This window comes from Lagenorhynchus albirostris, chromosome 4 (assembly GCF_949774975.1).
Source record: "Lagenorhynchus albirostris chromosome 4, mLagAlb1.1, whole genome shotgun sequence".
Lineage (NCBI taxonomy): Eukaryota > Metazoa > Chordata > Mammalia > Artiodactyla > Delphinidae > Lagenorhynchus > Lagenorhynchus albirostris.
The window spans coordinates 95,834,526-96,122,883 of record NC_083098.1 but is presented as its reverse complement, the minus strand read 5'-3'; the positions used below and the strand labels follow the sequence as shown (position 1 = coordinate 96,122,883).

The window sequence follows — 288,358 nt, the reverse complement described above, 5'->3', positions numbered from 1 at the left end:
CGCTAGGCACCTCCAAATCCAGCTCTTTCATTATAGGCAATGCCTGACCTCCAGGTGGCTACTTAGAACTCTCCCCACAATGTTGATTCCCAGGAGCCAACCCTACCATCAAGGTAAGTGGACAACTGTCATTTACACACCCACTCACATTTTTATTTTTACGTTTCCCCACAGCACGAATCCCAGCTTCCCAGGGAAGAAGCCACAGCACAACAATGCCCAGTTCCCTTGGTGCTAGGGCATGGACACGTGACAAAGATTCTGCTGATCAGAGGCACCACATGAGGCTTTCATGCTGGAGTTAGTCATGGGAGGGAGCAGGCAGGTGGGCATGACGTGGGTGACGACAGGGGCAGCTCGGTCCTGGAGTCAGCGGAAGCCCAGCAGCAGCTCTCTTCCTGGGGTGAGGTTCTGAGACTTCTTCCCAGGAGGCCAGACTTAAAGCTTGTCCCAAATAGCCTGCCAGTTGCTAATGTTCCCTCCTAAATCCCTCCCTACTTACACTGACTGGAGGGGGTTCTGTCGTCTGTAACTAAGAACTCCCACAAGATAAGAGCCTCTAAAGGTCATTGGTCGGGCTTCCCTGGTGGCCCAGTGGTTAAGAATCCACCTGCCAATTCAGGGGACATGAGTTCGAGCCCTGGTCCTGGAAGATCCCACATGCCGCGGAGCAACTAAGCCTGTGCGCCACACTACTGAGCCTGTGCTCTAGAGCCCGCGAGCCACAACTACTGAGCCCATGTGCCACAAGTACTGAAGCCCATGAGCCTAGAGCCCGTGCTCCACAACAAGAGAAGCCACCACAATGAGAGGCCCAAACACCACAATGAAGAGTAGCCCCCGCTCAACGCAACTAGAGAAAGCCTGTGTGCAGCAGCAAAGACCCAACACAGCCATTAATTAATTAATTAATTAAAGGTCATTGGTCCAGCGCTCTGTGGAGATGACCCCAGACCAGCTTCCTTCCAACTTCCTTCCAGGGGCCACATCCCAAGGATTCACGATCACTAATGGTGCAGCTTGCTCAGGTACCACCGCCCGTCCTCCACTTTGCTGCCAGAGAGAAGGCCCACCCTGCGGCCCTCAGACTCTTCTTGTGGGAGTCAGACACCAGTCCCTGTCCCCTTAAGCTCCAGGAGACTCTTACTATCTCTGCAAGCAGCTTTCCAAAACCTCCTCCCTTGGCTTAAGGTGAAGGGAAGGCACTCCTCTCCTCACATAGGGTTGGGCACTGAAATGCCCAGAATCCCACGATGCGCCCCATGGGATTCTTTTTCTCCACTGGTCTCCTCACGTCTTTCTTCTCTTCTTCTATAACCCAGGCAAGGCTCTTGGGCTCCAGCTGACAGAACGAGCTTTGTCATTTCTTAGCATGCTGCGCAGAGGGGTCTAACCCCTTGCTACAGAGGAGGCGGTACTGGGCCACTCTTACACTGTTCTCCGCTTTTGAGGCTTCTGAAAAACCCTAAGATAGAGAGAGTCCCTTTTGAACACCCTGTTAAAAAGAAGCAGGCACCATGAATTGAAGTTTTCAAAATAAAACCATCCCCAAATTAACGTTTAGTTCCAAGAGTCCAAACTTTCATCGGGTTCTCATTCAATAATATTAACCAAGCCAACACTTCCTGTTTGTGCTATCAGCACTGAAAACACACAGCCACTCATGTTGACAGCCTCTCACAGACTGACTCACGTGGAAGCATCAACAGGCCGCGCTGAGCTGACAGGTTGTCAGACCGATAAATAGACAAGGATGATGTCAGGAAACTGTTGCAATTGCTGCCTGTGGCTCGTGCTCATTATATGGAATGTCAGGTATGCTGTGAAAGGTTAGGAAGAGAAAACCTTTCCTGTTCTTAATCTGCGTGTAAGTCAAGTCTCTCAGGGAGCACTGGCCTGGGGAGACTAGGTTTACACACTATTTCTGTCATTTTTTTTCCAGCCTGCTATTGCAGGACCCTTAGCCTTCTCCATCTTCAAGGTCCTCCCAACCGTTTCCGGGGTCCCTTGGAGGCATCAGGTGTGTACTCATTGGACCATCCTCTCAGCTACCCTGGGCATACACCAACTTTTTCCTCTACAGCCCTTGATTCCTAGAAAGAACTAGAGCAGAAGATTCTCATGCCCATAAAGTGCATTGAACAAACTGCAAAGGTATGATCAATCCACACAGGGTTCCATAAAGCCACTGTATGCCTGACTTTCTGCTATTGCCAATGCCACCCTTTCCCCATGGCCACTGCCACTGAAGTCACAGGCTGCCAAACCTGCCCAAAACAACCCAAAATGGCACCAGGGCACTTCACCTTCTCCATCACTAGGGAGACACTTCTGTCCCTCCTGGGGTGGCACTCTGCAGTGTAGGTCCCAGTGCTGATGTGACCTGGGCTTCCAAGTCTCATACAGGTTCTAGATAAACTGCTCCTGAATAGACTTGCCGTGTCCTGTGGCTGAACCAGAGGGAAATCTGAGAGGCAGGCTGCTAGATTCTGACTCCTAGACACCTGCTGTGGACCACTTGTGGGGCCTGTGTTCTCTTCTCTGACGATGAGTTCTGTCCCAGGACATGCCAGGAGAATGCACTACAAAGATACATTTGGATAAACCCAGGCCTGGGTACACCCTATGCTGAAAATACTTTTGTTTCTCACTAAGAACGGTCTCCCAAGTATTGAACACCACAACCATTTTTCAGAGGAAAAGTCATGTATTCTCAGAGGAAAAATCAAATAGTCAAAATTAGCTAGTGAATTTGCAACACCCACTTAATGTCACTTGAGGCAGAAAAGTTGATTTCTTGAAGGGGAAGACTGTTAACGTTGCTCTACAGAACAAAGGGGGCTTCCAAAGTGGAGAGAGCCAGCAGTGAAATTCAGCCCTTGGCACTCCTGCCCCATCCTCTCAAACGTCCTCAGTGATCACAAAACAGAGGATGCAGATCCCCAGAGCCCCACCATCCTGCTCTGGTTTTTCTGGCCCCAGATATCTTACTTTACCTCCCCTTGGGTCCCCCCAAATTCTGACCATCTTCCCAATATGATCTGAACTCTCACTATACCTAAAAAGACCAGGCCTTGCTACATTCTATATTGTGTAATATACATATACATAATATGAAATATTACAACCTGTGTTGGCCAAGTTGGAAAAGACAACTTAATTCAACATTGCACACACACACTGACCACTTGCCAGATGACAAGTATTAAATAATGGAGATGAATCAGACTGACTTCAGAGTTTACCATCTATTCCAAAAGGGCATAGATTTTGGGGAAAAAAGCTGGGCTCCTCTAATTAATTAATATTGTAACCCTTAGACAAAAGAATTAACTTTCCTGTATACACTTATTCATCCTTAAAAATGGAGATAAGAAGAGTATCTAATGCTTGGTATTGCTATGAAGAAGTAACAAGTCAATATACATTTAACACCCAGAAAAGCACCCAGCATTATTAGCATTTATAACAATATTAGGGAAAATAGGCATAGACATAACTGCCTACGATATAATAGAATAAATTATTTAGTAGTGTAGTAAAAGTACAAACAACAACTATACACAATTCTATATTGTTATTTGAGGCAAAGCTGTGTCCACAGCTAAGATTTAAATGTACATTCATATGTAAATATATATGTACAGATATACTTACTGATACCCTACAATGTGCCAGACACTGTGCTGGACTGGGAAGACAGAGTGATAAGCAGGGCTCATAAGGACTCAGCCGCCCTTAAAACACTGACTGTTGGGCTTCCCTGGTGGCGCAGTGGTTGAGAGTCCGCCTGCCGATGCAGGGGACACGTGTTCGTGCCCCGGTCCGGGAAGATCCCACGTGCCGCGGAGCGGCTGAGCCCGTGAGCCGTAGCCGCTGAGCCTGCGCGTCCGGAGCCTGTGCTCCGCAACGGGAGAGGCCACAACAGTGAGAGGCCCGCGTACAAAAAACAAAAAAACAAACAAACAAACCAAACAAACACTGACTGTTCAGTGGTGAGAAAGTTCTGGAGAATTAGAGACACGGGTCTATGAGATGTTTATTTGTGTGAAGAACTGAGGAAATGCTTATGAAAAAAGTTTATCCTTCAACATCAATCATGGCGGGGCATAGGTTACTGGTCAATCCATGGTTTGGTTACTCCCCAGCCAGCTGTGGCCAAGTGGGTGGGATCAATGGTGCAAAACAAGGCTGCCACCTTCTCCCTAGGGCTGTAGCCAAGGCTCTCCTCTAGAAGAGTGGATGGAGTGGGCCCACGTGTACCTTGTTTAACATCAGCAGGCAGGTGTGGAAGATCGGTCAGGGGTGTAGAGCAATGTGGCCAAGGTACAGGGAACAGAGTGGTCATTCACGCCAGTCCAAATACAGGAGAAAAGATGGGGTCCTTCAGTTCAATTGGTCTACTTTTGTAACAGTGAGTTTCTGACCTCTTTATGCTTAGGTTGACTCATATATTTTTATCTTAAGGAAGGGTCAAAATAAGCTCATAACCTTATTCATCTTCCACAATTTCCTTTTGAACTCCCAACTCCCAAGACAAAGGTACTCCTTTATCTGACTTTTGTCCACAGCACTCCCCATCACCCACTCTTGAAAACTTGACACTCCCTTTGACACCACTTTTTTTCTTGCCCCTTTCATTAAGTCAATTGCCAATGACTTTGGGAGGCAGTCCAGAGAAGTCCAAACAGCAAGACTTTTGGAGTCTTCCAGACTTGAGTACAGATCCCAGCTCTATCAGGCACCCACATGAGCTCTTTAACAAGTTACTGCATTGATCTGAGTCTCCGTTTCATGATCTGTAAAATCAGACTAATAACACCTACCTTATACCATGGTTACATTAAATAAAATATTGTAAGGAAAGCTCCTCACATGGGCTGCAAATAGTGAATTCTCAGTAACCGTAAGTTCATATTTGCTACCTCGGACAGGTATTTCACATCTATTGTCTCATCTTGTTTTCTCTGACACACTCTAGCATGACAATAACTTTCTTGTTTTCCATTGTGTCCCTCCCCAACCCATTATATATATATACCCAGTCAGAAGACTCTTCCTAAAAACAACTCCAATCCCTTCATTGCCCAGATTGGAAATCTTTAATGACTCCTCCAATGTCAACCCAATAAAGTTTAGACTCTCTAGCTTGGCATTTAAATTTTTCAGATTTAGCTCCCTTTGCTCCCTCCCAAGAAAGCCTCTGACCTACTCAGACTGGATGAGTCACCAATTCCCCCCTAATTTTCCATGCCTGTCCTTTCTTAACACTGTTCTCCCTGCCTAGAATGCACTGTCCTTTTTATTCCTTTCTATCAAAATTCTAACCATCCTTCAGTGCTCCATTTTACTTTGCCTCACCCATGAAGCCTTTCTGAATCACCAGATTTTTTTTGGTTTTTTGGGGTTTTCTTTCGGTACGTGGGCCTCTCACTGCTGTGGCCTCTCCCGTTGCGGAGCACAGGCTCCGGACGCGCAGGCTCAGTGGCCATGACTCACGGGCCCAGCCGCTCCGCGGCAATGTGGGATCTTCCCAGACCGGGGCACGAACCCGTGTCCCCTGCATCGGCAGGCGGACTCTCAACCACTGCACCACCAGGGAAGCCCTGAATCACCAGTTTTTAATCAATTTTCTGTCTGAACTTCCACAGAACATTTAAGCACCTTGCATAATATAGGTCATCTTCTATTTTACAGTGGTACTATCAGTGTACCAGCCTCAACTGTTTGCGGTACAAAGCAGAGATTAAATAAATATATTCAAGTATTAGACATGGTATGAACCCTTAAAATGCCTGAAAGTTACACAGACCCCTTTCTTCATAACTTTTATATAAAACACCATGTTTTGGATACTAAGACACAACTACCCTGGCTACAAATGATTGAATAGGGCTTTGTGCCTAAGCCAAAGGAATCTGTTTTATAGGCAGGTCCTCCTTCTAGGAAAGTTTGAATTTGAGCCACGTAGAAAGAAAATAGTTGGAAGAACCAGGCTTTGAGAGAACCCAAGAAGCCACGAATGATTCCAATAAGCAGGCATCATGGAGCAGAAGCCGAGAGTGAACAAGAAGCATGAAGTTGAGCAGAAAGTAAAGGAAGCGAGAAGTCAGCAGGAGGAGTAGATGCAGACTCAGCCCAGCAGAAGTAACAGAAGGAAAACTGAGTCACAGGAGAGATGAACCACTAGGTTGCCGCTGGGACCTGGAATGATTTGATGTCCTAAGCAACCTTCCAGACCTCCACTGGGTGGGCTCTTCAGCTGATGCTGACTGTCTGTGCTTTCTTACTAGCTCAACACCCATAGAGCAAACCCCCATCACCTTGGGCAACTGAGTAAATATTTGTTCTTAAGAGTTTAGAAGAACCTCCCATAGTACACCAGACATGCAGTAGTTCTCGGTGCCTCTGTTTCCTTTTCGGAGACAGATTTAGTTCTCTCTGTCTTGCCACGTAACACATTAGTGAGACGCATAAATGCTTCTGGCTTTTCAGACTGTTTGGACAGTAAATGTCTTAAGTTTCTTAGATCTGATTGCTTTCATCCTGGCCTTGGCATCTTATTGCTTGATACCATCTTGTTTGAAAATTCTGGCTCAGCCCTTTCTCTCCTAATGGCCATATGTGAGCTTCTTAACCCAATAGGTTACTCAAGACCATTATCTTAACTTTATAGATGAGGTAGCTGGGGCATAGATGATTGAAGTCTGGCAAGGGTACTGTGGTTTAGAAGCAAGAATATAATTTATAATTCCTGAGATGCCTTAGCTATTATTCTCCCCTAGTCCCTATGTGATTAGACTGAAATGAATGAACATGAATTTTAAAAAAAAAAATGAAAAGAGAAGAAAAAAAAATCTAACATCTTCAAAAGTGGATAGTGACTGAAGCAGCAATTTAACCAAATGATTGACTTCCTCCTGGGAGCCTTTCAAAACCTCCAGAAAAATGATAGATTTCAACACTTACCTGCAGCATCAAGCTCTGTGGGCACAAGCAAAGATTTAATCTGATAATGCATGGATCTGAAGCCAGTTGGCTGCCCTGCTTTTTTCACCTCTGAATTTTACTTCATCAACAAATTTTCTCTTGCCAAATGCTTCTCTGTGTACTGTCAATAACGTAAGAGCCAAATTGGCAGAGACTGATTTGTGCCCAAATAACTGAAAGCCCAGAATGGAACCAACTGTCAGGAAAGAGAATCCTCAAAACAAGCATAAGAGGTCAATCCTATCATCCTGATTTTAGAGAAGAGTAAACTGAGTCTCAAAGACACTAAATAAGTTGTCACAACCACCCAAAAAATAGAAGATCAGAGCTTCAAATCCACATTATCTAACTCCTTATACCAAGGGTCCCCAAACCCCAGGCCTCGGACCAGTGCCGGTCCTCGGCCTGTTAGGAGAAGCGGGCCACACAGCGGGAGGTGAGTGGCAGGCAAGAGCGAAGCTTTATCTGCCTCTCCCCATGGCTCGCATGACCACTTGAACCATCCCCACCCTGCCCCCGTCCGTGGAACAACTGCCTTCCACGAAACCGGTCCCTGGTGCCAAAAAGGTTGGGGGCCGCTGCCTTGTACCCCCCTTTGTCTACCACTGCAAGATTCGGCCTTCTACGTCCTGCTATTTGGAGAAATGTGGGTGTTGCCTACATTTCAGTTTTCAACCAGACATTTAAACTCTGAATAGATAGCCTTGGCTAAAATTAATTAAAATAAAATAAAAGAATTACTCAGAGTTCACATAGGCATTGTGATGTGCTGAGCTTGGTCTAGTAATTTTTTAAATAATCAATTAGCCTCCAAATCAGACAACAGAGCTGCACGTTACCCTTCAAATAAATGTAACATCACATACCCAGAAGCAATCAAAACTGCAGACTGAGATACTTAAGTTGCCTGGAATGAGCAGCAATTGTTTTTTTTTGTTATCTCCCAGGCTCCCTTTTTTCTCTTCTAGGTAATAAAACCAGTCTTTCTTGACAGAAATCCATTCTGTTGTTGACCTTAAGCCTTCTCATCTGGCTAATCAAATCACTCCCTTCCTCTAGACACAATGACTTCAGGCATAAACTTTGACTCAAACAAAGCCAGTCAGAACTGTCTCTGAAATTTGTTATGTGGATATATTTATGGACTATTAGCCAGAAGGATGCAAGCTCCAGCCTTCCAGCAGCCATATTTTCAGAGCACAAATGGCCCATTTAAACAGATTATTATAGATAAGCAGGGCCAAGAGATGGAGAGAAAGAGAGAGCCAATAAATTACCCTCATTAAGTCAAATTTTGGCTACAAGCAATCAAAATGATCCTTCCAGATACAATACCAGATCCAGGATTTTTGTAAGAGCTGGCAAGTTGCTCAACTGTTTCTGACAGGGAAGAGAGTGACAATAAAAATGTGGGTTTTGCAGGTTCATATAGGGTGACGTCTAGAGTAACTTCATTCATTTCATGCAGAGCTTTTTTTTTTTTTTTTTTTGAGAAGGATTTAGTAATCAAATGAGAGAAACATAAGAAGACAGTAAAATATCCTGAAGTAGCCATCATTAATATTTTGGTACACATTTGAATTAATAGGATATATATAGCAGGGGCCATCAAACTTTTGCTGTAAAGGTCCAGACAGCGAATATTTTAAGCCTTGTGAGCCATATGGTCCCTATTGCACCCTGCCATTGTAGCCAGAGACAACACCAAAATGAATGGGGATGGCTTTGTCCCAATAAAACTTTATTTATAAAAACAGGTGATGGGCCAGATTTGACCTGCAAGCCATAGTTTCCTGACCCCTGAGATATAGGATCAGCTGCTCTAGCAAAGTTCCAAAATGATAGTAATAAAAATAAACTAGAAATTCATTCTTCTCTCAGGAACAGTTTGGACATAAACAGTTCAGGGGCACAATGGCAACTGCAATGTGTCAGAGACCCAGACTCTTTCCGTCTTGTTGCTCTGCCACTGCTAGGATGTTGCCCTCATATACATTGTCTGAGATGACCTACTATCATGTCCATGATCCAGCCAGTAGGGAAGGGAGAAGGGAAGAAAGGAAAAGGGAAAAGGAAAAGCACATTCTTCCCCTTTAAGGGTGCCAGGCAGAAATTGCATATATAACTCCCACCATATCCCATTGGCCAGAACTTAGTCATATGACCACATCTAACTGCAAAGGAGGTGGGAAATGTAGGCTATATTCTGGGCTGCATGTAGGTAGCTAAACACTAGGGTTTGTTTGTTGGTTTGTTTGTTTTTCCTATAGAAAAGAAAAAGAACAGATATTAGGAGAAAAATAGCTACCTCTGCCACAGTTTTCCTCCTTTCTCTTTAATGCACATATGCATGTTAGGACAGTCTTCTCACCCCCCTGCCCCCATCCCACAGCCTGGGAAGAAACCCAGGAAAAAGGAGTGACTGGAACAGATGGTTTCATTGTCAAATTGGTAAAATGGGTTTGTGATATAACTCAGAGTCGGAAGGTGGATAAATGCCCTTTAAGGATAGTAAATTAAAGTTATATTACCAGGAGTGACATGACTATCTTGTCTAAACTTGAGGTTTTTCAGCAAGAGACTAGTTTTAGTGGTGAAAGATATATATGTTTTTGATTTTGATGCTTGGAACAAAGTCAAGTGTCATTAGGATGGGAAACACTCCCAACCCTTCTTCTTTAGACTCTAAGTTCAAGTTTTTCCACCAGCACCAGAAATGATAACCTAGACTATGCCTTTGACTTGCAAGCAGGTTTTAGAAGCTGGACAACTACAAGTCACAAAAGAGGATATGGGACTTGGTGAATAATACTGAGAGAAGCACAGAATGTCCCAGAAAATGGGGTTGGGTAAGCAAGCCAGGACTTAGTTTGAGAGGGAAGACTTAAGTAGAGAGAGAATAAAGAAAGATAGAAAAGGGAGCATTAGGACAAGACAGAGCATCTGTAGGGTGACACAATCTGGAGCCCCATGTGAGGAATCCTGAGATCTGGGCAGTCAGCACCCCTCACCCACTTTGGTGGGAAGGGGATGGAGCCAGCCTGGGGATGCAGTGGTTGATTTTTCTACACCCACGGCTCAGGAAAGTTTTAATATATCCCTGCAATCTCTGAATAAAATGCTATTTAAACTTTCCCTGGAAGACAGGTTTTCATGCGATTGTTTTGAAGACGGCAGCCAAAGTTGTAAATGGAACAGAGAGAAAAATAATCTCTCCTCCTTCGTTATCAGCAAACACCCTCTTGGTGGATTAAAGGGTGATTGAAGATTCCACCCATGACAGCAACACAACTAGAGGAGCAAAATAACAGAACTCCATGTGCCCCCGCCCAGTGCAAGGATAGAGACATACCTGTTTGCTATGGTATGTCTCAAACAGTACGTGTGTATATGGATAGATCACTGCCTGTAAGCTCCAATCCCGCTTCTAGGTTTTAAAGCCTGTAAAGAATCAGTGTTTTGTGTATCCATCTTTACATTCCAGAAGAAGCAAGCACCAGCCTTTCCATATGTGTTGGCTCTTTGAACGAAAGAGATCATCTAATGTGCAATTTCTTTAAAAACGTCTATTAAACACCTATGGAGAGCCAGTCACGGGACATCTGAGATACAAAGATGGAAATTCAAAGTCCCTGTCATAAACACTTTTAGCCTACGGAGGAGATGGACGCTGAAATGGACATCTGTTGTTTTTTGGCTTCCAGCCCCCAACCCCAACTTCCTCTTAGCATATCACTTGCTCTTTTGGGAAATCCCCGGTACTGTGTGTTTGGGATGGGCCGTACTCTCACACCACGAAAGCCAAAGTTGCTAGATGCTCTTTTCCTTCTCCCCTTTCCATTCTTCGTGCAGCCATGGGGTGGGCACATGAATTGGCCCAGCCAATCAGATGCTCTCCCAGGACGTGGCATCTCGATAGTGTTGTAAGAACCTTGGTTATGGCAGGAGATCATAGTCAACATGATGACTTGTCCACTTCTCTATGATTGGAAGCAGGATCATAAGGTAGAAACACGCCCTTCTAGACTTACCCCTTTGACAGGGTCTGTGGGCAGGGCTGGAGGAAATCCTGTTGGTGGGCATCCCAATGGCATGACCATATACCAGCAGACAATTGTAATGTGCTATAGTGGATGGAGCATGTAAATATATAAGATAAAGTATTTAAGTATCTAGTGGGTGGAAGACATATATAAGTATAGTTCATATACCGCCCAAACACCTAGGTCTGCCTAGTGGAGCCCAGAAAGGTTCCCCACAGTTGAATTAGGACTTGAAGGATGAGCTAGGAGCAGGGTTTTGCCCAGCAGGTAGGTAGAGGAAGACATTCCAAGCAGAGAGAACCATAGGTACACAGGCACAGAAGTGTGAGAGAAATTTGAGTGGCCCCGAGGGGTTGCCTTTCATCAACCCCTGTACTCACTGCCTTTTAACCAGGTGCCTGGGAGGCATTTTTGGCAGTTGCTCCCAGGGAAACATGCCACTCATTGAATCATCTGGGGCACTCCCTGTTCCCACCTTTCTTGAGCTGGTGCCAGTGAGTTCCTAGGCCAAGTCATGCCCCACCCTGATCCTGTTTGACTTGTGTGCTCTGCCAGGACCCCCGCAAGGGGTGGCCTGGCCTGGGGCCCCTGCTGCCCTTTAGACAAGGGCAGCAACCAGGTCGATGCAAATACTGGTCCACGCGAATCTGCATACCGTGAGGCTCCCACTGATGGCAGCTGGGCCTTGGGAAGGGGGCCAACAGGTGGGTTTAGGTGTCAGTTTGGCTCTGGAAGGCATCTGCTGCTCTTATTTCAGCACTAAGAATGGAAGGATTCCCAGGAGAGGTGTAAAGGTTCCCCCTATGGTTTTCAGAAGCGCTAAGGTTTGCTGATTTCTAAAGCATCACACAAGTACAACAGTGAGAAAGACGTTTACAACAATGAAAAAGGTATCACCATCAGCAAGTTGGCAAGATAATAATAATACCTAACATTTATTGAGCACTTAAGTGCCAAACAACAGTTTATAGGAATTACTCCATAGAGTCCCCATAAGAACCCGATAAGCTATATGCCACCAATGTTCCTATTTCTCATGAGGAAATAGAGGCACAGAAGGGATTAAGTAACTCTGCCTGAAATTACCCATCTTGTAAGTGGAGTAGAGCCCAAGTACACCCTCCATCTCAAGCACACTATTAGCCAGTGTTTGAGGGATTTAACTGGCATCTTATGGAGTGATGTCTGAAAATGCTCTACAATTTATTAACACAAAGTTCTTTCATGTGCACTGTCTCAATTCATCTTCATATTAGTCCAATGAGGGAGTCATCCCATTTTACAGATGAAGAAAGGGAGGCTCAGAGAAAATAAAGTGAATGCAAAACCAATGAGTGGCTGCATTAGGACCTCAGATAAGTGTCTTCCTTCCCAGTTTACCCTGTTGTGAGTCACCTCAAAGGGGCCTAGGAATATTTGTATCCAAATATACATAATGAATGTATGTACCCTAAATGTACTCAGAATAACTACACATTGGTTTTGTGCTTGTATTTTACATAGTGGGCATTTCCTAAAGGACAAGCATTAGGTAACATGGGAGTAAAGATTACATGCAAAGAGATCTGAGTTGGGGGTCAGGACTCCTGGGTTCTGGTCTGCTCCATCATGAATGCTGGTGACCTCGATTAACTTACCTTCTAGGGCCTCATTTTTCTCTTCTGAAAAACCAGCTGGTTGGGTTTTATGAACTCATGTTTCCTTCCAACTATTTCAGATATGCTGATGGCATTGTAAGACTGAGTTACCTAGGAATACTCACATCAGCATAGTCTCGAAATGGAGCTGATGAGGAAACCAGCATCTGTGTAGTGGCAACCTACCCATTCACTCCCAGGGGTTCCCTACCTGGCCACAAGATGGTCCAATTGACATGGAGTGTTTCTACTTTGGGGCACCACATGAAATTTTTTTTTTCTTTAACAGCGGAGGCAGAAGAACTCTTTTAAAAGAAGCAAAGCAAATCTACAGGTTTAAAAGAATCAAAGTAAATCTACACTTCCGCCTTCTTGAACAGGTAAGTTAGCCCCACGTATCTCACCTCATTAGATGAGAACAGGTGCTGTGTGCTTGCTGCCTATCCTTCTTCCTAGGGAGTGGTTAAATCTTCTAGCTATGAGTAATTGGAGGCAAAGTCTCCCTGTTGGTCTGTTTTCGTGTCATCCTCCTATTTGGACGACATACTTGTCCCCCTAGATTTGTCATCTTCTGTTGGTAGGGTCGTCTCTAGATATTCTAGAAGGGTGCTGGCTGAAGCTCTTCCTCAAGTTTTCCCTCTGCCTTGATTCAATCCTGATTGTTCAAGCTTAAGGGCCTGCTGCTGTTCTTTTTCTTTTTTTCACCATTTTTATCTCTGTACTTTCACATTCATGTCTCTCATTACATTTCCTGTAGTAGACTAGTATTTCTTAAACATGTATGATGAGCTACTCAATGTATCAGAAGAAAAAAATTCTTGTGGCTTTCCCCACCACCACCACTCTGCTAAAATTGACTTAAATTGTGTTTCTTTTTATATCACCTGAACATGTGCAAATCTAAAAATGGGTTTTTAAAAATCCTTAGGTTTATAGCCTTCATATGATATATAAGACCAAAACAACCTTACAAATGAAGTACAAATAACACTGCAAAATCTTAACTAACCGTATTAATTTACTGTGGCAGACAATGCTGTCTTACACTGCTGAAATGAAATGTCTGCACAGGATGTGACTGTGGTATGGGCTGTCAGAGTTTGGCATGCCTGCGCCATTATGGGCCACTCAATCCTGCCATCTTTTTCTGCCATCCAAACTACTGGCAAGTCTTCATTTGTTCAACACACCAACTGGCCTTTGCTTATCATAAATGCATCATTTCCAGATTTTTAAATAAAGCTGTATATATATGTATAACATATCTTCTCACATAGTTACCTTGCTGTGTGTGTGATGAGAGTATCTGAAATCTACTGTCAGCAAATTTCCGGCATTCAATACAGTATTTTTAGCGACAGTCATCACGCTGTACCTTAGACCTCTAGGCCTATGCATCCTACTTAACTCTAACCTTGTATCTTTAACTGACATGTCCTTATTTCCCACACACCCCCCACCCTTGGTAACCACCATTCTTCTCTCTGCTTCTATACATCCGACTTTTGTAAATTCCACATATAAGCGAGATCATGCCATTTTTTCTTCCTGTGTATGGCCTACTTGGCTTAGCTAATGTCTTCCAGGTTCATCCATGTTGTTGCAAATGGCAGGATCTCCTTTTTCAAGGCTGAATAATGTTCCACTGTGTATATATACACCATAATTTCTTTATTCATTCATCCATCACTGGATACTTAGGTTGTTTCCATATCTCGGCTATTGTGAATAATGATGCAATGAGTACAGTAGCACAGACATCTCTTTGAGGAGCACTGATTTCACTTCCTTTCAGTATATACTCAGAACAGGAATTGCTGGATCATATTACAGTTCCACCAGCCCTCATGGTGATCATTTTGAAACGTACAGAAATATTGAATCACTATGCTGTGTAACATGAACTAACATAGTGTTGTAGGTCAATTATACTTCAAAAACAAACAAACGGGGCTTCCCTGGTGGCGCAGTGGTTAAGAATCCGCCTGCCAATGCAGGGGACACAGGTTCGAGCCCTGGTCCGGGAAGATCCCACATGCCGCAGAGCAACTAAGCCTGTGCGCCACAACTACTGAGCCCACACGACTAAAGCCCGTGCTCCGCAAAAAGAGAAGCCACCGCAATGAGAAGCCCGCACACCACGACACCCGCGCACGGCAACAGAGTAGCCCCTGCTCACAGCAACTAGAGAAAGCCCACGCACAGCAACGAAGACCCGACACAGCCAAAAATAATAAATAAATAAAAATAAAACAAACAAACTCCTAGATAGATCAGATTTGTGGTTACTATAGGCAGGGGGTTCAGGGAGGGTACAAAGGCAGTCAAAAGATACAAACTTCCAGGCAGAAATAAATAAGTACTAGGAAGATAATGTACAACATGATAAATTAATGAACACCACTGTATGTTATATATGAAAGAGAGTAAATCCTCTCATGGGTGAGCTCTCATCACAAGGAAAAAAATTTTTTCTGTTTCTTTAATTTTGCATCTATATGAGATGATGGACATTCACTAAACTTACTGTGGTAATCATTTCATGATGTATGTAAGTCAGACCATCGTGTTGTACAACTTAAACTTACACAGTGCTATATGTCAATTATATATCAATAAAACTGGAAGAAAATTAAATAAGTAAATAAAATTAGATTGATTAAAAACTGACTTTTTTTAAATGATAGAAAAGAAAAAACATCAAAGCGTATCACATGGTGTCAGAATAAGTATCGTATACAGGAAATTGTTTCAAACACACACACACACACACACACACACACACACACACACACACACACACAGGGGTGACCAATCCAAAGAGATACTGCATCACCTCTGGAGCAGGGCCCTGCCGGCCCACTGTTGTTGCCTAATCATGGCTCCTGACAATATCAGGTCCTGATTCCTGGAATCTGTAAATGTTACTTTATAAGGAAAAGGGGTTTTTGCAGAAGTGATTGAGTTAAGGACCTTGAGATGGATAGATTATCCTGGATTATCTGTGTGGGCCACAATTGCACAATCCTAAGTGTTCTTAAAAAAGAAAGGCAGAGGGAGATTTGACACAGATAGAAGCACAGCCCTGCTAGCACCTTGGTTTTGATCCAGTGAAACTGATTTCAGACTTCTGGCATCAAGAACTGCAGGAGAATACATATCTGCTATTTTAACCCAGTTTGTGGTTATTTGTTACAGCAGTAACAGGAAGCTACTACACGTGCCCTCTCCCCTCACCTCTGCTGGTTCCTCCACCCTGGGGTGGTTCGGGGCGATCCCAGAGGAGGCACCAAGACTATCAGGGAGGTGGGGATGGTGACACATAGGAGACCCAGAGCTGTTTACTAACTAGCTTACAGTATTTTCATATTTTCACAAGTGGTGCAGCTGCCCTGGTCTGGATGGGCTGCTTGTCAGCCCTACTTATGTGTGCGTGAATATCAGTGTATGGGAAACTGGGTCACCAGTAAAATGGATTCCTTCTGTGGGTGGATGTCAAAAAAAAAAAAGATTGAGGGCCACTAATCCAGACGACCCAGAATATGCTTAGACTGAGTAACTTTTTTTTTCAGGTAGCCATCAATATGAAAATACAAAATTTATTTATTTATTTATTTATTTAAAATCACTGAGATTTTTAAAAATATTTATTTATTTATTTGGTTGCACTGGGTCTTAGTTGCGGCAGGAGAGCTCCTTAGTTGCGGCTCACCGGCTCCTGAGCTAAGGCACGTGGGCTCCCTAGTTGCAGCCCACGGGCTCCTTAGTTGTGGCATGCAAACTCTTAGCTGTAGCAGCGTGTGGGATCTAGTTCCCTGACCAGGGATCGAACCCAGGGCCCCCGCATTGAGAGCGTGGAGTCCTATCCACTGCGCCACCAGGGGAGTCCCCAAAATACAAAATTTAAATATCCTCATAGTGAATCTATGGACTCCCAAGACTCATCTGCAGGCTCTGAAAGACCCTCAGACCCCAGTTTGAGAAACTCAGTAAAATCAACTTCCCTGTAGCATCAGGCAAGTATTTATCTTTCTACATCTCTTGAACCTTAAGCCTAATTTGTGTGGGCTCATCCACCCACCTGCTCTCCCTTCTTAATCTGCTCCTGGCAACTGCACCTCAATGTGGCACGTTTACATGGACCAGCTGCCCACTAGGGCAGGTCTCAGGCCTCAGTGGACCTGCCCTTGGCTGTGCAGGCTGGGAACCACTCTGACCTTCTGACCTCACCTGTCCTCCACCTGGCTCAGCCTCAGGACCTCAGTCTTTTGCTTCCTGTGAGCCCTGGGCTCTTTGCTGTCTGTAGTCTCAGAGCACTGACTTATCTTAGCCCCACGGTCTTAGAAGCAAAGATTTTGAATAAAATGCTGCTTTAAAAGCAAAACAAAATAAAAACACTACCTCTAAGGTATAACAAACTTCTTTTTCTGGGGCTTGTTTTCTGCTTCTCCTTGACTCTCAAACCACTATCCCTCATGCCTGGCTCTGACACAAGATTGGGGTCCTTACTAATCTTGGTAAGAGGTGGGGTCCTTACCTAACAAGCAAAAACTCTGCTTGTACCCCAAACACCCCTATCTCAACTGAAGAACCTGTTTCTGCACTCCTGAGTCCTCTCTGTCCTGCCCCATAGTAGGGGATTTTACTATCAGTAGCAGCAGTAGTAGTAGTAGAATTGGTAGTTCTGCTTTCCTTTGTAGCAGAAAAGGTTTTTGTTTTTGTTTTTTTTTGAAGATGTTGGGGGTAGGAGTTTACTAATTTATTTATTTATTTTTGCTGTGTTGGGTCTTCGTTTCTGTGCGAGGGCTTTCTCTAGTTGTGGCAAGCGGGGGCCACTCTTCATCACAGTGCGCGGGCCTCTCACTATCGCGGCCTCTCTTGCTGCGGACCACAGGCTCCAGACACGCAGGCTCAGTAGTTGTGGCTCACGGGCCTAGTTGCTCCGCGGCATGTGGGATCCTCCCAGACCAGGGCTCGAACCCATGTCCCCTGCATTAGCAGGCAGATTCTCAACCACTGCGCCACCAGGGAAGCCCCGCAGAAAAGTTTTGAGCAACCGGTACATGGAGTTCCCATCTCTGTGGCACCCGACTCTCCCGCTCCCACCTCTTTCCCACCCCAGGTCACCTCAGACTCCAGTTCTATCTTAGGGACGCCAGAGGTCCTGCCCTGAGGTGAAACCTCCCTCTGCATGACCCAGATGTCCTTCTCTCTTGCCAAACCATTTCCTTATTCACGCACCAACCAACCCTATGAGTCTTGAATGTTACTAGAACTTGTATTGACCTTGACATACTATTTTCACGTACATTTGGCCATCCGACCCTCACCACAAACTTGAATATTGGTTGTGTTTGCATCACTTCATTTTACAAATGAAAAAACTGGGACTTCAAGTTCAAGAGACCCATCACTCTATGCTATTCATCCAGTAAATGGCAGAGCTGGCCCATCTTTTGGCTCTTGCTCCTGTCTACTGCCCACTGCACCTCTTTGCCTTATCCTCTGTGTATAGTAAAGCTAAAATTAGGGAAAGGGAAGAGAGGAATTCTTCACCATCTCCCTCCAACAGGGGCTGCCAGCCTGGAATTACACAGAATCTTCCCTACCTTGAAGTTGAATGAGTTTAAACATTGATCTTACCCTTATAAGTAGCAGCACAGATGAAAACCTACCTGCTATAGTTTGAGATGCCTGGGGAAGGCCCTCCCCTCACCCTGAAACCTGACAAGGTGGCTGAAATCGGAACTCCACTATTAGAGTCCACTCTTTTTGAATCTCAAAGTCATGGGGTAGCAGAACTTTGGGGTCAGACACATTAGGATTCCAAACCCATTTCCACTCCTTAGTTGTGTGGTCTTGGGCAAGTCTATCCTTTCTGCAGTTCTCATCTGCATAGTGGACAGGACCCACTACATAATTTGTGAAGCCCAATGCAAATGAAAATTCAGGGCCTCCTCAGATGGCGACAGCAAGAGCATTAAACCAAAGGTGGGGCCCTTCTAAGCATGGGAGTTTCCATCCATGAAGCCAGCCCTGAGAGTGGAGGATTGTTTTTTGGGAAGAGCGTTAGGAGAATTTAGTTCTTAATGAAATGTTCCATTCCCTTCCGATCAGTCTATGGTTGTCCAGCTATGGATGGAGCCCATCTGGCGGGCTCTCTGCAAATGCAGTTTCCCAGCGCTTTCCTAGCCTATTCTGATCCCGGGGTAGGGCCCAGACATGTGTGTTTTAACAAGAATCTCCAGAGATTCTAATGAAAATGTCAATCTCTCTCTGAAGAACTTAGACAGTTAGTGCTTTAACTAGCAGTTAACTCCCTGAAAATGTTGGTTTTATAAACCCCAGTATATAGCTGACCCAGTGACCCTGGTGCCCTATGTGTGCCCTGGAGGAAAGAGCCACTGGTCTGTGAACTGAAAGAGCCAGCCACCAGGAGATTTAACATTTGGGATCCCTGGTGTGCTATGGCGTGAAGCATCATCAGCTGAACAAAACTCCCTGTGAGGAACAGCAACCCAAACAGTGGCTGGCCTTGAGACAGCCTTTGCCTGCCTCATTCCTCGCTGCCTTTCCACCTGAGATCCTCAAGCACTCCTCCGGCGTCCTGAATTCTGCCCCCAGGAGCCACGTGGGTGCTGCAGAAGTACCTGCTCTCCCCTCAGTACCCTCATTGTGCCCCACAGGTAGACCCCAGTTTACATCTAGGCCCCTCTCAATTCCCAAAGGAAAATGGGGCTTCTTCCCTAACATGGGATATGAAAGCACCTTGGAGTTTAGACATCCTGATAGCCTCCTTGAGGTGAGCAATTTGTATCCCTCACTTCATTTAAGCCTTACCACAACCCTCTGAGGGAGGTCTGTAACCCCATTTTACAGATGAGGAAGCTGAGGACAATTTGTGACCTTCCTTCATAGGAAGTGGTGGACATGGGATTTAAACACAACCACCCTGCAAGACAGATAACACATATATTAGCAATTCTTATTTTAGAGCTAAGGAAACCAAGGCCCAAATGGGTTAGGCAGTTCTCCAAACATAAATGCTACAAGCAGAAGAGCTGAGAATTGAACCCAGATGACCTGACCTCAGGCCCCAGGCTCTTCCCAGCTCACTCTCTCTGTGCTTTTCCAAATTTTCTTCCTTCCATCCTTGTCTTAGTCTGTTTGGACTGTTAGAATACCATAGACTGAGTGGCTTATAAACAACAGAAAGTTACTTCTCATAGTTCTGGAGGCTGGGAAGTCCAAGATCAAGGTGCCAACAGATATAGTGTCTAGTGAAGGCCTGCTTTCTGGTTCATAGAGCCTTTCCCTGTGTCCTCACACGGCAGAAAGGGCAAGGGCAATCTCTAGGGTCTCTTTTAAAAGGGCACTAATCCTATTTGTGAGGGCTGCACCCTCATGCCCTAGTCACTTCTCAAAGGCCTCACCTCCAAACCATCACACTGGTGATTAGGTTTCAAAGTATGAATTTTGGGAGGGGGACACATTGAGTTTATAGCAGTCCTCTTCGTCAGAAACCTAAGAGGCCCTGCTGCTTACTTAAGAAGGAGACACTGAATTCAGCTGGAAGGAGGGAGCCTCAGCCTAGTGAGGGTCATGGCATCCTGACCTTGGCAGCCCACACACAAAGGTTGCATCAGCCTCTGTTGGAGAAGCACCTCTGGCAAGAAATGGGACCTAAGGAGGTTGATCCCAGGTGTGGTGGGTGTCTGGCTTCCAGGGCCATACCTGTCAGCTCTATTTGGGGAGCAAGGTCAGATGTGGATCCAGCTTCACAATCTAGGAAGCTGAAAGGATCCCTTCTTTCCCAAGATGCCATAACCAGCCTCCTGTTCCTCCAACCACACTCACTGCCACACAGGCTGTCCCACAAGTCCTTCCTTGTTGACTCCCATACCCCCAGCCTCCACACCTGCTGCCATGGGTAGGAAATTGGAGGGCAGTCCCCCTCGAGTGACCCAGAAGCAAAGAGCTGCAGGGGAAGTAATGGACCCAGATGGTGGCAGACATTGCAGGAAAACAGCCTGCTGTTGGAGCCCCAGGGCATGCTTCCACCCTAGATTGCCACTGGCAGCATTCTGCGGTACTCAGGCCTGTCAAAAATTTAGATGATGTAGATGGGAAAAAAAAAATCCGTCATAATGGGCACTTAGAAACATCATAATCATCGTCCTCATCGTCATTATTGGTAACTTTATTTTTACCACATTTTTTTTGTGCCAGGCATTACTCTTTGCATAGTAATCTATTCACTGAGCATTTAGCATGTCTAATATCTTTACTTGTCTTGTCCCAGCGACCCTAAGGGGCTCACTCATTTTATAGATGAGAAAGTTCAAGCTTGGAAATCTAAAGTCATTTGCTCAGGGTCACACAGTAAGTGGTGGACCTCAAACTCAAATCCAAGTACTCCTGGCCCTGAAGCTGGTATTCATGACCTCTCTATTATGTAAATATCTTCCAGAGTCACTTCTAGAACTAGACAAAACAGATGAAACATGGCTTAAGCATACTGAAACTCTTAGAAGTAGTATAGCTTCCAAAAGAGGTAGCAGCGATTCAGTATAGGGGTCACCAAAAGAGGGATGTAGAGGTAATAAGGGAAACAACAAGGTGGATGCAACTGTCAAAAGGGTGGCCCTAGAATCAGTAACCTTGGCAACTACCCCTCACACCTCGAAGGCCAAATCCATCCAATTATTCCCCAATCTACACAAAGGTAGAATTAGACAAAAACTGAAAATGTGTCTTCAATGGGGATTTGGGAGGCCATGGGTGGCTACTTAATGAACATGGATGACAGTTCTTTCCCCAAACTGTAGCTTGTCAAACCTTCAAGCAGGTCCATCAAGGGACTAACTATGGGAGGGAAGCCCTATATAATTGGCTGGTTGAAAACATGGTGACCCTGGGAATGAAAAACATAAGTGGTTGGGTAGTTGAGACCTGCCCCGTATGCACAACAGATAACCCCAACACCAGACCCCCCAGAGGTCCCCAGATAAGGCCCATTCAGACCAGGGGACATATCCTGGAGAAAATTTGGCAGACTGATTTCACCATCTTGACAAGAGTACCAAGTAATTTTAGGTATCTCTTGGTGCTAGTAGACACATTTTCTGGGTAGATAGAAGCATTCTCCACTAGAACTAGAAGGGCAGCTGAAGTGGTTAAGGCACTACTAAAAGAAATAATCCCCAGGTTTGGGCTCCCAGGATCCTTACAGAATGATAACGGTCCAGCATTTGCATCTCAAGTGACAGAGGGAATAACGAGTGCCCTGGGCATAAAACAGACCTTGCACTCAGCCTGGAGACCCCAAGGGGGGAAAGTAGAGAGATCCAATCAGACCTTGAAACAGCCTTAGCTAAACTATATCAGTCAACTCCAGTTGCCCTGCTCCGCCTGCAGTTAGCCCCAAGGGATAAGTTCAAGTTAAGTGCATTTGAACGCTTGTATGGTAGACCCATTCCCCAAGCCCCAGAGGAGGGACACTTTAACCTCCTTGAAATGGAACAACTCAAGTGTGTCCCCCAGGTAGGAGAAACCATGGAAGCTCTCAGGAAATATGGTAACCACATGCTGCCCCCACCCAGCGACTGGCTCTCCACCCACTGCCAGCCAAGAAACTGGTACGCCTAAAAACCTGGAGAACCGGCAACTCACAAGATCAGCTCCCTCCTAAGCGGAACACACTCTGCCTGGTGATCCTAACCACTCAGTCTGCCCTGAAGTTGCAGGGCATCACTCCGTGGGCACATCACACTCCAGTGAAAGACCCCCAGCCCAAACCTCTGGAGAGAAAACCTCGGGCAACAGACCCCCCTGACTACTCTTGTGAACCTCTCCCTAGATTAGCAGGGAGGGCTCTGTGCTCTGTCCAATACATTGTGCTGTTTTTATGTCACTGCAAGTGGCCCCACTGCAGAAGTGCAGACAGGCTACTGGAAAAAGCAACTTGACTAACAGGAGGCCTTCAGCCTCATTGGGCCGAACAAATGCGGAGCGGGGTAAAACAGGCCTCCCCAGTATCACTTGGTTTCTCCTTTCCTGGGCCCTTTCACAACCATTGTTCTCTTGCTGATATGTGGGCCACATATCTTAAATTGTCTGACGTCCTTTGTCTCCAAAAGGTTAGAATCTATAAAACGTCAAATGCTGGTCACTTAGAGCTACAAACAGTTAGGGCTGAGGCCTGGGGACAGCAAACAGACCTCAAGGCAGCAGTGAAGAAGTTCTGCTACGCTCCCTGGGGTTATGACAGTGATACCCAAACTCAGCAGGCCATCAGCATCCCTCAAAAATGAGAAGCAAACACCAGTCAGAATGGCCATCATCAAAAAATCTACAAACAATAAATGCTGGAGAGGGTGTGGAGAAAAGGGAACCCTCTTGCACTGTTGGTGGGAATGTAAATTGATACAGCCACTATGGAGAACAGTATGGAGGTTCCTTACAAAACTAAAAATAGAACTACTATACGACCCAGCAATCCCACTACTGGGCCTATACCCTGAGAAAATCATAATTCAAAAAGAGTCATGTACCACAATGTTCACTGCAGCACTATTTACAATAGCCAGGACATGGAAGCAACCTAAGTGTCCATCGACAGATGAATGCATAAAGAAGATGTGGCATATATATACAATGGAATATTACTCAGCCATGAAAAGAAACGAAATTGAGTTATTTGTAGTGAGGTGGATGGACCTAGAGTCTGTCATACAGAGTGAAATAAGTCAGAAAGAGAAAAACAAATACTGTATGCTAACACATATATATGGAATCTAAAAAAAAAAAAAAGGTCATGAAGAACCTAGGGTCAGGACAGGAATAAAGACGCAGACCTACTAGAGAATGGACTTGAGAACACGGGGAGGGGGAAGGGTAAGCTGGGACAAAGTAAGAGAGTGGCATGGACATATATACACTACCAAATGTAAAATAGCTAGTGGGAAGCAGCCGCATAGCACAGGGAGATCAGCTTGGTGCTTTGTGACCACCTAGAGGGGTGGGATAGGGAGGGTGGGAGGGAGAGAGGCGGAAGAGGGAGGGGATATATGTATATGTATAGCTGATTCATTTTGTTATACAGCAGCAACTAACACACCATTGTAAAGCAATTATACCCCAATAAAGATGTTAGAAAAAAAAATGAGAAGCAAGAAGAAAGACAGAGGAGGGATTTGTCACCAGCAAAACCCCCTGGGGTCCCCAGGGAAAAATAAGACGGAATCCAGGTATAAGGTCTAACCTCTTCCTTTGTGCTTAGTCTAGTTTCGCTTGCCTGTAGGGGGCCGTGTGCAGAGGCGTCCCATTGGGTTAGATTTCCCAGTGCCAAATTGCCGCGCTGACACACTGCAGCTCAGCCGGCCATGTGCAGAAGCGCTGCACAGGCACCTCAACCCAAGATGGCAGCAGCAGTAGGCTGCATGCAGAGAGGCTGTGCCCGCACTTAACTCTGGCCCCTCCCCCCCAGCCCAGACCCCTATAAAGCAGCCCCGTCCACCGCCTGTCAGGGAAAACGTGTGCTATAGGGTGTGAGCTCGCACCTTTCCGTTCTCTGATCCAAGAATGAAGCTTTCCTTTGCTTCTGAACCAAACTCCGCTTCATTCTGTTGGTGCAAGCAATACCGGGCAGGAGGACCCTTATTGGGGCCCAACTCAAAAGGGTAGTAACAGGAACTAAAGAAGACACGATATCTTCCTTCAGAGAGTGTGAGGTCTGACACTTCATAGCTATTGGCTAGCATGAAGCAAGAGCCTGGAACAGCCAGGGGACCACCAGGTGAAATCTAAGGATAGACTCCATGCTGTGGGATGCAGAAGGAGAGAAATGGAGCCCTGGTTCCCTCCATTGCTGGAGCAAACCTTACCTGATATCATCCCAACCACCAGACTTTTTATTCTTCTAACTAAATGAATGTCTTCCACTAGTTAAGCCAGTTGGAGTTGGATTTTCTGTTAATTACAACAGAGTACTCTGCTATATTAGTCCTCTTGCTGTTCTCGTTCCTTGTCCATTGCTGGAGGCCTCTTTCTCACAGGGGAAAAAAGAGGAGAGAAGAAAAGAAGAAAGGATTTGAAAGCCAAGTCTGGGAATTTGACTTCTTGGTAGTTGCTCTGGAAAGAGGTCCAACAGGGGACACTCAGAGCTGTTGGCCAGAATATGTTCCAAAATTATTTGGAAATGTCAGTGTCCATCCTCTCCCTTCTCCCACAGATAATCAAGAGTTGGCTAAGAGTGATAATCCCCACCAAGTACAGCCAAGGAAATATCACCGCTCTGGAATCCTGAGTCTTTCCAGAGGTACAAACCATCATGTTCAGAGGGAGTTCCAGGGCTGGGGGCAGAGGCCACCTCGTGTTAGTGACCCATCTGGGACACCTCAAGCCATTTCATAGACGCTGGGAGGGCTGCCTGTAAGCAGTCCTGCTGGCTCCTCCTCTGCACTTCTATCCTGACCCGGAGGACAAGATGAGATGAGGCCTGAGGGCCAATCTCACGACCAGTGAGTCAGTCCAAGAACTCAAGGTCACAACACAGCCCCTCCTGGGAGCAGGATTTGAGACAAGGCATGAGGCTTAGTGGTTCCTTGACGTGCCAGGCAAGAAGCTGGAGACGCTAGGACCACCTGAGATTGCTCTGCACCCAAGATGGGGGAGAGAGGTGGGCCTGGGGGACAACAGAGTAACAGTCCACAAGCCAGGACAGCCAACGGGCTGGGCCAGCTCAGGGGCAAATCAGGCGACTGCCAGCACCTAAAGTTCCAAGAGAAGGGAACACATCACAGCAGCAGGGTTTTAGGGAGACGGTCCCCCCCCAAGGGGTAAGTCCATGAGGGGTAGAGTCCCAACCCCCAGTCTCTAGCTCCAACACATACTAGCTGTGTTCCCTCAAAGAATCTCTTAAGAGGTTCAGGTTCCTCACCTGGAAAACAGGAATAACAATAATTCCTCCCTTATAAGATTGTTGTGATGAATAAATGCATGTTAAATGCTTAGGACAATGCCTGGCACACAGTTGAACTCAACACAAGGCAGCTCCTTGGCTACTGGGGCGACCGGGAGCTAAGATCCAATGGGGAAGCGGCAGGAGACCAACGCTCACCCGTCTCTAATCGCTCAACACTTCGCATCTACAGTGGGCCAGGCTCCCAGGTGCAGATGCAGAGGCGGACGAGAGCCAGAGCTCACCCTCCAGCTCCGAGAGCCTCAGGGAAGCCGAGTCCCCACAAGGGCTGGACCAAGGCCTTCCCTCCAGCCCTAAGTGAGGCCCCTCTGAAATGGGGATGGGCAGGCCTCACTGGGGAGCTCTCAGTGGGCTGCCTCTGGGGTCTAGGAAGGGTAGAGCCTGGAGAAACAGGCAGGAACAGACAGAGGTAAATGGGGCCTGGAGAGCAGGGTCACTGCACAGAGTTGGCCAAGTGGGTGCCTGTCCATGGCCCCCTGTTTCCTGTTCTCCTTGGTGTCGTGGGTTGATCAGCAAGTCCGAGGGAAAACCAAAGGGATGCGAGTCTTTGTCTCTACTTGTGTGGTTCAGAATTTCCTTAACCAATGCCCTTGAATTTTCACCCATGTTTCTGTATTTCATTGTTAAAAGTTAAAGAAAATAATTCTTTTTTAAAAAGACTCTATTCCACAAGAATATCCCTGTGTCCCGTGAATGCACTTGGAGCCTCCGCTCCCTCAGTGGAGGTCAGGAGAGGTGGTAGGGCAGAATGCAGAGGGCACGCCCAGAGCAAGGTGGTTGCATTTGGAACCCAGCACCTCTACACCCCCAATATGAGAGCTGTGTGATCCTGGACATGTTCGCTAACCTCTCTGTGCCTTGGTTTCCATCTTTTTAAAAAATGGTGACAATGGTAACTTAAACTTGCTAGTATGTATAAAAGCACTCAAAACACTACTTGGTGCTTGGTAAAAGCTTGGTAGAGTATTTGCTAATATCGCTCCCGTGGCCCTAATCCATATTTCCCCCAAGCCCTGCAGCTCTCCCCAAGCCTCTGAGCTCCCAGCTGAGACCCAGGGGCCTTTTTATTTTTTTTGTAAATATTTTACTTATTTATTTATTTGGTTGCACTGGGTCTTAGTTGCGGCACCTAAGTTGTGGCATGCAAACTCCCAGCTGCGGCACGCATGTGGGATCTAGTTCCCTGACCAGGGATAGAACCCGGGCCCCCTGCATTGGGAATGTTGGAGACTTAACCACTGTGCCACCAGGGAAATCTCCAAGGGCCTTTTTAATTGCCCAGTTACAGCCCAGAGTGTGGCACCAACCACACATTTACAGGTTTAATGTAGCCACTGGGATTCCCTTGGTTACAAGTAGCAGTAAACCTGCCCCAAAATCAGATTTGGAGCACCAAATCTCACCAAAAATGAGATGTTATGAGTGCATATAACTGAAGAGTGCCTGGCTCGGTTCAGATGATCAAAGAGTGAGGTCAGGCTCTAGTGTCGCTCTGTCAACTTTCTCTGCTTGATGTGTTAACTCCATTCTCAGACTGATCTCTACTCATTCTCACAAAATGGCTGCCAATAGCTGCAGGAGCTGCCTCCTCCCTGGCTCAAAATTAGTGAGAAAAGAATGAACTACTTCCCTACAGGCTCAAACAAAAGCCCTCAATCCAATCTCCTTGCTGTGTAATAGTCACCAGTGTTGGGATTAGCAAGGTCTGGGTCAAGGGCCACCCCCCAGAGGCAGAAATAGAGCCATGGAGAGAAATGGATGTCCAAACAGAAGTTGTCCACGACTCCTCTCCACCAAAAAAAAAAAAAAAAAAAAGGTTTGCAATATTTGAGGAAGGCAGAAGAGGATGATCCTATAGGAAGGAAATTTTCTGCTTTCTTTTTCCTTAACATCTCTAAGCAGTTCATCGCCTTTTTCCATTCCAGAAATGAGAGTCAGGGCAAGTTGTAGCTTGACAGCGAAGAAACCATGCTTGGGAATATGACTGGACCAAATTCTGGCTTTGTGGCTGACCGCCTCCATGACCCAGGACAACTGACTGTTCCGCCTTGGGCCTCAGTCTGCTTGTCTATAAAACAAGAGCAATAATCCTACCTACGTCACAGGGGTGTTGTTAAGAATTAAATAAAAGAATAATGCCTGTCTGGCCCACAGTAAATAATGAATTTGTACTTGTAGTTGTTATTAGTGCGTGGGTGTTCCTACCCAGCTCTGCTCTGTCTCACTCAGCGCTGGGCTCTGGGCCGACAGCCTTCAAGAGAGAGAAGGGGGCAGGGAGGGCCCTCCTTGAGTGACCGGCTCCCCTCCGAGGGCAAGAAGTATAGGACCCAGGAAGGCCAGGCTGGAGCACAGGCCCGAGGGTGGGAACCGGCCAGCACCAAGGAATTCCTAGGAAGTACTCGCTACCCCTGAGTTCAGAAGGAAAACACAGCATCTCTTTTTGCCTTCCTAGCCCTCTCTGCTGAGGGAAGCAGTGAAAACCTCGATCCAAACAAGACCCAAAGCTATGCCAGCATTTGCATACAGAGTGTTTATATAGATTAGGACCTCTCTGTTGACTCTCAGCTTAAACCTCCCAGGCTTTGTAGTTCAGGAAAGTTTAATGTTCTGTTTCATGAAGTTCCTTGTCATCCTAAGTGGCTCTGTCAGCTCTTAGAAGGGAAACTTCCCTCTTCAGGGTACATTTCCCCTGCCCTGAGCGGGAGAGCCCCGTTGCTAAGGGCATCTGTTCTGTTTGCTTATGAGAAGTACAGATGTGAATAGTCTCCAAGCTGCATCTTTTGTTCTGCTCATCTGGCAGCCGGGGCAGCCGGCTGATGTAACAGCTGCAGAACACTGGGGGTCCCCGAAGGGGGAAAGAGAGAAAAGAAAAAAGGCAAACGTAGCCCAGGAGAATATGCCAGCGCTCAGAGGCTTCCAAGAATTGGATCTATTCTTAGGAATCTCACTCCGCATCACTCCAACCTTCATGGAGGCAGATGGGAGGCAATTTAGTTCAACCCATTTCTGTTGAGCCCTCACGGGGCAGCTGTGAGGGGAAGATGGTGGCTCAAAAGGATCATGTAGAGGCAGTTTCTGCCCACCGTGGGAGGGCACTCCTGGCTGGGGAAGAGCTGGCTTTACTGCGAAAGGGGCTAAATTACAAAGTGTTAATTAGTGTCACATCCCTACCAGAGGAGAGGACCAGTGGATTTATGAGCAGGTGCTCAAATATTATCTGAGCTAAGCTAATTGTCAAAACGACAGATACTTCTTGAGTAGCCAGTGGGTTTCCCACACTGTGAAAGCACAAGATGAAGCCTAGACGGTCGAGAAATATTTGTCTAGTTGATGACTACCTCAAACTTACACCCAAATTAACTTCACATAGCACAATAAGTCCATGAAATAGGTAGGAGAAAGCACAGGTGAATACTAATCCAAATCCAGTCACAGCTGATCACCTCCCCTTGCTGCCTCATTGGTCCAAGCCACCATGGTCTCTCACCTGGGTTATGGCATTTGCTTCCTAACTGGTCCCCCTTCTTCCACCTTTGCTAGCCCACCCCTTTCTGAGTTTATTCTCAACACAGAAGCCAAGGTAATCCTGTGAACACTAAATTGTATCATGTCGCTCTTGTGCTCAAAAGCCTCCAGTTTTGGACTTCCCTGGTGGCGCAGTGGTTAAGAAGCCGCCGGCCAATGCAGGGGACATGAGTTCAAGCCCTGGCCCAGGAAGATCCCACATGCCATGGAGCAGCTAAGCCCGTGCACCACAACTACTGAGCCCATGCACCACAACTACTGAGCCCGTGCACCACAACTACTGAAGCCCGCGCACCTAGATCCCGTGCTCTGCAGCAAGAGAAGCCACCGCAATGAGAAGCCCGCGCACCGCAATGAAGAGTAGCCCCCGCTCACCGCAACTAGAGAAAGCCCGCACACAGCAACAAAGACCCAACGCGGCCAAAAATAAATAAATAAATAAATTAATTAATTAAATCATTGGAAACAGGAGGCATGGTTCCCAGAGGTTACCTAGGGAATGGTTTAAAAAAAAAAAAAAGCCTCCAGTTTTTTCCCATCTCACAAAGGGCTAAAGCCAAAGTTCTTCCAATGAATGGCTTTCAGGGCCCTAGGTGGTGTGTGCCCCCATGTGAGTGGAGGCATGTGAAAGTGGCTGCCAGAGCCTCCATATCTGACATCACGTGCAGCAGAGATGAGTTTTTCCTTGCAGAGCCTCTAGAATTTGCAGAATCGTGAAGGGTAAACAATCATAACTTTTGTGAGCCGCTAAGTTTAAAATGCTTTGTTACGCAGCAATAGTCATTAAGATTTCATATTCTTTTTAAAGTTCACTGTTAAAAAGATTCAAAAACCACTATTATAGAAAAGTATTTAATGAAAAGATAAACGCTTCGTTACGCATTAAATTTCAAAAGGTTACAAAATAGTATGTGTAAAACTAAAGAACATTTTTAGTATACAAAGTATCTATAAAGTTCTCACGTAGCTTGAATTTTTAATAAATTCACTTCTATAATCGGTATAAACAACCTGCAAAATGCAACTCAAGATTTTAACAAAACTGCCAGTGATTTGTTTGCTCTAATTTCTTTATAGAGGGAAAGTGAGCAAGAGGGAAAGAAAACAAATTTTCGTTTATTTCTAAACCACTTACTATCTAAACTAGACATTGTCCTCAAAATCCCAGGAACGGAAAGGCAAAAAGAAATAGAATAAGTTAATTCTTAGGATGAGCTACCAAGAACCCAGCTCCTGATGACTTGGGAAATTTGGACAAGTTTGGGGTGTTTTATTTTTATTTTTTTAATTAATTTATTTATTTTAATTTTGGCTGCGCTGGGTCTTCGTTGCTGAGCGCAGGCTTTCTCTAGTTGCGGTGAGCGGGGGCTACTCTTTGTTGCGGTGCACGGGCTTCTCGTTACGGTGGCTTCTCCTGTTGTGGAGCACGGGCTCTAGGCACACGGGCTTCAGTAGTTGTGGCTCGCAGGTTCTAGAGCGCAGGCTCAGTAATTGTGGCTCACGGGCTTAGTTGCTCCATGGCATGTGGGATCTTCCCGGACCAGGGCTCGAACCTGTGTCTCCTGCATTGGCAGGCAGGTTCTTACCCACTGTACCACCAAGGAAGCCCTCCCCGGGTGTTTTTAAATATGTTTTGTTTCATGTAGTTGTTGGCGGCAGTGGCAGTGGTGGTGCCTTTGACCCAGCGCCAAGCTAGATGCAGTTCCATTGTATTGCTGGAGAGACTAGCCTGGCTACGGGGCAGGTGAAATTGATACCCTGTGTTCCTTCTCTGTGATTCCTTAACTCTTCCCTAGTGTCTCTAGTCCAGTGTGTGTCACTGCTCCTTGCAAATAGAATAAGCCTAAGTCAATACAACCACACTGAGTTCTCAGGCGGCTAAAATTTCATTCTTTTTATGAAGCCTCCCTCACCCTGACATTGATTTTTTTTTTTTGAAACAAAGTGCAGTCGTTTACATTTTTCAGAGTTTTATTTCATCTTCTTGTTTTCAACAGTGCTTCCAGCCTGTCAAGTCCAATTGAACCTTAGTTGGATCAACACTTATACAAGCTGCTCCTCTCTGGGACTTCCCTGGTGGCGCAGTGGTTAAGAATCCGCCTGCCAATGCAGGGACACGGGTTTGAGCCCTGGCTCAGGAAGATCCCACATGCCGCAGAGCAACTAAGCCCGTGTGCCACAACTACTGAGCCTGTGCTCCAGAGCCCGAGAGCCACAGCTACTGAAGCCGCGCGCCTAGAACCCATGCTCCACAAGAGAAGCCACTGCAATGAGAAGCCCGCGCACCACAACGAAGAGTAGCCCCCCCTCGCCGCAACTAGAGAAAGCCCGTGTGCAGCAACAAAGACCCAACGCTGCCAAAAATAAATACATAAATTTATAAAACAAAAACAAACAAGCTGCTCCTCTCTGCCTCAGGTCCTTTGGAAATTTTACAAATGTGTCTTTGGTGTCTTCATTGAGAAAAATGAACTTTTAAACTCTGTTGGAGTGGGTGGAGTCTTCCTGCAGAATTTCATAGTCATTTAGTGTTTAAAAATCTCACAAACACCACCAGAAGATTAAAATAGTGTCAGACACCATGTTTATCTCTAAACTGTGTTGTTTTTGAGGTCGTGCTGCTGTGCACAGAAATGTGTCCAGCAAGGTCCTGCATATGATCCGGATGAAAAGCGCGGCAGCCTCGCGAGTTGACTACTGCTCTGATTTACCGTTTACACAGGAAGTTTTTTCTCCCCGTGCAATGTAAGTCAAACTTAGTGTTTGTCACCAATAAATGGTAATACTAAAAAAAAAAAAAAAAAAACTAGTGTCAGACAAAAAGGTGGGAAGTATCCGAGCAGGAATTAGGTGACTTAAAGATGAAGCGTCCACAGCCACACCCAAAGTAAACATGAAACTCCCCTGAGAATCCCTTCATTTCAGTGACTGTTCCACAAATGTACTAACCCTTTTTGAGGTCCAATGCAAATATCTGTTCTGTGTTTATTATTCTAATATGTCAACGTCCTCTTCCTATTTGCCGATGTAAGTTCTTTTGAGGCAGGGACAATTGTTGTTATTTGGTTAAACAGAACACAGGATTAGGGGCTTCTCAAATGCTGGATGGGGAAAAAATGGGATGAGTCACAGTAACATGCAGGATGTTTCTATAAAAATGCCTTTTAAACATTTAATAAACATAACAAATCAATGGAGAAGGAAAGGATTATTCAATAAACAATGGCAGGATATTCATTAGACATCTTGAAGAGGAGGAAAAACTCTATTTCAGCCTTAAATTCATGCCCTGAATCAAAATAAATTCTAGAAAGATTAAAGAGACATATGATGCAAAAGCAGATCACTAAACAGACATGTAAGATTGAGGGTCCAGAAATAAATGCTTCTATTTATTGTTACATTTATGGTCAACTGATTTTCAACAAAGGTACCAACACAATTCACTGGTGAAAGGATAGCCTTTGTAACAATTAGTGCTGGGACAACTGGATAATCAGAGGCAAAAAGACCCTTACCGCCATGTTATACACAAACTTTAACTCAAATTGGATTGTAGACTTACATATAAGAGCTAAAACAATAACACATTTAGAAGATAACATAGGAGAAAAATCTTCAAGACCTTGTGTTAGGCAAAGATTTCATCAATATGACACCGCAAGTACGACCCATAAAAGAACACATTGATAAACTGAACTTCATCAAACTTAACTTTTGTGCTTCACAAGACACCAGTAAGAAAATGAAAAGACAAGCAGCAGTCTGGGAGAAAATCTCTGCAAACAGGACTCCTGTTCTCACAGAGTTTATCTCCTTTCGAGGGCACACAGAAACAAATTAACAAATAACAAAACATCAAATCATGATTAGTGCTCTGCAGAAGACAAAACGCCTGTGATATGTTGGATATTGGCCATGTTAGATTGTCTACTTAGGAAATAGTTCTCTGCTGGGAAGTCATTTATACTGAGCAATCTGAGCTCTGAGTAACAACCAAAAAGTCAATCATGAGAAGAGCCAAAGGGAGTACCACCAGGCAGAAGCAGCAGCCTGTGCAAAGGCCCTATGGTGGATACAAGATGGGCATGTTTGAGTCAATGAATGATGGTAGGCGAGGCTCTGTCAATGTGGGCAAGGAGGAGAGTGATACCAGATGGGGTGGGAGTCTTAGGAGGATGCCTGGTCCCAGAGGGCTTTGTGAACTAAGGTGAGAAGTGTGTGTGTGGGCGGGGGTGTGTCCTCAAATGTGATTGAATCAGATCAGAGTATGATCTCTACTCAACAGAGAATGGATTCCAAAAGTGTGTATCACACAGAGTTCTTAGTTCCAAATAACAAAGCTGACTCTGGCTGGTTTAGCAAAAAGAAACTTATTTTAATTTTTTTTTTAAGGATTTTATTTTAAAAGAATATTGGGCAACTCATAGATTTTTTTTGGAGGACCTGAAAAACAAGACTCAGGATCGAGCAACCAGGGACAATTCCTAAAGCCACAAGGGAGAAGCCCCCACTGCTGACGCCCCATTGGTGATACTTCTGTGTGTGGAATTTCACTTTGGCATCCTTGCTGCCCCCAAAGCTCTCGCCTTTACTGTTTCAAAAACAAAAACCAAAAAAAAGTTCTGCACAGACTTTCCTTTCTCAAGCTGCTCACTGCTGAATCAAAGTCCCTTAAGCATGCTGATTGTTAGAGCCTGGTCACCAGATTACATCCTGGTGGGAAGCTAGGAATTTGAGATTTCTAGGTTTTAAATTCAGGGATTAAAACTTGCAAGGTGGGGATTTTCCCAAATATAAGAAGGATGCTTTTAAAATTACTAGGAGGGGGCTTCCCTAGTGGCACAGTGGTTAAGAATCCACCTGCCAATGCAGAGGACACAGGTTCGAACCCTGGCCCAGGAAGATCCCACATGCCACGGAGCAGCTAAGCCTGTGCTCCACAACTACTGAGCCTGAGCGCTAGAGCCAACGAGCCACAGCTACTGAGCCCGTGTGCCACAACTACTTAAGCCCACGAGCCGAGAACCCGTGCTCTGCAACAAGAGAAGGCACAGCAATGAGAAGCCTGCACACTGCAATGAAGAGTAGCCCCCGCTCGCCGCAACTAGAGAAAGCCCGCATGCAGCAACGAAGACCCAATACAGCCAAAGATATAAATAAATAAATTTATTTTAAAAAAACTTACTAGGAAGTCAGAAAACAATAAAATCCATTAAATGGAATGAGAATAAAAATATGAATCCAAATGAGGGGGCTGGTACAGTATTTCCAGTGAGGGATAATGGGAGATGTGATAGGCTGATACCATATTATAGGACAGTGGTTCTCAAAGTAGGGCCCATGACCCACCACATCAGCACCTTCTGAAAACTCTGTTAGAAATGCAAATTTCAGGCCCCACCCCAAACTTACTAAATCCGAAACTCCAAGGGTGAGTGAGGCTCAGCAATTTGGTTTTAACAAACCTCCCAGATGATGATGATGCCTGCTAAAGTTTGAGAACCAAATACTCCCATTGCATTGGAGTGAGAGCTTCAATGTATGAACTGGGGAGGGGGACATGATTCAGTCCACAGTAGACATGTAATATTAAGAAGATACTTTTCTTTGCTCATGTGAGTGTGGGGTACGTGAATCTGTGACATTGCTACATTAGTACTTTCAAACACTTCTCCTCAACCCCCATGCCTTCCACCCCTCCCCTCATCAGAGTCTCATCAGACAGACAAACAGCATCCTCACCTGTCCCCAGACCTCCGATGTTGCCACCCTGCCTCCAATGCGTTTTCCACGCACCAGACTGATTTCATGAAAAGGCAATTCCCCCCATGCCACTCCTTTGCCCCAAACCCCATAGCTCGGAACTGTTTCCAAAATGTTCCTGGTTCTAAGAATCATCAGGGTGCTTGTTAAATCAAGCCCCTCCTTACAGTTCTGGAGTGAGTCTGGGACATCCAAAATTTTATCGTGTCAATCAAGTGATGCGTATCACACAGTTTGAGAAACCCTGCCCCTCATGATAAATTTCAAGATCCTTAGCAAAGCACAAATATGGCTTGGTAAACTGGCCCTGTCTTTTCTCTCCAGCTTCCTGCCACTCCCTCTCCCCCTGCGCCCCATTCCCCACCGCCCCCCCAGCACTCCAACTCCAGCCGTGGGGAATTATTTATGGCTCCAGAGTACCCCATTCCCTCTTGTGCCCCCCTGACTTGGCATATGCCTCTCTGTATGAAAGGATGCCCTCTCTTTTCCTGGGCCACCTGACCAACTCCGCATCTTTCACCTCCCAGCTCAAACCTCCTTCTTCCCTGAAGGCCTCCCACCTCCTCACCCCTTGTCGACACTCTTTACGCTTCTGCTGCACACTGTGTGTTTCCACTGCAATAACCATTTTAGTTTTATATTTGCTTATTTGCATGTTCGCCTCCCCACCAGATCCCCTTATTTATGGCAGTGAGGCTTGGAAAATGTGGAGGTTTCTATCTAAGACATGGTTGGCTTTCTGAACATCTTCCCCTGACCGCGATCTTGGGACAAACCATCTTCCAGAAGATGGGATGGAGCCTTAACCCCTGGTCTGCTTCCATAGGGAAGTCGAGGAGGCCTGCTTCCAGAGGCCAGACTGCTCTGAGGGAGAGTGGTGAGAAGGCCCTTCCCCAATCTCACCAGCCAAAGAAAGTCACTTCTCTTTCTAGGGGGGAGGAAAGAAGAGCGAAGAGAGGCAGATGGGCTTCCCCCTCATACTTCTCTCCTGGGAGTGGAGGGAAAGTGGAAGCATGGGGAGTGGGGGACACACTCCCCTCACTGACCCCCATGAGGAAGTGCTTCAAGAAGGGCTGATATTTGTAGAGTCGGGTTTAAGAAGGAAGTGAGAAGCAGTTTTTCCAAAGTCAGAAGGGAAACGGAAAAGCTCATATCGCGTGAATCTGTGGAAGGCTGAGAAGGATCCTGTATGAGACTCAGAATCCAAAGTTCAAATACTCCCCAACTTCGGCAAGGTTGTGAGAAGGTGGGGAAGTGTTTAATCTCTCTAGACCCCCCTTCAGCCATCCATCAAACATCTGTCATGACCCTGGCAGGGTGAGAAGATGGCAGAAGGGCTGGGTGGACTCAGTATTACCTATTGTCTTGGGTAACAGTAATAACCAGTGTCCCACTCAAGAAATGGGTGACTGGGGAATCCACACCTCTGCCATCTGGTGGCTGGTCCTCCCTCACTGACTCCCTTCCCCACTTTCCTGCCACGTCTACCCACCTCACCAACTTCCTCCAGCATCAACGCTGCCCCAGGACCCCAAGAGACTGAACTTATGTTTCCTGGCCCCTCAAATGCTATTGCAGTTAACACTTAAGAATTCTCCCACACTAACCGTACACTCTACGCCCTTCAACCATGCTTCTGATGCTATCACCGCCTCTGATCCTTAATTCTAGGAATTCGCATGTCTCAGAAATGAGTCCCCCCCTTTTTTAAATTTTTATTGGAGTAGAGTTGATTTACAATGTTGTGTTAGTTTCAGGTGTACAGCAGAGTGAATCAGTTATACATACACATAGAGCCACTCTTTTTTAGATTCTTTTCCCATATAGGTCATTACAGAGTATTGAGTACAGTTCCCTATGCTATACAGTAGGTCCTTATCAGTTACCTATTTTATATATAGTAGTGTATATATGAGCCCCCTTTTTATCAGATGCAGCTCTGAATTCAGCAGAGAAAAGTCTCCCACAGCACAAGCAAGCCTGCAACCCCAGAGCTCTTCCTAAAAGTCAGATGTTGATGACAAATTCTCTAGCCATATTTTCTACAACTGCACTTACTGTCATGTGTTACTCAACCTGGACAAGGTCTGCCCAATCATCAGATGCCTCCTACAGCTGAGGACCACAGGTTCTGGAGGGACTCACATGGCCAAGATCCCACTGCAAGAGAGAGGCTAAGGAGGCGGCATCCTAGGAAGTTTCTTCCCGCCTGCTGAGACTAGGGTAGGTAAAGCATGCCTCTGGCCCCCAGCTGGTGCAGATGTGTCAAACCCCTTGAAGTCTGGCTCGGTCTCAGACTCTGCATATTTGCTTATAAACACTTGTAGAGCACCTTCTACGTACCAGGTACAGTATGAAACACTTTACAGACGTTACCTTATTTACTCTTCATAACAGCCTGAGGTGTGCAAGCTGAGGGAATCTACTTAACCTCTCTGTGTCTCAATTTCTCCATTTGAAAAGGGGGATTCCAAAAATAGGGTTTGGTGTGACAGCCTCCTGAGTTAACACTCTTCAAGCACTTAGAACAGTACCTGGCACAGAGCAAGTGCTACTTGATTAAGTATTTGTGGTGTAAATAATGGGACAAGGACAGTGATAGATGCAGGAACACGGAGGAGGAAGACGGACCCCTACCCCAGTCTTAGCAGGTGAGAGAAAATTTCCTAGGAAGCCACCTACTTGGCAAAGAGCTAAGCCACCTTCATGCTAGGGGACTAGAGGGGACATTTGGTCTAGTCCCCTCCAACGGTCAAATACAAAATGCAGCTTCGGATGAGAGTAAATACTCCTTCCAAGACATAAAGATGATTTTGCTAGTCCTTATTTACAGGCGTACTAACATTGGACAACTCATGTTCCATCTGACCAACCCTGAGAACAATGCCAAAGGTTTCCTGTAATGAAAGGGACTAAAAATACTTTTTGATGATGGAGAGAGTGGAAGTTGAGCAACACCAACTGGGTGAAATACGGAAATGATACCAAATGGCCCAAGCAGCCAAGCAAGCAGCCCACCTGGCCTTTGATCTCTCAGTCTTGCCCCAAGACGTGGTATATCTTGCTTTGTTCCAGGAAGCCATGCTGTGTCTCTGTGTTTGCAAGCTCCACCTAATTTTCTAGAGAAAAAGTTAGTCAACCGGGACTAATGCTGAATTAGAGAATCAGATGATTGTCAGCAACTGAACACCTAAATAATATAACTTTCTCTTCTTTGCAACCCTTTGAAAGAGCTTTAAGAACTGGGAGTTTGTTCGGTGCTTTTGAAACTCAACAACCATCTTCATGTTTATTACCAAATTATTGTTATAATCAGATATATTTCATACACGGCCGTATTTTTTGTTAAATTTAACTTTTTTGTTAAATTTAATGATTTTGTTAAATCATGGTGGAATGGTTTTTATAGTCTGTAAAACTCGTCATATATATTATTTCCTTTTCTTCTCATCCCCTCTCATCTCAATGAGAGGTACTCAGTATCCCCACCACAACCACCCCTTTTTACAGATGAAGAAACTGAGGCACAAAGAAGTGAGGAGCTTGTCTGAGATCACACTGCCAGCAGATGACAGCCTTCTGATGGTACACCAGCCCTTCCTTCCACTCCTCCCTGCCGATCCCCTGGAATTCCATTTTACTCTCTGTTTGGGGCGTCTTCATTGTTATAAATCTTCTCTGTTTATTATGGCCGATCTCCAAAACAGGCCTCAGCCCGGCCAAGAGGAACCTTCTCTTTCTCTTTGCAAGTAAATTTTTCCTTTTGTCTGGAAAAGGTGGCTCGGCGGCCAATTCAGTGAGCAATTCAGTGATTTAGGAACAAATATGTGGTACAGCTGAGTCTCTCCAGATGTTGAGCTAAATAAGGCACAACTGGACTTTTTGGGTCTGACACCTCTTTAAGCCAAACAGGGGGGAAAGGGAGCCCCAAGTGCACTTGGGAGAGTAGTGATAATATTCTTATTCAAGATTGCTTACTATGTGCAGACACTCTACAGAGAGCTGGGACTCAGGATGACTAGCTGGTAAATTACATGATTATATGATAAACAATTACAATTTTCTTCCTTTCAGTTTCCCCTCTTGCAGGAGGATTTTCCACCCTTGCACTGCTGAACTCAGGAGTGGCTGTATGACTTGTATCAGCCAACAAAAAAGTACACAGAGGCGACACACGTCTCCTAACTCGTGTTGGGCTTCTCCCTTCCACGTGCCACATAGACAGGCGATGTTCCAGATGGGGGCTGCCCTGGGTCCCAGAGACGGGTGGAGAAGCCAAGCTTCAGCCCATCCATAACAGCCACGTAGTGTGACCAAGCCCTGTTTCTCTGCTGTGTGGTAAACCACTGATGGCTCCAGACTGTTGTTACAGCAGCAGGATCTAGTCTCTCCCAACTGGTAAATTTGCATGAGATCCCACAGCTAGTAAATGATTGAGCCCAAATGGTTCTCCAGCATTGAATGAATGCTTACTAAGTTATGCTAAGTGCTTGCCATATATTATCTTAATTAATCCTTGCAATGACCCCATAACCTCTCTATATAGTTCTTATCCCAATATTTCAATCAAGGACATTTTGGCTCACACAGCTTGTAAGGACTATATCTGGGACTTGAACCCAGACTGCTCTGAATTCATGTTCCAGTTTCATAATTACTAATTCATGCTTTATCTTTGTTCACTTCTTCACGACACAGAGCTTGAGAAATTGAAAAGAGTAGAATGAATGTGCTGACCACCGTCAGACCGTCAGATTGGTACTCATGCACTTATTAAGTCAAGAGAGTAATGTGAACTGCCCGAACTTATGAACAATTACCGAAGGAACACCTTGTGAGTGAACAAAGGAGGTGGAAGTATTCAGCGCTTCCTTGACACTCCTCCATTCCTGCTAACTCCTTCCTCAGTTCAGAAATCCTGCTCAGATACTGACCCAGAGTTCATACCTTCTCTCTTGTCAGTGCACAAAAAATTGAAGAGCTACCTTCCACTCTGACAATAGACCAACCGTGCATGGGGAACAGAAACAACAAAGACTTTGGAAGGAAACAGATCAGAGTTCAAGTTCTGATTTTGCTGCTTACCGGATTTGGGACCTTAGGCAAGTTGTTTGGGTAAGTCTGCACCTGTAAAATGGAATAAATGCGATAATTATGCCTACCTCACTGGACTATTGGGAGGAGAAAACGGGGTCATTTGACAAATACCTTGGGCGGGACCTGGCATATCACAGGTACTTGATGGATGTTAGTTCCCTTAGGAATTTACCCAAAAAGCATTGTGTGGACCCTCTGTTTTCCTGTCTGCCCTTTGCCCTTTACCCCTAACCACACCCACAACACACCCCTTCCAGCTGAAGCCAAAGGAGCTTCTGGTTCCCAGATGGGTATGTTTCCTGATTTGATTTGGACCTGAATACACGTCTTTGCCCTGAGAATGTGGTTTGGAAATGGAGCCTGGATGTCTTGAAAAGCAGGCTGAGCTTAAAGAACATTGAGTTAAACCACAGACAGGTTTGGAAACTAATTATTTTGTGGAATATCATTTACAGGGGAAAATGCAAACCATGTTCCAAATACCTCCCAGCAAACATATGGATCTGAATCCGTTGGAAATGAGAGATAAATACACATGCGTGTATGTATTTGTACCAATCATTTCCTCAAATGTATTTATTCCAATCATTAAACAAAAATTATACATTTTGACCATTTTCAACTAACTCCTACAGTTACCAAACAGTGACCAATAAAATACTATTTCCATTTTTTGCTCAGCCCTTCAGCCCTCAAGGTGAAATGCGGAGCAAGGGACCCAAAAGTCAACCTGAGGCCCATGTGCCCTCTGAGTCATTGAGCTCCTCACCTTTTTTTAAAGAGGGTCAGAGTAAGGAACGCTTTTTAAGCATATAACTCCTTCCATAGTGAAGGTTGAAGGTCAGGGCTGGAAAGCCCAGAGGTTTCTTCAATGAAGGTGCGGAGAAAAGAAGTTCCATTTGACCTTTGGCACACTGACATTTTCTCTCCATTCACAAAATTGACCAAATTGAAAAGACAGCATGGTGGGTGTTTCTTCACCATGTCATCCATGTAATTCAGAGTCTCTCCTGGACACAGACAAATATTACTGAGAGGCCAAGAAGGACAGAGACAGGGTCCAAGGACTCAGATAGACCTGAGTTCAAATCCCGTTTCTGGTATGAACAACTTCTGTAATGGAAGCAGGAGGTAAGCCTGTGGGCTGCAGTTCCTCAGCCGTAAAATGGGAATAAGAATTCCTACTTCACAGACCATTGCGAGACTTAAAAATGTTGTACAAAAGCATCTGTGCACAATAAGTATTCAAGGAATGACTACTGTTGTCTTTAATAGAATCTAAGGTCAAGTTGGCAATCTGGTGTTAGGAATATCAGGTGAAAAAGAATTGCTTTTCAAAAACGCATGAGAATGAGTTGCAAACATCAGACTAAGGATTTATCCGGTCTCTTTTACTATTCTCACATTTCAGATTTACTCAGAAAATTATGGAGTTGGGATTTCTGATCAAAACGAAATCTTCCTATAGATTAAATTTATTACTTTAAGAAGCCTGTTATACTTTTTAAGTAAAAAAAGATTTTTACTTAATTATTATATTAATTTTTAAATTAATTATATTTTAATTAATTAATTTTAAATTAATTATTAATTTGATTAATTTTTAATTAATTAAAATTAATTCTTTTTAAGTAAAAAATGAAAAGATTTTTAAATTAAATATATTTTAAATTAATTATTTTAAAATTAATTATTTAAATTATTTTTTAAATTAATTATAATTTTAAATTAATTATTTTTTAAATTAATTAATGCTTTAGGGAATATGTAGAGGTCAATATAAAGTGGAGTGGAGTGCAAAAAGTGGCCATAAATGTCTGTAATCCCTGTATGCATTCTTCACTGTAATACGATTTTGCTCCTCCTCCCATCATGAGATAAGAATTTATTTCTTGACTCCTTTGCCTCTAGGCTTAGCTGTGTGATTCACTTTGACCAATAGGTCAATAGCAAATGTGATGTAGACAGAGGCACACTGGGGTCTGCCCTCTCTTGCTTCCCTGAGAACACCAGGTGAAGCAGCTCAGAGTAGCATACTAGACGATGAGAAGTCACATGGAATAACAGTAGGCTTTCCCTGCTGGTAACAAACACTAACTTCCAGACATGTGAGTGAAACCAGTTTGGACCATCCAGCCTCAGGTAAGCTACCAGATACCTGCAGCCATGAGACTGACTGCAAGTGAAACCAACAGATGAACCACCCAGCTAAGCCCAGTCCAAATTGCTGACCCATGGAATCAAGGGCAAGTAAAATAGTTGTTGTTTTAAACAGTTTTGAGACAGTTTGTTATGCACAAAAGATAACGCATGCACAAAGTCTTTCACAGGCAGTTCTGTGGGTGGCTGCAAGGTTCACAGTAAATCCTCAATCTCTAGGCACTATCCCCTAAATCACATTGCCTTGGTCATAGTTTCTTGATCAAGAGTAAATCCTGGGCTTCCGGGAAGATGGCGGAAGAGTAAGAGGCGGAGATCGCCTTCCTCCCCACAGATACACCAGAAATACATCTACACGTGGAACAACTACTACAGAACACCTACTGAACACTGGCAGAAGACCTCAGACCTCCAAAAAGGCAAGAAATCCCCCGCGTACCTGGGTAGGGCAAAAGAAAAAGGAATAAACAGAGACAAAATGATAGGGACGGGACCTGCAGCAGTGGGAGGGAGCTGTGAAGGAGGAAAAGTTTCCACACACTAGAAGCCCCTTCGCGGGCGGAGACTGCGGGTGGCGGAGGGGGAAAGCTTCAAAGCCGTGGAGGAGAGCACAGCAACAGGGGTGCACAGGGCAAAACGGAAAGATTCCCGCACAGAGGACCAGGGCCGACCGGCACTTACCAGACCTAGAGGCTTGTCTGCTCACCCGCCGGGGCGGGCGGGGCTGGGAGCTGAGGCTCGGGCTTCGGTCGGAGCGCCGGGAGAGGACTGGGGTTGGCGGCGTGAACACAGCCTGGAGGGGGTTAGTGCACCACGGCTAGCCGGGAGGCAGTCCGGGGAAAAGTCTGGACCTGCCGAAGAGGCAAGAGACTTTTTCTTACCTCTTTGTTTCCTGGTGCGCGAGGAGAGAGGATTAAGAGCGCTGCTTAAAGGAGCTCCAGAGGCGGGCGTGAGCCGCGGCTAAAAGCGCGGACCCCAGAGAAGGGCATGAGACGCCAAGGCTGCTGCTGCCGCCACTAAGAAGCCTGTGTGCGTTCGAGCACAGGTCACTCTCCACACCCCCCTTCCGGGGAGCTTGTGCAGCCCACCACTGCCAGGGTCCCGGGATCCAGGGATAACTCCCCTAGAAGCACGCACGGCGCGCCTCAGGCTGGTGCAACGTCACGCCGGCCTCTGCCGCCGCAGGCCCGCCCCGCACTCCGTGCGCCTCCCTCCCCCTGGCCTAGTGAGCCAGAGCCCCCGAATCAGTGGCTCCTTTAACCCGTCCTGTCTGAGCGAAGAACAGACGCCCTCCAGCGACCTACACGCAGAGGTGGCGCCAAATCCAAAGCTGAGCTCCGGGAGCTGTGAGACCAAAGAAGAGAAAGGGAAATCTCTCCCAGCAGCCTCAGAAGCAGCGGATTAAAGCTCCACAATCAACTTGATGTACCCTGCATCTGTGGAATACATGAATAGACAACGAATCATCCCAAATTAAGGAGAGCAAGATTACTTTGATTACTTTGATTACTTTGTACTTTGAGAGCAAGATATATGATTTTTTCCCCTTTTCCTCTTTTTGTGAGTGTGTATGTGTATGCTTCTGTGTGAGATTTTGTCTGTATAGCTTTGCTTCCACCATTTGTCCAAGGGTTCTATCCGTCTGGTTTTTTTTCTTTGTTTGTTTTTTAAATTTTTTTCTCTTAATTATTTTTTTATTTTAATAACTTTATTATTTTATCTTATTTTATTTTACTTTACCTTCTTTCTTTCTTTTTTTCCTTCCTTCCCTCCTTCCATCCTTCCTTCCTCCCTCCCTCCTTTCTTTCTTTCTTTCTTTCTTTCTACTTCTACTAATTCTTTCCTTCCACTTTTTCTCCCTTTTATTCTGAGCCGTGTGGATGAAAGGCTCTTGGTGCTGCAGCCAGGAGTCAGTGCTGTGCCTCTGAGGTGGGAGAGACAACTTCAGGAAACTGGTCCACAAGAGACCTCCCAGCTCCACATGATATCAAACAGCGAAAATCTCCCAGAGATCTCCATCTCAACACCAGCACCCAGCTTCACTCAACGACCAGCAAGCTACAGTGCTGAACATCCCATGCCAAACAACTAGCAAGACAGGAACACAACCCCACCCATTAGCAGAGAGGCTGCCTAAAATCATAATAAGTCCACAGACACCCCAAAACACACCACCAGATGTGGACCTGTCCACCAGAAAGACAAGATCCAGCCTCATACACCAGAACACAGGCACTAGTCCCCTCCACCAGGAACCTACACAACCCACTGAACCAACCTTAGCCACTGGGGACAGACACCAAAAACAATGGGAACTACGAACCTGCAGCCTGCAAAAAGGAGACCCCAAACACAGTAAGATAAGAAAAATGAGAAGACAGAAAAACACACCGCAGATGAAGGAGCAAGATAAAAACCCACCAGACCTAACAAATGAAGACGAAATAGGCAGTATACCTGAAAAAGAATTCAGAATAATGCTAGTAAAGATGATCCAAAATCTTGGAAACAGAATAGACAAAATGCAAGAAACATTTAACAAGGACCTAGAAGAACTAAAGATGAAACAAACAATGATGAACAACACAATAAATGAAATTAAAAATACTCTAGAAGGGATCAATAGCAGAATAACTGAGGCAAAAGAACGGATAAGTCACCTGGAAGGTAAAATAGTGGAAATAAATACTGCACAGCAGAATAAAGAAAAAAGAATGAAAAGAACTGAGAACAGTCTCAGAGACCTCTGGGACAACATTAAATGCACCAACATTCGAATTATAGGGGTTCCAGAAGAAGAAGAGAAAAAGAAAGGACTGAGAAAATATTTCAAGAGATTATAGTTGAAAACTTACCTAATATGGGAAAGGAAATAGTTAATCAAGTCCACGAAGCACAGAGAGTCCCATACAGGATAAATCCAAGGAGAAATACGCCAAGACACATATTAATCAAACTGTCAAAAATTAAATACAAAGAAAACATATTAAAAGCAGCAAGGGAAAAACAACAAATAACACACAAGGGAATTCCCATAAGGTTAACAGCTGATGTTTCAGCAGAAACTCTGCAAGCCAGAAGGGACTGGCAGGACATATTTAAAGTGATGAAGGAGAAAAACCTGCAACCAAGATTACTCTACCCAGCAAGGATCTCATTCAGATTTGATGGAGAAATTAAAACCTTTACAGACAAGCAAAAGCTAAGAGAGTTCAGCACCACCAAACCAGCTTTACAATAACTGCTAAAGGAACTTCTCTAGGCAAGAAACACAAGGGAAGGAAAAGACCTACAGTAACGAACCCAAAACAATTAAGAAAATGGGAATAGGAACATACATATCGATAATTACCTTAAATGTAAATGGACTAAATGCTCCCACCGAAAGACACAGATTGGCTAAATGGATTCAAAAACAAGACCCATATATTTGCTGTCTACAAGACACCCACTTCAGACCTAGAGACACATACAGACTGAAAGTAAGGGGATGGAAAAAGATATTTCGTTAAAATGGAATCCAAAAGAAAGCTGGAGTAGCAATTCTCATATCAGACAAAATAGACTTTAAAATAAAGACTATTACAAGAGATAAAGAAGGACACTACATAATGATCAAGGAATCGATCCAAGAAGAAGATATAACAATTGTAAATATTTATGCACCCAACATAGGAGCACCTCAATACATAAGGCAAATACTAACAGCCATAAAAGGGGAAATCAACAGTAACACATTCATAGTAGGGGACTTTAACACCCCACTTTCACCAATGGACAGATCATCCAAAATGAAACTAAATAAGGAAACACAAGCTTTAAATGATACATTAAACAAGATGGACTTAATTGATATTTATAGGACATTCCATCCAAAAACAACAGAATACACATTTTTCTCAAGTGCTTATGGAACACTCTCCAAGATAGATCATATCTTGGGTCACAAACAAGCCTTGGTAAATTTCAAAAAATTGAAACTGTATCAAGTATCTTTTCCGACCACAAAACTATGAGACTAGATATCAATTACAGGAAAAAATCTGTTAAAAATACAAACACATGGAGGCTAAACAATACACTACTTAATAACGAAGAGATCACTGAAGAAATCAAAGAGGAGATAAAAAAAATACCTAGAAACAAATGACAATGGAGACACGCTCACCCAAAATCTATGGGATGCAGCAAAAGCAGTTCTAAGAGGGAAGTTTATAGCAATACAATCCTACCTTAAGAAAAAGCATATGAGCATCTCAATAGATGCAGAGAAAGCTTTTGACAAAATTCAACACCCATTTATGATAAAAACCCTGCAGAAAGTAGGCATAGAGGGAACTTTCCTCAACATAATAAAGGCCATATATGACAAACCCACAGCCAACATTGTCCTCAATGTTTCAAAAGCTGAAAGCATTTCCACTAAGATCAGGAACAAGACAAGGTTATCCACTCTCACCACTCTTATTCACAATAGTTTTGGAAGTTTTAGCCACAGCAATTAGAGAAGAAAAGGAAATAAAAGGAATCCAAATCAGAAAAAAAAGAAGTAAAGCTGTCACTGTTTGCAGATAACATGATACTATATATAGGGAATCCTAAAGATGCTACCAGAAAACTACTAGAGCTAATCAATGAATTTGGTAAAGTAGCAGGATACAAAATTAATGCACAGAAATCTCTGGCATTCCTATACACTAATGATGAAAAATCTGAAAGTGAAATCAAGAAAATACTCCCATTTACCATTGCAACAAAAAGAATAAAATATCTAGGAATAAACCTACCTAAGGAGACAAAAGACCTGTATGCAGAAAATTATAAGACACTGATGAAAGAAATTAAAGATGATACAAATAGATGGAGAGATATACCATGTTCTTGGATTGGAAGAATCAACATTGTGAAAATGACTCTACTACCCAAAGCAATGTACAGATCCAATGCAATCCCTATCAAACTACCACTGGCATTTTTCACAGAACTAGAACAAAAACTTTCACAATTTGTATGGAAACACAAAAGACCCCGAATAGCCAAAGCAATCTTGAGAATGAAAAACGGAGCTGGAGGAATCAGGCTCCCTGACTTCAGACTATACTACAAAGCTACAGTAATCAAGACCGTATGGTACCTGCACAAAAAACAGAAAGATAGATCAATGGAACAGGAAAGAAAGCCCAGAGATAAACCCACGCACATATGGTCACCTTATCTTTAATAAAGGAGGCAGGAATGTACAGTGGAGAAAGGACAGCCTCTTCAATAAGTGGTGATGGGAAAACTGGACAGGTACATATAAAAGTATGAGATTAGATCACTCCCTAACACCATACACAAAAATAAGCTCAAAATGGATTAAAGACCTAAATGTAAGGCCAGAAACTATCAAACTCTTAGAGGATAACATAGGCAGAACACTCTATGACATAAATCACAGCAAGATCCTTTTTGACCCACCTCCAAGAGAAATGGAAATAAAAATAAATGGGACCTAGTGAAACTTCAAAGCTTTTGCACAGCAAAGGAAACCATAAACAAGACAAAAAGACAAGCCTCAGAATGGGAGAAAATATTTGCAAATGAAGCAACTGACAAAGGATTAATCTCCAAAATTTATAAGCAGCTCATGCAGCTCAATAACAAAAAAACAAACATCCCAATCCAAAAATGGGCAGAAGACCTATACAGACATTTCTCCAAAGAAGATATACAGACTGCCAACAAACACATGAAAGAATGCTTAACATCATTAATCCTTAGAGAAATGCAAATCAAAACTACAATGAGATATCATCTCACACCAGTCAGAATGGCCATCATCAAAAAATCTAGAAACAATAAATGCTGGAGAGGGTGTGGAGAAAAGGGAACCCTCTTGCACTGTTGGTGGGAATGTAAATTGGTACAGCCACTGTGGAGAACAGTATGGAGGTTCCTTACAAAACTACAAATAGAACTACCATATGACCCAGCAATCCCACTACTGGGCATATACCCGGAGAAAACCATAATTCAAAAAGAGTCATGTACCAAAATGTTCATTGCAGCTCTATTTACAATAGCCAGGACGTGGAAGCAACCTAAGTGTCCATCATCGGATGAATGGATAAAGAAGATGTGGCACATATATACAATGGAATATTACTCAGCCATAAAAAGAAACGAAATTGAGTTATTTGTAATGAGGTGGATAGACCTAGAGTCTGTCCTACAGAGTGAAGTAAGTCAGAAGAGAAAGACAAATACCGTATGCTAACACATATATATGGAATTTAAGGGAAAAAAATATCATGAAGAACCTAGGGGTAAGACAGGACTAAAGACACAGACCTACTAGAGAATGGACTTGAGGATATGGAGAGGGGGAAGGGTAAGCTGTGACAAAGCGAGAGAGAGGTATGGACATATATACACTACCAAACGTAAGGTAGATAGCTAGTGGGAAGCAGCCGCATAGCACAGGGAGATCAGCTCGGTGCTTTGTGACCGCCTGGAGGGGTGGGATAGGGAGGGGGGGAGGGAGGGAGACGCAAGAGGGAAGAGATATGGGGACATATGTATATGTATAACTGATTCACTTTGTTATAAAGCAGAAACCAACACACCATTGTAAAGCAATTATACTCCAATAAAGATGTAAACAAACAAACAAACAGTAGCATTGCAGGAGGCCAAACCATGAAGCTCAGAAAAGTCTACATTAGAATCATATTTGCAGTGTGATAGAAGGCCATAGCAACCACGAAAATAACTAAATACCCCCTTTTTTTGGATAACCAATACAATAGCCCCACTTTTAGACTACTGTTTTGTAGATAAAATTTATTTAAAAATCCAATCACTAAACTGCCATGATTTCTTCACAGCATCTAATAGGTAACTATCTCTCCTTTATTTAATCCCTCCTTAAAACCCTCTACCACAATCTTAAATCTTAGAAGAGGCCTCCCCACTCCAGCTTTCTTGGGGTATCCTCTGGGGTGTACTTTCTTTGCTATATCAAACTCAATAAACCTAATTCTATTAAAAAAAAAAAAAGTAAATCCTGTTTGTGATTGGACATATCACACTCCCTCTCACATCACAGCAGTGCTTTAGATGGCTAGCCCCCCAGCTGTCACTGCTGAGGGTCTGGAGTTGCCTTGGTTCTGCTCTTTTCAAGGCCTGGTTGTTCTAGTTCCTTAGATTTGATGAGCTTCCCTTGTATCCTTCAGATAAATTCCATTTCTCCTCAACATAGCTAGCTTTGGTTTCTGTTGCCTGTACACCCTCCCCCAAATTCTTTTTTTTTTTTTAAATAAATTTATTTATTTTTGGCTGCATTGGGTCTTCGTTGCTGGGCACAGGCTTTCTCTAGTTGCAGTGAGCGGGAGCTACTATTCGTTGCGGTGCGTGAGCTTCTCATTGTGGTGGCTTCTCTTGTTGCAGAGCATGGGCTCTCGGCTCGTGGGCTTCAGTAGTTGTGGCACACGAGCTCAGTAGCTGTGGCTCACAGGCTCTAGAGCACAGGCACAGTAGTTGTGGTGAATGGGCTTAGTTGCTCCACGGCAAGGTGAGATCTTCCCGGACCAGGGCTCAAATCCGTGTCCCCTGCATTGGCAGGTGGCTTCTTAACCACTGCGCCACCAGGGAAGTCCCTCCCCCAAATTTTTAAAAAAATTTTTATTGAAATATAGTTGATTTACAATGTCATATTCGTTTCAGGTATACAGCATAGTGATTCAATATTTTTACAGATTATAATCCATTAAAAGTTATTACAAGATAATGGGCATAATTCCCTGTGCTATACAGTATATCCTTGTTGCTTGTCTATTTTATACATAGTAGTTTGTATCTCTTAATCCCACAACCCCAAAATTCTTAAAATAAAAGTTCCCTTTGAAGAGTTTGACCCTCCATATTCCTGAGGAAAAGGTAGTCGGTGAGGATGCTTGAATGTTCCTTGTACACAGAACACCGTGCTGGCCTCTGCAGAGGAGGAAAGAGTGAGGGGAAGGCACCAAGCTCACCCTCATGGAGTTTCCAATGTAAGAGTCCTCCTGGCTCAATTTGCTGCCTCCATTTTCCCTTGATTTGTAGACTGGTAACTAAAGAGAATTCTGCCAAGTCAATACACTTTGAATTATTCCTAATTAACTTGAATTCTAAGACCATGTGTCATCCTTGGCTTTACCGGGAAAACCCACAAGCAGATCTGATTCTTCACTACTTGCCTAAGGTCATTCATATCCTTGAAAGATAAGGACCTAAAAGTCACTTCTCTTTCTGAGTATCCTACAGCCCAAAAGGGATCTAATGCTTTTCCTTCCTTGTGACTTTTAAGACTTACTTATTCATTCTCTCTCTCTCTCTCTCTCTCTCTCTCTCTCTCTCTCTCTCTCTCTCTTTAACCCCTTTTAGAATTCAGGTAATATAAGAAAAAACATTCATCTTACTGATTGTGTCTTTCACTTTCAGTTTTACTTTTACTTGGGAGGGGAGGGTTTACAGGAGACCTGAGAGTGAACTTCTTTTTTAGAAGGATTATGAGACCCTGAAAGAAATTTCATGGTAAAGCAGAGGGGAATAGGAAGAGGGATAGAGACACTTGCATGCCAGCTGCTTTTAAATTCAGGATTCAAACAACCCTGTGAAGTAGACATAGGTATTCTCATTTTACAAATGAGGACACAGAGGCCTGGAGAGGTGAAGGAGGATGCCCAAGGTCACAGAGCCTTAATTCCAGTCCAGGCTTGTTGTCATTCACTCTCCTGCTTTTTCTACTACATGCCTGCTTTTCCAAGCAGAAACCAATGGAAGTTGAGTTGAGGAGTTGGGGGTGGGTGGTGTCATGCCCTTTATTTACAGTCATTAGAAATGATAACTCCACGGTCTTCCATGGCTACCAAGATGAGCCTATTTCAATACTTCTCCCAAAGCAAATTTACTTTAAAGTTGTCTCTGTGATATCAATAAATGTTCCACAAAAAAAGAGGCATTCCCTCAGTAAATAAGATTCAAACTAATTTCTTTACTACCACACATCTCTGAATCTTTAGTATATTTCAAATGAATCTCCAAGGGGAAGATATAGTGTGATATTAGCTGTGGTCCACCTTAGGCTGCCATAACAAAGAGACTCTAAAATACAAGGGCCAAAGTAGAAGTTAATTTCTCTTTGATTTATCAATACAGAGAGTGGCCCAAGTCTCTTCCAGTCTCAACACATGGCTTCCAAGATGGCACCAGTGGTTACCATTTCTCAGGCAGGGGAAATCGAAAGAGAGAGTTTAGGGCAAGAGGTTTTCCCTTTAAGGAGATAACATGGAATTACACCATCGTTTGCGCTTACATCCCACTGGCCTGAACTCAGCCAGATGGACACAGATATAAAGGAAGCTAAGAGATGCAGTCTCTGGTTAGGTACTCAAGCATCAGGCCAAAAGTCAGAGCGTTCTATCACCAAAATGCAAAAAGAGAATAAACACCAAAGGAAAATTAACAGTTTCTCATTGTCCCCAAATTTATTTACTCACAAAACTCTTCTTTTATGCAATGTTCCTCGGGACTGGTACTTCATTAAATACTTTGTCTGTCAGGATAGGATAGTTAATGGTGCAGGAAAAACCAACCTCAAACCTCAGGAGTTTCAAAGAACATCAGTTTAGTTCTCATTCGACCAAGTGTCCATAGTGGGTTTAGGGATAAGAAGAGAGGGTCTGTTCTTCTCTGTGAGAAGGTTGCTGGAGGAGCTTCATCTAGAACAGTCCTGATTGCCAGGGCAGAAGGGCAAAGAGCGTGGATGAATCATACACCACCACATCTAAACCTGAGGAAATCGACGTAGTGCCTGATGGTTTCACGTAGCGTTCCTCACATGCTTCTCTCTCAAGCCAGGCCTTTACTCTAGAATTGAGCAGGCTTAGACAGATCCACCTGGTTCCCCCGCAGTGTTCCTGAGTCTATTGAGGAGAAAGGGGTCCCCTTGTGTCTCCGTTGCCCCGATCTTCCACCATGCTCTGCCAGTTGGAGCACCAAATACAAGCTCTGGATGATTGTGGTAACTGGCAAAAATGTCTCCACATCCTACTCTTCCTATATCTACACTCACACTCTCAAGAGGCAGAGACTCTTTCTCCAGCCCTTGAATCTGGTCTGGGCTTGTGACTTGCTTTGACCAATGGGATGAGGCAGAAGTGACACCATGCCAGTTCTGGGCCTCAGGAGCACCTGTACACTTCCGCTCCCTTTCCCTCGGAAGGCTGCCTTCACTGTGGGATCAGTATATGATCATTGTGTGATCAAGTCCCTGGAGGAGTCATCTGCTGGAGGATGACAGGTCACATGGAGTAGAAACGAGCCATCCCAGCTGAGGTCACTCCAGATAGGCCCATTCCAGCCACCCCAGCAGCTGTCTGCAGATACATGGCTGAGCCCAGCTAAGCCAAGTGCAGATTGATGACCCACAGCTAGATAAATGGTTATTGTTTTACATCACTAAGTTTGGGGTAGCGTGGGGCATATGAAAGCTAACTGACATAGTGATTTAAGCAGAAAAGGAATTGATCAAAAGGTTGTATCCCCTGAAAAAACAGGGCACTGTGAGGCTTAAAGGCTGTGCCCAGAATGACACAGTAGAACTGGGCTGACACAGAACCACTGTACCTGCTGCTGTGGACACCAGCACTGAGACCATACCGTGACCCAGGCCGGGGACCCTGGTAGCGGCCACTGGGACCACTGTCCTCAGGAAAGTGGATGGAGCTCTTTTTTTGTTTGTTTCTCACTGCTGTGGCCTCTTCCGTTGCGGAGCACAGGCTCCGGACGCGCAGGCTCAGCGGCCATGGCTCACGGGCCCAGCCGCTCCGCGGCACGTGGGATCCTCCCGGACCGGGGCATGAACCCGCGTCCCCCGCATCGTCAGGTGGACTCTCAACCACTGCTCCACCAGGGAAGCCCTGGATGGAGCTCTTATTGCTGCCACCCGTCCCCAGAATTAGCTCACATACAGGCAGGATATTCTATAAAATATATAACACACAAAGGAAAGGGCAGTGAACCAACAAAGCAAGAAACCTGGAGCTAGAGTCCAGGAAGCCCCCAGTGCTGCTAGACATTAACCCTTTAGTAGCTGAAAGGGAGAGGTTTAGCACAGAAATCCTGGGGCAGGAGCCAGGGCCCTTGGGCAACATCTCTTTACCAACCATTACAAAGCATTCAAAGTTTTAACAACTAGTAATGCCATCCCAGTATACGACATTCCCCTGTTAACTCAGTCTCTGGCAAGGAGACTAGAATTGCATGCTTGTATTAGATTAATCAAGATCCACCCCCATCTTGGAGAACTGGGGTTATGGTCACCTTTTCTGGGCCACTCAGTAGGTGAACAAAAGAATAAAATCAGGACTCTGCCAACAAGGAAGGAGGTGAGAAGGGAAAATGAATTGGCAAAAACGATTATTAGTGTCTGTGACACACCACAATCCACTCCTCATTGATAAGGTGGAGTGACAGATGCAGGACAGGGCAGCTCAAGGCCCAAGAGTTGGATCATTCGTGTACCCTGGAACATAGCAAGGGTCACAGAGGCCCAGGGTAACCACTGTCCCAGTCTACCTGTATCAGGGGTTTCCCAAGATGTGGGACTTTCCGTGCTAAAGCCGACAAAGCCTGGGACAGGTTGGTCACCCTATGGCAAGGGCCAATGGTCCAAGACCTGCATGAAGTTACTTAAGCAGAGTTAGAAAGGACCAGAGAGGTCGAGTGCCTTGACCGAGATCACACTGCTAATTCATTCATTCTTTTTCTTCATTTAGTCACACATTCAATGTCAATTATGTTTTACAATTCTGTGATTGTTTTTCTTACAATTCTATGGTTAAGGCTCTGTCTAGGATTGGGGAATCCAATTCACCCAACGATTTCAATTCAACAGAAAGAACTGAGGTCAGGAATACCAAGGCAGCTCCGAAACATGAAAGAACATCAAATTAACCTAAGGCAGCTGCAGCATCACTTCTGTCCTTTTTCCCTTCGGTAATTTGTTTTGCAGGTTGCATTTATATATAAAAATCAGGCTTCAGATTTCAGGATAAGCCCAGGAAAAACAAGAACTAGGAAAGATGATTTCTTGTTTCCCTTTACAACGATCCTCTATAATCAAAGCACTTCCGAACCCTCCACCCCATAAAAAAAAAAAAAAAAAAAAAATGCTTGTGTCTGCATTTTTCCCCTCCGACAGAATGTTGACTTTCTTCTCTTTGTTTTGACACTTTCACTTCCTTTGCTGCAAGGTGAAGCGGGCACCAGATTCAGGGTGCACAAGGCTCTCTCTGCAGTGTTTGATTTCACTCAAGCCTCCAAGAAGAACCCGTATTAAGAGTTTCTCTTTAACATGATTGGTCTGCTCCATCCAGCGTTGTTGAGGTGAGTGAATCCTCTAATGAATTCTTGATGTCACATTGGCCATAAAAATATGTAATATGGTTTAGTTCGTGATTTATGAATCAGTAAATTGCTTTTTGCCACTGCCACTTCAAGACGTGATAAACTAACCATTTCTTCTGCCAGTTCAGTCTCCACCCAGGAGTGTTCTGGTCACATTGCCTCCTCTCTGATGCGGCCTTAAATTACTCAGCAGAGACTGAGGCAGGCTTCAAAGGATGAGGTTTCTATGCTTTTCCTGCCTTCAAGCCAACAGCACTGCTTCGTAGGCCCTGTCCCATCTCCTCGTGATTTTCTAACTCCATACTTTCTTTCACTTACCTAGCAGAGAAACACAAGTTTTTTGGAATCAAAGACATCTCTATTCCCTCTTGGTAGTTTAAATTTTCGATGTTTCCTTTTTAATAAGGTCCTTCAGAAATGCATCTGTCGGTAGGTCATACTAATCAAGTTCCTGGTTTATTTGAAAGCTGCAGCTTTCTCTCAGGACAAGGTTGGGTTCTGCTGACGATACAGAAGGGCCTGCAATGTACTTGCTATCCTCAAAATTGTAATCTAATTAAGAGACAAGAGTAGCATTCATTCATACATACATTCAGGACACAACAATTGAGTGCCTACCGTATACTGGGTATTTGGGAAAACATTCAAGGGGTTTCCAAGCTCTGAGCTCTCCCCCCAGGGCAGGGGTTGGGGATGGAGTTATGACAAAAGGGTCACAAATCCACAGATACCACAAGCATCGCCTGCACATTTTCATTCTCTTCTTATCCATGCCTTTATTTGACAAATATCTACTGAGTGCTCATATACATGCCTGGTGGAATAATGACTCAGATATGTCTGTGTATTTTCTAAAAGCATTTGGATGCAGTTGTAATGGATTAAGTATAAACCCATTTAAAGGGTTTTCTGAATTTGTAATATCCTTTTGTCATTGAGTATTTTCTCAGTCAATGGTTGCCAGAAGTTCATTATTATCGTGGAACTGCACAGAAAGAGTTAACATTTAAAAAATGTTTCCTTATACCAGAAAAGGTGGGGACTTCTGAAAGAGAAGGCTATCACAGGGTACATAGTAATACCAGGTGCGGGGTTTGTAGGAGATCAGCCAAGAGTCTACAGGCAAAAAACCAGGGAGATGTGGGGAGAAACAGAGGAGACATCAATCCTCTGTTTAAGCAACCCTGAACCATGTCAGTGTGTGGCCTGAAAAGGACAGTACTCTAAATAATGCATATAGTCCTTTTAAAATGATTTAATTATTTTATATAATTAGTATATATTATACATAACTAATAAATAAACCCAGAACATCCAAATCTTTGCCTCACTGAACAATCCTGATTATTTAGCTCCATTTCTACAGTTTAAGTTTTTCAAAAGCAAAATATACTATAATTCTCTATGCCCATGGTTCTTTATACTTTTCCAAGTGCTTTCCCTACATATTGTTTGATGGGACATCATCAAGTCTGTGAAATGTGGACAGGACAGAAATCATTCTTCTCATTCCTTTGTTTTTCCTTCCAGTTTTATTGAGATATAACTGACATGCAGCACTGTGTGAGTTTACACTGTACAGCATGATGATTTGACTCACATACGTCGTGAAATGATTATCACAATAAGTTTAGTGAACATCCATCTTCTCATTCAGATGCCACGTTAAAGAAATAGAAAAAAAAAATGTTTCTACTTGTGATCAGATCTCTGAGGGTCTACTCTCTTAACAACTTTCATACCTAACGTACAGCAGTGTTGACCGTATTTATCATGTTGTACGTTACATCCTTAGGACTCATTTATCTTCTCACTGGAAGTTTGCAGCTTTTGACTGCCTTCATCCAGTTCCCCCTCCCCACCCCACTTCCCACCTTTAGTAACCACAAACCTAATCTCTTTTTCTATGAGTTTGCTTGCTTGTTTGTTTTTGAAGTTTAACTGACCTACAGCACTATGTTAGTTCCTATTCGTACAACATAGTGATTCGATACTTCTATACATTTCAAAATGATCACCATAATTAGTCTAGTTACCATCTGTCACCATACAAGGATGCAACATAATTATTGACCATATTCCCTGCACTGTACACATTATCCCCATTTCACAGATGAAGTTAGAGTGTTTAAGAATAGGCAAAGAGTTATGTAGATACAAAATGGGCAAGGGTTAGCTAGGTAAAATGTCAGGAAAATAGATTACGAATAAACTTAAAATGATCTTGGGACAGGGGCCTCCCTGGTGGCTGCAAGGTTGAGAATCCTCCTGCCAATGCAGGGGACACAGATTCGAGCCCTGGTCCGGGAAGATCCCACATGCCGCAGAGCAACTAAGACCGTGCGCCGCTACTACTGAGCCTGCACTCTAGAGCCCTCTAGCCACAACTACTAAGCTCGTGTGCCACAACTACTGAAGCCCGCATGCCTAGAGCCCGAGCTCTGCAACAAGAGAAGGCACAGCAATGAGAAGCCTGCACACTGCAATGAAGAGTAGCGCCCCCCGCCGCAACTAGAGAAAGCCCTTGTGCAGCAACGAAAACCCAATGCAGCCAAAAATAAATAAATAAATAAATAAATTTATAAAAGACAAAAAAATGATCTTGGGACATGTAATCCAGAATATGGGAAGGAGGGGGCAAACTAAAATCTCATTCTTCTACTGGTCATCATCCGAGTTCTAACTAAGAATGCCACACTCACTTTAAATGCCAATCTCTTAAAATTAAAGTAGAGACACTTTAAGAGGATGCAGGAAAAAAAAGGAACAAAAAATATTTTTGAAAAAATGGGAAAAAAGTCTAGAAAAGAAAGCCCAAGAAGCAGAGTGATGTACGACAGGAAAAATCAAGGGCAACCGAGTGAGATTCCAGCTGGCTGAATGGGATTCAGTCAGTGTGTCATTTCTGTTAACTGTACTTTCAGGGAACCATAATTCATGTGGCCTTAAAAAAAATCCTGAAGATTAAACTATATTGGGTCTCATTTTAGGCAATGCGTATTTAAGTGAAAGGCAGCACTGTCAAAAGAATGGGTTTAGGTTTGAATTTTGCTTTCAGCGCACGTTAGCCAGCAGGCGGTTACTTAATACTTAATCTCTGTGAACTTCAATTTTTGTCATCTCTCAATGAGTGTGATAATACTTCAATTGCATAGCTGTTTCAAGGATTCGAGATATTGTATGCAAAGCACCTAGTAGTGTACCCAGGACACAGCAGAAACTCAAGCAGGGGGAGCTGGTGTGTCGGCTGGTGGTGCTGCCTTAAATTAATGAGTTCTCATGGCCTGAGTACTAGACTCTGAGTAAAGACCTGGGTTTGGGTCCTGACTCTTTCACTTAGTAATTGTAAGATGAAATATTGTTCAAGGAATTTAGGTTTATTCATCCTGAATCTCTTCACTTACAAATATTTAAATTCTTTTTTTTCTTTTTAATATTTATTTGGCTGTGCCGAGTTTTAGTTGCAGCACGCAGGATCTAGTTTCCTGACCAGGGATCGAACCCAGGCCCTCTGCATTGGGAGCACACAGCCTTAACCACTGGACCACTGGGGAAATCCAGTGATTTCATCCAGTGATGAGTATAATTTCTCTTCTTATTTTTAGTTTGAGGTTCAAATGAAATGATACATGTGAAATAGTTTTTAAATATAAATGTCATATAAAAATAGAATTTCATTGCTATCAAGTCTTCGAAAACTCATCATCTAGGTTAAAACAGACATGTCACTGTATGTATAACAAAGGTATCACCATAAAATAGGAATACAGGTAGAATTCTACCTATGTTTTTAGAAGTCCGGATAACAACGACAACCAAAAAAAAAAAAAAAAGAAAATGCTCAAATCACAAGAAATTTTTATTAGCATAAAGGGAAATTTCTCAGTTTTAAGGATAAGGAAACATTTGAACAGGCGTACATGGGTCACCATGGACTGTCCATCCCTAGGGTGGCATCACAAAGGATGAACAGCCATCTGTCCTGGGTAATTTATCAGAGAATCAGAGTCCTAAAGCTCCAGAGAGACCAGAGATAATTCAGCCCACCCTCCTTATTTGACTGAAGAGGAAACTGAGACCCAGCGAAGTGAAGTTACTCAACCAACAGGACATCACTGAGGGGGCCCGAGGGGATGAGCCTGCCACCTGCCTCTGCCCTTAGCTTCTGCTCAGTGTTTTCCAGGACTACACTGTGGCTTCTGTTCAGATGCCTACCCCCCTGGCTTTAAAATCTCCTCATCTGGTAAATGGGAAGGACCGGGAAGCAAATTTCAAGCTGTCTCCTAAACTAGAGGAGAAAATCGCCCTAGGATGTCCCTGTGTAGGGCAATGAGGGGCTGAAAATTAACATCTTGAAGTTCCTCCCATCCGTATGCATTCATGACATCATCCAGGAAACATTTAAACAACATAGATGGAACGAAATATCTTGCCAGGTGGTAGCTTGTGATATATACAGACAGCCCCTGACTCACAAAGAAAGACTACAGAGATCCCATACATACAAACAGCTGCGGCCACCCGCCTGGTCCCCCCCACCTTGCAGCTGCCACGGGCTGTGTGAAAAAATTAAAAAAGAAAGAAAGGGAATAGAAAAAAACTTGGACCACTTGCAGATTCGGCACATTCAGAGGCAGAGGAAGGGAAGAAGCTGTGGAAACAGGAACCACGTAAGGGAATGGACTCTCAGGATAAATTTTCAGCCATGGGTGATCTAGCAGCAGTCCCTGCTCCCTTTGCCCTGAAAATATCTCCTGCCGGGAATGACTGTCCTCTCCCATCCATGCTGTCAGAAATTTTATCAATGTAGCATTTTGCCTCAAAGCCTTTTTGGAAGAAGGAAGGCAGGTAATAAATAATAATTAATTTACCATTAAATTCTCTTTCAAAAATCACTTGCCTTTATAACAGTTAATAATAAAAGTATCTACCTCATGGGATTGCTGCAAAGATAAAGTCAATCAAGTCCTTAGCACTGTGGCATAACACTAAGTGTTTTTAAAGTATTAGCTCTCAGGAATTCCCTGGCGGTCCAGTGATTAGGACTCCACACTTTCACTGCGGAGGGCACTGGTTCAATCCCTGGTTAGGGAACTAAGATTCCCACAAGCCGCCTGGTACGGCCAAAAAAACCAAAAGAACAACCACAAAAAAAAAAACCACGGACTTCCCTGGTGGCACAACTTTTAAGAATCCACCTGCCAATGCAGGGGACATGGGTTCAAGCCCTGGTCCGGGAAGATCCCACGTGCCGAGGAGCAACTAATCCCGTGCGCCACAACTACTGAGCCTGTGCTCTAGAGCCCGTGCTCCGCAACAAGAGAAGCCACAGCAGTGAGAAGCCTGCACACGGCAACGAAGAGTAGCCCCCACTCGCCGCGCCTAGAGAAGGCCCGCGCTCAGCAACGAAGACCCAACGCGCCAAAAATAAATAAATAAACAAATTCTTAAAAAATGTTTAAAAACAAAAAACAGGGTATTAGCTCTCTTTATAACTACAGTTATTCCCATTTTGCAGATGAGACAACTGAGGCTTAGAGAAGTTAAATTACTTTCCCTAGGCCACATAACTTAGAAGTAGAATCAGTATTCAAACCTAGATCTGTCTCCAAATCCTACAATTTTAACGACTGTGCTATAAACTGTCACGTGCTTAGCACTGGGGGTGGGGGTGAGGTGGTGGTGGAGGGATATTAGAGGCTATCATTCACAGATTAGCAAGAATTGAGTTAATTCTTGCTAATCTGTGAATTTCCTCCTGGACATCAACTGTGCTCTCCTGCATTCAGGAAACAGGAATTTTGATCGGCAAGGGGGTCAAGTAGGTTATTTGGGGAAAGAACAGAGAAGACTTGGGCAAGGGACCACAGCTTGACATCGAGTAGGAAGCCTGGAGACAGTGATGACCATAGATGGGAGATATAGAAAAAAAGAGCAGTTTGTGGGGAGTCAAAGATGAACTATGACCCATGTGAAATTTCATCTAGGTCTGACCCAGGAAAGAGAGGGAAAGATTTCTATCTCCGCGTGCACCTCTCGCTCCACCCACGGCTACGCATAACTTATTAGTACTCTTGGTAGACTAGGAGAAAGGTTAAATAAACTCATGTGGGCTGGTTGGAAACACAAGGCTTCCACTCCCATTTGTAATGCATTTCTTTAGGGAAATGTGTGCTGAGTTCCAAACAAATGACTCGTAATTTAATACAATACGTGTACACTTTGGGTCTTCGCGGGCTGGGCGCTGTGCTGGGTGCTGGGAATACCAAAGGAAATATAAGGCAAGGCCCTTGGCTTTGAGTAGGCTGGAGCCCTGTGGGGGAGAGACGTGTAAGCAACCAAGGGACAACGTGCTGAGTGTAATAGGAGAGGTGTGTACAAAGCGCCTTGGAGCACAGAGCAAGGCGACAGCGAAATTGCTTTAAAATCAACTTCTAGAATCCAACCCCCCTGCAAGTTGGGAACTGCATGCAATGCATTAGAAGTTATGGGAAGGACGCTCTTACCATTTCATTCTGAACGCACTCTTTCTTCAACAGAACTGTTGCCTGCTGTTCTCCTGGCAAGTGGTGGTATCAATACCTGTTGTTTTATTCGTTTTGTTTTTCCTAAGAGGTTAGAAAGGGAGGGAGGGGGGTTGCATGGACTCTGACCTCAGCCTGCTCTGTTTTAAATCTGACTTTCACTTACCAGTGATCTGACCTTGACTTTACCTCTCTCAGTCTTAGTTTCCTTATCTGTGAAATGGGGCCAATAAAAACACCCTCTTTATAGAGTTCCTGGGAGGACTAATGAGCTAATACGTGCAAAGTGCATGTTCCAGAATGGAGTAAACGTCTCACTAAATCTGCCTATTGTTAACTGGGTGATAGATAGGAATTTCTGGCTTCAAATAACTTCATGAAGTTATTCAAGAACTGTGTTTCTGAAAGAGTTTTAAATGATACACAGATGAGCATTTTAAATTTTTAATAGCATATGTTTATCTTCATATGTTAAGGGGGAAATATATATAGCACATCAAATCCTACACTTAAAGATATTGTTTCTTAGGATGAATTAAAAATTTTAGAAAGTATATTAAGTTAAAGAAAACGATTTAGTAAGTAATAGTCAATTGTTACATCACCTCTTCCAAAATAAAAATAACAAGCTGACTGTGATCCTTAAGTAGAGACTAGAGATAGAGGTCTCCCTTCAAATTTTTCTTTTCCTTTTCCTTTTTTTTTTCCTTTTGCACTGGGCATGGCTTGAATTAATTCTATTTTTCTTAACTTTAAATAATATATGTTAAAGTGTTGTCTAAATTTTTTAAAGGAGGGATGGGGAAAATGTGGCAGAGGTTAGGACCTCTCTTCGTGTGTTTTTTTCACCATAATGAAATTGAAAACTTTCTTCTGGGACTCTGGGTAAAGGCAGCCTTTTCTAGTGCCCAAACTAAAGAGAAAGCACATCTGAATAGTAGAAAGAATGCCTTCTGCATGCCCACACTTTCTTGGCCCCGATTTCAATCCTGGTGGAAAAATTCCCTGAAGCCGACGACAGCTGAGCTCCTCACCCGGAATTCGGATGATCAGAAAAGGAAAATGACACCCTGAGGTTGTGGGGGCACTGGAGCAGCCTGCGATGCACACAAAGGCCAGAGTGTGACCTGCCACCTGTCCATCTCCACCCCATGAGCCGGGGGGAGCTGAAGTCAGAGGGGATTCGAGTTTGGGGGTGGAGCCACAGAAAGGAGCAGAAGGACGGGCCACCGTCAGCTCTACCCCGGGTTTCCCCCGAGTCACAGTAAGGCCCCTGGGGCACCCAGTCCCCTTTACCCCTTCTTTGTAAAAATCACCTCCAGGAAAGTCCCTCTGTCTAACACAACAGCTGGCCTTTGAAGCCTATGAATGGTCATGCCTAGCTGGGGTTTCCCTGGGGTCAGCATCCCCATCTGGGCGCCTCATGGCCCCAAGGTGTCACCTCCTCTGACAGGCTTGCAGAGAGCAAGCAGAGTGTGTTAAAGGCACACAGGACCAAGGGACACTATTTGCTAGAGGTTTAGCTCATGCCAGCCTTCATGTCTTCTGCCTTCTCTTACTCTTCCCGTGGAGATGTCTCCCCTCTAACTGAGCATCCTCACCGTTCTTCCACCAACCTGGTCACAGAGTCTTTATTTCCCCTGCCATGAAGATGGGAAGCAACGAATCATGCAGCCCTCCCTGGGAGAGGAAGGTACAGAGGAAAGAGTACTCATTGAGCCATGGTCAGGGGCTTTCAGATAAATCCCTCTATTTTGGCCACAAGAATAGGGTTGTCAGGTACAATGCAGGACACCCAGTTAATTGGAAGGTCAGATAATAAACAAATAATTTTTTAGCAGTTAGTATGTCCTGTGCAATATTTAGGACATACTAATAATACTAAGAAAATATTTGTTGTTTGTCTGACCTTCCAATTTAACTGGGTGTCTATATTTTCATTTGCTAAATTTAGCAACTCTACTCAAAAACAACCCCATGAGGCTGGCATTATTATTCTTATTTTAAACGTGGGGAAAATAAACTTTCGAGAGACTAAGCAACTTGCCCAAAGCCACAGTGCTTGCAAGGTGACAAGAGTAGAGATGAGATTTCAACCCAGACCCATCAATTTCAGGACCCTTGCCGGTTCCATACCACGGATCCAGGCCTTAACCGAAAGGGATAGATGGGATGCTAATGGAGGAAACTGTGGCTTCTCTAAGGAGTCGGGGGGATTCTTGGATTCTGGCTCAAAATGTAGACAATTACTCAATAAACAGTGGGTGGATATAATGAACTGAATTATTGCCATGCTTGGTAGCTAAAAGACTTGGCTCCTTTCCTAAAAATCCTCCTAAGACTTGTTCCTGAGTCCCAGCTCAAGTCCTTCAACATTACCCTTCAGCGCCTGGAGGGAGCACTTCACCCCATGTGCACAGGCAGTGGTAGATGAGGTCATGGGACACAGCTCCAAGAGAAGCTTTGAGTCGCGTTACATCCATTTCACACATGGAGGAAACCCACAGGCCTGAAGGAATTGCCTGGCCCAAGGAATAAACCAGTCCCCTCTTGGCCGGACAACCTTGAAAGCTCAGCGTGTGCAGTCCAGTAGCCTTGCTTGAACCAAGCTGCCTCACCCGAACTTGAAAATATCTGTCTGCATGTCCCTCAGGGTTGTTTTAAGGAAGCAGAGGCTGTGGGGATAAGAAGAGGGAAGGGGGGTCCCGCTAGAACTCTTTCTCACCCAAAGATGAGGTTGATCAGCCGATTCCAAGTTCCTTCAGCCTCATTTCTTTCTTAAATTAGTAAAGCTCTATGAATCTGCAGACAGGAATCCAGACAGAATGCATGTAGCTCATAGGTGCCCACAAACCTCCGGGTCACCAGGGAAATTGCTGTGGCTCTGCGCACAGGGGCACGTCTCACCCTCCTCAACTTAAACCCCAGCCTTTTCTTCCAGATCCTCACTGGAGGAGCCTTAGGAGGACAGAGGGTAGTAAGGGCCAAAAAAAAAAAAGTGGTATTGAAAGAAAACTTGGACCCAAATCTGCAGCCACCAGGGAAGTTGACTACCTTATAATCATTTTATTTTCTGACAATCAAAGCAATAAATGCTCATCATGGAAACATTTGAAGATGCTGAAAAGGATAAATAAACAATAAAAACTACCCATAATTCCATCATGCAGAGCTATAACCTGTCCTAAATTTATGGTGTATTTCCTAAGGATCTCTGTCCATACAATAAATGTAATTGGTCTCATACTTCATATATGACTTTATTTCCACTTTTTTTAACCTGACAAATCATAGACACTTCTCTCAACATTGTTAAAGACTCTCCAAAGAATCTTTGTAACTTTTGATGAATCCTTAATGGGCGCATTGAAAATGGCCATAGGTAATTTAATTATTCTCGTCTTGCTAAACATTTAGAGCGTTTCTAGTGTTGTCCCTAATAGAAATAGCATAGCAGTCAACAACTTCACATACTTTTTTTTTTAAATTTTTATTGGAGTATAGTTAATTTACAATGTTGTGTTAGTTTCTGGTGTACAGCAAAGCGATTCAGTTATATAGATGTATGTATACATATTCTTTTTCAGATTCTTTTCCATTATAGGTTATTACACGATATTGAGTATAGTTCCCTGTTCTGGACAGTAGGTCCCTGTTGGTTTCACATACATTTTTATCAGACTCTTTGCACCTGTTCCCTCTCGTCTAGAATCTACTGTAAAATGGCATCCGATCTGACCCAAAGATACGTGTCTTATCATGTTCTCTGCTTTACCACGCTCTACAAAGAGCACAATGTCTTCCAGAGGCCCCACCAGCTGAACTCGTTGGAGAACCACTGTGGTCAATTACAGAATAAGAATGACCTGGTCCCTTGTCAAATGAAAGGGGTTCCTACACAGCAGGGAGGCTCAGCTCTCCCCAACCCCGCCTCCCTTAAACTCAGACCATGGTTTACAAGAGAGAGACAGAAAGGGAGCAAGAGACAGACAGAGGAAGAGACAGAGAGAGAGGGAAAGAATCCCAAGGACAATTTTCAGACAAACTACCACACGATGTAATTCCACCAGGAACATGACGATAAAAGTCCTCAGAACTGTGCCACTTGGTGTTTTTACAGAACCGTTGCTTGCTGATTCAGTTAATGATAATGTTGGGTTCCAAATTTCCTCTAAAAGGGAGTCTTAAGTGTTCTCAACTTGGACAGGGCTGGCTTAAAAATAAACAAATAAGTTATATAAGTCCAAATGTTGGAGGATCAGGTTTTGGAAGTCAAGACTCTGGTGTAGGATTAAAGGGGCCCGCCTCACATCTTGCGGTTGGGCCTCACGTGCAGCCTGCAGGGTGGAGCAGCAAGGAAGCATTCCAGCTGTCCCCGAAATCCAGCTTCTAATTTGAGCACCAACACCCACAGGAACTCATGCACAATGTACCCTATGGCTCCTAAGAGACATTCACGGTGCTTAAAAGACAGTGAAGAGAAACAAAAAAGCAAGCACAACCACTGGTAGATGATGACAAACTTCGTTTCCTTTACTCCCTTCCAATGTTAGATGTTTTGAAAGGCTTCTTTGTGCGATTCAGGAGCTGTCATCTTCCGCTTGAGAGTTGGCTGCTTCTGGGTGGGAAGTGAAGTGGTTACTATGGTTTGCCTTTTGAAAGCTTTTAAGGCTCCTCCTGGAAGAAAGATGTCAGATTCCCCCAAAGTTACCAATGTGGATGGAGCCCCGCTTTGAGTCCAGCTGTGGGAGCCACTGCAAGGGACAGAAGAAGCCCAGTGCTCTGATGGGGTCCAGATCCTCCTTGCACTCCTTGAGTGAGTGATGTGAATATGTGAGATGTCACAACTGAGTTCATTCATTCACATATTTATGTCACATAATTACTAAGAGATAAGTAAGTGGGAGGCACTGAGAGTCCAAGGGTTAAAAGATAGAGAAGAATAGGCCCTACCCTCAACTTTCCTATTCTAGTTGAGGAGAATAAATGTGTTCACACATAGCCAGAAAATACTACAGAAATGCTACATACCATTGCCAGTAATGATGGAGACCAGGGATCCACCGTGGACCAGGAATACAATGTAAAAGCATTGCTCAGTTCTAGCCAGTAACTGGCCTCCTGGAACCCAGTCCCAGTGCGGCTGGAACTTCAGATTTTCCAGAGGAGGAGAATGTGACTTTTCTGGAAAATACCCTGATTTTTTTTAAGTTGGCTAAATTTTTTAAACTATGCAAACTAAACTAAACGTACCTATAAGCTAGATCAGGACAGGTCAGGTGAACCTCTGATGCAGACTGCATTTGCTAATATGGACATAAACCTACCTTTATGGAAAAAAGCACTTTATACAAGTAATATATTTAATATGATCACATTTTTTGTTTTAAAACCATGCATTCACACATAGATTAAAGATGGAAGGTGATATATTAAATGTTAAGAGTAGATATTCTGGATGGCAAGATTATAAGTGATTTTTCCCTTTGTTTTTCTGTTTTTAGTGAAATTTTTGCAATGAGCGTGCATGACTTCAATAATCAGAATTTTCAACAAAATTTTAAAAGTTTTTAAAAGGGCCAAGCGCTTTTAGATTAGTACAGATAAAATATTATGGAAAGGGCCACTGGTGGCGCAGTGGTTGAGAGTCCGCCTGCTGATGCAGGGGATGCGGGTTCGTGCCCCGGTCTGGGAAGATCCCACATACCGCGAAAAGGCTGGGCCTGTGAGCCATGGCCGCTGGGCCTGCGCATCCGGAGCCTGTGCTCCGCAACGGGAGAGGCCACAACAGTGAGAGGCCCACGTATCGCAAAAAAAAAAAAAATAAATAATATATATATATATATATATATATATAAAATGAAAGCTTTAAAAACTAAGAAAAAGAATTAAATAAGAATTAATGAAAATATTAAGAATAATAAAACCTGTGTAATAAGGCAATAAATTATGTACATTGGACATTTACAATGCTGCAGGAGGAGGGATACTCACAATGGGCTTTACAGGCATTATCTTATTCTTCACAACTTCTATGTAATGGTACTATTGGTGTTCCCATGCACAGGGGAAAGGATGAGGCTTAGAGAGGTTAAATAACTTGCCCAAGGTCACAAAGCATCAGTAGCAGAGGGAGAATTCAAAACCCAGGTCATCTGCCTCCAGAGGCTGTGTTCACCTAACCTGAAGTAAGAGATCCCTAGAAGCAAAGTGAATGAGGAAGGCCAGGAAGATAGTGGTATTTGGTCTGGGCCTTGAAGACCCAGAAATAGTTCAACCCCTAGGTATAGAAAGGAAACAAAATCACCAAAAAAGGAGAGATGATACCAGGGTGTAAAAGCTTTTAGTCCTAATCAAGTGAGTTTAGTAGGCTAGAGACAGTCAGGACAGTCCTACGTATTATACTAAACGCTGGGCTAAGGAATTAGACCTTATTTATAGTCAGTGGGATTCACTGACATTTCTAGTACAGGAATAAGACAGGTGTCATGCTAGGGCTGCCATTAACAAAATTGCACAGACTGGGTGGTTTATGCAACAGAAATTAAATTTCTCACAGTTCTGGAGGCTGAAGTCCAAGATCAAGGTGTCAGCAGGTTTGGTTTCTCCTGAGGCCTCTCGGCTTGGTTTGCAGGTGGCCACCTTCTCACTGTGTCCTCATATGATCTTTCCTCTGGTGTCTCACCTTCCTCTTCTTACAAGGACATCAGTCAGATTGGATTAGAGCCCACCCTAACAGCCTCGTTTAAACTTATTTCCTCTGTAAAGGCCCTGTCTCCAAACAAAGTTACATTCTGAGGCACCAGAGGTTGGAACTTCAACTCATGAATTTGGCGGGGCGGGGTGGGGGGGGGTGGTGCGGGGCGGTACCCAACTCAGCCCATAACAAATGGTGTTGCAGAAAAAAGCACTGGACTTGGAGAGTCAGAAGCCCTGAGGCTGAATGCTGCCAACACCACTTATTAGGTGTGGGACCTTAGACAACACATTAAAGCACTTTGCCCCTCCTTCGTAAAAAAAAAAGTAGCTGATGTAGCTTATCTACACTACAGGGTTTTGGTAAGGTTCAAATGAAATAGTTAATGTATTTTTCATGTTTTTCACTGCCCATTTTAAACATTTAGGGCCCCTACTGCAACAAAAATGCATTTACATTTTAATCTGTAATTCTGAATTAATGAACATTTGTTGAATATCTATAATGTGGAACATGCTGGAATGGATGTGTTTCCCAGATCTCACTTAATTCTCAAAACTCCACTGGTCTGGAAACAGACCACCTCCTAATACAATCACCCTGAGGGTTAGGATGTAACATATGAATCGGAGCGGGGTGGGGCACAGGGGGGCTACATATTCAGACCATAACAATGATGTCATCTATTTTCCCCCCATTTTCTTCAGAACAAAAACAGCCCAACATAAGCAGTAACCATCTCTGCTCTGGAACCCTAAAAACTTATCAGTGGAAAATGTGTTATTAATTGTTGCTGATTCCTCTCCAGATTTTCCTGCAGCTCTAACTCCATGTGGCCAATGCAATATCAGCATAAGGACATATCCAAAGAAGCACAGTCAAAATAGCCATAGGAAATTTTTTAAGTATATGTTTAACCTCTGATTTGCATCTCTCAAAACGAAATTAAAGAGGATCCAATTCCTAACCCCCACGGCAACTCTAATAATTCCTAAATTCTCCCAAACCCAATGCTGCTCCTTCCATGCTTTTCTTTGTACCCTTAGACCACAAAGATGATCTTCTCTTCTGACACTTCTCCTCAGTCTCCCAATTTTTTTATTATTTAATTCCTTTTCACAGGACAGTGGACAGGGAAGAATGAGGGCACAGGGTCATATTAATAATCGTCTATCCCATCACACACAGATGTCTCTACAGCACTGCATATAGAGCCTGACCCTGGCATAGCTCTTTTTAAAGCAAAGCTAATTTTTCACTTCACTGCTATCTCTTGATGTTCCCAACAACTCAGACAACTAGAAGGCAATTTAATCTTTGCAGGGAAAAAATAGGTTTTGGGAAATTTTTCTAACAGATTTAAGGCTGGTAGGTGGCGGTAGGCACTGGCTGATCCTGGCATCTTTCTTACCAGGACTCATGGCCCATGATGCTTTATCCCCATAACAAGCTGGAGTGGGGATTGGCTTCCAGCTCTGCAGTGCCCTATATAATATTAAGGATATTAAAATGTCCCAGAGTTGCCCCAAAGTAATTTTCGCTTGCTGGGTATCTATTGGTAATAGATACCAATCTATCTTCAAATGCAGGACTTTTTTTTAAAGATAGTTATATTGTATGGGGGAGAGGAGGGATTGGTTTTTTTTAAGCGGTTTTCTTTTTGCAAAGTGGCAAACTTCCTAAGGTGTTTTTCATCCTCAAAATTCTGGCAATCTTTTTTGACCCCTCTGCCTATGTCAAGTGGCAAACCCAACAGAAGTCATTTGGAAGGCAGGGGCAGATGGCCGAAAAGTGATTTCTCCCCTCAACTGCTCTGCCAGCGTAATTCATTTTCCTCACTGATGTAAAGGAAACTGTAAGAGGGCTTTGCCCACTCCAAACCTCTGAAACTGGAGTTATGAGGTCGTATGGAGGAGGCCAGGAAAAATAGTTTTGGGGGATGGTTTGATACTTTCTGAGGCCTTTTACTAGTGACCTGCAATACTAATTACCCAGCCTTTCTGTCTGAATAAGACATTTATATGATGATTCACAGTGTGGAAGCCAGCGTCAGTGAACAGGCCATTGAAATTCAACTCTGTTGCATCTCAAAACTGGATCCTTTGGCTCCTCACAGGCAAATCGAGCGTACCTGTAATCCAGACAAGTGTTGGGTATAGAAAAAAGAGCATGAAGTACCAGGCATGTTGGGGAGAAAGGAGTCTGATGGTACTCCACCCTGGGTACAGAGAACAGAATCATTTCTTTCTGCTCCCTTAAAAAAAAATCAATGTATAAGAAGTCCTGGGTTCCCTGGTGGCGCAGTGGCTGAGAGTCCGCCTGCCGATGCAGGGGACACGGGTTCGTGCCCCAGTCCGGGAAGATCCCGCGTGCCGCGAAGCGGCTGGGCCCGTGAGCCATGGCCGCTGAGCCTGCGCGTCCGGAGCCTGTGCTCCACAACGGGAGAGGCCACAACAGTGAGAGGCCCGTGTACCGCAAAAAAAAAAAAAAATCTATGTATAAGAAGTCCTGGGTTCCCTGGTGGCGCAGCGGTTGAGAGTCCACCTGCCCACGCAGGGGACACGGGTTCGTGCCCCGGTCTGGGAAGGTCCCACATGCCGCGGAGCGGCTGGGCCCGTGAGCCATGGCCGCTGAGCCTGCGCGTCCGGAGCCTGTGCTCCGCAACGGGAGAGGCCACAGCAGTGAGAGGCCCGCAAAAAAAGTCCTGGCTCCACCATTCACTGGCTGTGTGACCTTTAGCAAGTTATTTAACCTTTCTGTGCCTCAGTTTCCTCATCAATAATATGGGGATAATCACAATACCTACATAATAGGGTTTTTACAAGGCTGAAATGAGTTAAGCAATTAGAATAGTGCCTGGTACCTAGTGAGTACTATATGTGTTTCATAAATACACTTGGAGAAAATTGTATTTAACCAAATCAAGTGAAGTAATCTGAAGGGCGATGCTGGCTGACTGTGCCCTGCAGATCTGACCCTCTCTTTCCTGCTGAATGAGGCTGAGTGGGACACACTGAGGTCAGGGCTGAACAGCCCTTCAACAGCAAACCAAGAAGTGGGCCACTGGGACACACGGGTCCAAGCGTGGCCATTTGCTTTCACAGACCTACTAATGTCCATTCAGAAACTGTCAGCAGACTTCAAATTTTTTCACTGTAATACTCCCAAAAAATGAAATTTGAAAACTACACCTCTGCACACATTCTTAACTTACCTAATTTTTTTTTTCTTTTTTTTTTTTTGGTACACGGGCCTCTCACTGTTGTGGCCTCTCCCGTTGCGGGGCACAGGCTCCAGACGTGCAGGCTCAGCGGCCATGGCTCACAGTCCCAGCCTCTCTGCAGCATGTGGGATCTTTCCAGACAGGGACACGAACCCGTGTCCCCTGCTTCAGCAGGTGGACTCTCAACCACTGCGCCACCAGGGAAGCCCCCTAATTTTAATTTATCATTTCAGTTTAAGATTAAATGATTGCCCAAAATCCCTATAGTATATTATAAAATGGGTGTCTGAAAAGAAAATAGTTGTATCACTATGTTAAACGAATCCCTTGGAGTTATCACCCCAGCAATACCCTAGCAATTTGCTGTGCTATCACCCGTTTAAAAAGGCACAAACAAGCTTTTCTTTCACACTCAGAAATTCTACATTGTTCTTTTACCTCCTTGAACTGCTATTTCTATTTCTCTTCCTTCTCAGAATTTTATCTTAATGTATTTTTTATAAGTTATGCATCTACAACACATATATGAATATTTTTTCCTCTAGCCACCAAGCTCTAAAAAAATTTTTTTTAATCCTTCCAGATTTAAGCGTTACGAGTTATTAGTAGTATACAATTGATCAAAACATCAATAGATTTTAACTTTTGGTATATAATTATAATATTAAAAGTAATTTTGAATGCATCGCAGTGAGATGGGTGGAGATATTTTCCCCCACTAGCTCATATATTCAGGAATGATGATTACTTACAATTAGAGAGAGACAGAGTTTAGAATCATTTCTATTCCTGTTTTTCTGTTTCATAGATGTGACCACTGAGAACTTTTATTCACATAAAAAAGGAGATGGGAAGGGAAGGAAGTCTTCCCAAAGCACTGACATTCAACTCTTTGAACTCCCTCTGAATTGCACGCCCAAAACACAGTATAATAATTCTTAAGCATCTATCACTTTGATTAGGTCCTCCTTCAATTTCGTTGAAAGTAAATAATTGGAAACCATCTGACTTGAGAAAGGATTCATTATTCAGTCATTAAGGTCTCATTCTGTGTTGTATACCAAAAAGTGCAAGACTTTGAAATTATTATTATTTTACCTGTTATCCTTTCCCTCAGAGGTACTTTGTTCAATTTGTCTCAGTAAGAGTTGAGAAAAGCAAAATATTTCTTTCCATACATCTTTTAGAATAGAACCACTTTAATGCTTTTATCTTGAGATAAAATTTGGTCAAAATCTTGGAGCTTCAGATTTGGCTCATTCAACTGACGAAAAATGTTCCGTCATCAAGCCTGTGTCAAACCAATCAGCCAGATTCGATGTATTTCTTGTCTTTAAAAGTGTGACTTTATTTTTCAACTAAACTGTCTTAATTTTCATTTTAGAGAATATTATAAAAACTACTGAGAAATAAATTATGGAATGCATCATATAAAATAGATTCCTAAAAAGCAGCCCAGTTTACATGGATGTAGATTAGATATGCTTAATTTTACAACAAGTGTAAAACAGGATAATAATGCTGTTTCTCATTACTTTATTTGCAATAAAATGACATGCTATTTTGCTAAAATTATGTTATTTATGGAGTCAGAAATATGATAGAGGGTATAATACCCTTTCCTGAAGCAGTGTGAATGTGTACACCTGACTCTGATGTGTGGTTTGGGGAAGACTTAAATAATAATTATGTTTAAAAATCAGAAGTAATTTAATTAGCCCTCATGCTCAAACTTTTCTGTTTAATGAAGTTATTTAATAGGAAAACTATACGTATCTGTATACTACTAAAACTAATCAGGTCAGCCTGTATCACAATCCTAAGTATTCATATGAGGTAGGAAATTCATATACGATTTTATAAAATCAGTTCTATCTACCTCATGGAATAGCACACACAATATCTGAAAAACACAACCTAAAATTTCTATCTGCAGGTTTTATGCAATATATCATAGAAATCTTAGTAGTTCCAGAAAATATTCCAGTTACATCTATTAAGAGTTAGCATCATTAACTGGCCTGGACTGCTCAACTGTTGTCAGGCACCTTCTTTTCCAGCTAATGACAAGTCCTAAGGATGAGAAATCAGACGTTCCTTAAACACACGAATTCTCCCAACACACACACACACACACACACACACACACACACACACACATACACAGATGTTGACAATAATAATTAAATTCAACCACAGTAAAAAAAAAAAAGGATTATAGAATACCCATCCATCAGATAGTAATGGCCACTATTTTAATGAGCACTAACTATGTGCCAGTCACTATTCAACGTTATGGACGTATACTAGCACTTAATTGGTCCTTACAACAACTTTGTGACTTGGGTCTGATTAACACTCCCATTACCAGATGAGGAAATGGACACTCAGAGCCCACAGGACTGGCAGTTGGGGGAGGCAGTGTGCAGACTCAGGATGCCTGTTCCTAGAGCTCAGGTTATCCATCACACACACTGCCTCTCTGGCACATGAGTCCATTTCTCATTACTTCCATTCCATAACTAACCACAGTGGTAGGCAGAATAACAGCTCCCCAAAGATGTCCATGCCCTAGGCTCCAGAAGCCATGAATAGATGGCAGAAGGGACTCTGCAGATGTGATTAAGCTAAGGATCCTGAGATGACAAGAATACCCCAGATTATCCCGGTGGGCAAAACATCATCACAAGGGGCCTTATAAGTGAACAGGAGAGGCGGAAGAGAGTCAGAGCAGATGTGACGGTGGAATCAGAGGTCAGAGGGATGTGACTGCTGGCTTTGAAAATGGAGGAAAGGGCCACGCGCCAAGGAATGCAGGCACCCCCTAGAAACTGGAAAAAGCAAGAAAGCATTCTCCCCTAGAGCGCTCAGAGAGGAGCACAGCCCTGCCAACATTTTGATTTTACCTACATGAGACCCAGCAGACTTCTGAACTCTTGAAAGGTAAAATTAAAACTTTGTGTTGTTCTAAGCCTCTAAATTTGTGGTAAGTTACTACAGTAGCAATAGGAGACTGATACAATCACCAATGCACTATTAAAAGGCACTCATAAGAGGAGGGTGTGAACATTCAAAAACCATATTATACAAGCTGATAGCAGCAGCATGTCTGCTGCCCAGATAAAACCAGGAAATACATTTGAGCAGCTAAGAAGCAACAAACAAATTCTTGCTTCCGTATTGAAAATGAAGGTGCCCCTTATCTCAGTTTTTGAATAGGTGAAGATTATCCACGGAGACACTTTCTCATTTTTACTTTTACAAAATTGACTCTGGTAGTTCTTTGAAATTTTCCCCCTTTTCTTTGTTTCAGTGTCAATTTTTCGCTTGAAGTTTTTTTTTAAACTTTCCCTTCCTGAGCATTTTCCCACTGGGTTTGAGCCCTAACTCTGCTATTTAAATCGCTCCAGAACACTGGCATTATTATAATTGCTAGTACAATCAATCGTGTAACTATTACCCTGTGTTCAAAGTAAGCACCTTTTCAGCTCTTACATAATTGTTATTTCTGCCGTCAGATGGTCCTCCTGGAGCTCGGCTCCACACAGCAGCCAGAGGGAGCTTTTTACTCCAGAAATCTGACAGTGTCATTCCTGTCCTCAAATTCTTTCCCTGATCCCCATAACGCTCAGGATGGAGAGCAGACTGCTAAGTCTGATACCCAGAGCCCCTTGTGATACATCCACCCCTCCCCGCCCCATTGCCCCACGACCTCACCTGGCATCTCTCTCCTACACTCTCCTGTGCTCCAGCCCTACCAATCTGTTCAGCGCTCTGAAACCCAGCAGGTTCTCTCAAGCCTCTGTACCCTGCACCTTCTGCTTCCTTTACCTAGGTCAATAGTCGCTCCCTTTTCCATCGGACTAATTCTGTCCTCTCCTTCTCCAGCTCAATGATACCTCCAACTGTCCCCGCATCACCTGCAAAGACGCAGGTAGCAGCACTTGATAGACACACAGGTGTGGGACCAGAACATCTTTCCTGCTTATTTTTGAGCTGTGGTTTCCTATGTCATCTATCTCGAATTTCCTGGCTGCGTACTAACCTCCTAACCTGCTTTCTGGTTTTCTGAGCTTGGCCTTCCCCGCTGGACAGCTGACACTATGATACTCACTCCCATGAACCAGCTACCATTTGCAGCCCCAGGTAAGAGGTGCTCCCAGAGGTTTCAGCCTCAGCTTATAACCATCCCCCACTATACACACACACGCACGCACACACACACACACACACACTCACACACACACGTTTACTCCAGATGACGAAACACTAAGGGAGACTGATATAATGACAATAGGTGATACTACTGAGCACATCCAGCATACCTGGCATTATGCTAAGCACCTTGTTTCTTTAATTAAAAAAAGAAAAATCACCTGTAAAGCAGGTACTATTTTTGTCCCCATTGACAGATGAAGAAACTAATTCCATTAACATGAAACGACTTATCCAAAGCCAGACAGCCTTTTGGTGATGGAGCTGCTAGGGCACATGACTTCAAAGAGCTCAGTCGATCAGTCGACCCCAGGACATTTTTTCTGATCCTTCTGGACTCCCAGCCACCACCACCACACTTCAGAATACTTCTCTGAGTAACCAAAGTTATCTTTGCACTTAGTCCACTGGATTCTAACTGTGTGGACCTATGTGTCTCCCTAAGAGACGGGAGCTCCTCAGAGTCCAGCGCATGTCTTTCAAACTTGAGAACACAAAGGAAGCACAACAAAAGGCCTAGCGTTGCACTTCCTCCAAACCACATTTATGCATGCACCTACCAGGGAGCAAGGTACACTAAATTGCAGTCTCCTACTGACCCGCTCAATCCCGGTTCCTGTACAATTATCAGCTCTCTTTCTTTTTTTTTTTTTTTAACATCTTTATCGGAGTATAATTGCTTTACAATGGTGTGTTAGTCTCTGCTTTATAACAAAGTGAATCAGCTATACATATACATATATCCCCATATCCCCTCCCTCCCTCCCACCCTATCCCACCCCTCTAGGTGGTCACAAAACACCAAGCTGCTCTCCCTGTGCTATGCGGCTGCTTCCCACTAGCTATCTATTTTACATTTGGCAGTGTATATATGTCCATGCCACTCTCTCACTTCGTCCCAGCTTACCCTTCCCCCTCCCCGTGTCCTCAAGTCCATTCTCTACATCTGCGTCTTTATTCCTGTCCTGCCCCTAGGTTCTTCAGCACCATTTTTTATTTTTAGATTCCATATATATGTGTTAGCATAGGGTATTTGTTTTTCTCTTTCTGACTTCACTCTGTATGACAGGCTCTAGGTCCATTCACCTCACTACAAATAACTCAATTTCGTTTCTTTTCATGGCTGAGTAATATTCCATTGTGTATATACACCACATCTTCTTTATCCATTCATCTGTCAATGGACACTTAGGTTACTCCTGCCCCAGCCTGGTCTGGGTGTGCTCCACCAGCCAGCACAGTTAAGGAAGAATCACCCCATGCCTGGAAATGCAACTCATTAGGTGAGTTGAATGCAATCAGAGGGCTGAGGAGCCAGCTCAAGATGTCATTTGGCTCAAGAGATGATTGTCAGTGGTCCTAGCAACACACTCCACCGCCAATAGCTGTTTCATTTGATCTCCGCGTTGATGCTCAAGCCACAGATTTCCTGGGCCTGCAGCCTCCGAGGAAATGGAAGCCAAATGGCAGATGATTCATATTTCCTCTGACGGAGCAAGAGAGAAACTACCTGGTGCAGAAATTGCTACCAACCTTTCAAAGCCCTGGCCTGAGCTGCTCCCTCCACTTCCTCGGCTGATGGGTCCAGAGGCTGCCTGGCTTTAACTGGCTTCTCTCCAAAGAGAGAGAGAGAGAGAAAGACGAGAGGAGAAGAGAGAGGAGTTAACATTTATTAAGTGCCCATCATGAGCCAGGTCTGGCCCCATCAACCACCTTACATATACAGTCTCATGTAATTGCACTCATACTGTGAGGCAGACATTAGATGCTCCCTGCTATACTGTACATTTACTTATTCATTGTCTGTTTCCCTCACTAAATAATAAGCTCCAGGAAGGCAAAGACTTTATTTGGTTCATGGCTATATGTCCAGTTTCAAGAACTAAGACATAAAAACATATAATAATTATAGGTAACACTTATACCAGATACTGTTCTAAGTGCTTTCACACAACTGAAGCAAATAGTAATAATAATAGTAATAGTACCACTTATCTTGTGCCAGACACTTCTATTTTCCTACAATAACTCAATTATTTCTCATAACAACCCTGTGATGGAAAAACTACTCTCTCCACTTTCCAGATAATGAAACTGACACAGAGGGGGAAAAAAAATTGTCTTGCCTGTTTCCCTACAGCTAAAGAGCTATGGAACTGGAAATACATAAATAAATAAATAAATAAAATTTTAAAATTAAAAACAAAAAGAGCTACGGAACCAGGATTCAAATCTAGGCCACCAGCCTTTGATTTCAACCATGATGCTATTCTGCCTCTCTCCTGATGGATATTCAATAAATATCTGTTGAATGAATGATCATACCCATTTTACAGATGCATAAACTCAGCCTCTTACTAAAGTTCCACAGCTTGTAGGACCAGTTAGGTTTCAAACCAAGAACTGTCTGATCACAAACTACTACAACCATAGCCTGTAAAATTCTTTTTTAAAAAAATTATGGTAAAATATACATAACATAAAATTGCATTGTATTGTAAGCATTTTTAAGTTATGGTTCTGTGGCATTAAGTATATTCACATTGTAGTGTGACCATCATCACCGTCCATCTCCAGAACTTTTGCATCTTCCCCAACTGAAACTCTGTACCCATTAAACACGAACTCCCCTTTCCTATAAAATTCTTCACAAGGGAAGAATGCGGCCAGGCTTAGATACTGGACTGGGAAATCAGCTGTGTGGAATGATTAGAGAGGAACAGAAAAGAATTCCTATCCTTGAAATTTGCTTTCCTGGTAGCAATTATAAATTTGAACATTCTACCACTAAGGAGTCATTCATTCTTGCAGTTTTTAAAGATTTTGAGGCCTTTGAGAGCACAAAGAGGGGGTTAGGCCATTGAGCTACTGTCAACAGAAGTATGTGAAGGGATCCAGGGAAGGCTCAAAGGGAAGATTGGAAGACTGGCACCAAGAAACTATCTTCCCCGCTAGCTTCTCTGGGCCTGGGAGCTGCCTTCTTTCATTCACTCATCAAGTATGGAGGAGTGCCCGCCAGGTTCCAAGCACTGCTGAAGCCCCGGGGATACGCCGGTGAGCATTACCATGGGGGCCACTGAAGAGTAAGCAGTGTCACCCTCCATGCTCTGGAAGAAGAGGTGCTCGAACTCTGGGAACACATAGGAGGGGTTCAAGGCTTTCTAGGAGAAGCAACATCCAAGCAGAGACCTCAAGTCTGAGTAAGGCTTAGCTGGATGAAGGAGGCTGGGGAAAAGTGGAGAGAGGGCAGGGAGAGTATTCCAGGGAAAAGGGAACAGGATGTGTAAGACCAGAATGCCAGATACCTACGTGAGGAAGTGCCCAGTGATGAAGGAGGTGGGGTGAGGTAAGACGTGGGAAGAGCATAGAGAGAAAGAAGGCTCAGGTGGTGGGCAGGGCCTTGTAATTCCAATGAAGGAATATGGACTTTGTCCTGACAGCAACTTGGAGCTGCAGAAGGATTTTAAGCTGGAAGGTGGCATAATCAGGTTTGCATATGAGAAAATGTGGAAGATGGAAAGGAAGGAGGGACAGAACTGAGAACAGGGAGACCCAGGTAGGAGGTGATTGTGTAAATCAGGCCAGAGATGAGTGTTCTCTGAACCAGGAGAGTGACCATGGCAGAGATCCAGATGATGGACAGGTTCAAGAGTAACTGTGGGGGCTTCCCTGGTGGCGCAGTGGTTGAGAGTCCGCCTGCCGATGCAGGGGACACGGGTTCATGCCCCGGTCCGGGAAGATCCCACATGACGCGGAGTGGCTGGCCCTGTGAACCATGGCCGCTGAGCCTGCGCGTCCGGAGCCTGTGCTCCGCAATGGGAGAGGCCACAACAGTGAGAGGCCCGCGTACCGCAAAAAAAAAAAAGAGTAACTGTGGGAGCAGAATTATCAGGACTCAGCGATTGCAGGGAGATGGTGGGGGTGGGGAGAGAGGTGTCACAAATGATGCCTGGGTTTCTAGGGTGGATAACTGAATGGGTGGTGGTTACATGCAGCCATTCACTGAGATAAAGGGGCTGGTTTGTGGGGGAAGTTAATCAGTTCCATTTTGGACAAGTTCAACTGAGAGTCTTGTGAAACACTCAAGGGAAGATGTCAAGGAGTACCGGGGAAAGGAACCAAGAGGTCCGGCTGGTGTGATTCGCCCCTCCTGTGTACGCCAGGGTCAGACAGGGTGAGGAAGGATGCTAAAAGAACAGGTCAGCTGCTAACTAACAGGTACCCACTAACACACACACACACACACGCGCGCACACACTCGTGCACACACTCCCTATATATATACATGTATATATAATGTACACACAGTCAGAATGGAACACCAGACAGTGTTGCTGTGAGACAATTCATCTAGGTCAATCTGAAGGTCTAGAGTGAATCTTCAGTGGATTAGGAGGCAGGATGCAGAAAATCCCAGGAATGAGCTCTACAGTTCCAATCTGCTGCTGTTTATACATTTCTTTTTTTTTTTTATTGCGGTACGCGGGCCTCTCCCTGCTGTGGCCTCTCCCGCTGTGGAGCACAGGCTCCGGATGCGCAGGCTCAGCGGCCATGGCTCACGGGCCCAGCCGCTCCACGGCACGTGGGATCTTCCCGGACCGGGGCACGAACCCGTGTCCCCTGCATCGGCAGGCGGACTCTCAACCACTGCGCCACCAGGGAAGCCCCATACATTTCTTGATCACACATACTTTATTTCTGCATCAGCAACTCTGGCACAGATTCGAAAACCCAGCAAGTGGTTTCTCTTTGGGGTGATGAAAATGTTCTGGAATCAGATAGTGGTGATGATCACACAACCTTGGGAACATACTAAAAACCACTGAAATGTGCACTTTTAGAGGTGTATTTTATGGTATATGAATGATATCTCAATAAAAAGAATTCTTCATATTAAAAAAACACACACACACAAAAATCCTGGCCAGTATCATTCAGTCACAGCGACTGTGCTCTTTTCTTTTGTGGCTCTGGTTGGAGCAGTGCCCTGTGATTTACTCTTTCAGTGACTGAGGGTGGTGCCAGCCACCCTCCAGTAGCCTTTCCACCTCAAGTCCTGATGGTTCTCATTTCCCCTCCTCCGCCTCAAGGACAGAGCCTGGAGACCTGGCAGTAGGTGCATTTGTTATTGAGGAATTTAAAACATTGTAAGGAAAGTAGGGTGTTGAATGAAGTTAGTAAAGCCCTTAGAAATATATTTTTACATTCAAAGCTATGAAACAAGATTTCAAATGAAGAAGATATTATTGACATTTTACTCAACTTATCTCCGTAGCTATTTTTAGGTGCTGTACTTAATGCTTTACAGACCTACTTGAATCATCATAGCAACTCCTTGAAATAGGTAGTATGGGGACTTCCCTGGCGGTCCAGTGGTTAGGACTCCGCGCTTCCACTGCAGGGGACACAGGTTCAATCCCTGGTTGGGGAACTAAGATCCTGCATACTGCGCGGCATGGCCAAAAAAGTAAAATAAAATAATTTTTTTTTTTTTTTTTTTTTTGCGGTACGCGGGCCTCTCACTGCTGTGGCCTCTCCCGTTGCGGAGCACAGGCTCCGGACGTGCAGGCTCAGCGGCCATGGCTCAGCGGCCCAGCCGCTCCGCGACATGTGGGATCTTCCCAGACCGGGGCACGAACCCATTTCCACTGCATCGGCAGGCAGACTCTCAACCTCTGCGCCACCAGGGAAGCCCTAAAATAAATTTTTTTTTATAAAGTTAAATTAAAAGAAAAAGGTAGTATATCATACCATGAGGAAACTGAGGCATAGACAAATGACTAGCTTCACCAAGCTCCACAGCTAACGGCAGAGCCCAGAGTTGAACCCAGGCAAAGGATTCCAGTGCCCATTGTACTGTTTCCTCTCATATGATAGGCACCCAGAAATCACTTCATTCTGCTCATCTTCGGGTCTCAGCTTAGACCTTGTTTCATCTCAGAAGTCTCCTTAACCCCTTGATTAAGTGCCCCTCCTCTATGGCTCTCTAGTGCCTGTATTTCTCCACTTGCATTATTGATCACCCTAGGCCATAATTGCCTATTTCAGCTGTACCAATTGTAAGTGGTGTGAGGGCAGGAATCACATCCACCTTGTTCTCTGATCTATCCTCAGGGCATATGGATGGTTTTCCAAAGTGAAAATGAATGAGTGAATGAATTCCATTTACCATCTTTTACTCTTAAGAGACTTTTCAGGATCTCCCTACTCTGTAATTTCCAAAAACTTTGGAAATTCATTTTTATCTGTTATGGATAATGAACATAATATAAAGCTCCTCTCCCCCAGTGGGTTCTCTTTCCAAATGTTCGATGCTTTTTATATTTTGTGACTCAGACTTGTTGACTATTTTTTGCCTCTGGGGTCTGTCCTCCTGGTTTTAATTGTGATCCCAAACTTGTGATGTAATTGGGATGTTGGAGGTGGAAAAAGGATGGTGTAACTTTTCCTTAGCTGGGTGACACAGCTGAGTAGGTATTTCTTAATTCCCTCTCTGGTACTCAAGGTTCAAGAGCTTGAGCTCTGTTATGAGAGCTTTGTGCCAAAAAACATGTCAGGGACCTCCCATTACAGGTGCCTCCATCCCCCTCCCCAAGAGGGCATCAGTGTGACTCCAAGGACCACACGGGCTTTGCCCTCGTTTTCCATGTATTACACCCACAGCTTCATTGCAAAAACCTCCACCCTTCCCTGCCTTTACCTCTGCCTCGCATTTCCACCCCCAACAGGCATGACTCACAATTCATGGTCTCTGGGAACAAAACCGACGTTGAAGTAAACCTCAAAGCAACAGGTGTAGATGGTTCTGTGACACCCTGGAGTACAAAAAAATGCCACATTTCTTTAATGTTCTCAATCAAATTAAACCTTTATCATGCCCTGCATGCAAAAGGATCAAGACTTGCCAAATCCCAGAAATTTTCCATGATTTATCCTTGCCCCCTACACCACACAAGAAACTCGGGGCTTACTCAGAACAGAAATAGAGGGAAGGTCCCTGGTCCTCCATCCATCTTTTCAATGATACCCAGGAGCTGCTAGTACAACATGTCATGGTAATTTTTTCAGTCTTCATTTTACAGCACTTGACATGGTTTATTTCTGCCTCTTCCCAAACAACTTTCTCTTTCCCCTTCTCTGGCAGTGACTTTGTTGGTTCCTCCTCCTCTCCTCTAACTCTAAAATTGGGGTACCATCTTTAGAATCCTTCTGTCTCTTCACTCCTTGCCTAAGTGAGTTCCTCTAGCCCCGTAGTTCTAAATATCATCATTCTGCACTGATGATTTCCAAAGTGACATTCAACTCCAACTGGTCCCATCAACTCTAGACTGCTGTAGCTGACTGCCCACTTGACATCTCCACTTAGTTGCCAATGGCCAAATTTAACATGGCCAAAACCTGATCACCCCCTCCCCGCCAGTTCAGCTCCATCCTCATTCTTCCCTACCTCCGTAAAGACAACTTCATCGTACTGTTTGCTCAGGCTAAAAACCTTGCAGTCGTTCTTGACTCCCTCACGTCTAGATAGATAGATAGATAGATAGACGACAGATAGATAGACTGGTTCCATTCCATCAGCAAATGTGATTGTCATATAGTTTCTCACCTCCTCCACTTTTACCATCCTAGTCTAAGTCACCAGCATACTTTTGCCTGGATTATTGCCATAAAGTGTCTACCTGCTTCACACCCATCCTTATCCCCTAAATCTGTTCTTCACAGAGCAGCCAAAGTAATCTTTTAAAACAGCGGTCCCCAACCTTTTTGGCGCCAGGGACCGGTTTCTTGGAAGACAATTTTTCCACAGACTGGGGGCGGGGGGTGGATGGTTTCGGGATGATTCAAACTCATTACGTTTATTGTGCACTTTACTTCTATTATTATTACATTGTAATATATAATGAAATAATTATACAACTCACCATAATGCAGAATCAGTGGGAGCCCTGAGCTTGTCTTCACTTGCCACTCACTGATAGGGTTTTGATATGAGTCTACAAGCAATTGATTTATTATGGTCTCAGTGCAGTCAAACCTCTCTGCTAGTGATAATCTGTATTTGCTGCCGCTCCCCAGTGCTAGCATCACTGCCTCAGCTCCACCTCAGATCATCAGGCATTAGATTCTCATAAGGAGCGCGCAACCTAGATCCCTCCCATGTGCAGTTCACAGTAGGATTCGCGCTCCTATAAGAATCTAATGCCACCACTGATCTGACAGGAGGCGGGGTTTGGCGGGTAATGCAAGCCATGGGGAGCAATGGAGAGCGGCAGATGAAGCTTTGCTCTCCCACCCGCCACTCACCTCCTGCTCTGCTGCCCGGTTCCTAACAGGCCATATACCGGTACCAGTCCATGGCCCAGGGGTTGGGGACCCCTGCTTTAAAGTTAAAAGTCAGATTATATCACTTCTATCCTCAAAACTTTCCAATAGTTTCTCATCACTATCAGAGGAAAATCCAAAGACTTTACAATGATCTGCAAGTTCTTACATGATGTGGTTCTCTCTGCTGGGAATACCTTTTCCCAAATACTCACCCAGCTCATTCCCTCACCTCCTTTATATCTGTATTCAAATGCAACCTTCTAAATGGAGCCTTCCCTGACCAGCCTGCATATGCCTCCCCTACCCCTGTCTCTCTTTGTCCCCTTACCAGCTTTATTCTTCTTCATAGCCCTTAACATGATTTGTCCTGGATGTGTTTAGCTCTGAATTGTCTTCCTCCATCCTCTAAAATGTAAGCTCATTGAGAGAAGGGACTTTTGTCTGTTTTCGTCACCCCTCTGTGCTCCACTCTTGCACAGGATCTGGCTCAGACTAAAGGCTCAGTGTGCTGAGTTGAGTAAATGATTGGCCACTGCTGCGGCCACCTGTGGAACCCTCGTGAAGGGGATGGCTGCCAGCAGCTTCTCCCTCTCTGATCTTTGCCAAGGTTCCCACACTCATTGCCCTTCGTGCTCAGCCCTCAGAGCTTTCCAGACAGCCATCTTCAGGTAACCTTGTGCCTTAGGGGTTCAGCATTGGCACGGGGCATAGTTCTCTGCCCCCCCACACACACCTCCTCCCTGTCTTGCGGACTATAACTTCACCACCACCTTTCAAATACACACACAAACTGCTTACTTTCCTCCTGGAGAAAAGGAGAACCCTGAGAGGCAGTACATATCACATAATACTTCATAGACTTTGGAGACCAACTTCTTTTATCCAAATCCTGGTCACTTAACAGTTGTGTGCCTTGGGGCAAGTTTCTAACCTCTCTGTGATTTACTTTGCTTATCTGCAAAATCGAGATAATAATGAGTCTCTCCCTTGTAAGTTTGTTGTACGGATTAAATTAGTTAGCTCACGTTAAGTGCTTGCAGTCATGATACGTGTTCACTACTATTTTTGTAAAATGTTGGTCCCTTTCATAAGAGAGGTGAGCTATGGAGGAAGAGATGGGTTTTTTCTTCCTTAGGGATTTTTTTGGCAGAAGAAGGGGGTAGAGGGAGGGAGGGGCAGAGAGCCCCTGTTATGCAGGTGGAGTAAAATTTCACATCAAAGGAATTCATGATTGGAGAGAGGTGGGCTGTACAAATCTTAGAGCTTCCGTCAGTTGCAGATGAGATAACGGTAGGATTGCTGTGGGGAATAAATTCATTCCTTCATCAAATATTCACTAATGCTTGCCATATGCCAGGACAGTAAACACGAAATAATACAAAGTTCACATGACCAAGCACAATTTCAAGCTAGAAGTCCATGCTTAATGAATGTTATCTATTACTCTTGATGTAAAGTCGTTTTAGCCTGGGAAGGGTAGGGGGGGACTAAAATCAATAGTATTCACTGAATTATTTCCTAAATACACGCCCATTCTAACCTGTCAAGATTTCTGCACACAATCCTACTTCTTCCAGCGACCTGCCCTACCAGAAGTCGGCTCGGTCCAGGCCTGAGGACGCTGGAGAAGGTGGCCCGGGCAGGCAAAGGGCTGCCTGATCCCTGTGGCCGAGGTGACTTTGAGAGCGCGCAACCATCACTGGGGCTCCGCCGCACAACTCCCTGGGGACTCCTGCTTCCCGTCGCCGCCGGCGCACCGCCCTGGCGGCCGCTGTGGCCTCCTGGAGGGCGCACAAAGCATCCGGGGCTCCATCGAGATATGCAGGGCGCGGGACCAGAGAGGCAAGGAGCCCTGCGGGGAGCGCTCCCGGGCTGCGGCGAACGGTTTCCGCCCCGGTTTGTTTGCGGACCGGCGAGTCCGGCGAGGCCACACGAGGGGGGCTCGGAGAGGGGCTGCGGGAGACCTGCGCCCAGATCAGGCCCGCGGCTGTGTGTCCGAGGGGTCCTGTGGGAAGACGCTTCACCCGACGGGGAAGACGCTTTGATGTATTTTTCCTCTAAGGCACAGCCCAGAGTTCTCTCTCCATCACAGGCATCGCTGACCGCGCGCCTGAGGAGTAGGTTGGAGTGAGGGAGGTGACATGCACCAGGGATGACCACTGAGGTTGACCTGTCGGTGATTGCTTCACGGCCCCTCTTCTCTTCCCCGCTGTAGCTGAATAGGTCAATTCAGGTCAACCAGAGGATTTCTTGCGCGATACAGTCAGGAGCCAGAGGTTCTTCTGGTCCTGAGGCTGCCTCTCCTGCTGCGGGACCTCAGCCATGTTGTCGAACCTCACTGGGCCTCCATCCATCTCCTGAAAATGACAGAACTGGGCAGGTGATCTCTAAGGATCCTTTCTAATCCTAAGAGTCAGTGATTTTTTTTTTTTTTTAATTTGGAAGAAATAGAAGACACAGTTCTTGCACTCAGGGAATACTGAATCTAGCTGAGCAAATTGTTCTCATGACAGTGAAAGAAGTGATGATCTTTGAAGACAGGACATAAGGAAGGGTTCCCTGAGTGCTCTGTTCAGTAAGGCTGTGAGAGTTCTGGAAATGATTCACAGGCTGGCCGGGTCCTTGGGGCACGTAGGTGCAGCTCCGCCATCGCCATCGCCAGTCACCCAATGTATTTATGAGTGAGGGCAACTGGTGGAGACCCTCATAGATGTGGCTTTGCAAAGAGGTAGCACAGTGGGGCAAAATGACCTGTGTGTCAGTCCAAGTTGGAAGCGCCATGGCTCCTCAAGGAGACAGCCCCAGAGGAAATCCCAGCACTGTTGCTAGCCGTGAGATGCCCAGCCTCAACCTTCTCATCTGGAAAATAGTGCTACTCTCATAAAATGGTTGTTACCACTCAATAAAATAAAGTGTGCAAAGTGCTTAGCACAATGCGTGGTAGACAGTAAGCGCTCAATAAACGTTCACAGTAGCCTTGTTTTATGATTGTTTTATGATTGTTAGTCTAGTCAACTCCCTGAGTTGGGCTGAAAATAATCCCACCCCCCCCCGCACTCATTTCAGCCGAGACACGGGTCAGAAAACTGTGAGAATCTGGCAAGTGCAGAGTTGGCCACCTTTCCAAGGGACATGCCAAGGTCCCGGCCTTGGTGCCAGGGGCCACGTGGCTGAAAGGAGATGTCTCTGGTAGCAGAGTTACATGGGGGGTGGGGCTTAGGAGGACCAAGGGTGCCCATTGGCCACTAGGAGCACAGGGCGGGCTCAGCCAGCAGGTCCTCAAGAGGGGGCACGCAGCTGCTCTTGGCTCAGTCTTTCCCAGGCAGTGGCAGGCTTGCACTCATCTTTCACCAGGAGCAGGGACACGGTGGCAGCTCCAGCCTTGTGCCATTTTTCATTGCCAGCTTTTAGTGTAAAGGACACTGCCCCACGCTCTTCACAGCGCAGGAGAACCAGGGCAGACCACGCAGGGCAAAAGAGGCTGGCAGACTCAGGAGTGATATGCAGGATTCCTTTTTAACTTTTCTTATTGCTCCCCCTTTCACAGTCAGGCATCGCTCTACTTATTATACTTAAAGTGAAAATCCAGACCAAAGTTACAGAGAATAAGGATAAATAACCCAAACCAATCTGCTGAGTTGAGTAAAATCAATATATGTGTAATTTCTTCATAAATATGTGCATAAGTAAACATATGGCATAAAGTCTTATGCCCCAAATAAATTGATAATACAATAGTCTAAAATAAAACACTAAAACCTTTACTACTTCCCTGCTTAAACATCCCGGCCACCACCACTCTCCCCCCCAACCCAAAATGGAAAGATTTAAGACATTCTAAAGTAGACAGCTCCATCGTGTCTGCAATACGATTATTTTCTTTCAAAGCAATGGTTTTCACTTACCAACACTGATTTATTTTTGTTTAGTTTGGGGTTTTTCCCTTCTCAGTGTGATGAGTCTAAGTGAAAAATTTAGCAGTGAGAGAGAATGCGGCCATCCTCCGGGAATTCAAAGCTGCCCTAGGTTATCCTCTTTCTCCAAAAGTTGAGATTTCTTCCTCTGTCCCTCCCAGAAGCTCACCGTGGTGGCTGCTTTCTGAGAGTTTATGTGTGACTTCCTTCACTACTGAGGCCAGGCTCTAGGTTAACTTCTGGAAGTATCTTTGGAAACTAATGCTCAGGCGAACTCCAAGAAAAAGAGGCACATGGTGAGGAACTGACATAATTTTTTAACACCACAACCAGCATATTTCTGGAGGCAGCTGCGGCCAAAAGGGGTTGCCAAGACCAATATTGATCTAGTCCTTCATCCAATCAACAAATGCCATTGTTTATAAGATATAATTTTTCTTGGTTAAAGTTCAAAGTTAAACTCCAAGGATTTTCAAATCTATAAAAATGAGAGGCTTTCATACCCTCAAAAAAAAAAAAAAAAATTCCTGGCCAGTTTTCCTCCTTCATGGGTTTTCACAGTCACTAAAAGAAAGATAGCCAAGAAAACATTTTTGGGTCTTTTTTTCTCTGAACTCTGGTAGCTTTTTAAAGGACGGTAGTGCTAAATATCTACATAAAATCCCTTAAACCTTTGTGCCTCTTCTGAAAATCATGGCATGTCAGCTGCACAGGTGACTAAGGTTTGCTATTCTCCTCCAGGGCTACCCACCTGCAGAATTCCATAAATCAATTCAGCTTTTTCCAGTTTAGATTCAAGCAGCCCTCTCTCTTCCCACCCATCTTTTTTAATGTGGAAATGACAGAGTCTTTTCTAAGCCCCTTGGAGAAGGCAAAGGGTTCTGTGGCTCACGTCTGATTCTGAAATGGAAAACCTTAGCGAGTAAATGGTAAGCAGATGGTGCTTTAGAAACCAGTTCCTCATGGTTATCCTAGATCCAGACGAGTGTCCATTTCTGGGAGCTGGTGTCAGCGACAAGCAGGTCAGCTTTAGGATGTGGAACTAGGGTGGGGTAATAGATAGATCTGGGAGATCTCAACATCTAAGATGTTGGGCATCTTCTTCACCCGAAAAAAGAGTTTTAACAGAGGCTGTACCTTCCCCTCCATGCCTGCCTTCCCCCAAAGGATGCAGCAGAGAGGCTTGTACACACATGCAGCTGAAAATTAGCTGACTGATGGACCGAGTGATCCTTTGTGGATGTCTACAGGATACTGATTCCTTTCTAAGGAGACGCCTCTCAGTTCACTTTTCTGGTTTGGAGAAATGTGAGCTGAGAACAGTGAACATCCATTCCTGCCACAAACGTGTATTGAGTGCCTATCACGTACCAGACGCTTGTCCATACTGTTGGGGTCCAGCCAGGAATAAAACAGACAAGCAAGCCCTGCCCTCAGGGAGCTGATGCTCTAATGGGAGGGGAGCATGTAGGTTATGAGCAATGAACTAATCGTTTAGGGCAGACACTTTGAGTACATTTACATGATACTTTGACAAAACACAGGAAGAGGAAACTATTGAAAGCCAGCAAGCCATGACTCTGTGCTCTGGGACACAGCGATGGGATTCTGGAAACCATGACAGCACACCAAACACACCAAGCCATCACGAGGCCGAGAACCCAGGGGCTAAGTTTGAGCACAGATATCTCCCACCAGCCCCAACAGTTCATATTTGTCCAGAACGTTCCAGTCTGCCAAGAGCTTTCACATATACTACTTACTATAGTCTTCACAATACCCCTGCAGGGTGGACAGAAATGATCACTCCCGTCCTATAGATGAGGAAACCCCAGTTTCAAGACCAAGAGTGACTTGCACAAGGCACGAAACCCACATAGCAGGGCTGGGCTTCAAGCTCAGAAGAATAATATCGATAATAATAAATATAATGCTTACTACATGCTCAGCACTGTTCTAAGTTCTTTATATGAGTTAACCCATTTGAATTCTTAAAACACCTCAATGAGATAAATGTGTGTATTTTCCCATCTTACAGATGAGATCATTGAGGCACAGAGAGGTTGAATCATTTGCCTAAGGTCACACAGCTAAAAAGTGACAGAGGGTGGATTCAAACTCTGGTCATTCAAACTTAAGCAGCCTCCTCAAATGGTAGCTGCAACTCTGGGCCCAAGGGCAGTATACTCTCTCAAGTGCAGAAAAGAAGGTCGGCCCATTGACCAACTGACCCAGGAAAACATGAATAGCCACACGCCAGAGATGGCACCATCTATTACAAAGCACAATAGTCTCTGTGTTAATAATATATTTCAAGAATGATTGTTATATTAAGTAAGAGGGAGAGAAACTCAAAGGATTTTTTTTAATTGTCTGAAGATCCCTTTGCTGCAAGCCAAACATCCCATTAGGATGAAGCTGGTTTATCTGTTACTGCTTTGAATTAACAGAGGACCATGATTTGCATGGTTTTTTTTGCTTATTTTAACCACCCTGTGATCTTCCTCTTCTCTGAATTCTTGCAGCACCCAATTTTTACAAGACAATATTACATGTAATTATACTTTGTACTCTTACATAATTATTCCATGTATGCCCATCCTGTCTCCCCAAACAATTTATAAGATACTCAGAGACTGAGATCTATACTGGATGCTTTCATTGTCCCTTCAGGATTAACCTAGGTACTCAATGTTTGCTGACTGCTTGAATGACTATCTTTAAGATGAATTCTAAGTTGCCTCTTCAGAAGTGTTTGTGCTTGTTCCAAATGGTTGGCTAGAGGTATTTGTTTTTCTTTGTTTTCTTGCAGTTAAAATGGCAACTATTCAAGTATAGAGACAGTGTGCTGGTAAATGTTTAGCAGCCAGCTCTCCAAGAAAAAAAAGGCCTTGGTCTCTAACATTTCCCGTGATATAAATACTCTCACCGTGGCCTATTTCACGTTACCAGCATGATGTCAACTAGCTTGCAAAATTCCTGAATATTTAACAAGGGATTCTATTAAGCTGGTACAAGTGGCTCTCCCCGAAAATATGATCTTTGCTGGATATGGTGACATTGGTTTTCCATCTCAACAAAGGCTTTTCGTTCGAATATATGCTAATTTGAAATACCAGTCTTAGCAATGTAGCAATCACTCACCTAGTCATTCCAGAGTCAGGTTGTGGAAAACGTTCTGTATTGATGGACCTAAAAAATGAAAATCTTATCTTAAGCCAACCAAACAACCAAGCTCCATTCTGTCTCCTGCCTTCTTCCCTCCCTCTGTTCCTTCTTCCATCACTTCACCTCCCTAACTTCTCATGCCATTTTCATTTTGAGTGGTAGGTTTTGCTGTTGATTTAATGATGACGTTGGTGGGATAGGAAAACACTTTTGAGGCCAGTGATCTTGCCAACCTAAACCCATGTGATAACCGCTGTAGAACTTAAAACAACTGTTGGATTGGTTTTCCTTCTAGCCAATTTTCCAGAAACTCTTTCTTCTAATTCAGCTTTTTATTTGGGGTTCCTAATGTGTTCTTAATGAGATATGTACTGGCCACAGTCATTTCAGAGGCAAAGAGATAACCCTCAAGACAGTTGGGAGAGTTTTACAACGTTTTACAGTTGGGAATGTTGTCTTCTCTGAATTTATAAAGGTTCTAACTGCCAGTTTTCTCCCCTCCTCCACTAGCCCACCCCCTCCTCTTTATTAAACGTCTTGTTATGAGAATTTCTATTTGGCATGTGAGCGGAGGGAGGGAGAGTTAGGCGTATCCACGTGGAGAAAGTGGTTCCGCGACAGCTTGCCTGATAGGCCTGTCCCGGTGCAGAGAGCAGCGGAATGTGACTACGTTGCTTCACAATCATTCTCGTTGCATCAAAAAACATTGTTAATATCTTTTTTTAAAACAGATGCTATATGACATCAACAGGTTTTTAAAGGAAAGTAAGAAAAATCCCTTTTATTTCAATTATCAGTAAGACTTCTGTTAAACTTATTGTGTCAACCCCATTTTTATTGGTGACACTGGTTCTCAAACCCTGAAGCAAGCTTGCATTCTCTTTCTTTTTTCTACATATGCCTGGTTCTTTTGTCAGTGTGCCAAAGGAAAGCCTAGTCATGGGTGCTTTCAACCCAAGAAACTGCATGAAACCTTTATCCACACGGTTTTGGATCATATGCTTTTTTTTCTCTCCAAGTTGACCATAAACTCCCTGTAAACAGTGGCAAAGTATTTCACTTTCAACCTAGAGCACCTGTGCATTGCAGAGCACAGGTGTGTGCAATCCCATAATTTTCAGAGCTAAAAGGGTCTTTGGTGAGATCCTCTAACCTGAGCATTGTGACTTCAGTCCACAGAAGCAGTCTTACTTAAGGTGTCCATGAACTCTCCGAAGTTATATAAAAAGTATTGTACGCAGAAGCTGTCTGCAGATATACAGATATATGCATGTGCCTGTTGGCATTTTACTGGGGAGAAATGTTCATCAGATTCTCAAAAAGGTTAATGTCCTTAAACCTCCAAGGAATTAGGACGTATGACGGAGAGAGAAAGTGAGTCCCAGAAAGAGTAGATATTTATACAATGCATAATTATTTCACCTATACATTCATGAGGAAATTTTTTGTGAGATATATTTCACATACCGTAGATTCACCCCTTTAAAGTGTACAGTGCAGTGGTTTTTAGTATAAACAGAGTTGTGTGACTGTTCCCACTATATACTAAGGATTACTTATTGAGAACCTTTGTGCTAAGCACTGTTCTTAGTACAATGGATACAGCAGTGGGAACAAGATGAAGGACATCTCTGCCCTCAAGAAACTTCTATTGGAGCAGACAATAAATAAGTAATCAAACAAGTGAACAATTCTGTTATGGGTTGAGTTGTGTCCCCCACCCACCCCCCCAAAATAATTCATATGTTGAAGTCCTAACCCTCAGCATTTCAGAATGGGACTTTATTTGAAAATAGGGTTCCTGCAGATGTAATTAGTTAAAATGAGGTCATACTGGAATAGGGTGGGCCCCCTATCCCCTTTATAAAAAACGGGAAATTTGGAAACAGATACATCCACAGACAGAACACCATGTGAAGCTGAATGCAGAGATCAGGGTGATGGCAGCAGAAGCCAAGGAACACCAACGATTGCCAGCAGACTACCAGAAGCTGGGGGAGGGGCAAGGAACAGATTCTCTTCCACTGTCCTCGGAAGGAACCAACCCTGCCAACATCTTGATCTCATCTAGGCACCCGGTATGTGGTACTCTGTTACATCAGCCCTAGCAAACGAATTCCATCGTTTAGCTTGTAGCCTGCCTGTGGAGGCAATTATAAGGGAGCCATGGGATGGTTGCAGAAGGGGGCTACTTTTTACTTTGTACAGTGGGTCGTACTGGAAGCCCTCATTGAGAAGAAGCCTGGCGTGGGAAAATGAGGAGCTACTTTTATGAAAATCGTAAAAGAGCGTTCCCAACAGAGGATAGAGAAAATGCAAATGCCCTGAGGTAGGAAAGAGATTAGACTGTTGGAAGAACAGAAGGTTGACGGGTGAGGCTGTGGCATGGTGGTCCGAGGTGAGAGCTATACCAGATGAGAATGGAAAGGTAGGCGGGGGCTAGACCCACAGTGGCTCAGGAGGCCATGGTAGTAAGTTTGGAGTTTTTCTAAATGCAATGAAAAGCAATTGAAAGATTTCAATCAGGGGATTGTGGAGATCAGATTTATCAGTCACCTTTGGAAAGGTGACTCTGGCTACTGGGTAGAGACTACATGGTAAGAAGGCAAGCGAGCCTGCTGTGAATCCGTGGGGAGGCCGTTGTGGAAGTCCAGGAGTGAGAGGATGGTGCCTTGAACTAGAGGGGAGGTTTGGAGGAGGTGAGAGGCAGAGTACCAGGAGATGTGTTCTGAACACGGAGTTAACAGCTCTGGCTGGTGGAGGTGAGGGCAAGAGGGAAAATAAGGTGTCGCTCAAGTCTGGGGCGTGCACAGCTAAGTGGAGGGTGGTACCATTTACCAAGACAAGAGGCCTGAAAAGGTACAGATTTCAGGGGAAAAATCAAGAGTCTACTCAACTCATGTGAAGTTTGAAGAGACTCATAGCTACTCAGATATACTTGCTAATTAATTGAAATATGTTTCAAATAAACAACTACCTATTAAAAGTGAATGAAACTCATTTTGCCAAGAGAACATTTCTGAGATTTTGCAGAACCTCCTGAGGTAACAGGAGGCCCATTGGAGTGCTGCGTAAATAAGACTGCAAACCACACGCTCCAGGGCCCCGCACCTAAGAACAGAGTGACCCCTTGTACGGGAGGTGTATCCAGAAATTGCTACCTGTTAGCACCTCTCAGCACATCTCCCCACCCCGACTCTCCCCAGACCCTCTCATCTCCCTGCCAGTCTCCTGGACTTAGTTCATTCAAGAAATTGATTGGGGCCCTCAGTGCTGGGCAGTGTGTTGAGTGTGAGTGGTACAGCCGGGTATGTGTTTCCTCGGACTGTCACAACAAATTACCACCAATTGGGTGGCTTAAAACAACAGAAATTCATTCTCTGATACTGGAGGCCAGGAGTTTGAAACCAACCAGCAAGGCTGCATCCCCTCCTAAGGCCCCAGGGGAGAATCCTTCCTTGCTGCTTCCAGCTTCTGGGGGCTCCAAGTGCTTCTTGCCTTGTGGCTGCATCACTCAGTCCCTGCCTCCATCTACACATGGCCTTCACTTCGTGGGTCTCCAATCTCCCTCTGCCTTTCTTTGATAAGATCACTTATGATTGGATTTAAGTCCTACTCACATGATCCAAGACAATCTCATCTCCAGACCCGTAATTACATCTGCAAGGACACTTTTTCCAAACAAGGTTACAGTCACAGGCACTAGATGGACATATCTTGGGAGGGGGGTGTGGTGGGGAGGGCATATCATTCAACCAACTATAAGCAATGAATGAGAGACTTGCTCCAGCCTCCCACAGGATATTAACTGAGACCTGAATGTGAACATGAGCTAGCTGAGTGAAGGAGAGAGAGAAAGCATCCAGGCAGGGGACCTGGCAGGTTTGAAGACCTTGAAGAGAGAGCGTGGAGCATCTTGAGGACATGAACCAAGTTAGAAATGGTGCAGGATGAGGTCAGAGAAGTTAGGCAGGGCCAGATCATTAAGGGCCTGCTAAGCTCTGGGAAAATGTTTGGACTTGGAGGCAAAGGGGAACGGCTGAGATTTTAAGCAAGGGAGGGTCACAGCCAGGTGTGCATTTGAGGAAAATAAGTCTTGTGGCTCGTGGAGAATGGATGTGGGCTAGGAGAGAGGCAGAAGAATTTTAGGGTAGAAAGGGTAGGTCAGAGCCACTAGATTTTACTGGACCCTGTCTCTCCCCACCAGAGCTTTGATTAGTCACATTGAGGAAGGCAATATGTAAAGACCGTGCCTTACTGTGGCCTGGCAAAACTGTTTAAAAAGGGAATCAACCTTTATAAATTAATTTTAAAGGCTTGAGGAAGACATTCTTAGGAGGACAAATGAAAGCTTATACTGGTGCTGAACTCACCATTTTCACCCTGAAAATATCCCTTCTTTTTCCATTCAGCTGTGCACTCTTGTGTCCTCGAAGAGCAATACTGGTGTCATTGGGAGTTTTATAGCCTCTGCCTAGAACATGTGGATGTGTGGTTTGCTACAAGTATTTTCATGCTGGTATTTTTATGGCCCGAGATATTTTAGCCAGCATCCCAGTGTCAAGAGGACCCAAGCAGACCCCAGAAGCCCAATTATTGTCTCCAGGAATCTGAGTGCCCTGTAACTCGAAAGGCTGTGAGAAGCAACAGCCCTGGGATTCAGGGCTGTGCACCCTCCCTCCACTCAGAACCGTGCAGTGGGCCTCCTGACTTGAAAGGAGATCATCCTTCCGCTCTTGGCAGCGTCGCCTGCAATCAATGTAAAACCAGAAGTAGATGGAAAATTTGCCCAGTTGGAAAAAAACCAACAAAAATGCGAACCGGTATCTGGTATTTTCACCCAATTCCTTCCACTCCGACACAAAACTTCTAAATTTCCCCCTAAGACCCAGCCTACTCTGTAGCTGGGGCTGTTTTCAAGGTCGACTTGGGTTTGCACGGTCCTTGTCTCGTGATTGGCCCTGTCTGTCTCTACAGTCCTCCATGGGGACAAAGCCCAAGTCTTTGGATTTTTGTGGCTCCTACAGGTCTCACAAGTGCTGGGCACGTAGACGTGCTCAGGAGATCCTCACGGAGGGGTAGACCTGTGCTCTTGGAAAGGGGGAAGGATAAAACCGAAGAGAACAGGGCATTTCCACCTTATGAAAGCACAGTAAGATCATCTTGGTGGAAGCAGTGTTGATTTACCACCAGGTCTGCACAGGCAATGAGAAGACTCAGGTCCACTCAGGGTCTTTCTAGTTGTATGACCTTGAGCAAGCCCAGAGCCCTGTGTGGGACTCAGTTTCACCTTGGCTCCAGTGAGGAGTTGGGTTAGGAGACCCCAGGCAATGGTAATCCCGCCCAACGGCCTCCCCCCAGCTGTGGCCTGTGGCCACGGGCATCCACGGCCTCTCTGCTGCTGAGAGGGAAGGGAGTGCAGACAGCTTTTCAGTGATGTAACCGAGGCAACCAAGCAGATGGCTCTAATGACAGACGTGAAAGTCCATCCCAGAACTGTGGCTGCCTGAGAAAATTCCCCTTGAAGCACCCAGACGGACCTGAGGGCAGAAATGTTTGGTTCTGCTCCCACCCAGTCCTCTCTCCCCACAGAAGGATGCTCCTTTCGAAAAGCACTGAAGTGTAAGCACTCCTACCAGCGCGAGCTCATGGGTTCAAACAGGGCCACCACTCTGGGACCCAACAGCTCACTGGTTCACAGATGGCCCTCTGACCACGCTGCTGCTGTCTGTGCCAGAAATGCGAACCCCTGAGAGCGGGCCCTCGCCTTCGGTTTCTGCCGCGGGCCCTCCCCTTCTCCACCAGGGTCTCCAGCCCCATCTCTGCACACAACAGGCACTCAATACCACTTGTTGATTAACCCTAAAAATAAGCCCTGTCAGGATGCTAAGAGCCTGAAAGAGTATGACTGGTGTGGGGCGATGTGGGGAGGGCAGGAAGCTGCATGGAGCTGCGTGGAGTCAGAGCTCTAACGAGAAACAGGCCTTAGCACCGAGGAGAACTGGATTAGCCTGCCTCTCCCCTCCAGCCTCTCTCCAGAGCCAGCCACCAGAGAGCTTCAGACCCGGCACTGAAGCCAAGGCCGGGCCGAGGCCCCTTTCGGGGCCAACCCTCAAGCCCTAGATGCCAAGGATTTTTTAAAAATGGAAATGATACCATTAATGAAGTAAAATTAAAAGAAAACCAAGTCAAGGACAAATAAGAATAGGATTATCTAATGAAGAAATTCAGGTTTGGGGGTCAGGCTGAGAGAGGGCTGGTTTTTAAGAAGACCCTCCGGGACTTCCCTGGAGGTCCAGTGGTTAAGACTTCGTCTTCCAGTGCAGGGGGTGTGGGTTCGATCCCTGGTCGGGGAGCTAAGATCCCACACGCCTCGTGGCCAAAAAACCAAAATGTAAAACAAATTCAGTAAAGACTTCAAATATGGTCCACATCAAAAAAAAAAAAAAAAAGAAGACCCTCCAGATACCCTGATATGTCACCAGATGAGAGTCTGCCCATTCAGCCTGCAAGATTATTGAGGAAAGCAAGATTACCCGGAGCAGATGATGTATGTGTTTTCTTGACCGCAGGCAGGGTGATTGTGACCAGAATCAGAGCAGAGCACTTGGAAAATATGGATCAGGACAAAAACACTTTGTGAGTCAAGGAATCTATGTTGGTACTGCCTGTGGTTGCTGGGGAGAGAGATGGGCAAGCCCGTGGGTGCTGGGGTAGACCCACCAGAGTCCATGTGCTGCTTCTGTAGCTGACTGGTGGCTCCTGGCCTTCATTTTTAACTTTCCGAGACTTTGGCTATAAAAGGGCTGTGGTGAGCCTCCAAAACCCCCAGGAATAAAAAGTGAGCATGTACTTTCGCAGAGCAGGTGCTACTCCACACGTTTACACATCTGAATCCCTTTAACGCTCTGGAAAAACCCTATAAGGGAGGTAGGTGCTGTTATCGTCCATATTCCACAGACAAGGATGCAGAAGGCTAAGTAACTTGGTGAAGGGCACACTGGCTGGTATCTGGCAGAGCCAGGGTTTAAATCCAGGCACTCTGCTTCAGAGTTTGTGCCCTCAGCCACTACTTTACACTCTTCACGTGCTCCATAAATGATACATGCAGGCCTAGAAAATATGCAGATGAGTTGCAATAATATCTAATTGAATAACCAGAGGGTAGGCGTTTATATTCCACCTGCAAAGGTGTGCATTTTAAACTTGGAAAGATTCCACCTCATTGCCCCTCAAAAGGCTGTACCAATAGTCACTCTCAGTAACAGTGTTTGAGACCTAGGTTTCAAAGGCACTGAAATACATCTTCATATTGCTATAGGAACTTTTTTAAAAAATCAACCAATGTTTAGTAAGCTCTTACAATATTTAGTGAGTGTCCAGCCACCGTTGCAGACACTTAGGATAGATCAGTGAGCAAAAGAGACAAAAATTTCTGCCCTGACAGAGCTTATATGCTGGTGGGTTTCCATTATTTTGTTGTGACACAGACCTTGAACTCTGGTCCCAGTATTTTCTACCTCTCACCGGGTCCCACACGTAAAGAATTCAGAACCAAAGGGTTCAGATTGAACAACCATTCCCTGAGCTCCGAAGGACCAGTCATCTGTTATGTCCTAGAGCCCCTGAGTGCCTCAGAGAGGAGGATTGCTGGTATAAACAGCCCCATCTTAGAGATGACAAACTAGAGGATCAAAAGGAGTTAAGGTGCTTATTCCAGATGCCCCACCTCCCACCCATGCTAAGCGCCAGAGCCAGGAGCTGAAGTCTCCTGGCTCCAGGTCCAGGGTTGATTTCACTGCACTACAGTAGTTACATTACTCTGAGGAAATTCATCTGGGGCCCAAACACATATTTTGGCCCTCAATCCTATAGCATCTACTGATTGTATCATTCATTTGGAACTTAGAATATTTTTGCATGGATCCTTACTTTTTAATTTGTATATATACACATTAACCCGTAAGAAGGACCAATATTACTAATGTATTGCTTTTCTTTTTGTTCAAGGTTGATGTTAAATATATTTGTTTATTTGTTTTTTATCAAAGTATAGTTGATTTACAATATTATATTAGTTACAGGTGTACAACATAGTGATTCAACATTTTTATAGATTATACTCCATTTAAAGTTATTGCAAAATAATGGATATAATTCCTTGTGCTGTACTTTATACCCTTGTTGCTTATTTATTTTAGACATAGTAGCTTGTATCTCTTAATCCCCTGCCCCTATCTTGCCCCTGCCTGCTTCCCTCTCCCCACTGGTAACCATCAGTTTGTTCTATACATCTGTTTTGTTATATACTTTCATTTGTTTTGTGTTTTATAATCCACATATAAGTGATAACAGAGAGTATTTGTCTTTCTCTGTCTGACTTATTTCACTAAGCATAATACCGTCTAGGGCCATTCATGTTATTGCAAATGGCAGGACTTCATTCTTTTTAATGGCTGAGTAATATTCCATTGTGTGTGTGTGTGTGTGTGTGTGTGTGTGTGTGTGTATATATATATATATATACACTACATCTTCTTTAAACATTCACCTGTTGATGGATACTTAGGTTTATACATTCATCTGTTGATAGATACTTAGGTTGCTTCCATATCTTGGCTATTGTAAATAATGCTGCTATGAACATTGGGGTCTATGTATCTTTTTGAATTAGTCTTTTCATTTGCTTTGGATATATACTCATGAGTGGAACTGCTGGATCATATGGTAGTTCTATTTTTTAGTTTTTTGAGGAACCTCCATACTGTTTTCCACAGTGGCTGCACCAATTTACATTCCCACCATTAATTTTCAAAATCTTTCCCCTTCCTTTTAGATAGATTCTAAGGAGCAAGGATTCTAGTTTTCTGGGTCAGTTTCTAGGCTATCATTTATCAAGGGGAATCTTGTTAATGGACCAACAGAGAAAATAAAGAGGCCAGAAATGTTTAGCTGATCTTCAGAATAAAGACAAGAGGGAGTATGAGAGGAAAGGGATAGCAAAGCCCTTGGATTAGATGTCTAGAGAGAATTTTGAGATTTGAAAAGTGAGAATAGAGGAGAGAGAAACAGTGCCAAGAAGAGTACCTGGCACCTAGTAGGTTCTCAATAAATGTTTCCTGATTGAATAGATGAACAAACAAGTGAATGAGTGAATGAATGAGGAGCTGCCATGTCTATGGAGGCAACTGAAAGTGGCAGAGACAAGGAGGTGAGTTTTCTAAAGGCTTTACTGTTCATGAAACATACTATTCCAGCAACTAAGCCCTTGTGCCACAACTACTGAGCCTGCGCTCTAGAGCCCGTGAGCCACAACTATTGAGCCCGCGTGCCACAAGTACTGAAGCCTGTGCACCTAGAGCTCGTGCTCCGCAACAAGAGAAGCCACCTCAGTGAGAAGCCTGTGCACCACAACAAAGAGTGGCCCCCGCTCGCCGCAGCTAGAGAAAGCCTGCATGCAGCAACGAAGACCCAATGCAGCCAAAAATTAATTAATTAATTAGAAAAAAAAATCAGTTGGCAAACTCGGTACCTAGGATCCAATCAAGGTCTTTAACCACGCAATCACAAGGCAGTTTAGTAAAGTAATTCAATTACCGTTTCTGAACAAAATCTAAATGGCATAATGAATACCAGTGGCACATGTAATCAAGGACTCTATATGAAATCAGAATGTGAGATAAAAACTCTATTTTCAAGTGGTAGAAGGAACTTCAACTGAGAAAATAAAGGAAGTACTACTACTAAAATGAATACAACCAGCAATAAAAACAAAAATTCTTCTTATATGGAAAAAAAATACAATCCTTGGAAGTTTCCTCAAGCAACTGAGTAAGAATTATAATACTTTCATTAATCGTTGATGGTGAATATGCTTCTTTGAAGGGCACTCCATGAGATGGGGACCACAGCACTTGCTTGCTCTTATATGAGTTACACGTTGAGAGACAACCATGTGATATGTTCCATGAAAGGCTGAGCACACAAAGATGAATAAGACACATTCTCTGACACTGAGGAGGTCACAGACAAGTAAACAGATAGCAATGTACATCCCACTTTGCCATGGACTATAACAGAGATATGAGTAGATGTATGGATGCTTGGAGAATGGAATTACTAACTTTGCCTAGGAATCTGGGGAAAATCTTCACAAAGGAGGTTATGGCTGCGAGTGGTCTTGAAATATAAGTAGTAGGAGCTTTCCAGGTAATAAAGGAGAGGAAAGGCAAGATAAAGGAAAGGCAAGATAAAGGAAAGATAAGGAGCAGAGACAGAGTCCTAATATGGCAAGACAGAGGCAGAGAAGAGTGAAGACTCAGGGAGGCTGAAGTGAGGGCAAAAGAGGAGCCAGAACTAAAGGATGGTAAAGGGCCTTGGACCAGGTGGTAAAGGGCTTTGTGCTCCCAGCTTTGCCCCTCAGAAGCAAAGCCATCAGAAGAGACAGGAGCAGAATTTTTCTTAGGGATATAGCAAGAGTGGCATCAGAGGACAGATTGGGGCCAGGAGAGACTCAGTGCTGAGAAACTCTCTTTAATCCCCCACTTTAGCCCAGTACTGGGGGCAATTGCCCAAGTTGAAATCCATGCTCTACAACTTACTAATTCTCTGACCTTTGGGCAGTTACTTGATTTCTCTGTGCTTTAGTTTCCTAAATGGGAATAATATTACTCACCTCATAGAGTTGTTATAAGAATTTAATGAGTCTAGGAGAATCTCTGCCGTTCTCAATAGATATTAGCCATTAATATTTTTTGTATTAATATTGGTTAATTATCTTGACTTGCTCTCCATTATTTTCTGACTCGGAGAGTATGTCTCAGACACCAAGTACCACCATCCTGTCCCTTCCCCCTGATGTTTCATCCACAGCAGTGAGGATACAACATTCTTGACAACAGAATCCAAGTGACATATGTTTCTCCGGAAGCCCAGTGCTAGCATGTAGCAGTTGCTTAATACATGCTTGCTAAATTTATGCCAAGCAGGGCAGTCCAATTTCCCAGAGGCAGTCCAGGAGGGCTGGAGTTAGAAGTCTAGCTACATCTCCAATGGAACTCCAACAGTCAAATGAGTTCCTGCCCCACCTGATTTACCTCTGCTTACCCAGCCCCAAAGAGAGCCCTAGAAACTAGAGCCAAGACCAAGAATCCAATAAAGCAAGAAGTAAAAAAACAGGGACACATAGAGTTAAGTCTAAACAATTGATGACAATGGAGTAGTGAGGCTTCGTACGTTAAGGAAAGATTTGTCCAATATAAGAGGTATAATATAAAAAAAATTTAATACTTGTCTGGAACCAAAATTTCAACAAAACCTGTGTTGAAGGTAGCTGATATGAAGGAAAACAGAAGTAAGATTTTGCATTGCTTTGTGGTAGGAAATCCCAGTAGATACTGATTCTTTATTTTGGCAGAAAAATATAGGTTTACATGTTTGTTAAAAAAAGAAAAATTAAAGGCAATGAAAAGACATGGAGAAAACTTAATTGCATACAGCTAAGTGAAAGAGGCCAGTATGAAAAGGCTATAACTTCCTGGTACATGACATGGAAAAGCCAAAACTATAGTGACAGTAAAAAGATCAGCGTTTGCCAGGGATTTAGAGGGGAGCACAGGGGATTTTTATAACGATGAAACTATTCTGTATGATGGTGGAATATGGATACTTGTCCTTATACCTTGGTCAAAACCTATAGAACATACAGCAGCAAGGGGGAAGCCAAATGCAAACTATGGACTTTAGTTAATAATAATGCATTGATGTAGGTTTATCGATTATAACAAATGTACAACACCAACGCAAAATGTTAATAACAGGAGAAACTGGGGATTGGGGAGAGGATATATGGGAACTCTGTAGTTTCTGATCAACTTTTCTGTAAACCTAAAACAGCTGTAAAAAATGAGCCTATTCATTTTTTTTTTAATCAAGGGCAAACAGTAGCAAAATAGAAGTAGGATATATGCAACTGCCACGCCACGAAAGGAGGGGAAAAAAATAAAAATTGCGGTCAATCCAATGAAAATAGGGGATGGGGGAACAATTAAAGGAGCTGACCACCAAAATTCTACAATTCTGAAATGGGGAAACTGAGGCTCTGATTAACTTCGTCTACCCGAGTGGGGTTAGACAGGACCCAATCTGACACTTCTAGGACCCCATGGGCATAGAATTCCTGAAATTGCCTTGAAAAGACTGCCAACATGCTCTGTCTGTGGTTAATTCCATTTTTCTGGAATGTCAGAGGCACAGAGTGGCCTGGTTAATTTCATATTCTGTTTAAGTGAAGGTTGCCGTGGATACCATACATAGCCATCCAATTTTCTCAGAATTAGAATGTGTGCAATAAAACTGGTTTAAGGAGAAAACTAGGCCAAACAAAATTTAAATTTATTCAATGATGAGTCCTTAGTGATAAGGAAGGCACTCCAGAATCCAGCAGGGCTTCACGGTGTCATTCCAAATGTCACTTCTGTTTTCAGAACTGCAGAGACATAGGGGCTGGGAGAGGTGGGTGAATCCTCACTGACCATGAGGAAGAGCCCTGGAGGTAGCTCTTTTACATAACTCCCAGATAGTCCCCTGTGTCTCTGTCTCAGGAAAGCAGAGTAGAGAATGTTTATGCAGCAACATTAGAAGAATAAAATAATCTCTCATTTGAGTCAGCTGATGGCTGGAGCCTGCACGACTGGCAGCCATGTAATTAGATTTGAATCCTTTCCTGTAACCTTTGCCATTGTAAAGACCTGGGTAATTTCTCAACTGAGCTCAGGACCTCAGTCCTACAAGCAGGGTGGTCAGCTGACTCTGGAGTGAGCAGGACCTGCTGTTTAGACCTCAGTTCTGCCTATATATGGCGACTTGGCTAGTTACCCAACAACTATGTAAAATGCAGATGGATGTTAACGATGGCCACCTCGTAGGGTAGCTGTGAAAAGTCAATAAGAAAATCCAAATAATGAGCTTGGCACAGTAAGCAATAATAAATATTAGCAATGATCATCATTAATATTCATCTAGTGCATGGAAAGGGCCCACGATGAGACTCTATATTGGGATCTAAGTGAATTAATACCATCCCTCCCACCCCCCGAGTGGAGTGGAGTTTTGCACCATCTTGTATTCATTTATTCTTTTTCACTTGGAGTTGCTGCCGTTTCAGAACATCCGAGGCAGCAGGCCCAGGGTGCATGACCATATGTCCACCTCATTCCAAGAACGCTCTCCCAGAATCTGCCGCTTGTGATGTGGAAATCCAGAAACACACAGCAGCCTTCGCTTTAGTCACGGATCGTCTGGGTGCTGTTGATAGATGTCAGATGTCAGCACATTTGCTCCACGTCTTTCTGCCGGCCTATCCCTTTTCCTGCTGCTTTTACGTTCTCATTCCCAAAGCTTCTCAACATCTCTGCTTTCTGCGTTTCCTGAACTGCTACTTGTCTCCAGGCCTCCCCAGCAGGTCTCACCCCTGTGTCGACCCCACCGTGACGAGCAGGCCACTGGGACCACTCAGGGCTTCCCCAATTCTGCAGCCAGCATCACCTCTCTTCCTCCCCTTAGCCCTCGGCCTCTCATCTGGAAGGAGGGACCTGGACATTGTCTCGCAGGTACCCTTGTGAAAGCGAATCTGCCACAGAGGTTTAGCCATGGGTTTATTTGTTCGAGCTTATTTGCTATTTGCTTTTCAGAGGCAATCTGGTTGTAATTTCAGCAGCAGACTCTTGGTTTGGCTACTTTATCCATCCCTCCTCATTTTGCCATTTTCCCCAGTTGCTGCTTTGCAGACCGTCTCTGTTTGGGTTATTCCTTCTAAAACATACACGCAATTACACGCATGCGCACACTCGAGCTCACAGCCACATGTAGGCATACTGTCCAGGGGAAGAATTCTAGCGAGGCGCCTGTCGAGATTTCATTGCCACAGGATTTGTCGTTAATAGTGATGTTTTGTTCTGATAGCCATGATTTATATCGCTTTCATTTCCCCTTCCAATTCGTATTTTTTCCACGTTTTGCATTTGCAAGGTTCTTTAATTCGAGCCTCTGTTTTCTGACTTGCACCTGCAAGTCTCTGCAATCCCCCTCTTTTGAAAAGCAGGGGAAGAAAAACAACACCCAAGAACACATGTGACTAATCAACAAAATTCTAGGTAAAACTCAAATTTTTCAATGAAATTGGACAAAATGGAAGGAACTGTCCCATCGGGAAGACTCTCGGAGCTGGCTAGGAGTGGAGGTAGTGAGTAATAGGTCTTTCCCTCTTGCTGGGTCTCTATGAATAGTTCGACCAGCTGTATGTGGAACAGCCGCTTCCCTTTCATTCATATAGTACTTGGCCCTGCAGGGCTGGGTACAGAAACTCTCTGTTACCTTGATATTTTCAATACCACATCTGAATGGTGCCTTGTTTTGGCCCTGACTTTTTTTTCCCACCTCCATTAAGTCAGCTCCACAGGCAGAATCAGCACTTAATAAAACAGCTATTGGCAGATGGTTCAAGTCACGGGAGGCTTTAGGGCTCTTCTTGGCTTTGTTTTTCTAAAAAGTACCCATGACTATAGCCAAGCAAATCAGCATATACCCATGGGCTTCCTTGGGAGAAATTAAAACAAGTTAGGCTGCGGGGTGGAGAATCAGGCAGGGAGCCTAAAAGAAATTTAATAAACTCTGTGCCTTTCTTCTCCTTTTTCGGGGGGTATGTTTTCCAGAATAGGGTGGAAAGTTCTATGGGTGTGGTGAAACAAATCACCTCTTCAGCTGAGTTGGGCTGCAGTTAAAAAACCAAAGGTTGTGACTTCCCTGGTGGACCCATGGTTAAGACGCCGCGCTTCCAATGCAGGGGGCCTGGGTTTGATCCCTGGCTGGGGAACTAAGATCCCACATGCCATGTGGTGCATTTAAAAATTTAAAAAACAAAACCAAAGATAGCTGAGGGAAATGAGAGGAACCCCTCCGGAGTGGATCAGTGTGCTTGGACCTCTAGGGCTGAACCCTGGCACAATTAAGGAATGAGTGACGAGTTCCAGAGCTGGCCTCCATTTCTGTGTCTTCTTCCTTCTGTTGGGCACTCAAGAGCACCCACTGGCCCGGACTGCTCTAAACTTGGCTCCTTGAAGAAATTGCACCCCATCCCCAGTGTCTCTTCCTATCTGGGAGTATTTGCCATCTTAACTTTCCCATCTCACTCCACTGCATCAAAAAGTTCCCCTCACTGGGAGCAGGATAAAGTAATCGTGATGGGCACAAGCTTAGGTGTAGCTAGATCTGGGTTCAGATCCCACCTCTGCCACTTACTAGCTGTATGTCCTTGTTCAGAGGCGCCTCACCGCTCTAAGCTTCCATTTCCTTCAACTATAAAATGTGGATTAATAATAGTGCCAATAATGTATGGACATTATTATAAGATAATAATAGTAGTATAAGACCAGTAGGATAATAGTAGGAAAAGAACAGTAGGATAAAATGAGATAACACATATAAACGACTGAGTCAAGATTAGAACGCAGGGCAGTCTGAGTGAAGAGACCACGTGCTTGATGACTGTGCTATACCACTACTTGTAAAATGGATTTTAAAAAGTCAGCGTGTGGCTTCCCTGGTGGCGCAGTGGTTGAGAGTCCGCCTGCTTATGCAGGGGACACAGGTTAGTGCCTCGGTCTGGGAAGATCCCACGTGCCGCGGAGCGGCTGGGCCCGTGAGCCATGGCCGCTGAGCCTGCGAGTCCGGAGCCTGTGCTCCGCAACGGGAGAGGCCACAACAGTGAGAGGCCCGCGTGCCGCAAAAAAAAAAAAAAAGAAGTCAGTGTGGTTCACGTTCGTTGCAGCGCTATTCACAGTAGCCAAAAGGTGGAAACAACCAGGTTGACTGGCTTTTTGCCTCATTCTTACATTACTAGGTACCATAATTTAGGCAAACTTACGTTTTTATTATAACTCATACAAATGTACCAGTAATAATATTTAACACTTATGCAGTATATAGCAAGTAAGTGGCAGTCAGCATTTGAATCTGAAAGATTCATTCAGATAAGTCCTTGTTCTAACCTCTAGACCTACTACCCACAAATAATTGGTCTGTTATAAAGGTTCTTTTGTTTCTCTAGATGCTCTTTGTTTCTGATGCAACGGATGTTTTATTTTCATGTCCTTGCAAATAAGTTCAGTTCATTTCTCTTCTATTTTTTTTCCTCAGTCATTAGCTTTCCACTTTTGTCCTAACATCAGAATGGCCCACAAAATATATTCATAATAAAATAAAAATGACAAGCATAGCTTTTGCATTCTGCCACCTTGTAATGAAGCCTGATAAAATATCTCCACTGATATATTTTGACACCTTGAGGAAAGCCTCCACTTGACTGTCATTTTTATCACCTCACTGAGATCATGGCAAGAATAAATCCCTCCCCCAGGCTCTCCGACAACATCCAACAAAGAAACATGTAAGTGGGCTTTATACACATCAGCACAAGTGATGGATTCTGAACATAAAAATGTGTAGGTGGCAAGACTGGCCATTTCAGTGATGTGACCTGTTTACAAATTAATTGATTGAAGGAATGAGATCGATATTTTAACTCCATTTTATACCCTCCAAAAACCACAAAACCATAGGAATAAGCCTCACTGAACTGACAGGTTGATTATTTTAAATAAAATGAAACAATTTAGTCAAGCAATTAGCTTGAACTGCTATATTCATTTAACGGAGCCTTTTTTTTTTTTTTGCTGAGATGAGCAGTCAGTTCAGCCCAATTGTAAATCTATGACGTGGTCCAAAACGAAAAGTTGTACATTATCCACTTATTTTTAAAGTGTCTGCTTTTATCAGTTCCGATTTTCTTCTCACCTGAATGAGTTTGGGAGTCTCAGGAAAGCAATCACTTTGAATCTGCTTAGGTAAGAAATATTGTATCTTCTCCCTATGACAACAATAATAGCCACTTATTGAGCACTATGTGCTTTACATCCATCATTAGAGAGAGATTTCAGAGGGGCAGTTGAGTACGTGGTCTCGGCAGCCAGTTTCACCATTGCGTGGCTGCAAGCAAATGGCTTGGGTCTTTCTGCACTTGGTTTTTGCGTCCGTAAATCATGATATCTATGTCATAGGATTGTTATTAGGATTAAATACATTCATACACGTAAAGTGTTTGAAAGCATGCCTGGAAACTTGTATAAGTTGGCTATTGCTTTCATGTTCCTAAGCACCATCTAAGTTTTGTATTCTTATCCCTATATTACAGTTAAAGAAAGTGAAGTTCAGAATGGTAAGTAATTTGCCCAAGGTCTCACATACAGAGCGAGCAGCTGTCTTTCCCTCTCCAGATGTGCAAGTAGTATCATATGCACTGTAGAAAGAACTAAGGCAGTTCCTTTTTTTCTACATCTGACATCCTGAAATGATTAAGATTCGGGACAGTTGGTGCTTGATTGGATGTTTATTACCCCAGATGGTGAGTAAAGCATTACTGAATACATCTGAGGACTGACTGAAAGAAAATGTGCTAGAAATGGAAATACTGGGAAAGTTCATTGCAGCACTATTTACAATGGCCAGGTCACGGAAGCAACCTAAATGCCCACCAACAGACGAACAGATAAAGAAGATGTGATAGATACATACAATGGAATATTACTCAGCCATAAAAAGGAACAAAATTGGGTCATTTGTAGAGACGTGGATGGATCTAGAGAGTACCATACAGAGTGAAGTAAATCAGAAAGAGAAAAACAAATATTGTATATTAATGCATATGTGGATAGAAAAATGGTACAGATGAACTGGTTTGCAGGGCAGAAATAGAGACACAGATGTAGAGAACAAACATATGGACACCAAGGGGGGAAAGTAGCAGGGAGCTGGGGCGGTGTGATGAATTGGGAGATTGGGATTGACATGTATACACTAATATGTATAAAATGGATAACTAATAAGAACCTGCTGTATATAAAAAAAAATAAAATTCAAAAAAAAGAAATACTGGGGAGAAAACCCTGAATGATTACATCCATATTATCCTAATATTCTTCCTTGGAGGCATTTACATGACCACGGGTGTCAAAGTAGCAAGCTCGTCTTGACACATTTGACTTTCTTATTACCTACCACCATCTGATCTGTCTCTTACAATGAGTTCGTCTTCCCCATTTGGGTTTTTAACCAATTTATCCGTTAGAGAATTATACCCCCTGACTCCCCAGTCCCTTCAGCTTCGTTAAGATGTTTCCTTGTCTCCATTTCCTACGTGTAATGTTAGCTCATTACTCAGCTGCTGACTCTGTCTTCTGACTTTGATTTTCTGTTAAATTTTCCCCAACACCATTATTGTTGGCGTCATTGGGATCTTCAACATTGTTATAATTCTTTGCATTTTCAATTTGTCTTTTCAAAACAAAATCAAGAGCGAATAAAGTAAGCACAGGTTATGTACCTTTGCGGAAAGCACTGAATCAAAAACGTCAGGGTCTCATTGATATGAAAACTGAGAATCTTGTTCAAAAAGAAATTGGAAAGAGTTTCTGCGAAGTGGCTCTTTTTGCAAAAATCAAAGAGGAACACGTAAGTTACCAGCCATGTATGGTTCTGTCCTTATGAATTCAAGGTACCTTAATATTTAGGTGGCATAGAATATTATTAAGAATAACAGGATGTCTCTAGCTTAGGCAGGAAATCATTTTCAAAAAATGTCAGAGCTCATTTTACAAAAAGATTATAATTACAAAATAGTAATGGTGGATTCCAGTTTGGGGTTTGGAGGTGAATAAAGACAGCTTAGAGATTACAGAGGCTTCCTGTTTTGAATTTAGGAGAAGCCAAGACTTTCACAAATCTTTTTAGATGTAATGTTTATGGAAGGCAAAGGATACCAACCCAGAATGTTGGACAGTGCAGTTAAATGTTGGTTTGGACATTGTAAGTAATTTAGACTATTGGACAGAGTACTGAACTACTGTAGTTTTCCCTTCATTTCTTGCCTAAAAAGGGCAATAGTGAGAAAATGACTTTAACCAAAATATTCAACAAGCATTTATTAAAAGCCTGCGGTACAAATAACATTCTGCAGAAGGCACTTATATTAGACCCAAGGAAGCAGATGAAACACACGCTCCTGAGGATTTACTAGGGGACAGAAGAATAATAAAATTGCAAGCATGAAGGAACCCAAGAGTAATTCCCTAGTAACATATAAATTAGTGGTATGCTCTTCCCCTAGATAGCCACATGGCTTACTTCCTTACCTCCTTCAAGTCTTGCCCAAATGTCACCTTTTCCGCAAGAACTTCCCTAACCAATCTCTATACAAATTGCACTACCCACCTCACAAGCCCTGTTTCTCTTCCTTTTCCCTTTTATTTTTCTCAGTCACCTTTTAGCTTATTACATAATTTATCATCTATCCTACAATGTCCCGACCTCTAAGTGTCACCTTCATAACAGTATGAGGGGCTGCATTTTGTTCATTGCCAAATCCCTAGCAGGTAATAGAATACCTGGCACAGAGTAAGTGTTCCAAAAACTTGCCTAATAAAGTGTTTAATAGTGTACACCAGACTACATATTGGTGCTAAAATTTTTCAAAATAAGTGACCTTTGGCAGTGTTAATGAGGAGAGGTTTCTTGGAAGAAGTAATATGTGCCCCTCAACCCCAAACAAATGGATTTAATTAAACATAGTAATTACAACACAGGTTTTTGGGTTCTAGACCAAAATCTGTGACCTAAACCAAGGCACTTAATTTTGGTTTTTGTGGATAAATATCTTCTACCTGGGGCCAAGGACTTCGAAACAAAACAAAGCAAACAAAAAAACTTTGAAGACAGAATCACTGCACATTCTTTTCCTAGCCTCTCCTGGCGGAAACTGAAGCAGCAGATATTCAAGGGATGCTTTGCACAACAATCGTCTTTATTGATTTGACTTGCCTAGGGCAGGCCTTAAGTCAATTTGTGAAGAAAAGTTCCCTCCCGCTTACAGTGGCTTCTCTGGCCTCTTCTGATGCCCTCTAGGTGTTCCAAAAGCCTTGTGGGGCACCCATCCAAGCTTGCCTGCTCCCAAAGTAAACCATACTCAAGAATTACGTCTTCCTGTCCTCTGCTCTCCAAGCGAAAAGTCTGCCCCCTCAGTCTCCTGCCAGTTAGGACTGGATCCTGATGAGCTAATTCCCTCTAGGGTGGGAAAGACAGATTGTTGGCTGGGCTAACTTTTTTTTCCTCACCACCGAAGTGAGGCCTGATGCTAAAGGAGGAATTGGAAGGGAAGGAAACTTAAAATATCCAGTGCCTAGACTCTGCCTGAGCTTTCAGTATATTAAATTATTTCATCCGCAACCAGGTAAATGATATTACTCTCTGAGGACCTAAAGTTCATGAGAGGTAAAGAATGGACAGAATACAAAATTTTCTGTGTTATCACATCACTGCACTGAATAAACGAGCCTAGTAATAGAATTTTGGATTCTGTAGCAGACTTCTGGGGCAATATTTTGAGGTGTGAGGGGAAGAGTCCTTTGCTCCATCCCACCTTAGCTACATAAACTCTGGCTGTGACCTTGAGGAAGTCCTGTGACCTTGAGTAAGTAACTTAACCTCTCTTATCCTTTCCATTCCCTCAACTGAAAAATGGGGGACAGTAAAAGTACCTGTTATTAGTTATTTTCTGCTTATGACAAACCACTCCAAAATGTAGTTGCCTAAAACAACAATAGTCATCCCTATGGGTGAGAAATTTGGGAGTGGCTCAGGGTTTCTCATGAGGTGGCAGTCAGATGTCAACTGGGGGTTGCAGTTATCTGAAACTCTGACTGAGGATGGAAAATTCATTTCCAAAAAGGCTTACTCACATTGCTGGCGAGTTGGTTCTTCTCCATATGGGCCTCTCCACAGTGTGGCTTGAGTGTCTTCACAAAATGGCAGCTGGATTCACCCAGAGCAAGCAATCCAAGAGACCAAGATGGAAGTTGCAGTGACGTTATACCTCTATGACTTGGAAGTCACATACCACAGCCTCTGCCATGTTCTATTGGTCACCCAAGGCAGCCCCTAATTCAGTGTGGGAAGGGACCATATAGGGCCATCTTGGAGGCTTCTACGCCAGTATCCACCCCATAGGTTATGAGGAGGATTAATATCAGTTCAATGAATGAATAAAACAAGTGGCACCTGGGTGCCAGGCTTCTGAGGACCAGGGGTAGCTGGTTAGCCCTGGCAGGCTCAGCAGGCTGGGAAGCACCTGAAGTACCTTGTCATTACCACCTAAACAGCAACAGCAACAACTAATGAATCTCTAGCTACATCCTTATTTTGCAGGTGTTATCACTTCAGTAGTGTAGTGCAGTGTTTTCCAAACTTGTATTCAGGGAAGCATTACTGCAAAAGAACGTTAATAGGTAGATCTCAAAAAAAGCTTCATTTGAAAAGGCTGCCTATGAAATCCTTTTTTGGAGACTTAGAGTGTGCATTTTTTGCAATGTTCAAAACCCTAGGAAGTTCTACGGTTAAACAATTTAAACATTAAAAGGAAAACAAAAAACAAAAACCTTGTTAGTTAGATTTGACCCGGCATTTTGCAAACTCATTAGAGCAAAACACGCATTTTCTTTTTTTCCCCACTGCAGGTGTAAGCTTCCTATTTGGAAGCACTGCCTACTTCCTAGAGGCATGATCATGGATGAGCCACTAAAATTTTTTGGCCTTCAGTTGCCCCATCAGTATAATGTGGATAATACACACTTCATAGGGCTATTGAGAAAATTAAATAATAAAGGTACCTCGCCTGATATTTGGGTCCCAGTAAGGGCTTGACGCTTTGGGTTCCAAACCGAGCTCCACCATGAAGGCCCTATTTGACCCTGACCAAGTTCTTTTACTTCTCTATCAGCTCTCCGGTGTATAAAACAAGGTGAATAATTGCACCTAACTCATAGTTTTACAGGGGGAGAAAATAAAAGGGAGCATGTGACCTGCTGAATGCTTGCTTGGCACACTGTGAGAGCTCGCTAGCCATCTAAGTATCATCATGACTGTGTGGCCGGAGGTCACAGAGCTGGCAAGGGACAAAAATCAGTTAATGAACCCTAGCCCACCTGCCTCAGATTGCATGTGCTTTGCCCTCTGTTGGCGCATACAATCAACAGAAATGAGACACAGTCATTTTCAGGGTGGCTCTGAGAGAGGATTGTGTGGGCAGTTAGAAACAAGTGGGTGGCGATGATTCCAGAGAGCTTCCAGAAGCGGTGGGGCTGCAGGAAGATATTTAAAGGAGGCAGGTGGCTGGGCAGATGGGGATGGCAGGGTTTACACACTCAGGACAGCCGGGACAACAGCTCAGAGGAGTGAGTGGCAGCGGCTGCCAGACGCCAGCTTTGTCGGAACAAAGCAGCAGGTGAGGGCCACAGAGAGTCCACACTCCAGGCACCCAAGGAGGGCCGAGGCCAAATAAAACCCTTGGCAGGGAGACGGCAGCCCCATTTGCCTTTTTCAATCAATCAGCCAACAATTGAGGGACCATCCCTGAATCAAAGCCCCGTCTCCCTCCCTGCCCCCACGCAGGCCCCCAAGCATCGGCCGCACAGATCATAGTTGAACTTCTGAGAGCTCCTCCACCCTCCCGAAGCCACTATCAGCTGTACAGAAATTTATTTTTATTATTGAGCTCCTATTTCTGCTTTTGCCATCACGGCAGATCAGTTTGGGTTTTGTCTCCCAGCCAAGGGCTTTTCATATTTTCCAGATACTCAAAAGTCTGTATGTGCTGCCTGGAGCAGGTTTAAGGAACAATCTGAGATTTCTTTCTGAATAAGCAGTTATTTGTACTTTGTTTTGCTTTTCTTGGTTACTGAAGAGAAACAGTGACATAAAGAAAGCATTGGTAACACTTCCCTTTGAGCAGCACAAATGTCAATGGTAGTGACTTTCAAATAAATAGTTACATTGTCAGGCGCACAAGAGTCTCATTGAGGAAATCTGTGCAGTGACTGCTAACAGGGTTAACACTTTAGGCACAATGTAATCAAGGAAAAAACTGTAAACTTTGCACAGAGTGACCTCAGAAGGTACTGAAAGGAAATGCCAACCCAACAACCCAGGGTACGTTTCTAGACCAGGCACAGTGCATTGGAGAGATAGAGATAGAGATAGAGATAGAGAGAGAGAGAGAGAGAGAGGGAGGGAGGGAGGGAGAAGAGCCTGATAGAATGAAAGTTTGTTTAGGGGGAAATGGGGAATGTTCCTTCATTACTTCAGTTATTACGGTAAATCCAGCTACACTCTGTTTCATTCGCCATTTTAATCCTTTTAATCATGGTTCCACTCAAAGCCAAGAGCTTTTTTTAACGGGATGTAAAATGCATTTTACCACTTTGCAATATTTTTCTTGTAAAGGATGTTATTATACAGAAAATAGAATCCTTTTATCAGAAATTTAAGTAACTAAATACTTAGGACCCCAGCATCCCCTTCCCAGAGCCTTTGGCAGATGACAATGTGGGCAAAATTTGTCTGTCCTGCCTCCCTGTTTAGGGTTGCCAAATATAGCAAATAAAAATACAGGATGCCGAGTTAAATATGAATTTCAGATAAACTACGAACAATTGTTTAGTATAAGTATGTTCCGAACATTGCTCAGGACCCACTATAAAATTATTTGTTGTTTGTCTGACATTCAGATTTAACTGGGGATCCTGTATTTCATTTGACCACACCATTCCCTTTGACTGTAGATGTATGCGTTTACTTCTGGACTCTCAATTCTGTTCTCTTGATCTCTGTATCTATCTTCACACCCATTCTACACAGTCCAGGGATTACTAGAGCTTTGTAATAAGTTTTGAAATGGGCAAGTCTGAGTCTTCCAAATTTGTTGTTCTTGTTAAAGATTGTTTTGGCTATCTGGGCCCTTTCTATTTATTCATGAATTTTAGGACCGGCTTGTCAATTTCTACAGAAAAGTCAGTTGTCATATTCATAGAGATTGCCTCGAATCTGTGGATCAACTCGAGGGGTACTGCCATCTTAATCGTATTAAATGTTCCAATTCATGAACATAGGCTTTTTATTAATTTAGATCTTCATTTATTTCATGATTTGTAGTTTCCAGTGTACAAGTCTTATAGTTATTTGTTAAACTTATTCCTAAGTACTTTATTATTTTCAATGCTATTATAAATAGAATTTTCTTAATTTCATTTTCAGATTTTCATTTCTAGTATATATAAATAAAATTGATTTTGGTATACTGATTGCTATAATAATTAAGAGTGTTTAAGTTTGAAAACCCACTGTTCTAGTGAGATATAATTTGCATTCTGATTGTGTGCTACCAGGACAGTAACTTTTCTGGGAATTTCATTAGCTTGGCTCTTTGGAAAAATGCTGCTGGCATTGGCTAAGGGACCATAAACATGCAACCTGTCAGACTGTGGGCTCAGGTACATGGAAGTAGAAGAGGCAAGAACCCTACAGGCAGATATTCTGTGCTTCAGTATTGTAACTGCCAGGTTCTCTCACTGGACTTCAAACTCTCTGAGAGCAGTAACAGGGACTTCTGCACAATTTTCTCTCTAAAGCCCAGCCTGGTCCCTGCTTTAAGTGTTTTGCCTGACTCACTGACTAAGTGGAGGGGGAAAAAATGGAACTAGTCAGGGGACAGAGCTTAATGGGATCTTATCTTGCTGAGAGGCCTCACAGTCTATTGTCAGATGTGGCTCATTTATAATCACCCTGTTCATAAAAAGAAAGGTCTGTAGAGCTGTAAAAGTATTATCTATAGGACATACTGTAATATTTTTACTGCAGTCACTTTATAGTATCTTTTTAAAATATGTGGTATAGCAAACTGTCCTTTATTGCTCTTGTTCAAGATTCTCTTGACAATTTTTGAATTTTTATTTTTTAATATCCTTTTCATTACTGGGTCCTTAGTGGACCCAGTATTCAATCAATAACATTTTTATATTAACTTGGAAAGGATTTTATTTTCATGATTTTTTTTCTAATCCAAGATTTTGGTATGTCTCTCCATTTATTTAAGACATGCTTTATTTCCTTCAATTAAATTTTAATACTTTATATAGGTTCTAGACTTCCCTTGTTAAATTTATTTATGACACTATTTTTAAAGAATTTATTTTGTAATTTCTGTATATAATTCATTATTACTAATATACAGAAAAGTTATTTGTTTTAATAATATTTATCCTAGCAGCCACTATTGAAAGCAGTATGGAGGTTCCTTAAAAAACTAAACTAGAGCTACTGTATGACCCAGCAATCCCACTCCTGGGTATGTATATGGAAAAAAACAACAGCTCTAATTCGAAAAGATACATGTACTCTAATGTTCATAGCAGCACTATTTACAATAGCCAAGACATGGAAACCACCCAAGTGCCCATTAACAGATGATTGGCTTAAGAAGATGTGATATATATATATATATCCAATGGAATATTACTTGGTCTTAGAATAAAAAGAAATATTGCCATTTGCAGCAACATGGATGTACCTAGAGAATATTATGCTTAGTGAAGTAAGTCAGACAGAGAAAGATAAAAACTACATGATAGCACTTAAACGTGGAATCTAAAAAATAATATAAATGAATCTATATACAAAACAGAAACAGACTCACAGACATAGAAAACAAACTTATAGTTACCAAAGTGGGGGGGACAAATTTGGAGTATGAGCTTAACAGATATAAGCTACTATACATAAAACAGATAAGCAGCAAGGATTTACTGTATAGCACAGTGAGTTATATTCAATATCTTGTAATAACCTATAATAGAATATAATCTGAAAAAAAATAACTAAATCACTATGTGGTACACCTGAAACTAACACAATATTGTAAATCAACTATATTGTAATTTTTAAAAATTTATCTTATATGCAGTCATTATACCAATTATCTTATTGGTTTTAATATTTTTAAATGGGTCATTTGGGATTTCTAAGCATAAAAATATATTACATGCAAACAGAAATACCTTTGCCTTTTCTTTTTCAATATCTAAAATTCTCATTTGCTTTTCCTGTCTTATTACATAGTAGATCCTCCCAAATAATACTAAGTAATAGTGATGACATTTGTTAACCTATTACTGAAGCCAAGAGTATTTGCTTTTGAAACCTTCGCAGCCAATATGAGCTTTAATACCAAACAGGAAAGTAAACTATATCATTTTTGGGATATAGCAACAACTATATATATAATGTAGATATGAATATAATATAATAATATATTAAAATATATAAGGATATATAATAGTGAATAATTCCCTGAATGCAGAGTAAGCTTGAGTCTCCATGGGATACAAATAGAGACTTGGAGGAATTTTTCATCCCTTAAATTCTTAAAAGAATTGAGCGGAGAGAGGAGCCAGGAAGAATCTGATATATCCAAGATGGCAGGGTAAGAGTTCAAAGATTAGGAACAGCTGGGGAGAACAAGAGACCAGAGATCAGAAAGCAGGATTTTCTTGGGCAAAAGCCAAAAACACCAGCTGGGAGGTGACCACTAAGTCAAAACAGTTTAATACAGAAGCCAAAGAGGGAATATGAAGCTCTGATTGGAAAGAATCTTGAAGATTAATAGAAAGTCTTGACAAGCAGCTTCTAGAACAGAGTTTTTCAAGCTTTCTAAATGTAACTTGTCATCTTCCTATTGGTGTAGTAGAGTTCTTTGCCTAGCACAATGCCTTGAATACAGTTGGTCGTCAAAAAAATTTTGTTGTTGTTGCATTAGTAGACAAGGAGAGAGAAAAACAATTGCACTTCAAAAGCCAAAGAAAAAGCGTCAATACCTAATACCAAGAGAGATGACATTTTTTTGAGGATGACTTTTGAAAGGTCTTCATTTTTTTTTTTTTTTTTTTTGCCGTACGCGGGCCTCTCACAGTTGTGGCCTCTCCCATTGCGGAGCACAGGCTCCAGACGCGCAGGCTCAGCGGCCATGGCTTACGGGCCCAGCTGCTCCGCGGCATGTGGGATCTTCCCGGACCGGGGCACGAACCTGTGTCCCCTGCATCGGCAGGCGGACTCTCAAACACTGCACCACCGGGGAAGCCCTGAAAGGTCTTTTTTTAAGTAAGCATTTTATTAAACTATAGTATGCATAAAGAAAAGTGTACAAATTATATAGCTCAATAAATTATTACATCCAACTAACCACCAATTAAAACAAGAAATAGAGCATCACCAGTTCCTCAGAAGTTCCCTTAAGCTCCCTCCTAGCCACTACCCACTCCAAGGGTAATCACAAAAAGCATAGATTTATTTTAGCTGTTTTTAAACTTTGTATAAATAAAATCATACAGTATGTACTTGTGTGTGTGTGTATGTGTGTGTGAACATAAGTACTATGTACTTTTTTGTATCTGGCTTCTTTTGTTCAACATTGTATTTTTGAGATTCCTCCATGTTACTGTGATATGTAGCAATAATTTCTTTATTCTCACTGCTGTATAATAATTTATTATATGAATATATCACAGCTTATTTATCCAATTTGTTGTTGATAGGCATTTAGGATGTTTCCAGATTGGAAGTATTAAGAATAGTGCTGGGCTTCCCTGGTGGCGCAGTGGTTGAGAGTCCGCCTGCCGATGCAGGGGACGCGTATTCGTGTCCCGGTCTGGGCACAAACCCGTGTCTCCTGCATCGGCAGGCGGACTCTCAACCACTGCGCCACCAGGGAAGCCCAGGAATGAAGGTTTTTAAGTAGTTTGAATAGAGAAAAGTGGTGGAAGAACAGGATCATCACAATAGTGAGAAGCCAAATAAAAAGAATCTAATGAGGGAATTCCCTGGTGGTCCAGTGGTTAGGACTCGGCACTTTCACTGCCGGGGCCAGGGTTCCATCTCTGGTCGGGGAACTACGATCTCTCTCACAATGAGGGGGAAAAGGCTGCAAGGATGTAGATCACAAAATTTCTACAGATTTAAACAGTATTGTTTTAATATAATTTTAAAATTTGCCTTGGGTTCTATCATGGCATATGTAAAAACTACAAGTGCAAGGAGCTTATAACTAGTTTTCTGTTCATACATTTTAAAGTCATATTCTTTGAAAACTAATTTAAATCAATAATAAATTTATATTCTCTATCAAAGAGTTGCATACATTGCTCAAGTCTGAAAAACACTAACCTAGCAGTTAACTTGATGCAGAATGTGTAGTCCAGGGCCGTCATGATGGGAAAATAGCACAAACAACCAAACAGGCCTTTGGCTGGAGAACATCAGCTTTTGAACCTGAATGTGGATTTAAGAATCAGTGTTTCTGTAATCCAAAGTCAGACTGAATGATTCATAAAATTGGGCATATCAGAAAGACTAGGCTGGTTTTGCTTCCTCTACCACATTTGAACTTGACTTGTCCCTTCTCTAAACTAGAGACTGATAATAATATGAAACTTGAATGTTTGCTATAAGGATTATATTTAACACATTTAAAGCATCTGAGGAATATTACTGGTGTTCAATGACAGCTACTGATATTACAGGGACATTTGACCTGTAGGTTTTGGGCATGTTCCATGAGCTTTATGTCATGCTTAAGTTCTTTCCACACTTGGGAAAATATTCTAAACTGAGTAACCCAATATTATACATATAGCCAAAGCAATATTTGCCAATGCTATTATAGGATACAAAACTACAAACAAAACAAAGTAAAAACTCTTAAAGTCTAATTAATTGAATTTTTATCAACTTCTCCTGGTTAGTTGAATTTTTTAAAGCAGGTATTTTAACCCTCAACACTGAAAATATTTCCGAAGTCTGCCAATCCACTTTTTTTTTTTAAGTCTTTTATTGAATTTGTTACAATATTGCTTCTGTTTTATGTTTTGGTTTTCTGGCTACGAGGCATGTGGGATCTTAGCTCTGCGACCAGGGATCGAACCCGCACCTCCTGCGTTGGAAGGCGAAGTCTTAACCACTGGACAGCCAGGGAAGTCCCTGCCAATCCACTTTTATACAGTAAAATTTTGTGGATTTGCCTCAGCATTGCTGGTCAGGCTAAAATCATTGACATGTGAATGTCTATGTGGGTATAAATGTATAAGGCATACATGAAATTGAGCTAAATCTACATTGACTTCAAATCATAAACTGGAAGTTTATTTCTCTATTTATGAAAATCTTGACACCTGTTTGCTTTCTTGTGATGGATTATTTTTATTCTATAATTGGAATATAATGGGGGGAAGATTTTTGTCCCTCTGATTTTAGATATAGTAATCATATTTGAAATAGTTACGTGGTCTGAAACAATATTGGTGCAAAATGATGGTAATCTTGTTGAAAGGTTTTGGAATTTTGCTTTACTTATAAATTCCATTTTGCCCCTTATCAGTAAAAAGAACATTGAGTAACAAGGTTGGGGGATACGCCTAATTGTGTCTCCTCTGAGCATCAGAATCTGTCCACTTCTCTCCACTTCTACTGCAACCATCTTGGTGCACATCATACTGCACCCAGACAAGAGCAATAGCATCCTGGCTGGTTTCCTTGCTTCCACTCCAGCCCCTTCCAATCCACTCTCCATACAATATATCAGATGGGCCTTTCTTAACTACAGATCAAATCCTGTCACTACCTGCCTAAGACTCTCCCGATCTGTCCCAGGCTTCCTTCTTTCACCTCTTCTCATACCACTATTCTCCTTGCTCACTGTGCTGCAGCTTCATGGGCTTTCTTTCTTCAAATCCTCCAAATGCATTCCCACTTTAGGGGCCTAACACTCCCTGACTTCGGCACTACCTCATTTGAACCTCAGCTGTCCCTTCTCTACACTAGAGACTGAGAAGAATCCAGAACTTGCATGTTTGCTATAAAGATTATATTTAACATATTTAAAGTATTGGGGGGGTGGTGAGAGAGAGAGAGAGGAAGAAGAAGGAGGAGGAGAAGGAAGAGGAAGGAGGAGGAAGTGGGGGGAGAGGGAGAAGAGAGAAGAAAGGGAAGTTCTCTGCCTAGGCCTTTGCCTAGAATGCTCTGTTCCACAATCTTTGCACAGTTCCTTCCTTCTCTAACTCCTCAGAGAAGTCTTCGCTCCACATGCATGCCATCACCCTGTGTCCAACGTCCTCTTTTATTTTCTTTAAAGCACTCAACACTGATTTCATCTTTACCATTTATTGGGTAACTAGCTTATGCTATAGCATTTCTTCCCATAGAATGTAAGCTGCAGGAGTGCCTTGTCACTCAATGCCTAATATGACGTCTATACATAGAAGTCTTTCAATAACGTTGCTTGAATAAATGAATGAATGAATGAATGAATACCCAGCTTCAGAAATTACCAAGTTCTAGTCCTGGCTTCTGAATAACGGAGTAACCTCTGGCAAGTACTGAACCTCTTTGAACATCAGTTTCCCCTATGAATAATTAGTAAGCTGGACTAGATGATCATTAAGGGTACTTCTTGTTTTATATTTCCATGGTTCATATTCAAATATTATTTCCCCCTTCCCTTCCTTTCCTTCTCTTTCTCTTTCCTCTTTCCTCTCTCCCTCCTTCCACCCCTCCCTTCCTCTGTCAGCAGCACTCCTTGGATTCATGGATGGTTGTAAAGCAGTTGGAGATATTTTATGCATAAGCACAGACATCTCAAGGATGTATGGTCTCTAGACAGTGAATTGTCATCACAATTGTTGTAGTGTTCATTTTCTCTTGCCTAGCCAAGCCCATCAAAACCACACCTCCACTGCCAAGCCACAGCCCCACCCTGCCTTTGGAAATAAAAATGGAATTGAAGGATCCCCAGCTTCTGAAAAAAACAAAAACAAAATGCTGCACAAATTTTAACTAGTATGGTGTTTCTGGAGAAATCAGGGTGCAACTGACAGGATTGATTACAACTTTATAAATTTTTTAATGTAATAAACTTCATGAAGATAATAGGAGACCGATATCAAATTTTAGATATTGCCAGAGACAATTCCTAAATTACTTTTTCTAGACCATACCTAATTACAGTGACTATCTTTGTACATGCTTAACTTTTAGCCACTTAATTACAATAAGCTAGAAATATACATTAAAAAACAATATAGTGATGATTAGATAGCAATGATATACACTAGAACTTAACACCATTCCTTCTTTCAGATCCTGTGAAAAATGATCTCAGGAAATGAAAAAGCGAATTTCTTCCATGTCTAGAACCAAAGTCAGTATCAGCTGCAAAGACAGATGTTCATATGCTTGTAAATGCATACCTACAAACCAAGTTTTTAAAATTTAAAACCACAAGAAGGCTTAGAATCACAGCATTTATGAACCAGAAGAACACTGCGACCTTCATTTAACACATGAGGAGATTGAAACTCAGAGAGTTCAAATGACTAGGCCAAGGTCATAGACCCCATTAGGGCTGGAGCTGGAACAAAACCTCTGATCTCCTGGTTCCACGCTTTTCTCATCACACCAAGCTGTAGTGACTTGCAGAGTTCAATCGTATGTGCCAACCCCTCACAGAACATGGTGGATTGGAATATAAAATTATCAGTCCATTAACTGCGAAACCAGTTGAGGAATTATAGTATTCATTGATATACTGTTGTTATAGTACTTGCTAATATTCGTTTGAGTTTATGTGTCAGGTTCTCTACTATGTGCTACTTGTATTATCCTTTTCTTTTTTTCTAAGTGGTTTTTTTTTTTTTTTTTTTTTTGGCTGCGTTGGTTCTTCGTTGCTGCACGCACGCTTTCTCTCTAGTTGCGGTGAGCGGGGGCTACTCTTCGTTGTGATGAGCAGGCTTCTCATTGCGGTGGATTCTCTTGCTGTGGAGCACAGGCTCTAGGTGCACAGGCTCAGTAGCTGCTATGCACGGGCTTAGCTGCTCTGTGGCATGTGGGATCTTCCCGGGCCAGGGCTCAAACCTGTGTCCTCTGCATTAGCAGGCGGATTCTTAACCAGTGCGCCACCAGGAAAGTCCCTGTATTATCTGATTTAATCCCCAACTAGCCCTATGGGTGGGGATTCGGGGGGGAATAGTCACTTTTCTAAGCCTTTTACATCTAATAAATCATTTAATCCTCTAAATTATCTTATAAAGTAGTAGTATTACTCCTATTTTATAGGTGAAGAAACTGAGTCTTAAAGTGGTTGAGTCATGCTCAAGTTCAAACATACCCTTAAACCAATACATATGCAACCTCTCTATGCTATACCACCTACTCATTAGTTTCTACTTTCCCATCACCAAACATTAGAAGAAATAACAAGTATTGGGTTGGCCAAAAAGGTCATTTGGGTTTTTCCATAAGATGTTACAGAAAAACCTGAACGAACTTTTTGGCCAACCCAACAGCTTAACTTGAGCTGCTTCTCCCTGCATTCACCTAGCTTCTCAATATTAGCTGGTGGTAGAGACATTTAAAGATATAGGAGCTTAAAAATAGAGAAGACCATTTGCAACCTGAATAAGTTGGACAATCCAGGATTTTATTATAGTATCAGCAATGCTTAAACTTCAACAGGTATAGCTATGGCCCATGAAAGTATGTTTTCTGCACATGGTGACCTGGTATAAAAACATAATTTGTAAATTACTAAGTGAGCTCCTTGTAAGAAGGAGCAGAGACATGCTCTTGTTATGTCAGTTAGTGGGGAAATTTGTGGTAAGAACACATAGAAAGGTGAGAAAGCACAGGAAACAGTCTCAGTGGCTGCAGTCAGGCCTCAGGAAACATCATTCAGTTTTCTTCAGGTTGCAGTAGTAGCTCTAGTCATTCAACAGCAGTTCTAGTTGTCCACCATATTCATGACTTACTTCACTTCTCTGCTGGTCTCCTGTCTCTCAACCTACTCAGTACTGACTGACTTTTCTGTATTCACCTCTCCTACCTCTCTCTCCTGTCTCTCTCTGCCCTGATCTCTCCTCTTTCTTTCTTTATTTTAAATTATTACTTCTTTATTTATCACCCATTTTTTTTCCTGTAGGGCTCACAATCAAACTCCATGAGAAAGAGAGAATCTGAGCAGGTGCATGCCTAGATCTACTAGTGCATCTAGGAGATGGTACTCCTACTGGGTAGAGTGCTCACATCAAGCCATCTCAAAGTCTATAGATGGCTGCCTTCCCACTCACCAACCCTCCTCCCCAAAGAAACATCTTTGTGTCCATTAGCTGCAGCCAAAGTAGCAGGATCATATAGAACAAAGCATGACCCATAGGTTTAGAAGGGAACTTTGAGCATGGCAAACAATTTGTATGGCTTGTCTGATACAAATACAAATCCTCTTTCATGTACTGATGGTGCTAATCAGTTTGAAAGCTTTTGCTGAAAAAAAATTATTAAACTTAAGGGTAGAAACCAAAAAATAAAGTGTCATTGCTAACAATTCTCTCATTGTAGACTTCAGCTATAGCTCCATTATTAGCTGTGGCATACTCAGAATTGGACACCATAAACTCTCTTAATGCTCTTGATCCTCAACTCTCTTACCTGCTGAATCTATAGTGAACAATTTTAGTTGACTCAGGATACAAAAAAGCAGCTGTTACCTGTTTTCTTCTTTTGTAACCCAGAGGCTCTGATAAATCTGACATTTTTGAATGGCCAAATAATGGAGGTTTCTGAAGTTGTTTTGTTGATGTTGATGACCTACAAGGGGATGGAAATAATAGTACCTTGCAGTTGCAGACCATTTTGTATTTTTGAAGTGCTCCTCATTGAAATGCTACTCTCTTACTCCTTTGTACTTCCCTGGGGCCTTGACTTTGCCAAATGATAAAATGAAAATCATTCACAGTCCCATTCAAGGATCCTCTCCTTTTCCATGAGCCCATCCTTGTTTCCTAAATCCACCCGATCCCTCATTTCTCTGACCTCACCAGTACTCGTTGGCTATGCTGTTCAGGCATGACATATGTCGCTATAATTACTTTTAGAAAACCATAAATTTTTACTTTTTTACAGTAAATTCCTTGAAGGCAGAGAAAATGAGCCACCTAAAACAGTATCTTGCATATGCAAGGTATGAAAAACAGCAGAAACTAACACAACATTGTAAATGACTATACTCCAATAAAAATTAATTTTAAAAAAGGTATCAAACAATAAATGAGGGGAATACATGGGAAAGGCATGATTATGCCCACTTTATAGATGAGGAAGAAAAAACACACCATTTGGGAACTGAGGAAAATATTGCACTGACTCATGGTGGCCCTAAACCAAGGTGCAGAAGCAAAGAAAGAGACAATTTAAAAGTAGAAGTAGAGGAGACTGGCAAAGACTAAAATGAGGAAGAAGAGAAAGAATGAGAAGAGACGCATCACTAGAGGGCTGAGATGAATGGACAAGAAGCAAAGAGGAGTTTTTTTTTTTTTAAGTGAAGTGGGAGATAAAGGCAGAAAAGCATTTTTATAATCTCCTTAGGAAAATGCTTTATGTCAACCAGAAGAGCTAATTTGGGCTTTGGGAAGTAGGAAAAAAATGAGGAAGGCTCTATCCCTTGGTCAAAGGTAAGAGAACTGAGAAAAGTACATAGAGGATAAAGGGGAAGAAGAGAAGGAAGTGGTTGGTCCTTTTTTTGGTTATTAAAATTATTCCACACAAAATCAGTTTTTGACAACTTTGCAAAATCAAAGGGAAAAAAGAAAACTGCAATGAAAGGAACTTAAGTTTAGATTATACTTTACTTGTTACAATGGAATATTTTACTATACTTTTAAAGTGACTTCCACCTTCTGCTTTAATCTGACGATGATGTAGACCCAAACAGCACCCTGAGATATTGAATGATTTATCAGGACCACAAATGTGACCAAGTATGTGATGCTTTGAGTCAGAAATTCTGTGCAGTTTGGATAACTGTAGGTGAAACTTCTAAAACATATGTTTAAATTCTTTGTCATCAAATAAGAACTTTTCAACCATTTTAAACCAGAACTTTCAAATGACTGTCTAATGTAGCATGTCTTATGACCATCCTAAGTTTGACACCAGAATCCTGCCCATTATGCAAAGTATCAGAGAAAACTTAGTTTAATTTTGTTTAAATTAGAAACTAAAGATAGATGTGTAATATCTTCTCTGTTGGCTTTTAGGATAGCTTTCTCATCAGTTTTCCTCTTTCCACTCTGACCGCTGCTCTTGAGTTTTCATTGAAGCCTTCTCTTCTATTATAGATTCCTCCCTTATGTTGGCATTCCTTGAGAGTCCATCTTTGACTCTCTGCTTTTCTAACATTACACCATCTCCTTGGAATGTCTGCTCTATTTCCATTGTTTCAATTATTATTCAGAAACAGATGACACCCCAACATACTCTAACTGCTACCTAATCCCCCTCTACAAAGCTTCAGAACCATAATTCAAATAGTCTGGACGCCTCTAGTGTGGTCCTCAGGCACTGCAAACTTCACATGTCCAAAAATGATCTTATTTTCCCCCTCAAACATGTTCTTCCTGTGTGCTCTTATGCCAGCACAGTCATCTGTCAAGTTTCCCAAAGCAAAATAATGGATGTTATCTTTAATTTCTCCTTCAGCTACACATCCAGTTATCTGGTCCCCTGGAGTCTACCTGTTGACTATTTCTTGAACGGTCATCTCCATCGATCTCAGTTAACTCCTACTCATCCTCAGAACTCTACAATGAAATCTTCCTGACTTTCCTTTGCTGGATTGTCAGGTCTTCCAATTTTACTCTTTCATTTTACTCTGTGCCTCTCTCTTACAATAGATATTAGTTTATGGTAGACTAAGCTGATATACCAAATAGACCCAAATAAGTAATTGCTCAATCATCAGGAACTATTTTCCTACTCACATAACACTCCTGGCCTAGTATTCAGGTTGTCAGTGTAACTTTCCTCCACACATTTAGTGGGCTGGCTCCTCTCTGTTTATTTCTCTACCACACTCCTTCACTTCTGCTTAGATGTCATTGTCTAGACTTCAGTCACATGACCATACCCCACTGCAAGAGAGGCTGGGAAATGTAGTTAGCTGTCTACCTGGGCAAAGAAGCAAACAACAGATCTGGGGGGAAAGCAGTCTCTGCCACAATATCACCTATCACAGTTGCCATTTTATATTTATTTGTACAATTACATCATTAATGTCCAATTCTTCCACCAGATTTTTAACCTATGTTAGGGCAGATGCATTTTTGTTCACAACCCAGTCTCAATAAGCCTCTAAAATTATGTGTTGAATTAATCAGTAAATTCTTGTTAATCTATATCTAGCACAGGGGTCCCCAACCCCCAGCTGCTGACCGGTACCGGTCTGCAGCCTGTTAGGAACCGGGCCGCACAGCAGGAGGTGAGCTGTGGGCAAGGGAAGCTTCATCTGCCATTCCCCATCGCTCCCATACCCCCCATCCCTCCCCATCGCTCCTCATCCCTCCCCATCGCTCCCCATCCCTCCCCATCGCCCCCCATCCCTTCCCATAGCTCCCCGTCCCTCCCCATTGCCCCCCATCCCTCCCCATCCCTCCCCATCGCTCCCATCCCTCCCCATTGCTCCCTATCGCTCCCATACCCCCCATCCCTCCCCATCGCCCCCCATCACTCCCATCCCTCCCCATCGCTCCCCATCCCTCCCCATCGCTCCCATCCCTCCCCATTGCTCCCCATCGCTCCCATAACCCCCATCCCTCCCCATCGCTCCCCATCGCCCCCCATCGCTCCCCATCCCTCCCCATCGCTCCCATCCCTCCCCATCGCTCCCATACCCCCCATCCCTCCCCATCGCTCCCCATCACTCGCATGACAGCCTGAACCATCCCCTCTGCCACGCTGTCCATGGAAAAATTGTCTTCCATGAATCTGGTCCCGGGTGCCAGAAAGGTTGGGACCACTGCTCTAGCATAATAGCCTGGAGCACTACAGCAGCCTCTTAACTGACCTCCCTGTCTTCCTTCCTAGCCCCTCCATAGCAGAGCCCCTCCATAGGTATCTTCCTAAACTATACACTTGATCCTGCCATTTCCTCTACTTTAAAACTCTTCAATCGTCCTTCATTGCCCTCAGGACTCTTTATTTTGCCATGTAAATTCCCTTCCTGTTCATCTTCCCAGCCTTCCTTCTCACCATTGCTCTCTTTCTACATTCCTTCCCATCACAGATGCACACACCCTCACTCACACTCTCACACACATACTCACTCCCTTTCCAATCTAGCCACACTCAAACATTGACACTTCCCCCCAAAGCACCGTGCCCCTCCCCGGGCTAACTGCTCATTGCCCTCAAGTCTCAGTTTAGTCTGTCACTTTGTTGAGGATATCCCTTAGCTCTCAAGATGGTGTTGGTGCCCTTACCCTGTGCTCCCATGGCCCTCTACTACTGTAGGGGTTATTTTATGATTTGCCTGAAGTTATCAAGTGCTTCTCCCCCAGCAGACTGCCCTGCCACATCTTATTCCCTGTGGTGCTCCCAGCACTTAACACATTGCTTAGCACATAGTCTACATCCTGGAAATAGAGGATGGATGGACGGATAGATAGATGGATGACATTTAGGAGGAGCCATTGAGCCACTGAGTTCAGCTTTAAACAAGATCAGGTAGGGACTTCCCTGGTGGTCCGGTGGTTAAGACTCTGCCCTTCCACTGCAGGGGGCGCAGGTTTGATCCCTGGCCGGGGAAACTAAGATCATGCATGGCCAAAAAAAACAAAAACAAAAAACCTTCAGTGGTGGAAACTCCACAATTCCTAGGGAAAATTGTATTAAAGGTAGAAACATTAATAATCAAAAATGTTTTGCAAATTTCGTTCCATAATCTGAACTTCTTAATCATCGTCTTATTGCAAAAGTTCCAAAGAGGTGTTTTTCTTCTCTTTCATACATTAACTTTTGAAACCCAAATGGTCTTAAACTTGCACTTTCTGATGACGCAAATGGTTAATAAGTTGTCTTTTCTCTTGATTTCAAGATAGAGTAGGACATGGGGTTACACAGAAGCCTAACATTTACTCTATCTGTCTTTCCTGGGACTCATGGAGCATGATGGATCTCTAAATGGGTAAATATAAGAGGACCTGAGGGACTTGCCTGGTTGCACAGTGGTTAAGAATCCACCTGACAATGCAGGGGACATGGGTTCTATCCCTGGTCTGGAAGATACCACATGCTGCGGAGCAGCTAAGCCCGTGTGCCACAACTACTGAGCCTGTGCTCTAGAGCCTGAGAGCCACAACTACTGAGCCCATGTGCCACAATTACTGAAGCTGCGTGCCTAGAGCCCGTGCTCCACAAGAGAAGCCACCGCAATGAGAAGCCCGCGCACTGCAATGAAGAGTAGCCCCCACTCACAACTAGAGAAAGCCCGCGCGCAGCAACAAAGACCCAACGCAGCCAAAAATAAATAAATAAAATAAATTTATATTTAAAAAATTAGACAAGTTATCTGTAGCTAAGTAATTAAAAAAAAAAAAAAAGGACCCGATTTTCCCCAAGTATATTTGCTTGTGTGTGCTCCAGAGTCTTGGAGACTGGAGGGGTGGGGCTTGGAGATAGGACAAAGCTTGTCCTGGGTCCAGCCTCCCAGTGTATACGCAACTCAGCAGCCAGAATAACGAACTCCCAATTTAGGAATTTGCCATGGACGCTGCCCAAAGATCATTCCTGGGTTCCTCTGAGTGTATTGGACTTTAAAAAAAAAAAAAAGAAACAACTCGTATTCGTATGTAAATATCAGCAGTCTATCATCACCTGAGCAAGAACAATAGATTTCATTTATTTTAAATAAATAGATTTATTTATGGGTAAGTTGGGTCTTTGTTGCTGTGCACGGGCTTCCTCTAGTTGCAGAGAGCGGGGGCTACTCTTCATTGCAGTGCGCGGGCTCTAGGCACGCCGGCTTCAGTAGTTGTGGCTCGCGGGCTCTAGAGTGCAGACTCAGTCGTTGTGGTGCACGGGCTTAGTTGCCCCACGGCATGTGGGATCTTCCCAGAGGAGGGCTACGAACCAGTGTTCCCTGCATTGGCAGGTGGACTCCCAAACACTGCGCCACCAGGGAAGCCCAAGGACAATAGATTTCAAAATGCTGGTTATTGCTAGAGGCGAAGGAATGAATTTAATGAGGCATTCACAGGACAGGAAACTTTACAATCTCATTTTAAGAGCAACAGCTACTTGTAGGAGGTGGAAAAAAAGATCTTCCTACTTAATTTATCTGCCCAATTACATCTGACATTCCTGTGAAAATAAAAAATGCATGAAAAAAAATAAGAGTAAACTTCTAAACCAGTGCTTCTATTCCAAGAATTTTACAGATCTAAATTTCCTAAAACTTAGTTGAGTAAGTCTGAAAGCTGTTTTGATTTTTATACAGAGGGAAGAAGGAAAAGTACAGCACATGCTCTGACTTAGTGTCAACTTCCCTCTGTTTTATTTTCAGCCCAGTCAGAAAACCATGCTCTTTGCTTGCCTCACTCCTTTGTTTTTCCAAAAAAGTATTCTCTTTTGTGTAAGGTTCTGGTCCAAAATAATCAGCATTGGAAGTTGCGCTGTTTTTGCTTCATGTCTGTGGCCTGAGTCATTCTCTCCAAAACCAGGATGCCCTCAGGGAAGATACAGAGGAAATGATGTAATTCTCTCTAGTCTCTTTCACGCTTTGGGCTTTTTCTTTGGGCCTGAGCCTTAATGAATCTGTTTTCTAATTAGCTAGCAAGAAGTACAGTGAAAAAAAAAAATGTGCCTCTTCTGTCTCTCCCTTCTCCTCACTAGAGGCACACACACTATTTGCTCCTTCAGGGAGCTCAGGTGATTTTTACAGAATTAGTGCATAAATCTTCTCAGTGTCATTGTCAAGCAGCTGAAAGCAAAGGTATTTTGTTCTGCCTACTTTACTAGCTGGAAACCAAAAAACAGAAAGTGTCATAGCCAAGGTCAAGCATTGCCCGAAGGAGAGGGAGGGACAGTGGAGCGGGTTGGTGGGAGGGGCAGGGGTAAATATAATCTCCCAATTCCTCTGCTCCATCCCCCAAGCAAAGCCCTTTCTATGCAAATGAAGAAAGCAACAACCTAAATTTAGAAAACCTGTTTAGAACAGACTTCATATATTAACTCGACAAACGTGTGCTCAATTCCTGGTCACTTCGGATACCATATCATTTTCTAATTATAACTTTGAATTAATTTTGCTCTTTTTCTCTGATACTTGGCTTCTTGGGTTATTCGCCTGCTAAAAATTAGCAATTGGCAAATGCATGTACTTTAATTTGATGGGGGGAGGAACTGGGAAGCTTGGACCCGTACCCCGACTTCAGCTACTGGAAAACCATAGCACTTGGGGCGGTTCAAAGCATTTTCTCAACTACCCTTCCCTCTGAGCCCCAGGACTTGCTGTTATTTTAACACGTGGCTCTCTCCCTGTGGAAATGATCTGTTCAATCTGTCTGTCTCCTCAACCAGACTTCAGCTTGTTAATTCATTCTGATAACCCCAGCACCTTAAACTTTAGAGGAAACTCATGAAATAGCTTCTGGAACTAAACTAAGGAAAAGGAGAACTAGGTGAGGGGTGAGGAGAATTCAAGGGAGGGAAGTGAAGGGGGAGAGAAGGGAGGGGAATGCCTGAGGGAAAGAAGAGCAGAGAGTTCAAGCTGGAATCCCAAATTACTTTGAAGCAGCAAATATCTATTTTTAAGAAGGATCTAGTGGCCCAGTGGTTGAGAGTCCGCCTGCCGATGCAGGGGACGCGGGTTCGAGCCCCGGTCCGGGAAGATCCCACATGCCGCAGAGCGACCAGGCCCGTGAGCCACAACTACTGAGCCTGAACGTCTGGAGCCTGTGCTTCGCAACAAGAGAGGCCGTGACAGTGAGAGGGCCGTGCACCGCGATGAAGAGTGGCCCCCGCTTGCCACAACTAGAGAAAGCCGTCGCACAGAAACGAAGACCCAACACAGTAAAAATAAATAAATAAATAAACCAGCTCCTTGTATGGTCCAGCCCTGCCTCAAAAAAAAAAAAGGATCTAGGCCCTCAGAAGGAAGCAACACACTTACTAAAGAGTTAAGGGAAAGATTGCGTGGAAACAGACTCTGGCTCATAAAGTCAACGGGTGTTCCTCAACCAGTGAAATTGCTGGTCTGATAGTTTAAAAGACCTATTCCTGGCTCCACCCTGGACTAGAACATAGAATTCTTGGGGGTGGGACCTCGGAGAATTTTTAACAAGTACCCAGGGTACTAGAGTTTGAAAAGCATTGATGTGGTCTTTCCGGAAAGCATTTCATTCCCCTCCATCCCACCGAGGTCCAATTAGTGTGGAGTGTTTTTCATTGAAGACCCAGCCTTCTATGGGAAAGCCAGCTTTGTCAATGTGGAGGGACCAGGAGACTCCAAAATATAAACTATGATGTCCTTTGTCCTTTCATTCATTCTGCCCAGTCTCTCTCTCTCTCTCTCTCACACACACACGCACACACACACACACACACAGACATGCGTGCATGCAATGTGCACACACGCTTCCAATAGATTCCAGATCTCTTCAGGGCCAGTGCCTGGGGTCACTTACCTCATCCCTTTAAAGGCCTTCTGTCCAGGACAGCCCTAACTAAAAGTCTGAACATTAGGTAGGGGAAAAAAGAGCTGTTTAGGGCAAAACCTCTTTGGACAAAGTTCCTTGTATTGCAGACCTTTGGCTTCTGCGTCTAGATAAAACCAAAAGATATTTGCAAGGAAAGAGAAAATGAAAAAAAGGCCAATTCTGTTTTCTGAAACTCACTACAGATTTGGTGACAGATGAACTTGCATTTTGCCTTCATTTTTTCCAAAGTGATTCATTCTTCTCGGTTGCTGAACACCTGCTTAAAAACATGGCTTTCTTCTCTCTGTCCTTAGGGAGTGCCAACCAGGTCTGAAACCATGAGGTAGGTCTAATACCAGGGGAGGGATAGTGGGGTGGAGGAAAGTCCGACTTGATCTACATAGTGTATTCATTGTTTAAAATCATACATTGTGCAGAAAGCATTGGTGACATCTGTGGTGTGAAAGAGGAAACTTGGAGCAAGCTCTCAGAGCCAGAGTTTCCATGCCCAAGGTGAATGTTGACATTACCGAGGCTGGAATCCCTGTTAATGCCTTAGGTTTTCCTTCCACGAGGACGGCATTAAGTTTGGGGTTTTCTTTCCTCCCAAGTGTTTCAGAGCAACCCACAATAAAAAAGGAAGGTTCGCCCAGCAGAATTTACTTGCAATGACCACTGACCTGTGTTTCCCAAGTTTACTCATTTGTCCAACTTCCCTTCTTCTCCGTCGCCTCTGTCTCTTTATTTTCAGCTCCTTGTCAGTTAATTCACATTTCCTGATTTGGCAAACAGTGCTCCCCCCACCTCCTTTTTCTTGGGTAAAACTTCCTGAGTTGACCTTAAAGAGAACTGTTAACCTCACCCGAGAGCTTTAGCAGGAAAATGGCATTTAGGTTTAATTACCTAAAGCCTCGCAGTAGTTACCACTTTATAAAATTCAAGTGACTTTTTTCCAAGCTCCCTGTTTTCCAAAGCTGGCTGGCTGGCGACCTCCAGGAGGGTGGGATGCCACACCCGTCCCCTGGCCTTGGCAGGCAGCAAGGGTGAAAGCTTTTCCAGAGCTCGCCGGCTGAAAGGCTGGCAGCAGAGAGGGCTGTAGACCTCCAGGGCCGTTCTGGAATCCAAGGCAAGGAAGGCACACATGACAAGACCAGGGAAGAACCACTCCATTGACTCTTTTTACTCAAAGATGCACCTCCTCCTTCAGAAAAGCCTGAAAGACCTGGGTCAGGGAGCTGGTCATGCAATTGCCTCTATCCCCTGGTCAGCTTCCAGGGAGAAGTGGGGAAGTGGGCTGTCGTTGTCATCCACGGTGACCACAGCCTTCCCCGGGGCCCTTTGCAGCCACTCTTGCATGTCTGAGTCTCAGAGCTCAGGACTCCAGATGTTCTTAAAAGTTGAATAGTCAAGACTCAGTCATCTCCATCGGCACCTTCCTAGGGATATTTGCCTCTCCTGGTGGTATCTGTGTCATCTCTGGTTTGGGGGAAAAGAGTTTAATTTTGATCCACTCCCCTGCGGCTACGAGTCTTTGCTCAGATGTGGGCTTTCCAGACCACAGGTGTAGCCCCCTACCCCGAGGGAGCCTTTGCTGCCCTCGTCTCTGCTTTATTTTCCTACATCACACTTGTCACCTCCTAACATGCTTTGTCCATGCATTCCATTTTACTTCTTTTTTAAAAAAATTATTATTTATTTATAAATTTATTTATTTTATTTATTTATTTTTGGCTGCGTTGGGTCTTCGTTGCTGGGTGCGGGCTTTCTCTAGTTGCGGTGAGCAGGGGCTACTCTCCGTTGCGGCGCGCGGGCTTCTCATTGCGGTGGCTTCTCTTGCTGCGGAGCCCGGGCTCTAGGCGCGCAGGCTTCAGTAGTTGTGGCTCGCGGGCTCTCGAGTGTAGGCTCAGTAATTGTGGCACACAGGCTTAGTTGCTCCGCGGCATGTGGGATCTTCCCGGACCAGGGCTCGAACCCGTATCCCCTGCATTGGCAGGTGATTCTTAACCACTGCGCCACCAGGGAAGCCCCATTTTACTTCTTTATTTTTTTCTTTTCTTCTGCCACCTGCTCCACCCCCCACCCCACCCCACCCACTCCACTCTCAGCCTCTGGGATGGAAACTCTGGGGCGCAGGAACTTGGGCTCCTTTGTTCACTGCTCCACCCCCAGAACCTAGAATAGCGCCCGGTACATAGTAGGTGCTTAATAAGTATTTGTTGAAGAGTGAATGAATTTGAGGAATTTCTGAAACCAGATAGAAGATACGGGAAGGTATACTTTTGGATCAGGGAGAATCTAAAATACCAAGGCAGGAGGGCCAGCATGAGAAGGCATGGAGGAAGATAGCATTTAAGTGAAGGAGTGTTGCCTGCTTCGTCCTTGATGTTTACAATAACTACTAGTGGTGAGGTGTCATTGTTGATAAGACACAAATGAAGAACTGGCGGCACAGAAAGTTTCCATGCTTACCCAAGGTGACAGCAAGAGAAAATGGCAGGGGTGTCTGACTCTATAGGGTGCCTTTTCCCATGTGCTGCCATTGGTTCCCTGACTCCAGTTCAGGACAAACGCTGGTAATTTGGCATCCTAAGCAGATTCAGTTAAAATGCACTACGATAAGATTTCAAATCCCACCTCGGTAACTTTAGGCAAGGCTCTGAATCTCTGTGTGTCCCTGTTTCCCTATAAAAAAAAAAAATAAAGGTGGGACCTGGCATTTTATAATTCTGTTTACACCTCCCCAAAGCCCGGTGGGATAGGAAAAAGAAATTAAAAGCCAGGAAGACTACGTGACTCACTGTGTGGTTAAGTAACATGTCAAGTCAGTGGTCTGAAGACAAACCACCGGGGCAGGAGGTGTCTTGACAAGTCACAATTGTCGCCTCTTCTCCAAACCACATAGTTTTAATGGCTCAAGAGAGATTAAGAATGACATGCTAACTCTGAAGCTGTAGTGAATTTAAAGTCCTACTTGCAAAGCTCTTTCCATAAGGTGACTAAAGCAAAGCTTTGGAAATTGTAGCACGCTAGATGAGCTCTTGGGGCTGAGGGATCTTGCTTGGGCGAGGAAGCCTGGCTGTGAGCTTGGATGCTACATGTTCTGGTGAATCCACAGAAGTCAATTAACATGCAATCTATGGAAAAGCCAAAGTGACCTCGGGCTCCAGGCTTGTACTTGCTTTGTTGTTAACACATTGGAACGCTTGACTCTGTTGATTACTTTTCCATTTTCCTGGGTTTGCTGGTTAAATGCTGTGTGTGAAACCCTTTGAATCATTTAAATGGGAGAGAAAAACACAAACAAGTCTTTACTTCACCAAGATACCAGACCTAGAGTAGTGGCTTTAATGGTTTGATGTTTAACTGAGTACCTACTGTGTTAAAGAAAAAACTTTAAACAGGCAAACTTCAAGTGTTAGGTTTAGTGTCCCTATATCTTTGGAGAAGACTGTTTAGCAGTCTTGTGTCCCTTGAGGCAAGGGCAGGGTCAAATGATATCTTCCTTCTTCAGCCTGTGAAGTCAGTTTTGAAATTATTTTGTTTTCTTTTGGCTAGATGGTATTCCATATCTTGGCTGGAACAGAATCATTGGGCCACATGATTTTCTCTAAGTAAAAAAGACAAACTTGTGAAAATTGGGCTCTGATCCCCCTCTGTAACACTAGCACTCATGAAAAATCCAATGTTTATGGAATTCCTTAGTTAATGATTTAGGAATCTCCACTCTACCCCCTGCACCACCAGATAGGAGCCTCTCTCCACTCTTGGGTCTGGAACTAGGTTGCAAGCCCAAGGGCCATGGAGGATTGGATTCTCCAGTGCATGGCCCTTGTGGGTTACCTTTGTAAGTCTTGTAGATGAGTGCCAGTCTGGCCGAGCTTTAAGTGTCCAAGAAAGCAGGGGCAGAACTACAGAAAATCTGATCTGTGAGAGACATGATGTGATGGGCACATAGCCTTACAGGGGTGGAGGGCACCAGTTCATCTCTTTTGCAGGATTTAAAACTATGTAGGGGGGCTTCCCTGGTGGCGCAGTGGTTGAGAGTCCGCCTGCCGATGCAGGCGACACGGGTTCGTGCCCCGATCTGGGAAGATCCCACATGCCGCGGAGCGGCTGGGCCCGTGAGCCATGGCCGCTGAGCCTGCGCGTCTGGAGCCTGTGCTCCGCAACGGGAGAGGCCACAACAGTGAGAGGCCCGTGTACCACCAAAAAAAAAAAAAAAAAAAAAACTATGTAGGGTGGTAGTGATGGAGGAAAAGATGGCAAATGTTAGCAGAAGGGAGAGACTTGGCTTGTACGTGCGGGTTCACATTTTTCCCTCAGAGAAATGTTCTCTTGACCCTCTCTAGCCACAAAGGCCCAGAGGAAGCATTTGGCTGGCAGGATTAGGGTTTTTAAATGTATTACTTTTCCCCATAGGCTTCTGTCATGCTATTAAAAATTGGACTCAGGGTCCATGTCATCTTTACAAGTTATTTGTACGTGATATCTTCATGTTCTTTTTCCTAGTTGCTGCTTATTTCCTATATATGTGCTTATTTCCTATACATATTTCCTATACATATATATATCTTGTTTTCCAAGCTAGCTTCTTTGCTGAATATTTCTTGAGCACCTACTATGTACTAAGCAGTGTTTATAGCATTGTGATCGAGAATGCCAAGATTTTGACATTCTGATTAGGACCTCTTCAATGATTTTGCCCCTTTATCCTCTCTTTGCTGCCTTTGCTTTCTAGTTACTTTATCCTATGTGCTTCATATTCATCTCCAATTTTTGTCTAAAGATAAGGCACTAAAATATAATTTTCAAAAAGATGAAACCATGACTCCCATACAATACAAAATGAATACGTGCTAAAGACTTTAACTCATTAATTCATTCATGAGGGAACCAGAAAGATGTTAAAACCGGTTCAAAGGACAATCTGAAGAACAAATACATGTAGGTGATCTGGAATGCCAAGAGGAATTTACAGATAGATGCAAAATCTCCTGGCACACAGTAGGTACTCAATAAATGTTAACTCTTTGTGGTGAACGTCTGTCCTACCTGGTAGTTCTTAATAAACTTCACTAAATTAAACCTGATTGAATAGAAGGGCAGGTGGGGTAGAGGAGGATGGTGGTCTGAGCCTAGCCATGAACAGAGGGGCCACTTACAGAAGACAAGTCTTGCATAGCAGGCTGTTCTGCAAAAGATATTTGAAATGTTTATACCAATTCCTGGAGTTGCTTAGACTTGCTTTTAATTTAGGATGATTCTAAGACCAGCTGTGATGAATTTCAGTAAAACCTCCCAAGAAGATAGCAGGTTTTTGCATGCCACAATTGAACTTCTCATTTTCAAGTAGAGAGAGATGAAAGGCTTCTGAGGAATGGAGTTGTAATTGTCTTTCAAGGATAGAATGATAAAGAGATTGTTGCTCCTCGGGATGGAAGGGTAGAAGAGAAAAATCAGCACAGTTGGGTAGCCAGGAGAGCACCATTCTTGCCCTGGTTTAACCTTCGATTGTGGCAAACCAGACCAGTCTGTCCAGACCCATACATCCTCTGCGCCTCAAACTGAGTGGACCATACTTTTTAAACTGTTCTGTGAAGAAAATGCTTTAGTAGCTTTGCAAACATTTGATTCAAATTTGTTTTCACTGTTTAAAAATTGGTTATTAAAAGCAAATGGTATGATTAATGCCAGACAAGGCATTTTCCCGAGGCCCAGCTCACTGCTTCAGCCACCCTCTAGTCAGGAGAGTGCGGTCAGAGTCGCCCCGCAGTCCGGGTAGAGTCCCCCTGGAAGGTTCTGCTCTGGGCCAGCTGTCATACACGGGTGGCGCAGGGAGGGGAGGGGGATGAAAAACCCATGCGAGGAGTTCCTGGTCTTATGGTCTTAATATTTCCAATGCTCGGCAAACAGCTCTTTCCCATTAATGATGTGAATTAGATGACTGATAATTCACCCATCTTCCTAATGTGAATCTTCCTACAAGAGGGCAACAGAATAAACTAATTTAAAAAGTGAACTGGAAAACCTTTACAAAAAACAAAAGCAAATGGTTTTAAATAATGAAAAAGTTCTGGAAATGGATAGTAGTAATGGTTGCACAACTTGTGAATATTCTTAAAGCCACTGAATTATACACTTAATGATTAAAGTGGTAAATTTTATGTGATATATATTTTATCACAATTAAATTTTAAAACAAATGTACACTCAGATTAGTTATATACTAAATTTTCATAAAATATGGACTTCCCATATGCTCTCCAGTTTTTAGGTAGACTTTGAATAAAGCCTTTCCTTCCATCTTTATTTGAAGAATATCCTGAGGTCAAAGGTAACTGTTTATTAAAACTGTTGCCGTTTGTAACTACATCTATATCCAAATTAGAATTTTTTTGATATTTATTGAGTAGCTAAGACTAAACACAGAAACACATTGGATGATGAGGCTGTAACGATTTTCCATTAGGTCCTATTTCTAACTGTTTGTGTTAAACAAAAACAGCTTCTTGGAATGACATTATAGTGAGGAGTTTTAATTTTAGCATATAAAAAAGCAATTTATGCTAAAAATGCCATTTTAATCTATTGTATTTTAAAATACTGTTGAGAGTTCCATTGCTTAAAAAAAATTTTTTGGAACCACTCTACTGCATCATCTTTAAAATTGTCTCTGACTTGTTTATTGTTACAATTGTAAAACATTTAGTATTTGAAAAAGACATACTCTATGAGTTGCTTTTAGCAGGCAATGAAAACATAAGTTAAGATGTATATTTACCTTCAGAACAGGCAAATCCCAAAGATGGAAATATCCAGTAAGTCTATTCCCATCTTCAACTGGCTACATGTAAATAATAGACACTAGACTTCTAATTTCTTAATGTCTGAACAGAAGAGTTACGCTAATTTAACAGTTCTTAGTCTTGGTCTTATAAAGTTATTTCTTAAAATCCTTTTGTTTTAATTTAATCCTCCTTTTCTGAGTTACAGAGCTCTTTCAAAGAAAGTGCTTCATCCTTTCCAAATTATTTAGATTGGGGAGGACCATCCCCACCGCAATTTTCATGCAAACGTCACGTATATACGTGTTTATCTAGGGAGAAGGTCAAAGTTTTATCAAATTCTCAAGGGATTTATGAGACGTAAATAATTGCCTACATCCTTAATCCTCCTTTTCTTTTTGCTAATGTAAATCTTGCCTATGAATCATGTAAAAAAGAATTCTGCTATGGACAGTAGGTCCATATCCTCATGGTCACCAAGATAAATAACTCCTTGAAAAACAACATGTCCATGTCCCATGCGTTTCTTTCTTTTGGGAAAAACTGCCAACACCATGTTAAAATCCCATGCTACTATGAGATTGCGCTTGAATTTTAATTTCCAGTTTCGAATTAAGTATGAAAACATGAACTGAAATCACCTGACAAAAATAAATAAATAAATGGGTGCAAGAGAGTTGAGTGATAGATTTCATATGCAAATAAGCATCTAAGAAATTTAAATGAGAACATATCAAATGAGCTTGATCTATTTCTTAATAGTTTGATATAATAAAAGGAAATATTTAGTTGAGACCACGGAAATGCCACCCCTTTGGGGTTTTTTTTGTTTTGTTTTGGGTTATTTTGCGGTACGCGGGCCTCTCACTGTTGTGGCCTCTCCCGTCATGGAGCACAGGCTCCGGACGCCCAGGCTCAGCAGCCATGGCTCAAGGGCCCAGCCGCTCCGCGGCATGTGGGATCTTCCCGGACTGGGGCACGAACCCGTGTCGCCTGCATCGGCAGGCGGACTCTCAACCACAGCACCACCAGGGAAGCCCCCACCCCTTTGTTTTTTAAACGTAGACTCTGAGTTTTAAAATAAACATCTCTTATAGGATTTTCTAAAGCAAAAGGGGTCATAAGCTATTTTCTCTTCTTTCCTACTGAATGCATGTAAATAAGCTTTTAAATACAGTGGGGTTTTTTTTTTTGGTGCAACGCCACTGCCCAGCAGGGTCCTGGGACACTGTATAAGACGCAGGAGGCACTTTTTTATTTTTCTGTAGAGGCAGTCTCTGTCCTCCAGGAGCTTACAGTCTAGCCAGGGAGACACAACTAATGCACACTTATACAATCATTACAGTTAGAGATTACCACAGTATTGACCACAATGGCATGAGACCTGGGGGATGGAAGATCAGTGAGGGGCTGGGGGCTCGGAGAAGAAGTTTTGGTAAAGATTGGATTCGTTTCCTTGTTCAATAGGTCCAAATTGAGTGACACATTTCTTTGGGTGAGAGTGGGGGGAAAGAGGGATTGAGGGAGCAAAGGCAGCAAGGCTGGAATGCACATGCCGTAGGCAAGGGGCAGTGAGGGGGCCCCGCTCAAATACAGTGATTTTTGTGGTTTGCTAAGATGTCCAGAAGATTCAAGTTAGAGGCAAATGATATTGAGCAGGTCACCTAACCCCAAGTCTTCATTTTCTCATAATATCCAAATTAATCAATATATCCAAATTACAAGATTAAATACGGTAATAATTATTAAAAGCACCTCTCAAACTGGGAAGTTCTTTTTTTTACAGCCACTATGTAAAACAGTATGGAGGTTCCTCAGAAAACCAAGAATACAGTTGTCATATGATCCAGCAATCCCACTCCTGGACATATATCTGCACAAAACTATGATTCAAAAAGATACATGCACCCCTATGTGCATAGCAGCACTATTCACAATAGCCAAGATGTGGAAACAACATAAATGTCCATGAACAGATGAATGGATAAAGAAGATGTGGTACACACACACACACACACACACACACAAAAACACACCATGGAATACTATGCAGCAATAAAAAAGAATGAAATAATGCCATTTGCAGCAGCATGGATGGACCTAGAGATTATCATACTAAATGAAGTAACTCAGAAAGAGAAAACAAATACCATATGATATCACTGATTTGTGGAATCTAAAATATAACACAAATGAAACTATCTACAATACAGAAACAGACAGAACAGACTTGTGGTTGGCAAGGGGGAGGGGAGTGGGGGAGGGATGGATTAGGAGTTTGGCATTAGCAGATGCAAACTCATATATAGAATGGATAAACAACAAGTTCCTACTGTATAGCACAGAAAACTATATTCAATATCCTGTGATAAACCATAATGTAAAAGAATATAAAAAAGAACTTATGCATACGTATAACTTACTTATTTTGCTGTACAGCAGAAACTAATGCAACATTGTAAGTCAACTATACTTCAATTTTTTAAAAAAGTTAAAGAAGAGTTTATTCTAAGAAACCTTAAGATTTTTTTTCATCCTAGCATATTATTTTCAAAGACTGACTTTATTTTTCTTTTTTAAAAACATCTTTATGGGAGTATAATTGCTTTACAATGGTGTGTTAGTTTCTGCTTTATAACAAAGTGAATCAGCTATACATATACATATATCCCCATATCTCCTCCCTCTTTTTTTTTTTTTTTTTTTTTTTTTTTTTTGCGGTACGCAGGCCTCTCACCGTTGCGGCCTCTCACGTTGCGGAGCACAGGCTCCAGACGTGCAGGCTCAGCGGCCATGGCTCACGAGCCCAGCCACTCCGCGGCACGTGGGATCTTCCCGGACCGGGGCACGAACCGGTCAGCAGCCGGACTCTCAACCACTGCGCCACCAGGGAAGCCCCTCTCCTCCCTCTTGCATCTCCCTCCCACCCTCCCTATTCAACCCCTCTAGGTGGTCACAAAGCACTGAGCTGATCTCCCTGTGCTCTGCAGCTTCTTCCCACTAGCTGTCTATTTTACATTTGGTAGTGTATATAAGTCCATGCCACTCTCTCACTTTGTCCCAGCTTACCCTTCCCCTTCCCCCTGTCCTCAAGTCCATTCTCTACGTCTGTGTCTTTATTCCTGTCCTACCCCTAGGTTCTTCATAACCTTTTTTTTTTTTTTTTTAGATTCCATACATATGTGTTAGCATACGGTATTTGTTTTTCTCTTTCTGACTTACTTCACTCTGTGTGACACACTCTAGGTCCATCTACCTCACTACAAATAACTCAATTTCATTTTTTTTATGGCTGAGTAACATTCCATTATATATATATGCCACATCTTCTTTATCTATTCATCTGTCGATGGACACTTAGGTTGCTTCCATGTCCTGGCTATTGTAAATAGAGCTGCAATGAACATTGTGGTACATGACTCTTTGTGAATTATGGTATGCCAGTAGTGGGATTACTGGGTCGTATGGTAGTTCTATTTTAAGTTTTTTAAGGAACCTCCATACTGTTCTCCATAGTGGCTGTATCAATTTACATTCACACCAACAGTGCAAGCTGGTTCCCTTTTCTTCACACCCTCTCTAGCATTTATTGTTTGTAGCTTTTTTTTTTTTTTTGCAGTACGCGGGCTTCTCACTGTCGTGGCCTCTCCCGTTGCGGAGCACAGGCTCCGGACGCACAGGCCCAGTGGCCATGGCTCACGGGCCCAGCCGCTCTGCAGCATGTGAGATCCTCCCGGACCGGGGCACGAACCGTGTCCCCTGCATCGGCAGGCGAACTCTCAACCACTGCGCCACCAGGGAAGCCCTGTAGCTTTTTTATGATGGCTATTCTGACTGGTGTGAGATGATACCTCATTGTAGTTTTGATTTGCATTTCTCTAATGATTAGTGATGTAGAGCATCCTTTCATGTGTTTGTTGGCAATCTGTATATCTTCTTTGCAGAAATGTCTATTTAGGTCTTCTGCCCATTTTTGGTTTGGGTTGTTTGTTTTTTTGATATTGAGCTGCATGAGCTGCTTATAAATTTTGGAGATTAATCCTTTGTCAGTTGCTTCATTTGCAAATATTTTCTCCCATTCTGAGGGTTGTCTTTTCATCTTGTTTATAGTTTCCTTTGCTGTGCAAAAGGTTTTAAGTTTCATTAGGTCCCATTTGTTTATTTTTGTGTTTAGTTCCATTTCTCTAGGAGGTAGTTCAAAAAGGATCTTGCTGTGATTTATGTCATAGAGAGTTCTGCCTATGTTTTCCTCTAAGAGTTTGATAGTGTCTGGCCTTACATTTAGGTCTTTAATCCATTTTGAGTTTATTTTTGTGTATGGTGTTAGGGAGTGTTCTAATTTCATTCTTTTACATGTAGCTGTCCAGTTTTCCCAGCACCACTTATTGAAGAGGCTGTCTTTTCTCCATTGTATATTCTTGACTCTTTTATCAAAAATAAGGTGACCACATGTGTGTGGGTTTACCTCTGGGCTTTCTATCCTGTTCCATTGATCTATATTTCTGTTTTCATGCCAGTACCATACTGTCTTGATTACTGTAGCTTTGTAGTATAGTCTGAAGTCCAGGAGCCTGATTCCTCCAGCTCTTTTCTTTCTCAAGATTGCTTTGGCTCTTTGGAGTCTTTTGTGTTTCCATACAAATTGTGAAATTTTTTGTTCTAGTTCTGTGAAAAATGCCATTGGTAGTTTGATAGGGATTGCATTAAATCTGTAGATTGCTTTGGGTAGTATAGTCATTTTCACGATGTTGATCAAAGACTGACTTTAGACATCACTGTGGGAATGTGATTGTAGAATATGTACCATGGGCTCCTGGCTAAATATATTTTTCTGTCTCACATGTGATCTCTCTGTCCTCCAATATCCCATAATTCACTGTTCTGATTGTGCTTAGAACATCCCATTCTACCAAATTGTGAGGACCTTAGGGGCTGGAATTTGGGCTCAATCTTCTTTGATTCTGTACAGTATTTTACAAACAGCAAGTGTTCACACAGACATTTATTTGGTTTGCAATTTCCTTATCTGGGGGGGCACCCTTTCTTTTGTAAAATTATGGTGTAAACTAAAAACTACTAGTTGGCATGTTTTGGGGTGAAAAAATGCAAAGGAAAAGTAGCATGGTATATCAGGGGAAAAGTGAGCATCAATTTTGAACCATCCCATTGTTCTTAGATCTCTGCTCAAAAATGAAGGAGCTTTTTAGATCATTAAGAACAGAAAAGAGGGACTTCCCTGTTGGTGCAGTGGTTAAGAATCTGCCTGCCAATCCCGGGGACATGGGTTTGAAACCTGGTCTGGGAAGCTCCCACATGCCGCGCAGCAACTAAGTCCATGTGCCACGACTACTGAGCCTGCACTGTAGAGCCCGTGTGCCACAACTACTGAAGCCCGTACGCCTAGAGCCCATGCTCAGCAAAAAGAGAGGCCACTGCAATGAGAAGTGCACACCACAACGAACAGTAGCCCCATCTCTCCGCAACTAGGGAAAGCCCGCATGCAGCAGCAAAGAACCAATGCAGCCAAAAGTAAATAAAATAAAATAAACTTTAAAAATGCTGTGAATTCAGAACACAGGGATAAAAAAAATTTATATATACAAAAAAAAGAACAGAAAAGAAAAGGACTTCCCTAGTGGCACAGTGGTTAAGAATCTGCCTGCCAATGCAGGGAACACAGGTTTGATCCCTGGGAAGGGATCTGGTCTGGGAAGATCCCACATGCCGTGGAGCAACTAAGCCTGTGCACCACAACTACTGAGCCTGCGCTCTAGAGCCTGCGAGCCACAACTACTGAGCCCACATGCTGCAACTACTGAAGCCTGCGCTCCTCGAAGCCTGTGCTCTGCAACAAGAGAAGCCACCTCAATGTGAAGCCTGCGCACCACAACGAAGGGTAGCCCCCGCTCGCTGCAACTAGAGAAAGCCTGCACGCAGCAATGAAGACCCAATGTAGCCATAAATAAATAAATAGATTTAAATTAAAAAAAGAAAAGATGACATAAAATAGAAGAAGAAAAGAGAAGGGTCTAGCCCCAATTTTTCCATTCATTTAAACGTCCTTGAACATCTCATTTTACCTCTCTGCTTCAATTTTCCCTCTGCAAAATGAGAGAACTGCACCACATGGCTCTGAGGTGATTTCCAATACAATGATCTAAGATGCTGGGGCACTAAGAATTTCCTTGAATAAAAACATCTCGGGGCTTCCCTGGTGGCGCAGTGGTTGAGAGTCCGCCTGCCGATGCAGGGGACACGGGTTCGTACCCCGGTCTGGGACGATCCCACATGCCGCGGAGCGGCTGGGCCCGTGAGCCATGGCTGCTCCGGCCTGCGCGTCCGGAGCCTGTGCTCCGCAACGGGAGAGGCCACAATAGTGAGAGGTCCGCGTACTGCAAAAAAACAAACAAGCAAAAAAAAACATCTGGGAAGAGCAAGGTCTCCTATTGGTCCTCATCAGTGTTCTCCAAGAGGATGGGTACATAACTGTGGACATTTTATTAGTTATCTGTTGTTGTATAACAAACTACCCACAAATTTAGGGACTTTAAGCAAGAATACGTATTTATTCTCTTACTGACTTTCTGAGGGCCAGGAACCCAGGAGTGGCTTAGCTGTGTGGTCCTGACTTAGAATCCCTCAGGAGTTTGTAGCTAAGCCGTTTGGGGGTACAGTTTTCTGAAAACTTGACTGGGGCCAGAGGGTGTGTTTCCATGATGGAACACTCAGTTGGCTCTTGGCAAATTTGCTCATCACACGGATCTCCCTGTCGGGGTGCTTGAGTGTTGGCTTCACTCGTAATGAGTGATCTAAGCATGAGAGCAAGGAGAAGGCATTATGCTTTTAATGACCTGGTCTCACAAGTCACACGGTCACGTCTGCCGCATTCTATCGGCTACAAACAAGTTACTAAATATAGCCCATGCTCTGTATTTAGGAGAGAGAAATGAGGCTCGACCTCTTAAAAGGAAGAGTAGCAACAAATTTGTGAATTTGTTTATGAATTCGTGAACTTCTTTTAAAACCCACACTAACGTCATGTGCTGGTTAAAGTAGAGTGGGTCACACAAGACAGTATGGAAATTTCAACCACGAACGTTTCTACAGTGACTCACCGTTTGTAAAGCATCTCCCCATGTTTTCTCATTTGTTTGCCACAATGACCTAGTGAATTGACAACATTAATATCCCCATTTAAAAATGAGGAAATGGAGGCTAGGTGACTTTTGTAAGGTTATTCAGCAAGTGAGTTACATAGTCGGGAATTAAAACCAGGTTTTCTGACACAAAACACAAAGATCTCTTCACTCCCTTTCAAATGGGAAAATTGGCAAAAAGGCCTTTGCACAGACAAGTCATTGGCAAGTTTGACTATTCCTTACTGCCTACTAATTTTGTTTACCCATCTTATTAATTTTGATATCTATTGTCAACTTACATACTTCTAAAATTACTTGAGGTGGTTTACAAATAAAATATTTAGGAGGAGTAAATACCTCTAGGCACCAGAGTTGGTCAGACTACAACACTTGGCAATAAATTTGGTTCATATATTTCTGAGAGCGAAGGTGAAAGGAGAAACATGATAGGCTACAGGGGTTTCACTTTCTGACAGGCGCAAGCATACAAGTTATCATTGCCTGAAACTAAATTCAAGAAGGAATTTATTACATGGATCTGGGTAGAGACAATGCCACTTGACACTGTGGTCAATGTCTCCAGCTGTGCTTGTGCGGAAGATATTCTCATTTCAACCCTGTATATATTCACAGAGAACATACCTCACCTTTAATTTGGTGAATATATTTGAGCAAGAGGCTAATGAAAATGTGGCCCAGGCTCATTGCCCTCTAATTACTTTATTAAACTAAGAAATGTAATGTGGAGAATATACATAAATAGATGGTTAATCTGTCTGCTGGACTGTCTTAAGTATCCGGAATTCTAAGTGAGAGTGCTTGAATGACTTGCCTAATCTTATTTCTTTGTCTTGACATCCTCTACCAGGCACCTATAGTACAAATGTTCTATATCGTCAATTAACTTAAGGGCTTCAGCTACCTGCTATAAGGGAGCAAGGAATGCTAACATAATGTTACAGAAAAATGTAAAATAAGTAAGTTGGACCACATGAACTCCAAAGTCACTTCTGGGGCCAAATTGCTATGATTCTGTGACTTTAAGGGTGAGATACCATTACGCATTCCTGTCCCCATAGAGAGCCAGCCCACTTTGGCCTGGGTGTGAGAAGCAGTGCTGCCAAAAGCCTTGGCCAATTTTTTTCCCCCAAAAGGAATTTCAAGTATATCCAAGCTCCTGTGTTAGTGACTGATTGAAACCAAAGCTTTATACCGCATGACATAGGATCCTGGAATAGATAACTTCAGCCTGAAAAAAAAGTTAAGGCAGGTGCAAGCAGCTGTCCAGTCCTGCTATAAAAGAACTCAAGTTTAGCTTCAGTAATGCGCCTTCTTCCAAGTACTCTGGTTCTGTCAGGAACTCTCCAGTGAGCTGAAATATACACCCTAAATATTAACCCCAAAGTAAATGACTTAGTATACTTTTATTTAGATATTATAATACTTATAAATGTTTCTATTATTAATGGGAATCCTCCTTCCAGAATAGAATTGTGAATGAAATACATAAAAATTAATAGCCTTTATTTCTGTTCTAAACCAGTTGGTCTTCCTTCAAGGAAGTAGATAGATAATAAAATAAATAATCCTTCATTAAAAAAATAAAAAGCATTCTCCCTGAACACTGTTTATGTGCCCTGAGCAAATAGATATTCACTTATAAGGTTTTGCTTTCTCTTTATTAACTATATTTCTATAATACTTGTTTGAGAAGTGTTGTAAAGAGAAAAAAATTAATGTACATGGGAAGAGTAGAGAGAAATGAGTGTTACTCTTTGTGCAATGATCCAGAGTCCAGAAAAGGAGGCGATCAGAGCAGAGAAGCTACCTGTCAGAATGACTAGTATATTTAGATGCTCGTCTGGTCCATTGGTTAACATGTGCATTAGCCTTAACAATGCATCAGATGCATTGCCTTTTCAATTCAATAGGCCGTTGTTCAGCATAATCTTTTTTTTCTTGTTAATCAAATAGAATTGTAAGTATTAATATTCATGGCATGTAGAAAACTTCAAAAGTTGGAAAACTACTGGAAGATATTATTACAAAGTTGTCATTTAGAGTAAAAGAATAGGCTTAACAACTGTACAAACTTCAGAGCGAGGGGGAAAATTAAGATGTTAAAATGCGGTGGGAGCTGGGACTTCCCTGGCGGTCCAGCGGTTAAGACTCTGCGCTTCCACTGCAGAAGGTGAGGGTTCAATCCCTGGTCAAGGAACTAAGATCCTGCATGCTGCACGGTGTGGCCAAAACATAAAAAAAAAAAAAAATTGTGGTGGGGGAAATCTTTTGGGGAATTGTATGAACTGAATAAATATTTACCAGGAAGAAAAGCTAGTGAAAGTCCTTCTAAGTAGAGAAAAAGAATGGCAGGGCACGTCTGTATTCCTGCATTGAGGAAGGAAAGACATTTGAAAATAGCTGGAGCACAAGACTCAGGGAAGGGAGTGAGAGTGAGGGGAAAGGCTGGAGAGGGGGCAGAAGCCACACCCTATAGAGCCTCAGAGGCCAGTTAGGGGTCTGTTGCTCAGCCTAGACCCCTCCTCAGGCCCAAGTCAGCTCTCAGCAGCCTCCTTTCTTCCTTGACTGCAGGTCCCCAGGGCTCTGCTAGCTTTCCTCCCTTTGATGGCCATCACCACCCACCCTTTCTCCTGACTCTGGAAGGTAGTGCCCTCAGTTCCCAGCTTCTTTGTTTCCTGTAAGACAGCACACAGCTTTGTTGTTCAAGGATTTTCAACGCTAATGATGATGACAAAATACTTGAAGAATAACAAAAATGGTAGACTTGTATATGGAAGGTTTTAAATTTGAAAGTAACATGATCCATGATTTACATTTTTAAGAGATCACTTCAGATATCCTGCACAGTCTGGATTGTAGGGGATAGAGTAGAAGTAGAGAGAAGGTGGGAAGGTAGTGCAGGTACCTAGAGAGAGGTGATGGTACCCTGGGCTAGGATGTAATGGGGAGACGGTAAAAATTATTAGACGTGGAGCATAGTTTGAGGATAGAACCAACAGGACTTGCCAATGGATTGGATAGGGTTGATGATGAAAAGAGAGGAATCAAAGATGAATCATTGAGTACCTAGTTGAGTGTTGCCCTGTTTGGACCAAGTAGCTTTGGGCTTGGGGATGAAGTGCTGTAAATAATTGAAAATATTTAAAATATTTTTAAATATTAGGAAAATGACAAGATGGAATGCAGGACTAGAACATTGAGGAGATGGGAGTGAGAGGAAAATGCTGATAGCAGTAGGAGAGGTAAAAGAAGTGTAGTGATTCCAAAGGCCCACTTTACCCTACTACACCCAACTCTCAGAATCATTCCTGTGAAAAAGGCAAGTTTGCTGGAGGTCCCTTCCATCCTTGTGGGCCATGCTGCACCAAAGAATCAATCACAGGGCTGATTTGGGGCTCAAAGGAATGGCAATGGTGCTGAATCTTCACCACCTTGGTCCCTGCTCGCCCAGTAATTATTAATTCAAGGATCTCTGAAGGGAAAGGAGCCTCCTAAGGAATTCCCTGCCTCCACAATCTGAGCCCTTCTGCCAGGTTCACATTCAGATTGTGATGCTGTCGAGTTACCCCGGGGTAAAATTAGAGGAACTGTGTAATTGTATAACCATAGTAAATCACTTCACTCCTGATGATCTTGTGGAGACAGCAGTAGGTGGTGGCTTGAAGGGAGATCTCAGTTCCCTGTCCAGGAACTGGACCTGGGTAGCCTGGATGAGAACCAGAAATCCTAGCCGCCAGACCAGCAAGGGCTAGAGACTCAAAACAAAGTTCCCCTGGCTCTTGCCCTGTTTGAAAGCAAGAATATTTCAAGGAGGCAAAAACAGGTACAAAGTTTATTATTAGAGACACAGCACAACATGTAGGAGAGCACACAGAGAAACAGTTTGTTTAGTTAAGGCAGAAGCAAGGCAGAGATACACACCCAGAGAGAAAGGGTGTGGGCATCCTCCCTAATGAGGGGGAGCGCGGTAAAGAAGCAGTTAAAGTTCCGGATCTTTGTTTACCTTTGGCCAATTAGCTCACTTTTTTCCACACCTGACCTGTCCTAGGTCCCTCCCCGACATGCGTGCTCATCTTTTAGCCAAGATGGATTCCAGCGCAGAGGCCAATGGGAAGGTTGACAACACCCATTATGGGGTGGCACCCTCTCCTTTTTGACCCCTAAAGAGCCCTTCTGAGCATGTGTAGTCGGGGAGGTCTCCTTGACCTGAAGAATGAGGAATATGTGGTCTCTTTATCTTTTATCTGGACAGGACTCAGCTACTCTCTGCCCCTGCCATTACTGTTACCTTAAAGTGTCCACCGGAGGCAAAGTCCAGCTTTTTACCCTGTTCCAGTTGTTATTTCTATCTGGAAGTGTAAACAGGAGGTTGGCTGTAAATGTCTAACCTGGAGCCCATTTATTTCTTGCCTCAAGGACTATAAACATGGGCTTCCCTGGTGGCGCAGTGGCTGAGAGTCCGCCTGCCGATGCAGGGGATGCGGGTTCGTGCCCCGGTCCGGGAGGATCCCACATGCCGGGAGGATCCCACATGCCGCGGAGCGGCTGGGCCCGTGAGCCATGGCCGCTGAGCCTGCGCGTCCGGAGCCTGTGCCCCGCAACGGGAGAGGCCACAACAGTGAGAGGCCCGTGTACCGCAAAAAAAAAAAAAAAAAAGAAAGAAATATAAACAGGAGGCTGGTTGTAAATGTCTAGCCTGGAGTTCATCTATCTCCTGCCTCACTGTGATGCTTATTTAATATCAGTAATTGTGAAAACAGATTCTTCCCATTTAGAGCTGCTATGATAGCTCCTGAATTAATGAGCCCAAACGAGTCCGAGTCCATCAGGGTGCAGTGGAGTGAAAGTGTTCCCTCTGCCTCCACTGAAGAGCCTTCCTTTGAATCTGTCTTAAGCGGAATTTAGAGGAACTCATTTGACTCCCTGAAATGGCAGTTTCTGTCATCACCACTAGTAGTATCACTTCCTGATGTCACCGCTTCTGTAGAATAGAAAAGTTGCAAACATTTAGCACAGTGATCTCCCACTATTATTACAGGGACACAAGACTATTAGTCACATCCCCACTTACCCCACTTCTAACAATGCCTACGTAGCTGGGAGTAGAACTGGACCTAAAATTCTGCTGTTGAATGTAGGTGCTAAGTTTAAAGTGGTGGATGGTGTCCCTGTGTTAGGGCAATATCCATCAGGCTCAATATCAGTCTATCAGCTTAGGGAAGAAGGGCAATACTTACGGCATTTATTTACTCATTTATTCTTCACTCTATTTCATAAATGTTCTAAGGAAGCTGCTAAATGAGAACGGTTAATTTTTTTCTTTTTTTTAATAAGTTTATTTATTTATTTTTGGCTGCGTTGGGTCTTTGTTGCTGCACTCGGGCTATCTCTAGTTACAGCGAGCGGGGGCTACTCTTCATTGTGGTATGTGGGCTTCTCATTGTGGTGGCTTCTCTTGTTGCAGAGCACGGGCTCTAGGCGCGTGGGCTTCAGTAGTTGTAGCACACAGGCTCAATAGTTGTGGCTTGCGGGCTTAGTTGCTCTGCGGCACGTGGGATCTTCTCGGACCAGGGCTCGAACTCGTGTCCCCTGCATTGGCAGGCAGATTCTTAACCACTGCACCACTGCACCACCAGAGAAGCCCTGAATGGTTAATATCTTATTCTTTACCTTGATGAATGACAAAAGATTTTACTTTAGCCTGTGACTTAATGTTTCTATCCTATTTTCTCTTAAGTAGAATATTTTCCTTTGTACCTAATATAAGCTTTATACTTGCAGTTGGCTACCTACCTCACCCTCTGTGAAGATTAAGGTCAACAATGAAAGCGCTTAATACAGAGGCCATAATTCATTCTGCATTCTGTTAACGAGCAACATCCATCTAAAATAGCAACAGAGCTTTCAAGGTCCTGCTGTTATTCAGGCAGGGACTCAAAGTGATCACTTCATTGGATCACTTTCTTGGCATAGGTCGGAGCTCAAATGTAAGATGTGTTCTGTGGGCAACTGTCTGCTTATTTTCTTTTCTAGACAAGTGGTTAACCCATGTTGCATATCCTGTGTTTATAGAATTCCAGAAAGGTTATGTCATAGAAATCACTGGCATGTGTGTGTGTGTGTGTGTGTGTGTGTGTGTGTGTATGTGTGCGTGTGTGTGTGTGAAAGAGAGAAAGAGGGAGAGAGAGAGATTGATTTATAGAGAGAATGTAAGCTTAAACATCTTGAGGAGAAATCCGTCAGTGTATAGTGACTGAGAATGTTTAAAGAGGATGCTGGCCTTAACTTACAAGTGTTCCTTATTGTGGGCACTGTTTTCTGTTTTCTAAGCAGAGGAGTAAAAGGATATATTCAAGAGGCAACAGGCAAAAGAACCAGAGCACAAAACAACTAAAGTTAGACACACCGGTTTATGAAGTCTACCATTTGTAAAGTTAAAAAACTTCCTGAAGTCGTAATCAGATGCAAAAAGCCTTAATTTACATTAAAAAAACAATTCATTTTGTCAAAAAATCTATGAGGGTTCTTTAATGAGCATCAGCTTCTAAAATAAACAAAGAATATGAGGGGAAGAAACAGAATTTATTAGAAGGAAAAAGTCCCAGAGGAGCTTTTATATTTTTAACATTGCCTTAAATTGAAAAAATAAAAAATGCTATTATACTGTTTATCCTGATGAATTTAACTACTTTTCTAGGGGAGGGGTGCTACTTTAAATTCAAGGTTTTGTTTCTGATTTTAAAATCACAATTAGCACAATCACTAAAGAAAATGTTTCTCCTGATGTACATAAAACAGCTTAATGTTTTAATTTACCTAAACCACCAACTGAATGGTATAGGCCACTTTGAAAACATTCCCTAATCCTTGGAAATACCGTGGTTTCTTATATTCTTTCAAACACTAATCCTTGGAAAAAACATACCTTCTCTCATTTTCTATTCAATGTTTGCTATTGTTGTAATCTAAGTAAGGCCTCTTTGAAAAAATACAAAAATTAAGTTTAACCCACAATTGAGTCTTGCATCCTGTGGTCTCGGAATTTTTAAATTTCATTCAAAACACATATTATAAACAAAGTCTCCCAAATGACCATCTAGAGAGGAATGTGGCAAAAATCCAGAAACTATTGTAATATTTAGAACTAGGATAAGCACAAATAATCAGTGTATTTTTTCAAGAGGGGATTATGGGTTGCAGTTTTACAAACCCTACAGGGGATTTACACGAGATGGACAAAGTTGTGTGCCTCTAAAAGGAACCAAACATTTTAGAGTGAATGAAGAGGAAGAAGAGGCATTAAAAGGATCTTCTTAATAACTAATATTTGTTCAATATAACCATAATTTGAGGAAACAGTCTGGCTTATAAATTCCTATAAAACTCAAGTTCAAAGCAGTATGCTTGGCAGGCCTGTTCTTATTAGTTAGGTGATTATTAATAGTGGAGACTGTTTCAGGGTGGGAGGGCATTGCAGGGAGAACACTGGACAACACCAAAAATGATGTCACCAATCAGGAAAATCCACATTTTAGAGGCAGGAAGACCAGTGAAGTTATTGAAATACAAAGTGAAAACAGAAAGCACTTTTAAGAAGCAAATCTGTCAAGTGTATTTAAGTAGAATTAAGTCTAACCATTTTAGAGGCATTTAAAATCTAGACTTCTAAGGGAAAAGGTAAGACAGAGAAAGCTGTATTATTATCTCAAAATCTGCAACCTGTCCTTTAGAAACATCACATTTCCCTCCAGCTCCAAAAAATGAAAGAAAAGAACTCCAACATAGGAATGAGGCTATGAAATAAATACTTTATACCTCAAAAGAGAAACTATTTAGGGACAGGGCAGGGGAGGGAGAGTCCACTAAGAAGCTGGAAACCAGTCACATTTCAAAATGATTCTTATCTTCTTAGCAAAGTTTAATAGAACATCTTAAGTGCGTCTAATTTTGCACCTCAGTTAACTGTTAAGGGTCTACTAATTTATCAACTCTTCTATAACTGTTTAGAAGAATCCTTACCTAGAGGATTCACCCTAAATTTCATGCTGTTTTCAGCATCAATATTAACACATAGTGTAGATCTGCAGATACTGATGGTACCTAATTTTTTTTTGCTCATAGATAATTGAATGTGAGGAGATTTTACCACCTCCATAATATTTCAGTTTCAGTTTTAATAACACCATTCTGAGAAATTTTGGTGAACTAATATAGCATTTTAGGCTGTTTTGCTTTTAATCATCACGAAAAGGCATCATTTCACTGGATGGAACAAAGGAAAAAGGTTTTCTTCATATAAACCTTGCTAATTTTATAATACACACACAGGACTTGTATTATCCTGGCAAACAACAAGCTGCTTCTCAGAAAAGATAGTTAAGACTGCTTTTAAAATAGTGTAGTAATCACTCTCCTTACAAATGGATAATTATTTCTGAATATTAGCTCTGATAATATGTGACTTAACAGAAAAAATGAAATGGGAAGTAACATATTGTGATTTTTTTTTTTAACGATGCTGAAACACTTATGCCAAATCTCAGCATACCCCAACTCCCTTCACAGTAATTTTTTTTAATGAAAACCTTTTAAATGAAGTAGCAAGGTTTTGGAGGGAATGGCAAATTATAGGTTACCTGGTATAAGTGAAAGGGTTCTTGACGTGGAGGCAGAAAGACGGCATCAAATCTGGTCTGTCCACTTCTGACCTGGGTGTCTTTGGTCAAATCACTTGAACTTTGGGAGCTTCACTTCCTGCACCTATAAAATAAACATAAAAACATCTAACTCCCAGCACTGGGTGGGAGGGTGGATAGGGGTATGGGGAGGTGGATTATAAACGTGAATAGCTGGTAAGAGGCTTCGTCCATTTATAATCGGCGCTAAGAATTTGAATGCTAATCACTTTCCTTTTCCTATGTAAACTTTACCAAAGAAAGATAGAAATATCCAAGTCTATACTTTTAAAAGACCTCGGTATCTACATCCTGCTAGAGTCTGAAGAGTGAACTTAAAATTGTAAAGGTTGTTGCTCTCCACTTGTATTTTTTGAAAATCTTTTTAAAAGAATAACACAATTAAAGTACTTCTGAGCAGTTTAAGCACAATGAAAGGAATTTACCATTAAGAGGGCAGTTGATCTAAATAAAATGAGCTTCCTTCCCCTCTTAGCATTTTTCACTCCTGTTTAATTTTTTGTCTAGCTTTCATCATTATTTTAAAATGGTCTTACTTATTTGTTTACCCCTTTATTATCTGTCTCTATCTTTGAGCACAAGTCCCCTGAGGGCAGTGATCCTGTCTTACTGGCTCAGACCTGTCTCCCCTGCGCTTACAAGAGTTCCCGGCTCAGAGTGGGTGTTCAGTAAATATTTCTTTTTCAATCAACAGATGACAGAGGGATAGATTCAATAAGGTGAAAGTAGGATAGGATAAATTGAGCCATCGTATTTGATGGAGTAGAGGCTATAATGAGGCAATTGAGTTAGTTACTTGATTGCAAATTTAGAAGGTTATACTGAGACACCCTCAGTTAATCTGGCCTGTATTTCCATTCAGGGGCCTTCAAGTTGAACTTCTTAAGAAAGTTACAGATGAGTATCCCAAAACACTCAAACAGGGAGGGGACTCTGCTGATCTGACGCCTACGTTGTTATGACAGGCATTTTGCATGTATGTTGTACGTATATTATTCACTACAAACATATGAGGTGATTATTAATATTTACCTCCTTTTGTAAAGGATCCTAGAAGTTAAGGAACATACCCAGTTGGTATGAACTAAAATTCCTCCTCTGTGTATTGCATGGCCTCCATTAAGTTCCCTTAGTAACTGCTAAGTCCAAATTTAAAATACGGACATCATTATATTGTTTAGATCCTTTTTTTTTCAGATTCTATTTTGTGCTGAGGCTTGATAAGGTGACTCCTGTAAAAGAAAGTTGATTATGGAATATTCCTGGAAGGATTCTCAAGAAACTGGTGATAGGATTTTCTTTGGAGAGGGCAACTGGGTCCCTGGGAGACCCCAGCCAAAGGGAGTCTTACATTTCTCTGCATTTAGTGTTGCCAGCTAAGATACAGGACGCCCACTTAAATTTGAATTTCAGATAAATAACAAATAATTTTTAGATAAGTATGTCCCAAATACTACATGGAACAAACTTATGCTAAAATTTTGTTGCTGTTGTTTATCTGATATTCAGCTGTAATTGGGTGTCCTGTACTTTTATTTGCTAGATCTGGCAACCCTATGTGCATTCCTTTCTGTGAATTTAAAATTTTATTTCATGTGTACATAAGACCCATTCTAAAAATAAATAATAAAATAATTTTATTTAATGCAGTTTTTGCTGTTTGTCACATATTTAAAGGCAATTTTAGCTAAGGACTGGAAGTGGACATCGTTATCGATTGAAATTAAATATGAGACTTAAGGATAATTTTTAAAAATAAGTATAAAAGACTAAGTTTGCAAAGATGATTTTGATGGCATGCATTTTGCCAGAATAGTGCAGCTAAGGGGGAAAAAAGTCAGAAAACACACTTCCTGATGAAATTGTAAACATTGGAGACGTAAAGGAAACACCTTCTCAATCATGAATCCTGGGATAAGACTAAGTCAGGAGAGGAAGAAATAGTTATCTGAATTCCAATTACCTTCAGCTCCACAAAGGTGGAATCTTAAATTGATTGAGCTTTAGAGCGGGAAGGAAACTTTGGGGTTTCCTTTTCAATTTCTTCATCACTTCTTCCACATTTGAAAATAAGGAATTTCCATTTCCATCTCCTCTACATCCCACCCCCACCCTCCAACTCCCCATCACCAGCTCTCAGGAATAGCCTAGAGGTGGTGTCCCAATTCTTAGGTCTTCAAGGTAATATTAGCATACCTATTATGTATTACCCTACAAGTCCCTGGACTTTGGGTTCTTAATTCATCAAAGGTACGGAGGGAGAGGTGACCCAGTAGGTCCAGCATAGGGCAAAAGACAGGAAATGTTCATATTCTGCTATATCTGTAACTGTGAGCTAAGGAAATTTAGTTAATTTCTCTGGGCCATAGCTTCCTTAGCTATTAAAAGGGGGAGGAGTCCTATTCAGGGGTGTAAGAGCATCAAATGAGATCCTGGACATGAAGTCCCTTGGATTAAGTTGGTACTCAACAATTGCAGCTATTGGGGCTTCCCTGGTGGCGCAGTGGTTGAGAGTCTGCCTGCCGATGCAGGGGACACGGGTTCATGCCCTGGTCAGGAAGATTCCACATGCCGCGGAGCGGCTGTGCCCGTGAGCCATGGCTGCTGAGCCTGCGCGTCCGGAGCCTGTGCTCCGCAACGGGAGAAGCCACAACAGTGAGAGGCCCGCGTACCGCAAAAAAAACAAAAACAAAAATTGCAGCTATTAATCTTATCTTAAAACAAGGTCAGTTCACTTCCGAAATGTTAAGAAATATCATCCTTGCCAGAAATATAATCTCAAACTTACTATGATGCTAGAGGGTAAATCAGTTGACATAGTGATGACGATTCTCTAATTTTCTATGGAGCTTATTATTTATTTGTCCACACATGAACATTTATATCAGCATATGGCTAAGGTAAAGGTTAAGATCATATTGACTTTTAAAGCAACTAAATGGATAAAGTTAAATTTTAATTTTTTTCTGCTTTTTTTGTTAACAGCTTTATTGGGATATACTTCACATACCATATAATTCACCCTTTAAAGTGTTCATCCAATGGTTTTTAGTATATTCACGAAGTTGTGCAACAATCGCCACAATCAAGTTTGGAACATTTTCATTATCCCAAAAGAAGTCCTACATGCTTTAGTGGTCACTCACAACATACCCCTCCCAATACTCCCTAGCCCTAGGCAACCATGAATTTACTTCCTATCTTTATAATTTTGTCTATTCTAGATATGTCATATACACAGAGGGCCTTTTGTGACTTGTTTCTTTCATATAGCATGTTTTCAAGGTTTATTCATGTTATAGTATATATCAGTACTTCATTTCTTTTTGTGGCCTAATAATATTCCATTTTATAGATACACTACATTTAATTTATCCATTCATCAGTTGATGGGCATTTGGTTTGTTTCTACTTTTCAGCTGTTACAAATAATGCTTCCATGACCATTCATGTACACGTTTTTGTTTGGACATATGTTTTCAGTTCTCTTTGGTATATACCTAGGAGAATTGTTGGGTCATATGGTAACTCTATTTTAACCTTTTGAGGAACTGTCAGACTGTCTTTCAAAATGGCTTCATCATGTTACATCCCACCAACAGTGTACAAGTGTTTTAATTTTTCTACATCCTTGACAACGTGTCGTTATCTGTCTTCTTGATTGTTGCCATCATAGTGGGTATGAAATGGTACCTCATTGTGGTTTTGATTTGCATTTTCCTGATGCTTAATGATGTTGAATATTTTTCCAAGTGTTTATTGGCCATTTGCATGTCTTATTTGGAGAAATGTCTATTTAGCGCCTTTACTCATTTGTAAATTGGATTATTTCCCTTTCTTTATTTAGTTTTTTAAAAATTGAAGTATAGTTGATTTACAATGTGCCATCTCTGCTGTGCAGCAAAGTGACTCAGTTTTATACATATATAAAATCTTTTTTTTAATATTCTTTTCCATTATGGTTTCTTCTACTATTCAGTTTTAAGAATTCTTTATATATTTTAGATATTAGATCCTTATCAGATATATGATTTGCAAATATTTTCTCCCATTCTGTGGGGTGTCTTTTTCACTTTCTTCAGAGTGTGCTTTGAAGCACAAAAGTTTAATTTTAATGAAGCCCAATTTATTTATTTTTTCTTTTGTTGCTTGGGCTTTTGGTGTCATATCTAAGAAACCATTGCTAATCCAAGTTCATGAAGATCTATGCTTTCCTCTAAGCGTTTTATGGTTTTAGTTTTTACGTTTAGGTCTATGATCCATTTTAAGGTAATTTTAATATATGTTGTGAAGTTTGGGGCCCAAGTTTATTATTTTCCATGTGGCTATCCAGTTGTCCCAGCACCATTTATGAAGACTACTTTTTCCCCATTGATTTGTTTTTGCACTCTTGATGGAAATCAATTGACCATAAATGTGACAGTTATGTCTGGACTCTCAATTCTACACCATTGAACTATATGTCTACCTCATGCATGCACCACACAGTCTTGATTACTGAAGGCTTGTAGTGAGTTTTGAAAAGGGGAAGTGTAGCTGCTCCAGCTTTTTTTTTTTTTCCCCAAGATTGTTTTGGCTATTCTGGGTTCCTTAAAACTTCATATGAATTTTAGGAACAACTTGTCCATTTCTGCCAAGTGGACAGTTGAAATTTTGATAGTGATTGTGTTGATTCTGTAGGTCAATTTGAGGAGCGTTGCCATCTTATTAGTATTTTTCAATCCATGAACATGAATGTCTTTCCATTTATTTATTTAGATCTTTAAAAATTTCTTAAAAAAAATTTATTTCAACAACGTTTCATAGTTTTCAGAGTGTAAGAACTGCATTCCTTTTGTTAAATTTATTCCGAAGTATTTTATTCTTTTTGATGAATTGTCTCAATTTTATTCTTGGATTGTCCCTTGCAAATATATAGAAATACAATTGAGTTTTGAATATTGACCTTGTATCCTGCAAACTTGCTGAACTTGTGTATTAGTTCTAATACATTTTTAGTGGAGTGCTCAGAATTTTGTATATATAAAGTCCTATCATCTGAAAATAGAGACACTTTTTCTTCTTCTTTTCTAATCTGAATGCCTTTATTTCATTTTCTTGCCAAATTACTTGGGTAGCACCTCCAGTGCAATGTTGAATAGAAATGGTCCAAATGGAAACCTTTGTCTACTTCCTGATGTTAGTGGGAACGCATCAGTCTTTTATTTTTTAAAATGACACTGATTCTTGATTTTTCACAGATGCTTTTATCAGGTTGAGGAAGTTCCCTTCCTAGTTTGTTCAGCGTTTGCTGGAATTTTGTTGAGAATTTTTGTGTTTATATTTATTGGTTTGTAGGTTTCTTTTCTTGTAATGTCTTTGGTGAATTATTTTTTAAAATAATAAACATGGGAAAAAATCCACAAGGGTATTAGGTCTTCTCCCTGCTTTGGCTACCCATCCTTAGCCACTGTTACTAGTTCATACGATTGATTTATGTATATAAAATATTACCTGCTATTTAAAAATAAATCTTTTGCATTCTTAAGCATTTATATTTTTGTAAGTAATTTTTAAAATTATAATCTGATACTTTGAGTATCTGACACAAGATATTCTCTATCAGGTTGTAATAATAAAATAACTTAATGTAGCAAAAAAGTCCAAACAAACCTCACAAGCATAAATTCCACTTCCAGAACTATAACTTGTACAGATCATGCTCTCTGAGCCTCAGCTACAACAGGAATAAAATTACCTATCTGCAGCTTTGTCCTGAGGACTGACTGAGATGATATTTGTGAGAAGGCTTGGGATGGTGTAGACTCACTCATATTTATTGTCATTTCACAAATTGCATATCACAGTATCCCTTTAAATAGAAAGGGGTTCGGTTGCATGTTAGATTGGCATACAACTTTAAAAAAATCCTCTGTTTCATAAAACTGAGTACTTCTGTATGTAATCTGTTTTTCAGAAGTTATCTTTCTGTTCTTAAGTCCTTTTGTTTGGCTTAGATTCTGTGATTTGTTGCCTATTTTGGAAACTTGGAAAGTACCATGCAAATACAGATATAGCTTTGCTGGTTAAAAATAAAATACTTAGTGTTTGCTGGTGAAGGAAACTATGATGCTATGTAGGTAAAACTGCATGATGAAAATCAGATTCACATTTCATAAGAACCTTTCGGGAGAGCTTTAGACTTGAAAAGTAGGAGACAGTTGTTTCTCCCAAACAATAGTTTATAACTCTCACTGAAGTCAGAAGTAATTCTGAGGGTAGAATTTAAGCCAAGTGTTTTGAAAGCTGGGAGAAAGAAAAAAAAAAAAAAAAGAAGCATGCATAAATTTCCAAATCTTCCCAAAGAACTTAAGTGGGAGGAGATTTGCAGTTAAGATCTTGAGAAATGTTTTTTCCACTAGTGGGATATTAGTAACACCTTAATACAATTTATTTTACCTTCCACAGAATGCTAATCATGATAAAATTTTGTTAAATAACCATTTAAGAGAAAAAAAGTTCATGTAAAACAATACCAGTTATAATATGTAACACGGAGTCTTCAAAGCTTCCTCTAAATAGAGTTTCTCTAATGCATTTTACAAATTAAGTACATCATTATGAGACTGAGATGAAACTTTTGTTTTTCCTATTACATTAAACTAAATCTGTACTCAATATTTATTGATAGCTTACTTAGAAATTATATATTTTTTCCTGCAGTAATTTCACAAGATTTCATTTTTAAACTCCCCTTGTTGACATGACAATTAAAATTTTTTTAATTAATTAAAATAAAAAATATTGACATACTGACATCATGGCTGTTTTAAAAGTGACAATGTACAATTTTGATTATGATGTTCAAGGGGATTCTCCATTGTCTTTGATAGCTGTCCTTGACAGAGTTTGGTTTTTCACAAGATAGAAATTGTTTGATATCTTTCACTATTTGTCAGTGGTTGAATAGACTGGTTCCAAAGTTGATCTTCTTAGTTCTTAGTCTATTTTGGACAAGGATGCTAGCCACAAAGGTCATAACTGCAAGTTGATGCTTATCATTACACTATCTCTGACACAAAACAACACAGATGCAAAGGGTAAAACCTTTCTGGTAGGCTTTCTTTGAAAAACTGATAAAGGTCATTTGCGCCCCAGGTTAATAGTAACATGGGCCAGAGGAGAAAATTTAGGGATCTTTGTCTGTTCTATTGATTTGCTATAAAACCATACTCAAATTTTTACAAATAAATGTGCCAACCAAAAATAAATACAATAAACTTATTTAAAGATAATTCTTGCCATTTAATTATCTATGTCGTTATCTGATTTGATCTGTGTAACAAATCTCTAAGGCAGGGAGTCCTAGTCCATCGAATAGAAAAGAAAACAGCTTTGGCATGGGTGGTACAATTTCCTACAGCAGCAGCATTTACTGAGTACTTACTATGTACCCAGTTATTTCATGTAATATCTCAAATAATTTTCAAAATGACCGTAAGCCATAGGTTTTACATTCCCCATTTGCACATGAGGAAATAGTAGCTTGCCCAAAGTTAGCCAGCTGGCTAGTGGTGGATGTAGGACTCAATGGGAGAGCTGGTCCAATGCTTTTTTCTTTATACCCCAGCTGTTTTGTTAATTATGAGTGTTCAACATTGACCCAACACAGAACCAAAAACCACAATATATGATACATGACAAAGGGGAACGTTTAGAAAATCAAAACTCAAATGTATTCTTTTATAAACAGATAACTGGAATTTTACAACTCATACGCTGTTTTCATTGATTGCATAGATAGTGTTAACTGGCTTTATCTTGTTTATGGCATAGAAAGAACAACATGTATCAATCACACATGGAAACATTTTCTTTCAATTACATGAGCAACAACTTTTGATAGATTATTCACCTTGTACACATTCTCACCAAAGGTACATTTGATTCCATTCGCATTCTACATCATTAGAGTAAATGGCGCATTCTTTTTCTTGTTTCACCTTTTTTAAAAAATATATTTTATTGTTACGTTGCGTATGTTTTAAAATTTTTATTTTATTTTACTTATTTGGTTGTGCTGGGTCTTAGTTGCGGCAGGCGGGCTCCTTAGCTGCGGCTCCAGGGCTCCTTAGTTGCAGCTCACCAGCTGCTTGTTGCTGCATGTGGGCTCCTTAGTTGTGACATGCGAACTCGTAGTTGTGGCATGTATGTGGGATCTAGTTCCCTGACCACTGATCAAACCCGGGCCCCCTGCATTGGGAGCTCAGAGTCAGCCACCGCGCCACCAGGGAAGTCCCCTGTTTCACCTTCTTGAACTGCTGTACATGTTAAGCTTTGTTTTACTTGGACCTAAAAAAAAAAAAAGAAAGAAAAAAAAAAGAAAATAAATCAAATTCCCAGGGCCAAAGAATCCTGTTTAAAATCAAACGCAATTGGAAAGCAAAGGGTGAATATTTATTTTTGTTTCTCAAGTTCTCCTAAAGCCCACTCTGTGACTTACTTTCAATTTTCTCTTTCTTTCTTTCAATCCTAGAATTAGAGCTTGTTTTCCTTATAGAATCACATAGTCTTTATGGAATCCTTCTTGACACTTTTTCAATCTTCTATACATTTTATTAATTTTAATTAACACACAGTAGAAAATGATAGGGATACTTTTATTAAAAAAGGAAGGTATTAGGATGAATGAAAACCATGAGTTAAGAGACTTCTGTGGAGTAAAAGGCTCCTAATTTCTAACGTGAGCTATCAGTAAGGTTTTCTTAGGCACACAACCACCTCACAATCTGATCACATCAAGCCCTGCTCTTGTCGGTCATCTACAGCAGGTTTCCTAACCTTTTTGGCCACGTGAATCTCTTAGAAATTAAATAATAATAATGATATTGCCATTTCTGAATGGGTATGATAAAGAAATGAATCAACATCAATCTGGATAAAATCATCACTATGTTTGGCTATTTTAACATTGATTGTTGAAGCATTAAAGACATTTTGACATGCTTTGCAAGAATTTTCACGGGATGAAGGCAACTTATGGATTTATTAAATAAAAATAATAATGATAAAAATGAACAGTACTATAGCAATTATGTTACAGGTATCATTCTATGTGCTTTAGACAGAATAAACACGTTGAATCCTCATGACAACCCTATGAATTAGCTGCTATTTTCTCCATTGTATACGTGAGGAAACAGGCACTGACAGGTTAAATAACTGGTCTAAGGTCTTACAGCTGGAACCATGCAATGTGATGCTGGAACCCGTGTTCTCCATCATGGGGCTGCCTAGTATTCAATAAAATTTTCAATATTTTAGTGTGTCTCATTAATATGAGTTGGTGTAACTTAACTTTAGAATGAAAGCAATGTTGAAACATGCCGCTGTGTTTAAACCACCACAGCGAAATGTGATCCCATCACAAATGTGCTGATCTCACTGCCACTATCTGCTCCACATGTCTATTGGATATACACGTAGGGGCCTCCAAACTTATTCCTCTTAGTAGCTAAATATTTCCTTTATTGTTTTAACAAAGAAACTACACACCATTGGCCCCTTTAATGTGAAACTCCTGAAGAAAGAGTACACCAAACTCCTACAACAAAGATTCAAAGCTTGGTTCATGGACAATTTGCATCAGAATCCCTGACCAGCCTGCTAGAAAAGCCTATTCCTGGGATTCAGCCCAGATTTACTCATTTTAAGTCTTAGGGATTGGGCCCACCAACTTTTGAGGACCACCCTTCTACCAGGTCCTTCTTGTGACCCTGCCTATGCTGCCTACCCCCGCTTCTACATGCACCACCCGGAGTTCCCCTGAATACAAGATGCTGTTTCACATGTCAGAGCCTGAACATGCTGTTTCCTGTGCTTCTTATGCTTCCTCCTCTTATTGTCTTCTGAACTCCCACTCCACTAAGATTTAGTTCAAAAGTCATCTCTGCAAGGTTTCCCTGGGCCCATCAGGCAAGAGTTAGGTGCTTTTTCCACTGTACCCCAATGCCATTAAACTCATGCCTCTACCCTAGAATTATCCTGCAGCTGGTCTGTGTACTCTGCTGGCCGGGGGCAGGGGGGGCGGTCCCCTGAAGTCTCTGCACTACCTATCCTGTGTAAACTACCAAAGATCATGCCTGACATAGAGTAATAGGGACTCTGAACTTGCTGCTTGAATGGACTGAGTTCAGCGTTACCAAATGATTGGGGTGAAGTCCTGACAGTTCTGCAGTTCTTAATTCTATTGAGATGGTACATCAAGTACATGACTTCTATTAGAAAATAATTTTTTAGCAGGTGGGAAAAAGGGAACACTTTGGTCATTGTTTTCTTCTTGCACATTTATTCCTTTTCTTTTTTCCCCCCTTTTAATTAAAATGTTTTAAATTTTGAACAGGCAGTACATGTGCTTGGTACAAAATTCAAAGGATCCAAGATAAGCCACCTCTTCACCTACATCCTCCAACAATTGAGTCCCTTACAGTGAACCAGTCACTGTTACAGTTTCTCCTGTGTACTTCCAGAACCCTTTTAGATACATATAGGCAAATAAGTATACATTTATCTATCACTATTTTGCACCTTTTTTTAAAAAAAAATATTTATTTATTTGGTTGCACCGGGTCTCAGTTGCAGCAGGCAGGGTCCTTAGTTGCAGCACGTGGGCTCCTTAGTTGTGGCTTGTGAACTCTTAGTTGTGGCATGCGAACTCTTAGTTGCAGCATGCATATGGGGTCTAGTTCCCTGACCAGGGATCGAACCCAGGCCCCCTGCATTGGGAGTGTGGAGTCTTATCCACTGCACCACCAGGGAAGTCCCTTGCACCTTGTTTTTTTAAACTTTGTGATCCTTCCACATAAGCACATAAAAAGCAGCCTCTGCTTATTAACAGATGCATACTATTCAATTCTATGAATATATCAGGGTGGTTTTCTTTTTTTAATTTAATTAAATTAATTAATTTATTTTTGGCTGCATTGGGTCTTCATTGCTGTGCAAGGGCTTTTCTGTAGTTGTGGTGAGCGGGGGCAACTCTTCGTTGTGGTGCACGTGCTTCTCACTGTGGTGGGTTCTCTTGTTGCAGAGCACAGGCTGTAGGTGCGTGGGCTTCAGCAGTTGTAACATGTGGGCTCAGTAGTTGTGGCTCACGGGCTCTAGAGCGCAGGCTCAGTAGTTGTGGTGCACAGGCTTAGTTGCTCCGCGGCATGTGCGATCTTCCTGGACCAGGGCTCAAACCCGTGTCCCCTGCATTGGCAGGAGGATTTTTAACCACTGTGCCACCAGGGAAGCCTGGTGGTTTTCTTTTAATAAGACATCTCTTCATCGACATTTAGGTTGTTATCAGTATTCTCTACTATCAATAATGCTACAATATATGTACAGGTTGTTTCACACACTATGAGTTTATTTGTAGGATAGATGTCTAGAAACGGAATTGTAGGATTAACAGGTAGTGGTAAGTTTTATCACAATGGTTTTCATAAAGATTATACACGTTTTCACTCCATTAGCAACACATGAGAATACCTGTTTCTTTATATTCTGCCAATAGTGTTTTGTTTCCTGAGGTTCTAGGATGGAGAGTAAAGGAAACCCTTCAAGTTAAGTATAGGTTCATCTTCTGGTCTAACTCAGGAGTAAGAATATTTTTTGCAAAAAGTCAACACAGGTGTTTGCTTTGTAGGCTCATTTCTCCTCTCCAGGCAAGCTGGCATTGGGATATTCATTACTGGTCTAACCTCGGTATTATTCTGAACCCTAGAAGGCTTAGTGAGTCTTCAGAATCATTTCTACTCTGTTCTAGAAGTGGAAGACATCCCATTCATTCTACAAATACTTACTGAGCGTATATCCTGCACCAGGCATTGTTCTGGTGGCTGAGGCGTGAACAATGAACAAAATAGAAGTCCCTGCCCTCATTAAGATTGCATTATAATGGGGGGAGGCAGAGAGTAAACACAATACACAGATATGATACATGGTATGTTCGTTTACGATAAGTGCCATGGGAAAAATGAAGGAGGGAACAGGGGGTATGAGGAGTTACTTTCGTGAAGGGTGGTCAGGGAAGGCCTTGCTGAGAAGGTGACATTTAAGCAAAGACCTGAAAGCAGTGAAGGAAGGATCTTTAAGGCATCTGGGGGAAAGAGCAAAGGTAGGAGTTGAGGGGGTGCCTGGTATGTCCTAGGAACAGCAAGGAAGGCTGCTGCTTAGGGCTCAGTGAGCAAGGGGAAGAGGTGAGATCAAGGAGTTCAGGAGGTCTGGGCGGCAGGCCTCATAGGAAAATAGGAAAACCACTGGAGGGTTCTAGAGGGTGACTCTGAATGCTCTACTGAGAACAGACTGAGGGAAGGCAATAATGGATGAAGGCAGAATGAGTTAGGAGACTTCCTGAAAACCAGGTGAGAAATGAGATGGGTTAGGCTGGGCTGGTTGCCATGGAGGTGTGGATGTGTTTGGACTGTGGGTCAATTTTGATGGTGGACCCAGCAAGATTTTGTTAGATTGGATGTTGGATGTGAGACAGAAAGGAGGTGAGAATGATTCCAAGGTTCTTGGCTTAAATAAGTGGAAGAATGGAATTATTTACTGGGATGGGGAAAGAACGCAGGTAGAGCAGGTATTAGGGTGAAGGTGAGTTGTGATTTGACTTGTGGTTACCATGGCTCTCTGTGGCTGGGGCTCTCAGATGGTCATGGTTCCAGATGCAATTAATGGCCTAGACAAGGCCATGACTGAAATACCTTCTTGGCATGAAGGCTCAAAGGAATGTGTGCCCATGGGCATCATTCTCCTCCTGGTGCTAGCCTATTCCAAATCAGCCTTGCAGTGAGATACTGCATTAAATGTTCTTGCATCTTCTTTTTGTGAAATACTTAATCAAAGGGATATGCAAATGCACGCGCACACACACACAACTAACCTTGGAAACAACTAAAAAACTTGATTTCTTGTCCACTACATAACTAGCAGAACATGAACCCTTATTAAAGGACTCACTGTTCTCCGAAAATAAAAAACTCAATTCAACTCTACATTTGTGGGTCTACGATGTCATCAAGACACCAGTTCCTAGACAATGCCAGGCTAGGCTGGTTACAGAAACCACACCAAGGCAATCTGAAATGTGCCTGGTTGAAGAATGCAAACCGGAATTTACTGGACAGATAAATAAACCAAGAAGGAATGCACTTAAAACAGCTGTCACTAAAGCATCTGGTGAAACAATACCTAAAATTTGGAATGAATATTTCAACGAACACATAAAAAGGTGAAGGAAAGCAAAACCAGTATTTTAAGTTAAATTAGGGGAAAGGAAAAAAAAACAAAAAAACCCCGCAGAAACTGATATATACGGATTACTTCAAAAGGCTAAAAAGAGATTAAGGGGGAGAAATTAAAAAAATGTGTCCGAGTGGGAGGCGGAATCTATGCAAGTCTACAACGCAAGAGCGCACAGAGCACAATTTTTTCCCTACCCAACTCTTGAGACCAGCGGGTACCTCAGAAAGAAAACAACCATTCGCTAGAAGAGAGTAGCTAAGGGAATCCAAACTTGTCTTAAAGCAAGTAAAGTGGTGGCCAGACTGGGTGACTCAGAGGCATGACTCAAACCCGACACTGGGGGCCGTCAGCTCCCGGAGGCCGGGGGCGCGGCGTCAAAAACATTTTAGGAAAGTACCAGGCGCGTGGAGGGCGACAGGAAACCTCCCCGGGGACCGGCCTGGGGCTCCTCCTGCCCTAGAGTCTGACCTCTTACCATCCACACCAGGAGGAGTTTCTAATCTCCAGGCTTCCCCTTCTTCTTTCAGAAGCGGCCTCTCCACCACCCCCATTTTCCTTCCACAAAGCGTCACGCAGCGTGTGTGTGCGAGACGTCGGGCCCCTCCCAGCAGCCCTCCGCCCCCCGCCCCGCGCTCCCAGCCACGCGCACCCCTCCAGCCCGCCCCCGCGCCTCCTCCAAGAGCCGCTCCCTTTCCACCCCGCCCGCGCCCGCCGCCCGGGCACGCGCGGCACGAACAGCGCCGGGAGCTGCTGTAGACAAACACCTGTCCCTCCTGGGCTCCGCGAGATTTGGAGCAAAAGCATAGGCAACAGTGGGAGGGTTCTCGCGAGGTTTAAGAAATTTCCCACGGCCCGTGTTGTGTCTGAATCGAGTAGTGGAAGGCGGTGGGAAGGAGGTGTAGCGTGAGACTGGGCTGCCCGCATTGGGCACATGCGCAGTGCCGCTCGCTCGTGCCGCGCCAATCCTGCAGCGCCTTCAGCAGGTTTCGGGCTCTGGATTCCAGTTCTCCGGGTTTTGGGACTCCCTGCGGGAGGCAGTGCTGGATCTGGGAATCTCTAGGAATTGAAAGGGCAAGGGTGGGGGGAAGAAAGGGGTGCTGCAGGTAGGGAGGAAGAGGTAGGGCTCGGGTCCTGCACCTTTCTAGTAAGTGCCCAGACGGGCCAAGTTTGCTCGGGGGCTTCCAGGTTTAGATTGTCTGAGATGCACTTCGGGCAACGAGCATCGTCCTCGACTGTGCCAGGCCCACGGGAGGACCTTGTCAGTCTGTCCCCGTATACATCTGGGTTCACACAAGTCTGGGGGCTGCGATGAGGTCCTAGGGAGATTTACACGACAGGCAGCTCTCTGCCCAAGCAAAACCTTTGGCTTGAGTGCAGGGTGGGGGAGTGGTGGCTTTCAATTACAACGCAGTTTTCACTTATGGAGAAAGCTTCGCGGTGCTCTGGCGTGTGTATGCGAAGTGGACACAGTAGGGGTGTCTTTGCCAGAGGCCTTGGCCTGACCTAATTTCACACCCAAGGAGAAGAAAGCTAAGGCTCTAATAGAGCTCAACTGCAAAAGTTGTTCATTTACAGAGTTCTGGAGGGTCGGACCACGATGTAATATTGTCTGTCTCTCTGTTAGCAAGGGGGTCGAATGAACTAAGATAGTTCTTGGTATGTCACTCGTCCGAACTCCAGGCATCTTTGTAGCTCCAGCACCTAACGCTGACATTACCGTAATGGAGGCGTCCAATGAACGTTTGAATGAATGAAAAGGGCTGGGAACTAGAGTGAGCGGGAAGCCACTTGGAAAACACCCATTTGAGGAGGTGTTTCATCTAGGCCTGTGAAACGCGGCAGATTTTCCCAGGACCCCTCCGCTCTTCCCCTCGGCTCCGCCTCCTGACCCCTCCATTCTCCGTCCCCGTTGTAATCCCCTCCGGTTTTCCTCAGTCTCCACGTACGTCCCTCAGGGCGCGTCCCAAAACCCGGATAACCGGAGCGCTCCCCATGTACCAGATGGAGGGCTCGCCCGCGGAGGAGCCGCCTGCGCATGCTCCATCTCTTGGGTAGGTTTCCAGGGAAGGCAGTGAGCTGTATCCCTTACTCCGCTGGCGGCGCGAGGCGTCTGGCTCTTCGCGGCTGCTGCGAGGGAAAAGGGAGCGCGGGGGCTGGGTGGAATCGAGGAGTGAGGAAAAAGGGAAGGGGCGGGGGAGAGGGACCAGGGAAGGCGTCAGGGGGAATCTCGCGAGGGTTGGAGTTTTGGCGAGAGTTTGTGGAAGATGGCGCCTGTTGTGACAGGGTAAGTCTGGGGGAATCGGAGCGCTGGGAACCGGGAAAGTTGCGGGCGTCTCGCAGCCCGCGGCTGGTGGCGGGTTCGAGGGCCGCGGCACGCTTGGCGTCCGGGGGCCGCGGGGGCGGTGTAGCGTGCGCCGAGCGCGGCGGCGGCGTGTGGCCGTGCGCTGCCCGCTCTGCGCTGCTGTGGCTCGGGCTCCGGCGCGTGAGGGCGGGTGGCGACGGCGGCGAGGCCGGTGGGTGCGGGCGTGAGTGCGGCCCGGAGCGCGGGGCCCGCGGGCTCCGTGCCCGCAGCGCGCCTTCCGCGCTGCCGCTCGCTGGCCCTGCCTCCCGGCCCCGCGCAGCTTTGTTCCTTGAGGCCGTCGTCGCCTTCTCGCCGGGCGGGTGCCCCCGGCCCCGGGCGCTTTGTCTCTCCCCGCTGCCCCCCGCGACTCTCTACCCCCGGCCCTTTGTTTCGCCGCCTTGGGCGCTTTGTCCGACCCGTCGCGCCCCGCATCCCTTCTTCATCTCCTCCCCTCAGCTGTCCTTCCTCCCGTGCCCCTTTGTTGTGCCTCTCTCTATTCGGTAGCTCAGTGACCTGCCACAGCCCAGGTACCACATTTCTGTTTTTCTTCTAATTTTTCTCCCATTATTTCAATCTTGCGTTTCCCTCTCACCTTTCTGCTTGGCCCTTGATCACCCCCGGAGGCTTTGTCTCCCCCGTTCAGTGGTTTATTCGTTTGGTACCCCCTTCACCTCCCATCATCGGTTGGTTTATCCACTATCCACGGTGTTTGTCGGCTGAACTGTCCCAGCCCCGGGGACTCCATCTGGTGCTCCTAAGTACAGACAGACCCTAGGGTTTGTTGTTGTTTTTGTGCGTCTGAAAGATGCGTGGGGATACTTGGTTTCCTCCTCAGCGCTCCTCCTCTCCGCACCCTTTTCTCTCGGGATTGCGTGCACACCTCCCCACCACCCCTTTCTCTCGGGATTACAGTGTCTCCAGTTTTCTTCGCGGTCTCTTTGGGCCCCTGGTTGTTTTGCTTGGCAACGGTAGCCCTGGAAAAAGGTCTCTTGGTTATTCGCCCCCCCCCCACCCCAGTACCCGCCCTCCCGCCCCTTGGTTTCTGATGGCCTAGGCCAAGCTGTCGTAGCTTTGCATCTGGGTTACCTGAGGGTGTTGTAGAGACGAAAGGTGTTTTTTTTCTGTTGGCGTGCGAGAATAGTTTAAATTGTTACGTTGGATATTCATTTGGTACGTGCATAGCAGTTGAGTATTTGGTGTTAAAAAACTTGTGAATGTTGGTTTGGGGTGGAGAATTTCAGCATTTTCAAGAGTTCAGTTATTTTACCAGTAACTGCTGCTTTGCAAGGAAAAAGGGAGGGCATCCTGCTTGGAAATTTGATATAAATATTTTACTTTTTCTTAATTTTTAGATAGTTTACAGTTATGTGCTTTTGCTCTGTAGATTTATGACAGCTCTTCTGCCCCATCTTCGAAGTTGAAACGAGGAAAAAGCACTTAAGAGTGCAGTTTGGGTTTGATGACTACTGCTTCTGGAATCTTTGTGGAATGCATTAATCAAATGCAATTAAAAGACATTTAAGTAATAGTCTTTAAGTAAGGTAAAGGCACTTCTAGTGTTAAAGGAGCTTTAATTTGTTCAGAGTGCTTATTGTTATGGAAATGTTAAAAGCTTCGAGTTTGGTGTGGGAGTTGGGGGACGGTGGTATGGTGCGTTTAAATGGCCTGGATATTCTGGTGCTGGAATAAGAGGTATTAGATTTACCAGTATTACTAGGCTGAGTAGACTGTTCAGGAGGTACACCCCCGCCCCAACTAGCTGATCACTACCTTTAGAAGATACGTTATCCATAAAATCACTTGGAGTGTCATTTCATTTGTAAACCACATGAAGTGCTACTAGTAGAGGATATACAAATGTGAGGAATGTTGGTGGAGAAGAAAGCATTTTTTTATAAGGCTGTGATTAGAATTAGTATGAATTAGTTTGAATTTTACTTAATGGAAAATCATCTTTCATGATTGATATGTGAGGCTTCTGTGAAAATTTGCAGTCTGGGTTCCATGAGTGGATTCCACCTATAATCATTTGTCTTCCTTACTTGTTCCTAGGGCATAATCATTCTTTTTGAAGGTGAAATCTTGAGCACACACTGTTGTTTCTGACTGTAAGCAAATACCTTGTAATAATGGAAGGTATTTTGCTCTGATGTGTGCAGATAAGAATGATCACACAAACCTCATAAAAGCAACTTTTAAAAATCAAGTTGTGTTTTTTTGTTTATAAATCGTGTAAGACCTTTACTTCATGACCAAATAAAACTACCTTTATTAAATCATATTAAATAGCAGCATATTTAGAAACATACAGCATTAGTTGTAATTGGGAAACTTTCATTTTGAGTATTGACTATTAAAGCTTTAAATGTATTGTCCATGCATATTGCAGATGGATCTGCAGAGGGTATACTTTCAGGAAAAAATATAAGAGGCTTACTTGGGGTATTTTGACTCCTGTTCTAATATATGCTTCTTAAATAGGTTTGTTTAAAACTTACCTATTCTATACCCACAGATTTCTATCAGTGTCTTAAGTGGCTAAGATAAAAAACGTTTTGGGGGTGGGAGGGAAGCTACTCTTGCCAGATGTAATTCATTAAATAATCTTTGGCTCTCTGGATGGATAAAGTATTAGGGAAAAAAATGGTGTGTTTGAAAGTTCTTACAAATCTTTAGTATTCGGTCATTTAAAAAAATATATTTAAAAAACCCAGGACTTGGCTTTAAAACATTATTCACATTTTGTTTCCTCCTAATACTAAATTTCATGTTATTTCAACTAGGGGCAGTATTTTCTCATGGATTGGCTAAAAGTTGTTATTTTTGGCATCTGGCTTTGTGATTATTTCCAAGTTACTCTACTTCCCCTGGGCCAATTTCCTAACTATGTAGTAAAATGGGAATTGTAGTAACTTGCCACATCTGCACAGGATTGCTGTGCCTTAGGATTTGCACAGAGCATCCTTGGATGAAAGGTGTGGTTAAAAAATCTAGGAATTGTTACTGAATTAAGCCAATGTGAAGTAGGTCATATTTTATAGGAAATCAAGTAGGAGGTTATGAACTAAGTTCTTGGCAAATCACAGTGGTGATAGTGGGATGAAAAATCTCCAAATATGTATTATAGTTAGGGTAATAAAATTGATACTGTTTTTAAGAGGGAGAGGGATAAGTAAAACACATTACAGGGTGGGGTGTGTGTGTGTGTGTGTGTGTGTGTGTGTGTGTTTGTGTTGTGTAAGAGAGTGAAGATCTGTCAAACTCAAATATAATAACACATTTTAAAATTGTGGGATGCCTTTCCTCTGTTGATTTGTTTTCTGCATGTGGTACTCTTTTGTTTTAAATGGTAGCACAAAATGTTTTCACTAGACTCTAGGCCAAGTCTGTTAATAGTAGTGATTAATTTTCAATATACCTTATATTTTTTAATGCTTTGTCATTTACTCTCAATATTTTCTAACAACCAGTACCATAATTTCAGACTTGACCTTTGGCCTAGAAAAGTGTTTCGCATTTGGGAGATACTCTGTAGATATTTATTGAAAAAACAAAACCAGTTGTTTCTCTATTCCTGGTAGATTATGTCATGTCCCAATAGTTCCCCAAGCCAGGTTTTCTCTCTCACACTAACTCTTTATGTTTAATCACTAAGAACTGATAATTTTCCGTCCTGAAAAACTCTTGAATCTGTCTCCTTCATCCTCACTGCCACAATTCATGCTCTCATCGTTTCTCACCTGGATTGCTACAGACATTGGCAGCTTCCTCTTTCTGCTTCTAGACTCACCCCCTTTGTCCAACTTCCACATAGTCGTTCTAAAGAGCAAATCCGATCACTTCACTCCTTATTTTAAAAACCTTTCAATGGCTCCCCCTAGCAGCCTTCATTAAGAGAGGCAGTGGAGTGGAGAGTTTATGAGCTCACTTTTAGGATTTAATCTGAACTGGGTTCCAGTTCTGTCTCTGCCACTTAAAACCTCTATAAGATTGACAAACGATCTAACCTCTCCTTGCCTCCTCCATCAGTTGCAAGGTAATTATTCTTAGCTCAGTGGTTCTCTGTGAGGATTAAATGCAAGAGAGCATTTGAGGATGCCTGGCATATAGCAAGTGCTCAAAAAATGTTAGCTAGCACGGCATATAGGGTCCTGTATAACTATTTCATTTACCTTTTCTCCAGCTGAACTGTTTTGCCTTTCTCTCCCTTCATATTCAGTTCTCCAGCCATATTCAAGAACTTGGAGTTCCTTGTATGGGCTCCACAGTTTAATGTATCCCTGTGCTTGAAAAGTGCTGGTGTTAGGTAGGTTATTATTCAAGATTTTGGTCTGAGGATATTCTACCCTGATCCACCAGGCTGGGTTCAGTACCCCTTCTGTGTGTTCTTAAAGGACTGGGTATAATTCACTTGGAAGTGTCATACTGAATTGTAATTGTCTGTCATACCCAAAGGCTGTTGGTCACTTGATGACAGATAACGTTAAAAAAAAATTATATATTCTTAGAAGAGTGTCTAGAACATGATGGGGACTCAGTAAAAAGTTTTTTGAACAAAGGACTCAGAGAACTTTGAAACCATGATGCAACATGGTTCGTGTAAGCAGAATTTGATGTGTACAGGGAATATATTGATTCTATAGGGTATTTAATTGCTGAAGTACCCAAAGGAATTGATATTTTCAGTCAAAGCCTTATAGCCTTATAGCCCCTGACAACATTGTAGTAAATTATACTACATATATAGTAGTCTTATAGCTACTGACAACATTGTAGTAAAATTCTTATAGCCCCTGACAACATTGTAGTAAAATTCTTAGGCAAAAGTTCCTTTGGATTTTTAGAAAGTAGTGTATTTGTACAAACTGACAAGCTTAAATATTTTGTTTTTTTGTATGGTTGACTATTCAGTGTTTTTCAAAAGGTTTCATTATTTTTAAGTGTTTTAAGTACTTCTTAGATGCATAGGGACATGCATTAAACCTTAAGGCACTGTAGGCTGCTTTTTTGGGGGGATCCACACGATTGAACCAAATAAGTTTATAATCTTCAGGAAGGCTCAGGTTTTGTGGACAGATTACTTATAGATAATTTCTTTAAGCTTCAGTTTCTACCTCTATAAAATAAGTAATGATAATTTTGTTGTGTTTATCTGCTGGATACATTGTGACTATCAAGTAAGGTAAAATGTGTGTCAAAACAATGGATGTGTAAGTGATTTGTAAATAGTAAAGCACTGTATACAAATACTTTAATTTTAATAATCAGTTTCTTTTGGTAACCTTTCACAGGCAGGATTCAAGATGAACTTTCTTATATTGCAACCTGTGGTTTGTGGCTCATGTCTTAGGAAGGCAGCAGTGTATTTAGTGCAGAGGACTGCAGCCCTTTGAATATATGCCTTGGCATTTTGAGCAGACATATTTGATACCTTACTGCTTGACCACACATGTTGTCATTGAGTCGCCCCCAACTTTTTGGGGTCTGCTTCTTCCTGCTCTCTTCTCTGCTTGGACAGCTATAATGATGTAGGAATGTTGAATGCCCAGCTGCTACCATCTCTCAGGACACCTTGCCCATAGTTCTGGATGCCCGTTAGGCCTGGTACAACATCAAGATGTCACTTATGTCTCATCAGGCCTGATTCTGCTTCAGGGAGTGAAATGATATCCTAATGGTGTGAAAAGGGTAATGCATTTCCTGAACACAACTTACTACTGGGGAAAAAGCAAGCATTGGAGGCACTCTGGCTTGGTTTGTATAATTGGTAGTAATTACTTATCTGTATAAATATTTGTGTAGGTTTGTTGTGTTGAGACAATGAAGAGTGATAAGCATGACAGCTTTTCAGTCACATTGGTAAGTTCATGGCAGTTTTGGGAATATTTAAATTTACAAAAACGAAAAGAAAGAAACCACTGCATCTTGGGTATCCTAAGTTGCCTTGCAATGAAAATGCCTTGCAATGAAAAAGCCTTGCAATGAAAATGCTGTGCTGATTGGATGTAAGATGGAATACACTAGAAAATCAAGTTGACCCTTTTTAATTCCCCTCCCATGCTTTCTTTTCTATATTCAGTATTTTAATTAATTAATGAATTGTGGCTGTGCCAGGTCTTAGTTGCGGCAGGCTGGATCTGTAGTTGCGGCGTGCGGACTCTTATTTGTGGCATGCATGCGGGATCTAGTTCCCTGACCAGGGATTGAACCCTGGCCCCCTGCATTGGGAGCGTGGAATCCTATCCACTGGACCACCAGGGAAGTCCCGTCTATATTCCATATTTTTAATTTGGCCTTAGAACTAACATTTTTTGTGCACTTGTTAATTAGATGATAGAGTTGTAAATGAATAAGAATAGTTTCTCATAAACAGTTTATATAACTAGGAAAAATGTTCATCACTTTATGAAACCCTGTTATTTTTTACTAGTGTTGTAAAGATTGTGTTATATAACTGCAGTATCAGTTGCCTTATAAAATAGAGAATCAGTGTTATATATTTTTTCTTTAAACAACTTCTTTTGGAACAGTGGTATTCCGTTTTTGGAAAACTGCAGATCCACTAAGATCTTGCTTTTTTATCCAGAATACTTTTTTTTTTGGCCGTGCCACACGGCTTCAAGGATCTTAGTTCCTCGGCCAGGGATCAAACCCGGGCCCCAGCAGTGAAAGCGCCGAGTCCTAGCAACTGGACTGCCAGGGAATTCCTTTTTTTTTTTTTTTTAATTGGAACTTATTTTTTAGAGCAGTTTTAGTTTCACAGCAAAATTGAGGGGACGGTACAGATATTTCCTGTGTACTCCTTGCCCCCCCCACAAATAGCCTCCTGTATTACCAACATCCCCCAACAGAGTGGTACATTTGTTATAACTGATGAACTTACACTGACACATTATTATCTCCCCAAGTCCATAGTTTACGTTAGGGTTCACTCTTGGTGTGCATTCTGTGGGTTTGGACAAATGTATAACGTATCTACAAATGTATGTGCCGTTGTAGTATCAAACAGTAGCTTCATTGCCCTAGAAAATCCTCTGTGCTCTGCCTGTCCATTGCTCTCTCCTGCCTTATCCCATCCTGCAACCACTGAATTTTTTATTGTCACCATTGTTTCCAGCATACTTTTTCAAATCATTTAACTTTCGGTTTGAGTATGAGGAACTTTTTCATGGAAAAAATTATGTAGTTCTGTACAGAGCTCCTGATCCATACACCAAGTGGAAGAGGTAGAAATATTGAGATCCCCAGACATGAAGGAATGGTTAAGGGAAATGAAGAGTATAACCATGCTTTAGTGGTTCTTTATAATTGTTTTAATAATGTATTTATTAAAGTTATTGAGCACTTAATAGGTATAAGACCGCTGTATAAAACCTTTTAAAGATGGCTAAAAAATGGTCCAGTGAAGCTCATGATTTAGTGGAAAGTACACAGATAATAAGGGAGATTATATGTGTTTAACAGATGTATAATGTTGATGGGAACATGGGTGCAAATGATTATCTTTTAATTCGAGAGGAGAGGTCATAGGGAGTGGTAGAAAATAAAGCTAGAAAAGTGGTTGGGGCCTCTTAGAGGACCTTGAGTGCTAAGCCAAGGATTTGAATATCAAACAGGCATGGGGGGGGCACTGACCGAGTTTTGAAGAGGTGAGGCTGGGTGTAGATACAGTTGACACTTAAATAACACAGGTGTGGGGGGGGTGGGTTGGGGCGAATAGCTTGTAGTAGGACCTTCAGGTACCTGAGGTTCCTCTGTACCCATGGTTCTCCATCCTCAGATTCAATGAGCCTGAGTCACGTGGTACTTAGTATTCATTACTGAAAAAAATCTTCATGTAAGTGGACCAGTGCTGCTCGAGGGTCAATTGTAGTGTAAAATAGATTGGAGTTGATGGAGAACATAAGAGAAATATATATGAGCAAAGTCTGATTTTGGAAAGCCTAGGAATGGAAGGAACAAAGCAACACTTTTGGGGGCAGGGTGGTAATAGGGAGCTTTGGAATCGATGCAGTAGATAAAATCTGTGGCTGTGAGCATGTCACTTAATCTAAGTCTTGCCCTTGTCTAAAAAGTGGGAGAAAATAATACTTCATGGTATCAATATGAGGATTAAATGAGATACAGGATATAAAATGCCTAACTCAGTTCTGGGAGTAGTAGGTGCTCAAAAAATAGGTTCTCCTCTTCCCCCTTTCTGGAATAGAATTTAAAGGATATTAGATGGGGGTGGGGAGAAGCATGGAAGAGAAGGTGGGACCGGGTGGGGGGACACTGAACGATTGAAACCTGGGTGATGAAGTATTTACAGGTGGGAAAGTCTGAGTGAGGTGAACAGGTGTAAGAGAACCTACCTAACAGTGTTTGTTTCTTTTAAATAAATACTGAATATTTTTGCATGCTTCTGATACAACATTTAACGTTTTTCTGCAGTTGTGTAAATATACTTGTATTATCTTTTTTTTTTCTTCTGTCTATATCCATTTATCTAATCTATCAGCGAGCTTTGTAAAGACTGGGCCAATATTTTACTTTTGTTGCATGATTGTGGAGCAACTGCTATTGGCCAGTTTGTACTTGCTGGATGAACATGGCTTGAATGGATTTAATAAAATACAGTACTTGCCACTAGGTGGCACTTAGTCTAAGTGATAAAGCTGAAATTCAGCATAGATTGGCTTTTGTATGTAGAGCCCACTGATAAACTGACCCCCTGGATTATTGTTTAGCTTTCTGCCAGTTCTGGACTATACTTTTTGAAGTGGGATATGAAACATACAGCAAATAGAAACCTCAGAGTATTGAAAAACAGAAAAGTGTAATGGCATTAGAATATGTCCTGTAAAAAGGAGCTGAAGTGAAGCTTAGTTAAAATTCACATCACAGTGACTAAATTACCCATCTCTGAGTGTATTTAAAGTGAAGCCTGGTGCCTAGATTTTAGGCCTTGTTTTTTCTTAAGACTTTGTGGATTGCTTTAAAGGAGAAGATTGGGAATTTGTTTGTTCCTGGATTTAATGAAAGATGATGATGAAGTGTGGTCTGTAGGGATACTGGACACGGTTCTGTATTCTCTTATTTATATTCTGGTGTACTGTGCTCTCCCTGTTGTGGAGTAACAAACATACCATAGAAAGAAACTACATCCTGTGTGACAAATGTTACAGGTTGTTAAATCCGTTAGATTCAGGAAACTTCAGACCTGGAAAAGACCTTGTTAATCATATGTTCTAAAGTAACCACTCATTTAAACGTAGGCAGAGACAGAGTAAATAATTTACAATTAGTTAATGGCTGAGACACATTCAGTGCCTGAGCTGAGACTTGTTCTGTTTTTTTTTTTTTTTTTTTTTTTGCCGTACGCGGCCCTCTCACTGTTGTGGCCTCTCCCGTTGCGGAGCACAGCCTCCGGACGCGCAGGCTCAGCGGCCATGGCTCACGGGCCCAGCTGCTCCGCTTCATGTGGGATCTTCCCGGACCAGGGCATGAACCCGTGTCCCCTGCATCGGCAGGCGGACTCTCATCCACTGCGCCACCAGGGAAGCCCCTGGTTTGTTTTTTAAGGGGAGAGATTTATGCTGGGCTTTCACTCTTTTGTATTTATACCGCTAAGCTGCCTTTTAATGTTACATGCACTTTGTTGTTTAAAATACTTTCTTCCCCCTATTTTTGTGGGCTTAGATCAAGAATACAAATTTCTCAGCCCCAAACCCGGGAGTACTGCTGCCAGTGTTGCTTAATAAGAGGTCAGCTCTGAGCCTGCCTGTTCTTTCTTCCTTTGCTGTTTTCCTGTTCTTGATGCTGCTTGCCTTCTTTATCTTGTACTGTACTTGTGACTGACCAGGGTGGCCACACACTTGTTCTCACTGCACACCTCCTCACCCAGTCTGCTTTAGTTGCCCCTGTGCAAGAACTGCCTGGGTTCACTTACCCCTGGTTCACTCCAGTCTCTGCTTCTTGCCTCCTTAGCTTCTTAGTTTTGCCACCTGCACTAAATTGCAGCTGGCTATTTCCAAGAAAATGGACAGGAGGGGAGATTGAGAAAAAAGAAGACTTATATAGGGAAGGAGGCCACAACTTGAAATCATATACTGAAAGATGGGCTTGTTTATGAACCTTATGATTTTCATAGAGTGATTTTTTAGTGTATTTATGTCAAAACAATATGATACTCTTGACTATGGAATTCATTAAATCTGTTGTGTCTGTCATCTGTGCTTATCCAAATGTCAAGGAAGTGAATTGAATCCATTTCAGCATTCCAAAGATAGCAGTGGTAGTTTTGGTTTGGTACTCTACTTACAGCTTACAGTAATGAGTGTCATTATTTGATTAAATGGATTGTACTGAATTAGTGGGGGTTGTTGCTTCACTGTTGTAATGTTAAAAAAACAAACCTGGAGAGCCATAGCTTTCAAAGATGATTTCATAATTATTGGTAACAAGTATTTTTCATTCTGGCCTTCCCCTATGCTATCGTGTCATAGGTACATTTTAATACAGAATTTAGTGGCATGTTATTCATTTAATCCTAGTTTCTTAGCTGTAAGTCCTGGAAGTTGTCAGTTGGTACATTAAATATCGTTTAAATTACATTACAATTTAAGTTCACATGGTAGCTTAGGTGTGCAGTTGATTTATTTTTTCATTGTATTTTACCTTGTTTCTAAAATTATTTCAGGGAAGTGACTGTCGAGTGGAAGTTTTCCTTAAGGGCTAGTTAGTGTCATCTGTAAACACTCATCTTGATTATTTTTCTTGTTGGAAAAATGTTTGTTATAAGAAACTTAAAAGTTATTTAAATATGTCATGTAAAGTGAGCCACTGTAGTCTTCCACCAGGAAATTAACTACTGTTATCAATTTGGGAGCATATTCTTCAACTTTTTTTGTTTTAAATGGAAATGCTAACACTCTATTTTATTGATATATTAAAAGATGTCAGTAGTTTAGCAAACAGAATATTTAAGGGGATTAGGGAACTGACATTTTGTTGAATATCTACTGAGTCCTCAACTACATTGTGAAGGGAGATAGTATCTCCATTTTATAGATGTCCGAGGGTCAGGGATTTAGTGATTTAACCCAAGTTCACACAGCTTCCCTTCTGCCTTTGTCATTGCACTACCATGTACTCAGAGAGCTTATGTTTATCTCTCCACCTAAATGTTAATCATTTGAAAGCTTCCACGCTCTCTACTAGGTGGCAAGACAGTCCCAGACACAGGTAAGCCTAACACAAGGCTTTAAGGAAAAGGAGATTATTATATTCTTCTCTATTACATTACTTAAAAAATAAATATATATTCTTGACTAGTGTTTGAACTCAGAAGGTTCTCTGAAGTAGCATCTTTTATCTTTAAGTAAAATTTTGTATCATTTAAAAAATAATCTTGTCAGGTACTCCTGGGTTGATGTTAAATCAGTTAATCCTCTTTCTCCTATTTGTGTTTTTAGTTTTTATCTATGTCTTATTCCTTTTCTTCCTAAAGACCAATTTTCAGGTCATTTAATTATTTTGTATACACATTGTTTGGCTTTGGACAAGTTACCTAATTGTGTTGTAACTTAAGTTTCTCCATTTGTAAAGTGGGGAGCATATGTCAGAATTCTTGTGAGGATCAAATGTATGTATGCAAGGGGCTGCCAGACTAGGCTGTTCTGTAACAATTGCTTACTGTTGATTTCCTTTCTTATTTCTCATTCAAGCCAGGGCCAGATCTTTTCTTTACCACTTATCTTTTTTGTTAAATGTTAAAATCTGGTTTTTCATCCCAGGCCATCAATAAGTAACCCTTCAACTGGATCCCAAAACCTTGTTTAATTTTTCTGCCTCCTTTGTTTTTATTGACCATGGTGTCTTTATTCATGACTAATAAGACACTATCTTTATCTCTTGGACATTCCATCTTTTCTACCTATTCCTCCTCTAGTCTTAAATATTGTGGTCTGCAATCTTTGTCTTTCTCTTTTTGTCTTATCTATTCTTTGACTTGATATGTGTATCATCACCTCAGATGTTTAGATACATATTTCTAAAACTACTACTGGTTGTTTTGTAGGCCCACCAAACTTGTTTTATCCAAAGCAACATGTTTTTTTCACCGAATAGACCTGTTATACCATCTTATAAAATAGGCTTGATATCTGTTATTAATGCCATTGTTTATCCAGCAGGTAAAAATGAACTTCCGTATTTTCCTCATTTCCTCCTGCTCTTGTATTTTCTTATTTTGTTGATGACCAAATCATTCCCTTTCTGCTTCCAGATTACTTGTCTCATATTCTGGGCTCTCCTCTCCTTGTTCACTGCCATTGCTTTATTCTCCAGGTCAGCTTCATCTCCTGGTTGGACCACTGTCATAGCCTTGTCAGTTCCTTCTTCAGTCTATGGCAGTTGGTGGTTTGCTAGTGTACAGTTGTTAGTATTTAGAGGTTTGGGGTTACTTGGCAACCTAATTTTGTTGTAAATGGTGTCCATAGATTTTGATTTTGTTGTCTAGGTGCTCTTTTATGTGGAGAGATTGAAAACCTGCCGCTGCCACCACCATCCTAAAATCCTGTCTTGAGTTTTTTAAAAAGTAATTTAGACAAATACATGTTACTTGTAAACTGAAATTAGTATAGAGTGAATAAGACAGTTCCTCTTCACACTTAAATCCCAACCCCCAGAGATAATGCACTGCTTACAGTGGGGTGAGTATACTTCCAAACTTTAGGGCAAACTCTCTACTTGTGCCCTAGATCCCTTCCCTTCTCAGCTACTCTAGGACATTGGTTAGCCCTCTAGCCTTTCCTCTGGTCTCAATTTTTACCTTTCTAGTGAAGCATTCTTTTCTTTTTTTTAATAAATTTATTGATTTTTTTATTTTTAGCTGCGTTGGGTCTTCACTGCTGTGCACAGACTTTCTCTAGTTGCGGCGAGCGGGGGCTACTCTTCGTTGTGGTGCGCGGGCTTCTCATTGCGGTGGCTTCTCTTGTTGCAGAGCATGGGCTCTAGGTGCACGGGCTTCAGTAGTTGTGGCTCGCGGGCTCTAGAGCGCAGGCTCAGTAGTTGTGGCGCACGGGCTTAGTTGCTCGGAGGCATGTGGGATCTTCCTGGACCAGCGCTCGAACCCGTGTCCCCTGCATTGGCAGGCGGATTCTTAACCACTGCTGCCACCAGGGAAGCCCTAGTGAAACATTCTTGACAATACAAACATGCTGTTATTTCTTCTCTGGATTCAGCCCTCGCCTCTAGTTCCTATTTCTCTATTCCTCTTTGCAACAAACTTCGTATGAAGAGTTCTTTCTATCTCCAGTTACTCTTACTCCATTTCCCCTAAACCTTTGCCAACCAGGCTTTTTGTCTGGACCACTTCAGCAAACTGCTTTTCTCATGGTTACCAGTTCCCTTCACACAGTTGAATGTAGTAGTTTTTTTTTTTTTTTCAAATGTTATTTGACTTGACTTGATCAGTGGCATTTGATGTCTTGTTCAAACATTTTTTTGCCTTCTAGAATACCACACTTCTAGTTTCCCACCTCACTGGCACCTTTTTCTTGGTCTCCTTTCTAGTGCTTTCTGATTTTACTACATTTATCCTACTTTTTATCCCACATTATGTGCTCCTTCCCTGTTTTATTTTTCTCACTGGCATGTGTCAGCTTCTAACAATATATGTTATTTGCCTTTTATTTATTTCTCTTCCCTGCTAGAATATAGTGCTTGGCATGTAGTGGCTACTCAGTATGTATTTGTTGAATGAATGAACGGAGTGTTCTAACAGCATCACTTTTTGAATGGTCTGTTGTTTTCTCCTTGATTTGAAGTCCTACTTTTAGGACTTTTAGTCCTACTTTTAGTCCTACTTTTACTACTATGTGTTATACTTATAAAATTGTATAAGCCCCCTGGTATAAATACTGATTCATCTAATGTGTTCAATACCTGAATATGGTGTTCAGTAGTCTTGAGGTCTGTTGTTGCATTTAGCCCTTGCCATCCTCTAGTGAGGAAGATAGTGTTCCTCTGTTTTACAGAAACTTAAGCAAGCTTACCTGTTGGTTGGTGGGAGAGTTGAAATTCAAACCCATGTCTCTGGATTCCAGTTCCATTGCCATGAACGTCTTCTAGTGATTGTGCAGTCTAATATGTGATAATGCTTCCCCACATGTAGTTACTGCTTAGTCATCCATCAACACATGATTGGCTGTGCCCACTAACCAGAGGAGCCCCTTCCCTCAGTCCAGGCGGAGAATAGATCTGAGGCAGGAGGGTAAAGTTGAATAGGGAATTGGTTTATGCAGGATTTTTGTTTTTAATAGACTTTTTTTAATAGATATTTTTTTAGAACAGTTTTATGTGGGATTTTTGCCTCTGAATTTTAGAATATGATTTTGGAAGGAAGGTTGTGGAAAGAACACAGGCTGGTGGTCATGAAATAGATTCTCTTCACCGCTAACTAATTTGGTAATATCCCTGCTTTGCTTATTTTCTGTGTAAATGATATCTTTGATCTAGGCTTTAAGTTAGAAATGATACTATATGTGCAGAGAGCTTAGAGAGTAATTCTCACACCATGTAAATGAAAGGTATCACTATTAAAAATGACTCAAGTCTCATGTTTTTGGTACTCGAGATACATTCATTCTTTTTATTATACTGAAGTACTTTTAATTTTGTTTTATGTAAATCTTTTATTTTAAGGTTTCTGCTGTCAAATTTTGTTGTTTTTCTAACTAAGACAGCGGCTGTGGATGTGGCTTAAAAACTGATGAACTTCTACAATGATGAGCCTTTATGGAGCAATGAAAGGCTGCTTACAAATTGTAGCCACAGTTGCAATGAATTCTGTGTTTGTTCCCTAAGGGTGAATGTGTTTTGAGGGGAGTGAGTTAGGATAGTACAAATTGAGAGAGTGTTTCTATTCTGGGAATCTTTGGAGCAGTCATTTCTGCTACTGCTCTTTATTTCTTATGACTTTGAAGGAATTTGGAATGTTTTGCTTGACTTTTTGATGATCTTTAAGTGTATTACTTGGATATGTGTAAAGGTAAATTGTCATTTTAGTTGTTTTATGGACATGGTTTCTGTCATCAAATATTTTTGCCCTCAGCAATTACTGTGTGTAATAGCACTTATGGATGATGCTTTACCTGTGTCTGCTGTTTAAATGTTGGATTGTTTGGAACTAAATATTTTCCATTTGGTATGATTAGCTCATACATATAGTTTTAGGCACAGTGCGTATACCTGTTTTCATTTCAAAAGTATATGGTTTTAATACGTTGTTGAGCAGATCCAAATAGTTAACTATAAATTATTAAAAGTAGTTTTACTCTGAGATACTAAAGCTCACACCTGGAGCTGAGTTACAAGAAATAAGGTGAGCCTTGGTATTTTCTATCAAAATATCTAGAAGATAAATTTCTCCAATGAAAAGAATTCTAGGAAATATTTATTTCAAAAAAAGAAAAAAAAAGGGGAAGAGTGGTAGAGCGATAGTTGAAACAAATGAGGCTCCCTGACCAAAGAAAGCAAAAACCAAAAAAACCCATAACTGTATATGTGAGATTATAGTGAGTATTTAGGAAGTTATTAGAGTATATATTTGCAAACCTATAAACTATTTATGTATTTATTTATTTTTATAAATTCGTTTATTTTTGGATGCATTGGGTCTTTCTTGCTGCTTGCAGGCTTTCTCTAGTTGCAGCGAGCAGGGGCTCCTCTTCATTATGGTGCACGCGCTTCTCATTGCAGTGGCTTCTCTTGTTGCAGAGCAGGGACGCCGGCTCGAGGCATGCGGGCTCAGTAGTTGTGGCACGCGGGCTCAGTAGTTGTAGCACGTGGGCTCTAGCGCGCAGGCTCAGTAGTTGTGGCATACAGGCTTAGTTGCTTCGTGGCATGTGGGATCCTTCTGGACCAGGGTTCGAACCCATGTCCTCTGCATTGGCAGGCGGGTTCTTAACCACTGTGCCACCATGGAAGCCCAAATTGCTTAGTATTGAAGATATTCAAAAAGTACAGGTTGAATATGCTGTTAAAATGAACTTTTTTGTTGTTAAATTGCCTCATTTTTCCTCGTAGTTAAGGGAGTTTAAACCTTGACAGTAACTTCTTTTATTGTGTGGGACAGGATTTTATGCACATTAAAAATAACAGTTTTTGTGAATTGTAGTTACTATCCACAATTACTTTTAGATATAAAAGCATTCCCAGCGCCTGAGGTGCACGTGGCTCCGGTGAGAGCAGAGCATGTCTTTTCGAGGCAGAGGTTGCGGCTGCAGAGGAGGATTTGGACGAGGGGCGGCCGCGGAGGTTTTAACAAAGGCCAGGACCAAGGACCTCCAGAGCAAGTAGTTTTATTAGGAGAGTTCATGCATCTCTGTGAAGATGACATAGTTTGTAAATGTTCCATAGATGAGAATAAGGTGCCTTATTTCAGTGCTCGAGTTTATTTAGAAAACAAAGAACAAATTGGAAAAGTGGATGAAATATTTGGACAGCTTAGAGATTTTGTTTTTCAGTTAAATTGTCAGAGAACATGAAGGCATCTTCCTTTAAAAAACTACAGAAGTTTTATATAGATCCATGTAAGCCGCTGCCGTTGCAGAGGTCTCTACCTCAGCCTCAGGTGAGAAGGGATCTCCAGGAGGCGGTGGCCGGGGAGGTCGGAGGAGGAAGAGGACATGAAGTGTAACAGTTGACAGAAACTTCGCCAGTTGACTTCTGCATTAACCTCATGATCTACTTCTGTGGATCAGAAACTTGTTTCTTGATCAAATCTTAAAGAACTGGTCATTTTATGACAGTGGAGCTAAAACGTCAATGTCAACAAAAAACAAGTGAGGCAGAACAGGCAATTTTCCTCCAAAAGAGTATGAACAAGTATTCTAATATTCTGTACAAAGCTTGAAACTTGTGGGTGTTTAATAAAGGGGCAGCTTTCATTTGAAGCGTATTCGAATTTTTAAAATAAAGTGTTTTATTCCTTTAAGTTTAAAAAAAAAAAGCATTCCCAGTGAGTTACTTCTGATTCATAATCAGATTTTAGCAGAGCAGATGTGGGCTACCAAAGGAAAAATTAGCGAAAAATATTAGGGGGTTAGAGAGCACTTTGTGTAACATTTAACTTTAGTTTCTTGGCTAGTTTATATGAATAATTAAAGTTTCGAGGCAGTTAAATTTTCTTTTCTTCTCTTGGGATCTTACAGTTGTCACTAGTAGCTATAATCACTAGGGAAATGGAAGTATTATTTCCATAAACAGATGGCTTTTCCAGCACTGGTCCCTAACAGTGCTACTGAGGTTCCTGTTTATGTTGGATGATTTCCTAATCACACCAACTTGGTATACTTTTGAAAGATGACACCTGACAATAGAATATGATGTAGTTATTAAAATGACTTAGTGAACTTGAGAATTTACAAAAGTTGAGAGTATATATAATTCCCACGTTCCTGGGGGAAGATAGTCTGTTCCTGTGAGAGGAATCACCTAGTAATGGATACTGATGCCTCAGCTATCCTCTCAGGGATTCCTTAGCTACCTCTTCCACTTTTTGACTTTCATTAGCTCTGACATCAGTGCTTTTTTCATTTCTGCTTGGTCAGATGACTAGCCCATCCAGTGGTTTGAGGCATTGGTAGGTTTTTGTTAGGATTAAGGATAGGTTTCTGTTGTGTACAAGGAAGATTTTCAGAGAATACAGTGATACAATTACTTAAAATGACAAAATCACGTATTTTTTCTGCTCTAATGTGAGCTTTTATTTGCTATTAATAGGATTATCTTCTCCCTTTTAATGTGTCTGTTTTCCTTTTCCTGTTGGACATTTTGTTTTGTTTTGTTTTGTTTTTGGCTCTGCCACGCTGCGTGGCTTGCGGGATCTTAGTTCCCTGACCAGCGATTGAACCTGTGCAGTGAAAGTGCAGGGTCCTAACCACTGGACCACCAGGGAATTCCCCTGTTGGACATTTTAAAACAAAGACATATTGGGGATTCACATGTATACTTACGCTCCTAAAATTTCAAAAACACGAGTCAACTATTAGGATTCTAAAAACTTTGCATTTGTAAGCTATATTTACTCTGTAGCAAGAATTATCTGTATTTTTGAGGTCATTTTTAAATATATGAAAGGAATCTAGTGACAAAATTTGTGAAGACAGGTTGCCTTTTGAAAAGACAGGGTAGTGCTTTATTTCTTTAGTATAACTGGTTGGGGTAAGTTGTAAGAGTGAATAGAGTCTTGGCATATATATATCTCGATTTTGGAGCTATTAAAAATTTGTCAAGGGACTTACCTGGTGGTCCAGTGGGTAAGACTCTGAGTTCCCAGTGAAGGGTGCCCGGGTTCGATCCCTGGTCGGAGAACTAGATCCTGCATGCGTGCCACAGCTAAGAAGTCTGCATGCTGCCACTAAGACCTGGCACAGCCAAAATAAATAAACACTAAATAAATAAATATTTAAAAAAATTGTAAAGAAGGAAAAAAAACTTCTGGTGCTTTACACATTTTGTTGGGGTGGGGGATGGTGGTGCCATTTGTTAAAATTAGATGGCACTGTGACAAATGGCATAGTAGAAGAGTAGAGTTAGTGTTGGTGGGGAGTTCTTGGTTTTGAACATGTTTTGTTTGAGGCCATTGTGAGAAAGTTAGATGAAGATATCCAGTGGCCAGTTACATATATAAATTGTGTGCGGTTCCTGGAGCTCAGGAGAGAGAGGTCAAGGTTGTACACACATACTTGAAGACTGTTAGATGTTAATTAAAACCTTGGGAGTGGGCAAAATCTCAGGGAGAGGTGGAGTTAAGCAGAGACAAACCACTGGTGAGCATCAATACTTCAGGAGTGGGTAGAGGTGTAAAAACTAGTAAAGGAAAACTAGTAATAGAAGAGGTGGGACAAAAACCTAGACAGTGTAGTATCACAAAAATGAAGAGAGTCCTTCTAGGAGGAGGGAAACTTGTCAGTTGTGTCACATGCTACAAAGAGGGCAAATGGGATAAACACAAATGCTCACTAGTTTAGCACTTTAGGACTTCAAGTTGGTAAGACTTTAGGACTTCAAATTGGTAAGAACTGGTGGGAGCTAAAATGTGGTTTGACATAGGTTGAGGAAGTGGAGACAGGTCTTTCAAGAGCAGTGGTTCAGAACTTGGTGGGAATGGAACCTAGGTGTTGTGATGGAGGAATAGGCTTGACATGTTTAGATGCTTATTGGAAGGAACACAAAGAGGGAAGGGGATGAAATTTATATGGGAACTCCTGTTGGTGCCTTTTCTGTAACATTGTGCAGTTTCTCATGTATTAATGGAAAGTCAACATTAAAGGGGGTTTTGTTGGGGACAGGGGCACACATTCAGTAATGTGACAATGAAGACATTCATGAACTTGATTTTCTTAACTTTTCAGAGTCTTTCCACATTGACTATCTCATTTAAAAAAAAATTTTTTTTTTTGGTCACACTATGTGGCATGTAGAACTTCCCTGACCAGGAATTGAACCCGTACCCCCTGCAGTGGAAGCGTGGAGTCTTAACCACTGGACCATCAGGGAAGTCCTGACTATCTCATTTTAATGCGGGAAAATATTCTGTATTTTTCTCCTCAAGGGTTGATGTTTATTCGTTGATTCTTTCATATATTTTTGCTTGGTGTCCCTAGTGACTGAGGTGGTGGATTTAATTAATTCATACGAAGCCAAAGAAGATTGCCTGTCTTTGGGATCTTGATCCATATACTACAAGAGCTATGTGGCCTGTGCAGCACTTTGTTTTGCTTTGTACTGTACTATAGTCTCTAGACTTTTGGTTGTTTACCTATATCAGTAGAAAGTTAACGTGTACCCCAGTATATGTGATTGTGTATTAAAAAATTATAATGAAGTGTTGTACTTTACTAATATACACATTGAAGTATCTATAGAAATTTCAAATGTTAAAAAATTTTGTGATAAAAATGAGGTAAACAAAATTTTGAAGATACTTTTAATAGAATGGTAGAACCCCTTTTTATCTTCACAAGTATTTTTTGAGAGTAGTGTATTTAAGTTTACTTTGTTATTTTTTAATTGTGGTATATATAATATGCATCATTTTTTAAAAATCTTGGTTAATACTTTGAGAGTCATTCAAAGGGCTAGTTTTAAGTTAGTTCTATACAAATCAGGTGATTTTCATAGTTGAAAAGCCATTGTTTAAAATGCCATGCTTACCTTAAGTGTTTTTAATTTTACAGAAGTAACTGCTAGATCACATACTACAGGAAGCTGCATGTCTTCACAGGAAAAGTAATCAATTTGGGGACCTTTTTGTGTAAGAAAAATGAGTAACTCGTCAAGTTTCAAAACCTTTTAAGTGCTTTGCCACAAGATGAAGAGCAAACCTCTATGTGGTACAAAAGGTTTTCAAGGTTACTCCCTGTTTCATGAAGATATAGTGTAACTAACCATATCCGTGACATCTGGTAGTACTTTGTGTCATTCTGTTGTCATTTTCTTTGCTTCCTAATTGAAAGATTAAATGAATGAGTTTCTTGTGTGATGGGATCTCAGTAAGCTTTTTATAGAAATCTTGTTTTATTTTGCTTAAAGCAGCCACTCTCATAGCAGATAATACTCTTACTGATTTTCCATAAAAAGCTTTAATTAAAATAGGTCAAAGAAGCTCCCTCCTGAAGACATTGTGTCTTTTTGTTCAGTTTTCTATCCCTTGTACCTATAAGAGTTCCTGTCATGTAAAAGGCACTCAGTAAATATTTAACTGTAGAATGATTTTGCAGTTGAGAATATGTTTTCCTATAGATATTTTCTTAGAAAACTTTGCATTTCATTAAGAAGCCAGCAAAGACTAAATAAACTGAGGCATATCAGAAAAAACATAACTACCTACTGTATGACAAATATCCCGCACTATGTAGTTTTTTCTAATACCAATTCCCCCCCCATAATCTTCAACAGTGTTTTCTGTGCATATTTATATAGTAATTTACTGACAGAAAAATACATTTTGGTTTATGTTCATGTTATTCCCCAAGTCATACTTCAGCCTTTTCTACCATGACAGGAAGAATAAGTCTTTCCCGTGATATGTGGCTTCCTTTTTTTTTTTGACCGCTGCACGCGGGATTTTAGTTCCCCAACCAGGGATCGAACCTGTGCCCTCTGAAGTGGAAGTGTGAAGTCTTGATCACTGGATTGCCAGGGAAGTCCCTGTGGCTTTTTATCTTACACTGTTTTATAAGAAGTCACAAAAGAAGCATGTAAACTCAATGACATTTTCCAAAGTACTGAATTGAAAATCATGACTTTAAACCTTGCCAGAGAGAAAAAACTCACAACCTATAGAGACCTGTTATGTTTTAAGTACTTAAAATTTTAAGTATTTTACTAATTGTGATTGCTTTGCACTGTCATTTGCTAATATTTTGGGGCAAAATTTATATATACAGTGAAGTTATTGTTGATAATAGATGTAAATCTATATTTTAAAAAGTTATCTTGGTTATTATTAGCTTCTTTTTGACTGTCTTGTTATATCTGATTAATCATTATTTTTACTTGGTAAAGAGGGAATACTAGGAGGAAGAGGTACCCTTCTGCCATTTATTTATTTAGTGTGCTTAAATTATTAGTACTATCTCCAATACCTCTTTTGTTGCAGAAATTATCTTAAGTCCCTCACCTGTTTTTTTGAGGGCTCAGGTCATTAAACTAGGAAATTTGTGATGTGCTGAAACAGATCAGTCAGTGAGGACACCATTATCAACCTTTCACATTGTGGAACACCTTTTATTCCCTCAGGTTGGGATCATCTGACATAGACTGAGCCCTAGTGATGTATTCAAAGGATTTTGAGTGCCAACTATGTCCCAGGCACTAGGATATACCAGTGGACAAAACAGACCAAAATATATATATAAAAATATGTATAATCTGCCAGTGTATAGAGGTTGCATTTTAGTGAGAGAGACAAAAACCAAATAAGTTATTTATTGAGATTAGGGCTTCAGAAGAGAAAGAGTGTTGGAAATAGGATAGGGAGTATCAGAAAGAGGTTGCAACAAGATAAAGTGGGTCTCTGAGGTGGTGACACTTGAGCAAAGGACCTTAAGGATAAGTTGAGAATGTGAGGCATGTTTTATGTGGGGACAGAACATTCCAGCAAGCAGGAACAGCAAATGTAAAGACCCTGAGGCAAAGCGTGCCTAGATTAGATATGGTATGTGAAGTAAAGACAAGAATCAAAGCTAACCTCATGTTCTGGTTTGAGCAATGGTAATTACAGGGTTGCTATCATTTGATATGGGAAACAGGTTTTGGGTGTGAGATTGGGAGATGAGGATGTATGTACTGGAATAATTTGCTGGCATGGCTTCTGGATTTTGCATGGTGATGGATCAAAAACTGTCCCTCAGGCAAGAAATGTGATTTTGAATAACTTTCACTCTAAATTGATGACACTTAGGGAAGATAAACTAATTTATTTGCTCAAGCCAAAGGTAATTAATAAAGGAAGGGAACTTTCCTGGAGTAAATGAGTGTTTACACACTAATTTTGGAATTCTTAAATGATTACTTGAAATTTTCTTGCTTTATTCTATTAAAATGCAAAACGTCTCTCCCAACCCTGTTTTTTTAGAATTAATTGATTTAATTTATTTTTGGCTGCATTGGGTCTTCGTTGCTGCATGTGGGCTTTTCTCTAGTTGCGGCGAGCAGGGGCTACTCTTCATTGTGGTGTATGGGCTTATTGCTGTGGCTTCTTTCTCTTGTTGTGGAGCATGGGCTCCAGGCGCGTGGGCTTCAGTAGTTGTGGCACGTGGGCTCAGTAGTTGTGGCTCACGGGCTGTAGAGTGCAGGCTCAGTAGTTGTGGCGCATGGGCTTAGTTTCTCTGTGGCATGTGGGATCTTCCCAGACCAGGGCTCGAACCCCTGTCTCCTGCATTGGCAGGCAGGTTCTTAACCACTGCGCCACTAGGGAAGCCCACAACCCTGTTGATTTAAACAATACATGTGGTAATATTGTATAGATTGGTATGTAATCTCTGACATATGAGGATCATAATTCTGAGACTGTTTAGATAGAAACAGGGAAATAGGGAGGTATAATATTAAGACTAATGGGAAGAAGAAACAAATTTTTTACCACTGTGATGTTGTGATTTATAAATCTGGTCATCAGATGACCAGAATATATTTCTCATACGTATTTGGTGTTGTCCACGGTTCCTGGCTCACAGCTCCTAAAACCCATGGAATTTCCTGAGTGATATAGGTGTCTTTTGTTATGTTAATGTGGTAACATGTGGCCCTTTCCCCATACCGAGCCCTTTGCATCTCTTCCAGTTGGCTATTCCTGAGTTATATCCTTTTATAAGAAACCGGTAATGTAGTAAGTGTGAGCCACTCTAGCAAATTAATCGAACCCAAGGAGGGGGTCATGGGAACCTCTGATCTATATAGCTGGCTGGTCAGAAACACACGTAATAAGTTGGGCTTGAGACTGGCTTCTGAAACCCGAGTTGGAGGTCATTGGAACCTCGGAGATCTATCTCCCGGTAGATAGTGTCAGAATTGAGTTGAATTGTAGGACACCTTTCTGCTGTCCAGGGAACTGCTTGTTGGTATGAGAAGTCCCCTTTCCATGTTGGAATTAGTACCAGAACCTGAACCTACATTTAACCACATACTTCAGTCTCAAGGCATCACTTGAATGATTTTTTTTTCTGAGAATGCTTTATGTTATAAACAATTAATTCTGGGCAACTGTGTATCAAAATATCTGCATTATATGGCCTGTTTTCTATACAAACTATGTTTATCTTTCTATATGAGCTTTCTGTTTTGATGCTGTATTTATAAATTTGGAAATACATGCATGCTGGGTAGGCTCCATTGCCTTAGTTTATATAATAGATTATTCAGTAGAATCACTCCCCATAGGATCATCTTCTCTAGTTGATATGTTAAGAAATGAAGTACATTAAGGGCTGCTTTGGGGTGTGTGTGTGTGTGTGTGTGTGTGTGTGTGTGTGTGTGTGTGTGTGTGTGTGTGTGTGTGTGTGTGTGTGTGTGCTTCATGTCTACTTTAGGATCACAATTGGTTGACGTTGATCTTTGTTTAAAGATCAACAACAGGGACTTCCCTGGTGGTGCAGTGGTTAAGACTCTGTGCTCCCAATGTAGGGGGCCCGGGTTCGATCCCTGTTCAGGGAACTAGATCCCACCTGCATGCCGCAACTCAGAGTTTGAGTGCTGCAACTAAGAGTTTGAATGCCACAACTAAGGAGCCCTCGAGCTGCAACTAAGGAGCCCACCTGCTGCAACTAAGACCCAGCACAACCAAATAAATAAGTAAATAAATATTAAAAAAAAGATCAACAGCAAATCATCAAAATATCATTAATCACTACTACTGCACTTTTGTCCTAATGGTAGCAGTTTTAACACACTTTTATTATTTTCTCTGTAGCACTGACATTTACGTCACACTTTTACTTTTTTTTTTTTGCGGTACGCGGGCCTCTCACTGCTGTGGCCTCTCCCATTGTGGAGCACAGGCTCTGGATGCGCAGGCTCAGCGGCCATGGCTCACGGGCCTAGCCGCTCCATGGCATGTGGGATCTTCCTGGACCGGGGCATGAACCCGTGTCCCCTGCATCAGCAGGCGGACTCTCAACCATTGTGCCACCAGGGAAGCCACGTCACACTTTTAAAAGCCAGAACCAAAGCCAAACAAAAAGCTAACCGTGGCATTTTGATAAATCCATGTACTAAAGATTCATAGGGATTGTTTTGTCGAATGCACACAGGGGTTTCTGCCATAATGCCATATACAGTTGGTCCTTTGTAGATTCTGCATCTGAGAAGTCAACCAACTGTGGTTTGAAAATATTTGGGGAGAAAAAAAATCCAGAAAGTTCCAAAAAGCAAAATTTGAATTTGCAACTTGCTGGCAACTATTTACATAGCATTTATGGAACATTTACATTGTATTAAGTATTATAAGTAATCTAGAGATGAATTAAAGTATATAGGGGGGGACTTTCCTGGTGGTCCAGTGGTAAAGAATCTGCCTTCCAATGCAGGGGATGCGGGTTCGATCCCTGGTCAGGGAACTAAGATCCCACATGCCGCGGGTCAACTAAACCCACGTGCCACAACTACTGAGCCCATGTGCCTCAACTAGAGAGCCTGCATGCCACGAACTACAGAGCTCACGCGCGCCACAACTAAAGAGAGAAAACCTGCACGCCACAACTAGAGAGAAGCCTGTGCGCTGCAATGAAAGATCCCAGATGCCACAACTAAGACCCAACGCAGCTGAAACAGAAAAAAAAAAGAATAACAATAATAAAACTATATATATGGGAGGATGTGCATAGGTTATATGCAAATACTATGTGATTTTATATAAGGGACTTGGGCATCTGCAGATTTTGGTATCCAAGGGGGTCCTGGAACTAATCACCTGCAAATACTGAGGGGTGAATATGTAGCTTGACAAAACTTGAGATTTGCAAAATTGTGCAGTGAAAGTAATAAGACTCGTGGGGAAAAAAAGGTTTGGGACAGACTATTGAAATTCCATGAAACTGATCTTGGATACTAACTAAAAACAATAGCAATCCTAAAAAAACAAAGGACTAGCATTTGTACCTTGTGTTACCATCAATCTTTGAAATCTTGAACCTTGGATTCAGCCTCTTCTAGTTGTAGGTCCTGGAAGGACATTGCTTCTGAGAGACTATTTTCATTAAAATTAAAAATCTAATACTATGTGTAGCTTTCTTCATTAATCCATTTTTTAAAAAAATATTTATTTGTTTATTTGGTTGTTCTGGGTCTTAGTTGCGGCTCGCCGGCTTCTTAGTTGCGGTATGCGGGCTCCTTAGTTGTGGCATGCGAATTCTTAGTTGCGGCCTGCATCTTGGATCTAGTTCTCTGACCAGGGATCGAATCCGGGTCCCCTGCATTGGGCTCATGGAGTCTTAACCACTGCACCACCAGGGAAGTCCCAATCCATTGTGTTAATACAGGGTGAATTTTTTGCAGCTTCTTCATCTGCACAGGCAGCTTTGTCAAATAGCTTAACCCAGTTAGCTGAAAGAGTAGCAATTCCTGAAGCCGCTAAACCAGCTACTACTCGTAAGAAAGAAAAGTACTTTTGTAGATTTTCAGGGCTTTTTCCTTAAAATATTCATCTGTTACTAAGCTTTCATCTTTATTTGTGGAAAAGCTTTCCCCTTTGCCTCAAAACATTAACATGCTAGGAAAAATAGTGTATGAAGCAACATAACTTCCTTTTACACTAGCATCATTCACCTATTTCTAGTTGCCTAAGAAGTAATTCACAGCAAAGAACATACATTATAGCAGAACAGACTTTACACTTGTTTTGATTTGATTTGTTAAATGCATAGGGTGAGTGGCAGGTGAGTTCAGCTGACGCTTGAACAACTTGGCAGTTAGGGACATCAGACCCCTGTGCAGTGGAAAATCCTCATGTAGCTTTACAGTCGGCCCTCTGTACCCACAGTTCCGCTTCCTTGGATTCACCCAACCATGGATTGCATGGTATTATAGTGTGTATTTATTGGAGAAAAAAAAAATCCGTGTGTAAGTGGACCTGCATAGTTTAAATTCATCGTGTGTAAGTGGACCTGCCTAGTTCAAATCCACGTTGTTCAAGGATCAACTGTATTAATTTTGGAATCGGGAAGACCAGGCTTTGAATTCTGGCTCTGTCACTTAAATGTCACTTTCTGCAAGTTACTTGACTTCTTTAAGCCTCAATTTGTGTATCTGTAAAATGGAATTAATTATACCTGTCCATAGAGTTTGGTAGTAAATAAAGGAGATAATTCCTGACAATTTTTTTTACACACTGAATTTACTAATAGTAAGTGTTAGCTCTTAATTTGCAGTTGTCATTTATAATTCATAGTACTCTTCAGAGCATAGCATAGCATAACATATACCACTGTCAAAAAGTTTAACATTTTTCAAATAATTTTTAGATGCTTATCAATTTTATTTAATATAAAATATGAGAAGGCAGGATTTTGTTTTTACTGTCAAATGTAGGTCACAAGGAAAACAGACACAAAATGTGGTAAATGAGATTTGTATTTTCATTTTTTGGCAAAATTTTATATAGGAAACTGGTAAAATAATCAGAAAGTGAAGAGGCTGTAATTGTATTTAGGCTCGTGTGATGTAAGGGGATACAAACAGGTTTTTTCCTTTAGGTTTCAAAGGAGATGAACTTTTTTCTGTTTGAACGCTGTTAAAAGTTCTATACTGCTTTTGCCTATGACATGTAGTGGTTTTTAAGGTTTATATTCTCTCTTCCAACTCAAAGCTTTCATTTAACCAAATAAGTTGAACAGGAACTCCATTTAAAACTTCTCATTGATCCTTCTTATTTGATTTGATACTTCCTATTGACATTTTTATTCTGAGTACTATGCACTGAACTATTTTCAACAAATTCTATTGAGGAGTCATTTCTTGAAAACCTGTTACAGGCAAGATCTTTGAACACCTTAAGTTTTATAAAAGATGAGTTAAGACAGTTTGGTCTTTGGCTGTTTGTACCTTAGTGCAGAATCCAGCTATGCTCAGAACTTTTACTGTAATATAAAGATGAACATAATGACTCCTGTAATAGAGACATTTCACAAATACAGAAGAAGAAGGAGTGATTAATTTGGACTGGGGATTTCAGCAAAGCCTTCATGAAGAATTTCTTATTCCTCTTCTTATTTTTAAACTTAAAAAAATTTTTTTTTTGACTGCGCTGTGTGGCTTGTGGGATCTTAGTTCCCTGACCAGGGATTGAACCCGGGCCCTCAGCAGTGAAAACACCGAGTCCTAACCACTGGACCACCAGGGAATTCCCCTTAAACTTTTAAATTATGCTAGAGGAAGGTGAGTTCTGGAAATCGGGAGACGAGATTTTGTTCAGGAATACCTGGGTATATGGAATCTTAAAAAAAAAAAAGTGGTTCTGAAGAACCTAGGGGCAGGACAGGAATAAAGACGCAGATATAGAGAATGGACTTGAGGACACAGGGAGGGGGAAGGGTAAGCTGGAACAAAGTGAGAGAGTGGCATGGACATATATACTACCAAATGTAAAATCGATAGCTAGTGGGAAGCAGCCGCATAGCACAGGGAGATCAGCTTGGTGCTTTGTGACCACCTAGAGGGGTGGGATAGGGAGAGTGGGAGAGAGACTCAAGAGTCAGGAGATATGGGGATATATGTATATGTATATGTATAGCTGATTTACTTTGTTATACAGGAGAAACTAACACGCCATTGTAAAGCAATTATACTCCAATAAATATGTTAAAAAAAAAAAAAAGAATACCTGGGTACTCTCTGTCCTCTGTCCCTCCCAGTCAGGGTGTGGTTCTCATAGGAGACAGATGGATTAATTAAAAAACCATGAGTGCTCAGTTTGTAAACATTCCTTCAAATGGATGAAAACAAAGTCAGTCGAAGAGTAAGCCTGAGTAGTGGCGGAGTGAGAATGTGGCTGTTTTCTCCCTGGACCTGAGGCGTGTGTCACTGGCAGCTGTGAATGTCATTAGGGAGCCTGAGCCAAGATAAATCTGTGCCAAGATAGGCTGCTTGTGCTTCTGTTCTGTGTAGCCAGTGCCATTCAGTTAAGTTCTGTATCATTGGATAAATGGAGTAGGAGCCAGATCAGGCCAAATAGATCAGGAGTGAGAGAGATTGTCTGTATAAGCTCTTCCTTTTATATATATGTATATGTGTATATATATATGTGTGTGTATATATATATACATATATATTATATATACACACATATATATACATGTGTATATATATATGTATATATATATAAAAAACATTTCTTCCTTGAAATGTTATACAATTAATACAGGAATATATTCTTGTATCATTATTATGATAGTTTAGAAGCCTCCAGTTCTACTTCTTTGCCCAGAGGTAACCAGTTTTAAAATTTTGAGATACATTCTTCCAGACAATTTTCCATATACTTTGGGCTTTCTAGAGGGCAGATGGGCTCATATTATTGTATTTGTATGTTATATATTATGTTTACTTTAAAAAGTTAATCATTCTTGAGTTCTTAGCATGCATTTAGAATTATTTTTCTTGGGAATTCCCCGGTGATCCAGTGGTTAGAACTTGGTGCTTTCCCTGCCATGGGCCTGGGTTCCATCCCTGGTCGGGGAACTAAGATGCTGCAAGTTGCGTGGCGCGGTACCCCCCGCCCCGCACCCCCCCCCCAAATTTTCTTTAAAAAAATCTGTGTAGGGCTTCCCTGGTGGTGCAGTGGTTAAGAGTCCACCTGCCGATGCAGGGGACGCGGGTTCGTGCCCGGTCCAGGAGGATCCCACATGCCGCTGAGCAACTGGACCCGTGAGCCATGGCCACTGAGCCTGCGCGTCCGGAGCCTGTGCTCCGCGACGGGAGAGGCCACAGCAGTGAGAGGCCTGCGTACCGCAAAAAACAAAAAAAACTGTGTAGTATTCCATATCCATAATATAGATGTAACAGAATTTATTAGCCAGTTTGCATTTGGCATACAACTACCTGTGTTTCTCTTTTAGGAACAACGCTGTGTCGTAGCCACATAGCTGTGAGTATTTTTGTAAGACATACACTTAGAAGTGGAATTGCTGGTGGCAGGGATATGTACATTTGTAGTTTTGATAGATACTGCCAGCTCCAGAACCTTATATTAACTCACACCCATATGTATAGCAGTGTGTGAGTTGATGACTGGATTTCAATAGGAATTGAGAAGAAGGGACTTCTGTACAGATGGAGAAGTGTGAGAAAAAGCATGGAGGCAGGACAGCCTAGTAAATACGGTGAGACAAAAGGGAGTAAAGAATCTGATGTGTACGAGTATAGGAAGCAAGAGGGGCTTGTGGACAAGTCGAGAAAGGTAGGTTGGATCAAGTAGCAAAGTATTTTTACTGTGTAGCTCAGAACTTTAAACTTGAATGGACAATGGGAGCCTTTGGAAAGGTTTTAACACATGAGCTTTATTTCAAAAGCAGTAACTGTGAAGGCTAGGTTTTTGAGATGGGAAATTGGCTATGAGACTGTTATAGTAATCAAATGCTGTAATGAAGACCGTGACATTAGAAATTAAAGAATCAGATTCAAGCAGTGGTACAGAGTTAAAACCAGTTTGTAAGCTTAGGATGACAACAGAGAAACTGAATGTTGTGGCTATCTGAGTGGGTAGGCGGCACCATTTACAAAAACAAAACTAGAATGAGAAATAGGTTTGGGGTAAAATAAGGGAAACTTTATTAAAATATAAGGAAGAAGATAATTCACTATCTGCTGTTGATGTATTTCCATGATGTGTGTTCAGTTTTTTTATTGTAGCAAAATATATGTAATGTAAGATTTATTATTTTAACCATTTTTAACTGTACTGTTCAGTGGTATTAGGTGCATTCATGTTGTTGTACAACTATCACCACCATCCATCTCCAGAACTTTTTCCATCTTCCTAACCTGAAACTCTGAACTCATTAAGCAATAACTCTGTTCCCCCTTACCCTGAGCCCTTGGTAACCACCATTCTCCTTTCTATCTCTATGAATTTGACTGTTCTAGTTACCTAGTCATACAGCATTGTCCTTTTGTGACTGGCTTATTTCACTTAGCATAATGTCTTCAAGGTTCATCCATGTTGTAGCATGTCAGAATTCCTCCCTTTTTAAGGTAGAATAGTATTCCATTGTATGCACGTACCACATTTAAAAAATCTGTCCATCTCCTGGTGGACATTTGGGTTGCATTTGTTTGAGTTTTTTGTTTGTTTGTTTTTGTGTTTTTGTTTCTTTGGTGGGGGGAATCTTGGGTTTTTTGTTATTGAAGATTGCATATAATAAAATTGAGTTTGATAAAACTGTGCAAACCACTACAGTCTTGTAGAGACCCACTGTTCGAAAATAGTGTTTGCTGCCACAAGGATGATTACAGAAGATCATATAAATACTTTGTACAACTCAAATATATTATGGCTTTTGGAAAAATGACCTAAAATGCTTATCCTGCTAGTGGTAGACACCACAATGGAGGTATAGTATAAAGTTAACCGGACTTAGAAGACTTGCGGTTTTTAATATAATCATTGGATTATTGTGAGGATTAAGTAAAATGTACAAAATTATGTACACTTTGAAGTGCCCAAAACAGCGATGGTGTTGTACATGTTCTAGTCTGACTGAAGAACTGCTTGAAGACCTTCAACTATTAGATAGGTGAAATAAAACAGCCCCTGCATCTGATGAAAAAAGTTGTGATAAGGTTATCCTAAAATAGGGATGAATTGTCAAGTGTTACCTGTTAATTTTGAAAGTGTCTCTAAAATCTTGATACTTTGTGGCAGTAATTTTCTAATTGAAGTTAAAATAAGAACAGTGAGGTGAGAATAAGTATATCAGAGAGGTTCCTTTATCTTTTTATTCATTACTCCCTAGAAAACACATATTCACTTTCCAAGTTCTCTACAGTTCATTTCTATTTAGCAGAGTTGTAATTCTAAGCCCACAGCCTGAAATTGTGACTTCTGTTAATACATTTCAACACAGTTCCATCTCAGGAACATGTGTTGGAACTCTTTAATACATCATTTTCCTTCATGTTCCTTTCCTATCATTTGGCATTGGAAAATGAAAAGCCTGAAGAGAACACAAAATCTAGATGAAGCATGGTGATGGAAAATTAAAGCAACAGATCAAAAGAAGTCCTTAGAGACTTTTAAACTAGTTCTTTCTAGTATGGCTAAAGTTATAGGACAGTTCTTTAACTTTATTAATTTCTTTCAGCCTCATTGTAATAGGTAAGCTAATAGAAGGTAGTTGGTAATTTAAATGAGATGCTTAGCATGTGGAAAGCACTTCATATGTGCTGTCTGTTAAATTTATTGTTTCTAGTCTATGGGATTGAGACTGAGAAGCATTTTGGTGACTAGAGAGCATCAGATAATAGGTTCCTGTTCTTATCTGAGATTGCCTTTATTATTTTACCTGTACAGTGTTTGAATATGGACTGTCTCCCGTAAATTAGTCTCTGTAATTAGAGATTTTAAAAAATATTTTTACCACATTATCATTTATTTAACACTGACAGATATAGATGGCAGAGGATGCATAATTAAAATGCTAAGATTATTAGAACACTTGTTTAGTAAATAATACATTTACCTCATTTTTTAAAAATTCCAACTACAAGCAAGAACTAAATAGACTAACTTGACTTGTCATACCTCCCTACTCTTTGCAGAAAGTTCTGATAAACTGTAATAAATTCTGTTAGAATATCTGAGCATATCCAATTTATTATATCCAAACTGAGCTACTGAAACCCCCTCTTTTTTTCCTAATGTATTTTTTCTTCCAGTTTTATTGAGATATAATTGACATACAGCATTGTATGTTTATGGTGTATAGCATAATGATAGCTTACATACATCACAATAAGTTTGGTGAACAACCACAATCTCATATAGATACAAAATTAAAAAATGAACCCTCCCCACCCCAGATCTTCTCCTTAAGTTTTCCCCATCTCATTAAGTAACTTTATCCTTTGGGTTGCTTAGACTAGAAACCTTGGAGTCACCATTGCTCTCTTCCTCTTTTTTCTTCAACTCCACGATCCAGAGTGTCATCAGATGTTGTTAGTTTTGTCTTTAAAATATGCCCGGGCTTCCCTGGTGGCACAGTGGTTGAGAGTCCACCTGCTGATGCAGGGGACACGGGTTCGTACCCCGGTCCAGGAAGATCCCACATGCCGCGGAGTAGCTGGGCCCGTGAGCCATGGCCGCTGAGCCTGCGCAGCCTGTGCTCCGCAACGGGAGAGGCCACAACAGTGAGAGGCCCACGTACTGCAAAAAAAAAAAAAAAAAAAAAAAAAATGCCCATAGTTTCATCACCTGTGACACTTCCCACTGCTTCCACCCTGTGTGAGACTTTTTCATCTTTAACCTACATAGTCACCATAGCCTCTTAACTGGTCTCTACTGCTTTTTCCCTTTATACCTTTTCTCTTTCCCTGCTCAGCAGCCAATTCATGCTGATCTTCCTCTGCTTAGATCTTGATCTTCCTTGACTCAAAATTTGGAGTAAAAAGCTCAAGACTTTCATGATCTGTGGTGTCCCTTGAACATGTACATGCACACCGCCACCCGTACTCACACAAACTCACATAACCTCTCGTCTCCTGATACGCCTCTCCTGTAGTCTCTGTTCCTCGCTGAAACACTCCTGCTTTAGGGCTCTTGGACCTACTTTTTGTTACCTTTGCATGAAATCTTCCTCCTTTCATCACCTCCTTCAGATCTTTGCTCGAATATTACCTCACTGAGGGCTTATTTAAAATTGCACCTCACCTCCTGTCTTTCTTATCCTTTCCTTCTGTTTCTCTCCGTAGCATTTGCCACTATCTGACATTCTAGTTACACCGTAAACTGTGCTGCCAAGCGTTTTGGTCTTATCTGTACAGTGAGGTATCCTTAGTACTTAAAAAAGGGCTGACACATTGTAGATGTTCAAATATTTGTTGAACTAATGAATTTGTCAAGAGAAAGAATGCTTGAAGGCATGAATTAAGAGCTACAGATTGGATCATCATCCACATAATTGAAATAAACATAAGTGTGAAAAATTTAAAACTTAAACATAAGTATTTATTGAACATTAAATTAAAAAATTTTTAGGAAAATGTTTTATTTTGGCTTTAGAATTGTGACATTAGCAGTAACTGATTATCAGATTGTGCCTTCAGAGTCAGTAAATGTTTATGCCTGCTCTGGTGGGCAGTGTTCTAGGTACTTTCACATTTAAGCAGTATTTAAGCATTAATATTGTAGTTTATTATTCTCTTATTATCTACAGAGAAGTTGTGACTGGTCAGAAGTTACATATCCAGTGTGTTTCTAACCTATGACGCCTGACTCCCAAGCCCAGAACTCGATCAGCACATTCTTTATACTCATGACCACACTATTTTTCAAGCCACCAAAATTTACGTTTTATTTTAAACAAAAAGAGACCTAAGCAGTGAAACCAAAGGAGAAAGAAAATGGTATGGAGAAACTGAATTCACTCATAACCATTTTTATAAATATTTACATAAAAAAGAAAGTAGAGGTAAATTTGATTCAGACTCTTTAGCATTTCTTCCTTAGTTTCCTCTCAAATCCTAGAAAGGAAAGAAGCTTCTGTTGATTTGCTTGTTTTGAATAAATGTATAGTAGTTTTTATGAGCTGATTTACTGTATTACTACTTTTCCTTCCTTAACATCCTTTACTCAGCACTTTTGAACAGTGTAGTTCTTCCATCGCCCTTACCACGTTCCCCACCCTCCTAGCTTTGGTCAACTTGCTAACACTAATCTGTTTGAAAAAAGATAGTTGTGTGTGTATATGTGTGTGTGTATGCATGTGTGTATTTATATTCAAATTATACCTGTCCATACTGTGCCATCTAGAATTCTAGCAAAAAATTCAGGCATATGCCAATTGACACCCTGGATGTTTGCCACTTTAAGAGCAGCAGCAGCATCAGGCACTTTGATAGTTTTTATAACGCTGTTACTGAAAATTTTAGGATATACATTTTGAGAAAAGAGCTTCCCCAGTTGGGAGTTCCTCAGAAATAAAATTAGCTGAGTATTCCATCTTCCAGAATTGTTAGATGTCAAGCGTCTTTTAGTCAGTGGGTCTCATTGATCTTCAGTTAGCCTCTTAGGTGCTTGACTTTCCCTTGCCCCCAGTGTTTAGCTGGAAAAGGAGTTACAGCTTTACTATTACGATGGAATCAGAATAGTTTATGATTCTCAGAAAGATTCTTGGAAAGTTACTCAAACCAGATTTGAAACCTTTATTAGCACTGGCAAAAACAAGTTGAGAATTGAAATACCTGGAATATGTGATTTTCATACTTTAGATAATAGCAATGGTTAATTTTCTGTCATTATTTAACAAGACTGTTTCCAAGTACTTTGTTGACAAAATTCATTTAAAATTAAAGTGTCTGTAGAACACATTCCCTAAATTATGGTATCTAATTAAAAATACGTTGCTTCATCAATTCAGTATTTAGTATTTTTCTTCTTAAAAATATCTTTATATAATAAGCCTGTGAGAATTTATGGAAAAACACTAACTTAGCTCAGCATGTAGAATGTCATCTATTGCAGGCACCAAAAACATTAAAAAATTTTGTTTCTCATTCCTAGTCTCACCTATTTCATTTTTTCCCTTCTTTATTCTTTTTTGTTGTTGGTGTTTTTTTTTTTTTTGCGGTACGCGGGCCTCTCACTGTTGTGGCCTCTCCCGTTGCGGAGCACAGGCTCCAGACACGCAGGCTTAGCGGTCATGGCTCACGGGCCCAGCCGCTCCACGGCATGAACCCGTGTCCCCTGCATCGGCAGGCGAACTCTCAACCACTGTGCCATCAGGGAAGCCCCCCTCCTTTATTCTTATATTCTCCTTTTAAACAATATCATGTGACGTTAAATTCTATTTTACCCACTGCTCCTGCAGTTTGTGCATGTGGGAGGATGGGGCGAAGGTCCAGAGATCTGAAACACCATGGTGTCCTCTGAGAGATGTACAAATTTCCAGTGTGGCCAGAACATATGTTTTATTTGTATGGCTAGGAGGAGACCAGAAGCTGGATCAGGAAGGATCCAGCAGTTGTCCAATTAAACCAAACCCAGCAACCTTTTTTCTTTCATACCTCTTAATGTTGCGTTCTCCCTTTGTCAAAACTTCACGAGTAAGTCTACCTAGGTATATTTTAAAAGGGGGCAAATTTTTGTATCACCTTTTGATGATCTTTTAAAGTTTTCTATTGAGATTTCTGGTGGTTTAAGAGTAAATAAGGGCTTCCCTGGTGGCACAGTGGTTAGGAATCCGCCTGCCAGTGCAGGGGACACAGATTCGAGCCCTGGTCCGGGAAGATCCCACATGCCGCAGAGGAACTAAGCCTGTGTGCCACAACTACTGAGCCCGCGTGTCTAGAGCCCGTGCTTGGCAACAAGAGAAGCCACCACAATGAGAAGCCCGCACACCACAACGAAGAGTAGCCCCCGCTCACCACAACTAGAGAAAGGCCGTGCGCAGCAACAGAGACCCAATGCAGCCAAAAATAAATAAATTAAATAAATTAAAAAAAAAAGTAAATAATAAAATTTGGAAGACTATAAAACAAAACTAAAAATATATAACAGATTAAAGCCTTTTCTGGAGTTTTAAAAAATTTTTTTTATTATTTTTAAAATTTTTATTTTATACGGGAGTATAGTTGATTTACAATGTTGTGTTAGTTTCAGGTGTACAGCAAAGTGGGTCAGTTATACATATACATGTATCTATTCTTTTTCAGATTCTTTTCCCATTTAGTTTATTACAGAATATTGAGTGGAGTTCCCTGTGCTATGTAGCAGGTCCTTGTTGTTTATCTGCTGTATACATAGTAGTGTGTATATGTTAATCCCAAACTTCTGATTTATCCCTCCCCTCCACCTTTCCCCAGTCTGGAGTATTTTCTGACCTTAGATTCTTTTTTTTTTTCCGCATTTTATTTTTACTTATTTATTTATTTTACTTTTTATTTTATATTGGAATATAGCCAATTAATAATGTTGTGATAGTTTCAGGTGCACAGCAAAGTGACTCAGCCATACATATACATGTATCCATTCCCTCCCAGACTCCCCTCCCATCCAGGCTGCCACATAACATTGAGCAGAGTTCCTTGTGCTATACAGTAGGTCTTTATTGGTTATCTATTGTATATATAATAGTGTGTATATGTTAATCCTGAACTCCTAATTTATCCCTCCCCTGCACCTTTCCCCAACCTGGAGTATTTTCTGACCTTAGGTTTTTGATGTAATAGTTAATTTTTCTTGCTCCTTGTTAAGAAAAGTTAAAGTGGCAGGATAAAAATAAAGGAGAAATTATTTGTGAGTCCATCATTTAGAAAGTGATTCACTAATTGTGAAATCCATTTATTGGGTTACAACCAGCATTTTAAGTAAATTCATGATATAAAATAGAATAGATTTTATCTACCAGAATGTGTGTGTGGCTGTTACGTTAAAACCTACTTTTGGTTGCGGTTAGCAAAGTTTGAAAAACCCTGTTTAATGTTTGCATATGCCTACTAACATTTCTGTGTATGTTTTAAAAATAATGTCTATTCATTTACTTGGGTATTTGAGAATCTACTGTTTCTCCTCCATACCTCCCCAACCCCCATTCATTGAGTCATCACTATGTGCCAGATACTGTGCTAAGGGATTTACATATAGTAGATCCCTTGTCTCCTATTACATGAAATTTTTATCCCAATTTCTCAAAAGGAGAAACTAAGTTACCTAGTGATTAATTAACTTGCTCAGAGTTATATATTGGTAAGTTATGGATCTGGGATTCAAACCCAAGCCTATTCAGAGTCCATTCTTCTAACCACCAAGCTTTATTGCCGGCTGTGTGAAGTCACTGTGATAAATGCTGGCGATACATTTGAAATGGTTCTTGATCTTATGGAACTTAACATATTTATATTTATAAATATATTTATAATTTTCTATACTTCATATATATATATACACACACACACAACATGTAATGTGAGAAAACACCATTTATCTATCTATCTTATCTATCTGGCTGTGCCAGGTTTTAGTCTCGGCACGTGGGATCTTCATTGCCACGTGTGAGATCTTTTAGTTGCGGCATGCAGGATCTAGTTCCCTGATCGGGGGTCGAACCCGGGCCCCTTGCATTGGGAGCGTGGAGTCTTAACCACTGGACCACCAGGGAAGTCCCAACACTATATATAGTTAACTAACCATGTTTATAATTAGAATATTACCATGTTATAAATGTCAACATTACTGACTTATTGCCATCATATGGATGTGCCATGATTTAATTATTCCTGTGTTGTTGGAAATTACCAGTCCTTGCTTGGTAATATTGCAGTGAGCCTTGGAATGCATTCATTATTGTCATTTCAGCTTTCTATGTGAGACTGTTTATAAAAGCATAGAAGTTTGAAGTTACTGGCATTTGTTTCTAATTACATTCCTGAAGCTTATGTTTTAGCAGCAGTGCTGATCTTATACCTTAATAATCATTGTGTATTATAAATTCAGTAGTCAGAAACAAAACAAACAAAATTCAGTAGTCAAAAAATGGTGTCCATGTTAAATCATCTTCTTTCAAAGTCTCTGTTGTCCTTGATATTGTTGCAGCATGTATAAGCCATTTCTAAATAATTTCTTCAAATCACTCGAATATTTGTGTGCCTAACATATTTTAGAGCACATGAGACAAGCACTCCATCATGAACGTTCTGTATTTAGCTGTCAGTTGTGTGTCCCAAATGGGGTTTATAACATTTTCACATGCTTAAGTCCTGAGTGCCAATTGTGTTCCAGGCTTTGGTGGTTAGATAATAGTTTTACAGAGATGAAAGACAAAAGCTACCCAATTTGGACACAACATAGTGAAGGAGGCCGTAACAACTGTCATGAAAATGTATTTCTGTCTCTTCCAAAAGAAGTGAAATGTTTTGTAGACAATTGCATAGAGTTTTTTTTTTTTGCATAGAGTTTTAATACACATTAATTTTGAAATTAAAGTTATGTAGTTGGGGGACTTCCCTGGTGGTACGGTGGTTAAGACTCCGCCTGCCAGTGCAGGGGACACGGGTTCCAGACCTGGTCCGGGGAGATCCCACATGCTGCGGAGCAACTAAGCCCTTGCACCACAACTGATGAGCCTGTGCTCTAAAGTCCGCGAGCCACAACTACTGAGCCCAGGCACCACAACTACTACTGAAGCCCGCGTGCCTAGAGCCCATGCTCCACAATAAGAGAAGCCACCTCAATGAGAAGTCTGCAGACCGCAACGAAGAGTAGCCCCTGCTCGCCGCAACTAGAGAAAGCCTGTGCACAGCAATGAAGACTCAACACAGCCAAACATAAGTAAATAAAAAATAAATATATTTATTAAAAAAAAGGTATGTAGTTGGGCATCAGAATTTCTCGTTTTTTTTTTCGGCCGCATTGGGTCTTTGTTGCTGCGTGTGGGCTTTCTCTAGTTGCAGCGAACAGGGGCTACCCTTCGTTTTGGCACTCGGGCTTCTCATTGCGGTGGCTTCTCTTGTGGCGGAGCACGGGCTCTAGGCACGGGGCTTCAGTAGTTGCAGCACGCGGGCTTCAGTAGTTGCAGTGTGTGGGCTTCAGTAGTTGTGGGTTGTGGGCTCTGGCGCTCAGGCTCAGTAGTTGTGGTGCACGGGTTTAGTTGCTCCACAGCATGTGAGATCTTCCCAGACCAGGGATCAAACCCACGTCCCCTGCATTGTGAGGCGGATTCTTAACCACTGCGCCACCAGGGAAGTCCCTGATGAAGATTTGTTAAATGACTATTTAATTTCTTCCTGTAACAGTTTTGAACCCTTAAATATGGTAATTCTGCAAAATTCTGTTTCAGCAATTTAAAAAATGGTTTCTTTGAGTCATCTAACTTGTTACCAAAAACACTGGTATAGTAGTTCTGTTGATCGCTTCTGCAGGCAGTTTTGGAATGCAACGTGAGTGCTGGATTCTGTTCAAATTTGAAGTTACTTAGGAGTTTCCTGTCCTTAATTTGGGGAATTTTTCCAGTGCTTTTTGTTACTCTTAGTTTAACATGGTTTGAAGCATTGTAGAGAGCTGACCATCTGCTTGCTCTCTCTCTCTTTTTTTTTTTTTTAATTACTGATAATCTGACTGAATGGCCTCACCTCCCTCACCTAATAAATGGTTTGCTTTCCATGAGGCTAAGGACTGGTAACAGCAGTCCATGGGAAACATGGTAGTGCACCCTCTTAAGGAAAATAACTTCTATGCTTATTTTTGTTTTGTCAACTAAAATTTATATTGATAACTACCATGATTTACAAGTCAGTTTTAAAAGATCTTCAAGTGCATAACTTCATGAAAAAACTGGATCTCATTTGTAAGAATCAAATGAACTTTCTGATTTGAGTTATTAAATATGATTCTAAGCCTTCTTAGTGGCTTTAGTGAATGTGCATATAGTCTCTTGTTAAACCATAGCTAAAAAATCTGTTTATATACACTGACTACATTTTGAGTCAGCAGCATTTATAAAATTAGATTATTGTTAGATCAGCCAGGTTGAAAAATAAAACAAGTTTGGATTTGATTTCTTCTGATTGCTTCTGGGAGATAGATTGGCAAAGCAACGTGAGTGTGAGTTTTAGGGTTGGACATATGAGACAATATCTGACCAACCTCTTTCAGTCTCAGATGCATTATGTTGAACAGATTAATGCTTAAATGTCTATGAGCCTGAATCTCCTCACCTGTAAAAGGAGGCAACTAGTCAGTCTTATGAGTGGTAAATCAGGATGAAATAAAATACCATTAAGTCCCTAGCATGATTCTTGGCATATTGTCAACAAATGTTAGCCCCAATACCACCTCCTTCCTCCAGCAATATTTTACAACAATGTTGCATAGAACAAGTGTTGAAATTCCAGCTAGAGGGTCTAGATTGAAGGCCTAGTTCTTTTCTCATATTGCGTGTTTTCTTTGGTCAGTCACTTGACCACAGAGTGTCAGTTTTCTCCTCTGTAAAATGGCGTTATGAAAAATTAAATGAGATAATGAGTAAGTGTTACAGACCTAGGCTTTTATTCTTTCCTTTATTATCTAATGTATTTATATCCTGCCTTGTTTCCCAGTGATTAACATCATTCTTTATGTGCAAGGGAGGAACTGTACTTCAGGAACATTAACCTGATAGTCCAGAGTTTATTTGGAGGAACAGAGTATAGGAAACATGGAGGAACAGAGTGTAGGAAACAATGTGTGTTTCCTCCCAGGAGCTTGTAACACATATAGAGCCTTTGAAAGGTTTTAAGCTGGAGGGGGAAGGGTCGGGGAGTTGCACTAAAGCGGTAAAATGATCAGTTTTAAAGATGGTTGTGGCTACAGTGATTTCATTGGACCAGGGCCCTTGTTTCTGTTCTTCATTAGTATTTTCCCAATTATGCCACTATTACCAGCTTTCTGAAGAGTGACCTACATTTTGTAGTCTGTATTCCCTACAACCTGCAATAAATCTAAATCTCAGGAATATGTAATTTTTCTGACAGTGGACCTGAAATGTTTTCATCAGTTGAATCTACCCTTTCAAACAGGAAATAATTTCTCTTTGTCTTTTAGCACGTACTTTTTAGCTTTAGCTGGGAAACTTTGTTGTCTGCCATTCCTTGTCTATTAACCTTTGCACGAGCTGCCCCATAAACCCAGAGTATAACAAACCTCTCCCACCTACTTTCTTTCCTTGGAAGCCCCTTTTATTGCTTGCTTTTATTAAAAGTTTCCTATCAGTCATCCTAAAGTAATGTTAACTGCTTTATGACATAAATGTATGTGTATTACTGATAATTTATCAGTTTTACTTCCTTTGTGTAGGTTGAGTATTCGTTCTTTCTTGTAACTATAGAGTGCCAAACTTGAAGCAGAAGTAGAATGAATTCTTAGATTTAAAATGTGATACATAGACTTCTTACTGTATCATTTAAGTAATGAAGTGTTTTTAATGTTTTTATGTAAGAAAGGTGGAGTGGGATGAGGAGGAAGGAGGAATCAGGTAACCTGTCAAGGCAATCACAGAGAAACACTAAAACCTGATAGTTAGCCATGGATCTGTTCATTTATCTGCATGCTCTTCATAGAAGTAAGCTTTAGAAACTGTAACTTTTTACAGTTTAATGACTTCCATGGAATTAAAATGATTCAGTAATATTAACACCAGAAGGGGCATTGTTTGAAGGAATCCCTGTTGTGTCTATTAATGAGTTCCCTTTTATGCAGGTGTGTGGGTGATTTCCAGCTCTCATTCAACACAGAATAGTTGGTCAGAGGTGAACCTGGCACCTACCAAGTATTCAGACCTGTCTTTTAGGTTATTTTCATTCCTTGAGAAGAAAACTGAAGAATCAGTTGGGGTAAAGAGATTTGTGGGCTTTGGATAGATCTCTATAAAGCAAGGGCTGTCACTCTGACCACTAAGCATGTACTCCTCCTCATTCACATCAGGGTCATATTAAAAATGTTACGTGGTAGTAGCAGTAGCTGCTTTGTTTTTCTTAGCCGTGGCAGCAATTAACACAGTGCACTCACTAGTGGCTTAAGATACCAACACTTAAGTTCTTATTTTTTGTTTTTGTTTTTAAGTCATTGAAATTATGAAACTGTCATTCCAATGGAAGCATTATAGTTCTTCGGAACCATTATGATCTCAAAAGGAAAGGAGAATGATACAGATAAACTGGCTGAGGTGTTTTGAGGTGCATCGAAGTGTTCCAGCCTGTGGCTTACCTTAACATGTTCTTGAAGTACCATGGCGTGGATTAAAAGGTATGCTTTAGAAATCTTCCAGCGGCCCCAAGGTCATGTGTAGAGTGAACACTCATGGTTCTATATTTAATTATTGCATATTTTAAGATATTTTAATATTTAGATTGCAGATGTGGTTATGGAGTTATGGCAAAAGTATTTTTTGTTGTAAAAAAATGTATCACAAGCTTGTTGAGTGATTCCCCACCCCCCTTTGAGATATGGTTATAGGAGACACTAGGGTAGATATTTTTGCTAGATTTTAATAGTAATGGGCTATAGTTTCTTTCACGAAATAGTTTAGTGATTATTCATATGTTAGTCTGTAATTATCTTTCTGGTTTACATCATAGACTAGTTTCTCTGTAGTGCTGTCATTTCATGGTAGCCTGAACAGGAAATAATTGGATACAGTTCTTCAGTGGGAGTATTAATTTGACCAAACGAAATAATTTTTACTTGGACCATTTATAGTTTGTGCTTGTTTTTGTCTTTTACGAAGAATTTTTACTGAGAGGAAAATGAGTAATTCTTTACTAATACTGTGATTGTTGTCTCTTCACCACCATATGTATACAGTTAATCTTTCATGTGTTTGTGGTATGTAGTCCCCACTGTTACTTGTGGTTGCTAGTAGTGGTAATTCTAGGCTTCATATTACCCAGTTAACCATCAAAAATCTTTAAAGTTTTTGTGTTCCTAACATTTTATTTGAGTGATGTAGTCAAAACCATTTCTTAATTATTGGAAACCTTGGAAACCTAATTTTGTACTGTTTGCTTGCTACTGGATGTTTTCTTGGGGTAGTGGAAGTGAATCAGCCCAGGGAGAATGCTGAGTTCATAAAGTTACATCGGGTTCAAAATTCTTTATCTTTTAGGTAATGAAGGAAAACATGTTGGGAAGATAGATGTTTAAATCATGGATATATAAGTGTAATAGAAATACTTTGGTGCAGCCTGTAATTTTTATCAGTCTACCTTATGTTAAGATCCTCTTGACATGTCAGCAGTTAAATTATTAATGGAATTTAGTTATTAAACCTAAGACAAAACTGCTTTATATTAAATTCTGGTCTATAATGACAGTGAATCAAGTTTCAAGGTGAAGTCAGCTGCCTGTTAACCAAGTTCAACCAGGTATTTTATGTCCAATACAACAGTGTCTACTCTCCAAAAAGATGGTTTCTTTGGTTGGAGACGGTATTTGATACATTGTTTACAAAATATATTTCTCCATAATATTTGCTACTTCAACTTAAAAAAAAAATCTCTTTTTAGGGTAGTACTTGGGCATCTGTTTATTTTGTTTTAATGCCACAGAGGATTCTTGATGCACAGCCAGATTTGGGAACTCCTTTCTCTTTGGAAGAGTTTATAGCTTGGTGGTTAAGAGCTTAGATTCTGCGGCCAGCTGATCTGTGTTTCAAATCTGGCACTACTTTTTTTGTTTTGACAGGTTGAAAGAATGATCTGGAAAAAAAATAAACTTGTGTATTAAAAATATAATACCGTAATTATATATTGCATTATATGTGTGTGTTTATATGTATATATACACACACATATATATAAATAAATTCCATACACATTTAGTGTAGGATTGAGCATGCAATAAGCCAGTGTTAGATTAACAGTGATGATTATTTTTATTTATTTATTTTTTAATTTATTTTATTTTATTTATTTTTGGCTGCGTTAGGTCTTTGTTGCTGCCTGCGGGCTTTCTCTAGTTGCGGCGAGTGACTCTTCGTTGTGGTGCACGAGCTTCTCATTGCAGTGGCTTCTCTTGTTGCAGAGCACGGGCTCTAGGCGCGTGGGCTTCAGTAGTTGTGGCTTGTGGGCTCTAGAGCACAGGCTCAGTAGTTGTGGCACACGGGCTTAGTTGCTCCGCAGCATGTGGGATCTTCCTGGACCAGGGCTTGAACCCATGTCCCTCACATTGGCAGGTGGATTCCCAACCACTGCGCCACTAGGGAAGCCTGATGATGATTATTAAATGCCAGATCAGGAACCTCTTTTCTGCGGGGTGAGATGCTATTACATTATTTATTTTCTTGAATCTTATACTTTCTTCTATGATCTTCCTAGAGTTAAATAAACAATCACTCTTTGACTAATGTTTTCAATTCTTTGAGCTTTTTTCTCATCAGTGAAAGAAGGTGGCCACTGAAGACTGGTAATTTATCTCTGGTCCTCTTATCCTGCTAGGTCGATTTGTGTGTCCTTTAAAGCTGTGTTTTTCAAATTGCAGGTTTCAGCCCATTCACTAGTGGGTCAAGAACTCGATTTAGTTGGTTAAGAACTCGATTTAGTGGGGGTTATGATCAGCATTAAGACATGTATTGTAATAGAAAATAAAATCAGTGCAGTGAATGTAGAAAAGAGCATTTTTTAAAAAAACTTGTTTCATTTTTTTAAAAAAGCTGAAATAAACAAGATATATGCACATTTATGTGTATGTTGCTTGGATCGTTTTGGTTCCACTCAGTGTATGCCTCCCATAGTCACAGATGTCCCTGAGATGTGGTATTAGGTTTATATTGTTTTTCCTTGCTGAGAAAAAGCGACCAGGATAGGTTCCAGTCTGTGGCTTCTAATGGTATGCCATATTCTCTATATCATCTTCAAGGATCTTCCTACCATGCTTTGCGTTACAGGAGAATATCTAAGGAGCAGGGAGAAAAGGGGAACATAATAGCAGCAGCTGGTGAGTGGCATTAACTAAGGATATTTTATCAAGTAGAGTAATCTAGTAAACTGCCCCTTGGCATGCATTCTGTTAAGGTGTTAATCAACTCATAGATCAGTGGTTTTCAAACTGCCAGTGGTAGCCCATTCTGGAGTCAATTCAATAAGTTGCTATCCTCCCCTACTCCCCCCCACCCTGCAAATTATATGAAGCAGAAAAAAACAGGATAGGAAATGCCATGAATGGATCATATGGTATAGTTCTGTAAAACTCTTGTTTTGAGGGTATGTATGTGTACTGTATTGCAGACCTAAGTTCTGTTAATGATCATCTGGGAAACTGTATGGCACTCAGTCTTATAAATCCATATTGCCAAACTGACCTCAGCCAGAGAAGACTTCAGATATCTAAAACAGGATTGTTAGCTCAGTAGTTTTCTCTCTGACAGTAGGAAACAGTTAGCTATGAAACCTTGTTTTTTGTTGTGTTATTTGGGGTGTGTGTATGTGTGTGCGTTTTCTTGCTTGCTTGCCCTCGTAAATATTTAAAGGCTCATAGGTAAGAAATTTATAATATTTCCTAGTTGTGAAGGAATTTACTTTCTTTGCATTGATGAAAATGACCCATGCAATTAAAAAGTACCAAAAAACTGATGATACATACTAAAATCCACCCACTTCATTTTCCCATTCCTTGTATCTTAGGACTTTTTCATATACCAGGTACTTTTTTACTTCAGAAGGTAAATATAAAAGTTTAATGTTGTCAAAAAAATTAACCTTAAATTAGATACGTCACAAATATTTAAGGTAGTCAGATGTTAGAACTTCTGTTTTTGTGAGGATTTTGATAATATTTAAAATTTTATTTTTCTTGGATTAGTGCCTCTGCCTATTCCAGTATCCTCATAACAGCAGATATTTGCTTTACAGATATATTGAAGATGATCACAGAGTTTCTGGTGAATATTTTTTAAAAAGTAAAGCTTCAGAGTAGTACAGTATCAGCATATTCATGTTTTAAGATTGTGTTTGAAATACAGTTTCCTCCTTCCTAGAAAACAATACGAGAATGAAGATTTCTGGTAAATTGTTTCACAACAATGGAATTTGTACATTAGTTTTCTACACTCGGGAGTTGAACAATGGATAAAAATCTTTGCCAAAATAAGAGGCCAAAAGATAATAAGTACAATTCATGTTTCTCTGCAAGTTCTTGGAAATTGAGTCAAGAACATATATGTTCCTGCTCTGAATTGGGTATGATGTATTAAACCTAGAAATTATCTTTTGGAATTACAGAAGATAGGTAAAGAAATCCCACCTCCCTTCCGCCCCGTGGGTTAACTGCCTTCACGTTGGTGGCTTGTCTTTGCGTCAGTGCATAAAGACATACTGTTGCTAGTGATGCGGGCAGGGAACAAGAACCTGTGGATTCAGAGAATGGGAGAGTTGAATCCCTTTTTTCTATTACTGTTTCCCCAAGTGTCCCCCCACCCCCACCCCAACCTGGTCTTCTTCCAGACTGTCCAACCTTTTCTCCTCTTATCAGTAGCATTGCTTAGCTTTTCATCATTATTTCAGTCATATTTACTTCCAACGTCATCACTTTCTGCCTCATGCTGCTTATCCTGTTGAGTGCAAGGTTTCATGTTGTCACTTCATGGCATTTGTTTGTGCACAACTGTGTTCCTTTTACTTTGGTTATCATAACGCACAAGAGCAGCTTGTCATCTTTTTCTTTCAAAGATTTTTCCTCCTAAAGCGTAGTTTTTTTTTTATTTTAAAAAATATTTATTGATTTATTTGGCTGTGCCGGGTCTTAGTTGTGGTAGGCAGGATCTTAGTTGTTGCAAGTGGATCTTTTGTTAGTTGCAGCATGCGGGATCTTTAGTTGCGGCACATGGGATCTAGTTCCCTGACCAGGGATTGAACCTGGGCCCCCTGCACTGGGAGCACGGAGTCTTAGCCACTGGACCACCAGGGAAGTCCCTGAAGTGTAGTTTAGGAAGAAACTAAACTACCTTCTAGTTTAATTGGCCAAGAACTGAGAGAACTGACCGGAGGCAGCACCCCAACCGCAGGTCTAGGATTAGAAGAAAGAGCATGTTATAAATTACTGGGTCAGCTGTTAGATATCGCTCCAGTATACTTTTGGTTACTGAAAACAAGTCAAAAACACTCTCTAAGAATGAAGGTTAGATTCTTTGAGAGTATTTAAAAAGATGTTTTCGGGCTTCCTTGGTGGCGCATGGTTGAGAGTCTGCCTGACGATGCAGGGGACACGGGTTCGTGCCCTGGTCCAGGAAGATCCCACATGCTGCGGAGAGGCTGGGTCCGTGAGCCATGGCCGCTGAGCCTGCGCGTCTGGAGCCTGTGCTCTGCAACGGGAGAGGCCACAACAGTGAGAGCCCCGCGTACCACAGAAAAACAATAAAAAAATTGCCTGCGTGAAATTGCTGAAGACTTACACCTGGTGTATGTAAGTTTTCCTAGCAATTAGTTTTAGACTCAACAAAATTACATGAAAGGACATAAACTTCTAAGGACCTCTTTTCGGCTGTATTGTTTGTAGCCCCATTTAGATCTTGATACCGCTTCCTAATAGAATCTGCCAACAACATGGATTATCACTTTTTTGAAGTGTCAGCATACCACATTAAACTACATTGCTGTTGTAGTGCGAGTAACAGTAATTACCTATAGCATGGTGTCTTTGCAGGGCATTCTTTATGGGAAAAGTAGACAGTTTCATTAGGGTGAGGAAATTAATCATCGTTTTAGCTCTTTGGACTTGGTAAAATAGTTAATTCCTTTTCCTCTTATAAAATTTGTGAAGTTAGTATGAACTCGTTTGGTGGACCATTTATAATTTTTTCCTCCACTGTAGAAAATAACTTAGACATTTCAGATCAGTTTGTTCATAATCATTTGTTAATTCAAAATAGTTGGTCTAAATAATATTATAGTTTAAGAGCTACGATTTCATGACTGTTTTGTTATCCTTTTAGCAAGATGACTTGCTATTATTATGGTTCATTCGCTTAGTGAGCACACACTGTGTACAGAATTGCATTTGAAAACTTAATATTTTATGCAGTTGAGTCAATTTTAATTATGAACAATACATGCTTATAGTGTTGGGCATATTTCTCTAATGTACACTAATGCCATTAAAACAAATTTGTCCAGCATAAAAGTTACAGCCTAAAAAAATCCCCTGTGCATCTTCAGTTTATTATGGAAACAGGTTGGCATTTTCTTGGTTACTGGGATACTTATAATTCTTTAAAGGCTCTAGATTTGACTAATTCCTAGAGCTGTTAACACAGTCAGATTTTCCTGGTTTATTTAAATGTGGCATCGTTCCCTAGTTGGATTACTACAGCGTTTCATCCTTGAGAATCAGCAGTTCTGGTTTGCTGAGAAATAGTTTACAAGTTAAGAAGTGATTTTTCTGAAACATTTAAATAAATTTTCATATGATAGGTGGTTTGTTTAATGGATAAAAGCAAATAGAAGTTAAAATTGGGGAAAAAACAATTATTTTGCGAAGGCAAAGTAAAGTGGTTTAAAGACTACGCTATGGCTTCCTTATATATTTATATGTAATCTTCAATCCTAATATGGTCAGTGTGTAATCAGAAACAGAGGAAAGTCCTACCTTGTGACTTTAAGCTTCAGTTTTCCCTTCTAAGTTTGAAATAATGCCTATCAGAATTGTTAATGAGAGTTAAATGAGAGCATATATAAGTGGATATATTCTGTTTGTTTTTATGTGCTTGTCTGTTTTACTGCATGAGGCCAGTTTAGGATGCTATGGATATAAAAGTTGTAATAAGAGCTTCATCTAACCTTATGGAATCAGGGAGTGGAGATATAGAAGATAATTTGGGAATGCAGCTGATAGCATTTGTCAGTGAATTGCTTGTGATGGAAGGCAAGAATGAGGGGAAGAGGTCAATAATACTAGTACTGTAGAGAAGAGAGACCACAGTGTCTTTAGGGAACATGCATGTGTAGAAGTTGGTTAGAAAGGAATGTTAAGAATTAGCTGCTGCAATGGAGCAACTCATCTTTTTTTTTTTTTTTTTTTCCCCGGTACGCGGGCCTCTCACTGTTGTGTGGCCCCTCCCGTTGCGGAACACAGGCTCCGGACGCGCAGGCTCAGCGGCCATGGCTCACGGGCCCAGCCGCTCCGCGGCATGTGGGATCTTCCTGGACCGGGGCACGAACCCGTGTCCCCTGCATCGGCAGGCGGACTCTCAACCACTGCGCCACCAGGGAAGCCCGAGCAGCTCATCTTTAAAGAAAAACTGTGCCCTCATATTTTCTAGTTAGACAGCTGATGTTAGGGGCAGTTGACTAGCCAGTTAACTAGTAAATTTGTAACACAACAGCTTTACATAATTTGAACTCATAGCACAGCAAAATACCAAGTAATATATAGCATGAATGGCCCAAACTGTGACAGTTAAGTCTACACCTGCTAAGAGTATAGACTTGTTTTCCTCATTGCTGCTATCAAATCCCAAGGCTTTTGCCTCCTGTTCTAGTGTTTTACTACTATAATTTACTCATGGTCTATACTTTTAATCACTTTATGGTGATTCTCAATTCAGAATCTTTCTTTTGCCTGTGCCGAGCCAAGGATCCTCAGATGGTTGTTGAAGTATTAGGCTGCCTATTGTACCACCCAAGGCAAAGCAGTTTGCTGCCAGATTTTGTACCATCAACCTCCGTGCCCGTGTTGTGTATTCCCCTTGCAGAGCCCCATTGCCCCTCCTTGTGAGGCTTGCCTGAGCAGATGCTAGCTGCTGGGCCTGCCTTTTTGGTCCTAGCAGTGTATGAAAGCACGACAGGTTAATGGCTCAGATAAGGTTTGGCAGAAAAGCCATTCTTTAAGCTTTGAATTGTGGTTAAGACCACTTCTTCAGAGTGGTTTTGGCTTTACCACAAAAATTAGGTTTGATCGTTATAACATGACGTGATAACAGAAAGTTAAGTTACGGTTCAAAAGAAATGTATTGTTTTGGGTATAACACTCAAGCAGAAAGGCATTTCCTTATTCATGCAGTGGTGTTATAAAAAACGTTCTGGAAATCTTTTCTTCCCTATTCTGAATATACGAATTTTGACCACCTTATTATTTTTGTTTATTGAATAGTCTCCCTTCACTGTCCTATTTTGCATGTTTTAAAATGATAATTGCCATCTTTTATTTTTTTCCCTTAGGGACAGGCTTCTTTGAAAAGGTTTAACTCCTTGTAAACCTGAATCGTAGTCTTTCCTTTATGAATTAGACCTTATTTTGGTTACACATCCATAAATGTTCTGGTCTGTGTTATTTAAAAGGGAAATAGGGGCTTCCCTGGTGGCGCAGTGGCTGAGAGTCCGCCTGCCGATGCAGGGGACACGGGTTCGTGCCCCAGTCCGGAAGGATCCCACATGCCGCGGAGCGGCTGGGCCCGTGAACCATGGCCGCTGAGCCTGCGCGTCCGGAGCCTGTGCTGCGCAACGGGAGGGGCCACAACTGTGAGAGGCCTGCGTACAGCAAAAAAAATTATAATAAAAGGCAGATGCACTGCAGAATTCAAATATTTTAGAATACCAAACTGTATCCTAGAGGTTTGGCTATTTAAGAAATTGGCCAAAAAAATGGTTTGATAGAGATTGGGCTGGTACTGTCTTTATAATTTTTAGAAAATTGAATTTTCTACGTATTCTTGGTCCTTTTCAACTCAGAAAAAAAAATGGACTTTGTGAAATTATGATTGATAGGGTAGACACTATCACATGAACAATATAACATATTGTCTTTGTGCAGGGAATACGAAAGAGTAATCATCAAAAATTTGACCTACAGATATGCGTGAACATGTGTGTCTGTTTATGCAATAGCTAAGGTATGCTCCCACAGCAGATGTCTTTAGACTGCCTCAATTATATGCATTTATAGCTTTAGAAAATATTTTTTCACTTTCTAGTAATCAAAGAAAAAATTATCCTTTACAATTATAAAATTTAGTCAGTAGCGGAAGTATTGGGAGTGTAATGAAAGGTTTCCTTTCAGGTTTTTTGTTGACCCCTCACTGAAGCAAAACGGGTCTATACTATAGCATAGAAACGTTTAGGGTCAGTTAGTACATTTAATAATCTTTTCATAATTTTTATATTCATACCTCTGCATATGTTAGTATCCAGAATTGAAGTGTAATTAAATTCTATCTTACTGCAGACTACATGGAAAATCATGGACATTATACTCTAGTTACATTTTTTTTGAATTTTATTTTATTTTTTTATACAGTAGGTTCTTATTAGTCATCCATTTTATATACATCAGTGTATACATGCCAATCCCAATCTCCCAGTTCATCACACCACCACCCCCGACCCCCTGCTTTCCCCCCTTGGTGTACATACGTTTGTTCTCTACATCTGTGTCTCTGTTTCTGCCCTGCAAACTGGTTCATCTGTACCATTTTTCTAGGTTCCACATATATGCGTTAATAAATGATATTTGTTTTCTTCTTCCTGACTTACTTCACTCTGTATGACAGTCTCTAGATGCATCCAGTCTCTACAAATGACCCAATTTCGTTCCTTTTTATGGCTGAGTTATATTCTATTGTATATATGTACCACATCTTGTTCATCCATTCATCTGTCGATGGGCATTTATGTTGCTTCCATGACCTGGCTATTGTAAATAGTGCTGCAATGAACATTGGGGTGCATGTGTCTTTTTGAATTATGGTTTTCTCTGGGTATATGCCTAGTAGTGGGATTGCTGGGTGATATGGTAATTCTGTTTTTAGTTTTTTAAGGAACCTCCATACTGCTCTCCATAGTGGCTGTATCAATTTACATTCTCACCAACACTGCAAGAGGGTTCCCTTTTCTCCACACCCTCTCCAGCATTTGTTGTTTGTAGATTTTCTGATGATGCCTATTCTAACTGTTGTGAGGTGATACCTCATTGTACTTTTGATTTGCATTTCTCTAATAATTAGTGATGTCGAGCAGCTTTTCATGTGCTTCTTGGCTATCTGTATGTCTTCTTTGGAGAAATGTCTATTTAGGTCTTCTGCCCATTTTTTGATTGGGTTGTTTGTTTTTTTAATATTGAGCTGCATGAGCTGTTCGTATATTTTGGAGATTAACCCTTTGTCTGTTGATTCGTTTGCCAATATTTTCTCCCATTCTGAGGGTTGTCTTTTCGTCTTGTTTGTAGTTTCCTTTGCTTTGCAAAAGCTTTTAAGTTTCCTTAGGTCCCATTTGTTTATTTTTATTTCCATTACTCTAGGAGGTGGATCAAAAAAGATCTTGCTGTTATTTAAGTCAAAGAGTGTTCTTCCTATGTTTTTCTCTAAGACTTTTATAGTGTCTGGTCTTGCATTTAGGTCTCTAATCCATTTTGAGTTTGTTTTTGTGTATGGTGTTAGGGAGTGTTCTAATTTCATTCTTTTACATGTAGCTCTCCAGTTTTCCCAGCACCACTTATTGAAGAGACTGTCTTTTCTCCATTATATATCCTTGCCTCCTTTGTCATAGATTAGTTGACCATAGGGGCATAGATTTATCTCTGGGCTTTCTATCCTGATCCATTGATCTATATTTGTTTTTGTGCCAGTACCATATTGTCTTGATTACTGTAGCTTTGTAGTATAGTCTGATGTCAGGGAGTCTGATTCCTCCAGCTCCCCTTTTTTCCCTCAAGACTGCTTTGGCTATTTGGGGTCTTTTGTGTCTCCATACAAATTTTAAGGATTTTTTGTTCTAGTTCTGTAAAAAATGCCATTGGTGATTTGATAGGGATTGCATTGAATCTGTAGATTGCTTTGAGTAGTATAGTCATTTTCACAATATTGATTCTTCCAATCCAAGAACATGGTATATTTCTCCATCTGTTGGTATCATCTTTAATTTCTTTCAACAGTGTCTTATAGTTTTCTGCCTACAGGTCTTTTGCCTCCTTAGGTAGATTTATTCCTAGGTATTTTATTCTTTTTGTTGCAATGGTAAATGAGAGTGTTTCCTTCATTTCTCTTTCAGATTTTTCATCATTAGTGTATAGGAATGCAAGAGATTTCTGTGCATTAATTTTGTATCCTGCTACTTTACCAAATTCATTGATTAGCTCTAGTAGTTTTCTGGTAGCATCTTTAGGATTCTCTGTATAGTATCATGTCATCTGCAATCAGTGACAGTTTTACTTCTCCTTTTCCAATTTGTATTCCTTTTATTTCTTTTTCTTCTCTGATTGCCGTGGCTAGGACTTCCAAAACTGTGTTGAATAATAGTGGCGAGGGTGGACGTCCTTGTCTTGTTCCTGATCTTAGAAGAAATGCTTTCAGTTTTTCACCATTGAGAATGATGTTTGCTGTGGATTTGTCGTATATGACCTTTATTATGTTGAGTTGGGAGTTTTCCTCCCTCTGCAGTTTTTTGGAAGAGTTTGAGAAGGATGGGTGTTAGTCCTTCTCTAAATGTTTGATAGAATTCACCTGTGAAGCCATCTGGTCCTGGACTTCTGTTTGTTGGGAAGATTTTTTTTTTTTTTTTTCCGGTATGCGGGCCTCTCACTGTTGTGGCCTCTCCCGTTGCGGAGCACAGGCTCCGGACGCGCAGGCTCAGCGGCCATGGCTCACGGGCCCAGCCGCTCTGCGGCATGTGGGATCCTTCCGGACTGGGGCACGAACCCGTGTCCCCTGCATCGGCAGGTGGACTCTCAACCACTGCGCCACCAGGGAAGCCCTGTTGGAAGATTTTTAATCACAGTTTCAATTTCATTACTTGTGATTGGTCTGTTCATATTTTCTCTTTCTTCCTCGTTCAGTCCTGGAAGGTTGTACCTTTCTAAGAATTTGTTGATTTCTTCCAGGTTGTCCATTTTATTGGCATATAATTGTTTGTAGTAATCTCTTAAAATCCTTTGTATTTCTGCAGTATCAGTTGTGATTTCTTCTTTCATTTCTAATTTTATTGATTTGAGTCCTCTCCCTCTTTTTCTTGATGAGTCTGGCTAATGGTTTATCAATTTTGTTTATCTTCTCAAAGAACCAGCTTTTGGTTTTATTGATCTTTGCTATTGTTTTCTTTGTTTCTGTTTCATTTATTTCCGCTCTGATCTTTATGATTTCTTTCCTTCTGCTAACTTTGGGTTTTGATTGTTCTTCTTTCTCTAGTTCCTTTCAGTGTAACGTTATATTGTTTATTTGAGATTTTTCTTGTTTCTTGAGGTAGGCTTGTATAGCTATAAGCTTCCCTCTTAGACCTGCTTTTGCTGCATCCCATAGGTTTTGGATCGTCGTGTTTTCATTGTCATTTGTCTCTAGGTATTTTTTGATTTCCTCTTGGATTTATTCAGTTATTTAGTAACGTATTGTTTAGCCTCCTTGTGTTTGTGTTTTTTACGGTTTTTTCCCCTGTAATTGATTTCTAATCTCATAGTGTTGTGGTCAAAAAAGACGCTTGATATGATTTCAGTTTTCTTAAATTTACTGAGGCTTGATTTGTGACCCAAGATGTGATCTATCCTGGAGAATGCTCCGTGCGCACTTGAGAAGAAAGTGTAATCTGTGGTTTTTGGATAGAATGTTCTATAAATATCAATTAAATCTATCTGGTCTGTTGTTGCATTTAAAGCTTGTGTTTCCTTATTAATTATCTGTTTGGATGATCTGTCCATTGGTATAAGTGAGGTGTTATGGTCCCCCACTATTGTGTTACTGTCCATTTCCTCTTTTAGAGCTGTTAGCAGTTGCCTTATGTGTTGAGGTGCTCCTATGTTGGGTGCATATATATTTATAATTGTTATATCTTCTTCTTGGATTGATCCCTCGATCATTGTGTAGTGTCCTTCCTTGTCTCTTGTAACATTCTTTATTTTAAAGTCTATTTTATCTGATATGAGTATTGCTACTCCAGCTTTCTTTTGATTTCTTTTTGCATGGAATATATTTTTCCATCCCCTCACTTTCAGTCTGTATGTGTCCCTAGGTCTGAAGTGGGTCTCTTGTAGACAGCATATATATGGGTCTTGTTTTTGTATCCATTCAGCAAGCCTTTGTCTTTTGGTTGGAGCATTTAATCCATTCACGTTTAAGGTAATTATCTATATGTATGTTCCTATTACCATTTTCTTAATTGTTTGGGTTTGTTTTTGTAGGTCCTTTTCTTCTCTTGTGTTTCCCACTTAGAGAAGTTCCTTTAGCATTTGTTGTAGAGCTGGTTTGTTGGTGCTGAATTCTCCTAGCTTTTGCTTGTCTGTAAAGCTTTTGATTTCTCCATCGGCTCTGAATGAGATCCTTGCCGGGTAGAGTAATCTTGGTTGTAGGTTCTTCCTTTTCATCACTTTAAATATGTCATGCCACTCCCTTCTGGTTTGTAGAGTTTCTGCTGAGAAATCAGCTGTTAACCTTATGGAAGTTCCCTTGTATGTTATTTGTCGTTTTTCCCTTGCTGCTTTCAATAATTTGTCTTTAATTTTTGCCAATTTGATTACTGTGTGTCTCGGCATGTTTCTTCTTGGGTTTATCCTGTATGGGAGTCTGCACTTCCTGGACTTGGGTGGCTGTTTCCTTTCCCATGTTAGGGAAGTTTTCGACTATAATCTCTTCAAATATTTTCTCGGGTCCTTTCTCTCTCTCTTCCCTTCTTGTACCCCTATAATGTGAATGTTGTTGTGTTTAATGTCCCAGAGGTCTCTTAGGCTGTCTTTATTTCTTTTAATTCTTTTTTCTTTATTCTGTTCTGCAGCAGTTAATTCCACCATCTGTCTTCCAGGTCACTTATCCGTTCTTCTGCCTCAGTTATTCTGCTATTGATTCCTTCTAGTGTATTTTTCATTTCAGTTATTGTATTGTTCATCTCTGTTTGTTTGTTCTTTAATTCTTCTAGACCTTTGTTAAACATTTCTTGCATCTTCTCGATCTTTGCCTCCATTCTTTTTCTGAGGTCCTGGATCATCTTCACTATCATTATTCTGAATTCTTTTTCTGGAAGGTTTCCTATCTCCACTTCATTTAGTTGTTTTTCTGGGGTTTTATCTTCTTCCTTCATCTGGTACATAGCCCTCTGCCTTTTCATCTTGTCTATCTTTCTGTGAATGTGGTTTTTGTTCCACAGGCTGCAGGATTGTAGTTCTTGCTTCTGCTATCTGCTCTGTGGTGGATGAGGCTATCTCTCTAGTTACATTTTAAACCAAATTTATCATTGTGTCAATTTGGGCAAGGTGGTTTCTAAGCTGATCTTGTAATGCGGATAATAGCACCTACCTTAATAAGATTGACGTGTGTGTGTGAAGTGAGATATGCATGCACAGTGCATAGCCTGATCCTGCTGTTGTAGTGTATTCTGTCTGCATAGGGATCATGTTTCTTATTTGCTGTTGTACGTTCCAAGTGTCTACTACAGTGCCTAACATACAGTAGGCACTTTAATATGTTAAATGTTAATGAAAGAACAAAGGAGTGAGACTGTAGGAAAACAATTAATTATGCCACTCTCTCTATCCTTCTTCTTCATCTTGGTTTTAGTTGAGGGAGGCATAGGAAGCCAGTTTAAAAATTAACAAATAGGAAGATTCTAATCCTAGTACACATTCAACCTTTTTCTGTGACACTGCATAATTAGTGATTTTTTTTTTTTTAAGTGCCTACTCTGGAATAGGTTTGCCCCAACAGAGGACCATAGTTGATCCTGATTTTTTGCCTACTAATTAGGAGAGGAGATTGTAAATTCTGATCTGCAGTTTGGATGGAGAGAAGAAGACCAATTTTGTCAGGACTTATACCCTTATACTAACCTTTCTTGATACGAAATACATACATTCGGGAATGGTATAGCCGAGGACTAGAAATCACTGGCTTCTAAATTTTGATGTTAAAATACAATTTGAAGACAATAGGAATAAAGTCTAGGAAAGAACTTTTTTTCAAAACCATCCATTCATTCAAGAAACTTAGATATTTATATATCTAGAAATATATTTATCAATTAAAGTAATATACCTACAGAAAAGCAAAGCACACAAATCATAAATGTACAATAAAGTAAATTTTCACAAAGTGAATATACATGGGTGACCATCGCACAGATGAAGTTACAGAATATTACTAGCTCTTCAGGGACCCTTCTTATAGCTCCTCCTAGTGTCTGTACCTCCCTCTCAAAGGTAACCTGTATTCTTGTGAGTACAGTAGATTAGTTTTGCTTTTTTTGTTTTGAATTTCATATAAATAGAACCATACAATTCTTGTACCTTTTTGAATCTGACTTGTTTTGCTAGTAATCAACATTACTGCATATGTAATGATAATTTGTTCACTTTCATTATTGAATAGCACTCTATTGTATGATTATTCTATAATTTATTTGATCCTTTGACAGTGGTCATTTGAGTTTCTGATTGTGGTTATTATGTCTGATGATGCTGTGGACATTGTTGTAGATGTCTTTTGGTACCCATGTATACACATTTGGGGGGGTATAGCGTTCTTACTACTTTTGAACATGTGCAGTAATAATCTCAAGTCAACAAGCATGTATTTTAAACTGTTGTCAATGGTTTATCAGTATCACTATATTCTCAGGTGTACTTTCATTAAGGAAAAGTCTTGGGCCTTCATGTACCACCTCATTGCATGATGTTGCTTCTGAGGCTATTCCATTCCACAGGCTGAATCAATTAATTTAGAGAGAGATCCACTGGACCTAACTTTTACAGGGAAATATTTTTTTCTACTCATACTTTCCGTGTGATGGGAGCTAAGTAGTACAATGCCTGGTTTCTCTCTACCAAGTTTAATCCTTTGATTCCTCAACAGTTACTTGGAAATTTTTATTTCTAGGGTGTTAGGAATCAATATAGAGCCCAGCTTTAAAATTGCAAAGTCTTTTGACTTAGTAGCTTTCTTTTTTAACTGAAAATCACCTATTTTTCCATAGTTTGTTTATTCCATGGAGTCAAGAACTTACTTTGAGAGGTCTCCTGAAATGTAACTTATTCATCTTCCTTATATCCTTCCCCACTAAAAATCTCTTTGGCCCTTTCTGCTATAGTCAAGCTTCCCTACCAGAAACCATTGATGGTCACTTCTTGGGGATCTGATCTCTCAGTGCCAAACACCTGTCCTGAACAGTGGTTAGCATATAGGTAACTGGATCCCTTCCTAGATAAATGAACTACACACTAAATGTTGCATACCTTTTCAAGAATAGGACCCAAGGAGAACAGGTGAAGAAATCCTATTATGGATAGTTATTATCTATGGCTTTCTAAATTTCATTTTAGATAAGGGCATAAGGGGGGAAAAAGCCCCATTTACTTTTATTGGCTTTTTTTTCCTTCCTTTTTTTTTAAAAGTCTCACTAGGATTGGAAAGAGCATTTCAAAAGATGAGAGAAAATTAATAACTTCTGATTAATATCAGATTTCTTTCTTCCTGCAAAGAATTTTCAAATGACTTCAGAGAACTGACACCCTTAACATATTTGGCAGAAGTTTTGTGGAGAAAAAAGATCTTCACTGCTTATAATTTGAGGTGGGGGTGAGAAGTAATGGGGGGGTGCAATGACAAAAACTATGTGATTTCATCTCATGTACAAGCTGCTTTCCATGATCACTTGGCATTTTCCATGGGAGATGTTCAGCCCCAAACAGTCTTCGATGGATTGTGTGCATGCTTCCTGGGCTGCGCTACCTTGGGAGGTGTAGATTCTAGGACAGATTTCTCTCTTTCCTTTTGTATCTTTGCCTTGATGGTAGTAGGAACCATTTTTATATATGTACATATACTCCTCATGGTTTTCTTTTGTTTGTTGTGGCACCCACTTGTTTGTTTTTTTCTAAGTTACTGGACAGCTGCCGCCACCTAACCAGGCAGTAACATAGGATACCCCTCAAAGCTGAGCTATTATCCCTCACTAAGCCATAGTTTAAGCAAACTAAATGTACTACTTGAGCGGTAGAATATATATAAAACATAAAATTTACCATTTTAAACATTTTTAAGTGTGCAGTTCAGTTGCATTAAGTACGTTCATATTATTGCACAACCACCATCACCATCCATCTCCAAAACTTTTTTATCGTCCCAAACTGTACCCATTAGACAATAACTCTCCATGCTCCCTTACCCTCACCCCTGGCATCAGTCCGTGGCAACCACCATTCTACTGAATTTGAATACTCTAGGTCCCTCATATAAGTGGAATCATAGGATATTTGTCCTTTTGTGTGTGTCTTATTTTATTTAGCACAATGTATTCAAGGTTCATCCATATTGTACGTAGCGTATGTCAGAATTTTTTTAAGGTGGAATAATATTTAATTGTATGTGTATACCACATCTGTCCATCCATCGGTGGGCATTTGGGTTATTTCCACCTTTTGCCTATTGTGAATAATGCTGCTCTGAACATTGGTGTACAAGTATCTATTTGAAATTCTGCTTTTACTTCTTTTGGGTATATACCCAGAAGTGGAATTGGTAGATCATGTAGTAATTGTACATTTAATTTTGGAGATATTGCCATACTGTTTTCCACAGTGGCTGCACCATTTTATATTTCCACCAGCAACATACAAGGGTTCAGATTTTCCCACATCCTCACCAACACTTGTTATTTTTTGTTTTTTTTGATAATAGGCATCCTGATGGGTGTGAAGTGGTATCATTACGGTTTTGATTTGCATTTCCCTAATGATTAGTAACGCTGAGCTTCTTTTATGTGCTTATAGGCTATTTGTATATCTTCTTGGAGATACATATCTTCTTATCTCTTCAAGTCCTTTGCCTATTTGTAAATCAGATGTTGTTGAGTTATAGTTCTTTATGTATTCTGGATATTAATCTCTTTGTGAGATGTATGATTGTATATATTTTAAAGCAATATAAATATGTATTTGTTTTGAAGGGCCTATTTCAGTTTTACCATGTTTCTTAGGGTAAATATTCAGTAATCCACTCTTGAAGCAGTAGTGGTGTTTTGTCTAGTGCTTACTCAGGGCCTAGAACTCTTTTTGGTGCTGTACACTTACGAACTTTTAAAATTCTTGCAAGAATCCTACATGGACATACTTTCATCTGTGTTTTCAGTTGAGAAAAATGAGACACAGAGAGTTTAAGTAACTTCCACTAGTTTGCTTTAAAGGTGGAATGTGAGCTTAAGCAATCTAGCTCCTGAGTCCATGCCCTTACCGCAATATGTGGCTGCCTGTCCCATGACTTGCATTGGTGAGAAACTGTGTGTGTGCTCTCATCAGATGACGCTTCTCACCTCTTAAACACTGTCTTAAAAGTCAGTGCATAAGATCAAGTGAGGTGTCTGAAGAAGTTCTTAGCAAAAATTAAACAGACGGTTAAGATTGGAGCCTCTTTAAAATTCTTTATGTTGTGTTATGTTTTCCTTTTTTGGAAGTATGTTTTCCATAAAGGTGTGTTCTTTATTTGGGTCTGGAATACTTTTTTCTAAAATGTTTCCCCTAGTGAAATTTGCTTACTGAGACCATTTTGGGGGTAAATTTTTTTTTTAACATCTTTATTGGCGTATAATAGCTTTACAATGGTGTGTTAGTTTCTGCTTTATAACAAAGTGAATCAGTTATACATATACATATGTCCCCATGGGGGTAAATTTTTAACTTACATGTTTTTCTCTGTTTCTATTTTAAGCCATCTGTATTCTAGACTTGGTGTATGAGTGGCTTTAACTGATGTCTAGATACTGAAATTTTATTTTGCTGTTTACCTAAGCCAAACTTAATTAGTAATGAATAAAACATCTGTCAAATTGTATAATACATTCTAGAGCAAAATGGAATTTTTGCTGCTGCCCACCATTATCACTAATACTGGGCGTAGCAGGGTGTATGTATTTGTGTGTTGTTTTATATATGCACTTGGGGAAAGGGGATGAAAATGTAGATCTCATTTCCTCATTCAAAATTAATGTTACTCGGAATTCCCTGGTGGTCCAGTGGTAAGGACTCCTTCCTTCCACTGCAGGGTGCACAGGTTCGATCCTTGGTCGGGGAACTAAGATCCCGCATGCCGCACGGCATGGCCGGGGGTGGGTGGGGTGGGGGGAAGAAAAAGATCAATGCTACTAATTGGATAGCTTTCCCCCCCCTTTTCTTTCTCTCTTTTTTCTCTCCTTGTGTGTGTGTGGCGGGGGGGGCGGGCACGACTGGGAGGTGCTATGTGTAACCAGCAGTCTATTCCTAATTGTACACATGGATTTAAAAAATTTTTTGTTAATAGAAATGATGCTTTTTTAAAATAAATTGGCTGCTTTGGGTCTTCATTGCTGCACACAGGCTTTCTCTAGTTGCGGTGAGTCGGGGCTACTCTTTGTTGCGGTGCAGGGGCTTCTCCTTGCGGTGGCTTCTCTTGTTGAGGAGCACGGGCTCTAGGAACGCGGACTTCAGTCGTTGCGGCATGCGGGCTCAGTAGTTGTGGCTTGCGGGCTCTAGAGTGCAGGCTCAGTAGTTGTGGTGCATGGGCTTATTTGCTCCGCAGCATGTGGGATCTTCCCAGACCAGGGCTCGAACCCCGTGTCCTCTGCATTGGCAGGTGGATTCTTAACCACTGCGCCACCAGGGCAGCCCCAAATGATGTTTTATTGAATATCTTCGTATACAAATTTTTGCATAGTCACAGTTTATGTGTACCTGTATAATAAATTTCCAGAATAGAAATGGCTAGGAATTCAAGGAAACGCACATCTTGAATTATAATAGACACTGCCAAATGTCTTCCCAAAAGATTTTACAAATTTAAACTCCCATCAGTGCATGAGAATTCCTGTTTCTCTACTTGTACGTCAACAACGGGTATTATCAAACTTTAAATCTACAGCAACGATTCTTTTTTTTTAATATAAATTTACTTATTTATTTATTTTTGGCTGCGTTGGGTCTTTGTTGCTGCACGTGGGCTTTTTCTAGTTACAGCGAGCAGGGGCTACTCTTCCTTGCAGTGCGTGGGCTTCTCATTGTGGTGGTTTCTCTTGTTGCGGAGCACAGGCTCTAGGCGCGTGGGCTTCAGTAGTTGTGGCTGGCACGTGGGCTCAGTAGTTGTGGTGCACGGCCTTAGTTGCTCCGCGGCATGTGGGATCTTCCCAGACCAGGGATTGAACCCGTATCCCCTGCATGGGCAGGTGGACTCTTAACCACTGCACCACCAGGGAAGTCCTAACAATTCTTAAATGATTGTCGTAAGAACATAAGAGCTATGCCAGGAAGCTGGCCATAGAGTGTCTTATGTGTCAACTTCATTGAATGTTTTTTGATAGGTTTGTCACCACCAGGTTCTGTGGCAATTAGGGTCAGGCCAGCAACTTGATCAGGAGATTAGTGCTTCTCTGATTGTGGCCTTTTTTGTTTTGATATAATTTCAGTTTACAGAAGAATTGCAAGAATATTACAGAGAAGTTCAGCCAGATACGTCAGTCATTAACATTTTACCACATTTGCATCATCCTTTTGTGTATCTACACATGCACGCACACACACACACACGCATGCACATATATACTTATTTTCCCTGAACCCTTTGAAGGTAATTAGGCATCATGCCCTTTTCTCCCTAAACACTACAGTGTTTCTAAAAAATAAGGACATTCTCTTATTGAACCCCTGTACAGCTGTCAAAACCAGAAATTAAAATTGATATCCTATTTTCTAATCTACCGTTTTATGCAGATTTTGTTACTTGTCTAAATAATGTCCTTTTATAGCAGAGTAAATTCTGGATAGTCTGTTGTATTCAGTGATCATGTATCTTTAGTCCCTTCTAATCTGGGCCAGTTTCTCAGTTTTTTGCTTGTTTTTCACAACCTTGATGCTCTGAAAAGTATAGTCTACTTACTTTGTTGACTATTCCACAATTTAGGTATATTATGTTTCCTCATGTTTAGATTCAAGTTCTGTGTTTTTTTTTGTCAGTGATATCACAGAAGTGATATTGTGCTCTTATGCATCACGTTAGGAGGCATTTGATGTCAATTTGTCCTATTCAGTCTCTTGACATGAAATTGGAGTACTTCGCTCAGTGTCTCATTGCTCCCTCTTGTTGAGCCATAGGTTTTAAGACATATACTTTTCATATAAGATCTTTATATGTGATGTTAATGGATGCCAGTGTTCTCATAACTCAGTTGTGCTAACTGGGTGGTGAGGCTTATGGCTGTTGCAGATTTAATTGGGGGAAATCCCTCCTCAGGTATGGCTTTTAGAAAAGACATCTTTACCCTAACCTGGTAATAATAATATTGGAGATACCTAAAAAGCCAGATGCTGAGAATAGCTGGAAATGATGGTCCCAGTCACTCATTCTTTGTATCTTTCCACTCTTCCTGATTCTTTACACAAACTGCTGACAGACTGTTAAGTTTGTTGTTGTTGTGGTTTTAATTGAAAAAGAAAAGGTAGGATAAAGGGACTTTAAAAATTAAGGAAGCAGTGCTTTTCAAATGTTCTCTACCCAGTATACTAGTAAGAAGGGGAGCATGTTCTCCACCTGATGGGGTCAACTGCAAGCATGGCATGTCTTTGAAGTCTACCCCATAGGATACTTGTTCTAATAGAAACATGCTTAATAAATGTGATGGTTTCGGAGACTACATCATGCCTTGATTGTCTTTGTTACAGTATCCAGTCTCCTGCCTTGATTGTCTTTGTTACAGTATCCAAGACCACTAGTTACACCCTGACAGGTTTTGAGCATTATTGCCATTAAATATGGTTCTTAAAGTAAGAGTAGTTTCAAAGCTAGAAGTTGAAATGCGACAAAGGGTGACATGTCTTGCTCAAAGTTATGTGACTTAATACGTAGGCTGTTTTCTGCCATAGGTATAGAATGAATAAGCTTTTAGAAGTAAAAATAAGTTACATATTTACTTTAAATATATTTTTTAGATTAGTCTAATATTAATCTTTTAAATCATATTCAATAAGTACAATATTTAAGTTGTTTCTTACATTTTTGTTTTATAAACTATATAGATAATATCTTTGAACATATGCCATTGTCCATTTGTCTTAGTAGCATGTAAGTTCCATAAGGACATGGATTTTGTGTTTCTTTTGTTCACTGATGTATACCAAGTACCTATATTTTGTACATACTAGGTGAATGAATGAATCTAGAGACAAAGACGGTATGTTATGTGTAGTCCTTTCTAACTAGCATCTTCTATTTTTGTGAGTAAATTACTAAACAGCTTCCTAGTACCACTTGCTTTGTTTTTCGTATTATATTTTAGCATAGATTATAGTGATAGTGTATATCACCTATTTGTTTCTTTCTCCTGGTGGAATGATCAGGTATGGATTCTTGAGTATATGAATCAGGTTTCCTAATTTTCCCATCAAATGTTGTTTAATTTCAGTATCTTGAATCATGTTTCAAGAATTCTAGTACTTTTTTGAACTGTATACTGTTTACAGCAGATTTGGTGCAGAGTTTGGCTTAATTATGAGTTTGAATTGTTCATGCTTTCTTTTCTACATTTTTCCTGCAAATACCACACCAGTGTGTCTTGAGTTAATTTATTGTAATATCGTTTCTGCATGAAGCAAAAAATTTGTGAAATACAAAAAAATAGAGGAAATTACTTTTAGTTCTACACCCAAGGGCAGAATAGTTTCCCACACTACTTGAGCTTGCTTTTCCATCTAGCTCTATGTTTTTAAACTCGGAAGTTCTAATATCGTTACTAGACAGTAGTCTAGCAGTGTAATTACTAAGTTGTTCTATATTCAAAAAGGTTTTTTCTTATCCTTCCACACCCGCCTTTTGCTTTTTGACTTGGTTTTTCTCGTGTAAAGCATCTGTTAGCTAGAAAAGGTGTTTTTCCCACATTACTTGAGCTTGCTTTTCCATCCAGCTCTATGTTTTTAAACTTGGAAGTTCTAGTATTGTTACTAGACAGTATTCTAGCAGTGTAGAGTTGTAAGTTGTTCTATATTCAAAAAAGTTGTTTCTTATCCTTCCACACCCGCCTTTTTTTTTTTTTTTTTTTTTTTTTGCGGTACGCAGGCCTCTCACTGTTGTGGCCTCTCCCGTTGCGGAGCACAGGCTCCGGACGCGCAGGCTCAGTAGCCTTGGCTCACGGGCCCAGCCGCTCCGTGGCATGTGGGATCTTCCCGGACCGGGGCACGAACCCATGTCCCCTGCATCGGCAGGTGGACTCTCAACCACTGCGCCACCAGGGAAGCCCCCCGCCTTTTGATTTTTGACTTGGTTTTTCTCACGTGAATCATCTGTTAGCTAGAAAAGGTGTTAAGATGGTGAAGTTTTGATATTATCATGTTTGTCCTCAATATATTTGTAGTCATATACTTCCTTAACAGATTGGTTAATATAGAAGGAAATGTATCTGTTGTGGGGAAAACAATATTACATCTCCACCATGAGCAAAAAAGAAGTGAAAGAAGTGTGTAAAGTGTATGCAGGTTTTTTACTTATTTGAAAATTCAAATGGATTGGAGGATATGTGGGAATCTTAATACTATTTATAGGTAGGAAGTGCTATGTTTAGTGATTGATGGCAAAATTAAAAAAATCCTCACACTGCCAGGTATATGAAAATAGATTTAGCTATAATAATATTCTCCCTAGCTCTTTCTATTTTGAATAAAAGATCATTGTTATCTTAGAAAGGGAAAGCTAGTGAAATTAAAGTCAAATGAGTTTGCTAGCCTAAAATTATACTTACAACATAGATACTTTGGGCAGTGTAAGTTTTCTTGAGCCATAGTATTATATGAGCATTACTAATGATGGCACATAGATTTTTTTTTTCCCCCAATTTATGTTTGGCTGCATTGCGTCTTTGTTGCTGCGCACGACCTTTCTCTAGTTGTGGTGAGTGGGGACTACTCTTCGTTGTGGTGTGTGGGCTTCTCGTTGCGGTGTGTGGGCTTCTCGTTGCGGTGGCTTCTCTTGTTGCGGAGCACAGGCTCTAGGCACGTGGACTTCAGTAGTTGTGGCACGTGGGCTCAGTAGTTGTGGCTCGCGGGCTCTAGAGCACAGGCTCAGTAGTTGTGGCACATGGGCTTAGTTGCTCCGCGGCATATGGGATCTTCCTGGACCAGGGCTGGAACCCATGTCCCCTGCGTTGGCAGGCGGATTCTTAACCACTGCACCACCAGGGAAATCCAGCACATAGGTTTTTGTGTTTTGTTCACCAATCCCAATATGAGGGAGAAGCATACATAATAGAAGAAAAGGGTAATCACCTTTATATAAGCTAACCTTTGCTTGTTACTTAAAAAAAGTCCAGAATTACAACTTTTTTCTTTTAAATATATAACAGGGTTGATGATCACATTTAATCAAAACTATGCTTTATATAGTGTGCAAAAAATTTGAGAAACCTACTCATGCAAATGAGATATTGACAACCTATAATATCAAAAAGAGAAATTGGATAACAGTGATTCTTTGTTACAATGAGGAATTAAGTCAGTACTTCATAAAATCAAAGGTGTTCCTAGGGTACTTAAGGTTTTAGATTTTTTTGTTTTTGCATTGTTAAATATAGTGGACACCTATTATGAAAGTGTTTTACGGAAGAGTGGCCTAAACTTGTTTGATCCAATTTATTTCTGGTTTTCAGTTGTCAACACGTCAATAGATATCTTGTTTTAAAAATAGATTACAAGGGATTTCCCTGGTGGCTCCGTGGTTAAGAATCCACCTGCCAATGCAGGGCACACGGGTTCGAGCCCTGGCCCCAGAAAATCCCATGTACCATGGAGCAACTAAGCCGGTGCACCACAACTACTGAGCCTGTGCTTTAGAGCCCACGAGTCACAACTACTGAAGCCCGTGCACCTAGAGCCCGAGCTCCGCAACAAGAGAAGCCACTGCAATGAGAGACCTGCACACCACAATGAAGGGTAGCCCCTGCTCGCCGCAACTACAGAAAGCCCGCACGCAGCAACGAAGACCCAAAGCAGCCAAAGATAAATAAATAAATAAAATTTCAAAAAATAGATTACAAGTAAAGATAAAAAATTTGTACCGGCCTGTCTCACCATTCCCTACTGCAAAAGGGCGGGATAGAACTTAATCTTTAAATCATAATCAGTCTCTGAGTAATTGTTAGCTGACTTGTCATTTCTGCTGAAAACTGGTTATTTTGATTGCATAATGTAAATATACATTATGAATTTTCTTAAGTCACTCATGTTTAAAGATGGGCCTTCTTTCTGTAGTAGATAATTCCTGAAGTTTTGTATATTCTATCAATACATCAGATTAGTAGAGGAAAATGGATCTTGATAAGTATAGGGTGCATATAGTATCTTGGTATAATGACAGTTTTAAATATGTAGACCTATGAATTTTATTGAATAATTAGAATTTAGTTCAATTGTGAGCTTCAGAATTGTGCACTGTGAACCTACTAAACACTTTTATGAATTTTCTCGGAAACCTCATTTTCTGATCCTTCTCCCATTCTAATAGATACAGTAACCATTAGGTTTTCTTTTTTTAATTTTTTATTGGCGTATAGTTGATTTACAGTGTTGTGTTAGTTTCAGGTGTACAGCAGAGTGAATCGGTTATACATATACATATATCTGCTCTTTTTTGGTTTTGTTTTTAAAATTCTTTTCCCATGTAGACCATTACAGAGTATTGAGTAGAGTTCCTTGTGCTATACAGCAGGTTCTTATTAATTATCTATTTTATATATATATAGTAGTGTGTATATGTCAATCCCAATCTCCCAGTTTATCCCTCCCCCCCATCCCCTGGTAACCATAAGTTTGTTTTCTACATCTGTGACTCTACTTCTGTTTTGTAAATAAGTTCATTTGTACCCTTTTATTTTAGATTCCATATATAAGCAATATCATATGATATTTGCAGTAACCATTAGCTTTTTTTGTTTGTTTGTTTTTTGCGGTATGCGGGCCTCTCACTGTTGTGACCTCTCCCGTTGCGGAGCACAGGCTCCGGACGCGCAGGCTCAGTGGCCATGGCTCATGGGCCCAGCCACTCCGCGGCACGTGGGATCTTCCTGGACCGGGGCACGAACCCGTGTCCCCTTCATCGGCAGGCGGACTGTCAACCACTGTGCCACCAGGGAAGCCCCAACCGTTAGTTTTTAATGGGATAGATATGAATGTGATGGCATATGCATTGAAGAGAGGATTGAGACTGCACACAATTGGAGATGCTTTATTATATACTGAAGAACCAGTTGAATCTTATTAACATTTATAAGCTTTCTAGCCTTAGGATAGCACCTAGACAGAACACTGCATCATTTTGAAATGCTGTTTAGGCTTAGCAGGCAAATTGCTGAGTTCTCTTGCTCATGTTTTTTATTGGGGCAGGAGTGATATTGCACAAGCATGCTATATGATTGTTGACTTCATCTAATGGGTAGCTCCAAAAAAGAATGTAGACACATATTTTAATCAGCATTCAGTTGTTAATCTAATTTTGTAAGCATTTCACAGCACCAAGAAACAATTTGCATTTGTATTTTGAGTGCAGTGGATCTCTTACTAGCCATGTAATAAACTTATGTTCAATTCTGTGTTAGATCCCAAAGGATGCTTAATGGTTGGAGTTATTAGCTAGTTTGAAGGGTTAGTGGCATCGTGATTCTCACTGAAAAGTTTTCTTTCATTTGTTAACTGTGTCTCTCTCTAAAATTTTCACCATTTTAAGCCCTTAGTTAGATTCTGGCCACACCTCAATTTGCTTCTTCTATAAAGTATAACTGCTCTTAAATACATATGTGAAGAAGTAATTTAAAGATTGTCTTAAACTTCCTGGTTTTTGTAAAAATATTCTAGTGAGGCAGTTTTATTTTAATCATATGCTGCAGTGGTACATTTAGTCAATCTCAAAGGTTCAAAAGAAAATCTTTCCTGTGGAAAAAGATTCAGGAGTAGAGCCTTTAACTTCATAATTGGAGTTCACATCATAGATTAGCCAATAGTTCAGTGTTTTAAAACTACGGTCTTCAGCAGCCTTGCTTATATTACTACTAAATCATTGTATTTAAAATTGAACATCCTATAGGATAAAATCAATGAGAATTACTTGTTATTAATTCTTCTGACAGAAACTTGGATTATTTGCTCATTTTTAGTGCTATTTCAATTAAAGTCACTTTTCAATATTTTAGAGTTAACTAAAATACCAAAATATTCAAAGTCACAGATGCCCATTGTTTATAAATGGAGTTCATAAACAATGTCATATAGCATTAAATTACTCAACAAAAGGAAGTACATGGGATTCTAAGACTTCAGTCATCAAAGTTAATAATTATGTAAAATATGACAAATATAGTAGAGAAATCTTAAGTCAAATTAGGTTTCACAAACCTATAACTGTGATTATGAACAAGTCACTTAAACTATAACTGCAATCCTGCTTTAAAAAGAAAACAAAATTCTATTGATCATTTTTCTTCAAGTGCTATGTGCCTCCGCCATGTCTTTCAGAAGATCTTATTTCAGAGGAAATAGGAGATCATCACATAGGGATTTGTTTCTTCCTCTTATACTTATCTTTATTAATATCACACTTAATATCTTTAGTTATTTCGGCATAACCATTTATAACTAAAAAACAGTAATAATTACTAACATTTATTCGTCATTTACTGTATTCCAGGCATTGTTCTATGTATCTTCTATATGTTAATTACCACATTTAATCCCTTCAGCAACTCCTTGAGGTCAGTACAACCACTGTGTCCTTTTTACAGATGAGGAAGGAAACTGAGGTGTAGAGAGTCAAATAATTTCAGGGCTGCACAGGAAGTAAATATTGGGTTGGCCAAAAGGTTCGTTCAGTTTTGTCCGTAAGATGGCTTTTGTAGCGCTTAGTTGTCTAAAACTTCATTTGAGACAGTTTTGTTAGATTGTATGTGACAGCTGTCATATCAGCATGCATTTAAAAAAAGACTTATCAAAATTGGTGAATTTTGGGGCTTCCCTGGTGGCGCAGTGGTTGAGAGTCCGCCTGCCGATGCAGGGGACACGGGTTCGTGCCCCGATCCGGGAAGATCCCACATGCCACGGAGCGACTGGGCCCGTGAGCCATGGCCACTGAGCCTGCGCGTCCGGAGCCTGTGCTCCGCAACGGGAGAGGCCACGACAGTGAGAAGCTCACGTACCGCAAAAAAAAAAAAAAAAAAAAATCAATTTTTGTTTAGCCATTTTAATATTGAAGATGGAAGAAAAAACAACATTTTCAGCATATTATGCTTTATTATTTCAAGAAAGGCAAAAATGCAACTGAAATGCAAAAAAAGATTTGGGCAGTGTATGGAGAAGGTGCTGTGATTGATCGAACACATCAAAAGTGGTTTGCATAGTTTTGTGCTGGAGATTTCTCGCTCGACGATGCTCCACGGTTAGGTAGACCAGTTGAAGTTGATAGCAATCAAATCGAGACATTAACTGAGTACAATCAATGTTCTACCACGTGGGAGACAGCAGACATACTCAATATATCTGAATCAAGCCCTGAAAATAGTTTGTACCAGCTTGGTTATGTTAATCGCTTTCATGTTTGGGTTCCACATAGCACGATAAAAACTTTCTTGACTGTATTTCCGCATGCGATTCTCTACTGAAATGTAATGAAAACGTTCCACTTTTAAAACAAATTATGACAAGCGATGAAAAGTGGATACTGTACAACAATGTGGAACGGAAGAGATCGTGGGGCAAGCGAAATGAACCACCACCAACCACACCAAAGGCCAGTCTTTATCCAAAGAAGGGGATGTCGTGTAATGGTGGGGTTGGAAGAGAGTCCTCTGTTATGAGCTCCTTCCGGAAAACCAAACGATTAATTCCAACAAGTACTGCTCCCAATTAGACCAGCTGATAGCAACACTCAACAAAAAGCGTCCAGAATTAGTCAACAGAAAATGCATAATCTTCCACCAGGATAACGCAAGGCTGCACGTTTCTCTGATGACCAGGCAAAAACTGTTACAGCTTGGCTGGGAAGTTCTGATTCATTCGAGTATTCACCAGACATTGCACCTTTGGTTTTCCATTTATTTTGGTCTTTACAAAATTCTCTTAACCGAAAAAATTTCAATTCCTTGGAAGACTGTAAAAGGACCTGGAACAGTTCTTTGCTCAAAAAGATAAAAAGTTTTGGGAAAATGGAATTATGAAGTTGCCTGAAAAATGGCAGAAGGTAGTAGAACAAAACAGTAAATATGTTCAATAAAGTTCTTGGTGAAAATGAAAAATGTGTCTTTTATTTTTACTTAAGAAACAAAGGTACTTTTTGGCCAACCCAATACCAAATCATAGATTTGAATTCAGCTAATCTCACTCTGGGTCTTTCTCTTAACCTGCATGGTGTATGTATTTCTAATTCCAACCTAAATTGTGCTTATCCTTGCTCATACTTTTCTCTTTGCCCTCTCCCAAACAACTGAAATGCTTCTATGCTAGTACATGTAGCATATTTATTTTTGAAGGGCCATATGCTATAAACTAATTAAGTAGTCAACATCTAGGTTTAAATCTTAACTCTGTCTGTCACTTAATTTACTCTGTGATATTGGGCAACTTGCTTTCTACATCTTTAAAATGGGCCAATATGTATCTTCCAGAATTATTTTATAATGATTAAAAAGGGAAAAAATGTATAACATAGTGCCTGGCACATGGTAAACACTTGTGAGCTCTACACCACCTCTTGGGCTGTGAGGATTTTTTTGAGTGCTCCAGATTATGTGAGACTGGGGCAGGGGGGTCTTTGGTTAGATGTCTTTTAGCAAGGTGTCTCTGGAAGGTACCTGTCATCCTCATCTAATCAGCATGGTACATGCTTAGAGTGGATGTGTCAGGCCTAGTTAGAGTTTGTTGTTTTGTTTAGGAATGGTTTTAAAGAATGTATTTTGTTATAACTGGGTATAGGTGTTTACTAGAGGATTTCTTTTTACACTGGACTTTAGTAGGGTTGAAGTATAAGTCATAAAGGAGATTTCATGGTGCCTAAAAAGCTTACTGTGGAGCATGTCATACAGCCTATTTAATTTTTTTTTCTTATTTTTTCTCTAGAAAATTTGGTGAGCGGCCTCCACCTAAACGACTTACTAGGTAAGCATTATGTTAGTCTTTCACCCAAACATTTCATAAAAGTGTTAGATCCTGTCATTTTGGAAGCTATATTAGGTGTTCTTTGCAAGAAGTTATTCACATAATGGTATCTAGATCATGAGCATATTTCCACCCTCCCTTCCCCACATCTCCCCTTTTTCTCCCTTCAAAAAACAGGGTAAGAAGATACAGTTCAAAGGGAAAAATGAAACCTTTCAAGAATTAATATTGAGTATTATATAGTTAATATAACAAGGGCTACAATGTAAAGATAGTTTCCTATATCTAGCTTCATTAGCCAGTCACAATTTGTTGATCACAACTGGAACTTGAAAGATACTTAAATGCTTTTAGAAGAGAATTTTAAAACAAAGATATTATCCATTTTTAATGAGACTATAAATATTATATTCTAATTATGTAATTTTTTACGGTATGCATTTTAATTACACATGTTAAATTTAAAAGTGTTAGTCTTGAAAATGATTTTAAAAATTTCTAACCATCAGTGATTGTAAAATAAAAATAAGACATTCAGTTCCACAGTTACAGTCCTAGAGTTAATGCTACCCTGTGTCGTTAGTATCTTTCAAGAAAATCGTATGTGTGTATAAACATATACCTGTCTTTTTTCTTTTTAAAGTCTGGCATCATACTCTACCATTGTTCTGTTAACTGTAGATCTTCTACCTTGTTCTCCTTAGTGTATCCATAGATTTTCCTTGTCTTCCCACTGCTCCTTATTTAATTCACACCGATAGCCATTTGGGTTATTTCCACATTATTACTATTATTAAAAAAGCTGTTTCACTCAAAGAATGACAGGGGCATGCCAGAAGTACACACAAAGGGAGCCAGTTTGAAGAGGCTTCTTTTAGCCAAATCATGGACACTTTGGTCATAAAATAAACAATGATAGTAATAGATTAAAACCCATAAAATAGAAGGACAGTTTAGAAGTCTACACTGAGTTAAATAAATAATTCGATAAATGGGGGAGAGGAGATAGCTTTTCTTTACAGAAAAATTCCACCTAATAAGTGTAGAAGGAATCATGGACCTAGGAAAGCACATTTTGGCAACCGTTACAGTGATAATCGTTTCAGGCCAACATCATCAGTGAATTCTTAAACTACTGGTTTAAAGTCTGATGAGAAACAGTGTTTTTATAGTGTCTAAGCATATCTTCACAAAGTATGGTTAATTATAAAGTGAAAAGCAGTAACATGACAGTGAAGAAACCTGGCAGATGCCACCTTAATTAAGCGTTCTAAATTAACATCACTAATAATGGACAACTAAGTATCATATGCATCCTGAGGACATACTATCACTTTTGTAGTGGTTCTTGCCAAAAATGCATAAGCTAAATCTAAGCATAAGGAAGCATCAGACAGACACAGATGGAAGGACATTTCTATAAAATAAACAGCATCTACTCTTCAAAATTTTCAAAATCACGAAAAACTAAGACTGAGGAGTACCAGAGTAAAGGAGACCAAAAAGACATGACAACTAAGTTAAACATGACAAATTCAACTGAACCTGGAGCAGGAACAAATTTTTCTTGTGCTCTAAAGCTGGAGTTGGCAAACGTTTTCTGTAATAGGCCAGATAATAAAAGTGTTAGGCTTTTTGGGGCACACTGAGTTTGTTTTGACTTTTCAGCTCTGTTCTTGCATCCCCAAATCAGCTGTAGACAATATGTAAATGAATGGTGTGTCTGTGTTCCAGCTCAAATTAATTAAAAAAACAAACAAACTGAAGGCTATTCTGATTTGGCCTGAGGACAGCTGTTTCTCAATACTGCTCCATACTCCCACCCCCAATAAAGGACATTAGAGGGACAGTTGGAGACATCTGAATAAAATCTATTACCAGTGATAATTGCATTGTGATTGTATAAGAGACTGTCTTTTTAAGAAATAAACACAAGTATCTTGGGAAAAAGGGACTTTATGTCTATAATGTGCTCTTAAATGGTTTTAAAAACATAATATATAGGGCTTCCCTGGTGGCACAGTGGTTGAGAGTCCGCCTGCCGATGCAGGGGACACGGGTTCGTGCCCCGGTCCGGGAAGATCCCACATGCCGCGGAGCGGCTGGGCCCGTGAGCCATGGCCGCTGAGCCTGCGCGTCCGGAGCCTGTGCTCTGCAACGGGAGAGGCCACAACAGTGAGAGGCCCTCGTACCGCAAAAAAACCCCACAAAAACCCATAATATACAAATATGGTAAAATATTAACATTCGAGAGTCTGGGGGAAATGGGGACTAGGAATTGTTTGTGCTTTCATAACTTTTCTGTTACGAAATGCCTGAAATTCAAAATAAAAAAAAAAATTTAAGGTGTATTTCAGATCAAGTGGGCTGGGAAAATATAACTTATCTCACAGGTCCATGTTAATGTATTTTCAATTATTTTTATATATCTTGAAATTCTAACTGGAATTGCTTAATTCACATATATAGGCATTTTGAAATTTGAAATTTAATAGATAAATATTTTAATTTCATTACCAGCAGCAATAGGTTCAAGTGACTCCTAACGATAAAATATTTATTCATTCATTCATTCATTTAGGCTGTGTCGGGTCTTTTTTTTTTTTTTGTGGTACGCGGGCCTCTCACTGTCGTGGCCTCTCCCGTTGCGGAGCACAGACTCCGGACGCGCAGGCTCAGCGGCCATGGCTCACGGACCCAGCCGCTCCGTGGCATGTGGGATCTTCCTGGACCGGGGCACGACCCCGTGTCCCCTGCATCGGAAGGCGGACTCTCAACCACTGCGCCACCAGGGAAGCCCTGTGTCGGGTCTTAGTTGTGGCACGCAGGATCTTCGTTGAGGCATGCGGGATCTTTTGTTGTGGCACACGGGCTTTTCTCTAGTTGTGGCGTTCAGGTCTTCTCTTTTCTAGTTGTGGCACACAGGCTCCAGGGCGCATGGGCTCTGTAGTTGTGGTGCACGTATTCTAGAGCATGTGGGCTCTGTAGTTTGTGGCACGCAGGCTCTCTGGTTGAGGCGCGTGAGCTCAGTAGTTGTGGCACGTGGGCTTAGTTGCCCCACGGCATGTGGATTGAACCCATGTCCCCTGCATTGGAAGGTGGATTCTTTTTTTTTTTTTGCTTTACAATGGTGTGTTAATTTCTGCTTTATAACAGAGTGAATCAGTTATACATATACATATGTTCCCATATCTCTTCCCTCTTGCGTCTCCCTCCCTCCCACCCTCCCTATCCCACCCCTCTAGGTGATCACAAAGCACCGAGCTTTCCCTGTGCTATGCTGATCTCCATGTGCTATGCGGCTGCTTCCCACTAGCTATCTGTTTTATGTTTGGTAGTGTATATATGTCCATGCCACTCTCTCACTTTGTCCCAGCTTACCCTTCCCCCTCCCCATATCCTCAAGTCCATTCTGTAGTAGGTCTGTGTCTTTATTCCCGTCTTGCCCCTAGGTTCTTCATGAACTTTGTTTTTTTTTTTCTTAGATTCCATATATATGTGTTAGCATACGGTATTTGTTTTTCTCTTTCTGACTTACTTCACTCTGTATGACAGACTCTATGGAAGGTGGATTCTTTACCATTGGATCACCAGGGAAGTCCCTGATAAAATATATTTTGATAAATAGTTAACCTGCATATGTAAAATTTCCTTTCCTTTCCTTAAATATAAACAATAATATAGTTAGGTCCCATCTACTTTATCATGATTTTCCATTTACCCTTTAAGCAGTTTTCCCTGTTTGGAAAATTTTAGTAGCTTTTAGGACTTCTGCTTCTAGCCAAGATGGAGTAACAGGGACTAGAATTACTCTTCGGCCTAAAACAACTAAAAACCTGGACAAAATATATGAAACGGTGGTTTTCAAGATATTGAATGGCAGGCAAGAAAGGACAGTGATCCTTGAGAGACAGGAGACAAATGAGGTGAGCCCTACAATTGCCTCAGCTTAGTGCCTGGAGAAAGTTTCCAGTACATGATGTAGGGAAGGGGAATCCAGGTGGAGCCTAGTAAGCACCATGAGTTGTGGAGGTAGAGCTGGGACTATAAGGAGGCTAAGGTGGCCAGAACTCTTAGGGCAGAGAACTGGAGAGGAAAGAGCTATGCAGAGTTCCAGAGATCTACAGAGGGTCCTCTCTAGTCTTAAGCTGAGTATTGATTACCACCTGTGTGAGGAGACTACCGAAGGTTGGGAGGAAAAACAACCTAAACAATTAGAGGAAAGAATTCCTAGAGCTCCCTCAATACTATGAATTGTGCCTGTTCCCAATAGCCAAAGTGGAAAAAAATCTCATAATTCACAGCGCATCAACAAGAGTACTCAGAAGGGTTTTGTTTCAGTAGTGGTACAAAATTAGGCCTAGACTAAATGCTGCTCTGGTTTCACCTAACAAAACTTAAAAGCAAGGTTGAAAGGATAAAACTTTTTCTAAGTAACTGTGTCCTAAAACAAAGCTCAAGAATATTTAAAGGAATAAAAAATATGCAGCACTCAAAAAGGTGATGAAATTCATTGTGTCTTAACATCTAATCAAAATAACCAATTGTAAAAAGAAGTAGGGAAAATATAATTCATAATAAGAAAAATCAGTCAAAACCATCCCAGAAATGATACGGATGATAAAATTAGACAAAGACATTAAAACAGTTATTACATTTGTCTTCTTTATGTTTAAGAAGCTAAGATCACCTAGAGACTGTCATGTAGAGTGAAGTAAGTCAGAGAGAGAAAAACAAATACAGTATGCTAACACATATATATGGAATCAAAAAAAAAAAAAAGTGGTTCTGAAGAACCTAGGGGCAGGACAGGAATAAAGACACAGACATAGAGAATGGACTTGAGAACATGGGGAGGGGGAAGGGTAAGCTGGGACAAAGTGAGAGAGTGACATTGACATATATACACTACCAAATGTAAAATAAATAGTGGGAAGCAGATGCATAGCACAGGGAGATCAGCTCGGTGCTTTGTGTCCACCTAGAGGGGTGGGGTAGGGAGGGTGGGAGGGAGACGCAAGAGGGAGGGGACATGGGGATATATGTATATGTATAGCTGATTCACTTTGTTATAAAGCAGAAACTAACACACCATTGTAAAACAATTATATTCCAATAAAGATGTTTAAAAAAAAAAGAAGCTAAGACCAGGAGTGTATAAAATTTTTGTTAAAGGGTAAAATGGTAGGTATTTTTGTGACCCAAACAGCCTCTGTTGTAACTACTTAACTCTGTTGTAGCACAAAAGCAGCCTCAGACAATGTGTAAACCAATGGACATTTCTGTATACTGGAGTATAACTTTATTTCTAAAATAGGCGGTGGATTGTGTTCGACATGCAGGCTGTAATTGTAGATCCCTGAGCTAGAGGAGAGGTTGAACAACTTAAATAGAGGACCTGGAAGATAAAAAAGGGAAGATCAAAAGCAAATTCTAGAGATGAAAACTAAAGTATTTAAATGAAAAAATACACTTGGTGGGATTAATCACAGATATACACTGTTGAAGAAGAGATTAGCAAACTTGAAGGCATACCAATAGAAACTATCCAAAATGAAGCACACAGAGAAAATATCTGGAAAAAAAAAGATCATTAATGGGCTGTGGTTTATTTTCAAATACACCAATATACATGTAATTGGAGTCATTTAAGGCGAAGGTATGACTAAAAGAATATATGAAGACATAATGGCTGAAAATTTTCTAAATTTGGTGAAAACTATAAAACCACAGTTCCAAGAAACTCAGTGAGTCCCAAGTGCAAAAACTATCATTTTTTTTAAACCACATCATCATCAAATTGCTTGAAGTCAGTGATAAAGAGAAAATGTTAAACGCAACAGAGAAAAAAAGAAATTATATACAGAGGAAAAAAAGATATAGATAAGGATGACAGGTTTCTCATCTGAAACCTTGTTAGGGAGAAGACAGTGGAACAAGAGCTTGAAAGTACTCAAGGGGGAAAAATATGGCAACCTAGAATTCTATACCTAGCAAAGGCAAAATAAAGACATTTTTAGACATAAGAAACTGAAAAGGAATTAATCATAAACAGGCCTGAGCTACAAAAAATGTTAAAGAAATCCTTCATACAGAAGGATAATCATATCAAATAGAAATCTGTTTCTGTATAAATTACTAGCATCAAGAATGAGAAAGGTAATATCACTATAGATTCTACAGATATTTAAAGGATAACAAGCAAATATTAGAAATAACTTTCTGCCAATAAATTCAACAACTTTTGAAGAGATACACAAATTCCTTGAAACAGGCAAGCTACCAAAGCTTACTCAGGAAGAAACAGATAGATAACCTGAATAACCCTATATCTAAAGAAATTGAACTTGTAATTCTAAACCTTCCACATAGAAAGTTCCAGGCTTAGATGATTTTGCTATTGAATTCTACCAGACATTTAAGAAATACATCATGCCAGTTCTATACATACTCTTCCAGAAAACTGGAAAGCAGGACATTTCCCAGTTCATTCGGTTAGGACAGTGATGCCCTGTTACTAAAAGCAGACAAAGACATTAAAATAAAATAAAATTGTGGACTTATATTCCTTATGAGCACAGATATAAAATTTTTTAACAGTTTTTCAAAATGAATCCAACAGTATTTTTTTTTGATCTGTTTATTTCTTTTTTAAATTTTATTTTTATTTTTGGCTGCATTGGGTCTTCATTGCTGTGCACAGGATTTCCCTAATTTCGGCGAGCGGGGGCTACTCTTCGTTGTGGTGCATGGACTTCTCATTGCGGTGGCTTCTCTTGTTGTGGAGCAGGGTCTCTAGGCGTGTGGGCTTCAGTAGTTGTGGCTCACGGTCTCTAGAGCACAGGTTCAGTAGTTGTGGCGCATGGGCTTAATTGCTCCATGGCATGTGGGATCTTCCTGGACCAGGGATCAAACCCGTGTCCCCTGCATTGGCAGGTGGATTCTTAACCACTGCACCACCAGGGAAGTCCCCCAACAATATATTAAAAGGATGATACATCGTGATCTAATGAGATTTATCTCAGAAATGGAAATCAATCAATGTCATTTTAATACATTAACAAAAAAGGAAAATCATTTGGTCATCTCAGGGATTTAGAAAAAGCTTTTGACATTTCATTCTTCATCATAATTTTCATCAATCTAGGAATAGAAGGGAATTTCCTCATTATTATAAAGGTTACCTATAAACAAACTACATTTAACACCATACTTGTGAAAGACTGAATGTTTTCCCTCAAGATCAGGAACAATGCAGGGGTGTCCACTTTTAACCACTTCCATTTAACATTGTACTTGAGGTTCTAATTAGTACGGGTAAGGCCAGAAAAAGAAAGGCATCTAAATTGGAAAGAAGTAAAACTGACTTTATTTGTAGACATCAGTATTATCTCTATGGAATCTTCCCAAAAAAAAAAAGTTATTAGAATAGGTGAGTTTAACAAGGTGGTAGGCTACACAGTCAACGTATAAAGCATACAAAAATGAATTGCGTTTTTTATACTAGTAATGAACAGTGGGAAATTGAAATTTAAAAAACAGTAGCATCAAAAAATATGTGATTCTTAGGGGAAAATATCTGACACATGATGTGCAAAAACTATGTACTGAAAACTACAAAACATTGCTGAAAAGTCCTAAATAAATGTTATTTGAGCAGAAGACTCAATAGTGTCAGTTCTTCCCAAATTCATCTATGGATTCAACTTAATCCCAATCAAAATCCCAATGGGCTTTTTTATAGCAGTTGACAAGCTGATTTTGAAATTTATGATGCAAATGCAAATGTCTTAGACTAGCCAGAACAACCTTGAAAAAGGGCAGTAAGAACTTAACACTACCTGATTTCAAAGCTTGTTAGATAGCTACAGTAATCAAGGATGGTATTGGTTTAAAGATAGCAAGTAGATCATTGCGACAGAATAGTGGCCAGAAATTGTTCTTGAGATAAGTTTTTCAGTCAAGGTACAAAGGCAGTTTAGTCAGCTAAAGGGTTTTTAACAAAGGATTCTGGAATAGTTGGATAACCATATGCACCCACCACTTACATAACATAAAATAACTATGATTCATACCTGGAACCATATACAAAAATTAGATCAAAATAGACCTAAATGTAAAATGTCAAATTATACAGCTTTTAGACGAAAACAGGCAAGACACACAAATTTTCTAGAGGCACCCTGTGGAGGGACTTCAGTCACATCAATGTAGAACTCAGTCTCCTTGGAAAGAAAAAGAAGACACTCTGGCTTCACAAATGGTGGGGAAATAGAAGGGAACTGGCGACTGTTTGCACTGTCTGTAGTTGTATACAAAACATGATCAAGGGTGTTACACTGGACTTACGTTATGAGGTCTGTATATGCTCAGTTCCCCATCAATGTTGATATTCAGGAGAATGGTTCTCTTGTTGAAATCCAAAATTTTGGGGGTGAAAAATACATCCTCAGGGTTTGGATGAGGCCAGGCGTTGCTTGTTCAGTATCAGGTCCAGAAAGATTAGTTGATTCTTGAAGGAAACGACATTGAACTTCTGTCAAATTTAGCTGCTTTGATTCAGCAAGCCCCAACAGTTAAAAACAAGGATATCAGAAAATTTTTGGATGGTATCTATGTTTCTGAAAAAAGAAACAGTTCAGCAGGCTGATGAATAATATTTGAGTGGTCTGGCTACAGAAACAGCAAGATGCCAGATGATTCTTCGGACTCATTTGTGGTATTTTAAAGATGCAATAAAAGCTCTTTTGATTTGGGGGAAAAACGTCACAAATTTTTTTGTTTTCTGTTGCATGTAAAAGTTATGTTTACGCTATAATGTAATAGCATTATGTCTAATGCAATAGCATTATGTCTGGGGGAAAAAAGTACTTACCTTAATTAAAAAATAATGCTGTTGGGAAAATGGTGCTGAAAGACTTGCTTGATGCAGGGTTGCCACAGACCTCCAATTTGTTAAAAAAAAAAAGAGACAATATCTGTGAAGTGCAATAAAATGGTACTTAAGAAGTTAAAACTCCCCTACCATATGGCCTAGCCATTTCATTCTTACATATTCAGTTACGAAGAATGGAAACGTATTAATACAAAGACCTGAATACAAATGTTTGTGAAAGTGTTAGTTATAATAGCCATATAGGTATAACTCAAATACCCACCAACACGTGAATGGACCAACAAATCGTGGTATATTCTCCAATGGCTTTCTATTTAGCAATGAAAAGGAATGAACTATTGATACATGCAACAACATAGAGGAATCTTAGGATAATTATGTCCAATTTTCTAAAGAAGTCAGGAGAAAGTACAATTTTATATAAAATTGTAGAAAATGCAAACTAATCTATAATAACAGTAGATCAGTGGTTTCTTGGGGTTGGGGAGAGACAGAAACTGGGAATGATGACTGTCTTTCTGGATTGTGCTGATGGTGTATACATATGCTAAAACCTAGCAAATTGTACACTTGAAAATAAATGCATTTTTCTGTATTTCAATTAAACCTCAGTAAAGCTGTAAAAAATGTTAGTAGCATTTTACCCTTTAAAAATACCTTAAAAGAAATTAGTGTGTCTTCTAGGGGAGAATTTAGGTAAGCTTTATTTCTGTTTAAATCTCTTAAAGAGGGCAAACTTAGATTTTTTACTCTTTATTATCAAAGCTAGTATAAAGCAATTTAGTAAAACAGTTTGAATAAAACAAAAAATTGGAATGTAAAATCAATTCCCAATTCTGTGATAAAAATTTAACCTTAATTTCAAAAGTCAGGACATTTTCCCTTCTGACAGTATGGCAAGTTTAGGTCCCATCGGCTCTTTTTCACCATATTTTCTCATTTCTCCTTTAAAGAGTTTTCCGTTTTAGGAAAATTTTAGGGTCTTGTATTTGATCAAAAATAATTTAGGGCTTCCCTGGTGGCGCAGTGGTTAAGAATCCGCCTGCCAGGGCAGGGGACACGGGTTCGAGCCCTGGTCCGAGAAGATCCCACATGTTGCGAAACAGCTAAGCCCGTGCGCCACAACTGCTGAGCCTGTGCCCCAGAGCCTGCGAGCCACAACTCCTGAAGCCTGGGCGCCTAGAGCCTGTGCTCTGCGACGGGAGAGGCCACCACGATGAGAGGCCCGCACACCACAGTGGAGAGTGGCCCCCACTGTCCACAACTAGACAAAGCCCGTGCACAGCAACAAAGACCCAACACAGCCATAAATAAATGAATGAATGAATGAATAAATAAGGAATTTTATATCACTTTTCGTTGGGGTGTATGGAGGTTGGACACTTCAATTCAGAGAGGATTTCTTTCCCTTAAAAAAAATCTCTTAAACCTACCCTATTCTATCCTAACCCCTATCTTCCAACTTAAACAACAGTGAAAAAGTGTGTTGTTATTTAGAGGATGATCTTTTAGATAGTGTTCTAAAAGCACAGTTTTTCTGACACAGTTAAACAAAATTTTTTAAAATAAATTTATTTATGTTTGGCTGTTTGGGGTCTTTGTTGCTGTGTGTGGGCTTTCTGTAGTTGCGGCGAGCGGGGGTTACTCTTTGTTGCGGTGCGTGGGCTTCTCATTGTGGTGGCTTCTCTTTGTTGTGGAGCATGGGCTCTAGGTGCATGGGCTTCAGGAGTTGTGGCTCGCAGGCTCAGTAGCTGTGGCACACGGGCTTAATTGCCCTGCAGCATGTGGGATCTTCCTGGACCAGGGATCAAACCTGTGTCCCATGCATTGGCAGGTGGATTCTTCACCACTGCACCACCAGGGAAATTCCAGTTTTGCAACTTTTCTTTTAAAATCATTTTATTTTTTATTGCTTATGAAGGGGTCAGCAAATGTTTTCTGTAAAGAGCCAAGTAGTACATATTTTAGGCTTTGAGGTCTGCATACTATCTCTGTTGCATAGACTTCTGTTCTTTTTTACAACCCTTTAAAAATGTAAAAGGCATTCTTAGCTCCTAGAGAGTACAAAAACAGGCTGCTAGTGTGGTTTGCTGACCTGTGGCCTGTAGTAGTATTCAGTATACTGAATACTACTCAAAGTATACACTGCAGCTCTCTAAAATGTTTGCAGGTACAGAGGTGTGTGTATGGAATTACTTTGGGCACACTTGATACAACAAAACTAGGTTTCTTTACCAGAAGACAGTTCACATTGGAACCTTTATTATTTGGATTTTACAAGTGACAAAATTCCAATTTGAGTAATACAGGGACTGATCCTATCTGTAAGGATGGCTGTCTGGACTTTCCAAGTTTGTGGGCCACTTCATTCCTTGAGTAGTTGGGACTTTAGCTCCCAGCTCAAATGCTTTCCCCCCAGCCCCCAACGTGTGCACGCACATGTACATCTGGTTTAAATCACTTATGTGCCCCTTGGCCTAATCATGGCGGCGTACATGAATGTGGTGAGGAAGTAAGGGTTCTATTTTCAGAAGAATAGGGGTTAACACTGTTAAGGATGTTCTTTTTTGTGAATTTTGTTTGCGATATTAAAAAAAAAAAAGACGTTTATAAAGGAAAAAAGAGCCAGAAGTTTGACGAAGATGGTGATAGTTTAAACATGTCAAACTAGAATGGCATTTGCCATGCTTTCATGTGAGTAAAAATACTGGTAAAATTTTCTGATTTTCTAAACGTTTAAGCTAATGTGTTTTAAGTGAGTAAACTCTTTCAAAAATAGTTGCTCCATGGTGTTCTTCAAATAATTGTTAATTGGCTTTCATTCAGAATGAATATTTTATAAGGAATTATTAAATGAAATAACAAAGAATACATAAGCTTCAAAACTTGTTAGATAGTAACTGTTACAACAAATTATGAGTTTTAGCTTTGTTGTTACTGTTTTTTAACAATTCAGTAATACAAAGTAGTAATTCTACTGGTAACGTTTTTACAGCACCTATATTATGTTTTCAAATGACAAAATTTCCCTCATTCTTTCTTAAAAAGACTGATTTTCTCAACTTATTGTTGGAACATTTTTGGTTTTCTTTAATCCACTGGTTTTCAACCCAGGTGACCTCCCCCTTTACCCCTCTGACGTTTGGCAATATCTGGAGACATTTTTGGTTGTCACAACTGTAGGAAAGGTGCTATTGGTTTCTGATGGGTAGAAGTTAGAGATGTTGCTAAACGCCTTCCAATGCACAGCACAGCTCCTTCACGACAAAGAATTGTTTAGCCCAGGATGTCAACACTGCTGAAATTGAAACCCTATTCAATTAACCAAACCCTAGACTAAATGAAGAGCACATGGGCTATCATTCCATGGTCTTTACTTTTTAATTGTGTTTCTTTTGAGTATATTGCCTATATCTTTTTTAACGGCTCCTTAAGGTGCACAACAAAACTGTCAACCTTTAACTGCCAGATAACATAATTTTAATGTTTGATATTCTATTAACAAAGGAAAATTTTTTCTTGTTGAAAGAAGCTATTTGGCAAATTACTACTACAGGACAACTATTATTAATGGTTACTTAAGGTTCTAATTGCTTTTTTCAAGAATTTGTATTATAAATATTTATAAATATGAAGGGAAAAGACAAGGAAAACTAGAGCTGTCATCTTGCATTCATCATAAGTACCTTGAGATCTGTAATCTTTTGTCGTAATCATTATTGTGAACAGTTCAGCTAGCACGATAACCAGTGCCTGGGATGTAATAGGTTCTCAATAAATCTTTAATGGGAAGATGTATAAAAGTGCAGCTTACCTATTATGCTTGCAAAAACTTGTGCCTTGCAAGTCAGGTGAGACACCTGATGATTTACCTCCAGGTCATTTTCAAGTTTGCCCTTAAACTTCAGTGTAAGTCTTCCGACCTCCATCTTCCCCTCCCTCCTGCCATTGTTCTCAGAAAATAATAGGTAGAGTTTACTGACACTGGATATTTGTCAGTTTGTGGGGGTACTTAATTTAAAATATTTTTCACAATATGAGCTATTACTGTCTTTTTTAAAAAAAAAAAAACAGGTGAGAAAACTCAGGCTTAGTAATTGACAGGCGTCAAGAGTCAGACCTCTCCCTGTTTGTTTCATACCAAAGCTGTGCTCATAATACCAGTGCAAAAGTATCTGATAGTATTAATTTTGTCCTCCAAAGCCAGACTGCCTAAATTTGAATCCTGGGACTTCAGTATCATCTTGGGAAAGTTACTTAACCCCTCCTCCATTTCTAAAATGTACCTAATAGTGTGTCTTAAAGGCTTTGCATACTCTTTGGGAAGACAAGGAAAAAAGACATGAAATATGACCAACATATCAAGTAATTGCTAAATGATAAAATAGAGACTGTAAATGCAAATAGAATTCAGTGTGGGGAAATATATTTAAAATGGTTTCTTAAAATTTTTTTTTTCAAGTATATAGCAACTTTTCACTTTTTATGCCAGTGACTGGGCTTCTGTGCCAGTTTTGTCAAGGTATTGACCTTCTCCTGGCTTAGCTTTTGTTTTCTTATCTACCTTGAATGCTATGGTCAGTCACGTGACTTATTAACACCTCAAATCCCTTATTAATCGTTATCCTCTCCACGCTGCACCTCTTGTCCAGTACCCAGCAGGTTTGAGAATGTGCTGTCTCTATTCCCTTGGAATGTTAGTGGGACTTGACACTATCATTTATGGATTTCAACATTAGCCAGTCCTTCAATACCGATTTTCAATCATTGTACATAGTCAGCTTCTTTCTCCATTCCCTAGAGGGTATTTCCAGATAGTACCTATGGCTCTTTTCTTACTTGTTAGGCATCACAGTGGCCTCTCATTTTACAAATAACTTGTGAGGCTTTAGCTGGTGGCTGTTAGACTTCTTGCTAAAATTAAAGTGACCTTCACCTCTCCAGCATCTTACCTTTTGATTGTTCCCCTCTTTTGAGGTTTTCTCCTTCCGTAGCATCTAATAGACAGTTTCAGTTCTACCCCTACCGGTTCTTCATTTCCTTTTATACATTTTCTTCTTGACTCTCCTATCACTGTGTTTTCTTTCTGGGAGACTTCATTGACTACCATGGCTTTATTTATGAACTGTGTATACCAATGAACCCTACTTTTCCAGCCCAGATCCCTCTCTGGAACTACAGATGGTTGTTTCCAACAACCTATTAAATACTTCCAGCTTGGAGTTCTGGGGCACTTCAGAGTTGACATTTGTCCAGTAGAACCTATTAACACTTGCTTCTCCTGAAACAAAAGACTTAAAACCTGTCTTCTCCTGTACTGTCTTCTATTACCTCTTTCTCCGTGTGTCAGCCTTTTTTCAAGTTTGTCTTTTCTCTATGCTTTCTAAAACCCCTTCTTTATTTCACCACTAGAATTAACTATAAAGGAAAATTAACTGTATGTTTAAAAGAAACCTCAAGATCTTGCATTGCCTTTTGTGTAGATTGAAAATCCACTTTCCACAGCATGGTGTTTTTCTATAATGGAGTGGAGATAAAATTAAATGATGATCTTTTCCTAACTCTCAAAGAGATGGATTTTTTTATTTTAAGTTTTTTCTAGGTGTCTTAAAATTTTTATTACCTGCTACCACTTCTATCACCATCTTATCATAGGGTGATATTTGAATTAGCTTAAATTTTTATACTTAGTATTTAAGTTTACAAATGTCAGATTTTCAAGGGATTTGATAGGCTTTTCACAATTTGACTGTACCCAACTTCTCAATTTTATTCACTGCCATGGCTCACTTAAGAATTTTAGAGAATTTGTTTCAGTTTCCTGACTACCATTTATTAATTGCAAGACATTCACCATGGTATTAACAATACTTACCTTTTGGATTTTGAGGATTAAGTGAAATAATGCATTTATTCAGGGCCTGGCACATAGTAAACACTCCAGAAATCTTAGCTACTATTGTTTTTTGTGGCTGGCTTACTCCTCAGCCTGAATCTCTTGCTGTACCCAAATTTGCAGGGTCATTCCTGCTCGTCCATACTTCTCTCCCTGGCCCTGGAATGCCTTACTCTTTCTTCCTCCCACTTACTGTGACTATTCCTTTTCCTTCAGAAGTTAGCTCTTCTAAGAAAATTTTCCCAGGAGTGGTCCTTTATCACCCCTCCCCTCCTTTACATAGGCACTCCCTATTGGAGCTCTTTGGTCATACCTCTATTTGGAACATGAATCCCATTACAATTTGTTTTCCAAACATTTTTTACTGTCTTTACTGGACTTTGAGCTTTGTTACGGTGGTAAGGAATAATGTGCAATCTGTTGGATTCCAGTGTTACCATTCCTGCCTTGAGCCAAAAGGTTTTCAGTCACTAAACATAAACGCTGTCATCTCATTTAATCCCCACAACCACTCTATGTTATGTCAGCATTATTGTTATTATCAGATACAGAAACTCAAGCTAGATGAGGTTAAGAGATTTGCCCCAGACCACTTAGTTTCAAAGTGCCAGAAGTCTAGAATTCCCCACGTTTAATAACTTACTACTATTCTGTAGCTATCCCCTATACATTTGTCTTTTACTTATAAATAAAAATAGCATTCACTTTATTAAAAGTTTCTTGATGATTGCCTTTGAAGCACTTTTGCTTTATTTTGTAATGTGTTAAACATCTCAGGAACTGGGATTCTACTGATTCAGAAATGTAAAGTTTGATCTGTGTAGACCTTGTGTTCTTCATACTCTATTATATTGCTTAGCAAAATAATTGGGTGAATAAATATTTTTAAGACATTGAATTTTTTATACACTTGCATAGTAAATAGATAGTTGGAGTATTTTGTGCTTGAAATAATTAACATTGTATTTTTTCCAAAATTTAATTGTTTTTCACTAATTTGCATTAGCTTTTATTAACTTTATGTGTTTAGTAACATCCTTGAGAGTAATTATGTATCTGTATATAAATGGTAGCCCTTTCTTAGTCCTTTTGTAGGGTTGTTACTTTAAGAACATGTAATAATAAATTTGTATGACCTAAGGATTTCTTATGGCTTTGTATTCAGTGAAAAATACTCATTCTAATAGCTGGAGGAGAGGGGCTGGTGGTGGTAGTGAATCAGATTATTAAATACAAAAGTATTGCATGCATTAATTTTATAAAGGGTTTAAAGCCTAATTAGCAGTGTACATAGTGATTCTGGTTATTCTCTAAGTTGTAATTGTGGTTTAATTGCGTTATATCATAAATTCCAAGAGCGAGGGACAGCTTCTTTCAAAGAACAAAGAATAGAGTTGAAGATGAGCAGTATATATTTCCCCATTGTATAATATTCTTTAAATTTAGTTCATGGGTTTGTTTTGCTTTATTGTTTTCATTTTTGGAGTTGCTTGTTTGAAACATATTCTTAAGTATTCTCATTATAGAGCATAGTAATACTCTAAATCTTACCCCTGTAATGGTGATATTTATATTTTATTTTAGGGAAGCTATGCGAAATTATTTAAAAGAGCGAGGGGATCAAACAGTACTTATTCTTCATGCAAAAGTTGCACAGAAGTCATATGGAAATGAAAAAAGGTAAGATTATTGTTCTTCTGGTAGATAGTTAATTAATGGCTAATAATGGCTATCATGAATTTGCATGTGATGTATTAATATACAAGGAAGAGGATGGTTTCTATTGGGTTAATTTGCAAGTACAAAATGAAAAATGGGGGATTTGTCTCTATTGAAGAGGGAGAAACAAAGTAAATTGTGGCTTATTTAGTAAAGATCCTCTGGTTAAATCCGTGATTTCACAAAATGAAATAATCCATAGTTTTTATTTGGGGCTGCATGGTGTTCTCTAAGTATTTCTGTGATACATTAGCTCATTCAAAAAGTAGCTTTCCTTTCGGTGGAAAATGTAGTTTTATAAAGAAATGTGACCCCAAAAGTACCATTTTAAAACGAAAAAGGCTTAAACAAACCCCCAAGTTGAATTATGCAGTGATTGTGAAGAAAAGTACTCCCAGCCCTCTCCACCCTGACCCTGTGCCTATTCAGGTTAAAAAACCCAGCAAAGCTGAGCTGGTACTCATACCACATAAATGTGGCACTACAGAAATGACCTATAAATCAGATTAGCCAAAATTAAATTATAATAGGGATTTTAATATTTAGTGTTTATCTTAGTATTTTTAAAATTTCAGCATTTTTGGTATATAATTGTGGATTTTTGTTATTTGTTTTTTCACTTGGTTCCTGGAATTTTCTTGTTAATAGTTTCTCAAGCCTTTGTCTTTCAGACAGCATTTTTGTGTTAAACATTTTGTAGACAAAGGCTGCTTATGGGGGAAGATGAAAGATTTTTTTGGATTGGCTAGAAAGGCACCAAAACTGAATTGGGAGAAGGAATGAAAACTCAGGTTTGGGTGTTGGATTGAAAGGAATGAGTGGAATCTTAGAATTTGTGAGATAAAGGAGATCTTAGCATATGCATAAGAGAAGGGAAAGGTAGTATATTAATTTACAGGCTGGAAGAATTTTAAATAGTCTCTTTCTCAAAGTCCTCTAAATCTGAGCTGAAAAAAAGGTGAAACTGTTTAGTTGATAATGTTATCCTCAAAGAGGATGAACAGCTGAAAACAGCATTTAGGACTCATACTGCCAAGTGTTCTTTTTTAGTTATTCAAGTTTACTAAATTTCTGATTACTTTACTAATGGAACTTAAATCATCTGATTTAGAGTTAAATATGTGAAGAAGTTGGTACCTGCAGTTTGGGACAAAGAAACCAAATCGAGATAGTGACCCCTTTTTGCATGAAGTTGGTACGGGAAATTCAGGTGGTCTGTCTGCTCTTCCCCCCCCCCCCCCCCCCGCCAATAATGATATCACGTGTATATAGGAGATTGTCTCCTTCCCCCCAACCAAGCAAAACAGCGTAAGTCAATACCCTCATTACTTGAGATGGGTCTAAATGGTCAGCCTTGTATTTCATAGTGAATCTGAAGAAGGAACAGCTTCCCTTTAACCAGTCACGAGCTAGACATTGTTCTGGAAATGCCTTACAAATGTCTTTAAATTTTAATCCTCAGAATAATCTTGTCAAGTAGGCATGCTTTAATCCCCATTCTGTGAGTGAGGAGACTAAAGATCAGAGACTTTAAATATGCCCAGATTCACTTTAGTTAGGAGTTGATAAAAACCAGGATTAGAACTCCTGGGTCTGTAATTCCAAATTTCATATTTTTTTCATTTCCCTAATTTTCATAGCCTTGCATTTTATGTTTGAGTGTTAATTATCTACAGCAAGGCTTGCAGATGGAAAAGGTACCTGAAGAACCTAAAGACGTCTAAAAAACACAAACTTTGTAAACTTCACTTTGTCTGGGATTCTCTTTTTACCATTAGCAGAGTGAGATTGGGCTGGATCTAATGAAGATAGGAAAACATATGTTCATTGTATAAGCTGCCAACCTGGGCAGTGTTGCTCAGTTTAATACAATTGGATTCATTTATTAACTCATTTATTCTTTATTTCTCACAACCTGTAAGGTTCCAGGTACTGTGCAAAAGCATCTTGGATGGGAATTTTAAAAGTCACTAAGTCATTTAAATACTTCGGTGGATAACTGAGGCCCAGTGCAGATAACAGAAGGGGAAGAGCTACTCAAAAGATTAGTCCAGATAAGGTTCCTGTTTGTTAGTCACTGTTAAAAATACAAAGCTATAGTGGTTTATCAAGTTAAAATAGGTGATTTAATGGTTAACTGTTATTATGGTTGCCCTTATTTTCAATTTCTTTCTGTTATTTGGGGTATAGCCTGGTGGGTCTAAAACCCCAGTCAGAGGAAAGCTCAAAGAATCTAAGCTTCTGACTCCAAAGAATGAAAAAAAAAAAAAAGATGAAAAAGCCAGAGTAACTACTTTCTGTGTTTATTGTATTATTAAAATTTCCAGAAGAGACATACACTAGTTTCACAGTAAAGGTAAAAACCTATTAAAATTACCTGATTTTAAAAAGGCATTAGTCGTCAGGGGCTGCTAACACAGGTCAGCCTCCTGGATAACTGGCAGGGCTTCTTACTGGAAGAGTTCTTTTCCCTTACTCCTTAGTGGAGTGCAGCGGAAAGAGGAAGATCTGCTTTCTTTCTTGCATTAGGCATGAGGTAACCTGGGGACATGACCACAGTCATCTTGGCTTACAAAATAACTCCAGTGAATGATGCTAGAAATATTGGGGTAGGAAGTTTTATCCTAAAATCTTAATCATTCTCAGGATTCACTTTTGTGCCTAATGATGAGTATTTATTTGCATAACATATTTGGTATCCCACTTAGTATGTTAGTGTCTAGTTTTACTTTTTAATCGAAGAAGGTCTTTTCAAATTGAAAAATAAACTTAAAGAAAAAATTATTTTGTCTAGAGGCAAATTTCTATTAAAGATATGGAAATGCCAGTAGACATATTAACATTTCTTCAACTTTGTGTTAGGGGAAGTATGAATAATCATCAAAGGGTAATGATTCTGCCAAAATAAAAAAATGTAAATGATGTGTTTGGATTTTGTCTAATCTTATATATTGGGCTAAATAAAAAGGTTTCTTTGAATCTGTAAGGTATTTTCCAGACCTCATCTCAGGATATGAGGAAAAACTTGTTGAATCACTCTCTGAAAATAAAGGCTGACTGTTGAACTAGGAAATGAATGAAATCATAAATGTGTGCATATCGCCACCAAGTGGCAAATAAAAGCATTGTTTGTCATAGTTGCTTAGATTAGAAAATAAAGGCACATTGTTTCATAAAGTGTCCTTTTATAGCAGCTGTTAAACTCCAAAAGCTAGCCACTTGGTCAGACTTTTCACTGAATGTTTGGTACATATTGACCAGCTGTCCAAATTCAAAGAATCATCGATTCACATACACCTTATAAAGGTGTATGTTAATTTTTCTTTTGTTAATTAGGTGGCATTTTTTCCTTACCCTCCTCCCTTTAATTTTCTTTCATTTGTCTGTAAATTTTTTTGTATTGATGCTATCTTCTATTTGATTATTATATTACTACTGAAGTTTCTGGAAATGAAGATTTGATTCATTAGCTGATTTTTAGGGAGTGACAATATTGGGATGTTTGAAATATGATTTCATCATCACATGGTAGAAATAATCTTAATGTTTATATTGGGTTTGCAATTTTCTTGCATCACAGCTTTCTTGAATAGTTGTAGAGTTGATATAAAAATAAGGCTAGTTCAGAGGCAGTTGAAGAATATTCATTTTTCTTACATTTATTACAAGATTGGAAAGCACTTTCAATATAGAACCTAGGTCAGTGTTTTGAGTGGTAAAGAATTTCTTGTCAACCTGTCTGATTTTTATGCCCTGTTGGTTTCATGCCATTTTATCACAGTACTCTTGAGAAAACCAGCACTACATTTGGTACACTATAGTAAAACAAAGCTTTTCGAATTTTATAGCTGATATACCAACTTACTAAGGAGGCTTAACATCTGTCAATAAAATACTAATAGTAGACAAGCTTCCAAAATTGATGCCTTCTCAACTTCCTGATAGTGTGCCAGCTAGATATTTGAATCTGTGCCATGGTAAGTATTGGGTGGTTCCCAGCATTAGAGGCCAGAAAGATCCGTGGTGCAGACTTGAACTGAGCCAACTCCTGAACTAGCCCAGCTAATCCAGGCATCCCTCCAAACTTGGAGTGACCTGGAACTGAGCCCACTGCCTCGGCTGTGACCTCTATGTCCATGGTGACAGAGAGTATACAGGAACAAAGGCTGCTCTGATTCCTTTCTGTTGATTTAGATACATATGAGAAGACCCCAGAAGATTTTCATCCTAACTCAGCCTGACCCCTTCGACCTGCTAGGTCTACTTCCCCATTACTCCGGCTTCATCTCCTGTTGTTCTCGTCTCTGTTCCAGCCACGCTGGTCTGTTGTTTCTCCGCCGTCCATTATAGTCCTTTCTACTTTGGAGCCATTGCACTTGCTATTTATTCCTTCTTCTGAAATGCTCTTACCCTAGAAACCCATGGCTTTAGGTCATGACTTAAAGTCATCTTCTTAAATAGGCTTTCTCTGGCCACCCAGGTCTTCTGCATTTTTAAGTACCCCTTCCCTGCTTTATTATTTTCCCTCAGTACTTACCATCAGCTAACAGAGTATATATGTTATTTTAGTCATCTAGCTTTTTAAAATTGTCTTTCTTATTAGACTCTGAGTTCCATTAGGACAAGAATTTTTGTTTGTTTTAACTACTAATATATTCCCAGTATCTAGTATAGACTAGGGGTGTAATAAATTTTTGTGAATTAATGAAAATTAAATAAACCCAGCTCACTTCCTATAAATTGTATGTAGATTGCCTCTAAAGTAGTCTTTGGTAGAGTTGAGCAAAAAGTAGGTGCCATGTATTTTGATTCAATTCAGTCAGTATTGTAGTAGGTGCTGAGGGGGAAGCAAACAAGTAGACACTACTACCTTTACTTAATTTATTTTTTAATTAATTTTTATTGGAGTATAGTTGCTTTACAGTGTTGTTAGTTTCTACTGTACAGGAAAATGAATCAGTTATATGTATACATATATCTACTCTTTCTTAGATTTCCTTCCCATTTAGGTAACCACAGGTCACTGAGTAGAGTTCCCTGTGCTACACAGTAGATTCTCATTAGTATACATAGTAGTAGATATATGTTGACTCCAGCCTCCCAATTTACTACCTTTAGGGTGGCCTGAAAGCTAAATCCAGCATGATGGTATCTGTGTGTATGTATGTACACACACATGCCTGTGTACAGTTCTTTAGTTTTTTATTTTTTTAAGTCTGTACATTGTTGGCCTAAAAAGTGTTAAAAGGCATAAATTATTTGCAAAATTTTAAAATTAGGAATTTCATGTAAAACTTGATTTCAGGCAACTATTGGGAAGTTGGAGGATGTGGCCAGCACTAGGCCTCCACGCCCATAGTTCAGCCCTGTGAGTGGGTGGGTGAGTGTATACTCACATGCTTGCTGATCCCAATTGTTTCCTTGTCATCAGAGCCACACAGCATTGGCTGATGCTCTTTGCAGTTAAGCTCTTTTTTTTTTTCTTTCAGTGGGCTTAAAAGATTAAGAAAGAAATTTCTATGCTTATAGCTGTACAAAAAGTTGGAATTACCATGAGGGCTGTGTGTTTCAAGAAAGAAGGGAGGGAACCTACTTCTTTGGGTAATTGAGGGATATTTCTACTTACTTATTGTACAGCTGGCCCACCCATTTATATTGCTTACCTGGCAGCTATTTGAATTTACTTGGCTACTATCTGAGTAGGTATTTGAGTTTTCAGGCCCCTTGACGAGACATGACATAAATGTTTTTTAAACTTTATTTTATTTATTTATTTATTAAATTTTTAGCTGCATTGGTTCTTCGTTGCTGTGCACAGGCGGCTTTCCCTAGTTGCGGTGAGCGGGGGCTACTCTTCATTGCGGTGCGAGGGCTTCTCATTGCAGATGGCTTCTCTTTGTTGTGGAGCACGGGCTTCGCACAGGCTTAATTGCTCCGCGGCATGTGGGATCTTCCTGGACCAGGGATCAAACCCGTGTCCCCTGCATTGGCAGGTGGATTCTTAACCACTGCGCCACTAGGGAAGTCCCGACATAAATGTTTTAAAGTATGTGTAAGTCAGTGTGTGATTGAGCAAAGGAATTACACCCTACACAAGGACTGGATTGATGGTCTGAACTATGTAAAATGTGGGGCCTGCCTGAGCTGGGATTTGAAGTAGATATTTTGTAATTACTAAGAGAAGATTATAAGGAAATTATTCTAGGTGGGAAGAATTTGTGAGGATGGGTTTTTGGCAACTAGCGAAACAAATCTCTTGGTTGTCTGTGAGTTGAAAGGATACAGTATATTTTTCTTTCAGTCATCCACATACAGCAGGTGTTCAGGATGTAAGATATATAGTAATCCAATGATTCATTTTGCTTTCAATTCTTTTACTTAGTTGTATTAGTATTTCGAAATTTTCTACTTTGGGCATTGCTCTAATTCTGTTTTCCAGGTTAATTACCAAATGAAGTTAAGAGTAATATCCATACCAAGAATGTCATTAATTAATGATACATCATTTTGAGTAGACGTTAATCAGTAACTGCAGATTCTGTGATGGTATACCATGTTTTGTATATGTTAGAGTACTTTGGATTTGTTGAACTGCAGTAGTTCAAAACTCTGAGCTATGTGAAAAGAGACGTTCCCCGCTCTAAAAAATATCTAGGCTAAGTGAATGCATAACATCAATATAGATGAACCTTACCTGAACAAATGGAAGTGGAAGTCTTGATTTCTGTGCTGTGGATATGATTATTTGCATTACAAAAGACTTCACCAAAATGTTTCATTAGGAGCTAACTTTGTGCAGTTCAGCATGATTTTGTATTCATGTGTTTAAGAAAAGGAAATGCTTTCTTGAATGTAATTGCATTGTGTTTTTTCCCCCTCATTGTTTCAGGTTCTTTTGCCCTCCTCCTTGTGTATATCTTATGGGCAGTGGATGGAAGAAAAAAAAAGAACAAATGGAACGCGATGGTTGTTCTGAACAAGAGTCTCAACCGTGTGCATTTATTGGAATAGGAAATAGTGACCAAGAAATGCAGCAGCTGAACTTGGAAGGAAAGGTAAAGAGAACCATGGTACCAGAATGCAATTTTCTTACTTGTTTTTGTAGTGGTGATTTTTTTTTTCCTTTTATGGCTATTGGTAGCACTCTTTTGAATATATAAATCAGAACCAGAAATAAACTTCTCAAGTAGCTGTGGTTTAGTCGTGATTGATGGAGCTTGAGCTGTTGACATCTAAAGGTGGCACACAATAAGCTTCCTCAGCTTGCTAGCAGTTTTAGCAGGCTGTGAATCAGATTTCTGTTGGGTGCCAGTATAGGAGGCTAATTGCTCATCCATCTGACAGGGGCATGATAGTCAAACAACAATGAAAATACATAGTTCAATAATGTTTTATTCTACTCATTTAATCTTAGTCTTACACTAGAAACAAAGTATTATGGGTTATAAACATCATAAATGTTTTACTTAGCTTCAGTGTAGAACAGAAATATGCTGTGTAGACAGGAACAGCCATGATTACCTTTACTCAAACTTTTAGGTATTTTCTTTGATTACTTTACTAGGGAATAAAATTTATGAGTTAGTTTTACTAATTGTATTTTATCGATTTAGAAAGCAGTTATTTCAGTCTGTACCTTTAGTTTTCAAAAGTAGTTCTTCAGTGACTTAGCATTAGTTATTACTTTGTTTTCTCTTGATATTAAAATTTGAAAAATGGTTATTTCTGATTTCAGTGACTACATGAATGTCTTTTAAAGTACTGCATAAATAGGTGTTTTCTCATTCAGTAAGTCTTTGTTGAATGTCTTAGTGTTTGCTGTATTGTAGCCGACACTAAGAATGGGAGTTTGGAGGGCAAGGTTGAGGGTGGTGAGCTAGTGGATTTGTACTCTCATTCAATTTTAGTCATTTTACAGATAATGAGCACTGAGAATAAGGAGCCTTCAACCTCCTTCAAATTTGAGTATGTTTATGTCATTTGTATCTTTATATTTTTATCATTAAGGCTTGTCAACTATGTATTTTAAATTAGGTTTGGGATAAAACTTACTACAGTAAAGGTTGTTTCATCTTAAAATAGAGCAGTGTAAAATATTTCTGAATTATGACCCTTGAGCCAAGGTAAAAGATATATTTAAGTAGTGGGTTGAACAAATAGGCCTTAGTCATGTCTCATCTATTTTTCTGTTATATAGAAAGTCTTAGTGATATGTCTCTAAGCTGTATATCTAGACATTTGGAACTGTGAATGGTAATTAGATCAGATAGGTAGTAAGAAGCCAGGGATTCTAGCTACCATTGTATATAATTGTGTCAATTGAACGTCATTGCTTGCTTTAACACTTCCAGCTTCCAGCAATTTTAAGCGAGGTAATAACAAACAAACAGCACCGCCACTTGCTTTTCTCAGCATAATGGCTTAGTACATCTTTCTTCAACTTCTGCCATTATATCCTTTCCCCAAGCCCTAGAAATTTGCAGAAGAGAATACCTGAGAGCTTGAGCATTAAATAGTGCTTAAAACACCTACTTACAGGGTAGTACAGTGTCTGTATGCCAAAATTATGTGTTAATATTTAGTTATAATGAAAAATGCTATTAGAGAAGTCTATAGAGAATAAGACTGGTTGAGAGTCAGCAGAAGTCATTCCAGGCAGAAAGAACAGCATAATCATATGCTTGGATCATCAAGGTACAGGAACAAGGTAAGTTTGGGTCCAGGCAGGCAAAGATGGACCAAGCAGTGGATAGATGCTGAGCTTCAGAAAGAGGCACTTTGGTCCTATCTCACTTAACCTCCATTCATTTAAGGTAATGTTATTTTCTTTCAACAGCCTGTTCATTGAATGGTACAATTAGTCATTATTGAAAAAGGAGGGATTTTATTTTGCATTTTTGGGTATTTGTCCTTATTTTAATCTTCATTACAACAAAGTTCTAGTATATGCAGCCCTTATGGTCATGACATTTAACTATATGTTGGTAATATTTTGGATCTGATGTTTTTAATTTGTTAACTATTCATTTCCTCAGTTTTTGTCTTACATAGTTGGAACTAGGTAAGCTATGCAACATGAATTACTTCCCTAATTAGCACACTTGTATTTTTATTTTAAAGAATTACATCCCCTACACCTATGTTGCTAGTATTGTTTTGTTTATATAATTCAAATTCTACAATTCAGATATTTCTATAAACTTTTGTAGCATTATATTTGGTATTTTTTATTTCAGGGCAGATTTTTTTTCTTTCCTGAAGATCTTGTCTTCAGAAAGATGTTTTTTAAGTTAAACTCTTCATTGTTTATAGACAGATTTATTATATGCCATTTTCTGTTTTAGAATTTTATTAGCTAATTTAGCCTTTTGGTATGATGAAGCAAATGTAACTTCAGTTTTTATTTACTTAGCGTCTTAAAGCTGTAATACTCTTTCTGAATCAGTGACTTGTCCTTTTTTTTTTTTTCTTGTGAAATTTGAGTAGTTTGTGGTCAGTAGCTTTGTAGCTTTTAAAAAATAATAAATTGTATCTGAGATAGCTTTATTAGAATTTTTTTGTGGATTCAAACTACTCACTTTTGTAATTAGGGGTATATTTCCTTTCCTTCCAAGGAGATATATGTATGTTTGCTTTTTCCAAACAAAATAAAGCCCTTTGAGTGTCTGTGTTATGACCCAATTTTCTCTGCTCTTTTTTCCTTTCCTGTTTGCCAGTCTACCTTACCATTTATGCTAGATTTCAGTATTTTCTCTTTTCTGATATAGATCATATCCCCTAATGTTAACACTCAAATTAAGTGATCTCATCATTTTTAAGTTTTGCCATTAGAATTTAATTGCTTTCATATAGGTACACATTTTATTTTTGTTACATGGGAGTACTCTTCTTTAGTGTATCAATACCTATCTTCCTAGACTTTGTGTTACGTTGTAGAATAATTCCATAGTGCAGGCTTTATTTGACTTTCAGAGCTTTTTAAAGTACGGCAGGGCCATGGTTCAGCATCCCTGAACACTTAGAGATCCTGGAGTGAAAGGAGCTGAGTGAGTGCAAAGGCTGTTGTTTTAATTTTTCTTATTACTATTATGAGCTTTATCTTAACTTTGCCTTGTGCAGAACAAAGCCTCTCAAAGCTTTTCTCTCCCTTTTGAATTTATAAAAACTTAATTGAGTAAAATATTCAAGACGGCACCTAAATTTTCTTATATAACTTTGCTGTTGAGAAATGCAATAAAGTATGGCATGATTTTTGTTCTGGTACTAAAATTGGCTGTGAGTAATATTTTAAAGATTAAACACCTAGAGCCCATTAGTTATTTTCTAAATGAGTGGCATTTGCACTACTTTCTAAAAGGAACACACAGCAGAGGTAGTCAAGAAACTTGTTTAGCCTAATTTTAAAGTAGAGCAATGATTTTAAAATATATATATATATATTTCAGAATTTTAAATACTTAAGCTGTACTTGAGCATTATTTACCCAATCTGGAAAAATAGATCAATAATTTAGCCTCTTCCCTCATTCACAGGGATCAAGGGAATAGGAAAGATTTTAGAATTGTCATATGTAATTGAAATAGTAGCATTTCAAAGTATCTTTGTTGTTTTGCAAGTGCTATAATTCTTTAATACTATCCTTTCAGTTACCAGAATTTAATTTCTGATAAACTGACATAGTACTTTGCTGCGTTTGTTTTCTCTAGTACCTTTAAATTCAGTTCTTTTGGTGATGCAATAGGAATTATCCCATTGGGCAAAGTGTTAGCTATTTCAAAAAATATTGTTTTCCTCAGACTCATGGGTGGTTACTCTAGTGTTCGGCTATATAAGAAAAAACGTTGTATGCACTATTTTGAGAAGGATCAGTGCTAAAATCTTTTACATAATTTAATTGAGTTCTGATAGCCTTCTTTATATCTTATTTGCAGAAAGACAGTCATGGAATTTTTTAACTGTAAAATTTTATTTTAAAAAATTACTGCTATAACATTGGTAATTCTGTGAAATAGATGTAGAGCTGTATAAAACAAGAAAAGACTATTTTTTAAAAGCCTTTTTGAGAGGGGAAAACAACACAGTGTTAGGATTTCGTAGACTTGATAAGGAAGACTTTGTACTTTGTTTTCAGAGATCAGTACTTTTCACAGTTGGTTTTATCAGCGCTTCTGTGGAGTTACTGCCTTTAAGTCTGATCAAACTTAGACGTGGCCATACTGAGTTGTAGGTACATAGCTGACAGGGTTTTGGTGCTATTAAAACTTGCCTTTTCTTTCACAGAACTATTGCACGGCCAAAACATTGTATATATCTGATTCAGACAAGAGAAAGCACTTCATGCTCTCTGTAAAGATGTTCTATGGCAATAGTGATGACATTGGTGTGTTCCTCAGCAAGCGGATAAAAGTCATCTCCAAACCTTCCAAAAAGAAGCAGTCATTGAAAAATGCTGACTGTATGTATACTTGTTTTCTTTTTTGTCCTCAACTCCCAACATGAACTAATAAGACAAATTCAGCTATTTTTTAAATTAAAAATTGCTTTTCAGTAGCCAGTTCCTTTTTTTCAAATATTTTTGTGGTCTTCACTTTATCTGAAAAAGTCATATTCAGTTATTACTGCTGCTTTATTGTCTTTTTCTTTAATTAAAAATGGGCAATACCTGGGGTAGGGAAGTGGTTTTTAAACAGAATTGGTTCATCACTGCCACCCAGAGTCATTTGGAGAAATGGGAGTTTCCTTTTGCTGTCACAGTGACTGGAGGGAGTAATGTTAGCATTAGGGTGTCTAAATGTCCTGCAGTGCCCAAGAAGGTTCCCATTCCATAAAGAATTGATTCACTTAGAATATCAAAAGCACCCCTTTGAGAAACACTGTTATATCAAATGGGCTTTGGAAGGCTGTCCTGAGAACCTGAACAAAAATTTTGATGTAGTTGCACTGGCAGAGACTGCTGCCTCATCAGCACATTTTTAGACTATAGCAGATAAATGCTGTTTGAATTTTACACTTCAACCTCTGTACCCAGTTTTCTTTATTTTAACTTTTTATTATGAAAACTTTCAAACTTACATAAAAGGGAGAAAGTAGTATAAGGTGACCACCTGGCCTCAACAGGTTTTACCAATTCTGTTCTATCATCTCTATCACCACCACCCCCTCCTTCCTCCTCCAACTGCTGGAATTTTTTAATGTACATCTCAGACATCCTATCCTTTCAACCATTTCTGCAGTAGTGACTCTCTAACTGATAATATTCTTTTAAACATCATTATACCCAACAACGGTTGATGGTAGTTCGTTAATGCCATCTAATGGCTAGTCCGTGTGCAGATTTATCACATTGTCTCAGAAATATCTTTTTACAGTTGTGTTGTTGTTTTTAACAGTTGGCTTGTTCAAACTTGGATCCAAACAAGGTTCATACATTTTAATCTGTAATGGTTTCTTCTCTTTCCACCAGCCTGTTTTTCCTTCTGTGTTATTTATTTGTTGAAACTGGGTCATTTTTCCTGTGGAATTTCCATATTCTGGATCTGGCTGATTACGTGTTCCTCTGTCTCTCATATTTTCTACAAACTGTTGGTTAAACTTTTATTTTAGAATTAGCTGCTCCTATGTATGTTCATTTCTATCAGATCAGAAGTCATGTAATATCTGGTTATCCCACTTCTTGTTATGTTAAGATTGGTTATAGTAATTTGAGTTGTTGTTAGTCTAATCCACTAGTTATAAAGTTCCTCAGCGACCTTTAACCTAATGATTTCAGTAGCCCTTCATGATGGCTGCTTAAATCTAGTATTTCATTAAGGGCTGCAAAATGATGATTTTTCTAATTCTTTTATTCTTAACTTTTGCATTTGTTAGCTGTTTGCTTTAAGTATAGTCTATGGAGAAAAGCCAGGATAGGTTCTTATTTACTAATTTGCAGAATAACAATAGTATTCTTTGAAGGTGACCAGTGAGGTTTTAGGATTTTGGTTTATTTGCTTGTTTTTATTTTGTTTTGTTTTATTATGAACTTAATGGGATTTTATGTAGTGGATGGTTTTTAGTCTGCTTGGTCATTATTATCATCATCATTTACTTTATATTATGGAAATTTTCTAACATACTAAAGTAGACAGTTGCATTAATGACATGAAACCTCTTGTGTTCATCCTCTAACTTGGAGCAGTGATCTTAACTTCAAGCCAGTCTTGATTTATCGTCATCTGTAACCCTACCCCCCACACACACTTTCCTCTGCCCTCATTTTAGTTTGATGCAAATCCAAGACACTATATCATCTGTAAATATTTCTGTGTATCTCTGAAAGATAGGGTCTCTTGTTTTCTAATATAATTACAATACCATGATCACATAAAAATAAACATAAAACAACTATAAAAAGAAATAGTTTCTTAGTATCATTAAATACCTAGCTAGTGCTCAAATTTAAAATTATCTAAAATGTGGGGGGTTTTTTTTTAGCCCTTTGGTTGAATCAAAATTCAAATAAGATCCACCAGATATTATTCTATATATTGTGTTGACATGTCCTTGAGTTTTTTTTAATCTGTGGATTTTCTCTACATCTCTCTGTTTCTCTCTCTCTTCTTGTAGTTTATTTATTCAAGAGACTGAGTCAGTTGACCATGAGAGATTTCCACATACTGGAATTTGCTAATTATATTTCCTTGGTGTAGTTTAATGTATTTTCTGTAAATTGTAGTGTCAGAGAGAAACAGAGCTGGACACTAAAGATGGTTAGAAACAGATTTTATTCACTACCGTTGCAGTAGGGAAAAGAGATTTCAGTAAAGAACTGAGCTCAACTCCAAATACAACAAGGAGAAGTGGGGATTTATAGCCAAGGAACAGAGTTGAGGGGATCAGTGGATGGAAAGTTACTAAGAGGAGAGAGACATGAAGGGAAGGGGGATTCTTGACAAACTAGCTTACCAGAATTTTTATGAAGACAGGCCTAGATGATCAGATATAAAGGTGGAGGGGAGGAACTTGAACAGATATCAAGGATGGGAGGATGGTTTAGCAGGATTCTTGGCAATAACCGGGCTAGGCAGGTCAATGCCAGGGCCCAAGGAAGAGTCCCGGTGGAAAAAGGGCTCAGAGGAGCCTGTCTAAAGTTTGGTCAAGGAGAGAGTCTTTGTTAGTAAATTTAGAAACTTGATCAGATTTAAGGTGGTTGTTCTTTGGTTCTTTTTTGTTGTTTGTTACTAGAGGGCAAGCCTACTTCACAGCGATGTAGTGTTCTTGCATCAGGAGGTATAATGTCATGTATTTAGGCTGTTTCCAATTCAAATTACAGGATTACCTCTTTAATTTTATATTTCTATTGACTCTAAGTTACTTGATGGCAGAGAACATATTTCATTTTCAGAGTATTTTCTTGCTTACATAGATGTGGTTGCTTTTTCAAGAAATTTCATGCAATGCTATACTGTAAGGTATTTAGAAGGAAGCAAAATCTCTAAAATCACAGTATCCAGAGGCAGTTGCCATCAACTTTGGTAAACATCCTTCCACACCCCTCTCTATGAATGTATTCCATAGAAATAGATGTGAGCACATGGAGACACATGCTGTCACATAAAAATGTATATGTTTACCCAATGGAACCACAGTATAAAGAGTGTGCTTTCCATTCAGTGATATATCAGGGAGATATTTTCTTACCAATGCATTTAAATACACATCATTCAAATAGGTGAATGATATTATAATTTATTTAATCAGTTTCCTACTGTTGGACACTTATTATTTTAAAAGTAACTTCCTTTTTAAAAACAGCACCGCATTAAACATACTGTGTAACTCTCATTTAAAAAAGATTTTTATGGGGCTTCCCTGGTGGCACAGTGGTTGAGAGTCCGCCTGCCGATGCAGGGGACGCGGGTTCGTGCCCCGGTCCGGGAAGATCCCACACGCCGCGGAGCGGCTAGGCCCGTGAGCCATGGCCGCTGAGCCTGCGCATCCGGAGCCTGTGCTCCGTAACGGGAGAGGCTGCAACAGTGAGAGGCCCGAGTACCGCAAAAAAAAAAAAAAAAAGATTTTTATGGACATATTGTATATCTTTAGCTTGACATTATTGATAAAGAGTTACCTTGATTTTTGGGGGTATCATCTGTATTTTCTTAGAGGGTTAAAAGAATTGTTAGCAGAATCCATTAATTATTAAATGATAGTAATGCATAGTCCTCATTCACCGGGTACTGGTCCCTTCTTGCTCTCCACTGTTGCCCCGCCCCCAAACCCCACTCACATAAATAGGAGCTGTGTTTTCTTTGCAGTATGCATTGCCTCAGGAACAAAGGTGGCTCTGTTTAATCGACTTCGATCCCAGACAGTTAGTACCAGATACTTGCATGTAGAAGGAGGTAATTTCCATGCCAGTTCTCAGCAGTGGGGAGCATTTTACATTCATCTCTGTGAGTATAAAAATATGCATTTGATTTTTTTCGTGTGAAATTGTTAAATTCATTTTACTAATAAGACATACAGATACATTAAGTTTTGTCATTTTTATAAGCAGATTAATAAGTTCTAAAAGATGATAATTTGATCTGTTTCCATTGCACTGCAGTGGATGACGATGAATCAGAAGGAGAAGAATTCACAGTCCGCGATGGATACATCCATTATGGACAAACAGTCAAACTTGTGTGTTCAGTTACTGGCATGGCACTCCCAAGATTGGTATGGCCTTAATGACTTCATGACTGTTTCTAATAAATGTTGGTGGCCTTTTCCCTTTTTGGTTGTGTATCTGGATATGTTCAATAGAGGGCACTATAAAGTTACATTAGGATTTATTTTCTTAACTAATGTAGATACATTATTCATTCTTTGTGGTACCTGCTTCATCCCAACACAGGACCAAGTTTTCAAAAGCATAGAATTTCAAATTTCTTTAAAAATACAAGCATAGTTTTTATTATTTTATTCTCCCAAAGGAAGATGGATTTAAAAATTAAATAAAATTGGTGTTTCTTACTCTGGTAGAGAGGCATAGTGTTTGGGGCTTTTTAAAAATGTAAAAAACTGCTTTTCTTAGCAGAATGAAGCAAAAGCCCCTCATATACCCTTTGTCATCTTCCCCCTCCTTTTCTGAAGCAGAACACAATTTAGTTATATTAAAGATGGAGGGGGTTTATGAGTAAGTTTGATTCAAGGTCAGGTTGGGGGAGGGGGTTAAGTGAATGGAAGAACTTTTAGTATTACTTGCCTGAATATGCTTTGTATCTCTTTGATGAAGTATTTCATTGGCTGATATTTTCTGGGACTATTTCAGCAGGAGCTGGGTTGATCTATAACTATCTAAGTAAATGCATCATATTATTGAATTGTTTTATATTTTTCTGTGTCATGGTTGTACAAGGTGATTTTATTTCCCATTTCAACTTCATAAGCCAAAATATGTGAAACATAGTAATATAAATTTACAAAACCTTGAACCTGAGGCAAATTATAAAAAGGGGAAAGGTAGGGAAAGAAGGGTACATAAATTAGAAAGAAAGACACACCAAAAAACAAGCTGAATCAACATTTACTCAGGTTCTTCTCTTTTCATTCATTATGTGTCACTGTATTCCAAGGATAATGTTTATTTGCTTTGGTATTAAATGCTTGTACTATAGAATCACTATTCAGAGGCCTTTGCCTCTGATCAGCAACAGCTTATATATGGGCCACTTAGAAGACAGACTCAAATCTTAAAATAGTGTTTTCACTTAGTTTCATGTAAAGTACCGGTCTGCCTTGCTTGAAGGTCATCTTTTTTTTGTTGTTTTTTAATAAATTTATTTATTTTATTTATTTAGTTTTGGCTGTGTTGGGTCTTCGCTGCTGCACGTGGGCTTTCTCTAGTTGTGGTGAGCGGGAGCTACTCTTTGTTGCAGTGAGCGGGCTTCTCATTGCAGTGGCTTCTCTCGTCGTGGAGCATGGGCTCTAGGCACACGGGCTTCAGTAGTTGCAGCACACGGGCTCAGTAGTTGTGGCTCACGGGCTGTAGAGCACAGGCTCAGTAGTTGTGGTGCATGGGTTTAGTTGCTTTGCGGCATGTGGGATCTTTCTGGACCGTGTCCCCTGCATTGGTAGGCGGATTCTCAACCACTGCGCCACCAGGGAAGCCCCTTGAACATCATCTTTAATTGAATATTTTCAACATGTAAAAGTATGGGGCTCTGATTATAAAAATGCTGCAATAAAAAACCTGATCCAGAGAATGCCTTAGGAAAAGTTGCAGTACCATCGTTAACAATGTACCGGTAAATACCTCTTTCTAGAGGTTGTGTGACTGAGGAATTAGATTCCTCAGAGACATAGCTAGGCTTTATATGGTCTGCACTACTTCAGGCCCTCCTATACCTCCACTTACGTGCAGTTTTCAACAAAGGCACGTTTTTCAGAGGAGGCTTTCATGTGCTTTCAAGAAGGATGACACTGTCTTAATAGCTGAACATTGCGTGCTATGCTTCCTAGAATATTAGTCTTATTGGAGATCTTTGCTTGGAAAACACTCTCCCTCCAAGACCAAGTTTCAATGGGATGAATGTTCTAATGAGAAATCCTGGTTTTTAGGATACTTTAAAAACAGGCATAGTCTATGTAGGTCTAGCCAACTAACAAGAAACACTGGTTAGTATTTATCCCACTTCCTCAAGGCTGTCAGATGCCCCAGAGGTTTGGGACATCTAAAATCTGTTAGGTAAACTAATCAGCGACATGAATTCAGCCTGGGCATTTACCAGGTATAGTCTAGGAATATGAATAAGATATGTTTTCTGTCCTTAAGAGCTGTATCCTGTTTACCTCAGAAATATGGAAAATACTGTACCAGTAACCTACAAAGCCAGCGTAGAAGAGAGAGAGCTGGTTGGAGTAACATCTGGTGTTTTATCAATGTAGAATTCATCACACATAGCTTGTTAGAACATTCATACTATCTGGTTTCTCAGATTTCTTTCCTGTTCTTAATAATTAGAAATGATCACAGCAAGTTTGATACCAAATAGTAGGGGACATATTTGGTTTCTTTATTGGTGAGACTAGGTCATTCAGCAGTGTCTATGTCCAGAGAACTATTATGGGAAATAAAATTGAACCAAATATGGCCCATGTTCTCAATATGCTTATTATTACTAGGTAGTGGAGAAACAGTGGATTACAGAAATGACAGTGTCATAGGCAAATGTTGACTCTTACGTGGTGAAGTCATAGTTGAGTGTGGTAAACTTACAGTAAGCTTTAAACTTACATCATTCAAAATTCACTTATTTCCCTAAAATCCAAACATCATTAAATTTAAATAAACCTTTAAGACTAGCATTGAATGGAAACATTTTGCTTGAGTTTAATTAGTCTCACAGAATATCTTAGAAACTGTAATTGCTAAAAGTGTAGTGTCTCCCTTTAAACTCAAAAATTAGTGGTGATGTGAGTAGAATGACAAATATTCTGACTAATAAACTGCAGAGCTAAAAATATGTAAATATGAAGAATGTTGACTTTAAAAGATTGGGATTTTTAATAGCTGTGGCTTAAGTAAAGAAAAATCATCTTGGAATATGTCCGGTGTGAATCAAGTAATAAAAACCCAATAATATTGCATAATATTAATAGCACTGTTCTGAGCACTTTTACATATATTGATTCATTTAGTCCTCACAATATCTTGTGAGTAGCTACTGTTAAGGGTGTTCATTGTGGAGCAAAGTATTACAGTCCTACATGCATACGTGCATTCTACAAATAGCCCTGAACCCATGGGCCAGGAACTGTCTAGATGCTGGAGATACATTGGTGAACAAGGTAGACTTTCTTTCCTTTTGGAGCTTACATTTTTTTTTAAATTAATTAATTTTATTTTATTATTTATGTTTGGCCACATTGGGTCTTTGTTGCTACGTGTGGGCTTTCTCTAGTTGCGGCGAGCAGGCTTCTCATTGCAGTGGCTTCTCTTGTGGCAGAGCACAGGCTCTAGGCACGTGAGGCACGTGGGCTTCAGTAGTTGTGGCATGCGGGCTCAGTAGTTGTGGCTTGTGGGCTCTAGAGCACAGGCTCAGTAGTTGCACAGGCTTAGTTGCTCCGCGGCATGCGGGATCTTCCCGGACCAGGGTTTGAACCTGTGTCCCCTGCATTGGCAGGCAGATTCTTAACCACTGCACCACCCGGGAAGCCCGGAGCTTACATTTTGGAAGGGATGTCAACGAAAACCAGCTAAAGAAATACCCATATAATGTGTTAAAAGGTTAATGTAAGTGATAAGACATTAAAACAGGATAAAGGGATAGGGAAAAGGGAGTGCTTAGAGTGGTCAGAGAAGTCTTTTTGAAGTGGGGCTATTTGAACAGAGACCAGAATGAAGTTGGAAAAGCAGAAACTGGGTGAGGAGCATTTCAGGCTGACAGAATGAGGGCAAAAAGAACTTAAGACAGGAATGTGTGAGGACTAGCAAGGAAGCCATTGTAGCTAGAGCCAAGTTGGGGTGCGGGGGGGGAAGTGCCAGGACATGATTCTGCAAGGTTAGCCATGGGCAACATCTTGTCAAGTCCCTCTCTCTATCTACACTACGGACTTTCTGTTATCTGTGTAAGATAGGAGGCCACTGGAGGGTTTTGTGTGTGTGTGTGTTTTTTTTTTTGGGCTGCATTGGGTCTTCATTGCTGTGCGCGAGCTTTTCTCTAGTTGTAGCGAGTGGGGGCTACTCTTCATTGTGGTGCACGGGCTTCTCGTTGCGGTGGCTTCTCTTGTTGTGGAGCACGGGCTCTAGGTGCATGGGCTTCAGTAGTTGCGGCATGCAGGCTCAGTAGTTGAGGTACACAGGCCCTAGAGCATGTGGGCTTCAGTAGTTGCAGTGCACGGGCTCAGTAGTTGTGGCTTGTGGGCTGTAGAGCCCAGGCTCAGTAGTTGTGGCACACAGGCTTAGTTGCTTGTGGCATGTGGCATCTTCCTGGGCCAGGGATCAAACCCGTGTCCTCTGCGTTGGCAGGCGGCTTCTTAACCACTGCGCCACCAGGGACATCCCCACTGGAGAGTTTTAAACAGGGAATGATGGCTGGTTTATGTTTGGAAGAATAATTCTAGCTGCTTTGTGGATAAGAGAGCATAGGGACATAGCTGTGGAAACAAAGAGAAAGGTGGTTGGGCTTTTGTCAAAATTCGGGCAAGAAGTTGATGATGGTACCTTAGACTAGGATGGTACTGGAAAGGTGATGAGAGGTGACCGATTTGTTTGAAGGTAGACCTAACAATTTGTTGACAGCTTGGGTATAAGAGAAAGCAAGGAGTCAAGGATGACTCCACGGTTTTAGGATTGAGTGAACGTGGTGTCATTTATTGAGCTATGAGTTGAGGGAGGATCACATTTAGGGAGAAATAAAAAATTCTGTTTTTGATTAAGATTGAGATGCCTATTAATAGACATTTTCAGTGTAACTGTTGAATAGGTAGTTAAATATACACGTCGAGTGCCTGAGAAAGGCTATGGCCGGAAATACAAATTTAGGAGTTGCCAACTTCTAAATAGTAAAGAAGGTATAGAGTATGGATAGAGAAGAGATTTGGGGACTCGGCTGTGGAGACTAAAGGCCGGTTAGAGCAGATGTATCCCCGAAGGAAGAATGTGTGGGTCGGATGCCTCTGAGAAAGCTAATAAGATGAGGACAGAGAAGTGCTTATGGGATTCAACAGTCTTGAAGTCCTTAGTGGCCTCACCAAGAGCAATTTTGAGACAAAAGGCTGGAGAGATTTCAGGAGTTGGGGTGGTGAGGAAGAGGAGTTTTGATGTAAAGGAGAGCAGAGAAACAGGGTGGTGAGAGGGAAGGACAGGGATGTGTAGTCAAGGAAGGGGTTTCTTCTGATTTTAGATGAGAAATAGTTCTAACATGTTTGTATGCTGTTGGGAGTGATTTTCATAGTCCTCAAACACTTAGTGATTACCTTCCATGTGATAAGTAACGTCTAAGGTTTGATAGGATTATCTTTCAGATATCCATATGTGTTTTGTGGAATATTTGGATTATAAGGTCATGGTGTGTAATGGAAAGAGTTCAGGCTGGACAAGCAGCCTGCCTTGGAATCATATTCTGGTCCCTGAGCTACTAACCAAGTGATTTTGAGGAACTTAACCTGACCTCTGAGTCTGTTTCCTAATCTGCAAAATGATAACCTCTTTTAGGTTAAAATTAAAACAACGTATAAGTATGATACTGGACTTAGGTACTGACTAGCACACCCATAGTGGCCTTTAGAGATAATTTCCCCTTTGATGTTGGAATATTTGTCGTTGTATATTATTGGAAAGGTCAGGATTAACATCAGCTGGAAGTTTGCTAGAATGCAGAATATCAGGCCCCGTGTGTGATCTGTGGGATCAGAACAGATGTGTGTTTAACAGGAACCCCAGATGATTTGTATGGACATTAAAGTTTGAAAACCACTGATCTAGAAAACAGGTGCCAGTCTGCCCTGTTTTTTTAGGAGTTCAAGGAAAAAGGTAACATCTCTACATTCTTAACATGCTTGCAATCTAAAAGTATTCTTATACCTAGCTTTATTGTTTGTAAATTCTTTTGTGTATGTAGGTATGTGACAAATACCTGTGATGTATTATTATATAGCAGATTCTTTCTGTGTACTCTTGACAGTGTACGAAATGAAAACTCCGTATGTGATGATCTTTTCTTTTTTAATTGTTGAAATACAGATAATTAGGAAAGTTGATAAGCAGACCGCATTACTGGATGCAGATGATCCTGTGTCACAGCTCCATAAATGTGCATTTTACCTTAAGGATACAGAAAGAATGTACTTGTGCCTTTCTCAAGAAAGAATAATTCAGTTTCAGGTATGTTTTTAAATTACTGGTAAAATCTAAAATGTGCAAACTATTAGGTTAGCAGCATTTAGAAACATGAAACTCTCGCTTAATGTTAATTGTATCCGAATACATGAAGCTGTGTGTTCAGATATTTATCTCAAGTTCAAGGGTCCTTAGCCCACATGTTCCTCGGATATAGCAGTCATCTTACATCAAGGAAGAACTCAAAACTATGAAAATGTTCTAAGAGAAGCAGTTAACGTCTAGTTCTGAGGAACAAAGAGCCCCTCAGATTATCCAAAACTAGATGTTGGGTATTCAGTAAATCACCTGAAATTATGAGCAGACAACATTGTATATGATACATGCCTATTTTGGAGGAGCGTTCATAATTCTCATCAGATTTATATTGGGGTCTTCTAAGATAGTAATGATGACACATTTCAAAAGCTAATTTTTAACTATATTTACTCAGAAGGCTTTCATGAGGACATTTATGACATGAACAGATGACTTAATAGAATAGTTATACTTTCACATGAAACTCATTTCTGAACATCTGGAGACTTTCCAGAGAGATGCACACACAGCCAGTCTCCTCAACCCAGCACTGATGGTCTGGCCTAGGTGTTTCGAGATAGGGGTAGGGGATTGTCAGTCAATATCTCGGTTCCTTCCAGCTGAAAGTACATAAGTTTCTAGCTGTTCTCTGAGCAGGAGGGGGCTCCCATTCTCTCTCTCTCAGGGATCCCTAAAGAGTTTTAAACAGCTATTTACATCACAGATACTGATCTTTTATTAAAGAAATTATACAGGTACTGGTATACTCTTACTTAAATGGTATTCTGAAGGTATTATTAGTTTTTAGTATGTCACTGAAATATTTTGTATTAAAATAAAACCTGCCATATGTGAGGTTTCCATGCTAACATTCTGTTTGTTTAGGGATTGGCGAAGCATCGTGCTTGGGAAGTTTATAAATTTGTACTAAATTCTCTTCATGTTAATGCCAGTCTATGAGTGTTACTTTGTTAAAGTGTCTTATACTGCAGTGTATATAAAACTCAATTTCTAACCAATTTTTTTATAAGGCCACTCCATGCCCAAAAGAACCAAATAAAGAGATGATAAATGATGGCGCTTCCTGGACAATCATTAGTACGGATAAGGCAGAGTATACATTTTACGAGGGGATGGGCCCTGTCCTTGCCCCAGTCACACCGGTGCCTGTTGTAGAAAGTCTTCAGGTGAGACCACTTAGAAGTTGACTTTTAGCTCTTTGCAGCTGATCTCAGCTATGACATGGCATAATTTTATTTCACAATAAATTTGATTTTTCTCCAAATCTTGTGATTTGGAGGTTTTTTTTGGAGGTTTTGTTACACATCATTTGTTGATTTTTTAAAAAAAGAAAATGAGAGGAACATAATTTTATGCAAGAAAATTTAAATGTAAATCAGTTTGTATATTAGCTTGCGATATTTTTAGTTCACTTTGTCTTTATAATCATGTCATTTAAAAGAAGCATTTTATTTATCCATTTTTTTGCACATGATAGTCGAATGAGAAACTGTACTTTAATGAAAAATGAAAAGTTTTCTCAACATTGTTCTGATTTTCTGTGAATTGCAGTTGAATGGCGGTGGGGACGTAGCAATGCTTGAACTTACAGGACAGAATTTCACTCCAAATTTACGAGTGTGGTTTGGGGATGTAGAAGCTGAAACTATGTACAGGTACTTAATATAATTTTTTACATCATCTAGAGTTTTGGATGGGGGTGTGGGTACATGAGACTCTTTCCTGATATTGGTTGTCCTGTATTTAAGCAACCTTGTTTTAAGTTTCAGTTCTAAAATTTTCTGTGCTTTTAAGTGATTTCTATTTCCTCCTCAGATGTGGAGAGAGTATGCTCTGTGTTGTCCCAGACATTTCTGCATTCCGAGAAGGTTGGAGATGGGTCCGGCAGCCAGTCCAGGTTCCAGTAACTTTGGTCCGTAATGATGGAATCATTTATTCCACCAGCCTTACCTTTACCTACACCCCAGAACCGGGGCCACGGCCACATTGCAGCGCGGCAGGAGCAATCCTTCGAGCCAACTCTAGCCAAGTGCCCCCTAATGAGTCAAACACAAACAGCGAGGGGAGTTACACAAATGTCAGCACAAATTCAACCAATGTCACGTCATCTACAGCAACAGTTGTGTCCTAACTACCGTCTTTTTGCTAGGACTTACACTGACTTGAGTGCGGCAAAATGTTGACAAAAAAAGAAAGAAAAAAATGAACAATCTTTTGTGGTTTCTTGGGAAAACTTTTCGTACCCGGTGATACTATTCAAAAACCCCATTACCTGCAAGTGCTGATTTGAAGTGCAGAAGCCACAGTAAAACAAACAAAAAAACATCAAAATGTGCAAACTTTTGGAAATTGATTTTTTTCAACTGTTATTTTTGGTTGGTTGGTTTTTGTTTGGTTTTGTTTAAATGGGCAAGAAATAGAGATGTGGCTGGAGTAAAAGGTAATCAAACTAGAAGACGAAAATCTCACATAGTTTTTATGGACCAAGGAACTTGTACAAGCTTTAGTAAAAGGTACATTTTCACCATACCTTTTTTATATCGCAGTATATATAGTACACCTTTGTTACCAAATAGGTTGTTCTCCTCCCCACCCCCTTGGAGCTTTTGCTCTTAAGTACATTCAGGTTCCAAGCCTGACCATGCTTGTTTAATCTAATTACCATACTCCTCCAGGTCTTTTTGGTCTAAGGCTGGAACTGTTCTTTTTATTTTATTATTTTCTTTAAAAGCTGAAGTCTTATGACTTTTCATGAGTGGAAGGTGTTTTGATTTCAGCAAGTCAAATCTTGTAAAGGCCTGCATATTTCTTTTAAGATTATTTGAAGTCTGTGCAAAAGCTTTAAAAAAAAATGCCTCTGCCTTGCCTGCAATACATGCAACGTACGTTGACTTAGTCTCAATTCTCAGACACCGTTGATAGTTATTTCTGTGTTCCTTTTTTTAAAAAAATGTATATATAGTTGTAATCCAAGAGGTTTTAACATTTACCTGGAATTAAATGTGGCCATTTAGCCATTAATGAGTTAATGGCGTGGAACATGTTGGTTTTTACAGTGTTCCCTTCCCTTTTCCTGTGCAGAAATGTATCTATGCGGTCCAGGATTTGTTCAGGTTTTCCCTCCTCCTAATCTTGTACATAACTTGTATTATGTGTAAGTTAAACATTTTATTTTGAAGCTAGAATATTCCCAGTGATTTCATTCAGCAGGGTGTTTTTCTGCCTTGTTGGCATATGACAAAAAAATATCATCAGAAGTATCTGCTACCAGTTGGTAGATGGTGCCCTTATTGTATAATGAGGAAAATCTCAGCAAAAGCATGTTTTTACTTACTTTCTTTTGTGGGGGGTAGCCTAGGCCAAAATATCATTGTAACCTTGAAACAAGATGCTTTTACTAGGTGACCAACTAAAATAGCTGGAAGACAGTACTTTAGGAACAGATAGCTGTAAGATTATAAAAATGCAAATGTACTTTATCTTTCCATTTCTCTCCCTGCCTTTTTTTGTTTTCTCTTCCCCAGTACTGAGCATCTTCACAAATGTCTCCTACTCAGAAAGCATTTCTTCTCCATTCAGTTAAGATTTGGCTGCATTCAGGGTTGTGTGCTGGCTGTGTGTGCTGGGCTCACCGGTTTCACGTTGGTTTTGTTCCTGCACTTTGGGCACGCCTATCCTCATTGGGCTACGTTTTCTACAGGAACTATGTGTGTGATGTTACAGGACATGGTCTAGTAATACAGTCATCTTTCTTTGAGTAAAAACTACCTCTAGATTGTGGTAAGCTTTTACTGTCCCATAAAACAGGAGCCACAAGTACCTTAAGAATGCAAAACTAACTTCCTGCAGTTTCCATACAGAGATTGTCTTTCTGGTGTCCTGGGCTATTTTGAAAAGTTTCCGTCAGTAGACTTTTTAAAACATCATTGTTAGTAGCTTCCCCCCACTCCCCTCCACCCCCAGCTTTGATATCTTCATTACTCATTCTTCTGCTCAGACTCTGCCATTGTAAATACAATTCCTAACATCTTTACATCACTTTTTCCTCAGTTTTCAAGGGGGAAGTCATTTGTAAAACATGTTAGTGGTTAAATAAAAGTTATTGTGGTCTTCTCTTTACTGCAAGCCTTTTTAATTACTCACAGGCTGCATTATACTATATATAGCCTTTCTCTCTTTAAGTCTGCTCCCGTCACTAGCTTCTCTTGTAAGCTAATCCTGCCTCACACTTTAAATCTGTTTCAGTGACCAAGGGCAGAATTCATTGTGGCCTTATCTTTCTTTGTTTTAACTGTTTACTGGCTTTTTCTTGCAAACTTGCTTGTTCATGAGTAGTATTTATTCTTCTCTCTGTTGAGTCTGGAAGTAGTCTTTACACAGTGCTTTTTGTTCAGAGCGCCGAAATGTTTTCAGTGCTGCCTTACTTTGAATGGGCCACAAGTTTCCTCCACTTCCCAGGTTTGGTATTTAGTTACCAAATTATATTAAATTAACTGATAACAGATGAGATGCTTTTGAAGAACAAACTATTCCTACCCAGCATTGCAACTCAAAATAATTTTTTCAAGTTTATGGCTTTATTAAAATTAACTTTTGCTTTTTTACTGTTTAGCTATATCTAATTTTGGCTCTTTGTTTATTTTAATAAGATAATTGAAATATTAGACTGTAAACCCTTTTCCTCTTTATTTTTGAAAAGTCCAAGAATATGCTTATACAGGCATTCTCCCCCCCCCACTATTTTATGACATTCTACATACCACAAACTAAAGACTGAAATGATTTGTCTGTTGTGGCTTATTGTTTACTAGTAGTTCTTTTATCAGCTGATTAAAATTTTTTTGTGAATTATTTTCAGTGTTTAATTTTCAGGAGCCTTGTCCTCTGGTTATGGTAGAACACGGCCCCTCCTCCAATGGTGGCGTTGTTAGAGATGCTGGTCATTTTCCCTTATAAAGACTCTCAGAATGGTAACCACTTCAGTTAAAGTATAGTACATTCAAGCTTTTTTTTTTTTTAATCCTGTATTAGAAGTGTAGGCTATGCTCTTATGATTCTATGCAATTTCTGAAAATATGCATAGAAGCTGAGTCTGTTATCCAATATGTTTTTATTCTGTTGAATTTGATCACGTAGATTGGGATGGCAAGCTAAAGGCTTTAAATATAAAATGCCCTTTTTATTTTAAATGATTTCAGAGTTGAACACTAGTATAAAATTTACCCTGCTGCTGACTTTTCTTAAACTGTGGCAACTAAAGGCATCCTCATATATATATTAATTAGTGAAATATTTGTCACTCGTACTGCACAGACTTATTTGCAGTTGTAACTGGTTAGTTTTTTGTTTTTGGGGGGTTTTTTGTTTTTGTTTTTTTTTAATGAAACGAGTACCATCTGTGCCCTCAATTTCCAACACAGGTTTTAAGAACTAAACTAACTAGTCATGTTTAATCAGATAATCCATGCAGGGGGTGGGGGGGGTGTTCCTTTTTGAAACAAAATGTTATTCAATTATTAACCAAGTTACTTATTTTTGATTTCAAAAGCAGCTGTGTTTCTGATGAGTACTGAACAAATGTGTGTAATTTTCTGTGCCAGACTTCCGACTTTGTTTTCAAGCACTGTAATGTGGGATGATGGTTAGAAACAATAATATATTAGGGTTTCTATTTAACCCTTTCAGGACTGAACTGTATTTCCTTTTATTAATTTTTCCATGTGTTGTGATAAATGTTTGCCAGCATTCAGTACTGTGTTGGTCCAGATGTAGGTTTATATGCTCATTTTTAGCTTATTTCTTGTACCTTGCAGCATGCTCTATGCATTCAGTCCTTAAGGGGTTTATTTTACAAACTGTGCACCTGTAAGGTTTATTAGCAATAAGATAGAAAATTGAGCAAGTTTATACCATAATTTTGTAGAAAAAAGAATCTGCTCAGTTCCATATTTCATCCATGAGAAACCTGCAATATGGGCAGTTTCAAGAAATAAATAAAAAGGAAATGTAAACCATTGTAAAAGTCTTCTGTTGGATGTGCCTGATGCATGTATTATCGTCTTTGATTTCAGAATACTTCATAGAGATAAAATTAAATTCCATATTACAGTTGGTACATTTACAGTCTTACCTTGCTATCTAATCTACATCACATCAAAGTGATGGCTGTGCTGATTTTTTTTTTTTAATGTTTTAAACTACACAGTGCTTTAAAAAGAGAAAATTTTTTTTTGCGGGGGGTGGTTCTTTCTTCTTCACGGGGAAATGGGCTTCGCCACTCAAGGGTTGTCTCCCAATTCAGGAACTTTTCGAGCTAATCTTAACAAGATTGGAGAGCATTATTTAACAGTAGCTTGCTTTTCCAGTGTAAGGTTGTCATTTGGTTTGGTGTATGAAAGAACATAGAATGTTTTTTCCTTTTTGGTGGGAGCTCCTCGTTGGAGAGAAAGCGTACTTTGTTTAATAGGGAAACAGAAAGTAAAGGGGGGAAGTTGTTAACGTATTTTTTCAGTCATAACAAGTTCATTTATCTGATCTCCCCCAGAAGAAAAAAATATAAGCAAAGTTATCAGGATTTTTGCTAAATACATCTAAAAATAGTGATCGTTAAATAATTTAGAAACAATATAGTTGGAATTTGAGTTGTGAGGCTTTAATGGCTAGGATTGGTAATAGCTTCTTTTTTTAAAAAAAACAATTTATTTATTTATTTTACAGTAGGTCTTTGTTAGTTATCTATTTTAAATATAGCTGTGTGTGCATGTCAGTTCCAAACTCCCAGTCTACGTATAGATTGGGTAATAGCTTCTTGGTTTAGAATTTAGATGGGAATAATATGTTTTCTACCCCTTGTTATAAATAGTATATGATCACTTTCTAAGCAACCTAATGAAAGGTCCAATTAAGTATATATATGTGTATATTTTTTGTCCTTGAACCCATAGATGGTTGCCAGTTAAAAACATGCAGAGGGCAAGCTGCATCAGGTGCTAGTGGTGAGGGATCACAGAAGCAAGTCCTCTCCTTAAACAAACAAAAATCTAGAAAGATACAGTACCAAAAACCCCTGAAAAACCCTAGTTTAGCGCTAGACAGCAATGAGGACGACAAATTAAGTTGATGTATGTAAAGTACAAATGAGGTGCTTCGTCCTGACCTACAGGTTAGACCCTAAAGCTTACGGCTGGGGGATAGAACTGGTGCCACAGCTCCCATAGGA

At 40.9% G+C, this 288,358-nt stretch overlaps 1 protein-coding gene and 1 pseudogene across 3 annotated transcripts; both read left to right on the top strand.

Moving 5' to 3' along the window:
• Positions 1–54,473: 54,473 nt before the first annotated feature.
• LOC132519917 (recombining binding protein suppressor of hairless) lies at positions 54,474–284,324 on the top strand. Of its 3 annotated transcripts, XM_060148405.1 has the most exons (12): positions 54,474–54,611; positions 212,752–212,934; positions 242,686–242,724; positions 259,101–259,196; positions 266,125–266,290; positions 270,516–270,690; positions 274,529–274,666; positions 274,822–274,934; positions 280,945–281,085; positions 282,150–282,305; positions 282,691–282,794; positions 282,955–284,324. In XM_060148405.1, exons 2-12 carry the CDS (start codon positions 212,918–212,920, stop codon positions 283,268–283,270), a joined length of 1,461 nt encoding a protein of 486 aa, XP_060004388.1. In that variant the 5' UTR covers positions 54,474–54,611; positions 212,752–212,917; the 3' UTR covers positions 283,271–284,324. The 3 variants fall into 3 exon arrangements, with proteins under 3 accessions (XP_060004388.1, XP_060004387.1, XP_060004390.1); XM_060148404.1 differs by lacking the exons at positions 54,474–54,611; positions 212,752–212,934 and adding an exon at positions 170,258–170,399; XM_060148407.1 differs by lacking the exons at positions 54,474–54,611; positions 212,752–212,934 and adding an exon at positions 176,112–176,210.
• LOC132519570 (large ribosomal subunit protein uL6-like) lies at positions 248,386–251,381 on the top strand (annotated as a pseudogene).
• Positions 284,325–288,358: the final 4,034 nt, after the last annotated feature.

Excerpts from the sequence above, each read along its gene's own strand:
- LOC132519917 (XM_060148404.1), top strand. The coding sequence starts at position 170,380 with ATGGCGCCTGTTGTGACAGG. Across the intron at positions 242,725-259,100 it reads CCACCTAAACGACTTACTAG|GGAAGCTATGCGAAATTATT; the intron begins GTAAGCATTATG and ends ATTTTATTTTAG. Across the intron at positions 274,667-274,821 it reads AGCATTTTACATTCATCTCT|TGGATGACGATGAATCAGAA; the intron begins GTGAGTATAAAA and ends ATTGCACTGCAG.